This window comes from Clarias gariepinus, chromosome 24, assembly GCF_024256425.1.
Source record: "Clarias gariepinus isolate MV-2021 ecotype Netherlands chromosome 24, CGAR_prim_01v2, whole genome shotgun sequence".
NCBI classification, from domain to species: domain Eukaryota; kingdom Metazoa; phylum Chordata; class Actinopteri; order Siluriformes; family Clariidae; genus Clarias; species Clarias gariepinus.
This window is the reverse complement of record NC_071123.1, coordinates 1,838,461-2,126,818: the sequence shown is the minus strand read 5'-3', so window position 1 is coordinate 2,126,818 and position 288,358 is coordinate 1,838,461. Positions and strand designations below refer to the sequence as shown.

General features: G+C 38.6%; 2 protein-coding genes across 2 annotated transcripts; both read right to left on the bottom strand.

Moving 5' to 3' along the window:
- Positions 1–77,607: 77,607 nt before the first annotated feature.
- Positions 77,608–204,642, bottom strand: brinp1 (bone morphogenetic protein/retinoic acid inducible neural-specific 1). Its single transcript, XM_053484763.1, has 8 exons — positions 204,340–204,642; positions 173,653–173,920; positions 142,124–142,314; positions 132,754–132,923; positions 118,525–118,630; positions 99,094–99,330; positions 92,569–92,791; positions 77,608–81,038 (listed from the first exon to the last, which is right to left on the bottom strand). The coding sequence occupies exons 2-8, from the start codon at positions 173,868–173,870 to the stop codon at positions 79,898–79,900; spliced, it is 2,286 nt and encodes a 761-aa protein (XP_053340738.1). The 5' UTR covers positions 173,871–173,920; positions 204,340–204,642; the 3' UTR covers positions 77,608–79,897.
- Positions 204,643–283,082: 78,440 nt separating this feature from the next.
- LOC128512203 (gamma-crystallin M2-like) lies at positions 283,083–285,034 on the bottom strand. The gene is made up of 3 exons (XM_053485362.1): positions 284,975–285,034; positions 284,577–284,819; positions 283,083–283,421 (listed from the first exon to the last, which is right to left on the bottom strand). Exons 1-3 carry the CDS (start codon positions 284,987–284,989, stop codon positions 283,134–283,136), a joined length of 546 nt encoding a protein of 181 aa, XP_053341337.1. The 5' UTR covers positions 284,990–285,034; the 3' UTR covers positions 283,083–283,133.
- Positions 285,035–288,358: the final 3,324 nt, after the last annotated feature.

The following is a 288,358-nucleotide window of genomic DNA, read 5'->3' as shown; positions in this document are numbered from 1 at the left end:
CTATGGTAGAGTACAAGTGCACAGTGAAAGAATTATTTTACTACGTTTCTAGAACAGTAATGTATATTTTAATTATAACTAGCTACTATCTAAAGTAACCCATTACTCTTTACACATGTCTAGTTGGATTCCCATCGCCAGTCAACTCGTGTGCATGGAGTTTGCATGTTCTCCCCATGCTTGGTGATTCTTCCCATGCTTGGAGAAAAAAAACGTTCCAAGAAAACGTTCAAGAAAACGATCCTAAATGACGCCTCACGACTGTTGATTCTGCATTAATTGCACTTGTCCAGCTGAAACCCCCCTAAAAGGGCCCCGTTTATCACTTACACTTTTTCTATTAAGCCAACACGTTTAATAATTTATCCGTCTTGTGTTTCTTCTTTTGTTTTTATTGGTAGCAGAGGTGTTACACAGGGTTTTACAATTAGATTTGTCTCTGGGCCAAAATGTACCAGAGCGAGGAAAGAAAGAAAACACCTTACAGAAATATTAATGTATTTATAAATGGAGTCACGGATCAGAGGCAGATTACAGTGTTGTTTGTGATTTTAACACCCTTTTTATCAGACCCATTTATAATTAAAGAATGATGAATTCATGACTAATATGTTAACTTATTTGTAGCTTTAATTGATGAAAATCAATCCTGGGAGTTAAGCGCAGAATGAAGGTTTCTGTTCAAACTGCAAACTTTGGTGTCGGGTCTGTGGAGCCTCAAACAGCCTTGTTTCTTAATAATCCCAATTTTGTGTGTTTGTGAACGGTCCGCTTGCTGTAATTGCACTCTGATGCTCTGCAGTCGAATCTGTAACTCCATTTCATGTTTGTCACCTGAGAACAAACCATTCAGAGACACGCTTTATCAGAGAGACAGGAGACAAAGGCACGCCTGGGCTTCTACAAATGAGGCATTTTTGGAACAATTCAGAGCCTCCACGTGGCAGCAGGAGGTTTACAAAATCACCCACATGCTAAGTCTGTAATAAACCGAATAAGTTTAGCAGATACAGGCAGAGGGCATTATGTAGGACTGTGACAGAAGTGGCAGATTTTACTTTTCATGAAAAGCATACATACGCAGGCAAAATTTCCTAAATCAATTTCATTGTCTGTCTGTCAAAACTATTTGACATAGCTCTGATGTCAGGTGATCATTTCTCATCAGGTTTTATGGGATTAGGTTCCCCCCAGGAACCCCAATGTTGAGCGTTATAATATAGTTCCAAAGGCATTGTGATGACTTTGAGAGTTGAACCGACTTGGATAAAAACGACGCTGAGATAACATTGAATGAACGACCCAAATGCAAAACCGTTGCAAATACAACCGCAGAATGGACGGACACAACAGCTTCATACGTAACCCCACCAAATCGTCAATACAACATTCTGACAACCAAAACCGTTCTGACTGGGTTAGTAATTCCCTTGAAACTATGTTTTTTCTCCTTTTTTTCTTTTGCCTCTATTTTGGAGGCAAAACATCATGTTTTCTTATGAGCTGGTGAGAAAGCAACTTTGGGGTAGTTGGGTAGCTCATACATGGTTTTCAATTCTTTTTCAAAGTGAAAATAATTTACCAAAGACTTTTCTCAATAATGATTGAGAGAGAAACCTCTAGAACCAATGCTCTTAAACTGACCACTTGTACCAGTTTTGTGCTTGGGGTCCTCTCTGTGTGAGATGTACTTGCTGCAACCTGGCCCCTTTTTCACGAGGTCAGGGGCTTTTAACATTTAGTGGATTGGTAAAGTGTGAAAGTTTCTAATGGATTCTCTCTCTCTCTCACTCTCCCTTTTTTTAACTCCTCGACCAAGCCCTAATCACTGCAATACTATCTCAGAGGTGTGATTAATATCGAAGACTGGTTCTTGTAATCCGAAAAAGCGTTTGTGATATTAGCGTAGGACAGTGCCAGAGTATACAGTGGGGCAAAAAAGTATTTAGTCAGGCACCAATTGTGCAAGTTCTTCCACTTAAAAAGATGAGAGAAGCCTGTGATTTTCATCATAAGTAAACCTCAACTATGAGAGACAAAATAAGAAAAAAAAATCCAGAAAATCAAATTGTGGGATTTTTAAAGAATTTATTTGCAAATTATGGTGGAAAATAAGTATTTGGTCAATAGCAAAATTTCATCTTAATACTTTGTTGTATACCCTTTGTTGATAATAACAGAGGTCAAAGGTTTTTCTGTAAGTCTTTACAAAGTTTTCACACTTTTAACTCCCTTCAAAGATTTTCTATGGGGTTGAGATCTAGGGACTGGCTAGGCCACTTCAGGACCTTAAAATGCTTCTTACAAAGCCACTCCTTCGTTGCCTGGTGGTGTGTTTAGGATCATTGTCATGCTGAAAGACCCAGCCACGTTTCATCTTAAATGCTTCAATGCTGATGGAAGGAGGTTTTCACTCAAAATCTCACGATACATGGCCCCATTCATTCTTTTCTTTAAACAGATCAGTCGTTCTGGTCCCTTTGCAGAAAACCAGCCCCAAAGCATGATGTTTCCACCACCATGCTTTACAGTAGGAATGGTGTTCTTTGGAGGCAACTCAGCCTTCTTTCTCCTCCAAACACGAAGTTCTATTTTGGTTTCAACTGACCGTATGACATTCTCCCAATCCGGTTTTGGATCATCCGAATGCTCTCTAGCAAACTTCAGATAGGCCTGGACATGTACTGGCTTAAGCAGGGGGACACGTCTGGCACTGCAGGATTTGAGTCCCTGGCAGCGCAGTGTGTTACTGATGGTAGCCTTTGTTACTTTGGTCCCAGCTATCTGCAGGTCATTCACACGTCCCCCCGTGTGGTTCTGGGATTTTTGCTCACAGTTCTTGCGATCATTTTGCGTGGATCCCCAGATTGAGGGAGATTATCAGTGGTCTTGTATGTCTTCTATTTATAATAATTGCTCCCACAGCTGATTTCTTTACACCAAGCTGCCTACCTACTGTATTGCAGATTCAGTCTTCCCAGCCTGTGCAGGTCTACAATTTTATTTCTGGTGTCCTTTGACAACTCTTTGGTCTTGGCCATAGTGGAGTTTGCGTCTTTTATACTCATAACAGATGCCATTAATACGGGTAACGAGTGGAGGACAAAGGAGCCTCTTAAAGAAGAAGTTACAGGTCTGTAAGAGGCAGAAATCATGCTTGTTTGTTCTTGACCAAATACTTATTTTCCACCATAATTTGTAAATAAATTCTTAAAACATCCTACAATGTGATTTTCTTGATTTTTTCCCCCTTATTTTTTCTCTCATATTTGAGGTTTACCTATGATGAAAATTGCAGGACTCTCTCATCTTTTTAAGTGGGAGAACTTGCACAATTGTTGGCTGACTAAATACTTTTTTGCCCCACTATAGAGGTTTATGAACTATCATTAGCACTCCTCTGAACCCTGTGACTTGCTGAACGGAGCCTTTGTGCAGAAAACGAGGTAACATTTATTGAAATTCCTCTGCTAGGAGATCTCCAGGATTTACTGAACCATGTGCAAGCTGCGATTATCAGATGATTATAATAAAGTCATTAACTCATAGAGTTTGCACGAAGCTTTAAGAGGAAGTTATAGGTGTTAATTAAATATATTAATGTCTGATAGAACAGGGAACATGTGTTAAATTGTAATTCTGTTCTCAGTTTCTCTTTATGAGAGCTACGACTAAAGGCAAAGGTTTCAACAAGTCAACTCGCTTTTATGGAAATTTGAGCATCACTATGATGATAATTAAACATATTACTTGTCTCGACCTCAGCACATCTAAAGAGACCTTTCCAACTTTCATATATTAACAGTGTCTGATAAAAGCTCACTATCTAAACCAATGGATCTTTACCCTGGACCTGGACGACTCCCTGCTCTGTTCCACCCATTTCACTATGTTGCCAATTATCTGATTTAACTAACCAGGCTAACTGGGAACTGAGAAAACCCTAGAATGTGCAGGACAGCAGGTCCAGGACCAGCGTGTGGACCCACTTATCTGAGCAATGTTGATTCCCTTTAACTACAAAGCACTTTTGTACGTTGCTCTGGATAAAAGCGTCTGCCAAATGCTTAAATGTAAATGTAAATGTACTGTATGTACCTGCATGAACCATGTTACAGGCCTTATATCTTAAAATCTAACATCAGATATGACAATGTGTAAACCGTCCTGGTCTTTACTAGTCTGAACCAAATATGCAAAATACAGTAAAACCCATGCAATCTCACAGGGAAAACCCACAGTGTGTGTTGTACTCTGGTTTTCCCCCATTAGATCTGGTTTATTGGGCAAATGTCCTAATTGTTCATGCCCCGAGTCCCCTGGGATAGGCCCCAGGTCCCCAAGACCCTGTATAGGATAAGCGAATGGGACAGAATGAGTCTTTCATGTCACTTTTTATAACACAGCACAAAATGGAGGTAAATTTAAAGTATACTGACTTCACCTGGCAAAAACTACCGTAACATGTCCCCAGTGCTAATCCAAATTTTTTAATATTGATTAAAGAAAAACATGTCCTTTCTTTTTAATTGAGTTATTATATTTGATTTATACTTATAAAAACACGTAACCACATTTGAACTTTCACATTAAGTACCGTACTTTGAAGTAGGCATTACTAATTGTTTTTGGCTGAGATTTAAACCAATACATTCCATATACCAACAGCTCAGGACAGAACTCCATCCTACACATGAAACATGTGTTTTTGACATCCAGTTTCACATGGTGGTCTCATAGCCAGTGTGACTGTGAAGTCTTGCCAATACAATCCCATTGCACTTTCTGTTTGGTGTTTAATTTTAACCAGAATGCATTGCTTGTTTTTCGTCTCCTCACTATTTGATGTTTGGATTATCCCTGTCTGCTCTCCTGAATGTGCACGCTGCGAATAAAACATCATGCATCTTCTGGATCTGCTTTGTCTCACACATTTTATTTTATTTTTTTACGTGTTGAATAACTTAGCAATGTCTAGTGTAGCTTGGATAAATGTAACACCTGCAGAATGTAATGTACTACTGGAGAATCCGCAAGCACAGCTTCTAGAGTCTCAATCAGACACGTGAAGCTAGCCTCTCTCGGTTTGTTGTGTTGCTCTCCGGCCCATTTAGCATCTCTCTCCTCGGATTGTATGACTGCACGTGTCACATTTGGGTCAGACGCTGTTGCGCACACACATCGAGTTAAACCCAAGCATAATACACACCTTCGGTGCCTAACCGGCTTGTGATTTGTGTTTTGCAGCGAGCGCGCGGCTGTGTGTGAGTTCAGTGCCGCTCTGAACTCCAGCATGGAGTGTCTCGACTTTTCTCTGTCACCTCTCACCGCTCTGACACCCTTCATGTTCCTTCCCCTCCCAGCTTTTTGATAACGCTGACGTTTGAATCCTGCGGCAAGCACACACACACATACACACACACATATTCTATTCAGCCCTCAGCTCGCTGCATGTGTTTGACGGCGTGTCACGCAGCCGTCACTACACTTTGTTAAAATTAAAAGAGTGATTTTTTTTCACGGTGCCACACACACACACACACACACACACAAACTCAGACACACACAGATGTCAGGAGGTTTGCTTTTCCCTCTTGTTGCTCTCAGGTGCTTCACAGGGATCCTGAGTGTATAAAACGTCAAATTAAACCGCACATTTCTTGCGGATGTACCTGAGTGTGTTTAACCATCTCTCCCTCTCTCTCTCTCTCTCTTCACTCTTCTCATACGCTATTAAAGATGAGCACTGTTTAAAAATGGATGAAGTGAAGTTGCACGCTGTAATTCGGTACATAAGGAATGAAACAGTGAGTTGTGCTAATAGGAAGACCTAATCAACAGCAGGGAGGTGTGATGATGTGGATTCTCCATGTACTGGTGAGTATTTAACTACTCTTTAATTACGGTTACACAGACAATGGCATACGATCCGTGCATCTGTTATCTATACTGATTGTTCTGCATATGGTTGCGGGTAGGGCGGAGTCTATGCCAGGGATAAGCACATATACTGTACCTGTACTGTACTCACACACTTCCACTCCAATTACAACTTCAAAGGAAGAAGATGGCAACCACGGCGAGCACTTACAGTGATAATAGCAAGCCCTTATAAATAATGGTAATGGAGTGTTTTTTCTAGGTTACCTGCATTTCATTTAAATTCGTTCTGTTCTAACATGTTTTTCATGCTTTCGCCAGTGTTACCTCCCAACTTATCTTAAGTTAAGCTAATATTGGCGATTTAGGCCGGTGTAGGACCAGCAATATTTGCCAGCTGCCCTTTGACAAATATGACTTTAAGCCTTTGATCTTCACATGGGGCAGTGTTAGCTCAGAGGGTTAAGGCTCTGGGTTTCTAATCAGAAGGTCAGCAGTTAAAAAGGCTACCATTGTGAGCAAGGTGCTTAACCCTGTCTGCTCCAGAGGCCCTAGTATGGCAGACCCTGCCCTTTGAACTAACAAGCTTGTACTGTATGTGCAATGAAATGAATTTCACTATGCAGTATATGTACAGTAGTATAGTATATGTGACAAGTAAAGGCTTGAACTACTTTCGATATCTGTATTAAATGTTGCAAGTGACAGTAAATCTACTGTAAGTCTGTAAATCTACACGCATACTTGCACACAACAGCAACTTCAGGCTCCACTGCATGTCTTTGGACTGTGGGGGGAAACCAGAGTTTCTAGAGGAAACCACATGGGAGAACATACAAACTCCACAGAGGCATGATTCAAACCCCAGCCCTGGAGGTCCAAGTGCACCAAGGTGATGCTAGTGCTAATCCATACCGCCGGCTATGACACATGATAAACTTAACAGTTTTTTAATTAATATTGTGAAACATCAGCGACTTACCCTGAAGCAACCTACAGATTAAAATGCTTATAATCACTTGGTTCCAGCTTGTTCTCTCCTGACCGTTATTAAGCGCTGTCACTGGAGACTCCCACTGTAATTATGCATTATGCATCTCCCATTGTAATTATACACATTTTTCATTTATATATATTAGGATATTATATAAAATTTACAGGGTTCCTTTAAAAGAGGCCCCAAATGTTATGGAATAGCTCTCGCTAGGACGAAGCAATTTGAATGAAACAATGTACAATGTGCTCCTCACTTTATGGAGCTACGAACACGCCGGGGTTCCCCAAGTGGCAATGATAAGGTAAGTGCCAGATAGCCATCGTGCCATTTAACACCCTTACCCTTTCACTCAGTCATCTCTCATCAGGATGGTGGTCTACAGTAATGAGCAGCGTGTAGTGCAAACCTATTGGGTCAATAATTTGTTTATGTGATGTTGAGTGAATTGAGGAAGAAATATGGTGAGAGGAATTCGAAGAAGAACATCCAACGTGAAATTGCTGCTATTCCTCCCAATACTGTATCTTTGCACATATGTTCAGAAACATGAAGTTCCACGATGGAATGTGTCTGGCAGAGATGACTTTTAGCATTGCATGTATCGATAACACATACATGAAGGTGTGTAATGGATGTAATTGGTTCAGATTGCTTCATCATAGTAAGTGTAATTAAAGAATATTGGGGGCATCTTTTTTGTGAATCACCCTATATATATTAGCAAAAATGTCCCTTTTTCAGGACTGTGTGTTTCAACAATAATGTTGTAAAAATCCAAATAACTTTACAGATCTTCATTGTAAAGGGTTTAAACAATGTTTTCCATGCATGTTCAATTAACCATAATCAATTAATTAACATGCACCTGTGGAATGGTCGTTAAGACCTTAACAGCTTACAGAAAGTAGGCATTTAAGGTCACAGTTCTAAAAACGCAGGACACTAAAGAGACTTGTCTACCGACTGTGAAAAACACCCAAAGAAAGATGCCCAGGGTCCCTGCTCATCTGCGTGAACGTGCATTAGGCATGCTGCAGGGAGGCATGAGGACCGCTGATGTGGCTAGGGCGATAAATCGCCATGTCCACATCGTGAAACGCCTAAGACGGCGCTACAGGAAGACGGGAAGGACGGCCGATCATCCTCTCGGTGGAAGACCACGTGTAACGACACCTGCACAGGATGGGTACATCCGAATATCACACCTGCATGACAGGTACAGGATGGCCACAACAACTGCCCGAGTCACACCAGGAACACACAATCCCTCCATCAGTGCTCAGACTGTCCGCAATAGGCAGTCCATGAGGAGGAGATGCACTGCAGTACTTCAAGCAGCTGGTGGCCACCAGATACTGACTGGTACTTTTGATTTTGAGCCTCCCTTCATTCAGGGACACATTGGGAAACATTTTTAGTTCATGTCTTATGGTGTTGACTCTTTTAGTGTTCATACAAATATTTACACATTAAGTTTACTGAAAGTAAAAACAGTTGAAAGTCAGAGGACGTTTCTTTTTTTGCTGAGTGTATATATATATATATATATATCTATCATTGTATCACTATGACATAATGTTATGGTCTTTGTGAACCTACTGTATATAAGACCTACTTAAATCATTTGTGACACAAATAAGACACACACACACACACATGCGCACACACACGTCGCCTGATGAATCTCACAAGCTTGGATAACTTCTGGTTGCTGTATTACTTACACACACACACACACACACACACACACACACACACAAAATGTACATGAGCCAGCTTAAGATTTATGGCTTTGCTAATTAAAATTTGCAAAGCTGGCAGACATTCAGACTAGCCGCAATTTTCCTCATGGATTCTGATTAACAGCGGCCGAATTCATTATTGCCCCGTAGTGGCATTCCAAGACCCTGAAACATCACCTTCTAATTAAAAAAAGAATAATAATCCAGTCGGCGCAATGTCACAAGTGAGCCGTGTTTCACAGTGTGAACTCACAGCAGCCTCCCTAAAGAGAAATGATTATATAGAATAAAGCGGCTCGCAGCTCATCGTGTCGGACGTGAGAACCGTTTCCTAACACGAGCTCTCCGCGCGTTCAGACAGGACGTTTTGACCTTCAGACGTCGGTCATGTCACAACAAGAGAATAATGAGAAACCCTGAGAAATTGCTGTAAGGATTAACCTGGTTGAAGAAAAAAAATCTAACCTTGAAATGATTAGGTAATGAAATCAAAATAGTGTTTCCCTCTTGGCAAAGTTGAAAAAGTTCTAAATAAACTATGAGTCTACATAGAGCACTAAGACAGGTTAGATGTGTCCTAGTTGTTTAGTTGCAAGCCCATTAAAGGCTGATGCTGATTGGATTGTATTTATAAGTAACGTTTCCAGATAAACTACACACACCTGTAGGGGTTGCATGAAATGTCCAAATCGCAAAGCCAAAGATCACGCTCAAAGATCAAAGTTGGACTAGAACACCTAGAAAATGCAGGCGCTACTTCTTGTGCGTATACGTCAATCTGACACAGAAATAAGCCTCGGCGCTTTTAACACATGGCTCAGGTTCCATCCCAGGCTAAAATACTGTACGTAACATTGGGGAAAGGTGCTAACCATGCGGGCGATGTGTTCTGCCTTCAGGAAACATGATTTGTCCAAAAAGTTACACATACAAAACGTATGAAATGTACACATTAAAGAATGTAAGAAAGTCGTCCACATTTCCCCTGCTCAACATGCTAACACTTTGCCTCTAGCTAACTTGCTTTTTGATCATTTTTGTCTGTGATGTAATACATCAACCAGGAATACAATGCTAACAAGATTAAAGGGGGCATATCGCCGATTATCATAGAGTAGTCAGACATAATTCGGTCAAAAAATTTATTCCCCTGACAGTAGTCCACTTAAATGGCCTTGTCAAGCTAGGACCATAGCGCGACTTCACTGTTCACGTAAACGTACTGATTGTCTGTACTTGTAAAATGGTGTGTTATAGCACCACCATTAGGTCAATTATGTCCCAAAAAGATGTAGACTAATATTAGATTAGATTAGATTAAATTAGATTATATTCGACTTTATTAAATATTAGTGAACATATCAGGAAGTTGTACAATAGCATTCAATCAAATAAGATTAGATTAGATTTAATTTTGTTATTATGCAAAGGGATCATATGTTAATTAACATATCAGGAAGTTGTACACTAACATCCGATCAGATTAGATTAAATTAGATTAGATTAGATTAGATTTTATTGACATTATGCAAAAGGATTAAATATTAGTGAACATATTAGGAAGTTGTACACTAGCCTTCTATCAAATTAAATTAGATTAAATTAGATTAGATTAGATTAGATTTAACTATTATTATGCAAAGGGATCAAAAAGAAAGTTGTACACTAACATCCAATCAGATTAGATTAGATTAGATTAGATTAGATTAGATTAGATTAGATTTAACTATTATTATGCAAAGGGATCAAAAAGAAAGTTGTACACTAACATCCAATCAGATTAGTTTAGATTAGATTAGATTAGATTAGATTTAACTATTATTATGCAAAGGGATCAAAAAGAAAGTTGTACACTAACATCCAATCAGATTAGATTAGATTAGATTAGATTAGATTAGATTAGATTAGATTTAACTATTATTATGCAAAGGGATCAAAAAGAAAGTTGTACACTAACATCCAATCAGATTAGATTAGATTAGATTAGATTAAACTCTATTGTCATTATGCAAAGTAACAAATATTAGTGCACATCTCAGGAAGTTGTACAACAACATTTGAGATTAAGCCACTAAGAATGCAGTTAGCATCTAAACACAAATGCATACTGTAAGTGGCCTATTTACAATAAATACTGTAACATACTGTATTCAGTAATGGTTTGGGTCCATACTGTATAAACAGGGGTGGGAGTGTCTTATGTACAGACGGTGCAGTGAGTATAACTGTACAAACAGTATGCAACAATGTACAACAAAAAAATGCGACTAGTACGATGTACAGTTTGGTCCACATAATTAATGTTAATGGAAACAAAGACAATCAAGATGCCCCCAACCATGCCACTAAAGAAGACTAATTCTTTAAAAATCATTAAAGCTTAAAAAAAATCGGTGCTTAAACTCCTAAAAACAATAAAGTAAAAAAAATCCTGGTGCTTGGGACGCTAAAAATCCCTACAAAAAAACAAAATGGGTTCCAAAGACAGAGCTTGGCCTCGTAAATACTCGTGTTTTGCTGCCAACTTAAATGTCTTGTCTCCGTCGCACAATAGCTCGCAATAACTCAGCCTCGACATAGCGACAATAGCGTATTCTATATATAACAGGAGCACAATAGGGTTGAGAGGAAGAGTGCTGCCCCATCGATTGTCCCGTCTTCGCTTTTATCAGCCTGTGTTTCAAAACTTCGGGCTATTTTTCATCCTATCCTGCTTTCATCTGTTCCCACAAAAAGCTTCGCATTTCCGCCGCACGCCCTCAATCTTTCCACAGCAATAAGCAGGCTTCACCTTTTGGAAAATAAACCTAAAATAATCTCCAGAGCTTCCATCACTTTACCCTTTTTCCTTGACAGAACTGGGACTAATCCGATTCTTTCCACTCCGACTGAGATTTCACGCTCTGACGTTTGACGATTTGGCACCGTAAATCTTTAAACCGCGCAGGTTTCAGTCGAAGAACTTGCTACGTTGCTATTTTTTCGAGCACCAAGAAATGGAACTGTATGAACGGATTGTTTTGTTTTGCTCTCCGGGTTTATGCAACGGTACTTGACTTGAGAAATTTACAATCTCTAGTTTTTCAAAAAGAGATAAATAAATAATAATGATAATAATAATAAAAAAAATGTTTTTACCCTGTCACTAAACAGCATGTGAGACTGTGGAAGTTCTTTATATTTTGTTCATGACATCTAGGAACTTGGGATTTTCCTACTTTCCAAATCATAGTGCTTATTCAACCTCAACCTCAATTTGGTGTTAAAAAAAAAGAATCCTGAAAGTTGACTTATTTAGAACTACCACAAGTCTGTGAATCTTTATTAAGTGTACATTAATATTCTAAAACAGGACTTTTTCTATCACTCTGCTCTTCCATGACTATCACACCTGCTGTATAATCAGACCTTTTAAAATAAAGGAATGGCTGTGAGACTGCATGAGACGAACAGTTTCCATCGTCAGAAATAGACTTCGGGCCTTTTCTATAGAAAGTGTGTTCTTTAATCAGCATGTTGTCTTGGGATGCTGACCGCTAAGGGAGACGATCGGACAATTACAGACATGTCTCACAGGCTCTGTGCTAATGACACAAAAGCAGCACCGTAGGCGAGATCGTAATTAGGAGCCCACATGGCAGATAAAAAGCCATGCAAATCAACATGCCTGATCTGGGTGTGATTGAAATAAGTATAAATTACTGCAGTCTCCTTTGAAGCCTGCTTTGAAGATGGTGTCTTCGGTTTTGCCTTCTATCGAACTGTCCATGTGAACCTTTACCATGACATATTAAATCAGAGGCTGTTCGTATATTTACTCGCCTTTAAAGCCAATCTGTTTGAAAATTCAATATAACCCTTTGCCTAGAGATGTTCATGGTTTTATTTCGTATGAGGATAAAAGGAGTAGAAATATGACTGAGGGACACAGATTCTCGTTTAAAGTCTAGACTCCAGCTTGGACAGATACGCAAATAGGCCATACTCCCGTCACTGCATGAACAGAAGGATGGATTATTGTGTAGGTTGATAAATGTTTCAATGGATGAATTCCTGAATCGAAAAATCTGAATTCTTGGTGGATTGATGGATAAATAAGTGGAAAATCAATAAATTAATGTTTGGAATGATAGATAAATAGATGAATGTTTGGACGGAATGAAAAATAGATAGATGTCCAGATGGATGGGTGTTCAGATGATTAGATTATTAGGTGGATATTGTTTGGAAAGATTTGTTAATGAATGGAAAAATTAATGAAAAAATGATAGATTTTTTTGTAACAATGGATAAATATGTAGTATTTGATGTTTAGACAAATTTATACGAATGTACAGTACAAATAGATTGATGGCTGAATAGATAGATAAATGAATGGATGAATGTGAACAGCAATAAATGAATGGATTAATCGATGCATGAAAATCAATGGAGGATGTGGGCAAAGTGCAAAAATCTGTTGGTATGAGTAGTTAAGAGTTTTAAAGCCTCTCTCTCTCTCTCTCTCTCTCTCTCTCTCTCTCTCTCTTTCAGATTCCTTGCTGTGGACATGTTTGTTTCGCTATCTGCCACTGTTTATGTATCGCAATGCTATGCAGAAATGTAGTGAAGTAGAAAGTACAGATATTTGCTGTAGGATGTAGTGGAGTAAAATGAAAAAGTATCCACTGATAAAACTACTTAAGTAAACAACAGACATGTAAAATGCATACTTAAGCTCAGTAACAAAGAATTAATTACCTTCCACCGCTGGTAGAGGGTGTGTGGTTAAATTAAGTTTTTGAACAACGGATGTGTGACAGGGAGATGGATGCATGAATGGATGAACAGATTAAAGAAAAAATCAGTGGTGCATGTTCAGTCAAATGGAACAATGGATGGATGAATAGATGGATGGAATATAAACAGATGGGTATTTGGATGGATATTGTTTAGATGACTGGATGGATAAAGGTTGAATAGATAAATAATAGACCAATAACTGGATGTATAGATCAAGGGACGAAAGAAACAGTGAATATATCAGTGTGTTGATGGAAGAATGAATATGCACTCACCTAAAGGATTATTAGGAACACCTGTTCAATTTCTCATTAATGCAATTATCTAATCAACCAATCACATAGAAGTTGCTTTAATGCATTTAGGGGTGTGGTCCTGGTCAAGACAATCTCCTGAACTCCAAACTGAACGTCAGAATGGGAAAAAAGGTGATTTAAGCAATTTTGAGCGTGGCATGGTTGTTGGTGCCAGACGGGCCGGTCTGAGTATTTCACAATCTGCTCAGTTACTGGGATTTTCACGCACAACCATTTCTAGGGTTTACAAAGAATGGTGTGAAAAGGGAAAAACATCCAGTATGCGGCAGTCCTGTGGGCGAAAATGCCTTGTTGATGCTAGAGGTCAGAAGAGAATGGGCCGACTGATTCAAGTTGGTTGAAGAGCAACTTTGACTGAAATAACCACTCGTTACAACCGAGGTATGCAGCAAAGCATTTGTGAAGCCAAAACACGCACAACCTTGAGGCAGATGGGCTACAACAGCAGAAGACCCCACCGGGTACCACTCATCTCCACTACAAATAGGAAAAAGAGGCTACAATTTGCACGAGCTCACCAAAATTGGACAGTTGAAGACTGGAAAAATGTTGCCTTGTCTGATGAGTCTCGATTTCTGTTGAGACATTCAAATGGTAGAGTCAGAATTTGGCGTAAACAGAATGAGAACATGGATCCATCATGCCTTGTTACCACTGTGCAGGCTGCTGGTGGTGGTGTAATGGTGTGGGGGATGTTTTCTTGGCACATTTTAGGCCCCTTAGTGCCAATTGGGCATGGTTTAAATGCTACGGGCTACCTGAGCATTGTTTCTGACCATGTCCATCCCTTTATGACCACCATGTACCCATCCTCTGATGGCTACCTCCAGCAGGATAATGCACCATGTCACAAAGCTCGAATAATTTCAAATTGGTTTCTTGAACATGACAATAAGTTCACTGTACTAAAATGGCCCCCACAGTCACCAGATCGCAACCCAATAGAGCATCTTTGGGATGTGGTGGAACGGGAGCTTCGTGCCCTGGATGTGCATCCCACAAATCTTCATCAACTGCAAGATGCTATCCTATCAATATGGGCCCACGTTTCTAAAGAATGCTTTCAGCACCTTGTTGAATCAATGCCACGTAGAATTAAGGCAGTTCTGAAGGCAAAAGGGGGTCAAACACTGTATTAGTGTGGTGTTCCTATTAATCCTTTAGGTGAGTGTATATGTCGACAGATGGAGGAGGATGGATGGATGTTTGAGCAGATACATGTGTTTTTGTAAAAATTCAGCAGAGAAGGGTTGGGTGGGTAGATAAATACCACAATATAAATAAATTCAATAATGAATAGATATACTGGTGTTTGGATGTTACTGACAGGCAGAATGGTTAGGCTCTTTCAGTTGAAATAATGGCAACGCCTCTTTTGACATCATAACCTGTATTTGGTTTTCAATGCACGATAAAAAAATACAAAATAAATAACTAATAAAAAAAATAAAGAAATAAAAAATATATCATAGTAACACATTTGACAAGTAATAATAATTTTGTTATCTTGCCATGTTTGTAATAATTGTAGTTTTAGTGTCGGGGTGTTAATGTATTCACATCTGCCACTGTTGGCAAGTGTTTAACATAAAAACCAAATCCATCAAAGAATATCCAAAACAAATACAGCATGATGTGCAATCACATCTGGCCAGAGTCAAGCAAGGTTCTGTCTTTGCAAGGGCATGTGTTCCAAATATATATATATATATATATATATTTCTGGTCATATTCCATCTGAACTGTTTTGCCCGGCATAATTTGACACACTGCAGCTTCACTCATGCCTTTAGTCAGAAGTACCAGCTTGTTACCACACAATCTGCGGTGCACAGACTCCAGTTCACTGACACAGTGTTGGGCTTTGGGGAGAGGAGTAGCAGAAGTGTTGGCCTTAATGTCAGAGCCAGAGTGATGTCTGAAAACATTCTCTGGCTTCTGGATAAGTCCTCTTGCCTCAATTAGATTGACTCTTGTTCTCAGAGGGAAGGTTGTTTGTTTTAGGCGGGTTAAGACGCCTGGGCCAGTGGAGCAAGGTGGTTTTGAGATTTGAGTCCCTCTGGCTTAAAAATGAGGGCAAATTAAACCACTCAATAGCTCACAATAGATGTGTACAAGTATCAGGATGCTCTGTGAGGCCTTTACAGTATTTATGCGGAACCCTGATGCTGATCAGCTTTTGTTTTACACTCAAACACCAAACATTTATAAAGGGATAGATTTATAACATCTGAAGAATGAAGATATTATTCGAGATTGAGATTAATAAAGATTGGATTGATGGATGGAGTGAAAAGATGTAGATGAATGAAAGATAATAAAAGGATGAAATGAATTTATGAATAGGAGGGTTATGGTTGATAGATCAATAAATGAATGGTGTAGGAAGAATAAATTGTGATGACAGATTACTATACGACACTTGAATGATGTGTCAAAGGATGGATGAATGATTGGGTAAATGAGTGAACAGAGCATTTGCATCAAAAAATTATTGGGTGGATGGATGGATGGATGGATGAATTATTGTATATATAGATGGTTAATTATTTAGATAAGTGGATGGATGCATAGATAGATGGATAGTTAGATAGATGACTTAAATGGATGCTGAGATGAATAAATGGATATGTTAAGATATTTGGGGGATGGATGTATAGATGGATGGATGGATGGATGCATGGATAGATGGATGGATGGTGATTATATGGTTGGATAGATAAATAAATAACATGAATGGAAGATATAAATAGATGAGTGATTTTGTTAGGATGACTGGATGGATGGATGGATGGATGGATGGATTGATGGATGGATTGATGGTACAATGTTTGGATATGTGATTGTGATATGTGAATATGTGATTGTATGGTAAGATAGATGGATGGAATGATAGCCAGATGAATGAATATATAGTGGATGGTTGGAAAAATTACTTAAATGGATGGAGAGATAAATGGTTGGATATGTTAGGATCATTGGTTGGAGTTAAATGTTGTGGATGGATGGATGGATGAATGGATGATTCAGTGATTAAATATGTGGTTTTATGTTGTTATGTAATCATTGGCTCTATTAAAGTATGCATTGCATGCATGAGTTGAATTAAGACCATCTGTCTGTCCATAAGCCTTATCATTCGTCTTTACATCAATCTCTCTATCTGTCTATCCGAAATAGGAGCTGCATGTTTCAGATTTATTATTAGAACCTTTAGCAACAGTGTTTTGGTTTGATTTGTCAGCCAATCGGTGAATTCTGTCCATCCATCCATTCATGCATTATCTGAAGGACATAGTGTTAGCAGCACTTCCTGTTTGGATCTGTAGAGGTGTTAAAAAAAAAAAAATCAGAGTTTTAATGCCAAAGCGACAGATTGGGTGGCTTTGGTCGTTTCCAACTTGAAGTTAACCTCAGCCTCCCTCAGCAGGATATGAACACATGCTTCCTGTCCTATACATGGCAGTCAGAAAGCAGACACAAACACTTGAAACCTACAGATGCACACTTAACGCGATGCGTGGTGAGGGCGACGGTGTAAAATAATTACCGTTGCTGTATCCTGTGGGATGGAATTGAATTTTCTAGGCCATGAGTCATGGCTGAGAACCTGCAGTGTTTTAAATGAGCATAATGGGCTTTTTATTTATTTATTTATTTTTTAAATCATCGGGTTTAACGTTAAATATCACCTAATCAAGAAAAGCTGTGGATTGCTTGTTAGTTAAGGGTCCTTTAGGAATTTATAGGAAATGTGACTCTTAAAGAAGGGGTGAAGACGTGTAACAATTTCTGCATTATAGCGCAGATTTTAATAATACACCATGCAGTCGGGCACTTATAATCAAGTGAGCTTTCAAAGAAAATAGCAGGAGAGGAAAGGCAAATGAAAAGGAACTGTGTTGATGCATCAGACAAAGAACAGGTCAAGGGTGAAAAAAAAAACCTTCTTCTCACACTACTCGTTTGTTCTTTTTCTTTTTTATTATCATCCTTTTTTTCGGCCATTAGATTATTGATCGGGGCGATCCAATACCGTTTTTTTTTTGTTTCTCCTGGACAGTCTCTTTTAAAGGCATATAATCTATTGATTTGGCCAAGATTTATCCATTTGTCTAACACGGCTAAGAATATAATTGTTTTACGTTCCAGTCCATTTCATCATAATAAAGGCATTTTTTTCACTTTATAGAAGTTAGAGACTTTCACAGATTTTTTCTTTTTTTTCTTTTACTTTTTCTTTAATCAGTATTTTAAATAAATACTGTTTAATTCATTTTGAACCCTTCCTGGTCAAAAAGTTTTAATTCATTGTCTATTATATGATGTGTCTGTGGTTTTACACTAGAGCAGCTACGGTGTTGATTAATGCGCTCGTTGTAATACATGCTATAGTTTTCGTACCAACAGCTCCATAACAGGAACCTTGATAAGATACATGTGGTGAAGTTTTATGAAAGCAGATGTCTATTTTTTTTTTTTTTTCCACTGGAATCCCCAGGGGCAAAATTAAAGCTTTAGCTTTAAGGAAGAAAGGATCTGAGTTACTGATCGGAGGGTCGGCAGTTCGAGCCCCAGCTCAGCCAGGTTGCTGCTGTGGGGCCCTTGAGCAAGGCCCTTAACCCTGTCTGCTCCAGGGATGCCATAAAAATGGCTGAACCTGCGCTCTGACCCCACGCCCATCTATCCCCATCTGACACTAACAAAGCTGGGATATGCAAAGAATAAAAGATTTCACTGAGCAGTAATGTATATCTGATGAATAAAGACTGAAGTTATTAAAGCTGTAGCTTTAGGCATAGAATGCATTTGGCTATCTTGCAGTTTCTCTGTAACATGACAAGCTTTTATTTTTTATGGAAAATAGATTAAAAAAATGAAAGAATGACCAAAATAAGTGTTTATAGAGTATTTGCTGTTATGTAAATGAGAACAGAAACTAAATTACTTTAGAGACAATTCATAACATTAAATTTAAATAAAATTCTTTAAACTGATTAAAAAAATCAATTTGCTTTAATCAATAAAAAAACTATTTTAATAATTAGATTTAATTAAAAATAATAAAATGAGTCATTATGGTGGTGTAGTGGTTAGCACTGTGGCCTCGCACCTCCAGAGGTGAGGGTTTGAGTTCCGCTTGGATCTGTGTGTGTGGAGTTTTCATGTTCTCCCCTTGCATGAAGGGTTCCCCAGGGGGGTACTTTTGGGGTCCCCCACCAACAGGAATACTGAGCATTAATAAGAAATAAATAATAACAATAATAATAATAATAATAGTAATAATAATTTAATTCCATTTTTAAAAATTACAAATGAATTGATAAATTGCTGTAGTAGATAAGGAACAGAAAACATCAGAATGTGCTCGTTTAGGAAAATTATCAACATCAGGGTAGTAACATTAACTCAGTTGTTCATTATTTACCTGTGAAAACAGGCCCCCATGTGCTTACTTAACAATTTGGAACAAATGGAAGTCTATTTTCATCATCTTGGCAAACCAGGTTTCTCTCTGCTGTTGATAATTAAAAGCTCATGCTGTGAGATTCATTAAAACACAGATCATCATTATACCTGCTTGTCATTTTACATACACACACACACACACACACACACACACAAATTTGACTTTGTGCGATTCGACGACAAGGGACAGCCTCTTGGCAATGAGTTGAAGCTTAATTTGAGAGTGGATTATGTCCTTTTTGGGTCCGACCCAAAGCATTGTCCTCAAGAAAATCCTTCCTAATCCAATACTTCCCTCTAAAGCCCATCGTCTTTAACAAAAAAACTAAAACAAAAAGATATTGACAACCCCAGGGCCGTTCCTGCAAGGGCAAAACAAATGGGAATTTAATGTAAGATGTGAATGAAAACCATGGACACAGGCTTGAATACACACAGCTCAAATAACAGCCTTTTCTGGATTACTGAGAGGAAATATCGACTGACAGCGGCGACCACAGAGAGACGTGCTGCAAAATGAGACATGTGAATAATTAATAATTCATTTTATATATATATATATATATACATACACACACATACAATACAAATAAGTACATATTTTAAGCGCTCGAGCGTAACCTTAAATGCATGGCTTGTTTAATTAAGCTCCGTTGTTTGAGACGTCAGGGAAGTCATTCGAAGCTGCATTAAGTATTAAAAATAATGACCAGACAAACCAGTAAATAACATCCGTCAGTCCTCAGTGGCCACACTGTCACTTCTGAACTGAATTGCTTTTTTCTAGGTGGAATAAATCGATGCTGGGAAGGAGGGAACACGATTAGAATGACAAATGGGGCTGACTCACAGGCGAGCCGTGCCACGTGACTCACTTTTTTTTCGCAGTGGAATAAATTAGACAGCTAGGCATGATGTCGTGTGAAACCCGCTGCATCATCATAATGCACAGGTGCAGATCCAGGATGGAGAACTATGAGTTTGCATAAGTGTGTGTGTGTGTGTGAGTGTGTATATGTGCGCATGTGGAGGAAAAGTACAGAAAGAGAGATTATCCTGTCACAATTATTCTCACCGTAAACCACTTGTACATACCATAAGCATGCTGTACTGTATGTCGTCACACCACAGCGCTGTTGAGTTCTGGCTTCCGATTCAAGGTATAGGTTTTTCCATATGTTTGTACTACTGTACTGTCCCTTCTGATAACTCATACTTTCTATAGTAACTGATTAAAACAACAGTGAGCTGTACAGGAGTTGATGGAAGGAGTCTCCAGTATCAGAGCTCAAAGGTAAAGCTGTAACTTCATGCTTTTCGACACCTTCAGGACAGAAGAGTTGGCGTTCCCTCATGGTTTTTGGTAACAAGATATGCTGCGCCCTGTTCTGCTTGAGGCCGGTGAGAAAACTAATGTTTATACTGTAGAATAGTAAGTGTCACCAATATAACTTTGTTATGTAAACTGTTGGATATTTCCCCATGGTGCTAAAAGAGGAAAAACATCAGGGGATACCTTTCAACAGGATACGCCACTTCATCACTGTTAAATATAAAAGGCACGATAGTGAATGTTACTCCTCACTGAACTGCGTTCGAATTGACAGACAAAATAATATCAAGCGAAAGTATTTGAAATCTAAAAAAACCCAACCTGCACTCAAAACAGAACATCGGGTCAACATTGTTTTGGCTTTTAGAAAACGGTCGAACCCACTTCTGGGATGTTACTTATCAAATGCCTGTCCCAAAACCCACATTCCAGGCCAGTCACGGAAGCACTTTCACCAAGAAAACAGATCTGATAACATAATATATCATCTTAAACAACAAGCCGTCTCCTTAGTTAACGCTTTTAAGTTGCTCAGAATCGGCCTCTGAACCACCCGTGCTGTTCTGTTCATGGCTAATATGGGCTACAAAGCTAACAAGCTTCTAACACAAGGCTGAATCCCAAATCCCTCTCTAACCCCTGATCAAAGGCACTACAGTGAAACCTCGGAAAGTGAGTAACGCGGTTTGCGAGTGGTCCGCAAGACGAGCAAAGATTTTTAATAAATTTTGACTTGGAAAACAAGTAAGTTTCGGTTTACGAGCACCGAGTACCATGCATTTCTTGTTTTGACGCCAAGCTGTGATCACAACTGAGCCAATGTTTTTTTTCTCTCTCTTGCGCTGCAGAAGTGGCCAATCGTCTTCCCTGCTGGGTTTTAGTGCGCGTCTTTTATTGGTATAATCAACATCTGTGCACACATAGCCTGTCGTTATTGGTGTGCGTGCACGTAATTGGACATTGTGCCGGTGTGTGTGTTTGTGAACCGGCACGGTGTAAAATTACATGCGCGCACACAAATAACAACAGACACACACACACACACATGACATGATTATCTGACATGATTTTTTAAACTTTTTTTCATTATAAGGTTAAAAAAATTTAATTTGGTTTACAAGGGTTTTGGAATACGAGCCAGCTTCCGGAGCGAATTATGCTCGTAATCCAAGGTTCCACTGTACTTGGTGTGCGGAACAAGGTATTGTACACCCTATACCCATAAGCTCTACATATTTTGATGAAGCGTAGAGCGCAGTGTATGTTAATACATTGCTGAGACTGACTTCATGGTAGTCACGTGTCTGCAAAAGGTTAATACTGTGTATTCCGCTTAATGTCTGGTTTCACAGAGCAAATTTCTGACATTAAGTGGTGCAGACTAGTGATGGGTCGTTCATGAACAAGTATTTAACGTGACTCAGAAGAGGAAGTAGTCTCAGTGAGTGATGTGTTCATTTTCTTCTGGGCGCGCATGCGCGAAGCATCCCAAAACCTCCGCAGGCTATGTACAGGAAAGAGAAATGTGTGGTTACCTATCGAGTCTTTTGGTCCGAATATTTTCGTTCTTTTGTCACGTGACTCTCATAGACAGTATGCAGTGCAATGGATTTAAAAGAACATTTCCTGTGTAATGCAGCAAAAAGTCTAAGGAAGTCCCGTGGCAAGAGAACAAACGACTCAGACCAGAAGATACAGTATAAGAGGTGATCTGCTCATACTGTTTATTATAATATGTCTTTAGCTGCATTGTAATACTTTTATTACTGGAACTAATAAAAATATTAGGCTGGCACTCAGTGCTTTCACTGCTGTGACTCGGGTTCGAGTCTCGGTCAGGGCACCCGTTTAGTTGCTGCAACTAGCATTAAAGAATACTCTCACTGTCTCTATTTCTCTAATGCTGTACCGGGTCAAATGAGGCCTGTAGCTTATCCCAGAGGAACTCAGGACAGGTACACCATGGCTGGGGTGCCAATCCATCGTAGACCACATGAGCACCCACTTATTCACTCAGACACTATGGGAACACAAATTAGCCTAACCCGCATGTCCTTAAATTGTTAAAGGAGACCGGAGCATTTAGAGGAAACTGACCATGGGGAGAACACGGGCAACTTCCACACACACACAGACCAATGGCAGGATTCGAACCCCTCGACCCTGGAGACATGAAACCACAGCTAACTACTACGCCATCATGCTGTGATTTGATCAAAGTCATTCTACTGTTAAAAAACAGACTAATACTACTAGTGTCCAAATATCTGTAATACTGCCGCCACAATGTTTTAACAATTAAAATTCCTACTGGGATATTTCTTGTCCTCGATCCTTCAGAATTTTATTTAAATGTTATATCTTGAAATACAAGTTATTTAATTAAATAAATGATATTTGGCAGGTTTATTAATACCACCTATTTGATACTGCATATCTGTGCCTGTGTTTATTTATTTATTTTTTATTTTTTTATTTTTTATTATTTATGACAATTATTATAAGACTGTATGGTGCCCAGTGTTGGGAATAACGCATTACAAAGTAACGCAATAGAGTACTTGAATTACTTTTTTGATGTAACGGAGTAATTTATGCAATCCATGAGCCAGACAGCAATCATTCCCAATCCGTTAAGTGTGTGTGTGTGTGTGTGTGTGTGTGTAAGTCATCCCACAAGCTCCACCCCCGATACCCGCCCCTCTCTGTTATTCCTGCTGTTATACCCCTATCTCACCTATGCGGTTTGACTCGCGGTGAATCATGATGAACCGTACTTACGGCCACCACGCAAAACCGCGTAGGTGAGATAGGGGTATTAGTAGTTAACAGATTATAGGACAAACTTGGCTGAGTGATGATGGTAGAATAATTATAAAGGTCTTGACTAAAACAACATGCATGAGAAATCACAAAGGAGTTTTTATTTTCTGCAATGGAAAAGTACTCGGACTAGTTACTTTTATCAGAAAGTAACGCTGTAATGTAACTGATTACTTTTACAGTAACTAATTACATTACAGTAATTTTGTAATGTAATTAGTTACTTTAAAAAGTAACGTCCCCCAACACTGATGGTGCCATGTTGAGAATGACACATCTCTCTCTCTCTCTCTCTCTCTCTCTCTCTCAGACTTATCTTTTCTTTAATGCCAGGATGGACAAGCAGACTGAACTTCCTGCTCCGGACCATATGGTGGGATATGATGAGATTTTGGCACATATGCATGATGAAAGAGGGCCACCAGCGTTCCATCCTCAGGCCTTTTTCCCAAGCAGACTCCTCCTTTAGTAGATTAGGAACACAGCCACTACCTTCTTTCCTTCCATCTGACCTAGCTTGTGATGATCGGTGGCGACGATGTTCATATCGGAACCCGTCCAGTCATCTGGCTCGGTTCGGCTGCCAGACATTTGGAGTACGACTGAACAGAAATACGATGGTGAGAAAAAGCTATGTCTAGGCTGTTATTTATTTCTCTCTCTTACTCTCTTTCTCTGTGATGTGTTCATTCCTAATCTTCTTACGATTATAGCACGACAGGCTGATAATTGGTGTTTTGAAAGTCTACTGACAGGATTTTCATTTCTTTACGTATAAATAAACTTGCACTTCAGATTGTGCGAACATCACAATTCTCTCTGAATAATGAAAAAAAAAATGGGTTATTTATTTGCATGTGATGCACGAGCATTCAAACAAAAAAAATATATCCTGAATATACAAACACTAAGACTGATACTGAGAATTAGATCTAAGACTTGAGTGCTGCATAGTATGGAATTATCCAGGATTACTTGAGTATCCTTATTTCAACTCACATAGAGCAAAAATCAATCACAAAACGAGGGCATGCAAATTGCATCTAAAATAATCAAAATCAGTGAGAATATCTTTAATAATGCATCACTTTTTAGTCGAGCACCTTGAGCGGAAAACTAGATGAAACATGGGGTAATGAGTTCTGAGTCAAGCAGTGAAGAAACTTTCTTTCCAGTTTAGCACCCCTAGTGGACATAATGTCATAGGTGTATCAAAATGCCCATTAATCAAGTCATTAAAGTATAGTATACAACCAGTTTGGAGAAGTGGCTTCTTTGGTCCCCTTCTTGATATGGGTAAAGGTGAGCGCAACCATCAGTCCTGGGCCTTGCCAACAGTAAAGCATCCTGAGACCATTCATGTGTGGTATTGTTTCTCAGTCAGTGGAGTGCTCTCACTCACAATTTTTCCTAAGAACACAGCCATGAATAAAGAACGGTACTAAAACCCCCTCTGAGAGCAACTTCTCCCAACCAGGACAGTTTGGTGATGAACAGTGTCTTTTCCAGCATGATGGAGCTCCTCACCATAAGGAAAACTTGATGTGTTAAACTAAGTGGCTCAGGGAACAAAACATTGAATTTTGTGTCCATGGCTAGGAAACTCCCTAGACATTAATCCCATTGAGAACTTGTGGTCAATCCTTAAAAGGCGGGTGGACAGACAAAAACACAAATTCTGACGAACTCCAACCATTGATTACAGTATGCAGGAATGGGCCACCATCATCAAGGTGTGGTTTAGATGTTGTTTGACAGCATGCCAGGGTGAATGGCAGGGGTCTTTTGACACTGATGAAATGCTTGTAAATGTACATCAGTATACCAAAGTAACATCTGACAAAAAGATCTAAAAACACTGAAGCAGCAGTAATACAGGTAGGCACATCTCAGGCCACACACACACTTTCACAGTCATTTAAACACTATGAGCAATTTGGGACTGTAACTTAGCCTAATCTGGATGTCTTAGGACTGTGTATATTAAATTTGTTTTATGTTTGTATGCAATAAAATGTGGGCTGTCGGTGGTTCTTACAGTAGATGTATATAGTACATAAGCAAATATAATGATTATGGTGCTTGGACCCCTGATAAACATTGGCTAGTTAGGACAAAAAAATTACCGATGCACCCAGCAAATCCCTGCAAATTAACTTTATGCAAATGACCATAGTTCAACCTGCCTTGGCATTAACTGCGGTCTTCTGTTTTCGTAGGCGTGTGCTGAACTAGCTCCACACATTAGCATTTGATCTGTGATGTATTACTTTTTTTCTCCTGACTTGCGAGTTTGCTGAGTTTTTTTCCAGGTGTGCCTGTTTTTCACACCACCTGGCCTCCGTCGATGTCTCCTCATCTTAAAAAGCCACTCTGTTCCCACCAAGACAAAAAAAAAAGTTGCTTACCGGCCAGAATAAATAAACTAAAAGGCTGCGTTAGTCAGCCGAGTGTGCTCCCGTGCGACAGATGGGCGACCTGCGCGGCTCCATCCTGCAACGTTAGCACTCAGAGAAACTTAGCGAATGAAGTTAACACGGAGAAGGTCAACTATTCTGAACGCTTGTGCAGCACACATCAGCAATTCACTGCTCTGAAGCCGGGCCCGAGTTCGGATCAGCTGACAGATCCCGAAGTGGGCAGGGAGTTTGCCTTTGTTCGTTTAAATAGCAATCGGACAGATTTATCATACATCACAAGAAGATTCTAGCATGTCAACTAAATGTAGTTGGCTTGAAGGGAGATGAGACAGATGGTTCTTTATTAAAGTTTAGTTTAAACATTATAAAACAAGAACATGAAAATGAGGACTAGACTAGAAACTAAAGGTAATGCTTATGCTTATTTATAAAAAGCAAAAAAAGCTAAAGACAGAATACTCCACCAATAGCTACAACATAAATAAAGACTGAAGCAAACAGAAATGACGACTGTGACAGGTGAGGTGCAATAAATACTGGGGTCTCAAGTCTGGGGACAAATGTCAACATAAGAGTCCACAAAGACGAGAAGGGGAAACCATGACAAGAGAACTAACTGCAGAAGGATAATTCACAGACATTTAAGATCTACAGCTTGTTTAATGGTGCTGTCACTAATTAAAAAAGAAAGGAAAAGAAATCTGACCAAAATTAATTAATAAAGAAAACCAAACAAAATCAATCAATTATTTTACATCTTAGTGGTCAGTAAATGCTTTTGTATAACTAATTCAAATTCATTAAAGCAACAGCAGTTAACCCAAAGTGCTTTCCAGTAAAAGTAGAAGTACACAGACTTACACGATTACATAAGATTAAACCACAAAACCTACAATTAAAACATAATTATTAAATAATTTGGGTTATTTAGTTGAATTATTTCCCTAAATCAAATTAAACTAAACTGCTGCACTTTGTTAACAAGAGTCCAGCATTTTACCGATTTTCAGAAAAGAAAAAAAAATACACAAAATAATAAAATAAGGCTTACTTCCAAATGTTTACCTTATTGTAATTGTTTTTTTCTTCCTTAAATCTATTTATATATTTTTATAATTAATATTAGAAATGGAGATAAAAGGTCTTTCAGCTGCTGCTGTTGAATGGGTCACCACAGCGGACCACCCGATCCACACACAGCTTTCCACAAAACCCTTCCGTTTTCATCCAGGCTTGGGACGGGCACTGCATCCAGTGGTCGGGGTTTGGGCACTAGGTGGTAATTAAACCCTGGTCTTCTGCATGGCAGGTGAGAAACTACCCACTGAGTCACCAATGTCCTACGCTTTATGTGCCCTATGATAGCAAATTAATCTACCTTAATATTTCCTTGCCACAAAAACAAAATTAATTTTTTTTTAAATTTTAAATTTTGACATTTTGTAAATCATTATTATTATTATTATTATTATTAGTATTATTATTAGTATTATTATAAGTGGTAGTAAAAGTAGTAGTCTATGAATATGTTTGCATAGAATATTTTTTGCATAGAAATGTAAAAAGAGAAATATTTTTATAAGAATCTAGCATTTTACCTCTGTAAAAAATATATTAATTTGCATGTTTGCATACCAACAATAATATTCTATTTAGAAAAAAATCTTGTTTGATATTTTATTCATTTATTTTTTGCAAAAAAAGGAATAAAAAACAATACCCTGAAGATTTGAGGATTTAAAAAAGTGAGACCTTGTTTTTGCTCTTAATTTATTAAACTGTACGTAAACTTTTTTGCTAATAGATTTTTTTTGGCATAACATTTAGCCTCTGTGTAAAATTAGTTAATTAAAATAAGTATGTTAGATTCTTCAGTAATAGAGCTTTCCCAGTAGCTGCTTTGAGACCGAGCAGCTCCATATTGTCGAACCCTTAAACAAAATCATTAAACAAAATAACCTGGTTTCCTGCTCTATTTAAACAATGTGTTCTGACTCATTGGTGTCTCATTTGCAAGGTTGTGGAAAACAACTCTCTCTTTCCTGCAGTACAGTTGCGGAGAGAGAGAGAGAGAGAGAGAGAGAGAGAGAGGGTAATGTACGGCCGTGTGGATATGATGACTCTGGGATTTCAGAGTGGAGAGAACATGTTTAATCACATCTGTCTTCTGTTCAGGTGACTAGTGGGAGGCGCAGAGGGGAAAAAAAAAACACCCTCAAGGATAAAAATATAATGCATGCTTCCAACTATGATGGCCTGAGATAGGAAATAATCTGTCTGAAGATGTTTCTGCTGGAGTTATATTCGCTCGTGTCCTTGGGTTCGGCAAGAAATCTGAATTCGTTTAGCTGAGAATTGCTTGAGCTGGCTCGGTCCTGAGCTCTCGCGCTCTTTATCTGTCACTATGATTACTAGTCTAAGGCCTGGGCGAGGAAATTGGGATTCTCTTCCTCTCTTCCTGAGCAATGCTAACCGTTGTAGTCGCGAACAAGAACATGTGCGTGTTTGCATGGGAGATCATGGAAATGAGGAAAATCACTGCATATGTATGAAGCTTCAAATGTATTCAAAGGTTTCGAATGAAATAGAGCCAAAAAAAAAAAGCGGGTTTTTAATGCGTGCTTGGAGAAAAATCAAGAAACCAAACTACAGTGATGCTATTTTTTCCCAGATTGAGTACATGTTGTTTTATTCCTCAAGATGGCAAAAAAACAAATTGAGTAACTTACTTAGCAATAATTAATCAGAGGCACCATGCAATGATATTTAGCTTCCCCTTAATTTATCTGGATTACATAGTACGCTTCAGCTGTATGACTCGTCTGCACTTTTACCGCATTAGCTTTTTCGTTTTAGATTGCTCTAATTGCAGATTATTGTCTAGAACAACATACTTTTGATCTTTAGCAAACATGTTGACGTCAACCAGAAAAGCAGATGTTTAGGCCACTATGTATAAAATAATGTGCAGGTAATTTTAACTAACTATAACTTATTAACTGTTCTCATTTTTAATCCCAAATAGTGTAAAATGGAAAGCTACAGTAGTGTGCTGTTTAGGGTGTAGACTCCCTAGTTCTACACACCAAGTAGTTGACTTGATCAGGGGTTAGATTCCTTGTGGGATTTTGGGATTCCTTATGTTTAATGGTAGTTAGCCATGAAACACAATATGGATGGTTCAGAGTCAATTCAGAACAACTTAATAGTAATTACTAAGGAGACAAGGTGTTGTTTAAGACCATTTTCACATTTGGGATCCGTGATCATTTTTGACAACACTTGATTCCAAAATATGGATTATTTTGATCAGTGAGAACACAATCATTCCAGACTCTGTGCAAAGATCAAATTGGATATGGAAGCCAGTCATACTTGAATACGGAGGTGGATAACTGTTTAGACGTGACATCATCAGCACACAGTCTCATCCTCTGACCCACATAGCCAAAACTGATACAGTAGGAAATGGTACAAATTAATTGTGCTTAATGTGAAAAACGCCCTAAGATGACAACTTTTTCAGATGTGTTTTCTAATTGAAAGTGCTTCCATGACTTTTGAAAGTGGGTTATGTCAAAGCACTTAGTATGTAACTGTTACTTCCACCAACAGACCATCCTCTGTGTGTTTTGTTGACCTACCCAACAATTCCTGCTGGTGCTTGTCTTTGTCTGATCATTTCAAGGTTTTCAGAGAACATTTCGGGTTACTTTTCTGTAACCCTGTTCCCTGAAAAAGCGGGTTGTTGAAGCATGTGTGTCAAACACGGCAAAAACTTTGGCATATATAACCTCGGTCAGGTGACGTCATTTGATTAGGTGCACCTGGAGGCATGAACCGGAAACATCCTCAGGTCAATTTTGTCTAAAAGGTCGTCCAGTCATGCATTCCGTGTGGCATTAGTGCGCAGCATCTCGTTCGCACTTTTTCAGGGAACAGGGTTACAGCAAAGTAACCCGAGACGTTCCCTTTCAAAGCTACACTCTCGGTGCTGCATAAAAACGCTATGGAAACAAGAATACCAACTCCGCCGCACTGCAAGTGTCTGGACCTCCAGGGTTGTGTAGTGTGTGCACAGTCCCCCAAGGAGTCTAGACATAATTCTGAGAACACCTCTTGTCAGAGCAATTGATGAGGCAAGCTTCCTGTTCGAATGGGCCCTAATCACTAGAGGCGAAGTGTGCCATGTGCCTCATAGGCTGGGGCACTAGCATCTCTTACCTGACTCGTCTAGTGGAGGCTGGCCTTTCCGCCGCAGCACCATGACATATGAAAACCTGCTCTGATTAACGCCACTGGCTAGTGTGGTGGTGTGCTGTAAATTTGAAAAGCATGAACTGGACACAGTAAATGAAGTCTTACTGCTCCGGAGCTGTAACGGCGGAGGACATAGGCTTCAAGAACAACTGAGGAGATAGTTGGGTGAGAATGCGGAATAGCTTTAGCTAGCCAATTGGCAAAGCCTAAGCATGCTTGAAAGGCTGATGAGGCCTGCGAATAAGCCAGCAACTAAGGGGTGCTTTCCACAAACCCCATCAGTCTGGACGTAGACCGAAAAGCGGCTATGTGCGTGGACTGGGTCTACATGTTTTACTATGTCCTGGAATGTAAATGATCCTAAGGGACAAGAATTTGTCCTGTCCCCAAAGCAAAACCTAGTGCGCTTGATTTCCTAGCGGTGCAAGCCTAGTCTGCCCAAGCGATTATTTACAAGACTACTGTAGTGTTATCCATCCGCACTAGGACATGTTAGCCTCTTGACTGCTGGAAAGAGTATTTCAAGGCCAGAAATAGAGTCATCATTTCGAGTCAATTGATGTGCCACGCAAGAAGATGACCTCCCCAGATCCCTTGGGCTGGACAGCCCAAAACGGGAAAACGTCTGTCATTAGCAGACCTAGAGTGGGACCCAGAGTCAAGGACGAGGGGCTGAACCACATAGAGAGGGTACGAAGCTCTCGGCGCATAATCCTTATTGCCTCTGGGGATTGGCTCTTGGATGAAATCCCCCAGCACTTAGGCACTACTGAAAGCAGTGAAAGTTACTTCCTGGCCTAGCTTGAACTTCTTTAGAGTGTTTAAAATGGATTCGATGCACGCAGGAGACAGCTGTGCCCACATTGCGGTCAGATTCCACACGACACTTAATGTCCTACTTTGTGTAGGTAAGAGAGAACGCTTTCCATGGCATTAAAAATCTATCCTAAAGAAAACAAGGTGGGCTAGGATGACATGTCGATGAGGAGGCGCTTGCTCCATAGAGAGGGTACGAAGCTTTCAGCGCATCACCCTTATTGCCTCAGGGGATTGGCCCTTGGACGAAATCTCCTGGCTTTAAGCCAAAACTGGAGCGATCTCATGTACAGAAGGGTATCGTCGTGGAAACCGGAAGCTGCCATGAGACCCAACACTCTCTGGAAGTAGTAAAGTTACTTTCTGGTCTAGCTTGATCTCCTTTAGGGTATTAAGAGTGGATTCGATACGCGCAGGAGACAGCTGTGTCCGCATTGCAGTCAAATCCCATGTGACACCCATGATATGTAAGATTAGATGGGGTTAGATGTTCAGCATCCTAAAACGTGGCAGGAAGGAAGCGATCACCTAACATTTCGCTGGAGACCGCTGCTTACCAAACACCAGTGGTGGCAGAGATTGAACCATGGCCTCCTGCCAGTGCTCAGATCTCTCATTAGGTCAGCCTGGTATGCCTGCAAAGTCATTGTGTGCAGGACAGCACCGGCCTGACCCGCTGCCTGAAAAAGCTTTTCCCACCAACGAAGATGTTAGTTTACACGCTTGGTGGGGAGTGTGGATTTTTCACGGGAGGATGAGCTCCTAGGAGAGAGATAGCCCACAAGCATCTCTTTAATCTGGGGCATCATAATAAAGGACCGGGCTTTTATCAATGACATTGGAACAAATTAATGTCAATAGCACAAAAACACGGGATAAATACGGCTTATTCCATGAAAGAGTTGACTTATAGAGGTCGCCAAAAAGGGGAGGGGCCATCATTGAGGCCCCTCCTCCAGCCACCCGACAGAAACCTTTCTGTACTCGTCTAACTTTGAGCGTTTGGTGGATTTATTTTTATTTATTTTTTTACGGCGAATCGAGGTATACTCGTTTGACCGCGTGTGTTACCACCTTTAATAACAACTGATACGCTCGATCATCATTAGAAGAGCCCTCTGAAGTGATTATCTCCGCACAGGTAAGAAAAGAAGTTTCTTCTGCCCACTTACAGGAAGCACCAAAACGCGCTTGAGAAGTGGACGGTAAAAGCTCATGATCCGGCGAGAGAGCGAGAGAAAAGGATAATTCCGTCTCGTGCGCTTCCGCCAGATATGCACGGGATAAATGCGTCGTGGCCCGCTGTTTTATTTTAAAAACGGCGAGCCAAGTGTGAGGGACTTTAATAGGAAGGAAATCCGAGGATAGCGTGCTCTTCCACCAAACACTGAAAACAGAAAGCATGGAGATCGCTTTCAGCGCGATATTTTTCTACATGGAGGGACGAACTTGTGTCTAACTCTGCCATCTTTCTGGTGAGTAAGAAGACACTTTCTATTTTTGCTTTCTTTTTAAAAAAAGTGCTTGCACCCAACAAAGCAGCCCTTGAAGAAAAAAGAGCTGAGGATGTTTCCAGTTCATGCCTATTCATAACCTCCAGGTGCAACTTATCAAATGACGTCACCTGACCGAGGTTATATATGGCAAAATTTTTGGCGTGTTTGACACATGCTTTAACAACCGGTCACGCGAAGAGCGTTTCTATTGCGTTTTCACGCAGCATCGAGTGTAGCTTTGAAATGGAAAACATTTTGTACTCTGCTTTGCCTTTATATCCATCATTAACAATTAGCTCATCTTTTTTGATAGCTTGATAAAAACATTAATGCCTCCTTTATAATATAATTGATAAATATCCAAACTTGGATATAATCACATTTTCTCTGCTCTCACCATTAAAAACCTGTCCACTGATTTTTTTTTTTAAACCACTTTACTTATTGATTTGCCAGCATTTTAGTTCAAATAAGGTGAAATTCAATTCAAGTCTTGAGCTAATCCAAGCAAAGTAAGGGTTATGAGCATCTGACCTCTAGCAGCCATGGGATTTAAACTTACAGCTATCTGGTTGAGTCAATAGGACACAGTCTTAAAAAAAACATTTAAGACACAATCCTATTATCGAATTTGTAATGATAACAGAAGCTCCATAGATGTGATAACCTGTTCATTCAGTACATTCAGGTTGTCAGCTGACTTCATTTTATTGCCACATGACGTTGCTGAGTCTAGACCTGAGCAACTGATCAACCCCAGATCATAACACTGTCTCCAGAAGCTTGTGCAGTGGACACTATGCATGATGGGAGCATTGCTTCATGCGCTCCTCTTCTTACCCTGACACGCTCATCACTCTGGAACAGGGACAATCTGGACTCATCAGGTCACATGACCTTTCTTGATCGCTCCAAAGTCTAATCTTTATACTCCCTAGTAAAATGACGTTTTTTCCTCATTAGTTCAGTGGGTAAGTTATTGGACTATGGATCAGAAGGTTCCACCACCATCAAGTGCCACTGTTGGGCCCTTGAGCAAGGCCCTTAACCCTCAACTGCTCAGATGTATAATGAGATGAACGAGAATCGTTTTTGATAAGGGCATCTTCCAAATGCTGTGAATATAAAATGTAAAAACCATTGAGTTAAATCAAAATCAAATCATGCTCTTAAATTGAATGAAGTCGTTCTGCCATGGTCCATTTGGTTGAATTTTATTTATTTATTTATTTAATATCTAATGTTACCACTAGTTTAGACCTCACTAGTGTCCTAGCCTGGAGTAGTAACCACTAAGGTCTGCTAAAACCTGTGCTAACAAAGAAATTTATAAAGAGCAATAAAACCTTTATGGCTTTTCAACAGCAAAATAACACAACTACTCTTTACTGTACGTGCTTGGAGAAATGCTCTATCAGATACCTGGGGATGTTTTGCTTCAAACTCCTAACAAGAAGGCTATTACTTTACCCAAATGTTCTTACAGTAAATAAATAAAAAAAGATCATCATATAGTGATGTTGTGATGCTAGTGACATCGATATTTTTCTTAATCAATAATGATGATCACTGGAAAGGGCGATTGGATGAAGTATGTTTGCAAAGATGCCTTTGCTCTGATGAGGAGACAGACCCCCCCCCCCCCCTCCCACCCCCACCCCAACTTGGCACCGCAAAAACAGAAATGCAGAGAAAGATGGGAAACAAACCACCCATTCTCCGGCAGGTGGTCCATTCAGGAGCGCTGGAATAAATTCTCTGAATCACTTGGCACTTTCAAGGATCATTTCATCGCTGTGTAGTGGATGCCAAAGCATTTACAGAGAGCCCAAATCAAGGTTATTTCTCGGCAAAATTGAAACAGTTACTCAGCAAGGATTTAGCATGAATATCAATGAGAGCAAATATATACGCATAAGTGAGAATCAAATGACTGATATCACTGAGATCCAATTTGGTCCTCACTGTGATGTTCCAAGTGGACATTTCCCAGGACCCTTGACCTGTATTTGTATGTTTTTGTGCGTTATGTTGATGTGACATGCTTGGCTACTTAAATCAGTCAGTGAGTTAGTGAGTTAAAGGCCACAATAAACATACTGTAACATGATCATGGTACTGGACACATTGTATCAAGGTCAGTGAAACTTCTCGCAATTCTTCAATTATTTTTTTAACAATCACCAATTAAAAAGTATGCTAAATGGTTCGCAAGTAGTTCGCAAGTATATGCCTGTACACAGTTCTACAAAATCCCATCTGCATCCGGTAGCTGTTCATGGGAACCCTTAATGTGCAGTAAGTGTTAATTATGTCAACTATTTTCAATTTTAGTCTTAGTCCTGGGATAAACGACCCTGTTAGTTTTTATCATATTCAATCACTCACTCACTCATCGTCTACAGTATACCACTTTATCCTGTATTCAGGGTCGCGGGGGGCCTGGAGCCTATCCTAGGAGTCTTAGCCAATCCATTGCAGGGCACACATACACTCACTCACACACTCATTAACACACTACGGGCAATTTTGGCCTAACCTGTAGGTCTTTGGACTTTGAAACCGGAGTACCGGGAGAAAACCCACCAGGCATAGGGTAAACATGCAAACTCCATGCACACAAAGATGGGAATCAAGCCTAGCTGGGAATCAAACCCAGACCCTGGAGGTGCAAGGCAACAGTGCTAACCACTATACCACCTCATATTTAATCAATCTTTTCCTATTTTCTTTTTAGTCTACTTTTAGTCAATAAAAATTTAACATTTTAGAAATAAGATTATTATCAATTAATGCTACAGTGAATCTAGTCTAACCAAAACCATTTAAAATGCATCTTTTCATCTGATGATTATTTCAGCTAATTATATTTGTTTTTAACATCACAACGACTGCTGCACGTTCATATTTTTTAAACTACAAGACAATAGGTGCAGTATGGACAATAAAGTGATTTAAAAAACTTTTTAAAAATAAATTTACACACTTGGATGTTGTAGGTATACTGTAGCTCCTATAAGTCACAATCATTTACTAACCTACTGTATTAGCTTAATGTATTTGGCATTAGTTTTACTATAAAATTAAATTAAAAGGAATACATCACAACACTATTATGCTACGTAATTACCAAAAAGAGGCTGTAAATGGTATGAGAGGTATGTTTATGGTATGCCTTGATGCGTCTCTTCTGGTATTTTTTAGATTGTGGTATTTTTTCCCAGTGATTGTGTGCCCCCACTGTTCCCTTTCAAATGCTACACTCGATGCTGTGTGAAAATGCTATGGAACATCTTTTTGTGTTACCGGTTGTGAAGCATGTCTGTATCAAGCACGCCAAATTTTGTCTATATATAACCTTGGTCAGGTGACGTCATCTAATGAAATGCACCTGAAGGTTATAAATAGGAGTAAACCAGAAGCCTCAGATCTGTTTGTCTTCAGGACTGCATTGTGTTTGTGTGTTTGTGTGTGCAAGCGAGTTTAAAAGTGTTAACTCCCCGATATGGCGGAATTTGTTAGGAGATGTGTGCCTCCGTGTGATAGATCTCTTTTGGAGGGCGATCTCCACACTATTTGTTTCGAGTGCTTCGTGCGGCGCATTCCTGGGGTTTATGTGCAGATCTGGCAGACGCGCATGAGACGGAATTTCCCCTTTCTCTCGCCGGATCAGGAAATTTTCCGTCCACTTCTCAAGCAGACGGCCCATGCTATCGGCAGCTATCGGCTAAGGACTGCACAGAGAGGAATTACAGGATCCAGTTTGGACATTGGACATGTTTCCCTGCCAGAGAGTCAGGCTGCTACAGTCAGTTTTTCTTGGCTTCAAGAAAGACGGGGAGCTGTATCCAATTTTCGTGGGCTGAACCGCTATCTCAGAAAGTACAGGTGAAAAAAATTGACTGTCAAAATAATTGTTTCTCAAATCCAACCAGAGAATTGGTTTGTGACAATCAACCTGAAGGACGCATATTTTTATATAGAAATATTGCCACAACACCGGAAGTTCGTGCGTTTCGTTCCCTTTCCTGCTTAGAACACAACATATCTGGGTGTCACATGGGATTCGATCGCAATGGGGAAACAGCTGTTTCCTGCGTGTGTCAAATCCATTTTCAACACCCTGAAATCAAGCTAGGCCAGAAAGTGACTGTTTATCACTGTTAGAGATTTTTAGGTCTCATGGCAGCTGCGTCCACGGCGATCCTTTGGGCATTTTGCACATGAGATGAGATTCAGTTGTGGCTAAAAGCCAGGGGATTTTACTCAAGGGCCAATCCCCAGAGGCAAATAAGGGTTAAACGCCATAGGCTTCGTACCCTTTCTATGTGGTTCAGACCCCGGTTTCTGACTTTGGGTCCCACTCTTGGTGCGTCTTGTCATCGCAAGACGCTAAAGACAGACGCTTCCCTTGTTAAAAAAATATGCTAAGTATACTTGCAGCCATACTAATTGTCAGTAATACCTTAAGTGTTTTAATGATTAGTTCATTTGAAGTGCACACACATAACACACACACACTCTGCAGCGCAAGAGAAAGAAAAGCACACACACACGGATGTTGATTATACCAGTAAGAGACGAGCACTAAGACCCAGCAGGGAAGATGAATACCCGCAGCGCCAGAAAGAGAAAAACCGTTGTGATGACACTACGCTCGGTGTCAAAACAAGAAGCGCATGCGTTATACATGATACTCGGTGCTCGTAAACCACGACAACGCTCGTTTTTTTAAGTCAAAATTTATTTTAAATCTTTGCTCGTCTTTCGGAACACTCGTAAACCGCGTTACTCGTACGGGTTATCTGAGGTTCCACTGTACTAATTTTGTGCTAAATATATTTTAATTATAATTAAGTTGTAGTAAAGCATAACTTTAAGTGAATTTAGTGTACTTTTATGTGCTAAATTGAGACAACGTTAAGTATAACGTTAAGTTCTGGTCAATTACAAATGCTAAAAAAGTACACTTTGTGGTTAATACAAATATACTTCATTATATCATACAGTACACACAACCTTCTACTGTATACTACAGTGTTGGAAATGTGTTACCAGTACACTAAAGGTCTTCAGGATAATTTACAAATGCTAAATGCATTTTACTACACTATAACATGTTTCTGAAACACATTACATCAGTAATTATGAGAGAGATTTTATTCATGAGTTCAACAGATTTAATTTGGTTACAAAAAAGCACTACTATATTTTATTTGTGTTTAACAAAACGTGTTCACAAACACACAAACCAAAATATGAACTGTTGTCTGAACACAGACAGAAATTAGTATTAGAGTATACAGGTACAGTTTTTAGTTTAAACCTGGTGTGTTGATTCTAGCTGTTACACAGAAACTGAAAACAGGCAGAGAGCTACGGAGCATTATACTACTACAAGTAAAGTACATAAGATTTAGCAATAACATATTAGACAATACATTCTATAGCTTAAAGTATGTACTTAATTACAAATTACCTAACAAAAACCATAAAATTGACCTTATGCAGATGAAAATAAAATAATAACGATATTCATGCAATGATGCAGCATCCAACCGTTAATTCAAACTAGAAACGAGTCTAAAAGCGCGCACACGAGAGAGTAGTGCACTACATATAAGTACATTTAAATTTAACTGATAATATACTGAGACTACCGAATATTAAAAATTGGATTCTAATGTATACTTTCTATACATTTGTACAATGATTATTTCTAGCATTTTTTTTTTAATATACCAAAAATACATTAAAAAATAAAGTTTAAATAAATACACTTTGGAAGTTAGACCAACCTACACTTAAACTTTTTTTTCCAATAATATATTTTTGGAAAGTGTACTGTAATACAAATATTTTGAAGTATATTTAAAGTTTAATTCCAAAATTTGATAAAAGCATGGTGTTATTATGCTTTTTATATATTAACTGAAATTGTTTGTTAGTATATTTGCAGTGTACTATCGAGAATTTCAATATATTTGTAATACACTAAAATATATATTTTTTTGACAAGGGTTACCTCACGGGCTGGGGTGCGGTCTTAGATGGCCGTCCAGCCCAAGGGAGCTAGAGACGCAATCTTCTAACGTGGCACATCAATTGCATCGAAATGATGGTTTTATTCCTGGCCCTGAAACACTTTCTCCAGCAATTGAAAGGCTACCATGTCCTAGTGCGGGTAAACAACGCTACAGTAGTCTCGTACATGATCGCCAGGGTGGACTGTGCTCGCGCCGCTTAAACAAGTTAGCGCACCAGATTCTGCTTTGGGCACAGGACAAGTTTCTGTCCCTCAGGGCGTGTCCCTCAGGGCGATTTACATTTGCATATAAAGGTGGGAGCAGACTTGCTGTCCAGACAGGCTGTGACACATAGGGAATGGAAACCCACCCCGAAGTAATCAGTCAAATCTGGAAGAGATTTTATGTAGCAGAGGTGGACCTCTTTGCCTTGCAAGAAACAGCACAATGTCCCCTTTGCTACTCTTTGACTCCTCTAGCCCCCTTTGGGTCTAGATGCGATGGCCCATACGTGGCCCAGATTACGTCTCTAATATTTCTCCTCAACGGCTCACCTAGGGTGATTTCAGTAAGGAGGGATCTTCTGTTTCATCCCCGGCCTGAGCTCTGGAACCTTCACGCCACTAGAAGAACTTATGCCCTCAAATGGAGTGTATTGAATGTTAGTGCATGGCAAAACATGTAGACTCAGTCCACTGCCGAATTGTTTCAGTGCTGGAGTTTCTGCAAGAAAAGTTGTCCTCAGACTTATGCCCTAGTACCCTCAGAACGTACTTAGCTGCTATTTCAGCTTGTCATGTTCTGAATGATGGGGTTACTGTGGGAAAGCACCCTTTAGTTGCCCGTTTATTCGTGGAGCTAAACGGTTGAGGCCACCCACTAGAGCGACGGCTTTTCTTGGGACTTAGCGATTGTGCTCGAAGGTCTGATTGACACCCCTTTTGCACCACTAAAGTCAGCGCCTGTTGGGCTTCTGACCCTTAAGATGGTCTTTCTTATGGTTACTTCTTTTAAGAGAATTGGAGATCTTCAGGCTTTGTCAGTCTCCCCATCCTGCCTAGACTTTGCCCCTGGGCTAGTCAAAGCTATTTTGCATCCTCACCCGAACTATCTTCCGAAAGTTCCATTCTCGACCATGCACCCAGTTGTCCTTGAAGCCTTCTGTCCTCCTTGGCTATTGTGTGCAAACACAACCTTAACCTTGCAGTGCGGCGGCGTTGGTATTCTCGTTCCCATAGCATTTTCACGCAGCATCGAGTGTAGCTTTTGAAAGGGATCGTCTCGGGTTACTTTGCTGTAACCCTGTTTAAAAAGCGGGAACGAGATGCTGCGCTCCAATGCCGCACTGCTTGCGTGACTGGACGTCCTTTCAGACAAAATTGACCTGAGGATGTTTTCAGTTCACTCCTATTAATAACCTGCAGGTGCACTTCATCAGATGACGTGACCTGACCGAGGTTATATGTAGCCAAAATTTGGCGTGTTTGATACACACTGGTTTAACTTCACAACTGGTAACACGAAAAGATGTTCCCATAGCGTTTTCACACAGCATCTCATTTCCACTTTTTCAGGGAACAGGGTTACAGCAAAGTAACCCGAGACGTTTCCATTCCAATATTATGACAAACCTGCTTTTTTCCCCTTCCAGATCAATATGAAAAAAATGGGCCCAAATATCATCTCTTCTGCCCAAGTTCTGTAATAATGCTGTCATGACGAAGAGTTAAAGATGACTGAGCTTGTAAGATCCCATCAAAACTATTCCTGATACGCCTCGCACCGTAACCTGGGAAACACTGCTAAATAAATGAACACCATATCGCAGCGTATTGTGATGAAAATTAAATATTCACGAAAATAAAGACAGATTTTTTTACTTTTTTAAACCACATTTTAGTCATTTTCGTCAACAATATGCATGCTGATTTTGTCACTGTCACTGTTCACTGATATTCATGATGTCTATCAGAGTCACAGGAAAAAATGCTGTCAACCAATATTCTTTGTCATTATTTTCATTGACAAAATTAACACTGATGTGCAGTCCAAAGAGGTGTCAGGGCAAGTAACGGAGGCCATCATTAAGCTGATTAATAAATAAATAAACTACTTTAGGTAAGGCCAAATGAATGATTTGTTGACCTCAGCTAAATCCTAGACCTAGACAACCAAAGTTCTATTGAGATCCAGTGAAGTAAAAGCTTCGGATGAGCCATAGGGAGAATTGCCATATTAGGTATCAGGAGAAAGAAAATCACTTTTAGTCAAGTCAAGATCTCTCTGGGCGGGGTATGAGTATTAGTGTTTAAGTTTGCAATCATAAAGTATGAAGTGAAAATAGATAGGTGATAGGGTCCGTCCACGTGCCATCTAGCACATCTAGTGACAGCAACTTCCCACTCTGGAGATACAGTATATCAGCCATTTCTGTGGCAGTTACTTACGTATTTGGGTTTCCAGATAGACATCCGATTGTATCTGAGCACTTGGGGGTGGAGGACCTTGCTCAAGGGTCCAACAGTGGCAGACCAGCAGTGTTGGAACTCAAACACGGATCACCTGACAGGCAATCCAACACCTTAACCACCGAGGTGTGTCTGGGCACGTATATATAAAGAGGGTTTACTTCAAGATGCAAACCACTGGTGACACTCAAGGACTGAGAGATCAGAATAAATAAATAAATCCTGCCACCTTCTGATAAATGATTAACTTGTACAAGTACTGAAATTATCGGAGGACAAGAACATGGAGAAGGAAAGGAAGATCTCATTTTCAAAGTGTACCATATGATCTGTTAAACATGGTGAAGGCAGTGTTAAGGCCTGGGTTTGTTCGGCTGCCAATAGAAGTGGGTCACTGGTGTTTATTGATGATGCGACTGCTGACAGAAGTAGCAGCATGAATTCTGAAGTGTATAGAGGTCTACTTTCTGCTTAGATACATTTACAACTGAAACTAGGAGTACTGTAGGACTGGCAGTGCTTCACAGTAAAGATGTACTGTATAATAGGGAAAATGCACCACAAAAGCAACCCAAGGCAAAGAAACAAAGTGCTTTTAAAGGCCTAATTCAGTCACCTGACCTCAAACCAACTAAGCTGCTTTCCACTTCAAAATTGAAGGCAGGAATACTCAGAAACAAGCAGTGACTGAAGGTGCAAAGCAGCTCAAGGCTGGAATCTCAGAATTTGGTGATGTTCAGGGTTTCCAGACTTCATGGAATGATTGAATGCTAAGTAATTTGCATTCAGGTAAAAAAATAACTAAATTATATTAATAATCATGTTAGTTTGTTTAATTAATCTTGAGTCTGTGAAAATGGAGAGATTTTGTGAAAATACCTGTTAGTATCTCCAGGTACGCCGGTTTCCTTACACAGTCCAAACACATCAGATTAGGCTAATTGGCGTTTCCCATTTCCCTGTAGTTTGTAATGGATTTTTTTAAGTGTGTGTGCTTATGTGCCCTGTGACGGATTGGTGGTACCCATCTCATGCCCCGGATGTATCCTGTTTATCTCATGCATGAACAGGATACACAATGTAAAACAAAGGAAGTGGGTGAGCAAGCCTAGATTTCTTCACTGTGTCACTTTTCAAATACGTACAGTATGGACCTGACTGTTGATGTACCAAGGACAAGGACATGTAAAAAACAGTGGAAACACACACACACACACACACACCATCATTTATTACATCATCAGTTGTCATGATTTATTACATACAACCATAACTTTCTCTTTTCAATCAAGGGAAAGATAACATTATCCATGTTTTTCAAAGAATCTAAGTAATAACTCATGACCTCCTGCATAAAAAAAGAACGCACCTCTCTAGTTTGGCCAAGGACTTGTAAAAGTAAATCTAGCTACTTTTTACGACTGCATGTCACCCAACGTAGGTGTTTTTTTTTTGTTGTTTTTTTTTTAGCCACACAATCACGCTTTGTCCTCAACAGCACAATGCTGACTCGCAATGCAGAGGGATTAATCACCTTGTGCTCTGTCAAGCTGATGTACTGCTCTTAATTGGTGTTGGGCCTTGTGGGAACGCTCGACCCTGAGTGACGCCCCGCAAGGTCGGCCTGCCCGAGCCGCCATGTTCACCCAATTGGCCCATACATCACAGGCGACATGCTGGAAATGAATGAGAGAGCTAAACTGAGCACACGGCACTGCTGTACCGCTGTAGCGCTCATCGCTAACACCCGCGCAAAATCTCCACAGTGGTCACTGCACAAGCAACAGCTCAGTGATAAACACACACACACACACGATTCTGCCAGTCATGTCATCTGGACATGAGCATGCATCTGGAGTTTCAAGTATTTGAATTTCTACTATTAATGTGTATTTTATTTTTTTTACTGTAATTACTTTGTCTTATATATCTTCAAAATATGTTTTTTATTTATTTACTTACTTTTTTATTTTCTTTATTTGCAAGTTAATCACTTAGAACACTTTAAATTTTTGACATGGATAATATATAGGCAATTAATGAGGAAAAAATACAAAATATAGAAATAATAACAGTAATAATAATAATAATAATAATAATAATTATAATAATAATAATAATAAGTAGTTTATTTTTGCATTTTAGGTTTGTTATTTTTGCATGGTATCTTGCTTTATATTATTATTATTTATTTTTTTATTAAATATATAATAATACACATTTTTTATTAATTAATTAATTTATTTATTTATTTATTTATTTATTTATTTATTATTATTCATTTTAACTTGTGTGATTTACAGAAGCACTTACAGATATGGAGTTTGTTTGTTTGTTTGTTTGTGTTTGTTTTTGGCTGTCTGCTTTTTTTAATGAATGAATTTATTTATTTTTACGATATATTTCCAAACATAAAACATTTATTGATGTAAGATGCCCTGTAGGAGAAATAGAGTAGACATTCTCAACATACACACTGCAGTGTTCTCCATCAGTCGAGTATCTGACATACAATACTAAGCTGAACGTTCCCTGCTCTGGTTTAAAGACAGAAGATGACCGACATTCCTGCTGGGATTACACTGTTAGACACTGGTACAGACCTTGTGTAGGAAGTTTGCCCTTTAAAGCAGAGAGCGAGTGGCTGAATGACAAAGACAAGCTCTAATTCAGTGCTTGAGTGAGAAAGACCATTACGTTTCATTAGCCTAGCAAGTCCACTTAGCATGAGGAAATATGACTACTGAGACTTTTCAGTCATCCCTGAACACGAACCAGTTCGACCTTGTCGTGTTCCTCACAGCTCCTCTCTTACTGGCGCAGAGCTAGATAGCTATGTTAGCATCATCAGTAAATGTGCATTATTTTTTCCATCATAGCTAGGGCTCCTTACACTAAAGACTCTAAATCTCTTACATCAACATTCAGCTGTTCAAGAGTGCAGTCTTTGCAGTTTTAATATCAACAATCCATTTCTTGTCTTCTTTCTGCTCCAGCGGGCCGCCCCTTATTGACATTTTTTTATTTATTTCATTTAAATATATATATTGCAGCTTATATATATATATATATATATATATATATATATATATATATATATATATAAGCTGCAAAATTGATTGAAAAAAGTTTTTAATTAAATGAAATAAATAAAAAATGTCAATAAGGGGCATTTTTTTTATATATATATATATATATATATATATATATATATATATATATATATATATAATGCAGAAATCAAAGGTTAGAAATAGGAATATGTACTCCCACATTTTTTTTTTTTATTTCAGAAAAAAAATAAAAAGGCTTAAATGCGGCTGAAAAAGAGCATTTACTGTATTACACATTTTTTTTAGCTTTTTTTTCCACATTTTGACTAATTTTGTTAATTGTAATTAATAATATAATATAAAAAAATATGAGTCCTGTATGATCTGTGTGTCAGTTAATGCTAAACGCTAAGAGTGTTAAATTAACACTGAGGATTTATTGTGTATGTAGGTTTATTTATGTTTTTTTAATTTTTTATTATTATTTATGTCTTCAGTGTATGGTGAACTTGATTCAATTCCGAGCCTCAGTGAGCTCTCATTCAGTATTTGAATCAGTAAAGTTTTTGGTGATTATATAATAGATATATAAAAAAAAAAAAAAGTTGTATATATTTATATATTCTTTTAAATATTATATGTTTACTTCTCTTTTCTCTTTCAGTATCAGTAAATCTTTTGAATTAGTAAATCATAAATCTCTTTAATCCATTTTGTGTGTTTTTTGACTTTGCATTACAGTCCTACCTCGGCATACAAATTTAATCCATATTGGAGGCGAAAAGGTGAAATTTGTATCGCAAAACAGTTTTTTCCTTAGAAAATAATGTACTGTAAATGTGGATAATCCATTTTAGCCACCCAAAGATATTACCCCTATTACCAATTTCCAACATTATAATCATAATTTTGCATATAAAAGCAATCAAAGCGTTTAGAAAAGACATGTAAATGAAGTAAAATATGAAATAAATAGACATTAAACTTCACCTAGCCTTAATTTATGATTCCTCTTGGCACCGACTGCTTTGAAAACTAAACTCTCTTTTGTTCTTGCTACCGTCCTTGATAACATTCTTGTGATCTCTTCACTAAATCTTGTTTAAATTGCAACAAAAATACCTCATGAGTACATTTGAATCTAAATGAATCATTTTTTTTAATAAACTCCAATGATTTGACTTATGATTTAAAAAAAAGTACAAAAGATTAATTAGTAGTGTTCTTGCCATCTGAATTTAAATTAATCATTTGTGCGAATTAACTCAAATGAATCAAAAAGATTTTAAAAGATTTATTTGCTCATTTAATGGTTCTTTGATTTTAAATGATTCATTCAAATGATTCAATTCATGACTTGCAAATACTGGTGATGATTCCAAACGTTGTTGTTGTTGTTGTTGTTGCTCGGATTAAAACATGCTGAAGTCACTTCATTGAGAAGTGAGTCAGTCTCTGCAGACTTCCCGTACAACATTACAATTTCAATATTTTCCCATTTCAGCTTCTTGAAAGTGAAAGCTGTTTATTTTTTCCAGAAAGGTGACAGTAGCACATGCTGGCTTCTGTGAAAAAAAAAAAGAAAAAATCCTGACAGCTTGTGTTTGCTCGGGATTCGATTCATCCAATCGAGCTGAAATCTGCATGCAGTGTTAGCGCGGTGGGATTAGCACGCGTGTTTACTCAGCTTCAGCTCACACCGACTGAATACTGAGCGTAGATTAAAGATTCTCTACATCAGAGCTGAGAATGAGGAATGTAGCAGAGGATTTAGGGAGATGAATGGCAGGTCAGTGCAATAAAGTGCTGATGGTGCGACTGTGCAGGATGCTACACCCGAAGACCTTAAATACACCACGGAGTCATTGAGTATCACACAAAGTTCATCATATTATAGTAAATACCATTACTGTATTATTTATAAATTAACACAAAACTCAATTAGTCTCATTTGTTATTTTACTATTTAAATAGTAATAATGTAAAAAAGAAATCTAGCTTTTTTTGCAGACAATAAAAATGATTTTAGAAATACTTTTAATTAAAAAAGAAGAGTTCAATATTCAACAAACATTTAAAATTATTTCTCAAATGTTAGTTTTTGTTTGTATTTACATCTGGTGATTAATTTATTTCGATTTATTTTTTATATCTAATATACAAAGTTATTTCCATTATGACTGAGATTTATTTATTTATTTATTTATTTATGTATTTATTTACTATTATTATTTTAATAAAGCCATTTCTGAAGTAAGAAATAGCTGATAATTGATGGTACATGTTTAAGCCACTGACCACTATAGTAAAATTGTAAAACAAACAAAGAGGAAAATAAATAAATAAATAAATAAATAAATAAATAAATAAAAGTTTATTTTTAAATATGTTTATCATTAGTTGTGCATTAGAAATAGCTTAAGTTGTAAACAAAACAACTTAAACAAGTTTAAACTTAAACAACCAATAAACAAACAAACATGTCTGCATGAATTTATTTATTACTCATTTAAATTAATAAATGAACTGGATTGTATTTTGTAAAAATGAAACTAACCTTTTATGTTACACCAAGCCAGACTTGTCAGTTTGGCCTATAAAATGAGGTGACAAATGCAGAGAATCTGCTCAGCCAACAGTGTTCCTGCCTAAATCAGTTACAGCACCACTTTTGGAATTAAATCACCAAAGCGGGACAATCGGGAAAGCTTCAGGAGGCTGTCTCCTGCATCTGCTGGATTTATTAGATTCAGTGGATTTTTAGTGAAGGAAGCGACTGAGTGCAACCTTGCTAAGACCGTTCATTACCATAAAGAAGCTGAAGTTTTCTGGAGCAGATGGAGGGGAGGAGAAGAGCTCAGCATCACTCGGTCCCACCTGGAGGAGAGGAAGACGACTGCAAGCCCGCTGGCATCGGGGCGGCCGTCCTTGTGAATTTGCTTAAACGGCAGGCGGTGTTGGACTTGACCTTGGACACTTGGAAAGGCAGTGTCCTTTTAGGCACGTCTGCCATGACGAGGCAGTGAAAACATGTAGGAGGATTTAAGTTTTGTCCTTTTGAAGTTTTATAGCAAGAAACATTGTAAGGAAAGGTGTGTTAAGTTCATTAACTTCGCTTTGATGATAACGATAATGATAATGATAACACAAGTTGGGTTGAAATTCAGTTTCTCAGGCTTATTGATGCCTTTCATGAGCTTAGCTGTAAACATAATGTATTTCAGGAAAATTATTGTTTTATAATTAATTAAATCAATGGTAAATCTTATGGTTAAATATAAGAATATGCTAATTTACCTAATTAATAATTAACAAATGGGGTATTTTTTAAATTAAATTAAAAGGTCCTTCCAGGAGTGTCACATTATCCAGTGGCTGTACAATAGTTCAAAATAAAACTTCAGCACAGCGTGCATCACAGTGTGCACTTTACACCAAACTATCCACAGGAACTTTGCCCAGTCTCTGGAGTTTCCTTCACTCAGCTGCATCAGCAAATAATATCTTAAGTTATAGATTCTGAAAGCACTCGCGTCCATCCAGTGCAGCAAGCTGAAGTGATTTTAAGTCTTGATTTCAAATTAAAAATTCATAAAACCAATAACCACTCAGAGCTTTATTTCACATGGTTCTGATAAAGCAACAAATTAGACATCATGCCATATCTTTTTTTTTTTTTCATTCCATCTTTAATGTTATAAAGCAGCCACTAAAAGTTTAGTAAAAACAAATGAAAGATTCTGAGAGAAAGAAAAAGTTCACAAGTGTGCAGCAATGTTTCTAATGGGTCATGTGATGCCTTTTTTTTAACATTCTTGGTTTCATCTGACCACTGAAGACATGGTCCCCTAAACAGCTTACAAAACAACTGGTAAGGTATCAGTCAGAATAGGAGTACAAAAGAATTTCCATAATATTAATGTCCTGGAAAGCGGTCAGTCAGTGCCACAACAGATGTGTGAAGAACGAGCACAACAGTGATGTTCCCAAAGTACAACCAGAAAAGCTATGAAGGCCATGTTAAGAGATCAATAGAGACCTATGTTAGAGAACCAATTATACCTTATGCCAGACAAACAAGTCCAATACATGCAGGCCCCATCCCACAAGTCATTGCAACAAAAAGATCTACTGTGAATGTCCTGGTGCCGGACACCACAAGGCACATTATATAGAATTGGTGGCATGGTGGTGTAGTGGTTAGTGCTGTCGCCTTGCACCTCCAGGGTCCGGGTTCGATTTAAGGCCAGGCTCAATTCCAATCTCTGTGTGTGCATGGAGTTTGCAGGTTTTCCCCGTGCTTGGTGGGTTTCCTCCGGGTACTCCGGTTTCCTCCCATAGTCCAAAGATATGCAGTATAGGCTACATGCCGTTCCTAAAATTGCTCGTAGTGTATGTATGTGTGCCCTGCGATGGATTGGCACCCTGTCCAGGGTGTACCCTGCCTCATGCCCTAAGCCTCCTGGGATAGGATCCAGGTCCCCACGACACTGAATACAGGATAAAGCGGTATAGAATATGAGTAAGTGAGTGAGTGAGTGAGTTGTAGAATTCGCAAAGGTTTGAAAAGCCAGATAAAGTCAGAATCCATGAATAAATAATATCATTCAGTGTTATCTAGCCACCTGGGATAGTCCTCCCCTGACCCTGTATACAGGATAAAGCGGTATAGACCATGACGGTGAATTCAGTCTTTCATCCTATAAGTTCAAGTGGTAACTGGATTTTCATGATTTATTATCACACTTTGTGTTTACTTTGTTAAAAAAAAAAACACTGAAAAATCAAAAACAATGCAGTTTAGAGCATGAATAATGTGAATAATGTTCAAGAAATATCCTTCAAATGTGCATTATTTAAAAGAACCATTGTTTGCACATTTGCTATAGACAGTGCTGTTACTCTTCTAAACAATTTAGGTATGAAGGTACGTATGTTTTGTCTACAGAAAGAAAAGGTGTCTACAATTCAGGGACTTATGGCCAGTGTGCCAGTGTTTCCAGATTAAACTCCCAATCATTGACCCATCATTACACCCTTAACACCGGTGTTAGCCTCACGCTATAAAGCGGCTTGTCTTCAGCTGAGACTGTGGCTCGCGAGACTAGCTTCAAATTTCAGGCCTCTTTTAGAATTTCTTTTTTTCCTTCCAGCATGATAACGACCCAAAGCACAAATAATCAGTCGACAAAGAAACGGCTTCAGAAGGAGAAGATGAATGCTCTGGCCCAGACAGAGCCCAGATCTAAATCCTTTTGAAAATCTGTGGAGTGACATGAAAAGGTGTGTGTGTGTGTGTGTGTGTGTGTACTGGAGGACCTCTCACAATCTACTGTAATACATCCAATTTTTTGAACGAAGAGAAGATAAAATAACCAAATTAAGGTGTGATAAGTTAGTAGACTTTTACCCCCCCCAAACAAAAAACAAATAAATAAATAATTCAATTATAAAAGAACAGAGTAGAGTATTACAAACGCAATGTGCTTTTATATTTTTCGTGAAACATTTCTATATTTCTTACATAAAACACAGCAGTTTTAACAGGGCGTTATAGACGTTTACTAGTTTAATTGCATAATGAGGTTTAGAAACAGGGTTTAAAAAAAACGCAAAAACATAAAGGTAGTAAAGAGAAACCATGGACGTGCCAGGTTGATGGAAAAGGGCATGAGCAGGTGAGAACACTGCGCTTACAGGGGCAGTTATCTTCAGCCGCAAGCTCTTTTGTCTTTCTGGCAGAAGGTGATGAAAGGCGAATGGGTGATTTGTTCTTACTTACGGCAAATAACGCCGCTGTTAGGTTCGGGATCAGAAAAGGAATGGGGACGGAGGAAAAGACTGCAGGAGGAGGAGGAGGAGGAGGAGGAAGAGGAGGGGAGTGTGATAGCAACTGGCCGTTACTCCGGGCGAATGGACTTCTGCTTTAATCTTAGAGATGTTTTGGCATTCGCTTCACGGGTTTCATCAATCCTGAATGGAACTGATGAAGCACGTTGAATGAGTAGATAAACATCATCAAGATTAATGTAAGGTCCGAGCATCTCAGTCACCGTGAGTTACTGTTAGACGTTTCACAACGATTCGGAAGGACGAGAAGTGTGCCAAAAACATACTGTACATGCTGCGTTTATACACTAACTTCCTTTTTGCTTTAGATTATTTTCCATACAGATAAAACTGTACTAGGTTAAAACTCCCTCTTTCAATAATACATTTAAGTCTCATACATTAAAGGATCAGAAACCTCTCAGAAGATGTTCTGTCTGTATGTCTGTCCAGCTCAATTTATCACAGCATCAGGCAAAACTGACTGGACAGAATTTAATGACATTTTGGCAGTACTTAGATATCTGCCTGAAGTCCAACCTGCACCTGCAAGGGAAATCAAAATGTTGAGTAGAAGTCAAGTTATGAGCAGTTTGGTGCCAGATTCTAAACCTCGAGTTTTGACAGCGCATGGGTGAAACTGTGGGCACGTCTTAAATCGACAGAACAGAATTTAATCAGACTTTTGCAGGACTTAGATATCTGCTGAAAGTTCAACCTGCAACATAAGCGAAATCCAGATTAGATTAGATTAGATTTAACTTTATTGTCACTGCACATACTGTATAGGTACAAGGCAATGAAATAGTTATCATCTAATCAGAAGTGCGTTTTTCCCATGCAGAATAATTTGCAAAAATAAACAATAGACAGTAAGGAAGGTAAATACAAGCAATGTTATGAGCAGTTGTTTTTTTTTTCCAAATTTTCTCCCTAAATTTAGTCGTGGCCGATTTCTCCCCGTCACCGACTATCACGTGTTTCCTCCGAACCGCGTGACGCCAGCCGACCACATCTTTTTGAACCGCTTGCTCACGTACTGATGGGGCACAGTAACACACTTGGAGGAAAGTGCGAGTGTGAGAGGTAACGGCATCACCCAGGAACCGAACCAGCGATCTCCGGATGATAGGGTGAGCACTTTACCACTGCGCCACTCTGAGGCAGTTGAACAGTTGTGCTGGATTTAATAATTTACTTTAAAATAAGCTACTAATTTGCTACTTGCTCAATGTAAACAAACACCTGCATCAGTAGATATTAATTAGAAAAGATAAACTGATATTTTTAGTGGGATTAGATCGTATTTTCACCGATGAAGTGGTATAAGTGAGTTTTAACTTTATCCGATCTACTTTTTACATTTCTTATCTGTGATTCACTCTCCGAGTACCGAACAGAAAATGTATTTGTATATAAAAGAAGGACAACTTAGTGTAAACAAAGTGTAAGATTATTTTTAGCTTTAACATTTTAAACTATCTCTACAAACTCTTTAAACGGTAAACAACAGGTATTTATGCTAGAGATTTACAAGAGCAAAAAGGCACTAGGCTTTTTATTTTTTTTAGGCACTAGGACATGCTACATTAGATTACTGTACATACCGTTTTACTGAAAGTGTAAGTAAAGCGCCTGGATTTATGAATGGTGTCTGTTTCACAGGAAAAAAAAAAACCTCATTATCCTGGTCAGGATTGTGATACTTGAGATCTAAAGCCTACAAAGTAAGACAGGGAATATAGACAGCATCTAGAACCAGAGGAAATGTATTCAGACATGTGCAGAAATTCCACCCAGACATTAACTTGAGCTACGGATCGAACCAGTAACACCCTTGAGAGCATTCTTTAAACATGGGGGAAATTGAACACCTCTTCCCTGAGTCCTATCAAACACTGCTGCATCTCAAACAAAATGTCCCTTAGCAGCTCTGTGGCCTCGAACCTCCAGGGTCGAAGGTTCAAATCCCACCTTCAGGTCTGTGTACATGGAGTTCGCATGTTGTCCCTTATGGTTTCCTCAGGTACGCACACAGTTCAAAGACATGCGCGTTTTTTTTTTCCTGCAATGGTTCGACAAACTGTCCAGGATGTATACCTTGAATATTTCTGTCCCGCATGCCCCAAATCCCCCGGGATAGGCTCTAAGCCTCCTGTGCTGCTGTACAGAATAAGCATTATACTGTAGAGAATGAGTGAGAGTGACTGAGAGAAAATATGTCCTTGAGCATCTAGCACCTGGAATTTTTGTCTCAAATCAAACATTTTGTATGAGATGAAAATGAATTACACACAAATCGAAAGGAACAACTTCCACAGGTCCAAGAGCCACATTTTAAAACAACAAGTTCTTGCTCCTAATGTACCAGCTATTTAGGGAAAGGAAAAAAGAAATAGAAACATAGTGCACATGTTTTTCATTATTCACTTTTAAAGGTGTTTGAAATCCACTTTAGGAAAGCAGAACGAAACCCTGCAGGGATTAATAACACACTGCTCACACTAAAATGCCTGCAGTATGCGCTTTGAGATATTTATTTTGTTCAGTACTGATTTAGACCTGAAAATAAAAAAATAGGAGCAACTAAACTTTTTAAACTAAAGAGTATATTGATTGGTGGTGCCTTTGCTGTCTATGGTTACACTTTAAATATTAATTAAGGGTAAATGATTGGACCTTAGGGAATACCCTTTAAAGGATTACTGCAAAAGGTCATTAAATGTACACTACCGAATGTATTTAAGTACTAAGCAAGCACAAGCAAGAGTGCAAGAATGATAGTGCTGCTATTGTGAGAGCTGTGATTACATAGGGCATCACAACTGTAATGACATCAGATCAAATAAATTATACAGTGATCGGGCCCAAGCACCTGCGCCATCACTGCCCGGGGGGCAAAAGTGGGCACATGCACTTAAGGGAGAAATAGAAATACCATTATCACATAATATATTTCATAACTACATAATTATGTATATAACCAAAGACGTGATTAACTAGTTTTTGCCATAAGTTCAAGGCCTTGTCATGGCTAAAGTTTTTTAGGTATATCAAAAATGCCAATTTTTTCAACGCAATTTTTTTTCCTTTCCTTGTATCCTCAATGATGTGAGATTATAAAGATGTTGTAATTAGGATGCAATGTCCACCAACAATAACACAACATCAGGAATCTGAATCATGATTGGAGAACTGATTAAAGGTAACAGCTTCCCACACACAGTTCATACATCTTGGATGAACGTGGAAAATCAGTAAATGATACAGTTAATGATTTTGGCATGTTGCACTTGTGCACTGCGGCCCCAGCCCAAACACCAGGCAACTGAGAATGGTGTTCATGAATGGTGTTCAGCATCAGCTCAGTTGTGGACAAGAAAAGAAAAACATTACCATCATCAGTATAAGAATTACATGTATGTGTTTACAAATATCATAAGATAAAATAAAGGCTATACATTATAATATATATATATATATATATATATATATATATATATATATATATATATATAATTGTATATTAACAATTAATAGCAAATTTTGTTTTAAAGTCCTTTTTAAAACATTGTCCCTGTTCGTTTGTTAAATGTTATTGCACCTTTATATAGTCAACGTTGTGCCGATGTTATTGCATTAAAGTAATTCTAACTCTTACATAATAAATCAAATACAAATTAAATTGAATTAAGTGAAATCCTTTTACGACCATTGATGGTTTAAAAATAAGAAAAGTAAGACTGTTTAATAATAATATAAAGTATGAAATAATTTCTGACAAATTAGAAACATAGAAAAATACAGAAAAACTTTTAGCTGTAAAGAAAACTTGCCAACACTCACTCACTCACTCACTCATCTTCTATACCGCTTTATCCTGTATTCAGGGTCACGGGGACCTAAAGCCTATCCCAGGAGACTTAGGGCACAAGGCAGGGTACATCCTGGACAGGGTGCCAATCCATCGCAGGGCACACACACATACACACACTCACACACTCAGACACTACGGGCAATTTGGGAACGCCAATCAACCTAACCTACATGTCTTTGGACTTTGGGAGGAAACCGGAGAACCTGGAGAAACCCACCAAGCACGGGGAGAACATGCTAAATTGCCAACAGTGTTTTAATATTATTTGTGTTTACGGGAATTAATTCCGATGGGAACGACCGCAGGGGGCATTGACGGATGTATGGCTTTCTTTAAAGGTTTGCACTGTTTAAATGTTTTACTGAGGCTAAGAGTCTCATCAACTTACTGTGCTTAAAGTCTTCTGTAAATGTCAATTAGTTTAACACCTTCATTCACCAGAAATGTCATCACCAGTCCCGGTTTGATCTGAACCTCAAACTTCCATTACAGAAGTCATGTTAACACGAGTTCATCATGACTAGGATAGATGACTCACTCAATGTGTGTGTGTGTGTGTGTGTGTGTGGCAATCATGTCAAATATGTTTTGGAAATAAAGTTACATTTTGGTAAAATATATATAATATATATTTATATATTAATTTCTTTTATATATACATATATTTTTTGGGACATCCTGTAGTTGCCAAAGAAGCCACCGCTGGATTGTTGGGAGTTTCCATAGTAATGCATAAAGCCTGACTGATGGCCCATAGTAAGTGTAGTAACAGTTTTCTTAAAATGAGCCATTGGTAGAATTGTAATTTTATGCAGTAAACACAGATAAGCAAAGTGATACACATGCTGCTGTAAAATGTCCCAGTGATAATGTGCTACAAATTAGCACTCCTGAAAAAACGTTCATCCAAACAAATTAGTACAAAACGTGTCCCCTTGATGGCACTCCAGAGACGAGTACAGTTGTGTCCGCCTATTTCTAACAGGGTATATTAGTGTTCCTGGCAAAACATGCTGGGGCTAAACTGTAATGCCTGTTAGACACGTCACTGATATACTGTGTTTATACTGTTCAAATCACTCATTAATTCTTTCGATTCAGTCGTCTAAATTCTAAAGAATTTGAAAGTGCCTTCTAGAAGTGTAAATCTCCATCTCTGCCAGAATTCATGTTAAGAAATGCTTTTAAAAAGGAAGGAGAGCCATTCTTTATGTAAACCTCGTGTATTTTACCATTCTGTATCCTCAGGGAGCTGTGAATCAGCACCGACAATGTCTTCAGGCAAAAAAAAAATGCTTGTATATTTATGAGACGCAGCAAGAATAAGATCAGTAAGAAGTGAACTTGTTTAGTTATTATATGTTTTAAATATTAAAAAAGTGAAGGTAGAGTTTGTGCAGTGTATAAAACTTTCTATGCAGAGAATGGAGTTCAAGGTCAAGAATAAATCCAGGACTGGAGATAGAATACGGCTACTGTACTTGGTTGCTAAAACAAAATGCAAAAAAATACCATTGCACATTCCTGAGCCAAACATCTCCCACCTAAAGCAACAAACTAATCTTCCAGTCAAATTAGAACTAGTGAGGAAGTCGTTGATGTGGATTATCACTGTATTAGCATGACAACTTTTCAAGTTCAGGAACGTACAGTAAAATACAGTATGTAAATGCTAATTGAGCAGGTAATTTGGTTCATAAAGAGAACAGCACACTTTACCTGAACACCTCTGTGTGGCGATAAGTCATTTTCTAATTGAGCGAGCAAGTCATCAGGGAGCATGTCGTAATTTGAGAAGATGTATTGGGTTAGACAGGTTAATTGGGTTCTTCACTCTGGAGAACCCTGCAGAAACTTTTCCACCGCATTGGGAAGAAATCCTTCTCTCTTGTGTTTACAGAAATAGATTGATAATCCCGACTCTGTGCTCCCGAGCCTCACCTGATGATGGAAGAGTTCAGGTTTCCAGCTGCTGACGTCCTGTTTCAGTGCTCAAGAAGGTTCACACAGACAGATGGCAGGTGACGGGATGGTGGTATGGACAGGCACTCACTCATCCTGCCATTTTGGAATTGTGCTTATCCATTGGTTAGCACTGTCGCCTTTGCACCCTCAGGTCTTGGGTTTGATTCCCATGTTGGCTCTGCGTGTATGGAGTTAGCATGATCTCCCCATGCTAAGTGGGTTTCTTCCGGGTTCTCCGGTTTCCTCCCAAAGTCCAAAGACATGCAGATTAGACTAATCGGCATTCCCTAATTGCCCGTAGTGTGTGAATGTGTGTGTGTGAATGTTGACCAGAGGTCATACCATGGTCCTAAAAGATGGGAATAAATACAATGGTCACCATTGACCCCCACAGTCACTAGTTGGACTACAGATTCCTAGATGGATGGATGGATGGATGGATGGTAAAGATGTTCAGTAGATGATGCTGCAAGTTGGTGTAACTTTGTTGAAAGGAGATGTAATGATGAATTGTAATAAAGATAGCAGCTTTTCAGAATCTTTGGTAATCCAAAAAGAAAGGTGAGTAGAAAATAAGAGATGTTTGGTCAAAAAGAACTGTAAGAGCAACTGCAAAAACAAAGGATGTTGGACTAAATACTGTAGTTGGGTACAAGCTGAAATTAAGCAGCCATTCAGCATCTTCGTTCATCGAAGATCATTAGGGAAAGTGTCTCAAAAATCTAAGAGATTTTTTCTGTCAGAATTGAGAGAGTAAAAGAAAAAAACTGGAAGAGGTTTGCTTAAAGACGCTTACAGGAAATAAGAAAGGCAAATGAAAGAGTTGGCAGTAAAGTACTTACAATGTAATTGGTTATGGATACGCCAACATTATACAAGGAGGTATCCAGAGACTGGGGAATGGTTTGGGAAAAAAGTGTGCAAGAAAGACATGAAACAACAAGATGAAGGGGAAAAAACAATTACGGAATTATGGAAAAGACTTATGGTGGCAGTTCTACAGCTTTGAAGATGCTTTTGAAGTGAGACAGGTTCAGAAAGATAAAGTAAAAAACAAGCCCATAAAAGAAATGAGGATGTAGAGTGTAGTGTGACCACAAGAAGATATCTAGAGCTGGAAAGGGCTTCTTCTGTTTGGAGCTTCCGGTACAGTATGTGTTGCTTCTCTGGATGAATTTGCATCATAAAGATTTGCACTTAAAACCAACCTTGCTTCATGTCATGGTCAAATGTCATGGGTTCCCTTTCACATCTGGGGTTTCTTTCTTATATTGCCTTAGGGAGGTTTTTCCTCACCACTATCAGCTCTGGCTTTTCTTTTTGGATTTAAATGAATTTGCTGCAATCAGTTGCACTCAAAACTTCAAAGTTCAAAGCAAATTTGAAGGAGATTTTCCAAATTTCTGACATAAAAAATTTCAGCATAGAGTGTCAGCTTAGGAAAGAGCAAGGTCATACTTCATCACAATGGGCATATCTCATTAGTAAAATTCGGATAAAAATCAAAGTTACACTGACTAATGTAGTATTCTCCTTGTGTAGCCAGGTAGCTCTGGCCACTTTAGGGGCATGCCTCTTTAGGGCCTCCGGAGCTGTGCCGTAGTACCTGGCACCAGGACACAGGTTTGGAGGTTAGGCGGGTATCCTTAGGCTCTATGCCTGCTGGGCACCCATGGCAGACTGGCTGTAGTCCACTATGTGTTCTGGTGCCTTTTTTTCATAGCCAGCATTGACTTTTTTGTGCCGCATTGGCTTTTCTATAAGATATGACAGAATGGGAAAGTCTTCGCTCCCCACAGGCAAGGGTGAGCCTTGGGTGCTCATGATCCTGTCACCAGTTTACTGGTGTATAGTTGGTGATCAGTGTTGGTAAATTCACTTGGCCCTGGGGTTCAAGATATATTGGATATCTAACATAACACGAAAGCTACATATCATATAAAATGAGTATAGTGGATTGCCTTGTTCTCTAAACAGAGTTTTGACAACATCTTCTGTAAAACACATTATTGAACAAATTTACCTGAATTGAAATGAGTGTGTTAAAAAGAGACAAGATGGAAAAATAATAGAGCTTGGGACTGGGATTGTTGCCACTCAGGATGTTTGCTAATCCAAAATGCTAATGAATGATTATACAAGCATGTATTGCTTTGGAATAAAGAAAAAAAATGAGGACTGGATATTCAGAGACATTACTGAGAAGAGACAGACAAAGAATGAGAGAACCACACAGAAGGCATGGGTTGGTAAAGGCTGTAATATGTAGCTGTTTACAATTAGAAATAGCCTCAGTGTTAAAAATGAGCAATGATTCTGTAAGAAGGATTGAAAGAAAAAAAGAAATATGAATTATTGAAATGTAGATGGTTAAAAGGATGAAGAATAAAAAATATATATATGGTAATCGGGATTGCTAGAAACATATATGTTCCTCTGTTTCCTGGGTGTATAGAGGGAGGTTGGTGGAGGTTCATGTAGAGTTAAAGAGAAAGGAAGAGAGGAAGAAAACAAAGAGAAATGGAGGTAAGATGATCCCAACCATTTAGCATCTCTGCTAAACCTAAAGCCCTGATGAACGACTACAACCGTGATTATAACTAAGATTTGATGTGACGACTAAAAGGTATCTAGAGATTAAAAGATGTGTTTTGGTCAAATAAGTAGAGAGAGAAAGAGTGAGAAAGAGAGAGAATGTCAAAAACAGGGAGGCAGGAGATATGGAGAGAGGGATTGGGAGTCTGTCTGGGTCCCTTGACAAAGACAGATGGAGTGGGAGCCACCAGATTTAGTGGAGGAAGCAGTTTATAGAACACTGTCAGAAGGGAATAGGGAGAGCAGGCTGAAATCGAGAACTCGAGTCAAAGCCATCAATCTCTCTGGTGTGCCGAGCGAGATCAGACAACAGAGCGAGTGTCGAGGGTTGGTTCTGATTAAATCTAAAATCAGATTTTAATATGGCACTCAGAAACCCCAATCTCCTGCTCAGTTTCTATGTCTCAGGTTCAGTGCGGGTTGTGTTTATATCCTACCCAGGGTTTTTCCTGAGCTGGACAGGTTGCATATATGCTGGTCATCAGTATGTAAATGCTCTCCATCCTGTCAGTCAACCACTATAAATTGGGATGGATAGTCGCGCTGCATTTTAAGGTAGGCAATGGAAAATCCTGCCCTGGATTTCTCACTGTAAAAAAAAATATCTCCTTTTTTTATTTTCCCTAGCCCTACTCGAATAACTACTACAGGTTCCCTATAACAGCTAGCATATCTTGCGTTCTAATTGGATCCTGGACCGTCGTTATTGCAGAAACCCACATTAGAAAAGAGGAACAATGCAGATCTTAGTCAGGCTGTTGGGTCAATAAAGTCGAGAGAGCAATACAACGCTCTGGACATAAAAACACGCAATTACACCTGCCATACCAATCGCATTCTCCCGGCTCAGGATCTCGAGGGACCTCTTCATCCGGAGGGACTTGTCAAGAGTGGAATGGTTTGGAAATTAAACTGTGCTCAGGCATTGGTGAAGGTGTGTGAATAAAAAGAGATAAGCAGCTAGTAATTACACAAAACCTGCTATTCTAGGTGTGATGGAAATGGCCAAAAACTTTGCACTAATTTGACAGAATAGTGGCCGTAAATCATTATTATGGACTCAGCTCTAGCAGTGTCTGAGAATCTGCTGCAATAATCAAGACACCTTAAAAAAAAAAAGTTGTAACATTTTAAACTCTGACAAAAAGATCTTTTGCATTTATATTTTTCCCAGATTTGAGTGGGGAGAAAAAGAAGTGATGCCCTTAGTATGATTAAACTTAAAATGTAAAGTAAATAAAGTTAAGAGAATAATGTTAATATTTAATTCACTTATTGTTTTTCCCTCTTATGTGACTTATGCGTCTTCTAAATACTATTTTCTTTCTCTATTTCTTCTTTTTTTATTTTTTACAAAACAATGTAAAGGAAAAGGCTAGACTCAGAAGATATAATTTATTATTATTATTATTATTATTATTATTATTATTAAATATATGTTAACTTTGCTGATAACTATGATGTCATGCAGATTTTTACCAATCTCAACCAAATTTTATCCAATATCAGTGTAATGATAATGACTCAGTAATACTAGTAATACTATTATTAGTAATGTCTTTGACTTAGGTGGTCATGCAGCCATTTTTGTACTCATTTATCAATGAAGATTTATTTTCACATCGTTAGACATCGGTTGTTAATTGGTCAAAAGCCAAATAGTTGAGGCTAATTTCATGTACTGTAAATGGCATTTAAGTAACTATTAAATTTCTGGAATATTGTGTTCCCACCTCTGACTAGTGTTCACCCACCTCTCCCAGGCTTTCACTCTCCTCTGACTTAAATTCACCGACCTCTGATTAGCTTTTTCCCTCCTCTGCCTAGCATTTACCCCTTACTGACTAGCGGGAACACAAAGTGAGAAAAAACACAACATATGTCTAAGCCATTTTGTGATAATAATAATAATAATAATAATAATAATAATAATATGTGTGTTGTTTTTGGTGATCTAGTTGGTTGTTTCTGCTATGTGTTGAGTCGTGTTACTTTTTATTGATAAATAAAACAGTTTGACTTATGCCATCAACTTAACAAGTTACTAACGTCATTACCGCTAGTTAAGTAAGGAACAATTGACCACACAGAAATGCAGAGGCTAAAGCGGGGCTAAAAGGATAATATTCCACTTTTTTCTTTCCTCATTGAAATGCATAATGGATTGTTCAGTTCTTTAAATGGTTGCTAATGGTTTTATACTTATAATGATTACTAATGAATTTCATCTTTAATTTATGTTTTTTTGTTTTTTGTTTTTTTACCCCCAAGAAATATTAATAATAGATATTTTAAAGTGGTATGTCTTGGTCCGCCTTACTTTGATCACACAATTTATAGTTTACCCACCTTTTTTATTTCTTTTTAACAACTACAGACTTATTACAGCCATGTTTAAACATTACACACAGTCATGGTAGAAATCTGTGTGTCTTATTTATTTATTTTTTTAAATAATTGTAATTGCAAGGTCACTTGTTGAAGATTCTACTAGGAATTTATTATATTAAAAAAATGTTTCTATGGCAACTTGTGTATATGTCAATAGCATTACTTGCAAACATCTAAAGCAAACCTTATGATTACAGGAGGTATATATACAATAATTATATATTTATAAAGCATAGAACAAATATATGAAATATGTTTATCATATAAAGAATGTTGTCAGCATCAGTTTACAAAAAATCCAGATTTCACACTGCGTTTGAAATAAAAAAGTGTGATGTTCTGTAAATTACAAATGCGATACTAGATATCATAATTACAGTCATTACTATAACTACTGATGCTGTAATTACCAAGACTGTAATTACGACAAGATGTGAAAGCACCATCGCTCATGATAAGGCTAAACTTATCAAAGAGAAAAATTGCAACATCTTGATATCGACCTCCTAACATGACCTCCGCATTCCTGATATTTCCCGTCGCGTCCACGGGCCTGTAGGTGTTTAGGTGTTTATCTCTAGCTGTAAATGACTAAAATCAGCGCAGAGATGTGCATGCCTCAACTGGCACGCTGCATCGCTCCTGCCACTTTGATTTACGATGCTCTCCTGGCAGGGTGAAGTAGAGCTTTTAGACCGAGCTGCTTGCTCAAAAACCTGCAGGTGTTAATGAATACGTTTTGCCAACATGAGGCTCTCTGATGTTCCTCGCGGGACAGATTAGCGCTTCATTTGGGGACAACCGACACGCTTGGAGCTCGTTCACCTTGCTTTGTTCCATGCAGAATGGTTTAGTTGAGTGCTGAGTGATTCTGGATTCTGATTGGTCAGATTTTTTTTTTTCTAAAACAGCAGTCAATCATAGGTTTATAGTATAATAATTAATTTATTGAAATATGTCGTTTCCATAGTAATGAAAAAGATGGATTTGTTTGGTAGTAAACTTTTTGTAAGTGGATTGTTGGAAGGAGTCTTCAGTTTCAGTGCTTTGTAACAGTCAGCATTAAACCTATAACTTCAATCTTTCCAACACGTCCAATTTTTCAACAATTGGTCTTCAACTTTAAGAGAGAGAAAAACATAGACTGTTTACAGGTATGATAACTTGAGAGCAGGAACTAATGTGGACATTATGGTTTAGGGGTTGAGGGTTTAAATCACACCTTCAAGGTTGAGGGTTCGAATCTCACATCATGTCTATGTGAGTGGAATTTGCATGTTCTCCCTGTGCTTGAATGGTTCCCTCAAGGTACTCTGGTTTTATCCCACACTTTCAGTTTAGTTTGATTGGGTGTCTACGTGTGTATGCTTGAGCCATGATTTGGGTTGAGACCCCATCCAAGGTGTCTCCTGGTTTGTTTGTTTTTTAATTCCCTGGAATAAGCTCCAGGCCCCAATGATATAATTGATTTGAATGGATAGATGAAATGAGTCACTGGTTAACCACTGTGGTGGGAAAATAATCAATGACAGGGTGGTGTGATGATAGACTTGCTTTTACCAGCCTGAAATTGGTCATTTTTTCCCATAAAAGCATAACTGAATGATTTTTTTACAGTGCATACTAAAAAAAGAGCTTTTTTACAGAATTATTTCCCAAAATGGTGTTAAAAAGTTTCCTTAATACTGATGCAAGCTTCTTTCTGTTAGATCAAAGTCTCAATACAACTAATACCTTTATTTCATTCGAACCTGTAGTTCTCCAAGAACTCATCATCTTGATGGCACAGATTCGCTTTCAACCTACATCTCGGTCCTTCCGAGCGGAAGCGGGAAAAGGACATGGAGCAGAACAGGATTAGCCACGTTGCGGTTCTCCTCAGAAGTGCTTTCGGTGTAATCCTATTATACTGGGTCACTCTGTTGTGCTCCAATTACGCTCTGCCACAGGACTGGCCTCCAGCAGGCTAACCATGGTGACTAAGGACAGTACAAAGGGTGTCATGGATGAGGAAGGAGAACCGAGCAAAGTCACCTCGCACTTAGCAATGCTTAGCAAACTGTGGCTATGAAGGTTTAAAGCCGTTATCCTAAAGACTAAGCCGTTCTAATGAGTCAGGATTGTTACTCGGGTTGCTTGGGACATTTTACATACTGTGAATATTGTATCAGGAAAGAAGACAGAAAAGCTACAAAGAAGGACAACTAGTCTGGTTATTCAACAAATAGACTAATTAGGTCTTAACATTACCAAGAGGTACAGTATCAATGGCTAAAGCCTGACAAATTGAATGCTGAGCTTCTGGCTAGTGTTAGTTATTTACATGTTAATGTGAAGTTAATGTTTCCTTTTGCATTGATGTCAATGGACCTTTTTTATTAACCATTTTTCATGCAAATTTTTATACATTTGCAAATGGTTGTACCCGACATACATTTGCTGTACATGAAGAAGCATTTGTTATTCAAGATGTTAAACATTTTAATCAATTGCTCAGCTTAGTACTGTGATGCAGTGGAGTCATAGTTACTGCTCTAAAGTCATTTATATTCCTTTAACAATATGCGCCCCAAAGTGTTTCGTTCTCTTATACATTACCCCATACAGTACATTTTTATTAGATTACTCTTTTTTTAATCTATTTATAGTTTATGGGAATGATAATGAGTCCCTATTATCGCTCACATTAAAGCATCCACTTTATATACTGCATAGACACAATGATCAGCCATACTGTAAGTTTAGAACTAATGACAGCAAAAGTGAATATTTCATCTGTCTTGTATCCTTCAAGGAGCGGGATATATTAAAGTAGGAAGTAAGTGAACAATCAAGTTGATGTGTAGGATCTGAGCAAGAAAAATGTGCTCCAAGGAAGGACACCCAGTCAACCAGCAACAGGGTCATGGGCTCCCAAGGCTCATGATTTATATGGAGAGTGAAGGCTAGCTGAAGACCTGATGGGTGTCCACTACTGAAAGCATATATAGTTGGCATGTGAGCATCAGAACTGGACCATAAACATTGTTGCTAACATAAGTTACTGATAACAGTCGCCTCTTTTTGCAGGATATGCATCCCGGCTGATGAACTGGCTTAGAAATTTTCAGACCAAAGTCAATAATTTTGTGTGTGTGTGTGTGTTTGGTGAATAAAGATTGTGGACACAAAGATGAATTCCAGCACTTAATGTTTTGCTGTGTATAACTGTGCTTTTCTCAAACAGAACTAATATTTAATATGAAGATGTATGGCATTTAATAACCAAGATGTATTATTTTATTGCCTCAAATTAAAAGCCTTTTTCTATTTCTGTTGCATTTTTGTCTGACGATGTTTATAAACCTGCCGCAGCATGTCGGCGACTCATAAAGCCGTTCATTTTGTGGGAAACTCTGCATTCCTTGGAAAGACGAAATAAAACTGAAGCCATTGGAAAGAAAGGATTGATAAATTGAAAGGCGGGTGTGACTGCAGGGTTTTAAGCAAAATTACCTTCAACCTGAACTGCGTTTTAAGTTGGTATGAGCTGATTTATTGGAACATGGCGCGGATCAGTAGGATGCGGTTTAGCAAAATGAGATTCTGTTTGTAGAGCTGGAGACATGCTGACTTGAGAAATTGTCTCTGTGTGGATTTTAAAAAGGCTGCGTCTTGTTTATCTTGGTAAAAGTGTGCTGCCTTTGATGGCATGATGAACTTGCTGTTCATCCTCGGCCTTGCCCCTTGAATATTCTTCTCATTTATATCCGAAGACAAAGTGATAAGTGACCATTCATTATGAACAAGACAAGTAACCAGATAGGAATAGGTTGGTGAGAAGATTAAAATAGAATTGTATTCATTTACAAACAGTATTTGTATTAAAGTCATGCTGGCATGAACATTTTACTTTGTTGGTAAATGAGTTCTTAAGAACAGTTTGCAGAAAGCGGAATTCTATGCAAATTTGTTATAATGCAAACTTTAGCTCCTACTGTACATGCAATTACTGACTGTTTGATGTGCAACAATAGACGGAAATCATACAACCATGGTTTCAGTTTATCTTCTCATACACAACCTAGACTCATTAAATGTCTATAGAGATGTTGGAAAGAAAAAATAGACCTTTTTAGTAAGTAGCAGCGTTGTTGTTTCGGCTGAGTGTGTGTAGCTCATACAGTTAGCATTAGCAGAGATGTCAAGTAACGAAGTACAAATACTTTGTTAACTTACTTCAGTAGAAATTTTGGGTATCTATACTTTACTGGAGTAATTATTTTTCAGCCGACTTTTTACTTCTACTTCTTACATTTTAAAAATAGCCTCGCTACTCCTATTTTATTTTAGTTTGTTATTCAAAAAACATCTGGATAAATCGCGCCATCTGGATGGGGCGACTTTGATTGTGGTTGGATGGGAAGTACAGTATAAACATACCATTCCAAAACCCTATTGGTTGGTACGCGATCCATCGCACCTGCACATGATGTCACGTCACACACTCCAGCAAGGACGTTTGAATAAAATAGCATTTTCGCTTAATAAGGTTGTGATAAGTAGATGAAGATGTCCGTGATAGAGCCTCAAGATTCGAGCGAAATGTCACAACCAAGCACCAGTGAGGAAGGGAGCAGCACCAGGAAGGGAACAGGAATGAGATAGATCGAGATATATATATATATATATATATAAACTTTTTTTTTTGATGAATCACTTGGATTAATCCTTCATTCTGACAGCACTTATGTTTATTGTAGACAACCATACAGGGGTAATTGTTACTAAGCTTGCCCTGCGTACACTAATTTTCCTGTATGTTGCCCTCACAGATTCCTGCAGCTAAGCTTGGATGTACATTTACATTCCAATAAAGGTTACTGATGACACGCCTCTGAAGTTTGACTTTTTGCACCATTAAAATACTTATAGGCAACTAGTTATCATATCTTCTTCTCCATGAAACATGTTAATGCTCAGTAGTACACATATATGGTTCTTTAATGTATTTGCATTGTACTAAAATGCATTCTTTTTAAATTGCCATATACAGAATCCCAAATCACTATGGCCTTTAAAAAATACAACAAAAAAACAACACATTTTTCTTTTTTATGAGGTGTTAGTGCAGTATATAGGCCCGTGGCACATCCTAAGCTTTTATCCTTAATGCCTTTTTCCCTCTTACGTTACTTTTACTTTTATACTTTAAGTAGTTTTGAAACCAATACTTTTACTGTATTTATTCCCATTTTTTACAACCATGGTAGACCTCCGATCAAAATTCACACACTACAGAACACCAGGTAACCTAAATTTTTGTCAGAAACCAGAGTACCTGGAAAAAACCCAAGCATGGAGAGAGAACGTGCGCACATACCTAAGGGTGGGATTCAAACCCAGTCCCTGGAGGTGGAAGGAAATTCTGATAACCACTACAGCACCCTTTTAACTATGGTTAATAATAGTATTTTTTCATAATGATGTAATTTGTTAAAAAAAATAAATAAATAAAAATAAATATATATATATATATATATATATATATATATATATATATATATATATATATATATATCCTTGAAGAAAATAAAAAATGTAATTTTTTTTATGTATTTAAAGCATTCATTTCAAAGTTGTCTTTTTCCATGGTAATATTATTATTGTACTATTTTATACTCTTTTTTAGGGTTTAATTTAATTAATTTCTTTTTTTTGAGAAATTGAAATATCTTCCTATGTTTGAGTCTAAAATTAATCAGTGATTTCAGACAGAAATAAATCTGGGCTTCAGTTTACTCGGTCTGAAAAGCTACTATTGATTTTCTTTTTTTGGCCCTCAGGGTTCAGTAGCATTTATAAACAGAAAGCCATGCTTCAACGCTTTCCGCTCTTGACAGACACGGACATGTTGCCCGTACGGGTTAGCGCTGCAGCTAAACAGTCTCAGCTTATCTTTTGTTCAAACGTATTATACACGCAAACACATTTTTTTTAAATCAGTTTCCGTTTCTGTCTTTAAGTTTATGAACATTACTGGAAGTAAAATGCATGATGCCATAATGTCTTGAATTTAAGATAATAAAACAAAGGCACGTGATTTGAAATTCACAGTTGGAATGAACCAGGTGTGGTGGAGTTGAAAATCAAAATCTTATGAATGCTGTCAAAAACGTATAAATGTAAGGCTTAGAGGTCGGATGTTAATATTAAACTTTATTTATCCTTATGGCACATGACCTAAATCAAAGCATCTATTAATTTCTTACTACCTAAATGTCATGATGTTACAAGAAACTTCTGATCTACTGGGATTTTCACACACAATCTACTCCAAGGTTTACAAAGGATGCTTTGATGCCAGAAGTCAGAGGAGAATGGCCAGACTGTTTTATGCTGATAGAAAGGCAACAGTACCTCAAATAAGACCTTGTTACAAAAGAGGTATGCTGAAGAGCATTTCTGAATGCATAACATGTTCAACCTTGATGCAAATGGGCTACAGTATCAGAAGACCACACCATGTTGTGCTCCTGTCAGCTAAGAACAGGGAACTGAGGCATGGGCTCACCAAAATTGGCCAATAGAAGATTGGAAAAACATTGCCTGATCTGAGGAGTCTGGATTACTGCCGTGGATTATACAGAAGGTCCGAATTTGTTGCAGATAACATAAATGGATCCATCCTGACTTGTATCAATGGTTCAAAGGCTAGTGGTGGTGATTTAATACTGTTGTGTGAGGGAGATTTCTTTTGCCCACTTTGGTCCCCCTTAATAATAAATAAAAATAATAATCAATTATGTGTCATTTGTACCTTACAGCACAGTCTAATTATTTTTTTCACATCTCCCAGTTAAGAAGCTGGGGTCAGAGAACATGGTCAGCCAGGATACAGCATCTCTGGAGCAGATAGGGTTAAGGGCAGATAGGGACAGTGGCAACTTGGTGGTGCTGAGGCTTGAACCCGACCTTCCAATCAGTAACCCAGTAACCCGCAGCCTTAACCGTTTGAGCCACCACTGCCCCAAATACCAATTAAAGATGGTATAAATATCACAGCCTACCTAAATATTGCTGTTGACCATGTCCATCGCATTATGTGCAAGGGATAGAACACCATGCCACGATGCTTATATCATCTCAAAGTGGTTTCTTGAACATGACAATGATGTCACTGTACTCACAAAATCTCCTCAGTTACCAGATCTCAATCCAATAAATCAGCCTTGGGATATGGTGGAACAGGTGATTCGCACCCGAGAAATCTGCAGCAACTGTTTGATGATATCATGTCAATATGGAACAAAATCTCTAAGGAATGGCTCCAGCACCTTGAGAACCTATACCATGATGAAATAAGGCAGTTCTGAAGGCAAAAGTGGGTCCAACCCAAGTGGCTGCTGTATATCTGTATATACTCTGTATAGGTGAAAAAAAATCAACCAAATGTACAAATGCACAAAAATGAATAAATAAATAAATAAATATACTACAGCATATAGCCTACAAAGTACAGACACTGGCTATTTCTTCTTGTAAAGGTTCTTTAAGTAATAAAAAAAAATCATTAGAATATACTGTACGTAAGAATGATTGTATAAAAGTGTTACAAAAAAATCCATCAGTATCGTCTGACCAATTAGAATAAAAATCCGCAGCACCTACAGGATGGGAAGCGAATACACTGAGCCATATGTTGTGCGGTAATTTTGACAGAAGCTAACGTAATCAGGCTTGCGATTCACGGGACCCATGTGTTGTTTAGAGTTGAAATAATTTTCGTTCGTTCTGTCTCCGACTCCTGCAGGAAACTCCGTCCTGATGCTTGTTAGTTTTGCAGAAGCTGACACAGATAGATGTCGTGGTGTGCGCAAGGTGAGATTTGGCAAGTGAGGGTTTGTTTACTTGTGGCCTTGCATCCTGAAGCTAACAAACGGAAAGAGGGAATACACTTCTGCTAACAAGTACACATGTATAGAGATATAGCTTTTTTATAACCATTATTTCTTTATTTCCTGTCAGGTCAAAACGGTTTGCTGGATCTATTTGCGTACACTATGAGACTGTAGAGGTTCCTAGTCATATTTTATTGAATCTGATCAAGTTTAAACATCAGTGGATGGGGAATTTAAAACATTTTATGTATATGGCCAAGTGTTTCAGGTTTTTATTGATTTGATTATAAGCTGCCAGCTGTTTATTTACCCAGTCCTTCAGATATTTTAGGCAAATTTTCATCATGCTCTTCCTTTTTGTATTTGTTTCTTAAAAGAAGCTTAACTATTTGTTTCCATCCATCCATTGAGGAACCTCTGTATTCCAACTAGGGACAGTAGAGGCCAACGGTGACCACTGTATTTATTCCCATTTTTACAACCATGTAGGACCTCCGGTCAACATTTACACACTATGGGCAATTTGGGAATTATTTTAAGCAGCATGTCTTTGGTCTGCGGGAGGAAACCAGAGCACCTGGATAAAACCTACCAATCACTGGAGAGAACATGCAAACTCCATGACCATAGACCTAGGGTGGAAATCGAACCTTGACCCTGGAGCTGCAAGGTGATAGTGATAACCACTGTGCCACCAAACTAGTCTTTAGTGCTGTGTATTTCTCTATGTAAATTTTTTTTTATGTGCTGGGCTCTACTAAGCAGTATTTAAGGTTTTCCATCCATCCATCCATCCATGAACTTCTGTAGTCCATCTAGGGATAGTGAAGGCCAATGAGGAACCGTGGTAGGACCTCAGACATAAATGCACTATGAGCAGTGCTAACCGCTTAGCCACTGTGCCAACACAACTAGTGTCATTATGTGTATTTTCTTTTGTTCAAAAAATTATGTAATTTCTTCTTTAAATATGCAATAAAGTACTTTAAGACTAAATTGAACATTAGTATTTTCTCTTTACTGATTAAATTTTATTATTACTAATTTTATTTTAATGTTCTTGATACTCTCATACTAATCAAAAATGTGGAAGGCCAAAGGTGAGGCATACACCTTCACCTGCATGACGACCGCATAGAGAGTTACCCTGAGCATGAATTCCTGTGTCCTCGTATTTGTAAAATAAAATGAATACTTCTTTCTTCATTCACTTCACGCACTCTGTTCTTTGCCTTATTTATCACTGAGCTTCTTTTCAGTATTATTACCAGTAACCAGCAATAAAAGCAAACAAAATATAAACACAAAAGATGTAGAGCTTTTGTAAAGGTTTCCTTTAATCCCTTCCTTTTGAGGAAAGTTTTGCAATGTACTTGAAACTTTCCAAACTGAAGGAAAATTCCACGTCAATGTTCTTGCATTGATGCTAAACACATTCCAGTGTTTTTGACAGATTCCAGAAAAATAACAGCACAAGGACAGATTTGTATAGCTAATCTCTTACAGTTATAACATGTTCTACATATGTTCCAGTGGTTTTATTAAGTTATGCCATCGTCACACTGAGACCATAGATTTCTCATAAAAATATTAAAGAACATAGGGCAACGAGATTAAAATGGAATAATGGAATGGAAATGGAATACAACTTCCTAACCATGTGCCTGTCAGGTTCACCGGGTCTGATAAGATTAAACCGGAGTTATCACTATGTCCAATCAGATCACACCACGCTTATATCCTGCAATTACAATATTCCCATTGTGTTTGGTTGGTTGGCATAAATACAAAGACATGGGCAATGCTTTTCATCATGAAGTGAGGGTGTGAGGAATTGGATGCAGTATTTATAATAAATTCTCTGAACGTGACATACAGTAGATGCGCTCCGTAAATGTGATAGTAACCTGAAGGACATCATATGAACTTATTGTGGTCTTCCAGGACATGGCATAGACCTACCATGATTATAGCACAAGCCTGAAGAGAGTGTTATAAAAATTCAACTGACAGAGCAACAACGCAGTGACGTTCCAATGACAACACTTTTCGGTTTCTCTTGTCTGCCCCAGGCTTATAGTACATTACATCACTCAAGTCCCTAAGAGAAGTAAGTTAAAGTTAAACTTCTTTCCACCTTAAGGGGGACAATACTATGTCTTTCCTGGTTTCTACAGCATTCCTGTTTAACTTGTACAAGTTCTTATTAAGTTTAAATCATTCATTGCAATTTTTCATGTCAGAGATCTTAGCTCGGAGCACAATGGGTTACATCATGTATACGTAATTTATTAACTAATTTGATTCATTTATTAATTTATTTCTTGTCTAAAGTTACCGCAGATGTAACATTAAAAAGCTGTAAGATGTATTAAACTTACATAATACACAGAGACACAGCATGTGTACTATATATTTCGAAAATACACATAGTCACGCGTGATTGAAGGCGATAATGCGTTTGGTTGGTTTGCTTTAGGAAAAGTTTGAGATGAAAATCTGGTCACATTATGCTCAATTTAGGCACAGGTTTGTAAACTGATAAAAATGTTCTGGTGTTGTTTTAAGCAACACTTTATACATTAACAAAAATTTCGTTATAATAACAAAAAATAAATAATAATAATAATAATAAAAATGATTAATATTATTTTATAATTATATATACTGAGCACACTTAACTAGCAGCTAAAGCTTTTGCTAAAATAACCAGAACATTGTTTTTTTTTTTTTTGTGCTGAAGATTGGAACTGATAACCTTCTGCTCAACATTAAGCACTAACCACAACAGTACTGTTAAATTTGAATTAATGCATTAAGTCTGCATGGAAATTCTGCAAGCTGCCCGTCCCTGTTTTTGCACAGTGCTTAAATCTCCCCCCACCTGCCCCACTCTCCCCCCACGCCACAGGAAGACGAATGGATCTCGAAAGGAGCAGGAGCAACAGCGATAGCAATGGGCGCCACATTTTACATTCACATCGTCCGGGGAACAGAGTCTATTATCAGCCGGGCATGAATTCATTCCAGCACGCTGCGATGGAAATTAAAATCATATTTCCCTTTCACTTCTCTCCACACAGCCTGCGCATGATGACTCGTTAAGTCTGGCACTAAGTTGACACCGTTACTGTATTTTTATTTATTCATTTTGGTTTACCCACCCACTTATTTAGGAGTTTGGAATGATGAGCCCTTCTTCGTTAGCAGCAAAGAGGAAGCGAAAGTCAGAGGGTTGAAAATACTAGCGGGAGTGATGGGAGTCTTTCCCTGCATTGGTATATTTTTATGAAAAGGCAACAAATATGCAAAATAAAAGCCTTAAAACAATAAAGAATCATACCTAGCAATGATATTATTATATATGAAACAAACCCTAGATGTTTTATTAAACGTTTGAGGCTATTGCTACATATGTCTTATATATACACACTCACCTGAAGGATTATTAGGAACACCATACTAATACGGTGTTTGACCCCCTTTCGCCTTCAGAACTGCCTTAATTCTACGTGGCATTGATTCAACAAGGTACCGAAAGCATCCTTTAGAAATGTTGGTCCATATTGATAGGATAGCATCTTGCAGTTGATGGAGATTTGTGGAATGCACATCCAGGGCACGAAGCTCCCGTTCCACCACATCCCAAAGACGCTCTATTGGGTTGAGATCTGGTGACTGTGGTGACTGTACTTTAGTACAGTGAACTCATTGTCATGTTAAAGAAACCAATTTGAAATGATTCGAACTTTGTGACATGGTGCATTATCCTCCTGGAAGTAGCCATCAGAAGATGGGTACATGGTGGTCATAAAGGGATGGACATGGTCAGAAACAATGATCAGGTAGCCTGTGGCATTTAAAACAATGCCCAATTGGCACTAAGGGGCCTAAAGTAAGAAAACATCCAGCACAGTGGTAACAAGGCATGATGGATCCATGTTCTCATCCTGTTTACGCCAAATTCTGACTCTACCATTTGAATGAGCTCGTGCAAATTGTAGCCTCTTTTTCCTATTTGTAGTGGAGATGAGTGGTACTCGGTGGGGTCTTCTGCTGTTGTAGCCCATCCGCCTCAAGGTTGTGCATGTTGTGGCCTCACAAATGCTTTGCTGCATACCTCGGTTGTAAAGAGTGGTTATTTCAGTCAAAGTTGCTCTTCTATCAGCTTGAATCAGTCGGCCCATTCTCCTCTGACCTCTAGCATCAACGAGGCATTTTCGTCCACAGGACTGCCGCATACTGGATGTTTTTCCCTTTTCACACCATTTTTTGTAAACCCTAGAAATGGTTGTGAGTGAAAATCCCAGTAACTGAGCAGATTTTGAAATACTCAGACCGGCCCGTCTGGCACCAACAACCATGCCACGCTCAAAATTGCTTAAATCACCTTTCTTTCCCATTCTGACATTCAGTTTGGAGTTCAGGAGATTGTCTTGACCAGGACCACACCCCTAAATGCATTGAAGCAACTGCCATGTGATTGGTTGATTAGATAATTGCATTAATGAGAAATTGAACAGGTGTTCCTAATAATCCTTTAGGTGAGTATAAAAATATTAATATTTAATATGCCTAAATATCTCTCTTTTTCATGTGTGTTTAAAGTACTAGGGACAAATTGCAAATTTCAGCTATGGATTTAATGTAAAAAAATCTTCATTGTGAAAGGCATTTTGTCAAAATTTAAATAAACAAAAAAATAATAATAATAATCACTGATAACCAACATATGCCATCATGTAAAAATGGACACACTAGATAAAATTTTATGTTTTTTATTTTAATGATAAATATTGGTCCTAACATTTTATTTATCCATATTGTTTATTTACAGATTTTTTAACAATTAGCTTTGCATTTTATTTAACGTAAAAAGAAAAAGTTACATTGACGTAAAAGTATTTTGGTGTGCATAGAAGAACATGTCCAGACAGGAACCTGAGATGGTGTAAAGATTTACTTGGTGTCAGAGGTTGCCATCTATCCTTTCCCTTAAGCAGATGAACTCATAGATCACTTAGTACAAACTTAATTAATCTCCATCTAAAACCGGACTAGACCCTGCCTCATGCTGCAAACTCAAAACAGCATTCAGCACCACTACCTGCTGTCATCCTTTAACTACCAGTCACTCACACCCCGGTGATCAAATCCAGTCATGATGGCGAGTATTCAGCACACTTTGTAATTCACCAACATTTACACATACCCACTGAATTAGCAATTAACAGGCTGTTATTTTTCGTATAGCGCTAACAGATTAGTTTTATTTGTATAGCGCTTTTAATACTTTAAAAAAAAACTTTACAAAATAAAAAAATGAAAGTTTGTATGAAATTTTAATGTGTATGAATCAAAATGATTAGATAGCTGAATCCAGACAAATTTTGTTGGACATTTCCCATCTAGGACTGTATTTTTCCCTGGATTGCCTCAAGAACTAGTCTCTTAAAAAAAATGGCAGAAATGCCACCTAGACGCACAGGACCTTTGGTATTTTATCAGAATCAGAATCCTGTTTTATTCGCCAAGTATGTTGAGACACACGAGGAATTTGGTTCCAGCTGTTTTTTGCTCTCAAAGTGGATACAAACATAAAACACAGGGCAGCTTTAATCCACAGAACAACAAGGTCAAGGACATCAGAAAGGTCAGATGACCCACTATCATAAATCAGGTAGATGCCTTCTTGGGGTTGACACGGATTGAACTTTTTCCATGACCATATGATGACAGCTAGACTACGTGCAGCACTCTAAGGTCAGCAGGCGTTCCAAGCCTTGAAGCATGTCTTAACAAGCTCAATAGTCCTGAAGTTGTCCTCACTTCACCATTCTCACTAATGCATCCTGCCAGGAGTGTGATGACTTTGAACTCAGGGTGGTAGCTATGAAGGAAGAACCATTCCTGGCCTCCTAGAGTCAGCATGTTCCTGTTGATTGACCACTGCCATGATGCCGCACAGACATCTCTAGTTCAACATCAGTGTTTGTAAAAGTGCAAAAGCACATGACTACAGCAGTAGGTGTCATGACACGGGGCAGCTAGTGTAGGATTAATCCTCACCCTCACGGAGAAGCTGCAATCACACAGAGACAAGAAGGCTATTTTGATTCTGTCTAAGTGCAGATATGTTTCTGTCTTTGACTTACAGACACCAACGAGGGTAACTTTCTTTCTCCAGCTGCAGGTCATGGCCCAGAACCTGTTGCCCATTGCTTCACTGGTCGCTTCTCCTCGACCAACGCCTTGAACTCACTGTATGCAATATTGTATAATCTCTCACTTTCTTTGCCACTATTCCTTCTTCTACTCATGCAAAGCTTTACAACTTTATTTAAGCATTTTTTACTATTTAATATTTTACTTTATTATTTATTACACTTTGCATTTTTCTTATATGCTATTCCAATATTAAAAGGAGTCCATGTAGTTGTGTTTCACCTTTGGGATACGCAGAACAGTTTACAGTGTATTTAGTTTAACACTATAGCTACTGTACAGTACGTAGACTGGTCTGGAGGCAAAGAGACATAACAGAAATCTTCAGCTTTATTTTTCTTTGCCTGTTTGTGCCATGGTCATTAACTATACACCTGAGAGTTAAATGCTGTAATTGTTAATTCTGTCACTGGAGATTTCGCTCTCAAGTCGACTTAACGCTGCGCTCGTCATCCATGAAACACAAAGCAGCATGATTTATTGCTCCGCTCTAATTACAACCTGGCACATGCAGGAGTATTGGAGGTTTGGGTGTGGACAGACTGTAGCTCACAAACACACACACACACACACACACACACATGCATGCACGCTTCATTAGCAATAGACCGTAACTCATGGCATTAATCACCGTTTCATTTGGATTACAGCCGGTAACAGAGAACGAATGCACAAACTCTGAGACACAAGCAGCTCTATTTTTTCTTTGTTTCTCTCTTTTTTTCTTTTTTAAAAAGATCCTCAGGTGCAGAAATGTACTTAATGTCAAATAAACAGCTGCAAAGTGCTTGCTTTTTCCCACTATGAAGTTTCATCATTTCGTGTGCCTTTTTTTATTTTCATTAAATATTTTTTTTCTCTCTATGCTTTCAGGGTTACTATTATGCAATACTCATTTTTTTCATCTTGTTTAAACATTCAGATGAGGCCCCAGTGTGCGTTGAATGAACGAAAATATTGAGGAAAGAAAATGACTTACTTTTCTCTCCATTTTCCATGTGTGTATTGGCCACGGTTTACACAAACCAGAATTCTCCCCCTAATGTGACCTCATAGAAGAAGAGCCCCTCTCCGGCTTGTTGCTCATCTCTTGACACATTTTGGGGGAGTGGATGTTAACTTGCTAAAAAAGTGTTAAAATATGAGACCTTGGGTGCAGTGGTAAAGTGCTCACTCTATTATCCGGAGATCGCAAGTTCGATTCCCGGGTGATGCTGCACCCTCTCGCAGCCGGAGGTCTAGAGGGAGTTGATTGGCCGAGCTCTCTCAGAGGGGAGGGATAAGAGGTACTCAGTGCTCCCACAGGGGAATCTGTGAGCTCACGCAAGCGGAAGGAGCGGATAGCGCTGTCCTCCCGAGGGTGTTACTCCGCCCCCAGCGGTTAGATAGATGCGGTCGGCTGGCGTCACGTGGTTTGGAGGAAACATATGATAGTCTTTGGCACTCCTGACTGGGAGTAGTAGCCTTAATTTGGGAGCCCTCTATTGACAAGGAGGAATTGGACACGACAAAATTGGGGACAAAATGACAAAAAAATTATACCTTTAATATATGCTTATAGTGCATGCGTTGGGCTTGGGTTGCACAGTGGATTGGCGAATGGATGGACTTTCCTTAAAATGTTTTATGAAGTTTAATAATGAATAAAACTTTGTAATCATTATCATATTTCTATGGTGCAAATTGAATAGACACAGACGCATGGTGCTACTGAAAATTAATTACATTCATAGGGTGGTATCAGTAACTTTGGCTTCATCTCAAGACATAAACCCAACCCACCACAATCATTTGACAGTTTTAGTCAGTTCTTTTTCCTTTACCAACTTGAACCAAAAGTTCTCCCATGTGAATTACACACAAAAACACTTTTCCGGTGTTCTTCAGCAACTACCTTCACACTTTCTCTCACAATGATGATTATACATGATATATGATTGAATGAGCATCCCAGTCACATCAGTGTGTGCCTGCTCGAGGACATTTGGCACCGCAGGCTAGAAAGGTGCACAGGGAATCAAATGCTTCATAACTTTTGCAAATACTAAACTGAATAACACATTGTTCAGATTTATTCATTTCTTTTATTTTATTTTTGGATTAAATGTTTACCACTCAGTCATGGCATGTGTACTACGTCGTACATACACCGGATGTGGACGAGCGGATGCAAGAATGAGCTGAATGCAGTAAAAATAAAAAGCAGTAATAAAAATCTCTTGTAAAAACATTCATTCAGATGGATCAGTTAAAAAAAAATGTTAGCTTATTGTTAGCCTTCTCTGGGAAAGTATTTCATATTTCAGCTAGTACTAGAAAAAACAAACGTAAAATGTTTTACATTATTTTCTCATCAAACCTGAAAATAACCTTTCCTTTAACACTTATTACTATACATTATATTTGGTTAGAAAATATTAATTGTAAATTTTGACCCTCCAAGAGAGCATGAAGCATAGCCAAGGGCTTTTTTTTTTTCACTTACAGTAATAAAAATCACAATAATTTATTATAAATTTCTTATTTTGTATCATTTCTCATTATTTAAATCAAATTTGTCCACGCCATAAATAATGTCTTTAACTTGTATTTAATGTTTATTTTTCAGGAAAGTTCAGATATAAAAAGTATTTATTTATCCAATAAATATCACTAGCCTTGTTATAACTGCTCAGTATGCAATAAAAAAGACTGATCCTTGAATCTGACTAGTTTGTAAGTTAATGCTAATAATAATAATACTGTGAATAATCAAATGCAATAATGACTAAATCAAATCGGACTGAATAGAAATAAATAAAGAAATAAAGGTTTACATTCCACTGTGATTCAGAGTCGGCTTATGAACTGAAAAACAGGTGTGAAAGCACGCGCGAACACCACTACTGTCCAAACGCAGGAGAGAAAATGAATGTAGCATTTAGTCTCACACTGTAGCACATGTGGCGACACTTGTTTTTTTTTTTTTTTTTTTTTTTTTTTTTGTTGAACAAGGCCTTAGCACCCAAACTACAAACAGAACCAATGCTGCGTTAAAACACTTTTATGAAATAAAATCAGAGAAGAGCTTGAACAAACATCCGTCCCTCATGCCTCAGTGATGTCTGGTTCCTCATAATGCAAAACCTGCTTTGAAGTGGTAGAGACAAGCACGGCTCATCTTATTAAATATAGCATTTTTAATGAGAAATAGATTATTATATGAAACATTCATTTGAAGAAAGCTGATTATAGGTTTTTTTTTTTTTTTCTTTTAAATTTTTTCTTCCAACAGAACAGCAGAAATTACATAGACAAGGTAGTGAAAGCTGTTTGCCACTCGGGCCCATGGTGAGGCGTACCGGAAGGCACAGCCCATGTCAGACGGCGTTCTGTAAAAAGGTGTAAGTAAGGATGGTGTATGTGCTTGTATGCATGGGTAAGGGGGAGGTCATTAGGGTGGCGTTCAGCACCGGCTGGTGATTTTTCTTCTTTATCCTGCGCGAGGTAAAAAAAACTAAAAACTTAAATAAATAAATTAACCCAGGGGCTCGCAATCCTTTCGTTATCTTGTGCTCGAGTTGCTGTGGCTGAAAATCTCGCAGTGACCTAAAAAAGCATTTTGATTTCATGGCTATACCAAGGCAATGTAGCTATTTACATATATAATATACATCTTAAGTGTTTTCAGCAAAAGGAGGGAACACGAGCCTCCTTTTAATACATGCAGGATACAGCGAAGATGGACAAAACTTCCTGTCTGCCCTTTTCAGTAGTGAAGGATGAAGAAAAATAGGATCCGGGAAAGAAGAGGTTTAGGCAAAAATAAAAAAAAAAAATAAACATTTTTTTTTAAATGGTTAAAGGGATAGGTAGCAGGCACTTAAGACTGAATAATAATAATAATAATAATAATAATAATAATAATAATAATGACATGGTAGTCTATTTAACAAAACCCAGACTATGAATGTACAAAAAAAAAACATTTAAAAAGAATGAAAATAAAAAAGGAGAAGAAGAAGTAGAAGAAGGAGGAGAAGAAGAAGCGTACATTATACAGTCGATTACGAGGTTAAACTCAACACGAAGTTTCACATATACTCTACATCTGGCTTCAGGAAAAAAATGCAGTAGCAATCCATATTTCGTATTTTGAATGCGGACCACTATGCTTTTTTTTTTTTTTTTTTTGCTTTCTTTTTTCATAGGAAACAAAAATACAAACTCATGTACAGGATTCATTCTCAAAATAAATGTGTACAAGCCTATCTTTTATTTTTAATTCCCCTGGGAAATATGGCTTTATGTCATTTCTTGCAAGTGTAACGGACTTAAAATCTTGATCTTGGTGCTTAAAATAATAAGAGTAATATATATTTTAAAAAAAATTAAAAAAAAGTAACTACAAGCAATTACAGGCTGGACCTTTTCTTTTCTTTTTTTATGAAGCTTGAATTGATTGTTTACCTTTAGACCATACAGACACTTCACTCCTGGACCCCAAAAAGAAAAAGAAAGGAACAAAAATAAATAATTATAATAATATCACGGTTCAGGTTCGGCTTTGGTCACTCATTTTTAAATGACGCGAGTGACTTAGCAAACAGCAATTAGCGTTAGGCGTCAAAAAAACTGGAGCTATAAACAAGTGTTTCAGTGGAGAATGTTTCCTTACTGCCTTGTATCATGCCAAGCACACTCAGAGGGATGATCAAGCCGAGTATGAAGAAAGGCTATACAGATAACAACTTCCCGTCATCCTTAAACTTTATAGACCTAAGACTAGTGAAACGTTCTGTACGTCACGAGTCATCAAATTAAAAGGATCTCTGGGATGCTTTGCTAATACATTGAAAATGTTACCTAGTAAAGAATGGCAGTTTCAGATGGACCTTTGCTCCCTCTGAGTAATATCAAGGCCTCTTCATCATCATCATCATCATCATCATCATCATCGGATGTTGAATTTATTTATTTTTATATATACTGTATATATATAATGTATGTGTACTTTTTTCTTTTAATGCTCCATTTGGAAGTGACAGACATGCTTGGACAATTATGGTACAGTCATATTTTTTCTTTCTTTTGTAGTGAACTAAAAGGCTTAATCTCTGTATTTTTAGTTTCTTATTTAACAATACACTTACAAAGTTGTTAATAGTACATCAAAAAAAAAGGAAATGCCCCAAATGAAAGGGAAATAAAAAGATCCTGTCCTGTCCAAGGTTTGCACTGTATTAAGTTTGCTCCTTTGTTAGCGCTTAATTTTCAGCAAAGTTTGGTAGTCAGATGGTCCGACTGTTTCAAGATTTCTGTATTGTACATGTCTAATGCATGATTGACGCGGATCATCTCGCTGTTGTTGAGCTTGAGTCGGTGCTTGAGCATACAGGAGAACAGGTCTAGCTGGGGTTTCCCGGGTGCTGCTGGAGGGGCCAGGCGGTTAATCCTGTCCCTGATATCCAGAAGCAGGAGCATGATGGATGAGGACGAATAAAACTGTGTCCCCTGCGTGTAGGACTGGTTGACCTGCTGGACAGCACTCCGGAGAAGGTCAGAGTTGAAGCGTAAGCTGTAGCCAAACACTTGGATGTCTGAGATCTTGATGTAGATCTGACGCTTGTTGGGGTCGGAAAGATCCACGGGACCATGGCCGGTATCGTTACGCAGGACAGTGGGCACCTTGGCACGACTGCGTAGGTAGATGTGCACGGTCTCAAAGAAGGTCTTCCAGCGGTTGCCCAGCATCAGGGTCCAGTTGAAACATTGCGAGTTCTGGAGCCGTACCTTCTCCCAGCGCGGGTATCCATGTTCACCGAACGGCATGCTCCATCCTTCCGAGTGACTTCCACTGAATGGGTTGACATAAACAAAGAACATGGGGTCCATGCTGCTGTTACGCATCTGGCAAATCTTCATGGACAACCCCACCATCATGTGCAAGTAGTCCATGCGGTTCTTGTTGCTTTTCAACGTCAGCGACATGCGCTTGCGCCAACGTGGGTCGAAAAAGGTCTCCAGACGCACCTCATTGCTGATAAAGGTGGTGTGGATGTACAAGCGCGAGTCCATCTTCTGCAACAGGTACTTCAGTTCCAGGTCCTGAAAGTCCAGATCGGTCTCGAAACTGATGAACTGCTCGCTGCGCTCCGAGTCAACGTTTTGCGGCTCGCAGCGCCCACGGTACAGCTTGTAGCCCTTGTTGCACGAGCCGCACTGTGATATGTTAGCCAGACTGCACATTGCACAGCTGTTGTTGCCACCGATCACGCACGGGATCGGACGCTGGCACAGAGTTATGCCCGTGTGGCACACGCATGTGCGCTGGCTTTCGAGGAAGGTTCCCCAGAAGCCGTTCTCATTGCAGTAGAGGAAGGACTGCACCCGGTTCAGCCACTGCAAAACTGATCTGTAAGCAGAAAAAAGAACAAAAGACAAGTGGATAAAACGGACCATTAACAATGCGCCAAGGCTTGCGGTTGCGGGGGATTAAGTAACCGTCACGGGCTGCTACAGTTTGCAACAGTCCAATCTGTAAAATGGATAATATACCCTGCCAAAAAAAATGAGTCTTCATTTCTCCATGAATATCGCATTCTTTTTTTTTCCTGTCCTCAAGCATCCTTCTTTGTCATTCAGATGAGAAATGCGAGATTTCACGTCTCTTCGCTTCCCACGGCCGTAGTCTAAAGTGTTGACCTCACTATTCTGAAAATCAGCAAGACCTCCCATCATCTCCAATAAAAGGATCACTCGAGGAGATGGTACTGAAGTCATAATGGAGGACGAAATTTTTATTCTGAAATTTTTTCTTTCCTCCTCAGCTGACTGCAAAATAATTAGATCCGAATGTCATTTGCACTTAAGGGATAATGTACCGCTAATTGGGCTAGGATTTCTCTGACTTCACTCATATCCTCAAGCCTCACAGGACAAAGATCTGAATTCTTCAACCGCTGCATATTTAATACGAGTCTAATGTAATATTAATACCACCGCTTCTATAGGTTAGGGCTTGCAGGCGTCATAAAGAGCTTTGTAGATATGACAAAACTGTGGAATTTATTTTAAAGCTAAGATTTTTAAAGTATTGATTTAGTTCAGGGATTTGTAATGTATAAATATATATATATATATATTTTAGAAACTTGAAAAGTATGAAGTTTCATAGTGTGGGGTTAGAGTTTTAGTGACCTCATAAAGGCCTGCCAAATGTCCATCTCCATCTGAATGGTGATCATAGTCATGACTTTACCAACTTTGCAAATTTTTGGGTGAGGATAAAAAAAGCAGATATTTCCGAGCTGGTTCCGCTCTAGGTCACAGGTCTAGGTGAAATCCTACAAGGAGATAAACAAACAAAACACTCAGTGGAGAATTTTGGGAAATAACATACGGTAAGTTCATCGTGCTTCTGACCTTCTGGTTGAGCTTTTGTTTCAGTTCTTTTCCCCCGCAATATCCGAGCTCACATATTTAACCGAGTGTATTTCTGTCTGTTTTCTTCATCCGTGCCGTGTGCATGCTACTACAGAGACTAACCACCTACACAAATCAACACTGTGTATATAAAAGTGCTCGTCAGCCTCATAGTACCTGAATGTTATTGTGCAAATTCACCAGGATAAGCGTCTTACAAATATTAATAACTGTTGCGTTCAATCTATATCACTCGCTCTGAAACCTGAGCATTACCGAAATGTAATTTTACTTCCAACAAGTTTTAGATTGTGCCGCTGATTAAATCGCTTAAGCTACCAGATCATTCGAGCGCTCATGCCGTTTAATATCGTCGCTCTATATTTATTTGCAATAAGTCGGATTTATGCGGTTTGAAGCACCAGGCCACAATATGTTGCATCCTGCTTTTTCTGCAATATGTGATTTTGGAGCAGCTTGCCGCTTTTATTTCAGCTATTATTATTGTTGTTGTTTTTTATTTATTTCTTTGTTTTTTGTTTTTTTTTGGTAGGGGAAGCCACGGGGAATGGGACTGAAATGACTGGAAACGATTGCTGTTTGTTTTTAAGTCACAGTACATTGGAGTAATGGTAACCAGACAGCTTTTTGGTGTTGACAATGAACACAACAGAGGAAGACAGGGACACAGAAAACAGTAGGATAACAAAGAAGGGATGATGATAATAATAATAAAAATAATAATAATAATATTAATAATAATACATTATATTATATTATTAAAATAATCTTGTTACAGGGTTGTTACAGCTTTTTGGAATTTAAAGATCCTGCTAGTGTTGGAGTCCAGCTCTGCTTCGGTATCCAACTCACACTTCATGTTATTTTCTTGTTGAGCAGTAATCAACAACAAGGTAGTGTTATGAAGCAGAGATTTAAAAGGAAAAAAAAAAGTGTTTTATTCCACTTAGACAACAAGGGGTGTTTAAGTCAAATCAGGACCTTTGATTGTGCAGAATAACAGAACAGAACAGAGTAAAAACTCCCTTTATTTCTCCATATAATCCCCTGCTACACTAATGCACTTATCACAGTGTCTCACTAGTGCTTGGACACCATGTAGGTAGAAAGTTTTCTCAGTATGCCGGAGCCATGCTTCACGTCTGAAACACCGGCATTCCAGGAACTCCTTGAATGCCTCTCATATAGTGTTTTATTCATAATTATAGCAACATTTAAATCAACAAGAAAACCTACAGTACGACTGAGAAAATGCTGACACTGGAGAGACTCCTACTGTAATAACATTAAATAAACCCTACACAGAAATCTTCATCCTACTAATGACTAAAGCTGATTTTTTTTTTTTTTTTGCAATATAACAGCATGTTCACTCTATCAATAAAGGGATCAGGGCATCTGGTGATGAGTCACACCTGACAGTAGCATGAAAATTCAGGATTGTACTTTTCGTACATCATGGAGACGAGCCGTGTGGGTGTAATACACAGCAAGACTGGACAAAAGCTACACTCTTTTCTCTCCATCTGCCCTTTCTCTCTTTGCTCAGTATGGCATTCCACCCACTGTTTATTACATTACACCTAATGACAAATGGCCACAATTCCAGTGAGCCTTCAGCCAGGGCAATAACCGCAGTCTGGACTTCTCATAAGCAGAGATGGGCTCTGCACTTTCCCGTTTTGATTAAATTCCAAAATGGCAGCTGTTTTTTTTTTTTTTTTTTTTTAAAGAGATTTTATTCCTTTTAAAGTGAGATTACTTGCTTTGCTTTGAGTTTAAAGAGAATTTCCATCTGTCTGTACTCCTGTGTTCATGCAAGCAATAGTGTAGCAATGTCTGCTCTTGGCTCTTGTGGTAGTCCACTGTTCATAACACACACTCTCTCTTTTAAATAAATAATTTAAACATTAATTTAAACCCATGGGAAAACGAGATTGCCGTTTTTGAATGTCTGGTGTTTCAAAACCGGTGTTAATTCAGTATTTCATCAGTAAGATTACCAAATGAAAGTAAGTAAATTTCATCAAACGATGTGATAAAAAGCAAATCTGCACCCAAGAGTTTGTTAATTTTCTCCATTTCCTGATAAAATACCATTGAAATGTGTTACATAATACGGTTTAAGCGTAGAGGGAATGAACGCAAGGCTTTTGTCTTTAGATGGATCTTTTTAGTACTGAAGATATTTGTATTTCTTTTCACAATATGTCTGAAAAAGACAGAAACCAAACCAGCTGAGAAGCTCTCTCACTCTTTACTCTGTGTACAGGGTCCCGGGGGGCGTGGAACCTATCACAGGTGGCTTAGGGCACGAGGCAGGGTGCGGGGCATGGATGGCGTGCCAATCCACTATGGGTAATCTGGGAGTGCCAATCAGCATAACCTGCAAACTGGAGAACCCGGTGGAAACACACCAAGCACCATGGAGAACATGCACACACACACACAGATGTGAGGCGGGAATCGAACCCAAACCCTGGAGGTGCAAGGCGACAGTGCTAACAACTAAGTGATCATGTTGCCCCGCCTGAGAAACATGTGCCTTCATGCAGTATGATGTACATAATGAAGACAGTAGTCAATGCTTATTGCAAATAATGTATTAGTGTTCGGGTTTTTAAGCTGAAGAAACACAACCCATATTAATATTAAACATAAGGATTGTTCAGTTTAAGGCAGGACGTTTGATTGTGCAGAATAAGAGAGCGCAGTCCTGAGAGTAAAAACTCCCTTTATTTCTCTATATAATCTCCTGCTACACTAATGCACTTATCCCAGTGTTTCTCTAGGGCTTGGACACCATCAAGGTGGAAAGTTTTCTCAGCACGCCGGAGTCATGATCAGACTGCCTGCTTCATGCCTGAAACGCCGGCCTCCCAGGAACTCTTTTAATGCCCAAGCACAGTACTGTATGTGGTAACGTCTTGGAGCAGGGATGTGGAAATCACTCCCAGCCGAGTTCATGTAATGTGCAAATAGTGATTGTGCGTACAGTTCCCAGAGACAAATGCAACTCTTCTGCAACTTGGCAAGAAGTTATCTGTAAATATCAGGCACTTCACGATCATATCTTTTAAAGGTTTGCAGCGTTCTTTCATCACAAACCCAATACAATATTTCAGGAATGAGCTTGTAACACACAGGATGTATGAGGATATCTACAGTATAAACCGTTATACTGAAAGGAAAAAGGCTTTAAAAAGACCTGCTACTTATCTGGAGTAAAACTAGAGAAGAAGCTCAGCTTCTTTCCTGCATGAATACAGGAAAAAAAAAAAGTGCTGAAAGGGTAAACTTTATGCATCAGCTGTTTGACTCCAGCAGGGCAGGACTGCTCGCACTCGCTTTTCCTGACAACAGGAAATTGCACGGCTCGCAAGAAAAGCGGACTGATCGAATAAAAGCGGGTTTATTGCTGAGCTGGATTTCCTTCTTAAACTTTGCACGTCATTCCAGCACGTCTGTGCACACTCAGGACCTCGCTCTCATAAACAGACAAGAGCAAAAGCACAAGATAAGGAAATGTCAGGGCACTAAAAAAAATGTATATTATATATAAATATATATTCATAAGATGACGTAAACATGTATCCTTCAGCACTTTGACATGACTATAAATAGTTTTCGCATCCTCAGTCTTGTTACAGCGCATCATCAGAATAGTTGTGTGGCTCTCTTTTATAACGCTGTTTAGATTTTTTAGGCTTCTACCATGATGTACGTCTCGGGTCCGATGGGATTGTAGATGCTGTTTGCTTCCAATAATGAGCCACTTGTTTCTGTTCAGTGTCAGCAAGAAACTCTTTCTTTAACAGGAAGCCAAAGAGCATGATGATCGAGACGCCCGGGACTCTCGAAGTGACAGATAAACGAGACCAACTTCAGCTCTGAGCAATGGCAGCGCAGCACATACACAGAACACTCCAAGCCCACAACCAGTAAACTCTGGAATATGTCCAATACGTGAGGATCTTCTTGCCATGAAGGCTGTTTTTGTTTGTTTTTTTTTATAGATATTTTTTTCTGTTAACTGAATACTTAACATGTCAACTTAACAAAGTTCATAACAAAGTTTCATAACAACTTACAGTTCCGCTAGAGCTTGACACATCGGGCATCCTATACTTAAATCTGCTAAACGAGGGCATTGGTGGCTCAGTGGGTGGTTTGTCGCCTACCATGCAGAAGGCCCGGGTTCGTTTTCCAGCCAATGGATGCAGTGCTGGTTTAAATGCCTGGGCAAAATGGGAGTAAAGGGCATCCGCTATAAACCCGCGTCAAGTTGTTGTGCAGATCAAACGGTCTGCCGTAGTGACCCGTCGACGGGAGCATCCAAAAGACTAACATCATGCTTAAATTCACTAAACATAAGGATATAAAAAACATGTTGAACTATAAAAGCACCACATTTGTGTAAATGCTCCTATGAACAAATTGAGACCTACTCTTAGAACTAATTATTTAAGCAAATTATTCTCATGGATTGCAACACAAGTATTAAATTAAGCAGAGGCCTCCTTCACTCAACATCAACCTGAGCATGAACTTAAACTCAAATCTCAAAACATAAACATAAACGTAAAACTTGGACATAAAAATAGTACTAGAAAGCTTGTTCCATTGTAATGGCTCAAAAAATGACTCGCATCAGGATTAGAAAATATAAAAATTTTGTATACAGAGGAGCTCTTGAGCAGAAAGATACCTTGATATTCAACCATCCAGGGACTAAGGGTTTAAATTCAATCCAATTAAATGTATGACTGCAATTTGGTTAAACCCTAAAAACTTGCAAATATACAACATTTTTTAAACAAACTTGAGCATGGTGGCCCAGTGGTGTAGTGGTTAGCACTTTAGCCTTGCACCTCGAGGGTCCGGGGTCGATTCCCGGCTCTGCTTGCATGTTTTCCCCATGCTTGGTGGGTTTCCTCCAGGTACTCCAGTGATTGGCTTCCCAAATTGCCTGTAGTGTGTAATTGTATGTATGTGTGCCCTGCGATGGATTGGACCCTGCCTCATGCCCTAAGCCTAATGGCATAGGCTCCAGGTCCCCCCGCGACCCTGAATACAGGATGAAGTGGAATAGACGATGAGTGAATGAGAATAAAAGAGTTCCTGAAATGTAAAAGTGGTGTAGTGGACATTATAAGGTTGTGCATTGTCCTGGAAAAATGCCTTTGCTGATCAAACCAGGCTGTTTCTCTTTTTTGTTTTTTTTATTCTGTTCCTGGGAGCCCAGCGCTTCAAACAATTACAGTGTCAGTGACAATGTAAACGCTTATGTTCTGATTAGAAAATCGATGCACTTTTTTGTGATCGTCCTCTGAACAGTACAAATTTTTATTTAAAATGTAGTAGGTAAAAGAACAGGTTTTTCATGTTAGTAGAAGTAAAAAGTATCACATAAAAAAGTACAGAGACTGTACACACAAATAAAAAAAAATACATAAGTACAATAAAAATAAGTATTTGTACAGTACATCATTACTTGCCACCTAAGTCCATTAGTGTGGCAGGGAATTATATAGAGAAATAAAGGGCTTTTTTTTTTTTAATAACTGTTTCAGTTAAGTCCCACTTTGTCTTGAACACTGCTTGTAGAATGACAATGCTGCGTCAAAAGCTGATTGATGAAATAAAGAAGTTAAATTTAGCCTTCATGGAAGGAGTCTCCAACGTACTAGTGAAAGGCAAAGCCTTTAAAACTTTACTGTAAATTTCCGGATGAATTTTGTGCTTTGCAGTTTCTCATAAGCATGACAAGCTGTTTTATTCTGTTTTCTTTTGTCACAATAACTTCAACATAAAAACAAAGGAGAAGCTTGAGAACATCGAGCTGTTCATCGCTGCTCGAAGGTAAGTCAGAACAGACACTGGCTTGTTTTAAATCATTCATTCAACAATAAACAGATTAAAGTGACAAAACACAAGAGCAGTAATTAAATCAATGTTTCATGCTTAAGGCTTTAGAAAGTGGAATATGCCAGTAGGAACAGCCGATGGTGGTGATCCAAAGCAACTTCCCAATTAGCAAGCAACCTGCCTGTGATGTTGTTGAGCTGTAATTTGTACTACCTGGGTGTGCAAACTAAATGTGCTTGCCAAATCCTGACCCCTGCTATAGATTTGTGAAGCAGCACGAAAAACAGACTTCCATTCAAATGCTTTTGTTTGTTATTAAAATCAAATGCTAATGCAACGCTCTAGTTCGGCAGTAAATTAGCTTCCCACTTCGAACTGCAATAATAGGTCTTGCTCATACATAGCAATGCAGCGGACAAACCTCATTCCACTTGGAATAAACAATTAGGGCAGGAATGCAAAGTGACCATTTGATTTTCTTGCTATACAGCACTGATACGCGTGAAGGTCTTAGTTTAGCTTGCAATGCAGCAACACATTCCACCCTCCCTAAATCATCTTTCTCTCATTCTCTCTGTCTGTCCTTCCCCTCTGTGCTGTCAAACGTCCTTGATGTTCACCCTGCAGAGTCCTGACTACACTCTGCTCGCCTTTGATAACGCTACAGCACAAAACCTTGTCAAAGCCGCCATTGAAGCGTGGACGTGCTACCTCCACGTTAGTGACAACTGACGTCCTTGCCGTCCACAACAAACACCCCCGCACTCCACTACCACCACCACCGTACACTCACGGGAGGTCAGTATACTTTTTTGTCTCCCCCCCCACAATGAATTTCAAACCATTTATGTGACTATCAGTTGTGCATTTGATTTTCTTCAAGTTTGTTTTTTCTCTTTCCTGAGCATACAGTACATGCTCAGATCTAATCTGCTTGTCAAGTCTGCCAGCATGTTACGAAAAAGTCTGCTGTGTCTTAGATCAGATTTCGCAAGTTCTATCTTCAAGAGGACAGTTGTTTCTCCAGCTGTGTTCACAATTACCTTTTAAGGGTTAAGGATTGATATGCAAATTAGCTTAGTTTCAGAGAGACTTCCAGGCTTCTCTGGACCATTGTTGGTGGTGTGAAAGGTAAAGGAGCGCAAAATTTCAAGCTTCTATCTACTTAAACATTGTTGACCAAGATATACAATACCCTGCATGGCAACAAGGTTCCCTGATGGTAGTGGCCTCCTTTCGCAGGATAATGCGCACTGACACTCTGCAAACATTGTTCAGGAACATGTTTGAGGAACATGAGAAAGAGTTCAAGGTGTTGACTCTGGCTCCAAATTTTCCAGATCTAAAATTGTTTTCGTGTCTGTAGAATGTGTTGGAAATGCAATCCTGATCTGTGGGGGTCCTACCTCGCAACTTACAGAACTTTGTAAGCTAATTTGTTGCCAATATTTAGTGCCAGACTTCTTCAGAGGTCTAGTGAAGTCCAGGCCTTAATGGCTCAGAGCTAATCAGGGTATTTTCCCATTATTGCCTTTAATCTTCTTTATCAGGTTCAGTGTATTCTTATTTCTAATCACTTTTCTACCAAAAAGCTCCAGAATCTTCAAATTAAAGCTTTACTATGGAGGAGAGCAATATAATTTCAAAGAGATGAGAATTTCCCAAATCTCTTTGGAATAAACCCCCCAAATATTAGCTTGTGAACCAACCAAGAGAAATAGGTACAAATTTAGCAAAACAAGGCCAATGATTTTGGATTGCATTTGATTATATAAACGGTTATAAATGCTAACCCTGTTCCTGACACCAGCTTTAAACTTTTTACCTTTTTTGTGGATTGTAACAAGATAAAGCTACCGACTTGAATTTCGTGTATCTTGTTGACTATAGCCTCAAGTCTCTGACGCAAGATTTGAGTTTTTGTGCACTTTTCTACCTACAGGCTTCAGAATCTTTGCAAAGTAAACCTTGTTGTTTTTTTTTTGTTTTGTTTTTTTGGAGAAAATCAATATCACTTCAAGGAGCACCGAATTCCTCACTGAAGTTTTAAAGCAACCAAATAAAATGTTTACAAACTTTAAGCGAGGTAGATGTGCTTGCATTTTATACATACTGTACCTTGTAGCATTTTATACAGTACATACAGTACATAACTTGTTCCTAACTTTAAACCTTTCATGTCATGTTTTATGCAACGTTGTCGTGCAAATATTTACAGATACAGTAAGCATGTACCGTAAGAGGGTTTAAAGAGAGTTTGTGCTTTCTTGAGATTGTAGGAAATCATTAGGAGATCATCGGGAAGTCGCAATTGTTGATCAGTCTTATTAAGCCGAAAAAACTTGGTTTAAGTTTAAAAAACGTAATCATTGAATAAAGAGCATTGTGTCTTTTCTTCAGGTATTTGACGGTGGATGTTAGTGTTTTCTATGTGGTTTGTGGCTCTTTGTAATAAAACAGATGTAGAATTTCTTATTTATTGTTGATATTGAGAGTGAGTGGAAATCTGCTAAAATGATTAAATCCAACTAAACCCCTAAATACTGTAGTATGCTTTACTAGATACTAAACCAATGTATAAACATACAAATAATATAAAAAAAATTAACTACTAATAGAATGTGCTACTAGACATAAAATCCAAAGGTAAATCCAAACATGTGGACTGAACTACTAAACAGGGGGTTTAAACGGTTAAGGCTTTGGGATACCGGAAGGTCAGGGGTTTAAAGCCTATCAACCACAAAGCTGTCACTGTTGATCCCTCGAACAAGGCCTCTAACCCTCTCAGCTCCAGGGGGCGCTGTATCCTGGCTGACCCAACGATCTGACTCCACCTTCCTAACTGTGATATCGTATATGAAAAAAATCTTTCCATGGGTCTGTAGGGTACATGTGACGAACAATTGATTATAAATATTAAATAAACTGCCTGGTCCAAAAGTCTTATGCAATGTCACAACATTTATTATTGTTCAGAATTGCATTAATTTCTCTCCAAGATCTTTTATTGATAATGTGAGAGTCGCTGTGTAAAGTCTTCTCCAGCACATCCCAAAGATTCTTAATGGGGTTAAAGATATACAGGAAGTAGGAACTTGTTTCTTTATCTTTGTTTCTTCTGCTTCACTTTAAACTATGATGGCCGTGAAATGCAAAACACTGTAAGAACGCCATATTTGAAACCACAATAATGTTTGCACATTCATACACACATGAATCTACCGCTACTACAGTACTTCCTGTATATCTTGAGTGACAGATGTCTCGCTCAATTAGCGGTAAGCATTTCATTCACCAACTATACCTACCTTTTCCGGTTTGTATCGGACTGGCCGAGAAGTGCAATACAAATTAACATAACGGAAAACAAAATTACAAAACCAACAACACCAATCACTGCAGTAAATATCAAATAAGGTGATCTTGACTATTTACTTAGTTGAATCCAGTTATTTTTTTTCCGTTTGTTTGTTTGTTTTGTCTGGACAGTGTAGTTGCATCGAGCTTGAGCTAAATGTTCTCAGCTTTATCCTCCTGTATGGGTGTTAGATATCATGTTAGATTTTATATTGTTTTTCAAAAATCAGCTAAATAACTATAGATGTAAGTTTGATGTGTGTGTGTGTGTGTGTGTGTGTGTGTGTGTGTGCTCAGAGTCCATGCTGTTTTGCTGAGATAGGATTTGCTAATGACCAACGAGAACAAGAACATTTTATGATATTAAGGTGAAAATGTCCCTCGGTGTACTTGTCTGATCACAATGACCCATTTGCACCATTAAATCTGATATTGCACCTTCAGTTATCATTTACTATGGTCTATGGTTTTATTACACACACACACACACACACACACACACACATACACACAGAGTACTAAACTACCTTTTCTTTTTAACTTGGCCATCAGCAGTTTGTACAACTCCTATTATCTGTATATTTTATATTCCAGTACAGAGGTTTCATTAGACGTTACGGGCGACAGGATATAACGCCGAGTGCACGTTGTGGATTGAATTGCCAAAAACTGTCCAAAATGGTTGTGCTAAATATTACTAAAATGGTAGTTTTTCTTCTTAGAAAACAGACGGGATGCGTTTAATAACGTCCGTAGTAACAATGTTTAATTTATACCTGATTCATACTGTAGATAAATCTCATGTAACATCTACAGTATACAATTTGTTCTGTCATCGTGTTACATAATTGTACACTAAAGGCAGAAATTGTAAAATTCATGGCTTCTTTCTTGGGCGTTATAAATCACAGAGGCTGAGTGCTGGAGTTTTAAAGCCCCTGAAAAGCTCTTTTTAATGTTTATAACCTGCCTCATCCCTGACATCGTAATCCTGAACTATCTGGCTTTGGGTCACTTCAATTTCCATTTTGTTAATGATGTAATGATGCAGACTGTCTGCAAAAGTTTGCAGTTTCACCATGATTTATTTATGTACCAATGACCCCCAAAACCAAGGTAATGTAACACTTCAAGTCTTTGTTTTAAAGGTCAACTTATTATTCTGCAAGTTATAATTCCGGTTCTTTGTATGGTTTAGTTTGCATTGTGTGTTTAGTATGTACATGTGTGTGTGTGTGTGTGTGTGTGTGTGTGTGTGTGTGTGTGCTCACCTCTCTCTAGGCATCTGATGGTTGGGGTTGTGGTGACAGCGGATGCTGAGGTTGAACAGTTTACGCGCCGTGCGCTGAATCTTCAGCCTAAGGACCTCAAGGGAGCTCTGGAGCAGCCGGTAACGAGCCTGCAGGTCCCAGTCACTCCCCCAAAGCAAGTGCACACTGCTCACCGGCAGGAAGTGTGTGGAGGGCAGACGCTTCAGGAATGACTTGAACTCATCTGAGAGAGACAGACAGAGAGAGAGAGAGAGGGAGAGAAAGGAAATGTGTGTGTGTGTTTATTAAAGCTATTACACCTACATTAGTTTAACACTGAATAATGAGATTTAGCACTTGTAGTTCCAAATGCTACATAAGGTGCAATTCTTTGATACTACAAACACCATACAAAACTGGCAGGTTTCATAAACACACACACAGACACAGATAAAAAAATAAAATAATGTTAAAAAAAAAAAAAATTCCCATCACTGCAGCGCAGCAAATCATTGCCTAAGAGCCAAATCTAAACATTTATAATCACAGATGCAGAAACTTTGTATAAAAACATTATAAAGGAAAAGGTTTTGTGCAGGAGGTCTTGTGAAGATTCTCAGCCATCCAGGGAGGTTATCGAAAAGGTGAGTCATGCCAACTGGTCTTGTTCTTCAAAGAGCTGTTCTTCAGGGGAGGATCCTTTGAACTTGGAGGACTCAAATATGAGGAACTTACCAACGTCCCTGTTGTTACTCGAATGAGTGGTGATACATCTCAACCTAACAAGAAAGAAGTCCGGATGACATGGCTTGACCTCCAGATGTTATGGGGCAGGAATTTATTCCAAAATCAGGCTATTGAAAATCAACTGAGGCTACATTTAAAAAAAAAAAAAAAAAAAAAATAATAATAATAATAATAATAATAATAATAATAATAAAAGAATTATATATATATATAATAATAAGAATAATAAAAGGATGTATTGTAGCTAAAACCTAATTATCATTAATTGATATTTTTAAAATCAAGTAATGCCCTATAAACAGCCAGGTCCATAATAAGTATTTGAACAATCAAGAAAAGTCCTTGTACTTTTACACAATCAATGGTAATTAGACAATTTTGTTTTTTTTTTTACTTTAGAAATGGCCAAATCAACTAAATCACTGGTAAGGTGAACTCAGTGATAACGGGACACAACTCAAGTGGATGACCACAGAATTCTTCTGTTTCTTTAATACTTGGGTTAATCCTGGTCTGATACAAGATATGATGTCTGAACAAATGAAACGAATATTAACTCGTAATAAAATGATTGAAAAAGAAGAATATGTACATAGAAGCAAAGGAAGGGCTCATGATCCAGGGCAAACCACATCGTCTGTTAAACAACCTCATTTCCCCTCTCGTCTGTTACGACGGTAATAATCTGTGATTAAATACGATTAATAACAATTTTAAAATATTCAGATTTACTTGTAAAATAAACGTGCAATGTTAGAATAAACAAATGCATGACAATCTGGTTAGAGAAATTGTGCAGTTTTATAATATCTCTAACTTTAACATTTACCATATGTTAAATTAAAATCTCTCGAATGGGACCGGCACTGCATTCAATGGATGGGAAGTAGGGAGTGTGGCAACCCATCCTCAGATCCTCGAATCAACAACCGAGAGCCTTAACCGTCTGAGCCACCACTGCCACATCTTATGTTAAATGCATTCTTGTAAAAAATTGTTCCTCTCTAGTAGCATATTTCATAATGCAACTCGCCATTCAGCACACCTGGTGATGGTTCTGCGATTGTGGGAAGCCATTAGGGTCAAAGGGTCATTAGGGTCATATGATTAAATTGCATTTCCAAAACAAAGCATTAACATTTCTAGATTAATCATGTGTTAATACATTTATATAGACAGCCTTAATTTTAATGTGTGGCTTAACAAACTCAGCTACGGGGACTGGACGGAAAAACTATTGGAGAACTATTCCTCAAGACCACATTAAAAATACAAAAAGAAGTCAGGAGCTTTGGAACCAAAATATGAAGAAATGAAGAGGGATTTTTACACAGTACGGTATAAGATAAAAGCAGTGACTGATCCTGGACTCTATCAGTTGGTCCATGCTGTGGTTCTTATGAAATGTTTTAAAGCTCTAAGAGGTAACTCTAAAACATTCATTTTATTATTTTAGACTCATTATGTCTATGTTAAAATTATTTCTAAAGCCTTTAAAGCCAATCATATTTATAGCAAACTGGAATGAAGTGGAGCTAGCCTTGGTTATGGTCGCAGTCTTTTAATAATGTTTCATGTCCTCATCCTTCATGCAGTGAGTCAGTCGAAGCCAGAAACAGTTTTAAAATGTTTTTTTTTTTTTTTTTTTAAGTGAACGAGACAGAAACAGGAACTGTCTTATCTCAGGCAGTGAGAACTCGGCACAGCGCAGGAGACCGAGACGCTCTCCCTCGTCCATAAATATTTTTTTGCAGCACGGCTTTATCGACAGCGTTGTTTTAATGGCGTGCGTATGAGCTCGGAGAGATCTGTTAATGCACACGCTTGCTGCTTTAAATGTGCTTCATGTGCGTCGAGTATGACCCTGCGTTACACTGGTGTAGATTATAAGGCCTGACATCTAATTCAGCGTGTGCCTGGATGCCTTGTGGAAATAGCATCATAAATTGGAAAGGACATAAAACACTCCGTGCCTCGTGTAGGTTGGGACCTTTGTGCGCCTCGCACACTGTCATTGCCTGCGGCGTTTAGCTTTAGTTTGCACTTTGCAGTCGAGGTTGCGCTTGTATTTAGTTCTGACATTAACCTCTGGTTCTGTTCGGAACGTATCAGGGAATATACCATCAACCCAGGATGCCAAAACAAGTAATGCAACAGATTATTGGGTGAAACCACTAAATCACAACTAACTTGTATAATTTGACCATTGTGTATTTACCCAATATGTAAAGAAAAAACACACACACACACTATATGCTGTTATAAAGAAATAATAATTAAAATTGGGTTTATGTTCCATTGAACACTTTTTAAATGTAACTGTTACAAAGTGTTTATAAAAGAGATTCCTTAACATGGCTTCCAGTGTGTACCATACAACGTGTAAGCTGTTACTATAGAAACCATAACAGCTACAGTAAGTGCATTGATATATATATATATATATATATATATATATATATATATATATATATATATATAGCAGCCCCTTATTTGCTCCTTGCTGTATTATAAATCCTATTGCACAAAATGATCTTAGAGCCAACTATTGGAGAAACTTATGTGGATAATTATTTTTAATAATTAAGTCACTAAAAAGGAATCAAGAGTTAAATACCCGCGCATCTCTTATATTTTGATATTATTCAAGAAAGCATTGTTCTGGCATTGCTTAGATTTGCTTTAAAGTTCCTGGAAGCAGAAAAGTTTTTAAAGTTCACATCCATCCAATCAACCGATTAACCGTTTCAAACAATTATTGTGTCCCGAATGGAGCAATAATGCGTCTCCCAGGACCACTTTGTGCCGTTTGCTGACTTTCGTTTTATTTTTCCTCCCCCGTCTGCTTTCCCTTCTGTGTTTATCACACACCCAGGACTGGTTCGTTTATTGCCAGGCCCGTCTCCAGAAATATTGCGTCGACCTTGAGGCCTTCAAACTCAATTTGAGTGTCCTCTGTTCACTATAAGTATATCTGAGTGTCAGGTTTTATTTGGGGCTTTTATTACTTGTTAATAATACATAAGCTGAGAGGCTGGTGAGGTAGATATTAAGCCATGTCCTCAGAGAGGAGCCGAACCTATTTTGGATATTTTGTCCCCCCATTTCGTATAGGGAGTACGGGGGATTGCCGGGTTTGCGTGCCAGTTTTGTGGTTTGCATAAACAAAAAGACATTAGAGTTCGTCCTTGCTGGAATATCGTCTCTGCTGCTTATGAGAGGAGGGAAACTGAGTGCCTCCAAATCTAATGCCCAGACAATATGGCGAAACTTAATACCTCCAAATATGCCTGGGGTGATACTTTGTTTGTCCGATGGAGACTGTCATCTATTCCAGTGGTGTCCGGTTTTCTTCCTGTTTTCTGAGACTGATCATTTAATGTTTATTAATATGCATGCTTTTGGTCCTCTTGAAATGACAGCATCTTTAGCAGCACAGCACCTCATATTAAATGCGATTTAGTTGATGACTTGTCATAGTTATCTAAATGTAAGAATCATTTATACTACAAAGGAAATATAGTCTAGGTTTAGCTTAGCATCGTTACAACATCCGTACAGGAGCCACCGGAAATGCTTCACTTCCCCAAGTCCTTGTCCCTTAAGTGAACTTCTGCCAGGTGAATAATTTTATCAACTTAATGAAAATTTAAAATTCAACAAATGCAAACTCTATAAAGATAAAAAGTTCACTAAGAATAAAATGTAACGTATAAGTATATTTCGAATCTTTTCAAAGCAGATAGCAGAGGATTCTGCACAGCTTTTTATGAAAATGACAAAGAAACGTCTCATGTGTCTGGTAGACTTGGTGTACAGGGTTTTGAATGAATGGACTTTAAAGATGTTGTGTCGAGAGTGTAAGGAAACTGAAATGATTTTACTTGTCTGTTACCAGGTTCTGAAAGGGTGGAAGTCATGGAAGGTGATAAGGGGAGTCCCAAAGGCTTTTTGTCTGGTTTAGTTTGCCGCTGGAATCTAGACTAATTAAATGACGGCAGACTGAAGACACAGGTGCAACACCGTCCTGACAATTCCATCCATCCATCCATTCCTCCATCCATCCCTCCATCCATGCATCCCTCTAGGGACTTTGGAGGCCAATGATGACCATTGCATTTATTCCTAGTTTTTCAAACATGGTACGACCTCCGTTGTAAAAAAAAAAAAAAAAAAAAAAAGGCAAGCTTGAAGGTCTACACAGATAAAACTATTAGATATTGTGAAAGGGCAGAGCTGATGGGTGTCTCCTAAAGTCCACTGTCATCTTCACAGTCTTGAACCTCTTAAGTTCCTGGTTGTTCTGTCTGCACCAGAGCACCAGTCGTTCAACAACCCCCCTCGTCATCATTTTGATTGAGTCCAATGACTGTAGTGGTGTCTGGTCAGGGGTAGCTCAGTGGTTAAGGCATTGGACTACGGGTCCTAGAAGATCCCAGGTTCAAACCCCACAACCACCAAGTTGCCACTGTTGGGCCCTTGAGAGAGGCCCTTAACCCTCAACTGCTCAGATGTATAATGAGATAAAATGTAAGTGGCTCTGGATAAGAGCGTCTGCCAAATGCCTAAATGTAAATGTAAACGTATGCATATTTCAGGAGATTTATAACTTACGTAGATGCAAAGAGAGAGGTGTCAGAAAAGGATATGTCCCTGGGGTGATTAGTGTCCCTATACCAGGAGTGATTTCCACCAGCCTCACCTGTTGTTTTCTGTCTGTCAAGAGGCTGGTGATCCACTGACAGGCTTTGGAGAAAACCATTTCTAAAATCATGGTGTTAAATACTAAGCTGAAGTCCTGGATCCTTGCATAATCATTGAGCAGTCAAGGTGTTGCATGATGTCCTGCAGTCCCACTGCAGGGGTTCAGCAGGTGTCCTATGACGCTTTTCATGTGCAACTCCTCTTCTTTGTTCAAGTTTGGAATGAACACTGCTTCGAGACAAACCACTGAAGGGAAAAGGACGTGGGATAGACACAGTTGTTTCTAGTTGTAGTCGTAGATGACAGGGGTCGGAGATGCGAGGTCACTGTGCTAACCACTACGCCGCCGTGCTGCCTGATACAGAATCCAGGTTCACATAATTACCTTGTGAATTTATTTATGGAATACTCAAATTGTGATATTTTGCGCTACTGCAGTCTAAACAGCTACTATTTGTTTATGCTGTCATCTGTTTATTGTAATTGATGTTAAGTACTTGTTTTACAAAAATGATGAGTCTCATAGCAGTATTCAGTATTTCGTAATTACTATAAACATTTAAAATTTCTCTGGAAATGTGAAAAAAAAAAGGTGTATAGTAGGTTGTGTATAAAATGCAAGAGACATCGTCTGCTTTTAAAATGGCCCCTGAAGCAAATGTTTTTTTTTTTTTTTTTTTGCTCTGCTGAAAAAAACCTGTATTCTCTCTGAGCTTTTTGATCACGCTGAGCTTTGTGGATCCAAGCAGAAAGGCTAAAATTGACTGTTGTGAGGAGCCTCTCTTCCCCAACGGAAGGCAACACAGCCTCTGAATAATTCATGGCCGCTTTATTGGAGATGGGCTGAACGGCGTTAACATGCGGTGCTGCTCCAAAGTCACAGATTGTGCAAAAGATTTACAACAGAGTTCTGATTAAACCACAGCTGATAAGATTAATTTAGAACATCCCAATATACAATACAGAGAATTAAAGTCCAGGGAATCAAATCAGTCGACTCAGTTTCAAAGAGACATTTGAAATAAGGAACAATTTGCACATCTTAAAAAAAAAAAAAAAAAAAAAAGGTAGAGCTGCAAGACTTCCCCAAGTTACCTGAGTTCTCAAAGTCCTTGTATGAAGCAGCCCAGGATTCAGCCATTCCCCGGAGTGTGTTCTCCATGATCTGCAAGTCGGTGGTGGGACAGTTGCATTGTGGGAATTCGTCAGCACACTGGCAGATGCACTGGTTGCTTCGGCACATGTACTCTCCCTCGCCGTTACACATGATGTAGCTTAGAGCAGACTGTACGAACTTCTCCCGCAGGTACTCAGGGAGAATCACCTGGAGACCTGCAGAGAAGATGGAGAAAACCGACACAATGGTGGTCACTGTTAAAATCCACCAATATGGGATGGATCAAAATAATTGGATAAATAATTGGATAAAAACACACATATGAAGTCAGTTCCATAAATTTGGGATTTTCTTTTTTTTTTGCCATTTGGCCTATTGATGCTTCTCATTTTTTGTCAGTCCCAGTCTTAAAGACTCTGACTTTGGTTAGTCTTTATTTCGCAGGCTCTGGCTCTTGGATAGTGTTAGTCTTTACGACTCTAGACTCTACGGCAGTCTTTGAGTCAGTTGATTAGTCTTTTCAGAGAAAGCAATATCTCCAAAAGAGCATGATTAGGCTGTGAGCTGTTGGCCAAGACCTCCCTTGCTTTCCTTCTTCATCCTACCCAAGTAGCAGTGTGTGAGGATTGGGATCCTGCATCCAATGATTTTCTCTGCATGATGCACAATTTGGTGTAATTACTGCTGGCAAGACGTTGATGCGAATGCAAACGAAAATAAGCTAGAACCTGCGATGACGGCTTCTGTTACAGCTGTGTATATTAGACTGTTAACAGAAGCGTTTCACAGACATGTCAAATGTCCATCTGCTAGAGATGATAAGTAAGAAAAGCAGGGCTTAGTTTCTCTAATGACGTCAACACACCGTGTTCTAGTGTGCGCTCGTGTTTACACACTGATGAAGTTTGACCGAAGGTTGGTTTGACTTTCAAACGTCCTTGATGGATGAGAGGCGCTCTCCATAACGTGGTGAAAAAGAGCTGTGATTGATGCGGTCTGTCTTGATCTGTTTCGGCTTATTTACCAGGACACACATAATATCCTTTCATGTATGTGTGTGTGTGTGTGTGTGTGTGTGTGTGTGCTGACACTGAAAGAGAGAATGATGAGCAAATATTGTTGAAGTAATACAGAGAAAGTTTGTGAGAGGGAGAAATACAGAGATAAGGAGAAACGGTTAAAGAAGAGAAGAGAGAAGGTCCAAAGTACTCAAAGCCCACAGGAGCGAGTGCGTTAAAGACAGAAGAGCGGCACGGAGAAAGCAAGAGGGTTTAAGCGCTCTGTAAAAGCTTGATTATTTATGATTTGTTTAATAAGAGCCACGAAGCTAAAATTAGCTTTCATAGTGTTTTCAGTGTGTATGTATAAACATCAGACGTATAAAAGCACACACTTCCTGAGACACATACAACAAAGGAAATAAAAAAAAATAATAATAAAAATAAAAAAATGTATGAGTTATTATTAACAAAAAACAAACAAACTGATAATCAAAAGTGAAATTTTTCCATTCTGTATGCAATATTCACTCTTTTTTTTGTCATAACTTCCTAAATTATATAAAGGTACATACTTATTGTTATTATAATTTTTAAGAACTTATTTTAACATCTATAAGGGTGCAAACTTTTCCACTTAACTCTGCATACACACAATAAACCAATAAAGATTTAGCAGACGGTTGGTCCATAGGCACGTTATTGTTTGTCTTGGAATTTTCCGTAAAGGTTTGCAGTATTGTTAACTCAGCAGGTTTCGGGGTAAAACTGCGGCTTTCTCATAAAGATAACGCAGGACTGTAATCTGCATATTTGTTCATTTTACAGACAGAAGACCGAGGCTAATGTTATGTTCGATGATTGGGTTTGTTCCTTTTTTATTTTATCATTACACACACACACACACACACACACACACTTTTCCACCGCATTTTAGTGATGATGTGAAAAAAGCCGGAGGTGCCATGAGTGTGTTAGAGCTGATTCAAATTTGAGAACAAAGAGCAGGATGGCACCAGTCTCTTTCTCTCTCTCTCTCTCTCTCTCGCTCTCTCTGTACATCTCTCCATCCCTCTGTCTCCTTCCATCTCCAAGCCAGTATTCATTTAGCATGATGTCTTTCTGGGCCTGAGACTTTAATGTGATTTGTGGATGAATCCAGATGGCGAGATTACGGATGAGTGCGGCAGCAGCGATGCCAACGGCGCCAGGTTCACAAAAGCAGCTCCCACTTCTCTTCTCTTCTCTTCTCTTCTCTTCTCTTCTCTTCTCTTTTCTTCTCTCCCTTCGCTCTCTCCGTTACACTGCCACAGCTCTGCCACTAGGCCGACTAATCACACCAGGATCGGACTTCACCTCACACACACACACACACACACACACACACACACACACTCTCTCACACTCATCCTCGCTGTGGCTGTCTCCTGGACACTCTCCCAAATGGTTTCATCCTTCCTTGGTCGTAATGAGAAGATGAGATCCGTCTTGTTCCTTGTGATGTGAATCCTTTAGCTTAGACATGTAGTGTAATATCGTTTTTGGTCTTTTCAACTTAACCCATGCAGTATTTTAACAAGGATTTATTAGTTCATTTATTTATTTATTTATTGTAATGTTGTTGTATTGAACATGAGGGCCATATTATCATGAGAGATGCAGATCAGATATAAAAATAAACAAACAAACAAACAAACAAAAAACCTGTAAATGCATTTTTTCTTAACCTTGCAATATTATTATTATTATTATTATTATTATTATTATTATTATTATTATTATCAGTTGAAAAAGGGGTTAAAAACAGATTTCAGTCAAATGTATGTAACCAAAAAAACGAAGAATAAAATAGAGATGAAGAAGAATAAGAATACTTAAAAGATGCTAATGAGATAAGGCATTCCTAATTAAGGTAAAAGTATGTGCACCTCTGATGTTCACAACCATAGGAAGTTCTACCACAAATTTAGATGCATACAACTGTATAGTTAGGTAAAGTGATCACCTTATTAATAATAATAATAATAATAATAATAATAATAATAATAATAATAAATAGATGGGTGAAATTAATAAATGCACATTTTGTTTTAAAATATAATAGGTGTATAGTAAAAGAAATTGTATACCTGTACATAAAAAATAAAATAAATACATAAGAATAAGAAGAAGAATTAAAGGAGGGAGAATTAAAACCTACCATGCATGCTTAGAATTTATATATGATACTTTAAAATGTTTAATGTTAATTATTAGTCATGTATTAATGATTGATATACCTTCAAGCGCTCTGTATAACAAATGCTTTGGATGAAATGAAAAGAAATTGTGTAAAACCCTACAGCTGAGTTTAACGTTTGTGTTTTGTTGTGTTCTTTTCTCTTTAGACGCTTATACATTAAAAATTCTATGTTAGAAATGAAAGTTTTATGAACAGCAGAATCTAGAAGCATGAACTCTTCAGGCACCCTTGGAGGACTCTTGAATTTCTTCAATTATTCATTTATTATCTAGTTTTTAGCCTTTTGGACCTACTACATACAGCGTACATTGCATTTAATATTAAAATTTATAAGAGCCATTAACAATCTAAAGAACCCTTAAAGGAGTCTTGAACTCTTTTTTTTTTTCTTAAATCCGACAGAGAAAAAAAAAATACAGCCGATGGTGCTTCTGATTTAATTTCAGTCTTATTTTCTCCTTGTCTTGCTATCTTTCACACTATTTTCACCCTTTCATTGTTAACTTCACTTTTCATCTCTCACCTTTTCTCCTTCTCTTCTAGTCTTTAACCTTTATTATCTATTTTTCTCCTTCCTTTAGTTTCTCTCTCTCTCTCACTCTCTCTCTCTCCCTGTCTCTCACTGGCCATCACCCAGATTACATGTGACATTATCTCACACTCTGCTACTGCCTCCAAGTACAGAAAGCTAAACAGCTGCCAGGATCTCATAAACACAACAAACGTCACTCTCCTCGCGTAATGGCTCGTTTTCCAACGAGGGAGAACGTGAACGAGTGACGAGAAGCGGAAAGTCGGAGGCGTCCATATGAGTGATGCAACTCTTTGTTCGGCATAAGTTTTGCAATAACCGCAAGACGGATCACACTCTCAGACATCCACACCGAGGGATTTCTTCAGACGTGAAGCATAATGTAGCTCCTGCACGGTTCCTCGGAGAACAAATACCGGCAAATCTGTGCAGGTACTGAACTAAACAACTGCAGAACCTCAAAGCATGGAGAGTGAACCTGCTGCTGCTCAGGAGTTTTAGATACTCTGTCCCGTGCCATTGAAACCAGTTCAGTGTGCTGCCCCCGGTGGTCTGGTCTATAAAGTACAAGCCCTGTTCATCTAATTGCACATCATACATCATTCAGTGGCAGTGAGGTTCGGTTGCTGTTGGCGTTTGAGCTATCAGAGCACACACTTCAGCTTTTACACCTTACATCACTTTTCTAGGGCTGTACAGCATGAAGGTACTATTTTACTGAAATACAGCACAAACATCACAGTGATTCTCTATCTAGATCTCTCTTTATCTATTTATGCCCCTCTCTTATCTATCTATCTTTTTATCTATCTATCTATCGTTCGCAATCTAGGCAATGTTGCGAACCGTAGACGCGGCAGTCGGCCAAGGAACTTGCAGCAATGCAGCAGGAGAAAGGCATCATGCTTACTACCCTTTGACACCGGGAACTGTCCAGCAGTGCCATCAGCAAAGAACTGGCAGCAAAGAACTAGTGAGACCCAGGTACACACATGTACTGTCTGAAAATGTCTGCTCAGAAATTGTCCTCACCTAAGAATTTTGCCCAAAAGACAACAGACAACAGACCATCTGACGTGGAAACAAGGCTAAGCAACTCAACTCTGCATAAAAATATATGAACTTCAGCGCAGAAACGTAGTACCAAGTTACTCTAAAATAATAAAATATTTCCAAATGTGAAATATTTGGTTGGAGCAGGAGGCACGTTGTTTGCTAAAGAGATGAAGAGTGATACAATAGCAAGTGTCTACAGGCAGCTGTGAAGCGTGGTTAGGGTTAGGCCAAGTCTCGGTCTGTATTTCTGGAAATAAAGTCGGTCAGGATTAATGGTGTCCTCAATGCTGAGAAATACAGGCAGATACTTATCTGTTAAGCAACTCCATCATGGAGGTGTCTGATTGACCTTAAATGTATTGTGCAGCAGGACAACAAAGGCAAAACACACAGCCAATATCACTAAGAACTATCTTTAGAGTAGAGAAGAACAAGCAATTCTGGAAGCAATGGTTTTAGCCCTGATGTTAAAATCATCAGGTCTGTCTGGGATTACATCACGAGACAGAAGGATTTGAGGCAGCGTACATCTACAGAAGGTCTGTGGTTAGCTCTACAAGATGTTTGGAACAATTTACCTACTGAGTTCCCTGAAAAACAGTGTGCAGGTGTACCTACAGTAGAAGAATTGATGTCAATTCTGGTTTTACCAGAAGGGTGGCCACATCAAATACTTATTTGATTTGCATTTCTTGTCTGTTCATTTACTTTTCATGTTGTTAATTGACAGTCATAATTATTTATTTTTTTTCCTGAAAGCGTTCTTACTTTACAGTATTTATAAAGAATACTTTTTTAAAGTGTCAGCCAAGTTCCACGGCTCGACAGCGATAAGTGAAGCAATTAAACAACCTCCGAACAGGGTGCTGTTATTAGAGCTCTGTAATGCGCACTCAGCTTGACGTTTTTAACAGTGGTGGTCTCTTCAGCGTCGTAAAAAAAGGACATATATTGAAAAATATCGATCAATTCATAAAATCATTTAGAGGGTAATGTTATTGCCGTATTGCCGTATTATACCATCAATCATAATAAAGCAAGTGTATTCCACTTCACACACACCAAAAGGGGGCAAAATGATACAGTCAGGGGGAAATTTGTATATTACCCTCATCAATCATACAGTCACAGTCGTACCATCTAGCAGTTCGCAGGTAAACATCTTACATCTCATTGACGACGTCTTGCACATAAGGCAAGCATGATGTCAAGAGGTTATTCTTGTCATATGAAAGCAGGAGAAGGACAAAAACAGGCTTGGAGATCACATGACCAAGGTCCAGCGTTCAGCCTCTCTGATGACGTTTCAGCACTGTGGACAGCAGCGACACCGCAGACAGCTCATCAGAGCCTCAACCTGTAATTTAGTGCACCATGTAATTTCTTCCCTACCATTTTTAGACAGCGGAATCATGATTACCGGAACTGTCAATGTGTCCCATGTGTGGTCTTCGTCTTCTCGCCAACTAATTGTCCTTGCTATTGACTGTTGAATAATTTACTTCATTGCAAGCATACAATGGCATGTTATAGACTATAAGTAGGATGCAATAGAGTGGGTAGTGGTTCAGTGTGTTAGGGCTCTGAGCTGCTGATCAGAAGGTTGATGGTTTAAGCCGAGGCTTTACCGGTTGCTGTTTTTGGGCCCCTAAGCAAGGCCCTTAAATCTGTCTGCTCCATGGGCACCGTATAATAGCTGACCCTGCACTCTGACCCAGCCTACTAACAAAGCTGGGATATATATATATATATATATATATATATATATATATTTATATATATATATATATATATATATATACTTTGTTGAAGCTGTGTTAAGCTTATTAAAGAATCAGCAAAATATTGGACCTTTAAATCATATGACTAAACTAGGATGTTAAGTATGTTACCATAGAAACCTTCGCTGAAACGGTGTCTTATATGCATGGAAGTTCTAACCATTAAAGCATACTTGATGGCTGGTCCTTAAAACTAATACTGCAGTTCAATGAAGGTGGGGCTGGTGCGGCTAAATTCATGTGGGGGATCACATTCCAAGCATGGGTTGGCCTGGATCCTGTCACTGATTGGCCAGCCATTTGAAAGTTACATCTACATGTATGTATGTGAATATACGTGTCTGTATGTATACCCTTCTGATCTGATAAGATCCAGATTTCAGATTCCAGAATTCTACACTGGAGCGCATACCAACACTATGACCCAGGTTTATGGTAGCATTGATTTATCAAGGAGTTTCACCTTTAAACCTAGTGGAAAGTTCTATCATAAATAAATGTGTTCAAGCAGAAATGTCGAGCTGTCACAAACAGCGTCTGAAAGCGAACACCAACACCCCCTCCCTATAAAAAAAAATCGATAGGATAGGAAAAAAAAAAAAAAAAACGAGCAGAGTCCGAGCTCATGGGGAAAGAGGGTCGGCAATCTGCGCCTGCAGCTGATTTATCGGCCCGCTGGTCCAAGCAGAAACACACTCCAGATTGACCAACTCCAATTGAGAGCTGACCCCCGGGTCACGCAGGAGAGATTTCATCAGCTAGCGGGGCGCCTGGCATCCCAGAGAATTGAACTGAATCACGCTGGCATCAATCTTCTAAATGATACGGCATTACGGAGACGGCTGTGCCCAGTCGCCGGGTTTTCTCAAACAGAGCGATTTCTCAGCGCGCCACCGTCTGATCTCAGGCTCGGCTTTGACATCGCGTGACATTAAACAGAGCCGGATTAAGCTGTAGACATTTCTGATTTTTGATTACAGTCATTCTGTCTGCTCCAAAAAGAAAAAAGAAAATTTTCATCTTTGGGGCTTTGCCCATGTGATGAGAAGGTTTAAGGTTAAAGCTTTCAGGATAAATGCAGAATGTAGTCTGTTTGAACAGAACCCTGGTGACTTCTTTGTCTCTAAAGATGCGGTTCTTTAGCCAGGTTAGAAGAGGGAGAGAGAGAGAGAGAATCACACCCGGGTGTGTGAGAGAGAGCGCCTGAGCGAGGTGGTTTTGGTCCGCACCCAAGTGAACTTTAGGGAGAAAACTGTTGGAGTCTAAACCAGGAAGGGAATAAATCATGGCACGTGTTCGGGTTTAGAGTTTCAGAGTTTTAGAGCCACAGCACCAACGGAATTCAATATGTTCTGAAGCGAAGAACAAAACAAAGAGATGAAATCAAATAAATGCCAGGCGCGACACAGAAAACATTTCAGATGAGATATTTATAAAAGTATTGAATCAGTCATTTCAAAATAACCTTGTGTTTTCTGAGCTCGGGTGATTTTTAGGATCTCTACTGTACTGTATGTGCTGAACAAGAGTTTTTAACCACACACACACACACACGCACACACACACACACACACACACACACACACACCATCTATGCAATGTGAAAATTAATCAAACCAAACAGGAATTGATTTAAAACTCTCAAATTATTCTTTTTTTTATTGTCTAAATATTTAAAGGAGGTCTGAGTGTAACTGTCTAAGGCTACAGTCTCATTACACTCCACATCACTCAATTCCGAATTTCTTTTTGTTAGATTTGCATGTCATGACGTTCATGATTACTTTTTTCAGACTTTTATCTGACTATAATGTGGACGCGACTGTCCTCCGATCGCACATCGATATATCCTTGTTCGCGCCATCTGGATTAAACCATGTCATATCTGTGCAGGAACTCATTCGTTTCAAACTATTTTAGCATAAATAAATAAATAAATAAATATGCTTGGGATTATTGATGTTAAAATATCTGTTACATTTGGGTGAAAAAAAAAAAAATCTGATTTAAGTCGCTGCTAATGTGAACAGAACAGTCTTAGATCCCAAAACCAGATCTAATCAGTTCCATGAGGTAAGCTGTTCCTGGCTATAACCGGATAAAGTCAATAAAAAATGCAATCTATGATTGCATCATCTGGCCAAGATTTGATTTAAAGTTTCATTACACTTTTTTTTTTTTTCACTTTTAATATTTCACGAAATAAATTCGAAGCAGTGTCGGCTCAAAACGATTGTTTTCCCTAACTTCATTTCCAGCCCTGAATTTATCGCTGACAGCCCCCGATGCACACACGTCTTAATTGATTTGTTTTGTTCCTGTTTGTTTGTTTACTGTTTTTTTTTTGTGTGAGTGTATGTGTGTTTTTTTTCCTGTTATTTGAAGGCGACAGAGAGGGAAAGAGGGAGACTGCGATGATGGGTGTGTAATCCATCAAACTGCAGATGAATTGCCTGTGGGGCTGTTTAATTTATTTTCTCTCTACCACTTTGAAAACTGTTGGCTCAGGCTATTCGAACATATTCATAAATCTTAGCAGATAGGCCCATGACTCATGGAGGAAGAAGAGAAAAGCAGAATATGGGTGGAGGAGAGAGATAGAGGGCAACCGAACACTGAAAAATGTATCTGCTTTTGTTTTTTCCTCTCGCTAATTTTTGAGCGATGATAGAAACGCTGTCCTCCATCCAACTGTTCCTCATTTCATGTAATTTAATGTAGAACATGAATCAAAATGAATCAATTTAGGGTTTTGCACCGTTATAAGTAGTTTTACATCCCATGAAGTCATTTATTTCTTGATTATGATAAAGAAAACACGTTTGTTACAGTATGTGTCAAAAAAAGGAACATTTAGTCATACAGTATTTAGTCATATGTGGGGGTTTAATTAACATCAGTGCTTAATGAGGGAGGGAAATGAAATGGAGAAGTTATAAAACAGGCAGCATTCTAGGGAGTGATGGATAAAAATTCAAATAAAAGGAATCAAATCAATACATTATTGATTAGTCAAATATTTGTTGTTGTTTTTTTATTGATATAAAATAAAAATAAAAATAAAATGTGAAACAGAAAACCACTTCATGGTTCATTTTTTGTATTTATTTTTTTTAAACCAAAATAAAAATATACCGTAAATGGATAAATAAATAAAAACTTAAAAAATAATAACAAATAAATAAAAAACACAGACTGGCTTATTTTCAGATTGTTGATTTTTTTTTGACCCGGAAGTTGCTTTAATTTGTATTTTATTTCCCATGAACCCTGAAGAGCATGAACAAGGACTGTATAATAAATTGTAAATCAACAGATAGATAAAATGCCGTTTTCAGCAGGACGCGTGAAGAAAGAATTAAAACCCTTCAAGGCACAGTGAAAAAAATTGAAATGAAATGGAAATTGAGTGCTTGTTATTAGTTTTTGATTTGGGGACAAAATTAGAAATTGAAAAAGAAAAACGAGGTGTGATACGTTTTTTTTATTTTTCGTTTTGAAAAAGAATATATTAAAAAAACATATCGAAAAACTAATGAATAAATGATTTACAACAAATCATTGTTGTTTTTTAACCATTAATTAGACACAGTAGTCAGCCCTGTAGACGTCAGGATCGTCATTTTTCCTGCAGAGACCCTCAGATCATTAGCGAAGTGCCTGAGAGATTCACCTGTGCAGGTGATGACAGACTGCATGTCGCCGTTTTTTAACGACTTCCACCAACACCACCAACAAAGGCTGGCTTTAATTAACACTTCATCACCCTGACGATATTATGACGAATTTAATTTAAAGCTGCACTTACACTAAACTTGACCTGATTTGCACCTACACACGCGGAACTCGCACTCTTTTACCCGAACGCCCCTGTGTCGAGTCGTCGAGGGTTAATGTGAATACATTTACACTGTGTGAAATGGATGAAATTCAATTCAGAGATTTGTTGCACATAATCTTAGCTACTTATCTAAAGCTACTTATCTGGATGGGACTTCATGGCCTCGTGGTTGCTAATCTGAAACAAATTATCCAATCAAATCCGAAAAAAAAGTTTATTGTTATATCATTTATATGTATAAAGGAAAGAAACCAACATCTTTTTATTACTGAAACTGCATTTCTTTTAATCATAAAGCTTTTATATCATTATACTGTAGCTCTCATTCCTTGCCTAATTCTGATCCCTCATAAAGAAATGTTGTTCACTTTGAGAATGATTGTGAGCTGGGCTCTGAGCTCAGACTTATTTAAGGCTTTGCTCGTGTATTTTCGATCTTTAGTTCCACCTCTTTGGAATGGACAGTGACATATACTCCCCTCATCCTAGCTTAGATTGCAAAAGTCACACACAAACAGAGCTTCGAGCAGAAATACCTCCTATGCCGTATTTACACAATGAAGACTTGTTTACTGCTGCATGCAATTCCTTTTTCTGCATTGCATGGACCAGACATGACGCAGCTTTAATAGGTATCTTCCCTTCATGTCATTTTTATTTTTTATTTTTTATTCGTCTCAGCATTTCAGTCTAAATCCAACCGGAAGAAAAGCAATATCGCTCTGTGCCCCTTTGTTGTGTTATCACTCACCGTTATCAGTGCTTCCCAGGCCTAAAGATAACAAAGCTTTACAAAAAAAAAAAAAAAAAAAAAGAGCGGCTGTTTAAAAGGTGGGAGGGAAAAAGGGGACTCTAGTATTCTCCTGTCACCAGAAATACCTAGATGAAAGCTTCTGCACGCACAAGCTTTCTGATTTACGTCACTGGAAGCAATACAACCTTTCCGTCCTGAGAAGAGCTTTTGGTGTGTCGGCTCGTGGCGATTAACGGGGTGTAACTTGTTTTGACCTTTGAAATTGCTCAAAAAGGAAAAAAAAGAAAAACCTCATGTGCCCTTTAATCAGCAAAATTAACTGGAAAGAGTACAAATGTAGCTTCACAGCATCAAATTAAAGAAAGTTAAATGCCGAGTTTTTAATCCCAGTTATTTCTTTCCTTGCCATTTTGCGAAAGACCAATTTACCCAAAACACCCGAGGTCCAATTTCAAATCACCTGCTTGAGAGCAGGAAGCAAACTACACTCCTAATTTGTATGCAAACCCCATGCACATTTTCCTCGCTGGTTCAATCAGGTTATACAGCACGTCGAAACGCATCTCATCTCCCTAGCAACATCTAGCGGAATTTACCACGGCCATGTTAATTTCCTGCAGATCTGCGAAGCACGTCCCTGTCAGCGCGTTGAAAAATTCCTCAGTGCTCGCTCTCTCATTAAGGTTGCGTAGACGATCTCGATTGGGCCGCTGACGAAGACCATTAACCTTGGCCCGCTCTGCTTCGTGATTAGATCGGATTCTTATTGTAGGTCACTTTGGATGGAAAGCGTCTGCTGAATCAATACGACTAAATGCACAATCGAGGACGGGATGATTATTACAGATCGTGTACCTGGAGCGATCGCTTTATATTCGACGGTATCTTGCTTTCGTGAAGAAAGATCTGATCAAGTAAAAAATGGAGCAGTGGACTTAAGAAAAATAAATAAAAGTAGGAAAAAAAAGACTAGGTACTGTAAAAGGGAGAATCCTGAACATTCAGGATTCAGCACTGGCTTAATCCCGAACGCTGCCTCGACACATCAGGGTTAATAATAATCTCTCAGCCTGGTCTCTAGTCCCCCTTTCACTTTGACCTTGCCATGGCTGGAGTGTTTCAGACTGCCATCTCTCTGAGCCATGCTGCTTTCTCCGCTGTCTTGAATGGCAGCCATGCTGGGATGCCTGTCACACAGCTCAGTCTTAGTCAGCGGAGGTCAGAGATGGAGGTTAGAAAGCGGGGTACAATATGGGCCGGGCTGAGGAAAGTTGGCGAAGCAGACTCAGCTGTAATTTCGTGCACAAAGCCGGCTTTGTTTATGACTCACAACAAAAGAAGGTCACCGCGTTTCATCTAAACATAAAAGACATGCACAGAGCGCCTGAGTTAATTATTAAATTAAAATTATTGTGCTGTTATAAGGAGGAAAAAAAGGGTTTTATTTTTTTAACTTTATCATTGATGTTATCTTGAAATCGCATGTTCCGAGAAAGCTTACAGCACAACCTTTTGTGCATTGTAAAGGATTCGCAGAAAACAAAGAAGACATTATTTATTTATTTATTTATTTATTTTGCCCAAAAGTGCCAGAGTAACATCTATCATAACCCCGCGGAGCTTCATCGTCAGGTCTGGCGCTAGTTACGACGCGTTAATGTCCTCGCTACTCACCACTCTAGCGTGTGGACCTGAAGGTCAGCCTGTTCTGGCTCAACTCCAGAGCAAAGTCATCTGGTTTCTGCAATCCCTACCGCGAAGCTGATAGACACAATCTGGCCAGTGCAACACCAACGCCACGATGAACACACCGACCTACAAAGGCATCATGACGCAATAAAGCGGCACGTATTAAATGCCGTAGCGTGCCGCTGTATATAACGGTCCGGATTTTATTGCGTCTGGAAATGGAAATGTCTGTCATTATCCCGCTTTGTCGGTTGTCTCCAGGCAAAGTCATTCAGCCTGGCGAAAGAGACCAACCCAAAAAAAAAAAAAAAAAAAGCAGACCTACATGTAATATCTTCGTTTCATTTAGCTACCTATAAAAGAATCTAATCAAACCAGATCATGCATCCGGCACTCATGCACTAGCCAAATTAGTCTGAGATTATAAGCACAGCCTTGGTATAATCTCTGATAATTACACCTGATGTTTCTTTTTCTTTTTTTTCTGTCTGTCTTTTCAAGCAAATCTGTTTATAACATATTGGTTTGACATAAAAAAAAAATCCCAATATGGCAAAAAAGTACAGTATGTGCACATCTGTAAACAACCACATATACAGGAGGTGTAATAATCATGGGTGCACATATTTATGTATGGATATTATATACATATTTTTTATTAGTAAAGAATATGCTGATATGCTGTTGTCCAATACATATCTATCTATCTATCTATCTATCTATCTATCTATCTATCTATCTGCATCTCAGCAACCAACAGTTAGTGTAATTAACAGTGATACATATACAGTAGTTAAATGTCCCAGTGCTGTTACAGTCTATTATAATCACTCATGGAATGCTTCTCATCTAATCAGATTGCTCAGATTGCTGTATAACGCTGCACTAACATCTCTTTTTACAGTAGAAACCCTCACCATATCAGCACCTACCCATGTGTTTGTCAGTACACAGCGTATACTCCCGTTGCTTATTAGTGCAATAGAGCGTCAGCGGCAGAGCGAATAGCCCATAGTCTACCTTCCTCTATTCTCTATCCGCGAACAGAGACATACTCGCATCGTCAGTCAGTTTTAAAAGGACACTAGTTTCGCTAAATGTACTAAATGTAGGAAAAAAAAGCCAAGTGAGATACAGTGGTTCTTTTCTTTTTTATCTTAAAGCGAGTCAGGAGAATAAATAGCTTGAGGTAGTGGCTCCACAACAACATGGCGAGTCTTATTACTGTCAGGGAAAACTAAACTAAAGGTACTAAATTCTAAATTGTACCATTGCTCGGGAATGTGCTGTAAATGTAGCTACACCTTTACAGCGGGTATAAAAACACACGCTAGGTCACGTGGGACAGGTTCAAAAGGTTCAAAAGCCGAAACAAGACATTCAAACAATAATTAGAATAGGGTTTAATAGATATGAATATGATAATTTACACCCTGAACGAAGATGTTTTTGAAGATTCATTAAAGGTCCGATATTTGACTATTTCATTAATGAGGTAGTTAACACAGGTTCAGTTCAGCTCAGCATTTATTCGTCACACATACGTTACTGCACCGTGAAATTCTTCATTCCTTTTATATCCCAGCTTCTTGTTATTAGGCAGGGGTCAGAGCGCTGGGTCAGATGGGTTTAAGGGCCTTGCTCAAGGGCCCAACAGCCGCAACCTGGTGGAGCTGGGACTCGAACCGCCGATCTTCAGTAACTCAGAGCCTTAACACACTTAGCCACTACTGCCCCAGAGCTCCACCAAAGTGTGTGTGTAAGTGTGTGTGAGTTAATGCTCTAGCTGAAATACACTCAGATAATGCATTTTTAATTCGTTTAGTACTACCGCTGAGCCACACTCCTCCAGAGAACAGCAGAGCTGAGCAACAAGCCGGGGGAGGGGCACTTCCTATATGATGTCACAATGGGTGGGGGGATCTGATCGGCTTCTTTGATACACCAATTGAAAGAGGACAAAAAGCAGGGAATGCTATATCATGTGTTTGTATGTGTTTGCACACTGGAGACCCAAAGTCATTTGAAAACTTGTCTACAGAAGAAATGTTGCATAATTGGTTACCTTTAAAGATCTCAGTAATTAGGTTGAAAAAAAAAATAGGTTTGAATGCTGATAATGTCCCAACTGCATCTTCTTCTCCTCCCCTGAAACTCCGCTCTCAGCCCCGTGTGCAGCAAACCAGAGCCGAAAGAACTCCAAGGCAATTTTATTAATGGCTACGACAATCTTTCTCGCAGCGACCTTTTATAATTTGTTATTAAACACAGACAAAATAGTCTAGCGCCTAATGGAAGGTGACGGAAGCCTCGCTTTCCCTTAAATTGCCGCGATCGCTCCTCTGCCTCTCCATTAAATCTCATCATGTCAATCAGACCTCCCCGCTTGGCTTAAAACACTTAATAATGTCGCATCCTGCTAAAATTAGACACGCCGCACTCCGCACGTGTTGCTGACTCCCAGAGAAAAAAATGTCAAGTCTGTTTACTGAAATGTCAGCGTTTTTTTTTTTTTCTTTCTTGCATTTTCAGTTTATCCTGTATCACATAAGGATTGTGGTTTTTTTTTGTTTGTTTGTTTTGTTTTTGTTCTGTCAGGAGTCGGAATGATGGTAGCTAACCTGCGCCGTGGCTCTGTCGTTGGATTTCGCTCCTGAGGCACAGCGGTGAAAAAAACATGACCCACATTATAGCAGGGGAACGATGAAGGGTCAGATGTGCTGAGTAGCAACGATGATAACAACATGACATCTGGGTCTCTTGGAGGAGTGTGCCGATTCATGTTCAGGAGGAATTTAGTTCAATATTTGTATTTGGTTACATTCCTGGTTACAAGAGACCCGGTTTTCATGTTAGCATCATTGCTAATGAGTCTATCTGAGCTTGCATCTCTGTAATTCTTGATAGCATGATAATAAACGACCCTGCATCATCCATCTAACCGTTCTGAGAAAATATCAGCCATTTCCTCATTATTTCTTTATTAGCTTGTTTCCTGTACATCATGTTTTTATGTTTTTTTTTCCATTAGCACCCATTTTAATCATTAAACTTACATATGTATAAACAATTTGCATTACGTTTATGACGTGCCAGGTGGCTAGTCCATATAACCGCAGAGATGTGCTGTCATCGCTTGTTTATCATCAATGCTTTAAAGGAAGCTTAATGACCGATAGCATCAAAGGCTATTCTCTCCAGCTGTTACATGGCTGGAGGAAGAAAAAAAACTCTCAGAGAGGAAGAAATAAAGGACATGAAGGAAAGATGAAAGATGGGACACGCTGCACTGTTAACAGCATTGTTCATGATGCTAAAAATGAAATACGTATACATCACAGACACTCAGAGTCACAGCGAGGGGTAGAGCAAAGTCTGAACAGTTTGAGAAGAATTCGGTATTCTGTATAGAACATATGCAACTCATGAGGTTTCCTGTCTATCTAAAACTTTCTAGTATTAAAAAAATCTAAACTTTTACCAAATCCTTTATATCCTTGTTTCTAACAACATCAAGCAAAAGAAAATAATTTCTAAATAAAAAAATTCTAACAATTTACCAAAATTACTTTATTAAATAATAATAATAATAATTATAATAGTAATACTACTACTACTACTACTACTAATAATAATAATAATAATAATAATAATAATTATTATTATTATTCCATAAGGTTTTTCTCCCTTTTGTTTTCTTTCCTCGTTCTTTAGGTACTGTACAGTAAGTACTTCAACTGCATTAAAAGAAGTCATGGAGGAAAATCTCTGAAGCTACAGTTAAACATTGTTACTCATTTGACTGATGTATTGTGAAAAAGCTTTTACATATTGTGAAAGAAGGAAGTAAAAATAAAGGCACAATAAAATAAAAGAAAATTGAAAGAAAGAAAGAAAGAAAGAAAGAAAGAAAGAAAGGAAGAAGGAAGGATGGATGGAAGAGAAGGGACAGAAAAAAACTAAAAAGGAGGTAAGAAAGAAAGGGATTTAGAAAAAGGAAATAAATAATAAAAGAATAAAAGGGAAAAAATTTAATAAAGAAAAAAAAAGGAGAAAAGCCAAAAAAATTGATTGGAAAAAGAAATTTGAAGGAAGAATAAAATATAACAAGAAAGCTAAAAGAAAGAAAAAATAAATAAGATAGAAAGAAAGAAGGAACAATGAAAAAAGAAAGAAAGGAAGAAAAACAAAAGAAGGTCAGAGGAAAAAAAGGAAAAAGAAAGAGGGTAAGAAAGAAAAGGAGGTAAAAAAGGAAATAAATAATAAAAGATTGAAAGGGAAGAAGACGAAAAAAGAGAAAGAAGAATAAAAAAAAAATTATAGATGGAAGAAAGAAAAAAGGAAGAGAAAATAAAAGAAAGAAAGAAAGAAAAAAGACAGAAAGAAAAAAGAAAGTAAGAAAGAAAGAAAGAAAGACAGACAGATGTAATAAAACAAGAAGGACTCGAAGAAAAAAATACTGTAGAAAGCAAGAACGAGCGAGAGGGCTGGTGTTGCAGTGACAGGCCTGTAGTCTGGTTTAAAGCTACATTATTAAACATGTCTTCACAGTTTGGAAAACAGGAGCTTTGCGTTTTTATATATTTTTTTTAACACAATTTCTAATTTTGTTTAAAATCCTGAAATTTCATCACGCGGATGTTTGGATGTCTGATTCCTCTTTCTTTTATGTTATTTTACGTCCTCGTGCTCAGGGAATATAAATAATCACGACACGCTTTTGTTTTTTACACCCGTCCATGTAAAACGGTAAAAGTAAGCACAGCTGCTCTTTCCAACAAACGGCGCACTTCTCCAGGTGAAGCTGAATGCTAAACCCCTCGCCATCGTTTCCCGTAGCTAGCCGAAGAACCCAATCTGCAGATGGCTGTGCTTTATCACAACCGCTTCACTGCGAATCTTTTTACGGAGGCGCCTCGACGCCGATTTGGCAGCAGATGCGCTCAAATATAATCTTAAACACCTGAGCGGTGAGCGGGAGAAAGTCGAAAGCGTGTTTGACAGACAACGTCGTTATCCAAATCCGAACAGACGTACAGTAGCAATCTCTTCAGGATGAATTTGTGTGTCTGGGGCGTCGCTGAATGGCGAGGAAAAACATTCCTCTTTCTGTAAAAACTCGAGCTTCGAGACCTGCGCAGATGAAGCTGAAAGCAATATGAGCCGGGACTAAAATTGCAGTTGTGACTGTCTTTCATCTCATTTCTTTTCTCTCTGACAGACAGCGGATGTACAAGTGGATGATAAATTGAGCAAGAACACAATTACAGCATCCGAGGCTGATGAGGCGCTTTTCCCTCTCATGCTGTGTCCTTGTGCTAGCCTACTGAAGCATTTTATTTTATTTGATTTTGGAAAAATGAATAATGTTTGAGCAGCTAAATAGTGAAAATAATGCATCAGTTATTAATTATTTAATAAATCTTAAAAAGTAAGATAATGTTTAATAAACTCACGGCATGTGAAAAATAGAGGGAAAACTGGGAGCTCCATTTCTATTCTGATGGGCGTGGCCTGTTCCATCATGACTTTACTTATTATTAAGACAAAATTTTTTTAAGTAAATTGAACTAGTTTAAGCATTTGTGTTTTAAAACATGCAAAATTATCTAAAAACATAAAAAATTTAGGATTAAACGATTAGTAAAGTTTGTCTTGAAATAAGATTAATATTGGATGTTAGGTTTGTTTTAATCTTATTCTAAGAAATCTATATAAATAAAGGAAAGGTTTTTGTCTGTACATTTGACAGAACTTGCTTTTTTTTTACATGATATCTTTACGTTTCATGCACCGGAGGACCCGAAACCAGTTTTAGAAAGAATTGCGTCTGTATATCTGTCTGTCCTGCCAGATTGTGTCACAGCATCACGCAAAACTGGCTGGATAGAATGAAATGAAACTTTGACAGTATTTGCTCAAAGTTAAACCTGCGCCATGAAATAAATCAAAATGTTGAGTAAAAGTGAAGTTATGAACAGTTCTGTGCCGGATTATAAATCTATAAGTGCCAAACTGTGGCCGCGTCTTAAATCGACCGCTGGACAGAATTTAATGGGACTTTTGTATTGTTTCGATATCTGCCTGAATTTTTACCTGCATGATAAGTGAAGTCAAAATGCAATGTTCAGAGGAGTTATGTGCCGGATTTAATAATCTGCATTTTTAAAAAAAAGCTTCTAATAAGCTTCTTGCTCAATGTAAACACACCTAATATCACTGATCACTTTTTTTTACCTTCGACCTTTTAACTATTTCTACACTCTAATGCTGGTTTCTCTCACTTGCACAAAGCAACTATAAAAAAAGAATAAATAATTCTTATTAAATAAATAAATAAAAAACTAACATCTCAGAGTTATAGTTGTTCTGTGGACGAGTAAATCAGACGCTCAGAACCCTGGGATGAACAGATGCGAAATCTGCTTGCGATAGACTCCTGAGCGTTTTTCATTTTTTATATTAAGTTTTAAATCCATGACGTGAACAGAAGAGAGGATGCTGTTTTGGCTTTACCTTGCAGGTGTAGTTTGCTCTCGGGGCTCTGCAGCAGCACCGAGCTGACCGAGTCCAGGTTGTCGTAGGTGCTGCAGCCGAGGGGGCCCGTCCTCGTCTCCGTTACCTACAAACAAGCAAAATGGGTCTCTTATAAATGTAGAAAAAAAAAAAAAAGAAGACATATAAACAGTAATGAGTCACATACTGTTACCATGTGAGCGATACTGATGCTTGTGAATACGAACATGTGACTTTCCAACACTTTCTACACGGTTCTGGAGAGCATTTAAAGCTTTATACTGAGCATTTATGACATTTTAAGGATCTTTTAAGATTTTTTTTTTATCATTATTTCTGCTAAGAAAAGACGAGGAAGGAAAAGAAGGTGAAGTGCTAATGTTTTTTTTTTTTTTTTCAAACAGCTTGACTCGCCCACTACTTCCAGGAGAAAGTTGGAAGCGTTCCTCTGATGAAACTTTTACTCAGCAGCCTAATTAGACAATCCGAACCTCCCTTTAGCATTTGAGCATAAGGTACGGATCTTGACACTGTGTCTTTTTTACCGCCTCCTTAATTAACGGCTGACCGTCGGTCGGTCCAGACTGATTCCTCTCGTCTCGGAGGAGGACTGTTAAAGTCTCTGGGAAAGACCGAGCCAAAGAAGCTTGACATTTATCAAAGTTTAATGCTCTTTCTTCCTGTATCTCCCCTGAGCTTTTTCGCCTGTCAAAGCACCGCAAAAGCACCTCCGCTTAAAATTAAGAGCACTCGGGAAGCCATTAGACAAAAATCCTTTATTAAAGCAAAACTTCTTATTATACACAACGCACAAAAAAGGACTTCATCTGTTTATACTTTATCTTCATTATCTTTAAATACTGCTACAGGTTACAGAATCGAGCTTGAGATGAGGAAGGTCACTGAAGCATAACGATAAAAACGATATTATTATGCTAACACCAAGGATACTGTGCACGGGTTTGTGTGTGTGTGTGTGTGTGTGTGTGTGTGTGTAGTGCAGTGGTGGCCTAAATACTGATTGTTGCATAGCAATTTCATTGCATGAAATAAATTATTCTGATTATCTTGATTGTCATTCTTTAAAAAAAAAAAAAAAGAGTGACTTTTGGTCACCAATGTAAATGTTCATGAAATATTTTAAATCATTACTGTACTCAAATACTTGCAAAGGATAAAAAAAAAAAACAAGAATTGTTAATTAAAATAAAGGAAGAAAGGAAAAGGAACCTAAGATAAAGATCTAGAATAATGTGCAAATACTGTATATTTAATATTTTATTAATATAATAACCATAAAACAAAGTGTGTGTTTAAGGTTTAACATATTAATTATCATAAATCAGAATTACTATAGAAAAAAAAAGTTACTATTTGATTTTATTTAACAATAATATAATAATATGAGCTGATTTGCTTAATTTCAGAAATGAATCTGCTGATACTAAAGCACTGCACGTGTTCATGCTTGTAATATCTTACAACATAATCTTATACATATACAGTATCAGTCTTTTTGTAAAGGGTTGTGGGAGTTGTTGTATAAACCCAATATATTAAAAAGAAAAAATATGCGCTACAGTATAAGCCTGAGGGACTCTCAAATCAACACTCTGGGTCTCTAAGTCAATGCCTTTTTAAAGACGACCTATTATGCAAAATTCTTTTTTAGACATTCAGATGGATCTCCAGTGGGTGTATAGAGAAAAAACAATAGGAAAAAAAAAAATCCCCTGCTTTTTGTCCATTTTTTTCGTTTATTATGGTGGCCGGGGTTCAAACAAACAACTTGTTGCTCAGGAGTGGCTTATTAACACAGACACTGAAAGTGTGTGTTTAGAAAAGAAAATGCTGGTATTTCAGCTGTTGCATTAACACAAACACACACTGAGTGAACGATCTGAGACCTGTGATAACGTAAGCAAAGCTAAGCTAAGGAATACCAGGTGCAGTGGAATCAACAAGCATGTAAAAAAAATGGCTGAACGTTTTAAGGAGAAGTTGTGCGAGCATCCTCTCACCTGCACAGCGTATCCGTACCGCTAACCAGTGACAAATATGCATGTCCTTAAATCTTAAATCTTTTTTTTTTACTTTTTGTTTGATTAAATTAACTGGTGTGCCCCCTACTGGAATCCTGCAATAACACACATACTAAATAGGCTAGTATGTGAACAAATACACTCCTTCCACCCTTAGTATTGATAAAGTTTTGGAGGTTTTGTGGTTGGGGCTCAGACACAACCAAAAACCAAATCGGCTTTACCAATCATAAAAAACAGCAACGTTCATTTAAAATGTTTAATAATCATTAATTAGATTATTATTTTATTATTACTTTGTGTAGCCGATAAGGTTGTTATTTATCTTAACTCCTAATTAAACTTTTTTTCTTCTTCTTCTTAAATCTTGTGTTCAAAATAGGTCATTTAAAAAAAAAAAGATATTTAGGATGTGAAAATGGGCTTTTTTTTCTAGGCTCAATTACAGCTTTTATCAGAGAATAAGCTCGGAAGGCATTATGAATCACAATACTGAAAGCTTTTCTGTTGTGGGGGAAAAAAAAAACCTTTCATTGCATCTGCAAGACATGTTATATGATGGAAAATTAGCTTAATCTTCTAAGTCTAACGCCTCTAGAGAATGCCGGACCTACAGGAACCGTGTGCTAAATTTTCAGCGGATTATAGGAGCAAAAAAGAAAGAAAGAAAAGAAATAAATGGATATTTAGGTGATTCGAATTTTAGGCAAGAAATACGTCCCAAAAATGAATAGAGATAAATGAGAATGTCACAGGGTTCATTTTGATTTTCCCATGAAAGAAAAAAAAAAAGAATAAATAATGTTTCTGGTATTTGTTTATAAACGCACTCGTCGGAGCTTTCGGCCTGTCGAAATAAGTCCGAGCAAAGCATTTCCTGTAACTGTTAGCACGCAATCAACATGTCTTCTTTTTGCAATTAACATGTCCATTACAGTATGCTGTACATAAAAAAGAAAAAAACATTCCTCCCTTCCTTTCCTGTCTGTCTACTCGCTGAAAGCTTGATAATTGCAGCGAGTGCCGTGTTCTGTATTCTTCCTAATGACACGCTCGTGATGTCTTCTTCTCCTGCTAAGGACCGCCACTTTCACGGCCAGCGGGTTCCAATCAAATAGACGACTGAGCGAAAGATTTGGGCTTTTTTCTTGGTGGCTGGGGAGAATAAATTGAAGTTGGAGAAACGCAAGACGGACTCCTGTCATCCTGGGACTCCCTCCATTCCTTATTACACCCCGTCACCTGGTGGCCTCTTAATGAAATTCTATTTTAGGCGCTTTGGAAAGTAAAGGCACGTGAACCCTGCTGTCCCGCATGCGCGATTCCGTCTCAGGGTTTTTTTTCTTTTTTTCTTTTTTTTTTTAAGAAAGAAAAAAAATCCTGTGATCTGTGGTGCAGACTTCATTTCAATTCATTCCTATTCTTTTTTTTTTTCAGCTACTTTGAAGTTTTTCTTTTTGTCATTTTACTTTCAGAAGCTTTTAACACCACCCCGTCTTTATCGCGCTCTGTTTATGATCGGCGCGTTCCCAATGCGCCGACGCTGCACTCGTACCATACAGCATTCGCTTTCAGGCTAGCATAAATTAGCACGCTCTCAGCTTCGGTCTTCGATGCCACCAGGTTCCTTTGTGTAATTATAAAAATGCCAGTGCTGTTTGTGGGCCAAAAGGTGCATCTTATTACTCCTGTCATCTGAACTAAATCTGGTAAAAAAAAAAAAAAAATGAAAACCCACGAACTTGTGAGAAATGTAGAAATCTGTCACACTATTGAGAGCTCAAATGCAGGTGCAAAAACAATCCAGTTTTTCTCATCACAGTCTTGCATATTGTGGAGCTGCAGGCATCACACACACTGTGAAACTTCAGTGATGCATCTCCGGCAATACACACATTCACGTTCTTATATTCACCTTTTCAACATTACCTTGTATCACATCATCTTGTTTGTGTCACAGTTTGTTAGCTCAATGCTTACTTTCGTTGTGGCTTCAATTGTATTTTCTTTTTGTGTGTTGGTTCTGGGATGGCACGGTGGTGTAGTGGTTAGCCTTGTCGCCTTGCACCTCCGGGGTCCGGGTACTCCAGTTTCCTTCCACAGTCCAAGTACTTGCAGGTTAGTCTAATTGGTGTTCCCAAAATTGCCTGTAGTGTGTGTGTGTGTGTGTGCAGTACGATGGATTTGCACCCTGTCCAGGGTCTCTACCGCGCCTCCCGGATAGGCTCCCCATGACCCTGAATTCCGGGTAAAGAGGTATAGACGGTGAGTGTTGGTCCTGTTATCCAACTCACCTTTGCATCGTAGCTATATTAGTTTTGCAGCTTTGTGTAACATTTCTTATTTTATGTTCTTTGTTAATAGACAGTACTGTGCAGAAGACTCCTTTCAAACATGCAGGAGTACGATGAAAAATCTCGTAGAGAGCAATTTTGCAAGAAAATTGGCACACTCTTGGACATTTCCTGGAGCTCCTGGGCTCTCTTCAAACTCTCCAATCCTCTCTTCAATCTCGCCAATTGGACATGGCAATTCTTTCCATAGATTATTCATGAGAAATAAATCGATGCATATCTTTCATAGTGCTCTCATGACATTAGTAGTTTCACTCCTGGGCACTCCAGGACTCGCCCCAAAGTTGCAGGGCTCTCCTGGTTCTTGCCGATCTCGTGGACACAGAAAAATTCTAAGTAAAAAAAGACATTTTTTGCTCCGTTCCTTTAAATACCCTCTGCGGCTCTAGGGTCGTCCTCTTCCGCTTTGTTTATGAAGCTATTGCCAAGCTGTCCTCCTCTCATTGAGCACTCCTCGCCTCTCGTCATTTCCATATGAGCGCTCTTCCATGAGAAACCATGAGATCGGTGGATATTCCTCCCTCTCACCACGCACTCACGCATACTTACTGAGAACTCGTTGTCCTCGTCAAAGCTCTCCTCCAGTCCGTATGGTCACCGCTTCTAGGGCTGGGAATGACTATTTTCTCTCTGTAATCACTCTGTACGAGATTCCCTGTCAGACTCCTGTACATATGAAAGGGGCCTCTTCTTGAGCCAACACTTTTTTCTTTATATTTTGCTTCCAAAGAGCCAGACTTTCGTGTATTTTATATGTAGCCTTTTTTTTTTTTGGCTCTTGGCAAGTTTTTCTCTTTCATTTTCAGTCCAGTCTCTGTACCTACAGTTTCAGAGTATTTTTTATTATTTTTTACATAGTGTCCTAAGAATTATTCAAGTATGAAAAACATTTAAGCAGTGAAAAATGGGTGCAGATGATCAGGCTGGTGATTAGTATACTGGTGATGCTAAATCCTGAACAGATGAGAGGGAAAACGAGGCTGCTGCTGAGGTTGTTACATAAAGAAAATAATTTCAAATTGCATCTTTACATACTTTGCAGCGTAAAACATTTTCCCCAGTTTTTTTTAATTTAATCCACATCATTTAATTTTACTTAATTTAATATGAATCGATGTGTGCGCTCAAGACTTTTGCACAGTTCTGTAGGTTTATCATTAGAATCCTTCATGCATGGCCACACATTTTCTTCTACTTGTTAGCTTGGATTTAATCCCCTCATTTACATCAATCCAGCTAAGAAATTATTTTAAAAGGATAGGAGGAGAACATGCAAAACCCCACAGAGGCATAACCCCATGCTCAGGTGCTATGAACCAAAGACGCTACTAGGCGCCAATGCTACTGCTGCTTCACTGTGCTACTTTAAATGACAGAACCTGGCAGCTCCTCTGAGAGTTCATCTACTAGAGTGCTACTTCAGGTTTTTTTTTTTCTATCTTTAAGTGTATGCCACTTTCTTTATTTATTTAACAGCCCTGCCCTACAGAAATGACCGTACACACAGGGGAATTGTGTACACCGATGACTTCCTTCCGTACATTTCTTTTCGTAGTGACATCATATGACAAGGTCCAAGTTTCTTCAGACACTCATACTGGTCTGTTTAATTAGTGGGACTACACCCTTGATGGGACACCAATCCTCCTTGTCTTACAATATATCCCAGTCTCCACATTAATACAGATGACTTAGTTTGAAAGAAAAAAATTATTTTCTAGATTATGTATAAATGTAGTTCAGATTTGAGACAGACCAGGAGACATATATTTCACTCTATGATAAAACATATCAGGTTTTGTGTCCGAATTCAAACTTACACAAGTTTGAAAGAAACCAGGAAGTTCAACTTTTCCTTTGATCTCCATAGGTTGTCCATCGATAACAGTGATGTCCTAAGCAGTTGGTCATTTTTTCTACTTATGTTCCACTGAAACAGCTGTGTGTATCATTAAAGGGGCTGAATTTTCTTTCTTAAAACCAAGAATTGTTGCAGCAAATCCACCTAATCCAAGTGTTCCTCCTGAGCAATCCTTCAGCCTGAAGCTAAATCAATAGGGCTGCCTGAAAACTGTTTTGGTCTGAAGACAATTTTGTCCCAAGCATCTCCAAAGTGAGGGAAAAAAACAGACAACCCCCCCAGAGTGTTCTTTATGGCATAGTTCATTTTTGAATGATGCTTCCCAGAGATTGATAGATCTTCTGTGGACTGGAGGGAAAAATATATATTTTAGCTCTAAATTCTCTGAAACATTCTGGCTGCTCAACTTGACCTTAGGGACTTTGTTTATTCTCTCTCTCTCTCTCTCTCTCTATTTCTAGTCACATTTCATTGAAACAGTGGTCTGGACCATTACTGGATGTCTCGGAATCAAGGATTGTTGGAGCAAATCCTCCTGATCCAAGAGTTCCTCCTCAGTGATCCTTCACCCTGGATATAAATCAATAATGTCCACTTTAAAACTGTTTGTTTTGTTGTAAAGGTGAAGACTTGAGCTTTAGGATTTCTGCACAAAAGGAAAATATTAAATAAAGCTCTCACATGACTCACCATTTGAAACATCTCTCTTTCTGTTCTGTTCTGATTATTTGCATTGTGTACTATTAACAGACCTCGCCAATCAAAAAACATGGCAGAAAATCCTTCTTAAAGATGTATTCATCTTTAGTCACATGGTGTACTGTATATCGCTAGGTCACATTTAATGGAAGCACTTCTGCATAGCAATAATGGATGGTTCTGAACCAGGAGCCGTAGAAGCATATCCTCCTGATCCCAGCGTTCCCGTCCAACAATTCTTCAATAATAAATAAACTTGCTTTTGAACAGATTTCCAAAGCACCCCTAAAGATTAAACAATTCCCAGAACTTAAATCACTGTGGCCACTTCATGGCGCAATTAACCTTCCGGCGTTTTTGTATGAAGGTTGTTAGGCTCCAGAAAATTATGAGGAAAATCCTTGGAGCTTTAAGAACTCCAAACCAAGAAGAACAATAAAGATATATGCTGTTATTGGATTGAGAATGTTCGAGGACCACATGTGGCCCTCAAAAATTCTCTTATTAAAAACAGATCCCCAAGCAACCCTAAATGCCAGTCCAAAGATTAAGCAGAACTTAAACCATATGTTGACTTCCTGGTACAGTTTAATTTGGTTCCAATGGTTCTATATAGAATTTGTTGGGCCTTAGAGACTTTTGACGGAAACCCTGACCTTTGGGATATCCAAACCAAGAAGACAAATCAAGTGAGGTATTCCGACCACTCAAGATGACCCTTGGAACCTTTTCATCTTTCCAACACAAAGAATCAAATTTTTGTAATCTGAATTTTTCCTTTAGCAATATATTAATAATATGTATATTTGCTTTAAAAGAGATCCCCAAGTGTTCCTAAAACAAGCTTAAAAGACCAAACAATGCCCAGACAATACTCGAATAGTGACGGGCACTTCACCTCCACTGGTTTTATTTGAAGTTATGCTTCAGAGGCTTACAAAGAAAAAAACTGTGTGAGATATTTCCACCACTCATACACTTTCAGAACCTCCCTGACTTTCCACCAGTTTTATTTGATAAAACCAGTTATGTGTAGCATTATTGGATGACTTTATATCACAAGCTGTAGAGACAAATCCTTCAATAATATGTAACTTCACTTTGAAACAGATCCCCATCTTTTATTTTATGGGTCCACCTTTGGGGTTGTCAAAAGGTTCTTTGGCTTCTGGGGCTTACAAGGAAAACCCAAAGCTATGAGATCTCCAAAACCAAGAAGACCAACCGAGTGTGGTATTCCCACTACTCAACAAGACCCTTTGGCCTTCTGCAAAGACTGAAATCTTACTGGGACTAAAATCTCTGAAATGTTACTGTATTTGATGCAACCAAAACAAGAGATGAGGATGGAATCCTCCTAATCTGGGAGTCCTCGATAAACTATCCTCAATAATGAGTAAATATGATTTAAAACCATCCCAAAGAGCAAACATGTCCAGGACTTAAATCTCAATGGTTGCATCATGGCATGCTTTGTTTTCAAAGAGTTGAAAGTTGAAGGTTGCCGAGCTTCAGAGACTTAAAGGAAAAAAACCTGAGCTTTACAATCTCCAAATTGAGAAGACTGACAAAGTAAAGTACGGTATTACCATGACTCAACATGACCTGTGGGAGCTCTCAGTCTTTGCAGTTTAAATAAATATTTCCAAGTGCATTTCATGAAAACAGTGGTCTGCATGCCTCTAACACAAATTAAGTGAGGTATTTCCACTACTCAACATGACCTTCTGGACCTCTAAGTCTTTGATCTGTGTGTAAACATTCGTTTCATCTTACTGAAACTGAAATCTCTGAAATGTCATTGGATACGTCCAAAACAAGAGAGGTTGGCTCAAATCCTCCTGCGATGACTTTCTCCTTTAGGAATCTTTTAATAAAAAGGATATTTGCTTCTAAACAGATACTGTACACAAGCATCGCCAAAGCCAGCTAAAAAATCAAACAATGTTCAGAACTCAACGTGCAATGTGGTCCTCATTTTCTTCCTATGGTCCTAATTGAAGGTTGTTGTGCTTCAGAAAAGAAAAAAAAAAAAAGAAAAGCCTGACATTTAGTATCTGCAAATCAAAAAGAACAACTAAGTGAGCTATTCCTATCACTTAATATGACATTTGGTGCATCTGTGCATATTCTCTATATAAATATTTATAGTTGCATTTCATAGAAACAGTGTTTCTATTTTTGGATGCCTCCAAACAAAAAAAAGAAAATCCTTCTTATCCAAATGTTATCCTTCAGCAATCCATCAAAAAATAAGTAAACTCCCTTTGAAACAGATCCCCCAAGCATCCCAAAGACAGTTTAAAAAAGTAAACAATGCCCAGAACTCAAACAGCAATGGCCACTTCATGGCACAGTTTACATTCCAATGGATTTTATCTTGAGGTTGTTGGGCTCCAGGGGCTTACGAGCAAAATCCCTGCACTATATGACCCTATAACCAAGAAGATCAGTGAAGTGCGGGACTGCCACCACACAACATGAGCTTCGAGACCCCATTTGTCTCTCCAGTTGCATTTCATGCTGGAAAATACTAGCCTGTACATCTCCAAAACAAGAGAAGCAAATTCCCCTAATGTAAGCGTTACCCTTCAGCAATCCTTCAATAATAAATAAATGCTGCTTCAAAAAGCTAGCCCACATAGCAAACACTCCAAAATCCAAGCAGTGATAGAAACCTCAAGGTGCAGTTCATCCTCAGGTGATTCTATACCATGTTTCATAGATCCTGTGAGATTCAGAGTGAATTCAGCATAGATCAAATGAAAAACAATAAAGCATATAATTCTGTAAACAGTACATTACGTTCGAAAAGTTGTATATTTATCAATCAGACCAAACATTACAATTAAAAATTACAATTTGTGTCCGGTGGTTTCCCTTTGTACCAATTGGATGGTGCTGGCCCTTTGGGGCATGACTCTGCAAGGCCTCTGGGGGTGTGATGTGGGGGTGAAGTTTGGAGGCCGGGTCTGAATCTTTGTGCAGTGGGTTGTGGTGTACTGGGTGTTCTGGTGCCTTTCTATCATGGCCAGCATTGACTTGTTCCGGTGATTTCTTCTACTGTACATTGGCTTGTCCGAGGGATCAGCCCGGATGGGGTGGTCTCTGGTCCCTATGGACATGGGTAAGACATGGATGCCCATGATCCAGTTCATGGATATATAGTGCTATGGCTGATCTGTGTATGTTCTGTATATCGAACCCTATCGGTCTAAGTTAAGAGATGGATGAGTAATTTCTGCTTTAGAACTGCCCAGTCTGGAGAAAATCCTGACCTAAGCATCCTGTGAGCAAATTCAAATAGGAGAAAGGGCTCTCTCCCAATGAACGACAGTGATACTGTTCATCTTTATAGTGGATGGCTCTCAGAGGAAAAGAGCATTGCTTCAGGATAGACCGATGACAACAATTCATCAAATGTGGCAAAGTTTTACCTCTTGTGTACATTTTCATTTTGATTGACACAGCAAAAGACTGCTTGGAGGAAAGGAAGAAGGGAGGAAAAGAAACACAGCTGTAGATGAGAAAAGCCTCTAGGGCCAAGGCACACTCACTGTCTTGCTCTTGGTTTGTCTGTGACATGATCTATAATGCGAGCTGAAGTGTCTGGGGCACGTCAACACACGGCAAAGGAGCACGACGGGAAGAACAGTCGTCTGTGATTAGGGACTTGCTGGGATCTTAAAGCCTTAAAGAGAGATGTGGAGACGTCAAGACACTTCAAAGAGAACTTAGCCATGTGCAAGAGAAGGTCAAAGCATGATTTGAACTCCTCAATCATGGGAACTAATAGAGAACAAAAAGGTCCATCAGTGATCAAGTGTCGGTCATCATGATGTAATATTGACCCTGAGACGAACTGGACCTGAGCGGTTATGGCCAGGGAAGGAGTCTCCAGTGTCAGCTCTCGTGTAACAGTCATGAGCGAAGCTGTTACAATTATAAAAAAAAAATAAAAAAGAATGGAAACTAACAGAATCAATTTGTTTAGAAAATGCTTCACAACATTTATTATAACAATAAATTGCAAAAATATGTTATTTTTTTATTTACTATTTATCTATAGTATCTATTTATTTACTTATTTTATCGTTATAATTGCAGAATTGCTGGCATTTCTTTTAAAACCAACTTATTATATCTTTTGGAGGAAATGGTTTGTGTGTGTGTGTGTGTGTGTGTAGAGAGAGAGAGAGAGAGAGAGAGAGAGAGAGGAAAAGGAACGGGAGTGCAGGTCTGGCAATATTAAATCAATACTGGAAAGGCAGTCTAGTGTGTGTGTGTGTGTGTGTGTGTGTGTGTGTGTGTGTGTGTGTGTCTTAGTCCCAGTATACGCTCAGCTACTTCCTGCATAGATTGTTGACTGTCTGCTACGTGACTGTCAAACCCATCTCTCTCTCTCTCTCTCTCTCTCTTTCCATTTCTTTTTTTTTCTTTCAATGTCTTGCCTCTCGATGTGCTTTCTCACTTCTTTTACCCCTTATATTTTTTTACCCCATTTCCCCAACTTTTTCCTTCAATCTCTCACTTTTTTATTTTACTTCCTGCTCCTCTCTCTCTCTCTCCCTCTCTTTTATTTTATTCAATACCCTCATATTTACTCCACTCATTACCTTCTTTACTTCCTTCACCATCTCTCTCTCTCTCTCTCTCTCTCTCCGATCTCTCCCGATCAGTGTGTGTACAGAATAATGATCACACACACTGACCTTCAACTGGTTTGCTAACACTCCTGCTGTCCTTTTGCTCATACTTTTAATCGTATTAACGCTGCTTTTCTTGCGTCAGTTTTATGACACTCATCACTTCACATACTGCAACATACAAACCACTTCTAGACTGATCACCAATTACTGTCACAAACCTGTAGATGACTGCAAGATAAATACTTCCCGTAGTTTCCTTAGCAACAGGACGTCTATAGGAAGCATTATTACTAACCAAGTACTGTAATGTACACGAACGCAGATGTTCAGATCACAAGAAATATCAATACCAGTTACAACATACAGTAACAACGTGAAAAACGGAGTGAAAGTGGACAGTGACAGTTTTGCAGTAATTAAACCTGCAGACGAGGTTATAGTTTAAACCTGATTTATATTCCTTGATGATCAATTTAAAAGGTCCAGCAGATTTCACAGCAGTAATGAGCAATAATCTGTTTATTATTCACCTCGCTCCTTGTTCATGGTCAAAAACCTCTGTAATATAAAACGTTCAAACATCACACTAATGGTTAATAGTTATTAGAGAAATTAGGCCAAGAACAAAGGTTTATGGAGGTGAAAAAAATAATTTGAGTCTTGTTCTATTTTTAGTTAACAAAAAAAAAAAAAAAAAGAAATGGGTCATTTTGACCTGAGCAGCACATGAGGGTTGGGCGTTGCTTTCGTTTGCTGTGTGTGTGTGTGTGTGTGTGTGTGCTGCCTCTGCTTCTTGTTCTCCCGAATCAGCAGCTATTGTCGATTTCACTTTGTTCAGTCCTGCTTCACTTCCTGCTCCAGCTTCCATCACAATTAAATACTAAAAATTGCACAGACAGGCAGATAAAGTCTCGACAGCGAGAAGAGGGAACTGTCTCTCATATTTCCAGAAAGAGGAAGACGTAAAAACACTGTAATATGTATTTTATGATTTTAGATATAACACAAGTATTTTGTAAAAAAAAATGGTTTAGTTTACTTACATTTTTTTATTTGATTTTTATAATATTATTATTTATTTTTCATTTTCCAACCTCAAACTGGCAAAAAAAAAAAAAAAAAAAGTCTTTATACAAGAACCAGCATTAACCTTTTCCACAATTTGATCTGCAGCAACTCTACATGGGTTACATGGGCTGGGCTTCACTTTCAACGTGCATCAGTGTCTCTTGGTCATTATGACCCTGTCGTCAGGTCCTTGGATCATTTTTGGAAAGTCCTGATCACTGCAGACCTGGAACATTCCCCGAGAGCTGTAGCTTTAAGCTGAAGAATTGCTCTGACCTAGAATTATATAGCCGTCACAATTTCATGCATATTTGCATTTTTCTTTATTGACACAAAACTTTCCATATTTTCTATATTTTTTTCTTTTGCACAGAATATTTTTATTTGTACAGAAATATTTTTACTTTATTTTATCTAGCTTAATTTTATTTTCTATTGTATTTCTTTTTTATTCATATTTATTTCTTATAAATAAGCTTTTACTTTTAAGGTGGCTGGTGGTTGTCTACTGTATGTGACAAATAAAAATTTTATTTTATTTGAACAATTTAGCCCTTGTTACAGAAGATATAGATACAATATCTCGTTTGGATCTGACAGCACATTCGTAAATGTAGGTACAAAAGCTAGCATACAGGACATCTCAGTCACATTTCTATGTGTTTATGCTCCTAACTGCTAAGGCTAGATAGCTAACACAATTTCCTCAATTGTTGTGACAGTTATTATATATATATATATATATATATATATATATATATATATATATATATATATGAAAAGCAGCAATTCCTTATGTATTTTTCAATATTTTGTAATATATATAATACAATATTATTCAGTATATTGGGAATATATAATTTGATCAGAACACTAAATTATTCAATATATTGAAGAAATATATAAATAAATATTTTTTTTTTGCGTAAGGGTAGTCACCAAAGTATTGTAGTTCACACCATAGTAAAAACATGTTACTCAGTGAAGTAGTGCCACAGAACCTACCCTGGTAATCTAAAGTCCTATGGTTCCTACAATGGTAATACCCAAAGTGCCATGGTAATACTATGGCATAGCATGGTTTGTAATATAGATACCTCTACACAAATATAATACTATAGCAAAACATCTTATAGGACCACACTTGGTAAATCTTGTAGTCTAATGCAGCATTGTGAGGACACTGTGCCGCCATATTGGTGCCCCCCTCCCCCTTTTGTTCAGTGAAAAAAAGCATATTCCTAACAAATAAATTTAAATATGACGAAAAAAAAATTCTTTTATCAATACCAAAGTCAATTTTCCATGGCAGGCTGGGACATGAAGATGTCATAAAACTGATTTTAGAAATATACTGTATAACACTTTTTGTAAAAAAAATAATAAAAATAGCTACTGTTTAAGTTAAGGAATGGAACTGAATAGTATTTCCCTGAGAAATTCTGAAAAGCACATCAAGAAAAAATGCGTATCTTAAATTACAATACATCACTGCCACTAACAAACCTGATTAATAAAACTTCATGATTTTAGTAAAATTTTAATTTAATATTTACCTTGATGGCATTAGTGGAGATCTGGATTTCGTGGAGTTTGCGCATAGTGCCGTCTCGGTCGATGAAGTAAGACGAGGCGAGCTGGTGTAGCGCTTCCACCCCCTGCGTGGCATTCACCATCTTACGGTCCAGCTTGTTCTTCGCCATAAACATGGTGAGAGCCTCCTCACCTGGAAGGTTAAAAAAAAAAAGATATCATGCTAAAACCAATTTTGAAATTACATAAACCAAAGAGTTTTTTTTAGCCCATTTTGTCCTACAACTCAAAGGACTCAAAGGATGTCACAAAGGACATCTGTATGATCTGCAGTATTGGAAAATGGGAAGAGCAGCTGCCTACCAAAACCAACATTCAAAACCAATCATGGATGCACTTTCAGCAAGACAACATATAACGTTATGTCATCTTAAACATCATTAGTAATTGCTTAAGTTCTGAATTGCTTCTGAAACATCTTCATTGTTTTATTTATGCCTAAGGAAATGCTATCTACAGTACAGTAGCTTTTAACACAAGGCTAAATCCCAAATCCCTTTTTAACCCCTGATCAAGTGTGGAACAAGCGACTGCACAGGCACCAGCTCCACCATGTGTTAGAGGAACAAAACAACTGGTTAAATAAACAAACCAATCATAATCAATTCATAATAAATGGTGGTTGTGGAACTGTTGAATTAAAGCACTATCACACTTGAAGTCACTGAATATCACCAAAAATGTTTCTTTATATCAAGAGTTTATAGGGTTAAAGGACACCTGCTAAATTACTTCACGTCTTAGCATGTTACAGCCTGATTTCCACCACATCACTGTCATGCTGCGGTTTGTCATCTGCCAGGCCAAAGATGCTCACCATGTAAAATCCTGTCACAGACTCAATTTCTGACTCTTTTCCCCTTTGGATTGAAATGGAAAAAAAGGGGCAAATGTCAGAACAGGGTAAATAAATGACATCAGGTTTGATTTTGCTCCTTTGGCTGACCTTTCCCTAAGCAACTGTGACAACATGTCAAAAGTAAACCAAGGCTTGGCAAATTCAGGTGCATAACAAACACTGCCGTGTTAATCAAGTAAATATCTCACTTCATCTCTCTTTCTCTTTTCCATTTCTGCATCCATCCAAAGGTCACAGCAGCAATCTAAAAAGCCCTCGAAATCATGTCGGACGCACTCAGCACCCCTGGACCCTGATTGGCCATTTAGCCTTAGGTACTCTACACTGATTGGTCACTTAACTCTTGTGCCACAATCATATTCTTTCCAAGATGCCTTGGCTTTTTACACACACCCATATACACACACACATGCACTTGACCCTCTAGCAGAGTAGGCACACTTAACAACTTCCTATTAACCTCCAAGAGTAATATTCGTCTGTTGTAAGTACCTCAGGGTTGCGATGCTAGGTTCCTTTTTAATCATAGGAGGCTTCTTATGGTTGCCATGTTCATCAGAAAAAGTCTTTCAGGTCAAACAAGAGGCTCGAATTAATGACTTGCTTGCTCATTAAGCTTGAAAGTTTTTCTTTTTTTCCCCTCCTACTTCAAGTAGGAATTGAGATTTGATCTTGTGTGCAACTGTAGGATACTCAGATTGATTTGGTTTTAGTTTAAGAAGTTTGCTTTCAAGAGAACTGCTGGTCATGAAGAAATTATATGTGGCAAATATCTTTTAAGTCTGTTTCTCATTTCTGTGATAAAAAGAAAACAAAAATAATGAGTACTGGGAGTACCTCAGGGTGGACTAATAGGCCCACTAGGTATTTACATAATATTGACTTTGGTTTGATTAGTTATGGCTATCTTTAAGGTCCAACCACTGGTTGAATAACCAAAATCTGTCATGGGTTGTATGAAATATTGCTTGCTTAGTTAGTTAGTTAGTTAGTTAGTTAGTTAGTTTTGAATGCCAAATCATGCATCCAAAATCGCTCTTTTGGGGCAAGACTAGCTCAGTGGTTAAGGAGTTTAACTACATATCGGAATCTGAGTTGTTAAGGCAATAGCTGCAAATGTAATGATGAGAAGCCTGAAATAATTAGGTGAAAAATGTCTCAAGTAATGGATAGTATCAACACAGTACTGTCTGTCTTGTAATGGCTGTAATGTTGTTAGCACTTGTGTTTCTCTTTACATTTTGTAACCAGGTATCTAAAATGAATGAGGATTGCATTACAGTCAGCCAGTGAAGTCATTCTGATCTTGATCTTTGGGCATTTTAACCAAATCGGTGCTACAGTAGGAACGAAATCGAACTCTGCCTCCGTTATGGTCTGCAGTCTGATAGTACACGTCGTCTCAATCTCAGCCTTACACCTGTTTAGGATTTATCAAAGTCCTGTGGGCTGGAAAGCAGATACAGCTTATATTGATTTCCTATTCTGTTATATGGCCAAATGGTGTGTGTGTGTGTGTGTGTGTGTGTGTGTGTGTGTGTGTGTGTGTGTGTGTGAGAATAAAAGAAGTGTTGTGGAAGGAATTTTGAAAAGGTCTATGATGGCGGATTAATATCACCGACATTGCGTTCGGTGTTAAACCTGAAGGCAGGGAAAGCAGCCAGAGACGCAGACCACCAATTACAGCTCATTAAAAAACCATTAGCTGGTCATTAGAGGTCAGCGTAGAGTATTAGCGTCAAGTGCAGTCTAGTCGTACGCTAGCCGGTCGCGGGATCCGCTTTTATGCGTTTGACACGTGTCATAACATGTACACACTGAGCAACATGGCAGACGGCATGCTGGAGCTACACTGAACCACACGGCGTCGGTAAACATGCCGAGTCTGGAGGTCAAGAAGAGTTTGTTATGTGCATAGTTTTTTCGACTTGTGTACTTACCTGCGTACTATTTGCTGTATAACTGGTTTTTCTGTGCTGTGCTTTAGATTTTCTACACTAAAATCCATGGTTTTGAAAGGTATAATAATCTATAGTCTAATAATAAAATATTTTCGATAAATTGGGCTATATTTCATGTGTTTGTACTTGATAAATGCATTGATACTCCTGCAGTTGTCAGATCTGTGTGCTGGAGACACTTACCACACACTGTATAGACGGCTTTTGTTTTTTTTAAAAAGTAAGTATCATGGTTTCCACAATATGGGTCTTTTAAAGCATAGTACTTACATGAGCATTAACGTCCATCTCTTTAATAACAGCCTTAGTGTATGCATGGGTGTTGAGTGCAGATGAACAGGAGTGAAATACAGAGGCTTTCAGACAGAAAATAAGCACTAAAAGAGAGCATCCTCCCTGCTTTTTGTCATTCTCCCCCACTTTGTCTGCCTATACTTTTAGTATAATAGCTGCAGGGCGTCACTGTTTGTGCGCCTCGCCACTTTATCAGCCAGCACTGCATACTTTAATGTGCTAGTGCTAGACGGAAATAGTGACTTCTGGGTGACGATCGTTTTGTGCTTAAAGCACAAAGAGGAAGAAGAAAAAAAGAAGAGGAAGAATAAGCAGGGGTGTAAAGAACAAACAAGGCTGGGGTTTAAGTGTATGTAAAGAAGTGATGTTATGGAGTAGGTATACATTATCTGGAACGACAAATATGGTTACGGATCTGAATAGAAAGTGCACTTAATGCTTTTTTTTTTTTTTTTTTTAAGAAACGTTGCTAGAAAGTTTTACTGGGTAAATGGTTAAAACTAGATGTGCGCATAGGAAACGGGATCCAGAACAAAAAGTCACCAGAAACGAAGAGTTTTACTTTGATGTTCAAATATAGAAAAAAGGAGAACGAAACTGTGTTGCCTGTTCATGGGCATGCTGACTTAAATCTTAATTTAAGCGTCTTACTGTATTTGTGTATATTTTGGGAAAAGAAGCAATTAAAATTATTAGAAAATACTGCAAGAAAATCCAAACTAAATAATAATAAGTGAATAGCAATGATAGAGAAAGCAATCAACGGGTGTGATTTGGGGTTTCAATCGGAGTACATGTGCTGGACATGGGGCACTCAAGGTTAAATCCCCATATTACGGCCTGTTAGGTATCATCAAATGAAGAAAACAGTCATAAGATCTTTACCAGCCCTGTGCTCACTGACCAAACAGGTTAGGCTACAGTAGGTCTGATCTTTCTTACCCAAGTCTGTCTTAAATCTAAATTGTTGTACATATAAGGACATTACAATAGGACTTTTATATCGGATTTTATAGGATTTTTCCGCTCTACACACCAAACGTCATCCAAAACTTGAGTACACCGTAAGTGCTGAGACTCATATAAAGCTTCTGCAGTAACACCGAGCTAAATCGAGTTGGTATCTTCCAAAGTCATGATGTATTTAATACAAATTTAACTCCTTTCTTTTCCCAGAATTAGCCGTATGGGTATTGGTACTGTGGCAGGTCATATGGCTAACCAGAACTAACCATATGGCTAGTTTCAGGAAAAGCAGAAAGCAGCTGAATTACTTCAAGGACTGTGAGGGTTGTAGAATTTGGCTCTGATTACTTACAGTAGATTGTATTTGTGTTCCAGGTGACAGACATCAAAGTTATAACAACTGAGTTCTATAGGGCAGTGGTGGCTCAGTGTGTTAAGGCTCTGAGTTACGGTTTGGAAGATCAGCGGTTCGAGCCCCAGCTATGGGCCTATGCCGCTATGGGCCCTTGAGCAAGGCCCTTAACCCTGTCTGCTCCAGGGGTGAAATGGCTGACCCTGCGCTCTGACCCCTGCCTACCAACAAGAAGCTGGGATATGCGTAGAATTAAGCGTATGACTGTGTATGTGACAAAAAAATTTAGATTTGAATTTGTAATGTGCTTATATGTACCACAATTTTCATTTAAGATAAACTTGAAAAAATCTTGTACTTTTTTTTTTCTTAAACTTTAATGTGCGCTTAAAAAAGAAAAAAGTGCGATGCAGGGAAATGGTAAATGGAGAAAAAATAGAGAAAAAAACATCAAAAAGGAGCAGATAAAAAAAAACTGAAGAAAAAAAAAGAATTAGACAGTCAAGTCTTCAAAAGTAAAGAACAAAATGAACTGTTGTTTGGCCATCGAATCTTCAGGTGGCCAGCAATGTTTTAAATGAGAACACCGACATGTTAAGATGAACATGAAATTACAGGCTAGGCTGCATGTTCAGCCACAATTTGCTTGTAGTTTCGAAACAAGTCCACTGATAAAAAAAAACGTGTTACTATGGTGTTGTTTTGGCAAGAACTACAGTGCAAAAATGACTGGGCTATGTCCTATTACAAGACTGCAAGCCTGGGTATTTAAAACTAATAGGAAAATGATTAAATAAAAACGATGCAGGATTTAATGTACTGAACGCTGGTGCATTTTACAAGACTGTGTTTCTACTGAAATATATCTGGAATAGACTTTGACGAATAATCTGTTATAAATAAAGAATCAGCTACCAGCAAGAACTAGGGTTAGTGGCCTAGGGTTATTGAAAACAAATTTATGAATGAAAAAATGAAAATTAATGTAATACTGTTCAAATCTCAAAAGAATTATCAAAATGGGCCAATAAACTCACATTCCATTTTCACATCCATTCATGAACTTTGAATTTGGTATGCTGTAGGTTTAATATTGAGTGCCACGGTAGTCTGCCCATATCATATCACATATTAGAGCATATCATATCATATCATACGTGTTTAGTACATCCTTCACGAATACCCTTTTGGGACGACATTTTATGTTAATGCTTAGGCCAGACCGAGTGGATCCACACTAGAGAAGAACAGAGAAGACACAGAGCAGGTGAGTGTAAGGAAAGAGAAGGGGTAGAGGAGAGGAGAAGGGGTAGGAGAAAGAAGAGGAGACAGGATAAAAAAAACACTCAGTACCAATTCAAAGTTTGTACACACCTTCTAACTCTATGATCTTTCCTGGTTTTTATTTCTTTCTACCCTATAAAACAATGCTGAATGTAGATGTATCTGCTACAGTACTTCTGCTCTGGAAAGCTTCATAACGGCTCTAATCTGAGGTTCTGGTTGTTAATTGGTGGTTTCTGAGGCTGGTGACTCCAAATGAACTTCTCCTCTGCAGCAGAGGTACATTTTCATTTTGCTTTCCTGGGAAGGTCTTGGTCATGAGAGCCAGTTCCATCATGGTGCTTGATGGGTTTTTACAAATGTGCTTAACAATTCTGTTCTTGCAAGAACAGCTGACCTTCGGGTCTTAAAATAACCACTGACTGTTATGTTGTTGTTGTTGTTGTTGTTTCGTAATCACCTCAATTACTAAATGTTATTGTTATTTCATAGTTTGAAATAAAATCAGTATTGGTCTAGAATGTAGAAAATAAATCCTAACTTCCAAACTTTTGAATGGTACTGTACATGAAGGTACAACACAGATAAGACTGGAGAAAAGAGAGAATGTAAAACTGATGAGAAACAATATGATATGGAAGCGAGTTTGGATTCGTGCCAAACAGAAAAGCCTAAGTTTTTTTTTTCATACAATCTTGAGCATAATGCAAGTAATCCAGTGTTTAAAAAAAAGTCTTCTAGTGTAAAGCTGACACAAATAGATAGTGACTAACCTACTGCCAACAGCAACGGATGAGTATTTTGTCTGTATGATTGCAGAGGTTTGATTGCTGACAAACTGAAATTGGTCTTAAGCAAATGCACTGGGCATGCCACGGATGGTTCATCAAATATGCAAGGGCACTACAAAGGCCTTTCACATGGTGTTATGCCCGTGTGCTTAATCTTGCCCTTGCTGACATGACACAGTCAGTCATTGAACGTGGATCACAATTTGCTTTACTGAATGACATTGCTGTATTCCTTTGTGGATCATACAAATTAATGAGTGTGTGAGTTAGAGACATGATGATGGTCCAAAGATGCTTCTTTGAGGACAATGTTTGGATTATTATGGTGTCCAGTTTCTATGTTAATGTTGTTCTTATTTCCACAGCGATACAAGTCAACCATAAACACCACGACTTGGATAAGTGCACATGGATAATTTCAGGCTTTGATGGAGTATGAGACGGTGCTAACAGCACAGATTTTCCTCAGGATATTTGAGCAGACATCTCCACTGTCCAAGTATCTGCAAACAGGAGGTACGGACATTCGGTCTGCCCACAGAATGGATAGAATTACACACGAATGTCTGAGAAGCATGTCAGGAGGCTTTGTCTTCATCAAGGCAGCAGCAGACCGATTTGTCTAGGGGGCAAGAAAGATATTGCAGGAGGAGGATTCGGAAGTTGAACGTTCGGAAGTTAGAAGTAAATGCTACATTTCCTTCAAAAAAGGCTGATCAGTCCAGGAGAGATGTTGACAATGTCAGAAGTCCAGAAAGGAATTTTGAGATGACTGTACACTATCCAAAGAAGGATACAGCCTTTGAGATAATAAAAAGGATGGCACACTTTATTCTGACCTGGATCCTAGAAACTTCTTCTAAGTGAGGTTCTCCACACTTCTGCAGTCAGCATTTCAAGAGCTCAGGAAGTGTCTGTTGAAGTTTACCTCAAATGCAACTATGGAGAATTTTGCAATGTGAGTTTTTCTCTGCAGTGGGAAAGATTGAAACTGTCACCTTTGCAGGAGTATGAGACCAAAACCGTGGAGGATGAGAATGAACAGGAGGAGGATGAGATACTCTTGCAAGGATTGGTCACAATGTTGCTACCGGATTCTTGGGCAACACAATGTGCTGACAGATGCCTACAACCTTCTTGGTTGAGCGTATACATTTTTACTTACCTTGTCTATCACTCATATATGCCCAAGTTCAGTAAAAACAAAATCAGAATGAAACTTTCCTAGGATCATTTAGAGGGTTGCTTGTTGATGGCAATATAGAGGGACATCCTTCTCACTCAAGATGTTGATGTGATTATTGTCAAAATTTGGCAAAAAAGCTATCTTAGAAAAGTACAGTTTATAAGCACCAGTCCAGTGTATTAATTAATAGCTGAATTTTATTCATGATACACCCCTGATATGGTCTGATGCTCAATAAAGTGTCAGAGAGCAACAAATGGAAGATACCAGATACCTTCAGATCAGTTTTTATTATTATCTTAAATGTATGTATTTTATTTATTTATCACCCTCAGTGGTTTATTACTTATTTAGCATTTTCATTTGCAAAAATAGAACATCCAGATTATTTATCCAATTAAACTTACAATGTAAAGTTACTAAAGAGTCCAATCCAAGCGACTACTATAACGATCCAAACCTCTTAAAGAATTTTTAAATGCTACATAGAACGCTACACTTGCAAACAGCATCTTTAACCTGTCCAAAGAATCCTTAAGTAAACACTTTATCCAATGGTGTACAGATGAACTCCTGATGGTTCAGCATTTACTCACTTTTTAGATGCTTAGCTGCTGAGATCAGCTACCACTGAGCTACTGGGGTAAAAATAGCAAGATGACCTATAAGGATTCCTGTATCTGATCAATCCTTGATGATAACCTGTAAAGAGTTCCCCAAGAGTTCTTTGAAGTGTTGATGGTATTAAAGCATCTAAAGTGTACTTGATGTTGCTCCCTCTTGGGGAAATCTTAAAGGTTCTGTGTCAAGCAAGGAGAAATCCTTTACACAACCAGACAACTATTAACCCCTCGAGAGGACACTTCTGACATTAGAGTCTCTCCTCAAGTCCTATGTTCCATCCTGATCTTTAAACAGAACTTGGCAACCAGACCACCAAGTGATGTATGGTCTAAAATGTTCTAGTGAATTGCACTAGATGAATTGCTGTGCTTATTCCCCTTACAGTCATCTTGAGAAGCAGTGTGTCTTCTCAGAGAAACTTGTAGCGCTTTTTGTGTCTGTGTGGTTCTATTAGTATGGCATCAATATCATACACTAAGTCAGACTTGAGTTCTTGGCCATGCACCAAATGCTGGTGCCTTGGTGCAAGCACTATTTCAGTCCTTGACTTTCATTGTAGCTTCTTCTCATTCATTATTCATCATGAGGAAATGCCTTATCCTGGTCAGCGTTGCTGTGTATCTCAGGAATACTGGGACCAAGGCTGGAATACACCCTGGATAGGACTCGAGTCAATCACGAAGCATCATACACACACCTAAGGGTGACAATAGAGGAATGAAGCTAAGGTTCTGGAGTTTTATCTGCTCTTCCTATGATCTTCAAGTAAAACTTGTATGGTAGACATGATCCAAGCCACAGCATTTGGTGGAGGTTTTTGGGAAATCTTATGTGTAAAATTTAGCTTTGCTTAAAATTCCATTCAGGCATTAAAATTAGCTAATTCTTAATGTAAAGAGACCTTTACTCACTGCATGCATTCACAGGATCCCAAATGCTAAATGCATATTTATAATAAGTACATCAGTCTTTGTGTGGCTTAAGGTTCTCCGGATTTGCAGGTCCATGCAACTTACCTCCAAGCGTGGCCGAGATGAGGATGTGAGTACCATATTTCTTAATGATGGTGTCAATGAAGTGCTGCGTGGATGGACGTCGTCCCAGAAGCCTCATGCTCCTCTGGAACTCGGGCATGAGGGGCACGGGATTGTGTATAAAATCCCGCCGCTCGATGGCTGTGTTCCTCACCTTCCAACGCGCAAACTCCCTGCAAGGAAAAAGCAAGAAAGATGTTACCATAGGAACAAAATGCCTGACAGTAAAAACCAATACAATTATAACATCTTACTGTAATGATTTATAACTGTATGTACAACATGAGTTCAAGGACTCAATAGGGACGTACTGTTTTGTTTTGTTTTTCCTGAGAAAGGACTAGTGCAAATTAACTGTAGGACTAAAAGAACAGTCACTCCTGATCTGTATGATCAGGCTCAGTCGCAATACAGTACTTATGTAGTGTACAGTACTTATTAAACGTTATCCATGTTTTTTTTATCACTTTACATTCTTATTTAACAGCAAGATAAACCTGTTACTGTTATTTTCTTCAAACACATTTAAAGCCAGTTTGTTTTTGTTTATTTTTATTTATTAATTTTTTTGCACATTTGTATTAATAATCAAACAAAGATGAGGACCAAGGGGGCAGAAAGATAACAATAATCAGCCAATCATATTTAGCCTTGAGTACAAAAAAAAAAAAAAAACAGCATATTAGAATCCTAATAAAGACCCACAATGCATTCTTGTCAAATCAACAGCCGCCTGCTGGCTATCATTGTTTTGCGATTGCTATCTTAATTAAGTAAATACAGATGAACATCACACTTGACTTGATTCCCGCCACTGGGCAGAATGTTGGCTTGCTAATCTCCTGCATTGGCCAGATTACTTTTTTTTTTTTTTTCATTTGCGCTTCTTTGCACTATAGGCAAAGAAACACACTTCCTGTAATGAAGCGCAAAATTGAAAAACCCCTGACAAAGACACGAAAATGCAACCGAGGTGCATTCCGGTGCAAATCACCCTATCGGAGTCTAACTAAGCATAAATAAAAAACATTATCAACGGGTCGGAGAGAGAGTAAGAGACCCAAAGTGGTTCATTAAGCTTTGAATCAGCGCCGCTAGGTCATCGCCATGGAGATCTCTGGCATCAGAGTCTGCCGCCACTCGAGTCTTCAGCCTCGAGAGACGTGTTAATCATCAGAATGGAAGAACCAGGGTAACTAGGGACACGGACGTAGGATCTCCAGGGTTTGTAACTGACTTCAGCTTCGCCTCAGAGGACGTACCTCAGCATTAAACCCTCACCTGCTTACTTCCTTCGACAGCCCTAAATTAAATTGCCTTGGTGTCTTGGGGTGGTAACCAATAAACTCAAATTTCTGCTCTATGATTTCATATGATCAGATAATTAGGAGACTTAGAAGCCATTTTGTCTTAGCCAGGGAGTGAGTAAACTAGGACAGGTCTCTCTCGTACTCATTTCCATTTGTTGGGCTTATTATATTTCGAGGCAGAATCCACCATGCAGGGAAGGGTACGGCACTTTGAGTCATCAATAAACACCCATAAATCATCAATACAAGTCTTGTTCTTTGTGGTACACGAAAATAGGACTGCACTTTATTCTGCACAGTTCCTTAGCGGAAAAATTGATGGGTTGAAGTGGAAACAGGAATTTTCAGAGGAAGAGGGAGACAACATGTTAGATAGATAGATAGATAGATAGATAGATAGATAGATAGATAGATAGATAGATAGATAGATAGATAGATAAATAGATAGTATAAAACTGCATCATGTGACCATCTCATTCGGAACAATCTGACCTGATGCGGCCCAGTGGGAATTAGCGGCTGAAAGCCTTTAATAATATACGTAGGTACATATTAGCCATGTCGATGCGATTGTCTTGCTGGAATAAATACACTTATAATCTTTCTATGCATTTTTGCCTGACATGGGGTAACATGAGGTGTCGTTGCATGTTTCAGGGAGGGAAATTTCACTTCCATTCCTGATCAGTAATCTCAGTAAGAGCAGCTCATGCTCCCATCTGTCTTTACTCTTATCCACTGGGTGTCTGGCTAAGGAAGAAGCACTGATTGGCTCACCATTTTATACCTAGTGAAGCCTAAAAAAAGACAACACACATATGAATAATTATGAGTTTAAGAAAAAGAGAACAGTGAGAAAAAAAGTAGGCTTGTATGTAACATAAAAATAGAGAGTTGAATAAATAATAATATAACTAATGAATAATTCATTAAAGTAGATCAGACAAAGAAACAAGGAGGAGCAACAAGGTGGTTTTCAGGTTCATAAACCCATGCTGGAATAAAGAACTAGCTCTATCTGCTTTAAAAAATTTTTTTTTTGTTGCACTTTTTGGGAGCATCAACACATGTTGATGACAACTTTCTGAATTTAACCACCGATTTACCACTTTGCGCATGCCAATACAGTTATATTCTGATTAAAAGTTTGCGCGTGTAAACACACATCATATCACATAAGCGCACATTTCATCGGTTAAGTCAAAATCTGAAAGATTTCAATCAGATTGAAGAAACATTGCTCATGTAAACACAGTCATCGATGAAACCTAGAGATATGACGTGTTGTTCGATACTAATCATCTCACCGTTGAGCAACAGATAGATATTATACTTTAGTTTCACATCAAATAACACACCCTGAGGTTTAAGAGTATGTTGCAACCCTTTGAAGTACAACCTCCCTGTGACAAGCATTCATGAATAAATGTGAATAAGATAATCCCTCCTTATCCTGGCACTCACACTGCCGGGAATCGCTCGGCGTGGCTCAGCAGAATGTGTGAATGCCACAGTGTTTCTGGAGGTGTCGAACAATCAGCAGGAATTTCCAAGGGGTTTGAGGTTGGCGTCGTAATGAAAACATCACCAGGCTGCTGGTAGCACCAGGCATTGGCTTACAATTAAGTCTACCTGCATGGGGTCGGCCCACGCCGCGCTGCCAGTGCCAGAGTAATTTCTGACCATGACACGTCCTTAGTCAGACATCTCGCAGAATCGCGAGCAACAGGCGTCTACCTCCGGGCTGTGTCGGATTTCCCCGCTATTAGCCAGGGCGCTGCAAAAACACAGGGTGATGCTAATTCAATTGTGCAGCTGAGGTTGTCTGCGGCCCACGTGACAGGTGAAGCTCACGGGCTCTCGCCTTGTGAAATGGATCTAAGCACTTTCTAATTACTGCTCTTCAAGGGAGTGGGAGCAAATATATGCAAATTGCACTGTGTCTGCCTTGGCATCAACAAATCTCAAGGTAAAGGAGGGCAGATAATGAGGCGTATTAAGCCTCTGCATAAAGTTGCACCAGAGAGAAAGATGGAGGGGAAATAAGCGTGTGTGTGGGTAGTTATGAAGAATATCTAAGAGGAATGTGCACTGGTATTTCTTATTAGATTCCTTAACGAATGACAGTTGCAATGCATTATGGTTCATTGAAATCAAAATGGTATGGAAGGACTACGGAGTTTAGCCAGTGGTTATGATAAAAAAACATTCAGGTTTATAGGAATAGCAGGGCAAATTAGCATTTATTAATGGTTCAGTGGTGAATTACTATATATCTACCACCTGGATTTTAAAGCATTGTACTTTTAGCTAACTCTTTAGCAGCCTAGGATTGTAAGCCAGGTCTCGAAAGCCCCTAACTCTGCATGCTTTGGATGCTTTCTGGGTTATTTGGCTTCCGGAAATGCTAACTCCACAATGTTTTATTTGTTGCTAACAACCAGTGTTTCTCAAAATGGCAAAAACGTTGCATATAGCTCAAACATGCCCCTTAGCCCCAGTCATTAGCCATATGTGCAAGAATATGCGGTTTGGTCCATATGTTCAGATTAGCAAACTGAAAAATGCTGCTTTTTTTTGTGATTCAGCGGTTTAGTTGCCTGATTGAAAAATGAATCGGCTGCGCAAGCGAACTAACACATTCGCATGCTGTAGGACTATTCAGGTCACTCATCCACAAGATCTACTCTATGTTACGGGGTAAAAAAAGAAATCGTTAACCATCACTAAAGACATGACGACCTTCCCGGAGGATGTGTTGTTACTTTTTGCGCATATGTTTCGCCTCATCTTTACCCATATGTCTTCTCGTAATAACATTCAGTGCTGCAAGATCTGAAAAACCCTGTGTTTGTTTGCTCATGTGTAAACACGTCTCAAATCTGTTCGGCTTCCTCGTTTTCTTTTTTGCTTTGTTTTTCTTTTAGCTCTTCTCTCTCTCTTCCTTTGATGAGTGGAGACCAAGCACGGGCTTCTTGTCACAAGTTAATTCCCCAGTGACCTCATTTGAGAGAGCAGCCGACTCCGAAGCAACGTTTCTGAGAAGCCATGTGTTTATTTTTCATCGCCGAGCAAAGACAGACAGACGCATAATCAAGCACAACTTGGTCTTCCAGCACAGTTCGTTTGAGAAACGGACGGATCCCTGTGGCGAGTGATTTTCGGTTAATTGGTGCACCAGCGGGTTCGGTAGCGTCCGCTTTTACTTTTACCCAATGACAGTGACAGAAACTAACAAGGATCAGATACACCCATGCTGATAACCATATGCTGATAAGACCTGTGTGGTTAAGTGTACACTACCAAGCACCGCTTCGGTAAATTAATTATCTTTCCCTTATTTAATATTTTACACTGATACTATATCAAGCCTCTTTGAAAAGCTAAGAGCACTTATTTATCCAAAGAACCCCAGAGGAACCCTTTCTTGTAGGACCGTATCAAAGTGTGATGGAGTGTTTGGAGAGATGAAATTAAAAACAGCTGGCAGCACACTCACCATACACTCTTCCTCAGGGGTTATGTGGATTGTTAATGTTTATAACTTTTGTTGAATGCTAGTCTGTTGGAAACCCTCTGCTGCAGGGTTCTGCATAGTACCGTAAAAGCTTTTGCCAGGGGGATACCCAGGTTCTAGATGCAACCATTTTTTTACAAGAGCGTACTGTATGTTAAAGTACAGTTGAATGGCTTGATGATTTAGGTACTTGGGGGTGTGGTTCTGTGGTTCTTTGGCCAAGCAAAACAACTTTTAAAGAACTGTCTAGAAAGAAGACAATCTCAACAACACTTAAATCTCAAAGAGACATTACCTTTGAAAGTACTCTTAAACATTTTATAGAAAAACCATTGGAGAAAAGGTTTCTCTTCCAGACAGAGACAAGGACAGTTTCTTCATAGAGCCAGAAACCATTAACTATCCAACCAAACATTAAACAAAGCAACCACTTTTAAAGAAAGTATCAAGCAACCTTCAAAAGTATAGAGCCATTAAATGCACTTGAGTGACCCATCAAGAGGCATAGAAATCCAGGTCATTAAAATTTCTTAAGCGTTATTCAATCTTGCCTCTGGGGTACCATTGGGAATCTACAGAAAACCCACATTTGAGAGAAGGTCAGGTAGATGCTTTTAGGAGGCTTGAAACCACTGACTTGTCTGAAGAACCACTGAGGAACCTTTTTTTTTATTTTTTGATAAGTGTATGTTCAATAAAATACCCATATTCAGTTCTGCATCTACAAGAAAATAAGGTAATAGGGCTCTTTGCTTGTTCATTAAAGATCTATGTGGTGAACCTCTAGACAGAGGATCAAGTTAAATGCCTTTGGGGATCTAAAACAGAAAAAGAAAAAGAGGAATGTTATGTTTAATAGCCATATCCAGTCATTGTCAAATAAGTAAAACCTTTAGGGTCTGTTCTGTTGAGTTTGTCTTTCAGACGTAGTAATGTGGAATGCTTTTAGGAAGCTACTTGGCTTTATATATTAGAAGAAAACGAAACTTTTTATTCGTAAGGGTTTACAAAATGCATAGAAGATTTGTTCTGGAAAACCACATCCAATCTTTCTTCCAAGGCCCGAATTTTATTTCAGTCCAGCTTCTTACACTACAGGTTCTCCCAGGCACACTTACAAAATGTATAAAACACCAGACCTCTCACATTTTTGCTTCTTCTCAAGCAATATGAATTTGCACTGGAGAAACATTCAACAGCATTGATCTTAATCTGCACCTGTGTTGAAGCGTGCTGTAATGCTGATAACTCATCCACCGTGACTCGGAGCTGAAGCCCCACTTGCCCTGTTATGTTTTTCTCTGATGCGACGTGCTGCATTGCTTTCAGGAGAACGCCAATCCATCAGCGGTGAGTCGCCTACGCCGTGTCAGGCCCCTGAAAGCAATTTCACCAGGAGATTCATTTTTTCCATTAAAAGTGGGTGACATTAAGAGCGAGCACGGCGGGATAATCCACCCCGCAGAATGGCCACGCTGCACGGCCAACCCTGACGGCACCATGTTTCACACAGCGAGAGAAAATGAAAACGCCTGTCCACACCTTCCTGGAACAACAATTGTTCAGACGGCGACTTCTCCTTCACCTCGTTCTCTTAGGGCTCATAAGAACGCACCCGTACACACAAACACAAAAACACAGCATCCTCCAAACTGTTTAGATAATATGCTACACCACTGATCCACATCCCGGTAGAGAGGTTCACGTTTTTTCTACATTTGTAGCCGACCACGCATCATCTGCCATTAGCGAAAACAAAAGAACGAAGGCGCGAAGCCTCATTTGCGATGGTTAACCATTCGGGTCCGTACCAATTTTGTTCTCAGGTTTCTAAATAGGAATGATAGAGACCAGACAAGAAAGGGATTTAAACTGATTACCTGAAAATAATAGCGATCTTCAGGGGAAGAAATGTGTTAATTATTAGCGGTCTGCTTAGTAGTGCGTGAAACAGATTACAGGTATACAGTCAGGTTCATAAAATATGCAACAAAGATAAGTTTACTTGGCATTTATTCTTTGTACACCGGATTTCAAATGACAACCACCTTTAATTCAAGCGCTTTGACAAAGATATTTCATTAACCATTTCAGAATTATAGCCTATTTCATACTCACACACCACCCATGTTTAGAGGCTCATAAATAATAAAACAAATAGCTAACAAGTTGAGTAGCATATAGATAGGGTATACTGTACTTATTTCTGTTCCAAAATTTATGGCAGGTGTATCAGTATTAAAGTGACGGAGCAAAAAAAGGGATCATCTTATACCTAATCCTACAGCTTTAGAGTTTTATTTCGCTATTATATAAGAGCACAGAGAAATCCTGGATTCTGATTGGGTGTAAGTTTGATTTCCCATCTGATTGAGGGACCAAGTGATAGAATACACTCAAAATTAACAGGTTTAGTAAATAAAAAGGTAAGTTATGGAGAACCTGATGTTTATGAAACAGGTCTCTATTGTCTTCATGTTAGTCACATTAGCTGTGTGGGTTTTTTTTAGCATTTTTACCCTAAACAAAAAAGGGAAAATAGCGGCTGGCAACTTGAAACAAGTGGTTATAGCTGCTATAATGTATTGAAGAACGGGAGCCATTACTCTATGACTAATTGATTTACGTATGTTCCCCAAAATGAAATGTAATTTTAAATGGATAAAAAGTATAACAGCATTTTTCTTTAATAATAAATTAATACCTAATAATTAACAAATTAATGTTTTATGGATAAAACACTTTTGAAGGTGTTTAAAAGAAAAATAATCAACCTTATGATAGTCCGTCTTGAAGCTTTATCAAAAATTAGGATAAAAAAAAGGGAAAAAATGGTATATGAGTCCACTACTCATTCCGGCTCATCAGATAAAATTAAGCCCGAACGCTTCACACACCTCCTGACTATCTACTCAAACACAATCCGGACTTTCCGTCTGTGCCGGCTGTCGAGTCCGTCTCACGAAGACGCCGTGTTTATTTTAATATGACTGGAATGTGTTTAGCTTCACTCCATAAACTTCACGACTGCCTCTCCCACTCTCGCTCACCTTCAGCTGTCTGCTGGGCGTCCGGAGAAGCGCTTGGGATTTGATAATGACAGTAATTCCTGTAATAAGAACGTTTGTAGTTTCCTTTAATAAGAACTCATTCAGCCATCATTTCGGGTTGTCATCATTACTGCGGCGCAATTAGCAAGGAAAAGTTGAAACTCAGGCCCTGAGGTGCCACTCCCCCTCAAGCACACATCCATTCTTCTCTTCTCTTCTCTTCTCATTATTCATTTGAATAAACTGTCCTTCCCAATTCTCATATCTCTCTCTAACAGTGATACAGTAGATACAGATAATAGATATAAGTTAAAATACTGTTCTTAAATATATAAAAAAAAAATTCTTTTTTATTTAGTAGATCATAGATAGATAGATAGATAGATAGATAGATAGATAGATAGATAGATAGATATTTTCTTATTTGCCTATTTTGAATTATTCATTTAGTAAATTAAGTGGCTCTGTGCAGTTAATTGGTTAGTTAGTTGTTTACCTAAAATTCTATCCATCGGTTCATTTGTCTAAAATGACAATGAATTATTTGTTAATTATGTGAATTATTTGATTTTATTACACCTATTTAATAGTTTGTTGTAGGAGTAATTAATTAAATTTGTTAGTTAATTAGGCAGCACGGTAGCTTAATAGTTAGTGGTTGGTGGATAAAGCAGAATAGACGCTGAGTGAGTGAGTGTTTAATTAGTTATCCAAAAACTATCTAATATATATATTATCCAATATAATATAATATAATATAATATAATATAATATAATATAATATAATATAATATAATATAATATAATATATCATGAATATTACACTGGTAAAAGAAGAAACATATAATAATAATAATAAGAAGAAAAAGAAATAATAATAATAATGTAAAGTGGTTAAACATATTAACAAGTATCAATATGATGTTCATTAATCCTTAATTTTATTAACATCTATTTCTTATCACTCTTTTTCAAACTGCTCATATCAGCTTGTTAATGCATTAAAGGACATTTTTTTTGTCCTCACATCAGTGCAGAATATGAATCAATGCAAGTTTTTCCTGCTGTGCTTTGTGTGTCTTGATCCACCATCTGTGGATAAATGACCCGAAGCCCCGAGACGCTTTATGCGTGAGATGGGTATACCACACCAAGTGATCGCTTGGGGTCGTGTGGGGATAAAGACAAGAGCGATGAAATGGTGTGCAGTCATCTGAATTTAACTTCCATCATCCAGAGGTAAGTTCACATTCATGTTTAAAACACTGAGAAATTATATATGATAATATTATAACAATATTATGTAATAATAATAATAATTATTATTATTATCATAGTAATAATGTTTTTAATAATAATAATAATAATTGTAATAATAATAATAATAATAATAATAATAATGATGTGTATATATTTTGGCTGACTCTGTATATACAATTTATAAATATATCATGTATATAATATATATTTTATAATTTATTAATAGTATCAATGTGTTAATGGATTAATCCTTAAATGTATTAATATCCATGTTTTTTTATTTTTAACAAGCTTGTTACATTAAAAACATAAAACCTAAATGAAAATAATAATTTTTATTTTTATATATTTTATATGTTTACAATTTAAATTTTTTCCTAAATGTATTCATTTAATTAATTCTGTCTGTCTGTCTGTCTGTCTGTCTTGCTTTCCTTTCCCTTTCCGTAGCAGCGTGGGGATGATGCGACTTGTCTCTGTGTACTGCTGCGTGTTGAAGCTGTAATGGTGTGATTATGTGAATCCGTACACTGGAACATCATCCTAAGGGATTTTACACAAAAAGAGATGAGCGCGGTCTTTGATGCTGGTCGCTATGGAGACCACCAGCTGTGGAGACGCTGCATAGTCAGTCTCAGCGTGTAGGAAGATTGTCACAAGAGCTGGATCTGTGTTGACCATATCGCCTCACACCCCCGAACACACATCGCTCAAATGCTTGGATGAAATTCTCTGGGTGTGTAATGACTGTGTGTGAGAGTGTGTGTGGGTTTGGGCGTGGGTGTTTGTGTGTGCGTTGGTGGATTGAATTCGCTGCCTAAATATGAGCTGATGAACAGGGTTTCTGCAGGAACACATGATTTGAATAGGACTTAATATCTGCTTCCTTACATTCTGGTCTGTAAATTCTGGGAAAGAAAACTTCAGGAGGTTTTAGGCCAAAGAAATGGTCTAGTTTTATTTTTAACATTGTGACTTTCTCAATTGACAATCATTAGGTCAATCATTAGGTCAGGTCTGGTATTATTTTCCACCTTAACGTTAATTACACGGCTTTATACTTTTTTATTTCTATTTCTTAAACTTTTCATTCAAAAAAGATACAAAAATCCTTTCATGTTCCTGTGTAGTTGTAGGTGTGAGTGAGTCGTTCGAAGTCAGAAGTCGGCCAAAAGACACCGCCACCACCACCACCTTTCTCTCTCTCTCTCTCTCTCTCGTTTATTTTCTTACTGGTTAATTGTTTCTTTGTCCTCCCCCACCGCTCCGGCTCACTGCAGCCCTCCAATATGTGAGCGGAGGCGAGGCGAGGCGGCCATGCTGCCTCCATCTGTCCAAAGTGATGTGAAGCTGCTCTCTCCCGCTGCTGCCTCAGTGAGGACACGACGGTCACTCGCTCTCAGCTCTACATATACAATATATACGGCAAGGACGACTCGTCACCATCTGCTTGAGCAGAGGCGCTAATGATTTAACAGTGTGGGGGTTAAAAAAGCAAACTTTGACCTCCAGTACACTCCACTCTATTACAATCCACTCCACTACATTCCATTACAATATGTTAGAATCAATACTCCACTGCACTTTACTATAAATCACTACAATTTGGTACATTCCACTACACACCACTGTACTCCTATACACCCTACTCCACTCCATTCAAATCCACTACACTATACCACAATCCGCTCCACTCTATTATGATCTATTGGAATTTTACTCCACTTGACATGATGTGGTTTTTTTTTCCACTACAATCCACTACACTCTGTAACAATCCAATACACTCCATTAAAATCCATTACACTCCACGACAGTTCACTGCACTTCAATCCAATATACAGTACGTACTTCATTATAATCATCTACAATGTGCAACACTCTACTACACACTCCTACAATCCATTACACTCCACTAAATTCCAATACACTCCATTACACTCCACTAAAACCAACTGCATTCCACTACACTCCACCACAATTAACCACACCCCAATCCACTACACCCCACTGCACTTCATTTAAAATTACTGGACACTACCATACTCAGCTACACTTCACAACACTTCATTCCATTTTAATCATCATCTACTACACTCCACTAAAGTAATGTCCGATCCACAATAATGCGCTCTTTTACACTCCTGTACAGTTGTCTACACTTAACGGCACTCTACCACACCCTTCTACTTCATCTCTAACGCACTCCACTACACTGTACTCCACTCTAATACACTTTAACAAGGGTGCACTGATTTCAGCTGTACATCAGCATCAGCAGATATTCACCTCGTTAACTGACATCGGCTTATCGGCAAATAAGTCGGCGTTCACCGACAGCCCCGGCTGATATTTTTTTGTTGCATTGCATCAATTTTTTGCAATGTGACATGTTGTGTTGGTTAATTGTGCTCTGACTGGGACAACAGTAGCCTACTCAGCTGCAGGTTTGGGAAAGATTCAATAGCTAGGATTATAATACCAACCAAAACAGCCCGCTTTGTCATGATGCTTTTATGCAGTGAGGAAGAGCCAGGAGCAACAGCCCCAGGATAGCCGAATAGCATAGAAAGCCAAAACTTACCTTGCGTAAGGATTTCCACACTGTACCTTTATTCTGACAGAATAAAACATCGTCCGCTACCATCGACACTATGCTCACTGTGTTATACATGACTGGAATATGGAATACAATAATTAACATGAACTTCCAGTCTCACACAGTATGAATGCAGATCAATCCCTGCTATCCGTCTCACCCAGATGAGGATGGGTTCCCTGTTGAGTCCGGTTCCTCTCAAGGTTTCTTCCTATTACCATCTTAGGGAGTTTTCCCTTTGCCACTGTCGCCGTCATCCTCGGTTTGCTCATCAGGGATGTTATCATTGCGATTCATACTAGTGATGCGCGGGTCGTCTGGTAACCCCAGGGTCGGGTTGGGGCGGGTAAAGAAATTGTCACTTTATTTGCGGGGCAGGTTAGGGCGGGTCATTTTAAACAAAATTAAATAAAAAATAGATACAGTGGTGCGGGGCGGGCTGGGGCGGGCTAAATAATTTCATAAAAGCGGGACCCCGGGTTGGAAAAATACCCGACCTGCGCATCACTAATTCATACACATTCACATCTCATACAAACTTAAATAGTTCTTTTGTTTGTGTAAAGTTGCAACAATGTCAATTGTTAAAACCGCTATAAAATAAAATTGAATTGAATTAAATATTACACTATAATACCTCCAATGAACTCTATACTGCATCTACTTATACTGCATTACACTTCACCCTACTGTACTCCATTACGTACATTCTAACACACTGTATTGCAATTTATGACACTTTACCAAACAGCATTCTACTCCACCGCATCCTGCTCCGTATGCTACTCTACTGTACTCTCTCACTCTCTCTACCTCTTTCTTTTTTCCTTGACAGCTCTGTTTTTTGTTTTTTTTTTGCCATCTTTTCTTTAAATGAAGCACGACATAATGCAAACCAATCCTCAAAATAGAGGATATTTTGTGCATGTTTCCTTTGAGTCACAAGGGGGTTGTTAAAATTGTTTGGGTTATAAAAGTGCAAATTTTGTGTGATTTTGCAAAACACTATAAGTCCACCTCCCACAGTTTTGACACAATGCATAAATCAGCCCGCAGTTGTGTTTGCAATTATTTTAGTGTGCAATTTAGTATCAATAATATGTTGGTTGAGCTTTAATAAAAAAATATGGCAAACTCATGCTTTGGTTATGATTGTGTAGCGAATAAACAGAAAGTCGCGGCAGTAAATTAGTTCAAGGAAAAGAAAGTGTTGCACACAAAACCTTTATAACTACAAAGATTGTTAAAGATCATCAGAAACATTATAAACAGTACAAAAACTTCAGTTTACTGCATCGTCAGCTTCCTATTCTACCAGTTTAATTTTCTTCACAGTACATGAGGACAGCTCGCTAAAATAGTATAGATGTGCACCATATAATGTCTATTTGAGGAGAACAGAAGGTCACACTAAAAACTAACTTCATTGCAGTCGGGATGCTTGCTCAACACCAAATTGTTATTCACACACTACGGGCAATTTGGGAATGTCAATTATTCTAATTTGCATGTCTATGGACTGTATGAGGAAACCAGAGAACCCAAAGGAAACCCAAGCATGGGGAGAACACGCAAACTCCCTGCACACAGACCCGGGACAGAAACCCCAACCCTGGAGGTTCGAGGCCACGAAGACACAGAGCCCCCATACACTTCACATAGCTTTTTTAGGTATATAAAAGGGTGGATTTAGATATGGGAGTCATAGTCAGCCATGTCTGTACAGTGGCCAGACTCTGAAATAGTCAGAGTCAAAGGTTTGTTTGTCTCTTCGGGGTTTGTGTGCATGGAGTTTGCATGTTCTCCCCATGTTTGGTGGGTTTCCTTCAGGTACTCCGCTTACCTCCCACAGTCCAAAGACTTGCAGATAGGTTGACTGGCGCTCCCAAATTGCCCATAGTGTGTAAATGACAATTGGGCGTGGTTCGGAAAACACCAACTCCTTAAGTAACTGTCATAAAAATGATAGCTTTATATCCGGGGTGGAGAGTAAGTCTCCAAATCTGAGTATACTCCAAAGTATCTGTCCAAAATGATATAATAATAAAAATTATTATTGTTATTGTTATTATTATTATTATTATTATTATTATTATTATTGTGAATTATAAAGTTAGGTTTTAATGTAGTAGTGAGTATGTGTGTGTGTTCCCTGCGATTGGTTGGCACCCCATGGTGTACCCAACCTTGTGCCCAAAGTCTCCTATAGTCTCCAGGCCCCCCTGCAACCCTGTATTGTATAAGTGGAATATACAGTAAAATTAAAATAAATAAGGGCAGCTACGCAGGGTGACGTTTTGCCACGAGAACATGCAAAAAAAAGAAAAGTTCAAAAGGATGATGACGCAACGATGCATGATTGGTTTTCTGTTGAACGTTTGCACGTTTTTCATGTTCCATGTGGGTTAATTAACCTTATAGACCCCTGAATCTTATCTGTGACTAAGGCAGGGGACTATTACAGTAAGGTCACTCACTCAGGAGCACGAGCTGGAGATGAAGGTGGTTGAGTGAACATCACCTCAGGTCTCCCTACTAGAAGCCTGACTGCAGGGCGAGCAAAGTATACAGGGGTGCAACCTGTAAAATCATTCACACTACAACTACAAGACGCTTCTGGATAAATCACAGATCACTTGATAAAATTGTCGATATATACTGTACTGTATAGTTACACAGGCATATTTAATTCTTTTTTGTATCAAATTATTAAGAATCATATATACAGTAACCAGTCTACAGCTTTTGCTTTAAAAAAATCAGAAGGCTACGTGGCACGGTTTGCTTAAAACAATGACATTTAAAGTTACTCTAATAAGGTCATACAGTGCTTTTCAAATTAAACACATGTGTCAGAATAATAATTTGCCAAATTGACTAACACCTAAATTAAACAAACAAGTAAAACAAATCTTCACATTTTCTACCCGATGCTAAATCGTCCTTGTGTCACAAATCTAACTAGCAGCGTTACACTGGAGCGCTTTCTAAAGCTCACGCTTCCTGTAATTGACCTAAAAAGATAAGCTGTCGCTCTAATGAAGTGTGTACGACAGTGTGTGTGTGTATGTATGTGTCTGTGTGTGTTGTGTGCAAAGCTGGTGGCTGTGTCAGAACCTAAACCCGAAATCTAATCGGCCAATCGGGTGCTAATACCAGGCTTATCGCTGAGCTCTGCGGCGACGTGACGCTCTGAGCCGATCTCGCTTTGTGACGGATTGCACGTGTGAGGACGGGAAACAGGTTTGTTCACACACACAAACACACACTCTGATGTCAGCTAATTTGCTGATGCTAAATAAAATGTCAGGGAGATGAGTGCGTGTGGTGAACACAAGCTCGGTGTGCTGATCAAGCTTTATGAGATTAAACGTGTTTGTGGATGTAGAAGATTCACGCAGCAATTTGACAGAGATTTTAATTTCTTGTTGAAACCTTGGAAAGGTTTTTCCGATTATATTATAGCAGCTACAAACATTCCATCACCGTTATCTCTCCATTTTCTCGCTCTGCACGGTAATTAGGCAAAAAAAACAAACAATGCTAACATGCTAATATGTGCCATAGCTTGAACACAGCTTTCACACAGTTGAAGGTTGAATTGTACTTGAAAAATGATGTAACAAGAGTGCGTGCTAATGCTGTGATATCTTGTAAGTCAAGTGGTTAAGCGCCCTTTCCTACCTTGCTACGGTAAACAAACACAGATGTATACAGGTTTTGCATCGTCCACACACATAACAAACAGTACATGCTACCTTAAGTACACCTTCATAGATCCAAACCTGGAGTCTTATAATCTGTAATAATAATAATAATAATAAGGAACAGTATTCAGAACAAGCTAGCCAGTGGAAGATAGCAAGTACTGTTAGCATAAGGCTAACTTTAGCGATAATGCTAATGCTAATGCTAATAATTTCTTTCTCAAAACAGTGATTAACGGTTAGGTCGGTGTTAAAAATGTACCCAGGTGCAAAAGCAAGGCGAACTTTACACTGCCACGTTGGTTCGACATGACTCCACAAACGGAGAAGAAACTTCCTGCTGAAGTTCTCTGATTTATTAACCAGGGTAGTCTTTCAACTGCAGTGTTGTTTTTTATCCCTTACAATGGATTATGTTGAGATCATTCATCCAAATATGGACCACGGAATCCAATAGTGGTTACCATTGTACTGTATGTATTCCCATTTTATGATCATTGTAGGATCTCCGGTTAACATTCACACACTGCAGGAAATTTAGAAATGCATCATTTTGCCAAATCATCATTTTAGTGGTTGGACTGTGGGAGGAAACCAGACGACCCGGAGGAAACCCAGGGACCAGGGGTAGCTCAGTGGTTAAGGCATTGAACGACGGTTCGGAAGATTCAAACCCCACAAACACCAAGTTGCCACTGTTCGGCCCTTGAGCAATGTCCTTAATCCTCAACTGCTCACCTGTATAATGAGATAAAAATGGATAAGAGCGTCTGCCAAATGCCTAAATGTAAATGTAAATCCGCCATGGACTGCCATCTGATAAGTAACGTCCGGTTTGCTATGTGGAAGTGGGCAGGAATATTGAGGACCAGAATCCAAAGAAAATTGGGGAAATGAGTATGAAATGTGTTTAAATCGAATTGTTAAATCAGATTCTCTGTGATGAGCGAGCCGAGGGCGACGGTGCTGAGGGAAAACCTCCCTGAGATGGTAATAGGAAGAAACCTTGAGAGGAACCAGACTCAACAGGGAACCCATCCTCGTCTGGGTGATAACGGATAGCAGGGATTGATCTGCACTCATACTGTGTGTTAGGAGGCTGGAAGGTCAGTATAACAGGTACATCCCCATAAGAACTCACAGTGTCCTAGTGTGCGGTATTATATTTACTTTCTATGACTATGAATATTGAATAAAATCTGATTGTAAATCTCCATAGTTCTGTTTTTGTGTTGCAGACTAGTGTATACAGTACGTGTGTATCCTATGTGTTTTCTCTGCCTCAGCTGTTCCTCGAGCACTGATGGCACTTTGTTAGTTTCTCACCCTTACTATTAAAAAAAAAAAACTTTATTTTCACCACTTTTTTAACATTCCTTTTATAGAAGTTGTTATCACCTGGGACTGCCGCATCCATCACTGCTGTTGTTTTTGCTCCTTATCTATTATCACTATCTCCTTGCTCGTTGTTACTTGTTTATCCGACAATGTCGTGAAAATCCCACCGGACTATCCGTGTGCATTTTCCCATTGCTCTTTGAAATCGAGAAGCGGTATTCTCCTCACGTCCAGTATTCCCGTACTCCTGATCCCTGACATCAGGGAACAACGACAGAATTCAATTTTGCATTTGGATGTAAGATCACCCACAAACATGATGATGATGATGATGATGATGATGACAAGTAAACCAACAAACTTTTAGCGAATCGAGTTACTGTGTAAAAGTAGGTCATGCCATTTTTCTTAAGAAGAAAAAAAGAGAACTATTTTCTTCAGCCTGTATAAATGCGAAGTTCTTCGTGCCCTCATGGTCAAGTGATTTCCATTTAAACACAATGTTTAACTAAATATTCATGACCTAGTAATTAACACGAGCCACCTCTGGGTAAAATGTGCCCGGGGAAAGTATAACAGAAAGCGCTACACGGAATCAAATCAGCTTCATAAAATCAAATTAAACGTTATCCGCCTCATAATCAGCGAGTGTTACTGCACTAATTCTGCATCCCAAAGTTTTAATTAAAGCGCTAAGTAATTCCGCGGTCTCCTTGCGGAGATAAAGTGGTGAGGTGTTTCCTGTCAATCACCTTCATGTAAATATTACGTGTAAAGTTGACACTTATTTGTTGAACGGAGATTAAATACATAGCGGGTTTTGTTTACAGAATAAAGTAGTAAAAAAAAAAAATAAGATGACCCGATGATCTATATAGTCTATAAATGCATCACGCCTCATTAACTCATAGCTATATTAAAATCAGCTGTGCTACTTAAGGAATGTAACACTCCGAGTGGTGCTGTGGCGGCACCACCAGGGTCCAGGTTCAATTCCCTCATGCTTGGTGGGTTTCCTCCGGGTTCTCCGGTTTCCTCCCACTGTACAAAGCTCCCAAATTGGCCATAGTGTGTGTGTGTGTGTACTGTACTGTACAGTATGTGTGTTGGCACCCCATCCAGGGTGTACCCCACCTCCCGGGATAGGCTTCAGGCCACCCCTCGACCCTGTATATAGGATAAAGAGATGAGTGAGTGAGTGCGTGCGTTTTGCTGTTATAGGAAAATAATCAGCGACGTCATGGCGTTATGAAGAGTTACTGGTACAATTCAGAAGCGTATTTTTGTACAAAATTTAAGTGTTTTATTTAGCTTTGATTTTAGCATGTAATGGACACCGTGGCATCAGTGAAGAAAAGCTTCATTTTATTGCCTCATAACGTTACTGAGTCTAGACCTGAGCGACTGATCAACCCCAGATCATAACACTGTCTCCAGAGGCTTGTACAGTGGACTCTATGCATGATGGGAGCATCGCTTCATGTCCTTCCCTTCTCACCCTGACACGCCCATCACTCTGGAATAGGATCAGTCTGGACTCATCAGGTCACATGGCGTTTTGTTCATCGCTCAAAATGAAACATGGCTCTGATTTCTGCTGTTGATTTTTCACCATGCAACTTCATGAAAAGTTTAACAGTTTTACCATTCATGATGTTTTTACTACATTTCTTCTGTACACTTTCTTCCATAATTTCTTCAGTCTTTTTATTGTTTTTTTCGGGAATTCGATGCAGGCCAATAATGTGACGCTTCTTTAACAGACTACAACTGCTCTCACTGGCAGCACTTAGCTATTAAGAAGCTGGGGTGTTTTTCAAAACTCTTACACATCTAGGCTGCTAAAAAAAAACCTACAATTGCTTTTAATCTGGGCAGCGTACTTTGTAATGCAACCCAGGTGTAGTGTAATGTTCTGCATTCCTTTCTTATAATTACTCATTCATCTTATTTAAAAATCGTTTTGGTTTTCGGGAATCGTAAGCACATCTAAGTGCACTCCATCCTCAGAAACTCGCTTCCACTTCCCAAGACGCTTTTCTGCTGGAGCGATGCGGGAGAGCTTGGATACGGATGCAGACGTGCCCTACTGCCTTATTTACCGAGTGCTTAACCTCGCCGGCTCGGTTTCTTCACTAATTAGTTGCTCTTCCTGCTGGCAATTACCAAAATTCTTGTCATGCTGGAAGTTTAGAGCAGGTGAGGTGCGGAATAATACTTTAATGTGTTAGAAGAAAATAAATAAATGAAAAAGTATATCCAAAAAGCCCTTAAAGGAAAAGAACGGAAAACAATCATGAATATTTATATTGATGTTGTTTTAACTTTTAGACATTAGTGTGAGGGTCACGTCGAGGGTAAGAGGAAGACTGGAATCTTATTAACTTACTCATGGGTGCAATACAATGTGTGTGAGTGTGTGTGTGTACGTGCTTGACACTGATTGGAGTGCTGTTGTGCACCAAGACGGACTGAAAGCCCCCTTAATTATTTCTCACCTTGATGCTGACCTTTTGTTCAGCTCGTCTTCCTGCGGAATCTGTCTCAGCCAGCACAGTTTGTGTGTGTGTGTGTGTGTGTGTGTGTGTGTGTGCACCCAAATTGTCCATTCTTCTCATCTCTTCTGCTATCTGGACGGCATCTAAATGACCCACCTCAATCTAATTACTGCAGGACAAGCCGAGCGATTCGGGGCGACGCTCGCTCGGGATTTGTCTCGGCTTAAAAAACAACGAGTCGTGATATTTTCTTAAGAGCACCAGATCTATGATTGCGTCCGCTTCGGATTCACGAAAGATCCGTCACCCGAGACAGGATCGATATCCGATCTCTTTCATTTCATCTTGGAAACCTCCAGGACGTTACGTTATGGCATCTATAGGAACAGCTCAGTCTAGTTTGCAGGACGTGTAAGTGATGAGCCAGACAAATGCACAGAACAAAAGGTGTGTGCTTGGTTTTAACATTTGTTGTTTAACTTAACATCTGTGGAAGGAGTCTCCAGTGTCAGCGCATTGTAACCCCGCATCACAGGGCTCCGTCACATGCATAATACATCAGGCAATTTGTAAACACCAATCAGCTTACTGTGCACGTCTTTGGACAGGCAGGACAACTATGGGGGAACAACTATGGGGGAGTATGTGACCGTGCGAACCACTGATAATAGTAATTATTTTAACAAATCACTTCACATAAAACGAGGCGTTCAAGTGAAACTTGATCTGTCACATGATAAAATTTCTGGTAAAGGTATTAAAGTGATCAACATTTATAAAAGACGTTTTAAAGGTGACCTTGGGTGACCAGGGTGACCGGAAAGGCGCCTACAGTATATAAGCAAAATGCATAACTATTATTATTACTGTATTGTAAGACTGTACATCCATGAATGATGATCCCAGACGAGGTGGCTCGGAGCCCTCTGCAGTCGTGAACGTTCAGTGAGTGGAACGCCTGAGCCTTACAAATCGACGGATAATTTGCAACACCACGATATTCCTCCGTAACTCCAATAATGTGCGACGACTTTCAAAGTTTGTCATAAAACCGAATCCAAACTTCACCAAAGCACGACCTGTCATATCTTTGAAGCGTAAATTGATTAGTCGCCACCTAATTAGGCTGATGAGGCAAACATAAAATTAGCATAAGCAGTTTGACAAATCGTGGTTAAATTGCGCTTGGCAGTACGAGAGCAGTGTGTATGGGATGATTACAGCTTCCTCTGCGGTGGCAGGGCACGTCCTCGAGAAAAAAAGAAATTTAAAAAATAAATATAATAAACAGGTTGCACATAACAAGGGGCTGAGCAGAAAGAAAAGCAGGAAGTGCACAGACGTGCTATTATACACTCTAATATGCCTATGAGTCAAGAGCTGTTTTGGCAGGCAGGAATTACCATCAACATCCAGCGTTTATTCACCTCATATTCATTTCAGCACGAGCAGATGGTCTTTTTACTCGGAAACACGAAGCTGTGAAGGCTGGGCGTTATTACCGAGGGGTCATTGCAACAGAAACAGTCACCCTTCTTAAGGGTTTTGTGATATTTTAATTATTTTGGAGAAGAATGAGGGATATTTTTATGTGCATCCTGGTACTGTGTAATAAAAATCCTTTTTTTAGATTTGGACAATTTAATGGTTACATTTGAATGTTAATTTGTTTGACTTTGGGGGCTTGGGGGGATTTTTTAAACCTGGCAACCGCACAAGCTTCAGTAGGATTTTATTTACAGCTTTACACAAGAAAGATAAAACCACATTTCTTTTCTTTTTCTATTAAGGAAATCCCAGTTTCTGAAGATGACAATCTTAAAAATAAAAAAAGAAATAAAAAAGAAATCCCTGATACACCAGCAGTATCTGTTTCCCTACTGGGTTTGTAGCTGTGTTTCTATTCATTTGTATTCAGCTCATATCTGCATTTATGTTTGTTTGGGATGCTTTTATCTGTTCAATCTGTTTAAGGTATTCATATTCGGTTACATCCCTAGGCCGCAAGATACCGTAGACGTGGGCATGAATTGCGTAACTGGAGCCTACAACATTTCCTAAATGTATATGACAATATAATAACTCGAGATTGTCCCTGGAGGAAACAACACGTTTTTGTTGTTGTTGTTTTTGTTTGTTTATTTTACAACACAGAAACTAAACAGTTAAAAAAAGCATTTAAACCTAGTTCTCTTGTCAATGTACTGAACTCTATAGTTATTAATCTAGCTTAATGAAACTGTGGAGAATTGAACCTAAAACCTTCTGGTCACTATTGAAGAACCCTAACTGCTCAACTTGGAATGCTGCTGTGTCCAAGCAGATATTTTGAGATGAAAGACTTCGTGGAATGAGCTGCGTCGTCAGGTGAAGTTTTCAGACATTTACATTTACATTTAGGCATTTGGCAGACGCTCTTATCCAGAGCGACTTACATTTTTATCTCATTACACATCTGAGCAGTTGAGGGTTAAGGGCCGCGCTCAAGGGCCCAACAGTGGCAACTTGGTGGTTGTGGGGTTTGAACCTGGGATCTTCCGAACCGTAGTCCAATGCCTTAACCACTACCCAGCTACCCCTAACATGATCTGGCAATGCGAAATGTAAAGACGAGGAGTTTATGGAATACTGTATATGGTTTAAAAAAAAAAAAAGGGTTAAAGACGTGACCCAGGGATTCGTTAATGTTTTATCTCGGAGAAGCCGATTTGCTCCGAGGTCTTGGTCTCGTGATTAACCCGGTGGCGGAGTGACGCGTCTCCTTTGCCGTGCCAGAGACCCCTTTTAGTCTTTAATAAAAGCTAAATATCATGATTGTCTCCTCGTAGTGATGACTTTATTATTCTCTATTCACCTCCTTGTTACACTCCGGTGAAAGGAGACTCGTTCCGTAATGGATCCAGAGATCGACGTCAGCGTCGCGATAGCACGATCCACCTTTATTCCGTTCTCTCCACGACACCATCAATAAGCAGATCGCCACATTCATAAATATTTTCATTCTAAATAAGAAATCGTCCATCTCGGCCCCTTTGATTACTGCACACTGCGCTCGTGGCTCTCTAAAGTGTACTAATAGGCAGATTAGCATTTATATTGGATTTCCCGTCCACACGAGAGCCTCAGAAAAGGACCGAGAACAATGATCACGGAGAACAGGATGATCCAACCTCATCATTCAGTGTGTGTGTGTGTGAGTGTGCGCATGTTTGCGCTTGTGTGGGTGCTTGTGTGTTTGCTTGTGTGTGTGTAAAAACAGCTAGCCACCCACATGGCTGGCCTTTATTCTCTCCCTGGCTCTTTATGTGGTCTTGAATTCTGATGTGGCGAATCAGCAGGAACCGAATGAACCCACTGTGTGTGTGTGTGTGTGTGTGTGTGTGTTTATTCTTCTCACGTTGCACACTACAACACAGCCATGCAGAATCCTGTGTTAAGGCTTTGTAAAGGCACGTGTCACAAGCTGCCTTTCAGTTGAAAAATAATGCTGGAAACAGATTGAGGTCCGACTGTGCATGAGTGCGCGGGATCTGTTCTGCAAAACAACACGTCACGCGGTAACAGTGACAGTAACCTGCGGTGACAGCGCACTGTAACAGTACTATAACCTCAAGCTAATGTAGAGAAACACTGAAATGTAACAATTCTGTACAGTAACTTAACCAAAGCAAACACGTTCCTATACGACAGCACTGTAACGCTGTAATTACCAGCGCAACACTGTACCTGTGTAGTACAGCAACACTAACACTGCTACTTTAACATTTTAACAAAGTAACAACACTGTAACTATATCCTATAGAAACTGTTCATAATAGCAACACTGCTATAATTATACCATAGCAACACTAACAACTCTGCAACCTGCTACTATACCACAGCAACACTCTAACAACACCATAGCAACACTAAACCTACTGCGAAAATGCTGTTCCCATACCATAGCAACACTGTTACAACACTGTAGCAACACAAACACTGTAAAAATAATGTAACTACTATAGCAACACTGTAACAATGTACACGTAGGTACACCAAAGCTACGCTAACACTGCTACCGTATACAGTACCTACTGCTGTACCATATCAACACTGTAAAACACTGTACTGTAGCAACACAAACACTATAAAAATGCTGTAACAATATCATAGCAACGTTGTAACAATGATGTTACTATACCATAGCAACAATGTAAAGATTGATGTAACTACACCATAGCAACAATGTATTGATTGATGTATCTATACCAATGTAACCCTGTAACTACACCATAGCAACAATGTAACTACACCATAGCAACAACATATAAGATAGCAACAATTTAATTATACAATAGCAACAATGTAAAAATTTGCTGTAACTGGACCAAGGTAAGACTGTTACTACACATAGCAACAATGTAACTATACCCTAGGGCACAATGTGTGGTTAAGGCTCTGAGTTACGGATCGGAAGATCGGCAGTTCGATCGAGAAGCTGGGGTATGCGAAGAATAAAGAATTTCACTGTGCAGTAATGTATGTGTGACGAATGAAGGCTGAACTTGGAAAACCATGTAACTATCCCATAACAACAAAGTATACTATAATAACTATACCAATGTAGCACTGTAACTATATCATAGCAACACTGTAACCACTCCATAACAACAATGTAACGATAACAGCAATGTAACTACACCATGGCAACACTAACTACAATTACAACCCTTTAACAACATACAGCAACAACATAGCAACCTGAGCAACACTCTAAAATGCTGTAACTATACCTTAGCAACACTTTCAATATGTCTGTCTGTCTTCCCTGATTTTAGTGCCCGTCTGCCCTTATCTTTCCCTCTCTATTTTAATGTCTAGATGTCTGTCTGTCTGTCTTCCGTTATGTCCCTCTCTCTATTTCACCGTCTGTCCGTCTTTCTTTATTTTATGTTCTGTCTACCTGCCCACATTTACTCCATCTGCCTCTTTTTGCTCCATTATTAAATATAGACGTTTCTATATTTTATGATTTGCCATAAATATCTGTGGAGTGTTTCTCACACACACACGCAATGTGACTATATTGACCCACCACCCACACACACACACTAAATAAAAGTCCTGTCCCGGCACAAGTAACTCTGAAGAGCAGCATGCATTATTAACATTTTTGCGTTATTTTATAGGCCGGCTCTTTCCCCGTCTCGGTCCTCGGCACATTTTAGTGTTTTTTTCCTCTCTAACACGGATCATAAAGAGTCTGATATGGAGCTGAATCAGCGAAGATTAATGGCAAACACAAAACTAAGTGTCCCCAGGACTGGAGCTCTGAACCACCGCCACGGTCATAAAGGCGTAAATATAAAAGTCCCTCGAGTCCTGAACGATGGATTTAGGAGGACAGGGGAAAAAAATCATAAAAAAACTAAAGTAACAAGATGCACAATGCTGCTCATGACCACCCAAGCTTACAAGAAATAAAGTTGATTTTGACAATAAAATAAACAGCACGTGACTGGAGGAGTAAAAATATACAGCTTGCTTGAGCAACAAAGGCTTTTCCCAGATCTCCTATTATTATATGGAGCCCTACTAGGACCGGTGTTTAAAGTTCTAAGTAAAACTCAGATTTATTTAGGATTCCAGTATTATTTTTTGCTCCTGTGGTTTGGGCTTTGGGTGGGAATTAAACCTGGGCCTTCAGCATGGCAGGAAAGGAACCTACCACTGAGCCATCAATGACTTTAAAGAGCTCAACTTATAATAGTACAAAAAAAAAAAAAAAATTTAAAATCTATGAAGGTTATCCTCTGATTTTAGATGTAAACTAAACTGAATTGCTATTAACACAAATCTAAGGTAAAGTCAAACAGGTGGTGTTGGAAAAATAAAATAAATAAATAAATGAGAAAACCGAGAAGCATATTTTTTGACAATAAACTTTAGTACCCTTAGCATTGCCTTTTATTTGAAGAAGTAATGGTGCAATTTGTATAACCCTTCCTCTATCATTTTCAGGACGGGCCTGCCTCCTGCTTTCTGATTGGCTAGAAAAATGCACTTCCACAAAGGGGTGTTGACACAGTCAGTCATTCAAAATAAAATTAAATAAATAAATTAAAAAACGCATTTAAAGCTACAGACAGTAAACGCTGAGTGCGTGAAGCAGTGAAGCGTAAGTAATTTCTGCAACGCCAGAATGGACGATGGGGTACAATGAAGCACCGTTACTTTCACCAACCTGAGGTTGAAGATAATTTTCCTTTAAATGTGACTAAAATTAAAAATCAGTTATACTGACAGGTTTATCTACAGCTTTATAACTGTATTGCTATAAAATCTGAATGCATAGTGCTGAAAAAGCCAGAGGTTAATTATCCTCATAAACAGACCTTTAGGAGTAATGGAATGTTCCGGAAAGTGATGGTGACCTTTTCGGGCTCAGCCTCAGAGGCGTGATCTCGGGCTCGGCTGGAGGCAGAAGGTCTCGTTTATCGGAGCAGAGAGAGATGTGTTTGTCTGCGAGCAGGCCGTTATGGTCAGCGTTTAATCTCGCAGGGTAAACAGGTGCGGAGAGAGAACCTGCACGTCCTGCTCAATCTTATTTTACATACAACACGTGTACATCGCCGCAGCAACCGAAACCCGAGGACCGTGCCAGCCATGAGGCACTATCTGTTAAAGAAGCTTCTGTGTGTTCATTACACAATCACCGGCATCATCACCAGGTGCTAATATCATTAGCGTTATGAAAGCAAAACTGTGCTATAACGACTGCACTGACACTCGCATCAGTCTACTCTCTTTACTTTCAGCTCACCTTCTGTTTTATTTATTTATGTATTTATTTATTATGTACTTTTGCTGTTTTTGTAAAGAAAATGTTTAAGGTTCTGTGTCGAAACCAAGCAGAACATATCTATTTAACCTAAGCTTAAATCTAAAAATAAATTAGACCCTTATCATTTTATCTACAGATGTTACTCATGCGGTATTCTGGTTTTACCGCCGCGCCTCACGGTGGCGACATTTGGGTTTGTGCGTTTGCTGGCTTCTACCGCTGAGTGGCGCTATATAACTATAGACTGACGCCTCGGGGATCAGTTCATTCTCTCAAGGATTAATGAGCCTCGATCCATTAGAGCTGCACATAGTAGCGGATACAATCAGGTGAAACGTTGTAGTTAAACGAATTCATAATCACTGTATTAAAATGACAGTACAAATGTGGAATTTAAATTAAATAAAATTTTATTAGGATCGAATTTAAGCAAAGTAAACGTTAACACAGTGAGCCTTTAGATTTTATCATGTGTAATTAGAAAAGCTACGCATGTATGTTTTTTGTCATCTTATATTTTGTGTTCTTTAAATTTGTAGTAGATTTATTAACTGAAATAAACGAAAATAAATGACCATAAAAATTCTAACATTGTCAGGACGCGCTACTGCGTCAGCAGATGTCGATGTGTTTTTGCGTTATTATAAGAATTAAATGCAGTAGGCTGTTATGATCATCAGAATGTTCTTTAATAAATAATAGAAAAAAATTAACAAATTACATTGCCCACATACTTGATTTATCTATCCATCAATCCTGCCAACCATCCATCATCTATCTATTCATCTGCCCATTTGTCAATCTATCTATGAACCCATTCATGTATTTATCTTTGTACAAAACCTTCATCAATTCATTCACGACTTTGCCTATCCATTCATCTGGCCCATTTGTCTGTCTGTCTTTCTGTTTGTCTGTGTCTCTATGTCCATTTATCCCTCTTACTATGGACACGTCCATTCAACCATCCAACACTTGGCTTATCAATTCATCCACCCATTTGTCTATCTATCTATTTATCTATATATCTATATTTTAATATTTAAGTGCAACAGCCCTTGAAAAAAACACTAAAAAAGATACAAAAAAAATTTTCCTACATTTGACGTAGATCAGTGTATTTTTATTAAAAACATTATAATCTTGCAAAACTTTCCTTCTTTTAAACCACTCCTTTCTAACAGCTTTTCTAAGAGATTCCTGAATATCTTGAACACATATATAATTTATACATGACATAACATGAACAATAATTTGTCATTCTCCTCACAGAGAATCCGTTCTTTTTAATCTGTTTCCTTTTTTTTTCTCCCAGTTTTTATTTGCTTTTATTTCCTCCCGTGTGAATCGCTGTGAATCGCGAGTGCCGCACGTCTCTCTCTGATCCTGGATCAGTTTGTAAAACTGACAGACGCAATTTTGGTTCCTGAGAGGTTTGAGGACGTAATGCGTTCTCACACACGCTCCTGTGTTCTCGTGGCAGAACAGAAAACACCAAACTTTTGTTCCGATTACGGCCGTTTGATGGATGAGCCTCTCGCGAGTGCCTGACAGCCGCGCAGATGTCAGGCAGATGTGATTGCAGCTTTTCAGATTAAATTTTTAATGAGGAGTGCGGCTCTGTATCGAGGCGCCGTTTAATTGTCTCGTCACGAGCGAGCCGTGAGCGTGCGCTGCCGGCCCGGGTCTGAATCGTTTCCAAGGTTTGTCCAAGCATGCTGCTTTTACAAATAACAATACAGAAGAGTGACTGTGGCAGGGTCACGCGCATGCTGGAGGACATCTGGGGGAAATGAACATTGATTTCCTCCAGCATTACTGGTGTCTGTATCCATCACAGAACTGGACGTAGATATTCATAATATATGCAAATGTCCTGCAGCCTACTTTCAAAGTGTAGTAGACATCAGTCCGATATTGTCATTGTGTAAATTATAAGGTGCAGGTTACATAAATAAGTAAATAAGTAAATATATAAGTAAATATATATATATAAACAGTGCTTTAAGCTTTAATATAAGTACAGTGGGTCTGGCAACTATCTTTCTATCTATCCATCCATCCATCCAGCCATCTATCTATTGCTTCATCTTTCAATCCATCCAGCAAAGAATTTATTTATCCACCCATCCATCTATACATTCAACATCTCTGCCTGTCTGTCCGTCCATCCATCCATCCATCCATCCTCCTTCCTGTCTACCCGGCTATGTATTGGTCCATTGGTCAATCTGTTTATCTATATACCATCAGTCTATCATCCATCTACTGTATGTATCCACCTATACATCATGGCTCTATCTATCTATCTATCTATCCATCTATCTATCTATCTATCTATATTGTTTTGTCTGTCCATCTATCCATCTTACAATGCATTTATTCATCCACCCGTCTATCCCTGTCCCTGTCCATCTATTTGTCTGTCCCAGTGTCCATCCATCCATCATTGGTCAATATATCCACCTATTCATGTTATCTATCTATCTATCTATCTATCTATCTATCTATCTATCTATCTATCCATCCATCCATCCATCCATCCATCCAGTGTTTGATTTATTTGTAGATAATAACCCAGAGGTTTAACTCACACGTCCTTGATGGCGTGATACTAAAGAAAAATAACAGAACCACTTTTCCAGCAGGATAACAATCCTCACTGACATGCCAGTTTAGATGAGGACATATTTCCCACAATGTACACCAAAAAAAAAATAATAATAATTTAATACAGCATAATCTTTACACACACACACACCTACACACACTCAGTCTGTAAAAGATGACTGACATGACAATTCAGATTTGAGCAAAGCTAAAATCCTCAAGGTATTCCGCTAATAATATAAAACTAATCCAATTTTAAACAGGGCTTAATCTGCATCCTTTAACCGCGCGCTCTATCTCTCACACACATCCAGATAGAGCCGCATTTATCAAGAGACAGAGCTCAAATTTTGGCCCCGGAGACCCAAACGCCGCCTGACAACGAGAGCGAAAGAAAAAAAGAAAGAAAAGACCCAGTTGATATGTGATGAGAAAAAAGAAAAGAAAAAACAGCAGTAGCTCTAACACATGCAGAGAAAGTAGAAGATCTGCGGAATCCAAGCAGAGAATGACAAATACAGGACAGGAGCAGGAGGGCGAGGGGAAAAAAAAGGAAGAAGAAGGAAAAAGAGGAGAAAGACGGATAAATAGACAGGAGGAGGAAGCGACGGCGAATCAAACGAATCGTTCTCGGCTCACGGAACTTCAAAGCGTGCTCGGGGTGGAGGTGTGGAAAGTAAACGCTCTTTCTTTTCGTCACTCGCTCTCTCACTCTCTCACTCTTTTACCCTCTCTCTCTCTCTCTTTCTCTCTATTTGCAGGAGCGTGCCAGTCAAATACGCGCAGCTTTGCTAAGCAAAGAGATGAGGGAATAGACGACTAATACTTTGAATTCTGTTCTGACAAATCACGTCTTACATCCACACACATGCACACACACATGCACACACTTAGAGAGAGAGAGAGAGAGAGAGAGAAAGAGGGAGAGACTCCGTCAGCGGTTTCTGGCGCGGCGAGCGAGACACATTAACGTTGACGGATGAAAAGCCGGAGTGTCAGAAATGGGAAGTCGTAACACGCCATTTCTTTGACAATAACTGTGAATGGGACGTGCATAGCATACAACATATATATATATATAAACACATGTGAGAACGCTTTTAGCCCATTTCTCTTCATTTTCCACGGACCGGAGTGTAGTTAATGGAAAGCGGCGACAGAAATAGCAGCTCTGGGGGGAAAATAAATGGCTTCGTAAATTAAAAGGCCAACAGTTCAGCATTCAGCATCCTACAAGAACGAGTCCAGGTCTGTCTGTTCCCTCACAAGCCCTCTGTTTAATACACAGTAACGTCACTTTGTGTAGGTAAGTGTGGTGTTCAGTGACGTAACTATTATTTAAATAAAAATAAAGAATTTTAAATAAAATTAATAAAATGTGGGCAATGTGGGGTTTTTTTTTCCTGTAATTGAAGCCCCAGGGTTTTTTTTTTTAATGCTGATCAGATCATTTAATCCCAATCAGACCCAATCAAACAACATCCCATAATAATCCCCAGACACGGAATTCAACATCCCAATTATTATTAATCGGTGGCTTAAAACCTATACACACTATGTTTTTTTTTTGGGGGGGGGGGGGTTGTTTTGTTTTTTGCTCAGTCATGACTCCATGTTGTTGTATCGCTTATCGGTTTATTCGAAGCACTCTCGTTTTGTAAAGAGAGAAAGCGGAAGAGTTCAGGAAAAGAGGAAGAAAAAAGGAGAAGGAGGAAGAGAGTTATGAAGAAACTGGATACAGTACTGACAAGGAAGTGAAGGAAATAAATTATAAGGGGGGGAAGGAAGAAAGAAAGAAGGAAAACAAGAAAGGATGAAAAAGAAAGAAATGAAGGAAGGAAGGATGGGATGGAGGGAGTGTAGGAGGAAATCCAGAGCAGAAAAGATAAGATAAAAAACTGGGGAATAAAAAAGGAGGATAAGAAAAAGGGAAAAAGGAAGGAAGTGTGAGGTTCATGGAGGATGATAAGAAAAGGGTGTGAAAAAGGTTAAAATATGGAAAAGGGAGAAAAGAAGAAGAAAGAGGAGAGGGAGAGAATACAAGGACTAGAAATGCTGATATGATGAGGAAGATAAAAAAACAAAGACGTTAGAAGAAGGAGAGAAGAAAGGGGATGGATGAAGAAAGAAGAAAGAGAACATTTGATAGAAGGAAGGATGATTTATGACATATAGGGGTTAAGTGGAAGAGGGAAAGAAAGTTGGATGGATAAGAGAATCAAAAAGGAGACAGCAAGACGCAGAGAGAGGAGGGATGTAAAGAGAGAGAGTGACAGAAAAAAGAGAGGACGAGAAGGTAAAGGAGGAAGAGTGATACAGAGTGAAAGAGAGAGGGAAGGAGAGAGTGGGGGAGGGGGAGGGGGTAAGGACAGGAAAAGCAGAGGCGATACCTGATGATAAGAAACAAAGAAGAGAAGAGAGAAAGATAAATAAAGATTGAATGAATAAAAGACTGACAAAGAAAGAAAGAGACAAAGAGAGAGATGCAGAGAGAAGATTTCAATGAAGGAGCGAAAGAGAGATGGATAGAGGGAGGGAGGGGAATGGATAAAGAAAAGAGGGAAGGAATAAAAGATGGAGAGAGAAAGACAGAGAAGGTTAAGTACGCAGACAGAGTGAGAGAGATGGAAAAAGAGAAGAGCAGAAGCAGGAGATTTACATCCACATGCTTTTTCGTCACTGAGGATGAACCGTTCCGCGTCCGCGCGCGAGTGAGTGAGAGCAGACGCAGCTCCCGAGCGGACGTCTGTGTTTGACCGCCAGCGGAAACCCCGGGCCGCGCGCGGGAACGACACTCACCTATAAATCTTATATCGGGTCGTAAATCCTTGGCGGAATCTTTCCACGAAGGCGAGGTAGGCCTTGCTGTGGTGGAAAGGGCCGCGGTCGGAGATGAGCCAGTCGAAGTGCTTGGGCACATGGTGCTCGGCGGCCGAGGGCTCCTGGCGCAAACACTCAACTCTCAGCTGGTCCCATAGAAACAGGAAGCAGGTGACCTCAATGACCCTCCAGTTCATGCTTTTCCTTCAGCCGCTCTCTGTTCATTCTCGCTCCATTCTATGGAGACCTGCGGGGCAGAAGCACAGAGACGGGGAGAGAGTGAGTGAGGGGCACGGGAGATATGAAGAATAAGAAAAGGAAAAAAAGAATAAAGGAGAAGAAAAGAAATACACATTCACAGGGAGAGAGAGAGAGAGTGATGAAAAAGAGATAAAAAGAGGGATGGAGAGAATAAGAGACAAAAAGAGGTGGAAAAGGAAATAGGTAAAAATAGAATAAAGAGAGAGTCAGAGTTCAAAAAGATGCAAAAAATTAAATTAGGAAACAGAAAGGAGAACGACAGAGCAAGGGAGAGAAAAAGAGAAGGACGGAGAAGAGAAATATAAGAGAGGGAAATATAAAAGACAAGAAAGGCCCAATGATAGAAGATGGAGAGAAGGAGAGTGAATAAGAGAAGGGATAACAGGAGCGAGATGGACATACTGTAGGAAGAGGGGACAGAGAGAGATTGACAGGAAGAGAGATAGAAAGAGAAGGGCAGGATGTGGAAAGATTTCAAGGAGGAAGAGAATAAAAGAGAAGAGAGTGACCGAAAGACAAGAGAATGGAAAGAAAAAAATAGCAAGAGAGAGAGAGAGAGAAGGATGAAGAGAGAGAGAGAGACAATATGAGGTGGAAAAAAGAGAAATAAGAGGGATGGAGAGAATAAGAGACAAACATGCGGCGAAGGAAAATAAAAAGAGAGAAATAGAGTGCAGATGGAAGGAGAGAGATTACCAGAAAAAAAGACGAGTACAGTACAGATGAAAAGAAGAAGCAGAGTGGAAGGTGAGGCTTTGAGAGGTACACTGATACAGAAAGACCGAGAAACAGAGAGACAGGGACAGCGAGCGATTGAATGAGGAAGAGATGGATCTAAAATGCAAGAAAGGCAAAATGATGGAAGGCCTAAGAGATGGAGAGAAAGAGAGTGAAAGAGAGAATGGATAACGGAGAGGGGAGAGAGAGGGATTGACAGGAGAAGAGATAGAAAGAGATGGGCAGGATCCGAAAAGATTTCAAAGGGAATGAGAGAAATAGAAAGAGACAGGAAGAGAGAAAGAGAGAGAGAGAGAGAGAGAGAGATTAGTGGTTTAAAAATGAAATGAAAAGTGTGTGTATAATGAACGCAGTGTTACTGCAGTGGACTTAACCTCTGAGCACACACACACACACACACACACACGCGCCTCCTCGTCCCGTCATCTCCGTCGTTTAGCTCTCTTTTTCTGTTTGGCCTTTTCACATATTAAAAAAAAATGTTCAATTAAACAAACACACCCTTTAAGACACGCGTCCAGCTGCCCGCTCTCCTCCTGTTTTCTTCAGCGCTCCGTCCTAACGATCCCTGTGCCCTTTTCACGGCTGAGAGCAGATCACACACGGCTTCCACGTTCCTCCTGCTAATTAGCGGCGTGATAAGTTCAGCGGAGGTTAAGAGGAGCGTCGATGACGTGTTTGTGACACAGATTATGAGGACCGCAAGCTCAAGGAGGCTAATTAACCCAGAGATCGTATCGGCGCAGAGATCCGTCTCGTCACGTACAGATAATATGTGAATCCAGACGTGTGAATGTTATGAATTCATTTATGAAAGGACGATATACTTTTAATCCATTAACAGTTGGATACTGTATAGTGTAATCGCAGAACATCTGAGGCACGGGTTCCTGTTTTCACGAAACAGCCAGAACATCCAGATCAGTTCAAAGCAGATCAGAAAAACTGAACATCAGTAGTAAAGGATTCAAAGAGAACGCTGTTTATCGCGGCTGTACGAGCCTCAAAACTGTTCTAACATCAGGAGGGAACTCCATCTGGAGTCGTCAGCTCGGAATGTCCAACTTCGACAATGGGACAAAAGAAACCACAACCGAGGACAAACTGCATCCTGAAGATGTCCGAAAACTTTTTTTTAGATTTTCTTCTGATTGGTATAACAGGCTGAAACTGGAGACTCCTTACATAGATCACATGTTAATCAATTAATCAATCAATTAAAAAATTATGAAATGAAATTGAAGTAAAATGGAACTAATAAAGGCAGCGTGGTCGGATTTCAGACCATAGATCTGAAAGATCTCATATAAATCTCATAGATTTATTTGTTTGTTTGTTTGTTTATTTATCCAGTTATCTATTTATTTATTTATTTTATTTAATTTAGTGTTTGTAATTGTTTGTGTGTGTGTGTGTGATATTATTTGGTTTACAAAGTCTAATCATCAATTAAGTATCTATCTTGTTTATATTAAACATTTTGTTTCTGTAACATATCTGTAAATTATTGTAAAAATAATTGGTGTGTGTTTGTGTGTTTAAGTGTAATTCATTAGATGTTTGTTTTTAACAGTCATGTTTGTATAGTTGGTTAAAATGAAATAACCAATATAATTTATTTTGTCACATCACCTAGGTTGTGCTAAAAAAGGATATAAGACACTTTATTCTGCATAATATTAAAGAATTAATATAATTAGTGAAACAAAGTGATTAAAAACCTAAATCTGGTTAGCCGACAACATTATTGCACACATTTTATTTATTTATTTAGTATGTATACTTAAAGTTGCTTAAAACTTTAATGGTCTTAATTATTATTTTTAAAGAGCAGTTGGGGCAGAAATGGTCAATTTTAGCATTTTAAGTACAGGTTCAACATAATATTTGTGTGATATTATAACATGCTTTTCCTTAATAATAAGTAAAAATATATTTTTAAAGAAAACATCCACAAAAAATACTGTATAATTGTTATGAATTACCAAATATACTTATTGCCAGGTTATAGAATGACTCATATACTGTACTTTTTGATCTGTAGCTTGACCCCGTCCATACAAACAGTATTTATAAAAAAAAGTAATAATAATAATAATAATAATAATAATAATATATATATATATATATATATATATATATACCATATATGCTGTATATATACCATATATGCTGTACAGTTATCAACCCTATTTGTTTATGATCTTAACTGTATTTAAAATTTAAAAATCCTGTTCTGGGTTTTCTCCACTTTAAATAATGCAGTCTTCAACACCGGAGATGGACAGGGTAAAACCTCTCATTAATAATTAACTGATAGAATAGACTTGACAGATTCTGCTGTAAAAAAAAAAAAAAAAAAAAATGGCCGCCATCATTAAAACCTTCATCTTTGGATAGAACTATCTTCGATTCGACACTGACATGGCACGACACAGCATTAACACAAAAAAGTCCTGTCGTTCTCCTTCCCGCTCTTTCTTTATTAAACCGAGCTGGGCGCACTCGTCCTGGCACGTGTCACGGCTGCTCTTTGTTATCTCACAACCAGCTGAATCGTGTCTTCGGCTCGGCGATAAGCGTAATTACAGCTGAAAATGCCTCTTCCTTACACTTAACTTTACCCTCCGGCTACAGACGCTGGAACTTTGTTCTGATGATATTTCAGTCAGAAATCTCCTTTGTGTTCGATATCAGACGATTCAGGACGAAGCATTTGAGCAGGAAAGGGGTGAATTGAAGATTCAAAGTTTCAAACACAACTAATAAAAAAATCTACAGACAGATTTCAAGAGCACTGTCAGGATTATTGTGATTTATTTTAATTTTTTTATGCATTTAAATGTATATACAGTACATAAAAAACGGATATTGTGGGAATTTTTTTTTTTTTGTCATTTAATGTAAAAAATAATTAAACTTAAAGGTAAATATTTCAAGCCTTTTTTTAATTTTTATTTTGATGATTGAGACTAAAAGACCATGACAATCAAAAATTCAGTCCATCTCATATTAGATACTGTAATGTTAGAATAGATCCTAAGATCAACCGAAAAAGGCTTTACTGTACTTTCGAGAAACTTCTGACAAGTATGTTCTGGCACTGTGGGAAAGTGATAAAACCTGCTGCCAAAGGAAATCCTCATGAACTTAAAGCCTGTTACCAGATGGAAGCATGAAGATGCTCTAAAATAGTACTGATTGAGGGTTGTGTTGACTTTGGACTTGTTAAAACACAATAAATCAACAGCACCGTATTTCATGGCATCCCAAATGAAAAGCAACATTTACTTTTATCTGAAAAGAGGACTTTGGACGACTGAGCAACCGTCCAGGTTTTTTTTTCTCCCTGGCCAATGTAAGATATTTACAGTACAGTATAATGTTCAGGATTTGCTTAATACTAGGAATGCAAGGGTTGTAGCTCATTTCTTGTGCATAGTTGCTCTTGATGCACTGACTCCAGCCTCACTCTGACTCAAACTCGAAATGTTATATTCTTATGCTTTGAGATATTGGCTTTTTAATTTTAATGAAACAAAAAAAAAAAGCTTGAAATATTTCACCTTACATTTAATGAATTAAAAGAGTTTCACTTTTTGAATTAGAGTATAAGGGGAGAAAAACTTTCTATAATATTCATTTTTTTAGATGCACTGCACTGTATATACCATTCTCCTTTTCTGTGTGTGCAACATTTTTTAGAGTCACTCTGACTGCTGTAACGAGTGTTTCTGGATGATGAATAAGAATCTGAGCCAGGCTTTGAAAATAAGCAAACATCATGAATAATGCATATTCATGCAGCATGTCCTAAATTATGCATTTAGTGGTATAATGGAAAATAAATAAATAAATAAATAAACCCATAAGTAATGATGTCTCTGGGGAAAAAAAAACCCTGGCTCAAAAAAAAAAAAAAAAAGAAAAAAAATCAAATTTTAAATTTTTGGCCTCTTGCAATATTGTGCTTCTTTAGAAGAAGTGTAAAATCGTACTCGGCCTGCTCGGAGCAGCGTGCTGGTGTAATTTAGGCGGGCGCAGACAGTGATATAACGAGTGCGTTCTGCTTCTGAGGTTTAATGAATAAAGATCTCCGGGCCAGACAGCAGTCCTGCTGCAATGACAAATACGCGGTAAAGGAATCTAATAAAGGAGCCTTTACGGATAATTAGTTTAGACTTACTTGAAGTTGGCTGTCAGAACGCAACCATGCATCATTTAATTGAAGCATGTGGAGCAGAGAAACCTGGACGGACACCGTTAGAGAAGGAACCTCACCGTGGAACGTCACAGGCCATAATTATAATGAAGCTACTGTATGAGAACGAAGATAAAGTCAGGAACATTTCCAACCATCTGTTGGAGCGGCACTTCATAACTTTTAAAAAGGATGAACACCTTAAACTTCTCTAAGATATAATTACTTAAAGTTAAGTGTCTACAATATGTATGAATAACACACTTTAAGAATCACTTAAGGACACAAGATTGTCACGCTTTTAAATGCAACCTACTGTCTATTTATAAAGTACAAGACTCATTGCAAGTGAGTGAAGAAAGAAGAAAAACAGGAAGAGCTATCTGCCCTCTTCTGCATACACTTAGACGTTGATTGGCTAGTATCGATGTGATTGACAGGGCAGGGACAGTTTGCCCCTCCCACCCAGTGAGCACGAGAAATTATAACTCCTCTTTGATTCTGTCATTGTCAGAATTCCCAAACCTAAAATCTGAAACGTAAAAACTCCTAATGTAAAAACACCCACAGTAACTATACAATATTTGAAAGCATTCTTTTTTACACTTTTAATACTTTCTTCTAAAAAGAAGTCTTTTCCCATAGCCTGAAGCAAAACCACATGAATAGAAATAAAATGATGAAGGAAATGAAAACCTTTAATGCAGAAAAGTACATATTATGATTTAAGAAACAGCTGGGACGACATCATCATGCTGGCAACTGAACGCCCCGAAGCTCCGCCCACACATGGGTACCATTGATAATGGAGGACTGCAAGACGCCAAACTGGATCCCTGACTAGTCTGAATTTCTAAAGGATGTATTGTAAATAGGCATATTTTGGAAAACATGATTTTTTTAATGTGCTATAATTAAAAAGTTTCTAGTGAAAAGGTTTTCTTTCAGTGTTGTACAATTTACAGTTTATTGGAAAGCTTTTACGCACCAAAGCTCCACCCACACACAGTGTTGCTTATTATTAAGGGCAAACTACTTGATCCAAGTTAATTAAATAAAAGAGGTATTCAGGTCCAACCAGGACTTTTGATTGTGCAGAATAACACCACAGTTCTAAGAGTTAAAAACTCCCCTTAATTCTCTATATAATCCCCTGCTACACTAATGCACTTATCCCAGTGTTTCACTTGTGATTGGACACCATAAAGGTAGAAAGTCTTGTCAGTATGCCAGAGCCATAATTGGACTGCCTCCTTCACTTCTGAAACACTGGCCTCCCAGGAACTCCAAACATGTGGAAATGGCCTGGAGCAAGGTCAGGACTGTAGCGAAGATGTGGCAATAACTCCCAGCAGACTTTCTGTAACATTTCCAAAGATAGATGGATCTCTGTCTTTTGCAAGCTGGTGATACGTTATCTGTCGATTTTCAAGGTTCCACTCGAATTTTCACTGGAATGACTGTAGTGGGCTCCGAGCCACCTGTGACGAGACCGTCATTCGTCAAGTGTAAAAATATGGATTAGTAACAAAAAAAAAAAACATTCTTCTATTGTGAAATGAAATGTCATCAGTGATTAGTGAGGTTCTTTAGCAATTTCTTAATTGTAACATATTCATAATTAGATTGTTTAATTGTTAAAATGCTAAGCGTTATTTGAGAAATTTAGTTCATAGTGCGAGTATATACGATTATTAAAGATTAGCGGTGTGAACATGTTTTTTGCATCATGTGATGACATAAACAGAAAATTAAAGGCAAAGTTTGAGTGTAAAATCTTTATGAAGATCATCTCTCTCCATACGTAAACGGATTATTCGGTATAAACGTACCGCCTGTCCAAGATTTTAACCCCACATGAATCTGTGAACTCTCAACCCCCATCGCTAATGAGATGGCTCTCATGCGTGGGTTCTCAATCTGCACCATACACACACACACACATACGCACACACACAAAGCCAACATCGGAGTCATAATCTCTGAACAAGTCTGAATCACATCCCTGAAGGAATTTAAAGCTATAGCTCCACACTGGAGGTCTCGATCGGAGTTAAGCATGCGATCGCTCACCCGAAGGGCATCAGAACGGATCTCCGACGAACCGCCGTCAGAGCGAAACACAGACACACTGTTTTCTTTGCATATTATCATGGAGCGGGCTGATTTTGGCAGCTTGGATTTTTCCACGGTAATTCTTTCATGCAAGCAAGTGCCAACATCACAGTGTGTGTGTGAGTGTGTGTGAGAGAAAGTGGGCCATGCTGCTCAACAAACACCAAGTGTACTCTTATATAGGACAACACATATGCACCAAAATGAAAATACATAAAAGCGTCTCGGTAAAGTAAAAGTGCATGAGTCATGTGGATGTTTTGGGTGGGGGGGGGACTAATCTTTAATTTTATTATTTCTTTTAGTTTTAGCAATTTTTTTTTCAATCAGCCAATTAGAATGTGACAAGAAAAGAGATTTGTGCAACTGATTCCTGAATCCAGTGTAAAAGGAAAATTTCAGCACCTGAACAGCACCTCTGTAGGAAATGATTTGGCGATTCATGTCTAAAAGGTCGCGACAAAAAGCAAAAAGCAGGTGCGCGGTATAAAAATAGGTAAAAAGAAAATGATAGGTACCAGATCTCGCATTCATTTTGTAAGAGAGCAGGATTGGGGGATTAGGAAGCCTTCTGCTATATATCTCTCTATGTGTGAGGCTTGTGTTTTATGGTCGCTTGTGTTTTGCTTCTTTTCAAGGGACAAATGTTTTTCTTTTTTTTTCTTTAGTGTGAGAATTATAGCAATGCTGACGTTCGGAGTGAGATATATACTATAGTACAATTCCCGAGATATGAAGTATCTGCACAGAGGAGGTTATTCTGATGCAACGTTATAAACCAAAACCTTACAAACACACCCATGTGTCTAGATGTACAGTACAGTAGATATAGAAATATATATATAGTTTATGATTTGTCTGAGATTGAAAGATGGAGAGATTTCAGGAGAGATTTGCTCCGTCTCATGGAAAAGCACACGCTCTGGTCCTTCAGGAGACGGAGTGAAATTCGATTCGGCTAGAAGGAGAGGCGAAGCGTCAGGAGCCACAGCGGGAAGCGAATGAGTGTGTAGAGTGAAATCTCTGTTGCTTTTAAGAGAGAAAAAGAAAGAGAAAGATATATAGAGAGAGGAATCTATTCTCAGCCTCCGACACCTTCTCAATGTGATTTCTCTTACATCATTTTCTTTTTTTCTAGACATGGTGCGTATAGTGCGCAGTAACTATTATTAACACATTCTGGTTGGTCAGATTCATGGTGCTGATTGGTTTTAATAAACAGTTAATTCATTCTGTATTTGTTTTAATAAATGAATTGAAGTCAAGTCAAGTAAGCTTTTTTGTCATTTCAACCATATAGAGTTCAGTACACAGTGAAACGAGACAACTGTTCTTCAGGACCAAGGTGCAACTTTCAACATAAACTAGCCAAGACACAAAACTAACCAACACCTTTTGATTCTATTGTTCATGGCTGGTGATTGAACTTGGACTTCACCAATAAACACACCAAAATGTTCCTCTGGGCTTGTACCCAATCAAAATGGCATTTTCTAAGCACCAGGGCGAGTGTAGGACAAAAAGAAATTGTAAAAAAAAGGGAGAAAAAACTGTTCCAGAGTCGTCATTTTTGTGCAGTGCGTGCACCTAATTAACCGCAATCGTTAAATAATTATGATCGGTCTGTGCAGGAATGTTGGCTGATTTCCATTCGCACTAACCGAGTGAGTTTTACTGGAATCAGCGGTTTAGGATAATGCAGAATCAGCAGCGTGGTGTCGTAGTCCTCTCACGTACGAGTCTCTAATGAACGGACGTGATATCGGCGGTAATATTTAAACTCGTGCTAAATGCTAAGGTGAGAAAATGTAAGAGCTCTCTCTTCATTCCAATTTAAAAACTAACACCTGGGGGTTTTATTTGGTGTGTGTGTGTGTGTGGGGGGGGGGGGGGGGGGGGGGGGGGGGTTAGTGTCAGATGTCTTCAAATTGTTCATATTTTATAACATACTTATTTATAGTTTTTTTTTCTTTTTTTTACTTTTTACTATTGTTTATGTAATTAATTATATATTATTTATAATTTCATTTATATGTATTATCTGGAGAATACTAGACTTGATATTTTATTTTATATTTTCACTTATCCCACTACATACAATATAAATTAATTCATAAATTCCTTTAAAGTCAGTTCACTTTTTTAAATTATTATTATTTATTCATTCATTCATTCATTATTATTTTTTTTTTTATTATTTATATTGGTTTTCATTTGTGGAGGTAAAATGTAGCAGTTCCTATATAATCCTACAGGTGGTGCACTCTAAACTATTCACACAATGGCAGCCAGCATCCTGTATGGTAGGAGTGATTTGTTTGTAACAAAACGTGGTGTCGCAATAATATCATATACTATATATATATATATATATATATATATATATATATATATATATATATATATATTTACCAAAAGATGTCGAAGTCCAGTTAAAAAAAAGAAATTTTTCTTTTTCTTTTCCATATTTTAATAACTAGTCACAAGACATTTGACATTTTATTTAAATAAACATTGGTCCAGACTATCAGAGAGCCATTACATATTTTAATTAATATACTTCATGCATCACTAAACTGCAGTGCTGAATCAGGGTTCTGCGTAAAAAAACCAAACTTTATATCGCCTTCAGAATTACTTTAACTTTTAATAGAAAAAAAAGCAACACTGTACTGATGATTGTAAGCATCACTGTGTGCTTTGTTCTGCTAATATGGTTTTACTTCACTAATACACAACTTCACTATGGTCACTCAACGGTGACTGATTTTATCATCTCGAACCGAGCTTTAAATCAGCGATCTGAACAAGGCTCCTCATACGGCACAAAAACAAACAATGTCGACTTACATGCCTGACCCGGAGACAGATGCTATCAATGCTCGTTACCCTCCAGAGTCCCGAGAATGCATCCTGTTTAATTAATCCCAACGGATCCACCGTAAGGATCTCCTACGACCCCACAAACCCCACACTCACTAAATCATCCTGAAATCCATTTCAGTCATCTGACTTCACAAAGACCACAGGCCTGTCCTCTAATTGCATCCCATGATCCTCCGTTCGCTCTGTAGTGACGTAATTGAACGCCTGTGTCCTGCGTGGTCCTCTGGGAACCTACGTTAGAGCTCAGAAAACCGACAGGATGCATCAAATTAGTGCTTTTAAGAAGCTTATCTCAGGACTGCCGTCTCTAGGGAGCCGCTGCAAATGCCAACATGCTTTCGAGTCCCGGCCGTCAAGTCACGGAGTGTCGCGTGCAGGATTTCTGTCTTGTTTCAGTGTAGGTAAAGGTCATGACAGGAAGTGTCTGCACCATCATGTTGGGTATCAAGGGGATTCAAGTAGCTTTAAGGTTGTGGAGAAAATAAGCAAGCTGAAAAAAATGGATTCCTGTACAGTACATCTGACTTACACTTCCTTTTTTTCCCTATGCAACAATGCATGGTTTTAGGAAAGGAGGTGAAGTTTAAGCATACTAACAATATAGCCTACAGACAGTTCCTCACTTACTATGAGCTTGCATTCTAATTAAACACATCCAATGTTGTAAAGATGACAATGATTTCAATACTGTACACCTAACCTGTTTAAATCTTAACCTAGCCTTCTTTAAATGTGATCAGAACTTACATTAGTCTAGACTTGGACGAAATCATCTAACACAAAGCTTATTTATCAAGTGTCCCCAGTGTTGAGCAATGTTTCCCAAAATGGCACCCCTGGTGGATCATGACGGTACTGCTGATGGGCCCTGTCCGAGGTACTGTAATTGTTAGCCAAAAATGTATAAATGTATACATACTTCAGTAGAAGAAAAACTTTTAAAAATATTTAAAGCAATATGTCATAACAATATTAAACAATACTTGTTATATAAGCTAATATTATGATAATAATAATACGATAATACAGCTGAAAAATGTATACACACTTCAACAGTTATCTTTGTCCTTTTTTAGACCTTGAATTGATTTATGGCAGCAATGTGTAGTACCATGTTTCCCCTAAAGATGTTGAAGTTTGTATGCATTTTGATAAAACAAAACAGATGCATAGGATTCAGACCGACCAAAAGACACAATCACATCCAATCAGCAGCAATAATCAACTTTTATAATGAAGATACTATTTTTGTTTGGTACATACATAAGTTAAATGGATATGAATTGCAGTACAATTGCTTAAGTAATAAATGTATGAATAAATATTTATTAATCATCATGATTGGTATATATTCATATATAAGTATAAGTATATAAAATACTGGCTAAAAGGATCTGATGATGACATACTGTTTTTTCTTTTTACTTTACTTTGAGCAGATTACAAAATGGCATTTTTTTTATCTCTTATTTGACCTTTATATTTCAAACCCAGTGCATTCCTCTGTAGCGTAGACTATTGCCGCTTCAGTTCTAATGCTTTTGACAAATCAAGTGCATGTCCAAGCCCTAATCTCTTCCCCTGACAAGAGACGGAAATGAAAAGCGTGTCTCAGCGGTGCGAGCTTTGAGATTGCGTTCGTCTGTGTGAACAGAGAGAAAGAGAGAGAGAGCGATAGGAAATAGGACAGCGACTGCATCGAAAGAAAAGCTTAGATATTTTTAAGTGCCTTATATTGTGAAAATAAACTTTTAACAGTTTTTGTTTTTGCTGGTATTAATAATATAAAGATTTGCTGCAATCCTGAAGTTTTTGAAGTGAAAACCTTTACAACGTCTACGTGGTACAATTGAAATTGCCTGTAATAATAGTTAAAATGAACAAGAACAAACAGGATACCACATCATTGTTCTAAGGAAGACGTTTCCATGTCATTTGGATCGATACACTTACTGTATTTAGGGAAACCTACACACTTTCTCGTTCATGCAAATATCCAATCAGCCAATCATGCGGCAGCAACATAAGGTGTGTAATCTTTAGGAGACAGGTCAAGAGATTTAGTTAAATCTCACATCAATTACCAGATTGTGTGAAGAAAAACTAAATGGATTCGGCTGTGACATGTTTGTTGGTTGTTGGTGCCAGACGAGCATTAACACGGACCTCTGTGATTTCTCCAGAAACATCATGTGAAAGACAGAACAAAAACACCTCTCTAATGAGAGACGGCAGAAGAAGCCAAGCAGACGGGTCCCAGCAGGAATTTTTCATTTATCACAACGTTGCGGTGATGTTAACTCCGTGATATCAGAACAACATTGACTACATGATGTTGTGATGACGAAAGTCTCCAACAGAATGTAACAAAAATAACTTAAACAGAATGTTGATACTAAACCATGGTAGCCACTGTACCACTTGGGGGCAGGATGATGATGACGATAGCGTTGTAAATGCATGTCAGTAACATTACAGCACTAAGAGATGCATTACATGAGATACACACACTGTGTGTGGGAAGCTGTTCTTTCCATACCAAACTCTAAACCTTGTTAGAAGCTTCGGGTTCGGTGTTGGGCGAATGGATGTTAATCGGCATAAATTCTTCAAATAAGGATTATAATTTTGTTGTTTTGTGATTGTTTTTCCAACATGACATTTGGGTCATTCATACAATGTTACCTTAACCTCATTTTATTGGCATTATTCTAACTTCCAAAAACAGCGTTAGTGGACGTCATTGCAATGTTGTTACAACTACATTACAATTCCCTTCCGAAGTTAGCATTCCTGCTGGGCTAAACTTGCTCACCTAATCATTCTTTACAACTGTGATGGGCAGAAAAGCATCTCTCAAAGGACAACAAGGTCAACCTTGAGGTTGATGAGCTCAAGTAAAACAGCAGAAGAACACATCAGGGTTCCAGTCTCTTGCTTCCTGAATGGTTCACATCCACAACAGACTGTATTTCCATCCCTTTTACCGTACAACCTAAATGATTTTACCAATAATGTATCTAATAGGCAAATAGCTTCACAATAATTTACCCCGTCTTGCAATATTTATGAGTTTTAAAAGCTGTATTTTTCAGATTTGTCTATTTCAGCAGGCAGAGTCAAGAGTGAACTCAGCTAAAAGTTATATTAGAAATAAAGTGCAACAGTGGATCAAGTTAGCCCGTAAGAAAGTTACTAGCAAGATGGAAATGTAGCCTGCCAGGCATGTTTAGCGTACTGATCTGTTTTTTTTTTTGTTCTTCTTTGCTTGCCAAAATCCTGACACTTGACACTAAAAATCACCCCCGAGCCCAGCGCCCGAGAGCTTCCCGGCTCGCTCTGTACCGGAGTTTTGTGTTGCGTAGCTTTATTTAGGGCCGAGCTGCTCCCTTCTGCTCCCTGACCTTCTGAAGTCATGGCTCAGCAGTCTCCTACGCTGCGAGGATAATTAAATCCGCGTACCGACCTCGACCCGATCAGCCGAGCCCGCAATCAATGACTGATTCGCAAAACAAACCAATCGGCTAATGGGGTGACGTATTGTTTCAATTTATCTGTGCAGTGAACTTATCGTCGTCCACACAGAGATCGATGGAGAAGTAAAAGACCTCTGCTGCGCTTTGGACATTTTTTGTCCCGCGCCAGCGTGAAGACGATGAGGTTTGTCACAAAGCCAAAGAATAATTAACGTGCGACCCAAATGACCGAACAGAACCCGCAGCTTGAATGGTCAAGGTGTTACTGTGGATAATTCGTATAAATTAGGCACAGCAGGTTGGCAGAGAATTGAATTAAACAAAAGGTAATTCATCCCTAATCAATTTCACTCTGTTTTTTCTTTTTTAATTTTGTTATTTGTAAGCGGCTGTGACTCACCTTCTTACTCGACAAACTGCACATCCTGATACAGGACCGGTTCCTAAAAAGCATCAAAACACTCTGTAATCCCTTTGATCTTTTTTTTTTTCAGCACTACGTGAAGGAAGACATACTGGCCTTGTGAAATCATGAAGTCTTTTAGCAAATAAAACATGCCATATGGGATCTTCTTCTCACTAAACCTATGTCAGGCATTCCTAATTAATTAATTGTAATTATTATTATTTTTTTAATATATGCAGGGCGTTCAAGTCAAACCAGGACGTTGAAATTTCTGGTGAATAAAGGCTTAAAAGCCATTTTTACAAAAAACTTCTCCTAGCCACAGTAAAACATTTGAAGGGTGCAAACGTTTTAAAAACGGTTGTTTGTCCTGGCCGAGTCGCTTCAGTGAATCACAATTACACACAATCATTCACCAACACCACTTGCACATTACCGGAACCTGGCTGGGAGTTATTGCCACATCCTCCGTACAGTCCTGACCTCGGTTCAACACATGTTTGGGCCATTAAAGGAGTTCCTGGGAGGCCAGCGTTTCAGGTGTGGAGCAGGCAGTCCGATCATGGCTCTGGCATAATGAGAAATCTTTCTACCTTGATGATGAAACACTGGATTAAGTGCATTAGTGTAGCAGAGGATTATATAGAGAAATAAAAAAAAAGTTTTTATTTTCATAACTGTGTTCTGTTATTCTGTAAAATCAAAAGTCCCAGTTTGACTTGAACGCTCCTCGCACATTTTTAAATTACTTTCTTTTCTTCTTTTACTCATTATTATTATTATTATTATTATTATTATTATTATTATTGTAGTATTAGGTCAATTATTTAATTTCTTAATTAATATAACATTTTTGTTTTATTATTTTTTAATTTACTCATGAAACTTAATAATAGCATTTTGTAAAATGCAATTTTCATGTCTCATACTATAAACAGTAGGGCTTCTTTTGTCTGTGTGTGTGTGTGTGTGTGTGTGTGTTTGTAATTGTGTACTGTTTAAGTAAAATTGTGATTAAAGTGCTCCTAATCTTTATTAACTCGAGGTACTATAGAGTTATTTAGGGGCAATATCGATTTCGAATAATGAATTGCAGTCGAACTTTTTTTTTTTTTTTTGCTTCTTGTGTGATTCGGATTTATTTTCCTGATGCAGTTATTATTATTATTATTGAATAAAATCTCATTCAAATGTTCCGTTTGTATTGCGCAGTGGAGGAGCTCTTGGGTAAAGCGTCCTGGGTTTGATGGATGGTCGATCACATGGCTGTCATAATCACTTCTCTCTCTCTCTCTCTCTCGCTCGCTCTCTCTTTCTCCCTAGTTATCTAGTTAAGCCAGTAAAATAATTAAGCCAAGCAAATGACTGACATTGCCGACTTCAACCATTATGATTTCCATTGCCGTTTCACAGCCGCTCATCATCTTAAAACTGGTCTTTCTCTCTCTCTTTCTCTCTCTCTCTCTCTCTCTCTCCTGTCGTACCAGTGCTGCAAAACCGATATGCTAATGGATTCGTTATTTTACAAGGCGGTTTGTCAGCACAAACAGAGAAAAGGTTCCACTTGAGATTCCTCCCACTCTCCCCGAGGAACCGACTCGCCCGTTTCTTTAGTGACCTCCATCGCTGTTACCCAGCCGCCTTCTACCCGTAGTCTTTCACACTGCATGCCCACTTATTCATATGTGTAACATGGAAAAAAGTCTTTTTTAAGTCTTTAGGTTGCTTTCAGTACTAGCTTTTTAAAAGATATTACACCTAAAAGCTTTTTGAAAGAGAGGACTGGAATGGTATGGAGCAAAACAGATAAGGAGGCGGGGGGGGCGGGGGGGTTAAAAAGGGTCAAGGTAAATACAGTAAAGTTTATATGCAGCAGTACCTCGGTATACAAATTTAATCTGCTTCAGGGGGGCGAGCTCTTAAGGTGAAATTTCGTAATGCAAAATGCTTTTTTTCCCCAAAGGAAATAATGTCAATGCAGATAATCCGTTCCAGCCACCCAAAAATATTACCAATATTACCAATTTTCAACACTATAATCATATTTTTGCATATAAAAACAATCATGTAAGACATGTAAATGAAGTAACTTATAAAATAAAAAGACATTAAACCTCATTTAACCTTAATGTTACCCTTACTGTAACTTAAATTAAACACTTAAACAGTACCATGCTTGATAACATTCTTGGGGCCCATGGTGCTACTGTACTGTATGTCTCCACAAATCTATCACAAAATGCAAAATTGTAAACTTGCTTCGCTGAACTTTCCACTGATGGGGCCAGGAGCCTATCCCAGGGACCTGAGGGTACTAGAGTGTCAATTCATCACAGGACTAAAACACTCATATTACAGTGGCATTTTGACACACCTAGATGTTTGTACCTCAAGGAAACCCACCAAGCACAGGGAGAACATGCAAACTCCACGCACACAGACCCAGAGGTGGGAGTCGAACCCTGTCCCTGGAGGTGCGATACCACGATAACCACTACGCCACAATCTGTTCACTGTATGTTGAGCATCTAATGTGAGTGAGCTGAGAAACAGTTAGCGCTTAATAATCATGCTCATAACAGCACAATAATCAACACCTTCTGACCAGAATCAGAATCATTAATCAACACCTTCCTGCTCGTAAAGCTAGCAGTTAGCTTAGACCTGGTTTACTTTGCTATGTGTTTTTTCATTGATTAGGAGAGACAGAGGAAAAATGTTCTCCCATAGTTTTTTAGTACAGTAAATCCTAATGACACAATAGAAGTAATGGGTTTAAACTATCTAGTAGGCCTTAGTTTAGCGATCTTTGCCCTAGAAGGAGTATTATCTAAAAAAACCTTCTAAATAAGACTTCGCTTGGATTCATCCTGGACACGAGCTGTTTTAAATTCGAGACCTGGTTTGCAGGACCGTGCAATGCATCATATTGCTGGCCTTAAAAACATGTTTGCTCAGCATTTTTCCATATTATTCTGCACTCGCTTTTTCTCAGTCTCAGTTAGATTTGATGTCATACACACACACACATATGCACAGAAACAGGCTACTGTAGCGATGGTGGCGGAGGATGCAAAACAGATGCACGCGTCTCAGGAGACAGGACCTGCGACACCCTGAGGAGTGGAATTTCCATCCCACGGCTGCTGCCGCTGCTGCTTCATTATCAGCCCAGGTTTCTCCCCTCTGCTTGAAGAGCAGCGCTGACCTCGTTTTCTGTTTATCCGACACTTCCTGTCTCTGAGGTTGTGAGCAAACAGGAATTTCTGAATCTCGAAAGAAGGGCTTGGACGAGATGATCCATACTGACGTGTGATTTTGCATGATAGAGCAGGAGATGATGGGAAACGGCGGGGTTCCATAAGTCTGAGACATCCGCAGGGACAGGAAGCAGATGGCGGTAGAAGCTCTCGCGCCGCTCTCGGTTGCTCGTCGACGAAGCGTTGCGTAAGACTCAACACACTTGTACACCGCACATTTACACACCTTGCTACTGCCTCCTGTAAGGACGGTTTCACATGATCCGGATGTCTTACGCTATCGGATGTGCCAATAAAAACGTCTGGGTGTGCAGTATGTAGGGCAAAAACTGAGTCTAGCGCTCTACTTTGAAATTTTAGCCCTGACATGCAAGACCTCCAGCTTTTAACGAGGTATAAAAAGAAAAAAGTTATTTTCACACTCATACATTCACACACACATTTATTTGGAATATACAAAGTTGTGCTGCTTTCAGTATGTGTCTTTTTGAAGGAAAGATTTAAGTGCTTGTCATGTTGCCTAAAAATGAGGCTCGTGCAACACTGTTACCATGACAACACTCTAATTCCCTAGCTAATTTACAAGCCTGAGATATAGATTAGATGTATTATTCTGAGTAATGCAAGTGAAAGGAGTCGGAAAACAGTCACGGGGCTGTTGTTTGTCTTGGCTGTACAGTAGTTCTGGGGGACGAGAATTTGATCATTTGCGTAGTCTAAAGCTTAAATTAGACCTCACATCATATATTGAATAAAGGTGTTATACTGTAGAATAATCTAGTAACAGATCTAATTGTCCTTAATTACTATGGTACATACCATAATGTACAGTACCACTGTGTTACCATGGCACTTTATGGTAGGCACTGTATGATATATGGCACTTCACTGGGTACCAAGGCAGAACTGTGGTAAGTACTAAAATACTTTGGTGAATCATGTGGTATCTATTGGGTACCACATTGACTACCAAAGTTTAGCAGGTATCTAATATGGCACGTTATTGTCTAACATGGTACATACTGTACAGTACCGTATTAGATATGTTAGTACCGTACATACCCTTGGTATGGTGTAGTACAGGCAGCACCATATTACATACATACAGTACAATGGTACTATAGTATAGAAATGTTACTATTAAAGTACATAAACATGCATTATACTTGTTTGACCATATAACGAGTACGTGTTTTATAGTACAGTATATGGTAGACCCAGGTACCATTGTACGACATATGTTCAATAGTAGAACCATCTAAAATAGTGTAGTACATGTACCTGTACAGTAGTACTACTAAATAGTTATGGTACTGTCAAAAATACTGTGGTACTACAGGTACTATCTAGACTACCATGGTACCTACAACTAAACTTTCAGATATAGATTACATTTATCACCACTAAATTATCTTTTGTCGCTCTGGTTTAAGTTTAAATGCCAAAACAAAGAGGTTTTATAATGCTAGTAAATTATATGCAGACAAAGATGGATGCTACAATAAGTGTGTCCCCTGTCCTAGCACTTGTTTCAAATCAGATTAAAAGTTACACATAGTGGACTTTGGGTTCTATTCATTGAATTATGGTCAATGTGTGATTTAGGATCAACTTCACATCTGTTACCTCCTGTAGTACTGTAACTACCCTTAACTGTTAGCGACTCCAGTTTTGTAGCTCAAACGCTACATAGCAACATCTTCGCTACCAGCACGACTGAACTTGTATTTGATGTATTTCTTTGTGAATAAGCCATGTGAATCTGCCATGAAGAATTTATTTTGTCTTATTTTAAAATGCTGCGCTGTGCTTAGCCCTGTCTGATGCTGTATCAACCCAAGCGGCAGGTTGCACCAATTTCTGTCCTCATATTCAGCTGTATTCTGTTTGAACTTCCTCTGGATGCTTCAGAGAGCTGGACGCGTTTCAGTGAGGTGATTCCACCGGTGTCCATGACTCCCCTGGCAAAGATAATCATCTCCACCTCCATCAGGGGCGAAAATAATTACCAAGACAGTTTGGCTTTGCTTTTGGCTAAATCTAAGCGACGCTGCCAAAATCACACGGAGGGGAACTCACCACTTTCTCAAGGTCAGTGTGAAATAAAAATGTTGAGAGATGATCATGATTCATCTCTCCTTCTGAGACAATAAGGTGTGAATCTTAATACATGATCGACAAGCTGTCCTATCACTTTAACTGATTAGCCGTTAACACTTCAGCACAGTTTATGCTAATCTGCTAGTCTGCCGATTGCTGGAGAGAGAGAGCGCAAAGAGATGCAAATATATTCTTTAGATCCAAACGAGGGTTCATTAAAACACGCATACTAAGAAAAGAGGCTTGCTTTCGGCTAATTCGTTATCTAAGCCTTAGAGGAAATATTTGTACGCTTCACACAGGTGCGGAGATGAAAACACAAGACCCCCCGATGCGCACCTTCGGATCAGGGAGATTGTAAAGGCGTGGAATCTGAGAGTTCAAACGCTGGTCTGTTGTTTGTTGGAGATTGACTGCTACAAAGGCGAACCAGCAGGATCTCCTTGTGTAGCACAGCGCTAATATGAAGACATGAACAGGAACCCCTCTGATTTTAATTTCCCTCCCTGAAACACTTCCTGTCTGCTATAAACACGTACTAATCATCCTAGCTCTTATCCCCCCAAACAAGGATACCATTTTAGTGTGAATAGTTAGCATGCCAGGTGGGAAGGCGTGACTTATCTATCTATCTATCTATCTATCTATCTATCTATCTATCTATCTATCTATCTATCTATCTATCTATCAAATTATTAATTTGTCTGTCTATCAGATAACCTATCTTTCCATCCATGAACCTATAAATCCCTTGTTCGTTCATTTGTTCGTCTGTCTGTGTTTATTTTACTTCCTAAACATGAGACAACGCTTTATCGTCCATCATACGGACGGCATACTCCATACTCTGCCTTGAAAATGACCAAAAATTTCTACAATAACTGGATAACATGTGCAGTGAGTTACATGTTACTTTCATCTTAATTTACCCACAATGCTGTACAACTTCCCTCCAAAAGAGGTGCACTGCGATCCAGTCTTTAAATCAGCTCTAACAAAAGAGACGCTAACGCTTCAGTCCTTCAGGCTGTCGAACTCCCTCACCTCCTCAACGTCCAAAGCTTTAAAGGTCTCATGTTTTACTATGATTTTAACAAGTTAGCCCAGGACTAATGCATTATATCGCAATGTTGTTCTACTTCACTTCTCTTCCGATCGCGCCATTTCAGTGTCTACGTAAATGAGTTGCTGCTGAGCCACGCCCCACCAGCAGAGCTGAGCAGAAATGGGTGAAGCTACAGTAAGCAACAACCCAAAGGAGGGGCTCCTGTTACAGTATATGAGGTCACATTAGGGGGCTGTTAGCCAATACTAAAGATCATTAACTAGACCCAGGACCACTGTGTTGTTTAGTTGCACTGCATTATCGGACTCATTCACTGTATTTGTTGAAAGTGGCAAAGGAAAAGAACTCTCACTTTTGTTTTTAGGAAGCATTTGCATTTTATTTCCTAGCAATATCCTCCTGTGACAGCTCAAGAAAATAACAAAAATACAGCACCACGCTGCAAATTAGCATGAACCGCCATGTCAAATATATTAGTATGAACATATTTAACTCAGACTTTTCTTTTCAGTCTGTTTCATTCTAATTTTGGAGTAAGACCATGAAAGCTGCTGCTGTCCTAAATCAATCAGTTCTGTGAAACATTACACAGTACGCTCAGCCTCACATGACGTAACGGCTCTGAAATGCCATACGACGAAATAAAATCATTATCGTAGCCGCTCATGTGCTATAAAAGAACCAACCAATCATCTAACAAGAGACAAAAATGACATTTATCCATCCCCTCGCTGTGAAGGAGAACGCATCGCTAAATAATTCATGAGGCAGATTTGCAAGCCGAGCCGCAACGAGATCAGCGTAGAGTCATAAACCTTGTGCAAAAGCAAACGATCCCGCAACACGACCTGTCTTTATTTTTTTTATTTTCCCCTCATCATCCCAGCAATCAGAGAGTTATTTTAACGAGAGGTCCGTCTCTGCCCTCTGAGCCGCCTGGGACGTAATCCAGAGGAATAGAGCAAATTAATTTTGTTATAGAGGGAAATCAAATGCTGTAACGTGATAATCCCCAACACAACGAGTGTGTTTTGTGGAGCGGGATGAGGGGCGGACGGCGGCGGGGAGGCTGTGAAGCCGATATGTTTACGGTTACGTGGGTTTATACACAGCGACGAGTTAATTGTAAATTATAGCGACACGCTGTTGGGGAGGAAGTGGGTGGAGCCAGGTGCCATAGAAACACTATAACATTATGCAAATGAGAAGTGACTGATGTTCCAGATGGAAATAATGATAGTAATACTCCGGGCTCTTTGTTAGAGTTAAGTGTTGTGATTTAACGCTTTAAACATTCCGTAAACATGCAGAGATTCCCCTAAACTTCCTCGTTAAAAACAAGCAAATATTTTGAAAAAGTTTATGGATAAATTGTCACATAAACAAATATTTAGGAAAAACTTTTTGGTTTCGCTTCATCTGAACATTTGTATATGTGACAATTTATCCATAAACCTTTTCAAAATATTTGCTTGTTGAATATTTTCTTTTTAAAAACAACAATATCAAATAATTAAGATCATGTTAACATCAGATAATGCAAATGTTAACTACCACATATTTAATAACTTATTAGAGCATTTGTAATATAGATAACACAAAGAAACATGTTGAATCTCAACAAGCCGAGTGTTATTGTAATACTCCAGGAGGAATTATTGGTTGTCAAAATGTTGCGGTGACATTCATTTGCCAGCGTTACAAATATTAGGACAACGTTGGTATTAGGGTGTTTATGAAAGTTAGTATTAGCTGTTACTAAAGGGACCATGAAGGGGTCAGACGTTCAGTGATTTGTTTTATATAGAGCTTTAAAAAAATTGAAATGCAGTTTTATAGAAATAAAAATATAAACTTCATAGCTTTACAATTTACTGAATTCTGCCAAAACGTTTCCAAACATTCCTAAATATGAATTCATGTCATAATAAAATTTCTTTTCATGTCTTACCTCGATCTTATAATAGTTATCACTAGGACGCCTACCAAAAAACAAAACAAAAAAGAAACGTTGTGTTTGAGAGATCTCGTCTTGTCGCCGAGGCCCTGGCTCATTAACAGTGCAGCTCGACATCGCTGATGGGATATTTGATGATCTACTTGCAGCAGGAGGTGTGTGTGTGTGTGTGTGTGCATGGCTTAGCTGAAACAGCACTTCTTCCTTGTCAAACACGGTGCCTGTACACGTTTCCTCCACGTTGCATCATTGACATGTCGAGCACGTGCTCGGCTTCGAAATATAGCACCCTGCGGGAAAGTTCCAGCCCACGCCCAGGCCATCCATATGCAGCTCTTTATCAGAATCTGAATCAGAAAGGGCACTGTGTGGAAATGTAGGACGGCGAGCTTCGGCCAATCGGCATATCGTTTCTGGGCTGTGAAGCTTCCAGGATGAAACAACAAGGAAAAAAGAAGAAGAAGAAAAGGATGTAGCGTGTTTCATGTTTCAACCATAGAGATCTTAACTCCCTGGTCAATTTTCATCAGCGATTGAGTTGATTTGTTTTTCCTCTGTGAATGTGTGTTTCAGCAAAAATAGAGTCGACACAGGGAAACAACAGATTACCTTTGAAAAATGCATAAGAGCTTTCTAGAAGGTAACGATTTATCTGAACACGGCTCCATTAAATCAGCTCGGATAGCTGAGCCAGGGAGTCGAGCCCTCCATCAGCACGAGCGAGCAAGCTCGAGTCGGGGCTGACGACGAACCGGCCCTATTTCAGTTAGAGACTGAGTGCAGAGCGTGTGTGATGTTGTTGTGTTATTTCTCCGCTTAATAAATGCACTGCCTTCGAGCTGCAGACTTATGGGACGTGTCGGAGCGAAGATGAATAGCAAAATGCTTATCAGAATTTTAACATAATGCTCTACAATAGAGGAGCCCGTGTTGGTCCTGCATGTTGCACAGCCAGCTTTGTGCGGTTATTTATCCTGAGCTAACACAAGGGATGACAAAATTCCTAAACTACCAGAAAGTGTGTGTGTGTGTGTGTCCCTGTGAATGTGATGCCCTTGTGTAAAACCTGGCACCACGGGTGGTTCACATAACCTAGCAACAGAGGCTTACAAAAAGTAGCTCAGTGCACAAGTATCTAATATTGACCAACCAATAGCAACAGCTTCGATAACATTAATAATAAAAAAAAAGGGTGTCCAAGGGTCTAACAATGGCAATGCATCATGTTCCCAAGCTAAACCCGGCTTCTTGTATTTCACAGGACACTAGACGTAACAGTTCCGCTGCTAAAAGAAGCCACATCTAAACCACAGCCTATAAAATGACACTTGGCTTGTGGACACCAGCTTACATCCTGCTTGTAATGGGAACCAAAAAAGACTCTGTGCCTCATCATCGCTGGCTCGGGTAACGTTTTAGAAAAACGCTAGGTGAGCGTGTCTATCGCTCATTTCGTAATATCCCATAAATAATCAATCACGGCTAATGCTGATATAATAGTGCCTCAGTGTGTCAGACCTCCTGAGGGCCTGAGCTTAATGCTGCGTAAAAATATATTATTAATAATAATAATAATAATAATACAGTAATAAAACAGCTCTCAAACACAAAACCCCCTCCTGGTTCGGTGATGACAGCTCAGCGGTATTCCCTGGCTTGAAACCCGAAGACTTGCTCGTACTGAGATCCTCAGGAGCGCTCTGCACTCTCAGAGGCTCTCTGCATTTTCTTTTCTTCCTCCCTTTCTTATTTCTTCCCTCCCCTTTGCTACCGCCCTCCATTTTTCGTTTCCTCTATCCCTCAAGCCATCCAGAAAGGAGCAAAAGGAGGGCCCTGTGCAATTTCTTTTCTCTATTAGGTACTTCCCAACCTCCTGCTCCTATAGTCAGGGGAAGTGACAAGATTAAAGAATAGCTGGACTCTTTTTCAAAGGCAGGGGCCGAGACACAGGAAATAGCATTGGGTAATTATGGGTAAATCGAGCACACTGCTACGGCAAACCCTCGGCTAGGCTCGACGTCACTCACCCTCTTTCTCCTTCTCTCAGTGGGTTGGCTTTTAAATCTATCTCTCTCTCTCTCTCTCTCTCTCTCTCTTTTTCTCCTCTACTCCGACCTGTGTTGCGGTTTGAAATGCAGGACTCACTATGGGACTTTTCTGAAGCCTCTGTCCTCTCCGCTTTGAAGCCTCTCGATACGCTGTGGTAAAAAGTCACTGAAGCTGAGCACAATAGACCAAGATCAAAGGCTTATTCATTCAGAGCGGAAATATTAACCAGCCCTTGACTTTGAGGTCAACCGAATGGGTATATACAACATATATACAAAGTAATACAAAGTGACTCTTCAAGTGCAAAGTACTGAGGGTTTTTTTTCTTCATATGCCTGTCCAGAATGGATCAGGTACCACCCATGCTTAGGAAAGGATCATAATCTTTGGCATCGTCTCTCATATTTGAGTTAGTTTCGGTCCTTGATTTACCCAAGGTTACCCTAACATCATTCGAAGCAGAAGGGTAAATCTGATCCAGGATCGACTCGTCACTGGGGGACGCAGGAGGAGAGGTGAGGATGGGGTGAGATCTTGAGTACTGGTGGTTGTTTCCGTGGAGAGGCTTCTCGAGGCTGCTGCATTATGCTGAGTCACGCTCGTTCCCTCCACTACATTAAGCATTCTCAATCCGGCCCACCACCTCCAACCCTGCTGTCGGAAAAATAACACTGCCGAGAGCTCTCCCGACGAGGACTTCTAATAAGGCGACGCGTCTCGACCCTGATCATAACGAGCCGCTTAATATTCATGCGCCAGCTTGCCTGGATTAAGCCAATTATCAAAGCTGAATTTGTTTGTCTCTGATCTAAATACAAGTAAAGGATGAAGAAAAACATTTCCAGGAGCTCAAAAAAGAAGCTGTCAGTTTTATGAGTCTGGCTGATCAATATAGCGATGGCTGCGCGGCTTTAAACGTCGAGCAGGAGGAACAAGGTACATAAGCCCTCATTTCTGCCTGCATTTGTGACACACTTGTGTTAGGCCTTCTGGCTCAAGCATCCTCAGTAGTGCTTATCTACAGAGAGCGATGAGATCACCTTTATCAAGGGACCGGTAGTTTGCCTTTTAAATCTTTCATCAATTTTTGGGAATAGATTGAAGGAAAAATTTGCAGCAAAATAAAGAAAAATTTATTTAAAAAAAAAATGGCACCCCAGATTGGTGCAGCAGTAAAGTGCTCGCCGTATCTTTCGGAGATGACAAGTTCGAATCCTGGGTGATGCTGTAGCCTGGAGAAAGCCGATTGGTCGAGTAGAGGAATGGAAGGCAGTTAGCGATTTACAGCCAATCACGGTCACCTGTGAGCACACACAAGCGAAAGACGGATAATGCTGTTCTCTGTCAATGGTGCATGAAATCGCAATTGGAAAAGGTGTGGTAGGCCGGTATCAAGTGGCTTGGAGGAATCACCGGATAGTCTTCAGTCCTCCCTGACTGATTGTAGTCCCCTTAATGTGGGAGTGACAGGTGGGAATTGGATACAACTGAATTTAGGAAAAAATCAGGAAAAATCCAACACTCCCTCCAAAAGAAAAAAAAAAACAGTCCATCGAGGAACGATTTAGTTTTTTTTTTATGTAATGGGAAGGAAACTCAGTCTGGGGCAAGGACACGTGTGGAATTTGTGAACGCAGGCTTTCATTTGTCAGCCGGCTGGCAGGTGCTGGAAGGTTTTCTTATGAAGGAGTGGGTGCGAGGTTGGAAAGTGACTGAGCCAGCTGGCAGGAACCCCCCTCCCTCCTTCCCACACCTACAGGTTGCCTTTGTTTATTAATAATCTAGCACCCTCGTCGGGAAAACGTACGGCGACGGACCAGGTGGTGGGCCATTGTACAATCCATCATCATAGGGACCGGTTTCCCCAATTTGTCAACCATGTTTTTCTTTCTTTCTTTTTTTTTTGGAGGTAAAAAAAAGAAATCAGGGGTCTATGATCCTCTGAAAGCCTTTCATTTAGACAACTAAATGAATTATTGAGGTTAATCACTGCAAATGACCACAGCAGTTAATAATTTATGGGTATCAGACAGAACAGTGTCTGAGTGTTCAGTACCACACGTCTCCATCTCTGTCTTCTTAGACCTGCGCTCGCCAGTGCCAAGTGCGTTGTAATCAAAACTCTTTTTTTCAAGGGGTCTTTTTTTTTGCCACTTCACAGACGAAGTTGCTCGTACAATTTGGCTTTAAACGGAGCGTGCTTGGTGAGGCCAAGCTGACTCTGTAGCGTTATCTTCCAAAAGCTTGAAGTTCAACATGGAACTGAGATGAAGGCTGAGAAAAAAAATGAAATAAGGACTGATCATCTGCAGGGAGTCAGATTAGCAAATCCTGGTTGAGAGATGGGAAAATGTTCAAAAAGGTCCAAGTTAGGTATATAACGTTAGGTGGCATTTTGCTTTGACATACCAATGAAAAAAAAAAAAAAAACATACTTACCGAGAAATAAAAAAAAATAAAAAATCAGTTAATGTTATGGACAGGATGTTTCATGGAGCTTTAAGCAGGATTTTTTTTTTTTTTTTAAGTAATGAAGTTAGAAGCATAATTGGACAAGGTCATCTAATTGATTTACCTGATTTATGCAGAATAAAAAATATCTAAAAAAAAAAAAAGGAAAGAAAAAAAGGAAAGAAAACAGACAAATCCTCTAATCAAAAATCATTATCATAGCTATAAATATTTTATTGCCTTATAAAAGTTTTACTTGTCTAATATTTAATCTATCATCATTCTCTGAGGTGTTTTTTTAAAACAAAGTATCGGTTAATTTGCATTGTTGTGTTCACTCCTAGACTAGAAAAGCCTCCAGTCGAACTCAACAGAAGTCATTTTAAAAATAGGATGGAGGATCATCTAGGAACAAAATGAGCAAAGATCAAAAATAATAAACAGGGCATGCTTCGAGACTTAATAACAGCTTTGCTTTTCATTATTATTTTTTAATTGCTTCTGTTTCCCGAGGCCACTCGGAGCACAGCGCGAGTGTGATCTGGTCCATGATGCCTAACTTCAGTAATTGTGTACTTTGTTAATTGTTTTTGTCCAGATATTATATATATATTATATATCACCTCTCTTGTTCATTCTTTCATTCGTCTTATGATTCCAAGTGGAAGTTATTAAGCAAAAACTATTTAGTCTCAGCAATTTAAGGAAGCACTGTTGATTCTCAGTTATGAAAAAAATAAATAAATAAAAATGTAAAAGACATACTCCATGTGTCTAGGTACGTATTGGGTCAATTCATAAAATGCAGTACCTCATCACCACATCCCATTAAGTGCCTAAGTGCCTTAACCACAACATAAATCCCTCGGCAATGATCCGCTCTTAAGCCCTGCGCGAGCTTTTAGCGTCTTTTCACTAATAATTTCCTGCTCCTCAGCTACCACAGTCATTTCGGTGCGTTCCCCCGGCCTGGTCTTCGACCTTCGATGAGTCATGTTTAGCTCATGAATTGATCGGATTGAGTCAGTTGCCTTAATTAATTTTGCAAGTGTTCAGGATGATTCATGTACCATTTGATCCTGAGACATCAATCCCGGAATCTCCGTTCAGCAGGAAGACTTTCTTTCCCCCTCATTTTTTTTTTCCTGCTGACTCGTGCAAATCTCAGATTGCAGCGTTCAGAATCGGAGAGCGAGGATGGGACACTAAGTAAAAATAGCATTCGGCTCACTTCTGTGTTACCTCCTGGGCTTCCTGGAGTATTGAATAAATCCCAAGTCTTGAGTTTTTTGACATGCTAAGCAGAGTTATGAGATTGCAGACCGGGGATGTGTAAGATTATCTGGTTGAGGTCTTGGGGTGACCAAAGAAGAGCACGAAATAGATGTGGGTCTAGGCTAAGGAAGAGGGATTTTTTGGATGAAGATATAGTAGGTTAAGGTATGAAAGGAGCTCGAAAGGTAATAATGGGTGAAACAAGGAATGTTTACATTCATGGAACAGGATTCTCATCCAATTTCTTTTGGATTTCATCGAGCATGCAATTCTTTTCATGACAAACAGAAACTTAGATGTGAAGCTCATGTACTCATAATATTCAGTATAAAGCATGATGTTCTTGTATTCCATACAAGACTGACCTATGAATCTTCTCCCTCTCTTGTTTTTCCCACATTCCTTCCTCATTTATCATTACATCACATAAGCACCATGCCAAGCCCCCTAACGATGCTCACCAATCACCTTCTATTTAGGAGCTTGTTGGAGCAGATCAGCTGGAACAACGACGATCACAACAGCCACACTCATTAATCTGCCATGCACGCTTCTTTTTTCCAAAAGAGAAAAAAGTCCACCATAAACCCCAGCACAAACAGGCGCTCCACACAGAACGCACGAAGGAGCCGTTTCCACGGAACGCCAAGTCCTCCAGCTGCAGCCACAATCCCTTTCACAACCCCGCTGCCTCCTGCCAATGCAAGACAGTGCTTATTATTTGCTCTGCCAAAGCAGACTGCTTGTTGATATTCAGGACGTGGCCCGACACCGAGACGCGAAACCTCCGAGAAGATGGTGTTCTCCGGGCCGTTACCTCCAAATGGACCCACTTCTTCATGCAGGTTTGTGGCAACAGCAGGTAGCAGTCGATCCATCACTCAGATGCAGCATGGCTAGCCAGAGAACATTAAGCCGTCCCACACACACACACACACACACCCACACATGCACACTTTGTCTTCCTCCCACTTTTTATTTTTTCCAGGGGTCTTTTGTACGGATTCACGACGCAGAGAGGCAGGTGTTCGCCTAAAGCCACCGCTGGCATTTTCGCCCAGCACTCAGCACGACTGTAAAAACTGAAAAATAGTTTTGGGAAACAAATTACATCGAATTGTCCTAGATAATTAACCTTTCCCACCTGTGCAGTACTCAGGACTTTCAGTGGTGCTGACTATCAATAGCAATGAACAGAAAAAAAACATTTCAGAGATTTACCCATAATTTCTATTTATATGACCCTGTACATAAACAATATGAATACCTCCTGGGTCTCTTTCTGGCGCACGTGCTTACCAGAACAGCACTCGGCCATGTGTAGTTTTTGGGATGCATCCATCATAATCACTCAATTACTGAGCCTTCAAAGTCAAACGTGACATCGGAGGCAAAAAGTGCGACAGCGCCCCCCACTGGCCAGCATCGGGGACGTGCTTCCATGCATGCTCTGTAATGTCCAAGAGCTGAGCTGTGCGTTATGTATTTGGATTTCTTTTTTTGCTCTTTGTGCTGTTGTGGATTCCTTTAATCCTAACGTACATACGTGTGTGACATGCACGGATGCACATCTGTAAGTATCGCATGTGGTCAGTGATCAGGTGCAGCCTGGAAATGCCGCCTTTTTCATTGTTGCACGTGCAAATCGCTCTAGTGTTACAAACGTCGATGCAAACGAGTTTGCATTGCTTTTGGAGGAACGCGTGTGAGAGGAAGGAGCAAGAGCGTGCATGCTCGAAATGCTGAGTGAACTAGAATATTAATGCACATTGCACTAATGCATCATGTATTTTTTTTCTCTGTGCGTGCATGCCAAATATCTTGTGCAACTTCCCATCCTCTATTTCATGCACAGGATATTGTAGTTGCTCATATTTAATATATATAAAAAAAATGGTACTAAATGCAAGTTTTATAATCTGGATCAGTTTGCTTGTTTTTGTGCACAAATGCACTTTTTTTGCACAAGATGCTGTTATTGTGTTTTATTTGTTGTTTTATGCTGTATGTAAACGAAAACCATCTCTCTCTCTCTCTCTCTCTCTCTCTCTCTCTCTCTCGCTCCCTCTGCAGTTTTAATCGCTTGTTTAGAGCACGCACACGGACACGCAGGCACATATTCTAACTGCTGGATTAAAAACAAATCCATGCACCACTATCAGTATTTCATGCATGCAAATCGGGGAACGCTTAGGAGATGAAAAATATAGTGTTTTTGCAAATCTGAAGCGAGGAACGATGAATGAATAAACTGCTGATGGTCAGTGAGTGTAAGGGCACATTGCAGATGGTGCATCATCTCTTCAGCCTAACTAACACAGAACTGCAATGCAACCCGGTGCAAAGGACACGCACGCAAGCACGCTCTCAGGCACGCACGCACTTACAATCATATCAAGGTATGTGTGCAGGTGCGTGCACTTACCTAAATCTGCTTCTCTCCTGTGGTGAGGGACGGCGCTCCAGGACGACGATTTAATGCGTCCGTGCGAAAGTTGTGCTCAGAGATCCCTGTGCTCGGCTCATGCTGGTGGAGGGCAGAGGAGAGAGCGACTCTTCTCATGCTCAAGAAGGAGAAACGCACAACGAGGTGATGGGAGATGCGAGAGATACGGAGGAAATTTGGACGTATGGACAAAGGGTGAAAAATATCCGAGGAAAAGAAGAAGAAGAGGAAGAAGAATAGACGGTCGGTGCATTCAGTGAGAGCAAGCAGGAAGGAACTGAAGAGAAGCGGACTGGAGAGGAGAGGAGAAGAGAGGAGAGGAGGGAGATAGAGGACAGTGAGGGGAGGGACTGGGCTACATCAGGCTGAGAGAGAGGGAGGGAGAGAGAGAGAGATGGAGAGAGAGAGAGAGAGAGGGAGGAGGGAGAGAACGAGAGTGGATGGAAGGTGAGAAAGTGACGCCGGTTGACTAAGTGATGGAGTGAGAGAGATTTAGAGAAGGAAAGAGAGAGAAAGAGAGAGAGAGACAATTATATAAACATGACATATGCTGTTTGTATTGCACCGCTCTCAGGTTTTGCTGGCAAGATTAAATTCAGCACAAATTGAGTTGTCGTAGTTCACACAGCTCAGACGCTCGGTGAAATATGAGAAAGCAACACGGTCAGTGGGAAACCCAAGCTCGCCAGAGAGAAGTCATGCTTTCCATTCAACTCTCATCAGACTGACAACCGGTCATTAAAGAGTAAAGCCGAGCTCGCTTAGACGTCCCTGAGAAAATGCACTGCTGATGATCCTGATGCTCTTCCTGTCAAGCTTCTTTACCCTGGAGCCGTTTCAGGGGGAGCCTTTAGGCTATGCAGGTTTTATTCACAGGACCAAAAGGGGAAATAAACAAGGACGAAAACGCATACTCCTCAATACAACGCCATTTAAATGCCAATGTTCAAACTATAACGCAAACTTCTCATTCTCATATCCACCTCCTGCTGCACTACACACATCATCAGAGTCCCAATCTGGCTGATGATAGTAAAAAAATACAAATAATAACACATTATTAAGCAGTAATCGTGTACCAAGTAGGTTAATTCGTATTCTCATGGAGCATACAATTTTTTTCGAAAACGCAGGTATGCCAGGACTAGCAGCACACTGCCATCACAAAATAAGAAGTTAAAAACACTGACATAAAATAAAGATACATTTACATTTCAGCATTTGGCAGACGCCCTTATCCAGAGCGACTTACATTTTATATCTCATTATGTTTCTGAGCATATGAGAATTAAAGGGCTTGTTTAAGGGCCCAATAGGGGCATCTTGGTGGTGGTGGGGTTTGAACCGGAGACCTTCCAGATTGTAGTCCAATGCTTTAACCACCAGAGTTACCCCTGAGCCCATACGAACCCCCGCCTTATAAATTTTCTCCTTAAGAACTGAAATTTGGTAAGAAATTTGCCTTAGCATACAGAAAGCATTTTTGGCATACAATACAAGTAAACAAACCAAGCTAAACCAAACGCCGGCTAAGTTGCGCGTACTGTACATCCTAAAGCTGTTAAAAACACTGTTTGCATCAGTGGAAAGCCGATCGAATCATACGATTTACATATCTTTTGTGCTTTTTTTTCTTCATTTTGTGCAAGATTTAGTGAAGACATAGCACCATGGGTCCCAAGAATGTTAGCAAGGATGGTAGCAAAAAGAAAATGAAGCCGCTTCCAGTTTGGTTTTTAAAGCAGCCAATGCCAATCAGAAAGGTTAAGTGAGATTTACAGTCTATTTATTTCATATTTTACTTCATTTAAATGTCTTTCCTAAATGTTTTGATAGTTCTTTATATGCAAAAATATGATTAGAGTGTTGAAAATTGGTAATATTGGTTAAACTTTGGGTGGGTGGAATCCATTCCAGCATTTACATTATTTCCTATGGAAAAAGGAAAGGAACTGATTAAATTTATATGCTGAGATACCAGTCATAGCTTTGAATATATTGTATAAAAACTTATAGTCAAGACATTAAATAAAGACATTTTGACGTTTTATCAACACCATGCTTTGCATCAAGAGGATAAGATGATGCAAAAGTAGGGGTAGTCAGTTAACACTTAGCTAACTAGCTTCATTACATGCATCACATTAGCCACCCCATATAAGCTTATTCAGTTGGATTAGTAAATTCCAAGCTTTAAAACAACAATAGACTGGATACCACACTGGAGGTTTTACTTGCCTGGTGGTCTACCGAATACATCTATTATTTCTTCATTTACACACTATTGAACATTCTGCTTTTGTTTCCATAACAGCTGAATAAATTGGTAAATCAATCTTCTCTAAGAGAGCAAGTGCTCCAGAAGAGAGTGGCGAGACTGTTAGCATCCGACCCTGAAGTTTTCTTCCTCATCCCACATGAGTACCAGTGCGAGCAATGAAATCCTGCAGCCTACGCCCTTACTATCGCCTGGATTTGGCCTCTTGTAAGTTGGCAGAAAAGTCTACTGCCATAAAGTTTTCAAACAAACAACAAAGTGTGATGTAGCGAGATTGAAACTGTAAAAAAAGAAAAGGTATAAAAGCTAACTTCCCGCCTTTTTTAACCTTGTATGAGACTATGATTAGAACGGTCCGCTTAATAATCCTGCTGAAACTAGCCACTGACTTTAATTCGGCGCCCTACCTCAATCTACGTCCCAGACTATATCCTCACCCTGTATTTCATGCATCTCAAGTATTCACAAAAGGGATATCATTAATGGTTATGGAAGTGACTTGGGAATATACAGCTTTGATAGAGCAGCCATGAATAGTCTGGTTTAAATTCATTTGAATCGGTGATAAACACTGCCTGTACCGGGTCATTCAGAGCCTTTTTGATGACTATACAATATATCCTGTACAGTCCAGTAAAGTCTCCGTGCGACACTTTGTAGCTATGTTTTGGCACAACCGCTAAATTTACCTTAGCAGCAGGTGTAGCTAGCATGAGCCCATGTTTGCTTTTTGATATCGACTTACCTTTAGAGCTTGTTATTTCTTTTGATGAAACATCCTTAATCACATGACTTAAACTCTAAGATCAGCTTGTTGCCATGTCCATTAGAATCAGTCAAATACCAACTACACTTGCCCAACACTTCATTAGGTACATCTACTAGTACTAGGTTGGACCAACTTTTGCCTTAATTCTTCTTGGTGTTGATTCACAAGGTGTTGCAAAGATTCCATAAAGACTTTGTGTCCATGCTGACATGAGAGCATCTCGCAGTTGCTGCAGATTTGTCAGCTGCACATCCATGATGTGAATCTTTTTTTCCACCACTTTCTAAAGGTGGTCTACTGTATTTCCCCCACACCATTACACCACCACTATCAACCTCAATCCATGATTAAAGTCAGGATGGATCTAGGATTTTATGTTATATGCACCAAATTCTGACCCTACCATCCAGATGCAGCAGAAATTGACACAAGGCAGAGTTTTTTTTTCTGTTTTTTATTGTCTAGTTTTGTTGAGCCCATGCAAATTGTAACTCCATTTTGTGCATTCAGAAATGCTCTTCAGCATATCTCAGTTGTAACAAGATACAAGATTTAAATTACTGCTGCCTTTTTGTCAGCTCAGACTAGTCTGGCCTCCATTCTCCTCTGACCTCTGGCATCAACAAGGCATTTTCACACAAAGAACTGCTGCTTGCTGGGTGTTTTTCAGACCATCCACTGTATAAACCTTTAAGATGGCTGTGTGTGAAAATCTCAGTAGATTCTCAGTTTCGGAAATACTCAAACCAGCCCGGCACCAGCAGCCGTGCCGCGTTCAAAGTCATTTAAATCACCCATTCCGATGTTCAGTTTGAACTTCAAAAGATCATCTTGACTACAGTATATAGTATGTACATGCCTAAACTCTTTAAGTTGCTGTCATGTGATTGGCTGATTAGATATTTACATTAATGTGATTTCAAATACATGGCATTGCAACCTGATGGAGATGAACCCTAAACTTGTTCGGAATTCAGCTATAAGTAAAAGTATCCACAGTAATTTGAAATGTTCTTTCCACATGGTTTATGTTTGTACTCAACAGTTTCAGTTTAACACATTATTATTTTCTGCACACTGAGCTCTACAGCATAAAAATAATCTAATATCTGCAGGGAAATTGGATTTAGCAATAATTTATCCAATACTGCACTGATTCATTTAAGTAAACTGATAATGGGAAACCTCTGGGTCAACAAATAATCAAATTTATTTCTAAATATGTGATAAATGTGTCTTTTGCAACCCGACAGCAAATTCTCTGTAAATGTAAAATTCAGTTTCAATTAACATAAAGTACTTAGGGTTTATTGGAATATGTATTTATCTGCGAGTTTGGGGGGGAAATATTGCTGTGAGTGTAACAATAGCATGCCCATGGTGTTTACTGATTATTTTTATTGACATTAGAATATAAGACCAGCTATCTGGTAAAAAGCAACCTAATCCTTTAAATTCTTTTGTCATATTAGGATTGTCGTATAATATAATGAATGCACATTCTCGCTGTACAGTACTCTCCTGGGCTGCATTTTAACTCTGGTTGTATACTCTGGCGTGTGTTTCTGATCAATAACTTACTTAAGCTTTCTTTGATATCCTTCTAAAATACAAAGATTTTTGACCCAGTTTTCTCTTTTTTTCTTTATTACTCATGATTACCAAACTGTTCTTTCTTACTAAAAAATGCATATCATGATAGCACTGACTATGCTTTTATATTTGTATCACCCGAACATTAGGTCACTGTTTTTTGGGGGGTTAACTCCAATACGAATGCATTATATAATTATACATGGCGTTTTATATATATATATATATATATATATATATATATATATATATATATATATATATATTGTGGTGACCAGTTCATGTGACAAAATGATTCCTTGTGTTATTAGATCCACTCTTTTAGAATCTGAGTCCTCAAATATGGTTATGCCATCAGGGAAGAAAAAGTACTTTCAGTACATTCAGTTGGTCAGCTGATTGTATTTCATTGCCACATTACAATGCTAAGCCTAGACCTGAGTAACTGATCAACCCCAGATCATAACACTGCCTCCAGAGGCTTGTACAGTGGACACTATGCAGGATGGGTGAATCGCTTCATGCCTTTCCTTTCTTACCCTGACACGCCCATCACTCTGGAATAGGCTCAATCTGGACTCATCAGGCCACATGTTTTTTTTCCATCGTTTCAAAATCCAAACTTCATGCTCTCTAGGAAACTGAACCCTCTTTCTGATGAGGCTCTTTAACAAACTAATGGATACAGATGTTTATTCTCAGTCCTATGACGTCTCATCATATTATGTGTGTATAAAAATGCCCTTACTGTCACTATTAAACATAGCTTTTATTTCTACTGACCATTTTTAAAATTCTACTTCAAGCTTTTAAGTGATCTCCATTCATGATTTGGTTCTAACCACATTTCTTTTGTGATCTTGAGGGTTCAACGTTATCTTTCCAGGTTTTAATAATGTGTTGAACAGTTACTAACTGAATTACAGTCATTTCAGAAATCTCCTTGGTTGTTTTCTTTTGGTTGAAAATTTGAATGAAAGCATGAATCATGACGGCTTCTATAGCAGATCCTCCATTGTGATTTACCCAGTCACAGGCCTCAATGTAAATGATTTCACAAAGTCTTTTTAGTTTTAATTTTTTATTTCCTTTTCATTTTTCTGGCCTTACTACCTTTCATAGCAGAATGTCCAGAAAAGTATGCATGCACGCTCCTGTCATCAAATTCAAAACATCCGTCATAAAGTATTACCATGAAGCTTGCGACAAAAACAAAATCACTGCAGCTGTCTTATTTATATTCATACATGAAATATTAATGGTTAAGCCTTGAATGATAGCCTGTCATCATTTAGTTACACAAGTTGTTTATCCAGAACTTTGTAAGCCTGCAATTTTATGTAACTAGACCTTGAATGTTCATGTTCTAGCTCATGAACAGCCCTAAGCACTACTTATTCATCGTACATTTACTTTCTGATCGATGAAACTGGTCACAAGCCCAGAATCCTCTTTGCTGCTCTTACCAAACTCTTTCTTCTGCTGATCAATGCAAGGCTTTTTCCTCAGCTTCTATAAAGTAACAATCAGCAGAAATATACCAGTATTTTCCTGCTGTCTCACTTTCACTAGATTGCAGCGAACCCCTTTTTAATATCCCCTGACAAGTTCCTGACAGCTTTTTCTCTTTTCGAGCCAATCATTATTACGGAACTAATCTCTAAATCTGATGCGGCTTCCTGTCTGCTTCATTCCGCGCTCACGTTGCTCCATGACGAGTGTTTCTGTGTCACCATCGCTTACATCTGTCTTTGCATTAGCAAGTCATCTGTTTCATCTTTTTCTGCTCTTGTAAATGGTAAGGTTACACAGATTCGTGAGATCTCTCATGCACTCCTTTTAAATTGTGAGAAAGGGTCACTCATACATACATATACAGTATTTTTTATTTTTATTTGAAATGTCCTAAATGATCTCCTATTCTCGGGTATGAATAGGATTTTCATAGGAAAGTGTTCACGTGTTAGCATATTCTAATTTAGAATGGCACACACCAAACTGCAAGCTGATCCACACTTCTTTGCAGACACACAGGCTGGAGTTAAATCTTCTCCCAGATGCTGCAATACAAAAAGTGCATCTTGGTAACAGACATGACCCTCCATGCTGTATGCTCTCAGTTTCAGTATCAACCTGCAAAAAATAAATAAAAAGGAACAAAATTTCTATACAACTTTGTATTTAATATTCAGCAAGAAACTTTTTGAACAAAAAGGTATCTTGATAATGAGTAAAAAAAATTTATAATAATAACCTACTAAAGTGCCCCAGACCGTTTTCTTCTTCTTGTGTATGTCATAAATCATGACTTGCTCACTTTCTGCTTCTCAGATATTGGTAACACAGACTTGTCTCCCGCCTGGTTCAGATCCTATCTCTCTCTAACAGACATCATTTTGTTGCCAGTGGCAAACACAAATCTGTCACTTCTATTGTTACTCAAGGCGTTCCCCAGGGAACGGTTCTTGGCCCGCTCTACTTCATTATTTAAATGCTATCCCTGGGTCAGATCCTACGTCATTACAATCTCGGTTTTCACCGAGAACATGAAACTCGGTCAGAGTAAACCACATGCCTGCTTTTAACTGTGTGTTTTGTGATAGAAAACTGTACAAGTCAAGCTTTCTGGCATGTAACTTTATAATTTATGAACAGTATCATTTATATTTAAATTGTGAGTTTTTTCCCCTCAGATTTTGCCATTAATATGGATGGTGTGATGTCAGATTTCCTACTGCAATACAGATTAGAAATACAAAACTGACTTTAATGAATTTTCCTAAAGAAATGGGAAAAATGATGTGGGCCATTAGACAAGTGATAAAGCTTGTTTCTTCTAAATTACATGCCATGTTTATTTAACTTTTTTCAAGTTATTTAAAGGGCATAATGTATTTCTGAAAGAGAAGAAATTACTTATATCACAAATAAATACTGCAAGGGGTGTTCAAGTCAAAATGGGACTTGTGATAAATCTTTTTATAAATAAGACCAACACCACCAGGAACTCGGTTATTGTCACATCTTTCATGTTTGGGCCATTAAAGGAGTTCCTGGGCAGAGAGTGTTTCAAATTTAATGCATTTCTTAATTGTGATGAGAAAACGCTTTACCTTGATGGTACCAAGCACTAGTAAAAAGTTGGGATAAGTAAATTATATAAAGAAATAAACTGAGCTTTTACCTACAACTGTGTTCTGTTATTCTGCACAACCAAAAAGTCCTTCTTTAACTTTAACACCCCTTATACTTTTGAGTGAGCTAAGTAAGCATACTGCAGATTATTTGCAAATAATAGTGAGGGCATAAATGGGGATTGGGTAAAATTTCACAAATGAACATTTCAACAAGAGTTGAACATTTCAACTTAAATTCAGTGTGTGCATATTCACTCATAAACTTAAAAAAAACATGCTTTGTGAGGTTGTGTACTGTATTTACAATATAGTTTAATATGCTGATATTGTAAGCATCCCCTTCTAGGAACGTTTCTGTGATCCTTCAACTCATCACAATCAGGATACTGAAGAAATAGACTCCATGCGGTCTGTGGCACAACTTTAATGATGCCATATGTGAGACAACAGTGCTGAATTTTGGGGTTGTTGCAGGATTTACAAACGAAGCCCTGTCAGTAATCTGGGTAAAATACTCAGCAAATATTCAAACAGTAAATTAGCAGCTAAAGATAATAATTATTTTAGTCTGAAAATATTTTACATTTAACTGCACATTGTGGGAGACTATATTGTGCAATCTGTTTTATTTCTTTTGGTTTTGTTTAAGCATTATTATTATTATTATTATTATTATTATTATTATTATTTTTTTTATTTTTTTTTTTTTTTTTTATTATTATTATTATTATTACATATTCATGTTGTACAAAATGTAAATGTGTGGATATCCCAAACAAAAAAGAGGCTACAAGTAAAATTTCACACACCCTGGCAGCAAATTTAATCACGGTCACAGCTGGGTTAAAGTGCGCATTCAGAGCCTTGGGTTGCACATCACTATCTGATCGGATCTCGGTTTGCCAGTCTAGAGCTCTGTACTAATTATTTATTTATTTATTTGATGGTACTGATGCTGGAATTGTGAGGAAACCTTCCAGAGGCCGCTACAGGCACCATTCTCTAGCCAAGGAAGGTCACGTAATGTACTGACTGTACTAAGCTTAAAAACAACTAAAAACTTAACCATTAAGCAACATTCTTAAAATAGAAAATCACTCCTACAGTATCAGCACCAAAATAGAGGAGAGCTCCAGACCTTACTGGTTAGGAGTAGTAAGGAAATGAAGTTGACACAGAGCTCATAGAGTGACACGCAGCTCATAAAAGACACGTTTGGGCAAAAATGTAATCCTTTTTTTTTTTTCGCATGCACTATGTAACCGGTCCATTAACTAGTCATATGCTGTCTCCCCAGGTGACTGATACTGTACAGGTTTTTAATAACAGTAAAGATGCAGCTTTGAAACAGTGACACAGCCGACAGTATCGGAAATAATAAATGACACTCTGCTGTTACAGCACAATAGTTCACACGCAAATTCATACATTTCACCATCGTGGGAATGGCGAAATCAACAAACTGCACTTATGCCGTTGTGGGCATCATCCATGGCACACAGTAAAATGATCCTAATCATATATACATTTCATGTGTTTATATTAAATCATTTAATTGTTATGAGCAACACTTTCTTAACACAACATACCCTGTGTTTCACACTCCTCAGGGGTACATGCTGCAGACTGACAGGTTGCATTGATGTATTTTGTTTTAATCATTTATTTACATTTCACTCCCTCCTCTGCAAGCAGAATGCTTTCATCACCTCTTAAGTCTCACATGATGTCTTACTGGGATAACGTCAGCCGAGTAACACATCCATAAGTTTTGTCTGTGTGCATAAAGCACATAACTGCTTGATTTCATCATTTCTTTTCTTCTATGAAACCTGTAAAAAATACAACACCCACTATAACATAAGCCTAATTTGCAGCTCTCAGTGTTGTAAAAAGTGACATCACATGCTTTCCCTGGCGCAGTCCTACTCTTCACCAAAGGTAAAAATGTAAATCTGCGGTTCAAGCCTTGGCTCCAACAGGTTGCCATTGTCGGCTCTAGGGGCGCTGTACCACGGCTGACCCCAGTTACACTGGGATATGCAAAGAAAGAAATTCAATGTGCAGTACTGTATATGTGACAAATAAAAGCTTAAATTTTTTAAAGTTTTATATCCCACTCTGTATAAAAATCTATCTGTGATTCTGAGACACGGGCCAAGGTGACTTTTTCTTTTCAATTTCCTATTCAACCAGTAAAAATTAAATTATACAACCCCAGGTCTGCTAGTCTGTAACTAAAGTTTTTTTTAAATCAATTTGTACCGAAAATATATTTTATAAGTCACAAACAATAGTGTCGATGTCCATGAATAGAGCTAATGTTATACATTCTTTACCATTCGCAGTCTCTAAGTTACCTAAGAATATTATCTTTAATAATTTTTTAAGTGGAAATGTGTTTAAGTGGATAAATGTTGCCCTGTATAAACATTTGAGGAACCTATATGGGACCTTTAATTATGTAATAAATAATGTTAAATAATACATTAAAAGATACATTGATGATAACACCGCTCCTCACTGGTACAACTCTCAACACTCGTATTTCTTTACACATAAATTGCCGTGTTACGCACACTCTGTATCCGAATTATATTTATACAATATTTAAATTAAAATTATAAGGATTACATCCCGAGACAAAAAGTCAGCACTTCAACTTCATAGAACTGTATACTTATATACACTTTATCAATGCAGCAGAGTTGCTCTCGAAGTTCAGCGAGTTTGCTCAGTAAAATACAACTACTCGAACAAACAGAACCGAAGGCCACATGCTGAAAACATGAATTCTCTGCCATATTCATGACTCTCAGAAAAGCCTTTCTACTAATACTGACACATGTCCTTGTTTATTTCCAGCAGCCATGCTCTTAAACCTCCTGCAACTTTATTCCGTATCTCCGGTTATTCAGGCAGATAAACCTCGTTAATTCAAGCATACTTCTCAAACAGTTCTTACTTCATTTTCACCTCTGATCTGGCCTACAGTGTAAATAACAACACACAGGCATTGCAGCAAGGTTCCTGCACTTAAAATGTTTTAATCTAATTTTTAAAAAAGGCGATAAGCTGCGATAAAGTCGAGGACCTGCTGTTTGAACTGACAACGCACTGTCCAGATACCGAGCGAGCGACGAGAAGGCTTGAATTGAAGTGTTGCAAGTGTTGACAGTGTGCTAATAACAGTTCACCTATAGAGGCTGGAATGAATCTTAACATTTTCATTTCAACGACATTTCGAATAACCATCACTGTTTTTTTTCTTTTTTTTTTTTTTGCGGTACAGTTTAAAGATCTAAAAGGATCTGAACCCGAACTGATATTTCTCTAATATGAAAATAAATGTCACTAATGTGAGAACAAAAAAAAATAATTCAGTGTACTAAGTGAAAACAAAGTGTTTGTCATTAAGGCACATTAAAATTCACACTATATCAAGAGCATTGTGAGCACCAACAATTATAAATCTTCTTCTTCATTTGGACTTTATTTGAAAAGGCTTCATCTGCTACAGCCCTAGAAGCATGTGGCTTGACTTGCCTGGTGGATGAAGGACTATTGTCCAGAACGTGGAAGATGAACTGCACTGAGTGTGTTAAAAGGAAATTTTGCACCTATGTAATTTTCCATGCATAGCATTTTCTGTGATTTAAAACACATTAGGGGAAAAAATAAGCGTATAATTAGAGCCAGTTACATTCTCCAACCACTATAATTACCACTAACGGTATTGCCACCATTCAAAAGATAGTATTTCAGCACCATGGACAGCAGCTCATAAATAAAAAATATAATACTTTCCTTATTCTCATTGAGTTTCAGTCAGGATTATGGTGGAGGCTAAATAAATTTTAGGAACACCCATCCATCCATCTATCCATCCATCCATTAGTTAATTTCTATACCATTTACTACCCTGTTTAGGGGTATGCCAGGGAACGCAAGCCAGGGTACACCTTTTGGAAGGGGTGTCAAGCCATCACAGAGCATAAGCATACACACTCACACCTCATAATACACAAATGGGCAATTTGGAAGTCAATCAACTTTGACTGCATTCCTTTTTACTGGTGGAGGAACCCAGCGCATCCGGATGACACCAATAAGGCACATTGCCAGCAGGTGAGATTTGAACCCCCAACCCTAGAGGTGTGAGCTGTTACACTGAGAACATGTGAATGAACCAGAGATCCCAAAGCAGTGAGGCAGCAAGGCTACCTATTACACCAACCATACCCAGCTAATGTAAACAGTTTACACAGAATCAGCAATCAGATTTATTTGGACCATTGAGCATCTTTACACAGCTCTTTTTTTTTTTTTTTGCATTTGCATTTTTACACTAGCTTTTTGCCTGCTACAGTACATCATGTGCATCCATTTCAAATCACTGACATTTTTCTTTCCACTGCAGGTTTGACAATTGAATAACAGACATGACACTAAGAATAGCTTTCTCTCCTTTTCATTAACAAAAGCTGATTCTCCTGCAAAGGTTAAATGGCGTCTTCTCCATCATACAGGGTGATTATCTTGAATGCAGGTGTAATGGTTCTGGAGTTAAGCACGGGAGGGTGCCATCAGCACGCTGTTGTGTATCGCAGTGTGCGTCATCCAGGTGACAAAACGCCTAATGACCGAGTTTTATGGCAGCTATTAAAACTGGAAAAATTGCCAGAGATGGGTAATGATGGCTCATAAATTTGCAACAACAATATAATCAACGGGTCATTTGATGCAGGATTAAGTTGCTGCTCCACTCGGAGACTGTGAAACTAAATTTGCTGAGGCCTGCACAATGGATTTTTTGTTTTGTTTTACTTGAGTTACAGAAGGGTTTTAAAAAAGAAAATATAATAATAATTATAATAATGAAGCGTATGGTATAGCATAGGGATTTCATGTGAAAATTAGATGATAAGTATTAGGGGTCTATCCATTGTTATGCCACTCACTCGCTTATGTCTAATGTAACCAGAATAAAGTGTAGTGTTTCATAAAGCTTTTCATGTGAAGCTGCTTTGAGACAATGACCATTGGTAAAAGTGCTATATAAATAAAATTGAATTCAATTGTACTGGTGTTGCTGGTTGTGGTGTTAATATAGTTGTTCTAGTTGTTAGTAATGGTGTTGTTATTGTTGCTGTTGTTTATAGTGATGGTATGGTTTGTGTCAATGCTGTGTCAGTGGTGGTGATGTGTTTTTTTTTTCTAGGAAAAATGATGGCAGTGGTTCTGATGAAGGCTTTAATGTAATTGTTTTTGTTGTTGGTGGTGTTGTTAATGATGGCCGTGGTGATAGTGCTGGTAGTTGTCCTGATGGTGATGTTGGTGTTAATGGTGGTAGTGGTAGTAATGTGCTTGTTGTTGGTGGTGGTGTTGATGATGTTGCTCTTGTTGCTAATGGTGGTAGTGGTGGCCATGTTGTTTGTTGTTGGTGGTCATTATATGGTGATGTTGTTAGTGGTATTGGTGGTATCATTGCTGTTGGTTGCGGTGATGGTGCTATTTGTGTTAATAGTGTTAGCGGTGGTAATGTGGTTGTTTTTTAGTGATGCTGATGGCAGTGGATAGGATTAAAGTGATGTTGGTGATGTTAATGTAATTGCTAAGTTAATGTTACTCTTGTTGTTAATGCTGGTAGTGGTCATTATGTATTTGTTCTTGGTGGGGGTGGTGATAGTGGTGGTGGTCTTAATGTTCTTGTGTTAACTGTGTTATAGTGTTATAAAGGTGTTAATTGTTCTTGTTGTTAATGGTGGTATTGCTGGTGGTAGTGTTTACATTTACATTTAGGCATTTGGCAGACGCTCTTATCCAGAGCGACTTACATTTATATCTTATTATACATCTGAGCAGTTGAGGGTTAAGGGCCTTGCTCAAGGGCCCATCAGTGGCAACTTGGCGGTTGTGGGGTTTGAACCTAGGATCTTCCGAACCGTAGTCCAATGCCTTAACTACTAAGCTACCCCTGCCCCTTAGTGTTGTTTTTTGATGAGTGTTTGCCTGCTAAAAGCATTTAATAAGAAATATCTATGATTGGTAAGATTATCTATTTATGAAATGTGAACCAATCAATGTCCCTTCTTCAGCCAGAGATTATCAAAAGTTTGCACCACCCTGATTCTAAACAGGCCAGAGTGGGTTAGACATTTGCACTGGGTAGTTAGATGATGCATTTTCATTTGGAGTGGGCTATTATTCACAGTATTAGTGGAATATTTAGGACCATGTACACACACCTACTGTCTGACAGTTTTGAACTTGAGAACATGTCTGCCTTTACTGCAGGTTGAAAAATATTTATATACAAGAATGCAGTATGGGTCATTCAGCCCTCAACCTTTCACTTCTCTCAGCAGAGCTGTTTTTCCTCTGACTGTGTATCGATAGCCATGTCAACAAACGACTGCAGCCTTATCGACTGGAGAGGTCAGCTTTATAGGTAAAGCTATAAAGAAAAGAAAAAAAATGACCAGACATCAGCAGCTTTTAACTGGAAGGGTCAAAATTAATGACTTTAGCAGACTCAAAGGTATCACTTGGAAGTGACACAACATGATGATGTTGTGAGTGATGCTCAGCATAGGGTATAGATGTCTTAGAGAAAATGTGTGATGAAAGTGTGGTGCTTTGTGTTTTAATATTGTGATTTTTAGTTTGTTTGTTTTACTTTAATGCAAAGAGTTTATTAAATGAGGAAGGATGATTTCACTTTATTCATGTACACTTTTAAAACATTAATAATTATAAAGACGAAACCAAAAAAAGGTCCAGGCTAACCTGAAACAAAACAGATACCCAGCATTCATAACAGTAGCATGATGACATATATTATAATATTAAAACCAAAGCAAGAACTCAGAACACAGTGCTAAACCAAATTACAATTAAGAAAAAAATTAAATTACAACTGGATGCATACTATAAACCTAAACAAAGAGCTGGGATTCTTGAAACAAAAGACATTTTGGTTATTGACATTTTCCCTTGGTGGATCCAAGGGAAACTTTGACTGAACTTTCCTTTAAAGTGCTGCTCCACTCCATCACTCCATGCCAGCTCCCATGTTGAGCTTGTGACGTGATGCAGTGTAGTTGACACTGTAGTGTGGCAAAAGCACAAGATTGGGATCGGGCATGGAGCCGGTAATGAAGGGGCTGTGACAGTATTTGGCATGTCAGTTGGGACAGAACTTGACATACAGTAGTGCTATGGAAAAGGCTTGGCTTGGGCATAGGGATGGAGGGTTGGCACGGGTGTGAGGATTGGACCAAGCGTGAGCAATGGGCTAGAATTTAGCAATGGCTAAAACTCTGGACTGAAAAGGTCACCTCTTGGGCTTTTGGCAAGAGCTTGGCTGTATCTGGGCTGGAGCTTAAGACAGGAGAGGCCTCTACGTGGAAATTTGGTGAAGCATGTGCTCAAAGCTGAGGGGCAAGGTTAAACATCATGCCCATAGAGCCAACTGATTGCACCAGTGCAAGTTTCCTAAGGCTCGCTGGTGGAATGAGCACAAAGTGCTTGAAGACTGGTGTTGGAACTCACACTGCAGAACCAGGCTGCAGCACCAACATGATTTAGGGGTGTTGCAGAACATGACTGGGATAGGGGTGGTTATAGTTCAGGCATAGCAGGGTATTGTTTTTGTTAAGCAGAGTTTAGCTGGGATGAGCAGGGCTTGGCTCAGGCAGGACATGGTTTTGCTGATCTCAACCTGGACACCCTGGTGATCTACAGTATGCTCCAGGTTTTATGCTGCACCATGGTATGAAAGCTCAGTGCTGTTGGCCTTTCTCTAAAGCACAGTGAGAGACACCACAGTCACTCTCAGCCTTACCTTGAAAAGCCTGTTGTACTGGGCTATTGTATTTTTTTTTTTTTATCAGAGGTAAAAGCAAGGTGCTACTGTAGGCCCCCTACCTGGCAGCTTCACCTTCCACACCCTGATGCATTGCCGCTTCAGCTAACTTACTGGCTATAGTCCTCCATGAACATCTCTAATCTCACACCCGAATATGAAGAGGTGCTATATTCATTTCAAAGTTTGGTTTTCTGTCAAAAAAGACAAGACAGGATGTAACTGCAGCCTCAAATCTAAATCAAGACCATTGTGTGAACTGTATACTTTGGTAGTTAGGACTAGCAGAGGAACATGCAGTATTTGCTTTGAGGATGCTGGTGGAGAAGTACAGAGAAGGTAATAAAGAGTTGCATTGTGTCTTTATAAATTTAGAGAAGGTGTACGACAGGGTGCCGAGAGAGGAGCTGTGGTGTTGTGCATGGGTCTGCATCAACGATTGGCCCTAAGCCCCTTTTTGTTTGCTCTGGTGATGAACAGGATGACAGATGAGGTTAGACAAGAGCCTCCATGGACTATGATGATTGCAGATGACATTGTTCTCTATTTGTAGCGAGAGCCGGGAACAGGTTAAAGAAAATTTGGAGAAGTGGAGGTATGCTCTGGAAAGCAAAGGAATAAAGGTTAGCCGCAGTAAGACGGAATACATGTGTGTGAATGGGAGGAACCCAAGAGGATCGGTGAGGATACACTGAGCAGAGGTAAAGAAGGTGCAGGACTTTAAGTACATAGGGTCAATGTTCCAGAGCAACTAAGAGTGTGGAAAGGATGTGAAGAGGCGGGTACAGGCAGTTTGGAATGGGTGGAGAAAAGTCCCAGGTGTGTTGTGCGATAAAAGAGTATCAGCAAGGAATGAAATGAAAGGTGTGGTGTACAGGACAGTGGTGAGACCAGCGATGCTCTACGGCTTAGAGACAGTGTCGCTGAAGAAAAGACAGAGTTGGAGGTAGCAGAGCTGAAGATGTTGAGGTTCTCCTTGGGAGTAACAAGGATGGATAGGATCAAGAATGATTTCATCAGAGCGACAACCCATGTTAGATGTTTTGGAGATAAAGTTAGAGAGGCCAGATTGAGGTGGTTTGGGCATGTTCAGAGGAGAGATGGTGAATATATCGGTAGAAGGATGCTGAGGTTGGAACTGCCAGGCAGGAGGTCTAGAGGAAGACCAAAGAGGAGATTTATAGATGCAGTGAGAGAGGACATGAAGTTAGTTGGTGTGAGAGAAGAGGATGTAGAGGATAGGGTTAGATGGAGGCAGATGATTCGCTGTGGCGACCCCTGAAAGGAAACAGCCGAAAGACAGAGAAGAAGAAGACGACTAGCAGACAAACATGAATACTAATGAAAAAGAAACAAGACACAGCTGAACCAAACACAATCAGGAAAGGAATAAAATACAAAAAAGGAGGTGAGGACACCCTTGAACCAAAAATGCTGGGAAGAGAAGTCGGTGTCAAAATAAGAGTTTAGATGCTGCGCCTAGGGGATTCTCTGACATGAAACAAGGATGTAATTGAAAGGTACTATACAAGCAAAGGCTGCTTGGAAATGTGAGGTTATGTATTATTTTGCGAACTCATAATCTATAATAATCATAAATTTTCAAAGATCACAGCTGACTGGAGAAACAAAAATGCTGGACACTCCTCAGTGCCTTCGCCTTTAAGGCCGTGCATGTGTGATGCCAAATTACGACTGATGGCATTTTGCTTGACATTTAATTCCAACCCTGGCTCGTCTCTCTGCTAACAGTAATTTATTTTTTATTTTTTTATCTTTATTTCTTTCAGTCGCTGGCCTAATCACTGCTTGCACTAATGAAGCATATTTTCTCAGATGATGTCCCAATCAGCTCGCAGCTGGAGGCCAAAGTGGGCGTACATGCTTTGTCACCCTTGGCTCTCACCACCAGCCACGTGTTGCTGAAGATGCTCCTTTTGATTATCCATACATATGTTGTCTAACTGGAAGACACTGTTTTTCTTTTCTTTTTTTTTTTCTCTTTTTTTAAAGTGTCCCAGCGCTTCTGGGTGATGAATTTGCAGAGGAACTGCAGCTAAAAACTGGTTGATTAGCGAGAGACAGCATCAGTCGTGTAAAGCGTGAGCAGCCGTTGCTTAATCAGAGCTGTCTGTAAAAGTGTCAGAGATTCTCACTTTTTAAAGTGCCAGCTACTTATTTGGCGATTCATTTAAAGCACATTATTCATTAAAGCCTACAAAGAATGCATTAATTACTGTGAAACTAATAGCTTAAAGTTCTGAGCTTGTGGAAGGTGAGAGCACAAATGGCAATGTTGCAAGGAATAAGTAAGGAATATAGCACTCCACGTCATGCTGTTATAGAAAATTAATAAACTACAGGGTGGTGTGGTGAACCAGAGTTACAGTTACTGCTCAGAAATCATTTTTTTCCTTCAATAAGACATTTCCAGGTAATTTATTTCTCTTTTACTAAGGCTATTTACAAGGAATTACATTTATTTATTTATTTATTATTATATTATATTATTATTTTAAATGCATTTATAGTTATCTCCATTTATTTCAGAACAGGTTGGTTTGTGTTCTGACTTTTATTTATTGTAAGTCCGTTTCAGAGAATATATTTAAAGGCAAATTTAAAAATAGTAGAGAAAAAGGAAAATATGAAAAACACTGGTAATAAGAGCTTTTTTTTTTTTTTTTTGATTGACTGACCGAAAAAAGAAAATGCGAGAACATCCTTTTATTTTTCAGGTCAAAGAAATAAAGAAAAGATCAAAATCTTAAAAAAAAAAACTAAATGTGCATGTCTTTGGACTGTGGGAGGAAACCAAACATGGGCAAAATACGCAAACTTCAAAATTCTTGAGTTGCACGGCCACAGTAACAAACATTACATCTCTATTCCATTTATCTTAAGTCAATTTAATTCAAATCAAGTCGGGCTATAAAGGTTATTCCTATTTAATCTTTCACTGCAGTCAAATGTTTTACTGTTTATTGGGATACTGTAATAATATAATGTCTAATAATTATACTCAAGTTATACTGTATACCATATACAGTACTGGTCTATTAATGAACCCGAAAGCTTTTATGTTAGTCATCTCATGAGGACGCCTCACCAAAATTTTACTAATAATAATATACTGTAAATGAAGGTGGCATATCTTCCACTGGGTCAATTGTTAACACCTACAGTACTGTTTAAAAGTTTGGGGTCACTTAAATATTTCTTTTTTTTTTTTTTGTTTGGTGTTTTATTTCCTACATTCTACAACAATACTGGGGATTTCAATAGTATGAAATAAAATCTACAGTATTGGAATTAGGTAATTATGTAACAACAACAACATTCAGTTGTTATTTTAAGACATGGAGGTCAGCCTTTCTGGAACAGTTCTAGCAAGATAAAGTGCATTTTGCAAAACCCATCAAGCTGCATGATGAAACTGGCTCTCATGAAGACCTTCCCAGGAAAGCAAGAAAAAAAACTTGCAACTGCTGCAGAGAAGTTCATTGAGAGTCACCAGCCTCAGAAATCACCAATTAACAACCAGCACCTCAGCAGAAGTACTGTACAGTAGCAGATGCATCTCAATAACAACTGTTCAAAGGAGATTATTGTGTATTTTGGACAACGTCCGCATTATTTTATAATGTAGAAAGAATTAAAACTCAGAAACAACCATGGAGTTAGAAAGTGATCCAAAACGTTTAAGCAGTAGTGCATGCTAATGTCGATTATTTCATCGATCCATCCATCTAGGAACCTCTGTAGTCCAACTAGGGACCATGGAGACCAATGTGGTTACCACTGTATTTGTTTTTCATTTGTACATTTACATTTACATTTGGGCATTTAGCAGACGCTCTTATCCAAAACGACTTACATTTTTATCTCATTACTCATTACACAGTTGAGGGTTAAGGGCCTTGCTCAGGGGCCCAACAGTGGCAGCTTGGTGGTTGTGGGGTTTGAACCTGGGATCTTCCGAACCGTAGTCCAATGCCTTAACCACTGATCTACCCCACGCCCCATTTGTACAACTGTGGTAGGACCTCCGGTTAACATTCACACACACCTTCAAACACTATAAGAAATTTGGGAACGCCAATTAGCTTAACCTGCATGTCTTTGGACTGTGGGAGGAAACCCACCAAGCAGGGGGATAACACTCCCAAACTCAGGGGGATAACACTCCCAAACTCCAGACACGCACAGACCCCGAGGCAGGAATCGAACCTGTGACTTGGGGGTGCAATTTGATTGCGCTAACCACTAAGCCACAGTGCTGCCTTAATCATTCCAGGTTTATGTGAATATCCATATTTACTAAGAAACAAAGGACTGGTTTTGAGTGATAACATGTTGCGGTGTTCTTTGACGTTAAAATTTGATGCTGTAGTCAAAAGTCTGTAACATTCAGCAGGTCTGGATTCATCAGCTTTGTTAATTGAGTTTCACACAGGCTATATAGAAGCACGTTAAAGCTTTAGTGATTCCATCAGATGAAAGAAAAGCACCTCAGTGTTCAGTACTGCAGTGATAAAAACCCGTTAAAATGGCCAATAAGTTGAGATACGAGATCTCTGTAGCCAGTAAACCAGGAGCTGAGTGTGTTTCCTGCAGTTCACTGTGGTCTATAAACTCCTCTCCTCTCTTTCCTTTCTCCCCCTTTTTGCCCTCTCTCCTCTCTCTTAATTAGTTTTATTTCATAGCAGGGCTTTTATCATAACAAGGCAATCAAACTCGTTATGGCCCATCTCCGCTTCCTTGTATCGCCACCTCACAGCAGTTATATACGCGTATGTTTTCTTATTTACAGCATGTGTTCTTCACCTGCACCACACAACTCCCGTAAAACTCTAATCACTCAGCACTCAAAAGGAAACTTAAGCATATAAACTGTGCTGAAAATGTCTGAAAGCATTAGGGTTGAGCCTCTAAGCACGCGGTGGGCATCATCACATGAATAATATCGTAAAATTAAAAATCGCTAGAAACTGTTAGGCGACTGGATCCATGCAAGGTCATCCGACAGAGGAAAATACTTCTACTCTATTTTTTTTTTAGCGCAAAATGTAGATTTTAGTAGATTAGTGTTTTTATTCTTAATATGATTAATTTAAAGTTCTGACACATGATCCACCAGGAGTGATTCTACGACGGTTTGCTTCTGACACATGATTTGTTTAATTTAAATTGTGATTCCAAAACATGATTATTTTTATTGCCATGAGATTTTTATTCTTAATTTGTTTAATAAAAAATTATTCTGTTTATTATCTGTTTATTATCAGGCATTATATTACACATGATCCATTTAATTAAATATATATGTGATTCTGAATCATGATTTTAAAAATGTATTTATTATTTATGAGCTTGACACATGACTAATTTATTGTGAAGCATGATTTTGATACATTAATTATTTACTTAAAAATGTGATACTGAATCATGATTTATTTATTGTCAAGCATGATTTTGAACATGATCTATTTACATGTGATTCTGATTAATTATTTGTTTATTGTGAGATCTGTTTTTCACACGATTCATTTAAATTAAAAAGTGATTCTAACAGCACAGTATGATTTGTTTTTTGTAGGCCTGATACTGACACATGGGTTTAATTTCAAAGTAATTCTGACACTTGACCAATTTATTTGATTTAAGGAAATGATTTTGTAATGTCACATGCTGATTCTGACACGTGCTGATTCTGATTCCTTACATATGTGATTCTGTCAAATGACTCATTTTAGTTTAAAATGTGATTCTGACACCTTGTCCATTTTCCATACATGACTGACCCTTTTTTTTTTTATTTAATTTTAATTTTATTTAAATTTAATTTTTTATTTTCTTTTCCTCCGGCATGATTTAGACTCATTATTTATTTACATAATCATCTGTTTCTGAGGTTTTGGTACATGATTAATTTTCTGTGATCCCTGACTCTGATACATGATTTATTTTAAAAGCAATTCTTGATCCCTTTATTGCCATGGTGAACGTGAGACTTGATTCATTTACACTAATAAAAAATTATTTTGACATTTCATTTATTAATTTATTTCATCATTTATTTATTTAAAAACTGACACATGGTCTAGTTTTGTCAGGGATGATTTGGACACATAATTCTAATTCATCTCATTCATTTGTCAGGCAAAATATTTCTTTAATTTAACATACATATGATTTGGTCATGAGTAATATTTTTATTTTGTCTGTCTGTCTGTTTAAACATCCGGTTCTGACACATGATTAATTTGACACCAGGTTCTGATCCATTTATTTTCAGGTGTGATTCTTTGACATGGTTCATTTATTCACATTTTGTGAAATCTGCACATGATTAATTTAGTCTAAAATGTGTTTTTGACTATTGATCAAATCACTGTGATTCATTATTTTTAAAGCATAACTTTTTAAATGTGATACTTTCACATGTTGTTTTTAAAACAATTTGTTTGATTCATTTTTTTTTACCACAATTTAATTTCCTTACATGTTTTTATGCTTTCTTTTTTTATGAGTGATTTGTTTTTCTGATATCTTACACTAATTTTTACAATATATGTTACATAATCACACAAATAATGAACTTATGATTACATACGAATCACACACAAAGTGTAGGTGTTTTATTTCACAGCAGCAAAATGCACTGAAGCAAGATACAAGCACCCAAAATGTCATGTCTGGTTATTATTTTGGTGAAAAAGTGAATTTCTATCTATCACTCTGGGTCCTGCGGATCATGTTCGCTATCGTTCCTCTTTCATCTTCTCCTAATGATGTGATATTAAATGATAGATGTCTTCTCTGTTAGCAATATCCTCCATATTTATGGCCTACGTGACTCATCTAAAGCTCAATCACTCAAGACGTCTGTAATGTAAAGAGCTCAAAGACTACTCAGAAATGGGAAATTAATTCGCAGAACTGTAGCAGTGAGATATGCAGAACATGAATAATTCCCCTGTAGTGTATTTTAGGCTCATTACGACATGAGGGCGACTGTAATTGGAAACAGAGAAAAAGGGGGAAAAACAAGGTTTTTTCTTAATGCCGTCTCTGAAACAGATACCAGACGTGATTCGCTCTAGTCCGCTGTCTCTCTGTCTCTTCACACCCTCCCTCGATCCGTAGTTCAACTACAAAAAGCTCTTTGTGTCAACAGAAGATTGCTAGTCATGTTTGAAAAAGCAGGAGTAATGGCGAAGGTGGGATTTCACGCTTTGTGACAGGCTCGACACGACCCGACTGCTGAGAAGCTTTTAACAGAGAGAGAGCGAGAAATTTCGTTCCTCTGTACGTAAATCACACGTGTGTAGAAGAAATACAAACTATAAATCTAACTTTTAATGCATTGTGTGAAGTCAACTTCTCTTCTGCTTTGCCGCATATTATTATTATTATTATTATTATTATTATTATTATTATTATTATTATTATTATTGATATGTACATGATTAGGAAACCACACAAGCTATTGTTTTTATATGAATTGATTAAAAATTTACTTTTCTTAAACATTAATGTTGCTACATTTTTATACATTTTTTCTTTTTTTTCCAATTAATTTCCTTGTACTTTACTTAATTTAGCTTTGTTTATTATGTTTTTTTTATAAAGTAAATAAGGACCCATGATGCCCTGCTTCCAAAATACATTGTCCGCTTAGCTTTAACTTCCCTTCTTAAGTAATTAAGGACCCATGATCCTTAAACATTCTTAACCTGCTTCTAAAATACAAGACTTTTAAAAATGTTTTTCTTTTACATTATTTTGTTAAAGTAATTAGGTACCCATGATCCTGACATATTATATTATATTATATTATATTATATTATATTATATTATATTATATTATATTATATTATATATATTAGCTCCTTTTAAAATTGTATTTTATTTATTCCTTAACTAAATAAGGGCCAGGGATACTTAAACATTTTTTATGCGATTCTAAAAAAAAAGTATTTTTATTATTTTTATTTTATAGTTTTTTTTTGGTTTGTTCTTGCTTTCTTCTGTTTCAGACTCCATGATTCTGAAACATGATAGTCCTTCTTTTAAAATGCTTAGTAAATGTTTATCTATTTTTAAAATAATGAACCTTTTTTGTACTGCTTTCCTTTCTTTTGGTTTTGCTTTTTTTTTTTTTTTACATTAAATAAATGAATGTAAACATGATCCTAAAACATTATGTTGTTGCTTCTGAAATACATGGTCAATTTTTAAAATAATTTATTTCCTTCTGCTTTCTTTTTGCTTTCTTTTCCTGATTCCGCAAAATTTTATATTTGGTATTTAATGGTCAATTTCTCTTTCTATTTTTTTTTTCATTTTATTATTAATATTTTTCTTTATGTAATTAAGGACCAATGATTCTGACACACTGTAGATATCTGTTTTTAAATCTTCCTCCACCCTTTGCTTTTTTTTTGCTTAATTTTAACTTCATATTTCTTAATATTTTTTGATGTTATCCTTAAACATTGTAGATCTGATTCACACAAGCATTTCTTTCTAGTGCAGAAATAACCAACACAACTGTCTTGAAACAAAAAGAGCACACATTTTTATATTTGTCAAAATATTTTTTTAATGAGAAAGCTGATGAATTCTGACTTTTAGTCTTCAGTGTATGTGAGCAGAAACAGGATTTGCTTGGAGGTGCGAGACTAGCATTAGAGGTGAGAGTGTGAAAGGCACTTACACTTGTAGAACGTACACCAGAACTTTGTCCAGGGATCAAATACAATGAAAGTGGGAGTGACTTTTTTTAAAAGGATATTTTGGTGAATTATAAGGAAGGACGGCAATTACAGTCTCCCCAGACCCCACTCACTGTTAATGAGCCTCATAACCAAGCAACACCACACGCTCTCAAACAGCACTGAGCCTCTTTCTGTGATGTTCAGTAATATTAGAAATGCTTGTAGACCATTTTGGACCCTTGAACAACATTTCACGCTCCATTTTTTGCTTTTCTCAGGTCGTCAATCAAATCCAGAGACTGGATGCGTGTTTGAGGCTTATTGTCATAGATATCTCCAATACCTCTTATTGTGGTTATAGTGATTTTAAGCTAAGGATATAATTTTTTATATACATTTTATGTGTTATATTAGGTATTGCCATGATGGTGAACATGCAGAATATATATATATTCACACTGCCTGAGGAGGACTCAAACCATATACCCTAAAGTGTATGGGAGGCCACAGGGAGACTAATAATGATAAATATATACTGTGTATATATATATATATATATATATATATATATATATATACTGTGTATATATATATATATATATATATATATATATAATGTAATTATATATATTCAAAAGTTTGGGGTCACTTGCAAATTTCTTTGTTTTTGTTTAGTGATTTATTTTCTACATTCTACAACAATACTGGGGATTTCAAAACTATAACACAACACATAAGGAATTAGGTTATTACGTAACAACAACAAAAACAACAGTTAGTTGTTATTTTAAGTGTAAGGAGCCTGACACGAACAGGCAAGTGCAGAAGAGAAGGTTTGTTTATAAAAGGGTTTACAAACACGACAAACAAATCCGACAAGGGGAATCCAACTCGTAAATCCAGGTAACAGGCAAGGGTCAGGCGATGTACGACGGGCATGAACTGGGACAGGCTAAACTTGTGAACGTAGGGACAGAAACAAAGATCAAAATCCGAAATACCGGTTAAAATACAGAAGGCTTGGTAACGACACTGGAACAAGTTCACAGAGAGCGTATATATTTTGCGAAGACCGGAAGTACACAAGTCCTTATATCTGTTTCCTGTGATTAAACTCAGGTGTGTTAATACTCAGGTGAGTTAGAGTGTTGCTGTTGGGAGTTATAGTTCTTTTTTGTAGTCCTGACATTAAGACACAGAGGTCAGCCTTTCTGTAATAGTTCTTGCAAGAACAGTATTGTCAAGTGCATTTGCAAAATCCGTCCAGCACCATAATGAAACTGGCTCTCATGAAGGCCATCCCAGGAGGGCGAGACAAAAACCTACCTCTGCCGCAGACGAGAAGTTCATTTAGAGTTATCAGCCTGAAAAATGACTAATTAACAGCACCTCAGATTAGAGGCATTATGAAGTCTTTATAGAGTATAAGTAGCAGAAACATCTCAATGCAGCCAATGTAGAAAGAAATAAAAATCAGGAACGATAATGGAGTTAGAAAGTGACCCCAAACTTTTGAATGGTAGTGTATATCAAGTCAAGTCGCTTTTATTGTCACATTACGTTACTGGTACACTGGTACCGTACATGTGAGTGAAATTCTTACGTGCAAGCTAAACAAGCAATAGTGGTGTACAATTATAAGAATAAATATACACATGGATAATACAGTAGTAAAAATATTGTGCAAGTATTATTGGAAAAAACAAGTATACATACATACACATACAGAATATACTCACATATACACATATATATATATATATATATATATATATATATATATATATATATATATATATATATATATGAGACCAGGTGGAAAGGTAGCAAGGCTAGAAGCTTAGGATCAAGGTTCAAATTGTTTTACCATGGTGTGGATAGGAAAAGAAATGGAGTAGGAGTTATTCTAAAAGATGAGTTTGTAAGGAATGTTCTAGAGGTGAAGAGAGTATCAGATAGGGTAATGAGTCTGAAGCTGGAAATTGAAGTTATAATGTTCAATGTTGTTAGTGGTTATGCCCCACAGGTAGAATGTGAGTTAAAAGAGAAGGAGAAATTAGTTAGATGAGGTGATGCAGAGCATCCCCAGAGGTGAAAGAGTGGTGATTGGTGCAGACTTTAATGGACATGTTGGGGAAGGGAACAGAGGTGATGAAAGTGTGATGGGCAGGTTTGGTCTTCAGGACAGGAATGTAAAGGGACAGATGGTGGTGGACTTTGCAAAGAGGATGGAAGTGGCAGTAGTAAATACTTTCTTCCAGAAGAGGCAGGAACATAGGGTGACATATAAGAGTGGAGGCAGAAGCACTCAGGTCGACTACATCTTGTGTCGACGTTGTAACCTGAAAGAGATCAGTGACTGCAAAGTGTTGGTAGCGGAGAGTGTAGCCAGACAACACAGAATGGTGGTGTGTAAAATAACTCTGGTGGTGAGGAAGGCGAAGAGGACAAAGACAGAGCAGAGGACAAAGTGGTGGAAGCTGAGAAAGGAAGAATGTTGTGAAGTCTTTAGTGAGGAGTTGAGACAGGCTATGGGTGGTCAGGAGGTGCTTTCAGGTGACTGGACAACTACAGCCAATGTGATCAGGGAGACAGGTAGGAGGGTACTTGGTGTATCATCAGGTAAGGGGAAAGTGGAGGTGGTGGAATGAGGAAGTCCAGGAGTGTATACAGGGAAAGAGGCTAGCTAAGAAGAAGTGGGACACTGAGAGGACTGAAGAGAGTAGACAGGAGTACAGGGAGATGCAGAGTAAGGTGAAGGTAGAGGTGGCAAAGGCCAAACTAAGAGCATATGAGGACTTGTATGCTAGGCTAGACAGTAAGGGTGGAGAGGTGGATCTGTACAGGTTGGCAAGGCAGAGAGATAGAGATGGGAAGGATGTGCAGCAGGTTGGAGTGATTAAAGATAGAGATGGAAATGTACTGACAGATGCCAGGAGGGTGATGGGAAGATGGAAGGAGTACTTTAAGGAGTTGATGAATGAGGAAAACGAAAGAGAACAAAGAGTAGAAGAGGTGACTGTTGTGGAACAGGAAGTAGCAAATATTAGTAGAAGTGAGGTGAGAAGGGCATTGAAGAGGATGAAGAGTGGAAAGGCTGTTGGTCCTGATGACATACCTGTGAAGGTATGGAAGTGCTTAGGAGAGGTGGCAGTAGAGTTTCTGACAAGTTTGTTTAACAAGATCTTGGAGGGTGAGAGGATTCCAGAGGAATGGAGGAGAAGTGTATTGGTGCCAATTTTTAAGAACAAGGGAGATGTGCAAAGCTGTGGCAATTATAGAGGTATAAAGCTAATGAGCCAGACAATGAAGCTGTGGGAAAGAGTAGTGGAAGCTAGGTTAAGGGCAGAGGTGAGCATTTGTGAGCAGCAATATGGTTTTATGCCTAGAAAGAGTACATCAGATGCAGTATTTGCTTTGAGGATGCTGGCAGAGAAGTACAGAGAAGGTAACAGGGAGTTGCATCGTCTTTTTAGATTTAGAGAAAGCGTATGACAGGGTGCCAAGAGAGGAGCTGTGGTATTGTATGAGGAAGTCTGGAGTGGCAGAGAAGTATGTTAGAGTGGTGCAGGACATGTATGAGAGCTGTAAGACAGTGGTAAGATGTGCTGTAGGTGTGACAGAAGAGTTCAAGGTGGAGGTGGGTCTGCATCAAGGATCGGCTCTAAGCCCCTTTTTGTTTGCTCTGGTGATGGACAGAATGACAGATGAGGTAAGACAGGAGTCTCCATGGACTGTGATGTTTGCAGATAACATTGTGCTCTGTAGCGAGAGCAGGGAACAGGTGGAGGAAAATTTGGAGAGGTGGAGGTATGCTCTGGAAAGCAGAGGAATGAAGGTTAGCCGCAGCAAGACGGAATACATGTGTGTAAATGAGAGGGACCCAGGAGGATCGGTGAGGCTACAGGGAGCAAAAGTAAAGAAGGTGCAGGATTTCAAGTACTTAAGGTCAACGGTCCAGAGCAACGGAGAGTGTTCAAAAGAGGGGGAAGAGGCGGGTACAGGCAGGTTGGAATGGGTGGAGAAAAGTGTCAGGTGTGTTGTGCGATAAAAGAGTATCAGCGAGAATGAAAGGAAAGGTGTACAGGACTGTGGTGAGACCAGCAATGCTCTACGGCTTAGAGACAGTGGCGCTGAAGAAAAGACAGGAGGCAGAGTTGGAGGAAGCAGAGCTGAAGATGTTGAGGTTCTCTTTGGGAGTGACAAGGATGGATAGGATCAAGAATGAGTTTATCAGAAGGACAACCCACGTTAGATGTTTTGGAGATAAAGTCAGAGAGGCCAGATTGAGGTGGTTTGGACATGTTCAGAGGAGAGATTGTGAATATATCGGTAGAAGGATGCTGAGGTTGGAACTGCCAGGCAGGAGGTCTAGAGGAAGACCAAAGAGGAGATTTATGGGTGCAGTGAGAGAGGACATGAAGTTAGTTGGTGTGAGAGAAGAGGATGCAGAGGATAGGGTTAGATGGAGGCAAATGATTCGCAGTGGCGACCCCTAAAAGGCAACAGCCGAAAGACAAAGAAGAAGAAGAGTGACAGTGGAGAGCTATTGGTCAGTGTTCAGCTGTCTGATGGCCTGATGATAGAAGCTGTCCCTCAGCCTGCTGGTTCGGGACCGGATGCTTCTATACCTCCTGCCTGACGGGAACAGTTTAAATAGGTGGTTACTGGGGTGACTGGAGTCTTTGATGATCCTCCTCGCTTTCCTCCGGCACCGCTTCCTGTAGATGTCCAGGAGGGAGGGAAGCTCACCTCCAATTATCCTTTCGGAACACCGCACCACTTTCTGCAGAGCTTTGCGGTTTTAGGCAGTGCTGTTGCTGTACCAGGTCGTGATGGATTTAGTAAGGTAGCTCTCGATGGCACACGAGTAGAAGGTCCTGAGTATGCGAGGGCTCATGCCAAATCTCTTCAGTCTCCTGAGTAAGAAGAGTCGCTGCTGCGCCTTCTTCACTGTTTTGTCAGTATGAACTGACCATGTGAGATCCTCTGCTATGTGAACACCGAGGAAACGAAAGCTGCTCACTCTCTCCACAGCAGCAGCGTTGATGATGATAGGGGAATGTGCACCTCTACACCCCCGAAAGTCCACTATCAACTCTTTGGTCTTTCCGACATTGAGGGAAAGATGATTCTCCTGGCACCAATGTGTCAGGGCACTGACCTCCTCTCTGTATGCCGTCTCATCACCGTTGGTGATAAGACCCACCATTGTTGTGTCGTCCGCAAACTTTACAAAGATGTTGGAGCTGCTAGTGGCCGTGCAGTTGTATGTGTAGAGTGAGTACAGTAGAGGGCTCAGTACACACCCCTGTGGAGCACCAGTGTTCATTGTGACGGAGGATGAGGTGATACTGCATCTGGCGTCTGTCAGACAGGAAGTTGAAAATCCAGCTGCAGAGAGAGCTGCTCAATCCTAGATCTTGTAGTTTCCCAGCTTCGAGGGAATGTATATATATATATATATACTTATTTTAACACTTTTAGCTTCGTTATTTTTTATTCAATTGTTTTCTTTAAACATAATTTCTTAAAACATTTTTTGTCTATTTTGTTAAAAAGAGCATTATGTTATTGAAACAAACACCCATGGCCTCTATGTTATAACCTCCTGGCAAATGCAACCAGGCTTAGGGTTGAAATATGCTGGTATTTTACGGAGTTCATGATGCCATGTTCACTAGCAATAAAACCAGCCCAAAATCATCTTCAGTCCTCCTCCAGTGGTTTGATGGTCAAGGAAAGAACAGAGGTCTTTTCTGGAGATTGACAGCTGATAGAGGTGTTTTTGTTTTTCTTCTTCTTCTTCTTCTTCTTCTTCTTATTATTATTATTATTATTAAATACAGAAGTGGTAAATACAAATATGTTCCAAAAGTCTCAGTACACTTTCTGAATTTCTGTTTTGTAAAATGTAGCCTTGTTTATGAAATCACCATTTCTTTGTTAACACAGACAGACTAATCCCTTCCACTTATGATGAACTGGTCAATGCATTTCAAATGTGTTTCTTTAAATGATCTTTGTGCTGCATCTGTTTCTGGTACACCATGGCCTTCACCTGCCCTACAGATAAAAATCTAGTTGGCTTAGATCTGGGGATCTCCGAGGCCGTTGTACAGGGCAACAAAAACTCCCTTCTGTAGTTTTCAAGGCTGCTACTAAATTACACATTTAGAAGAAATTAAATGTAATTAAAATAAAGAATGGAATAATTGTACTGTATATGAGGTCAGTCACATATTCTTACTTGAAAGAAAAAACTTTGGAGTTCAAAAAATTTTACCACACTATTTTTATACTACTACTGATTGGTCAAAAGCTGGACGTTATTTTTGTAGAACATCACAATTTGGACAGTCATTCCATCTCTAACATGAACATTACTGATTTATGTTAATGCTTTCTTTCCCAATAGGTTACTGTGTCCATAGTACCAGCTCATGCAATTTGACATATATCGCAGATGCTCCACATAATCCAAAATAAAAAGTAAATAGATTTTTTTAAAAACCTTTCAAAAACTTTGTAATTATTGATCTGGTAATTTTATATATGCAGAGTGAAAAGGTCGAATTTCTTGTATTTCTCTTCTTCTTCGTGTTTATTGACAACCTGCTGTATAGTGCAGTGGAAAGTAGATACTTAAATGTACTCGGGAATGAAACATGATTATTGCTGTGAAAGCAAGGGAATGGGATAGAATGTGGGTCGGAGGCAATTTTTTATGGGCAAAGAATAAAAATCATACCTAGTAGAGCTGTGCAGTTTAATTGATTATTCAAATAAATCATTGATTAGTCTTTGATTCAGAATCGATTCAATTTTTTTTTTTATAAAAATAAAAAAAGGATTTAGATAACCTTAAAAATGGCAAATGGTCCAAAATGTAAAAACTCCAAAAAAAAAATGTCAAAACAGCTTTTTCAAAAAATATAAACAAGTTTGCAAAAACCCAGGCTTTGCAAAAATATGTTTTTTCTTCTTTTTTTTTATTTTATGTTAATGCGCTGCTGCCACTACACCTACATAATTTTATTATTTTTAATGACTCAAAATCTTTAAGAAATATAGCTGTTTGAGACATTACAGACAGGAACTAATATTGCTATTAAAATGCAATGCCCCCAAAAAGCACCTATAATTTACAGCTCTAGTGTATCTGGCAGTGTCTAACTTCCTAAATATAACATTAAACCATTACAAAGCCTGATGTGTCAATCACTGTATATACATAATAATCATAATAGAATAAACATAATAATCACTTGCAAATCACTGTGTTATTAACAGAACAACACACTCCAGACCCTGCTGTTAAAGAAAATACTTCACTCCATGGTGGTAAAGCCTTTCTACTTCATATCCTGCCACATCACATCGCATCAAATCACATCACATCTCAGCAGTTTAGATTCTATGCCTTACTTATATTACAACAAAATCCCTCTTTGTGGACATTTCCCTGTTTCTATCTCACAAAAGGTCATTTCGTACACTAAGCAGCCTTGTTCTTTAAGCATGACTGATAGCAGCTAGACAACTCAATTCCATGAACAAAAGCCAGCGCAGTGGTGGGTTATTTGGTGACGGGAGGCTGCCAGGTTCGCACCAACACCCCACCCCAATCGTTCACTCACTCAGGCAAATCCTCTTCTCCTTTAATGTAATTAGCATGAATCTTCTGCGCTGGCCTGGAAACGTGATGAGGAAAAAGTAATTACTCAGAAAGTGTGTCCGCTCTGCCCGGCACTACCTGCTGCCCTCGCGTTTCTGCCAGCCGAGAGATAACATATGCTTCCACGGGGTTCTGCCACTTTTGTTCTAGACTGTATTAAGATGTGGATTTACACCTAGTGAGCACTGACCGGAAACTTCCATTAGTGAACCACCATGATCTCACCGCTAAATATCACGGGTGTCATTTGTATTATAGCTCCGGGCTGTTGAATTTTCTTTTCCGATTGGTGTCGATTAATTTTGTCTCTGACAGCAGTTTATAATAATGCTCTGTCTCTAATATGTTATCGTTTCTATAGTAACAGCTGATACATAATGACTTAAAAAAAAACATGGATGCTTTACATATACTGATTGAAATCATTGATATGATGAAGCATTTTGTAAGGACATAATTACAAATTTGTTTAACATTTTTGGAAGGAGTCTCTAGTCTTAGCACTTTGTAACATTATCCCTATGGAAAGTTACAGCGGGTCTGGAGTTTATTCCTGGGAACTCTCACACATCCAATCTACAGGAAATTGGAAATTACCAATTAATGTGGAATTATGATTAAACCCATAATGTACACACAAACTTAACCATCACTGCAAACCAGAGGCAAGGTGGAACCCCCAACCCTGGACATTTAAAGTAAGAGTGCTAAGCACGATGCTACTGTCAAATGTAAAAAAAAATGTAAATTAACTTTTATCCGTCCTATAATAGCAAATTGAATGCATTTCTGTTTTTTTTTTGTCCTTAACTTCAAGAGAAAGACAAAATAGGGCTGTTGAGTGAATAAACATTTATAGCTGCTATATAACATAAGCGGCAACAATGACTGCAATCAATAATCACGCCAAGGTCTTTTACTGCTGAACACTGCTGTTTGATCAAGAAGCTCTCTTCTAGCCACATGTGGTCCTACTGTAGTACCAGTACTTCTTCCTGGTCAGAATTAAGCAGGAGGGAGTTAATAAGCATTCAGTGTCTAATGTCACTCAACTTTAAGCTGGCGTCTCTCATCTGGCTTTCCTGAGACCTATAACTGTGTCATCAGCATACGAGTGGAAACTCATGAAGGTCCCACAGCGTTAAATCTAACCATAAAAAGTAAATAGTATGATATGATTTTTTAAATTAATTAATCGTAGAAAATGTGCTGTTGTTTAAGAGGAATAAAATACTTGCTCCACTAGTACAGTTTCTTTTGGGAGCTAACATTGACTTTCCACTAAACACTGTCTTCAAGGTTAACATCTTGTTTACAAGCACTTCCAAATCTTGATATCTTAAAAATAATAATAATAATAATAATAATCCTAGTAAGACACCTGTGCAGCAGCATGACTGGGTATTTATTTGAAGTAATTTAAAAAAGAAATCAAGCTGTGATATAAATTGCCATGTCAACTTATCAGAGGTGCATGAATAGTGATTTACTAAACATCCATCCCTTAAATGACAACTAGTAATTCAGCTCAGACTAGAAATACTCCCTCCAAACACCCAAACAACAATCCCACTACCTACCCCCACCTCCCCTACACATACACACATCTACATATATGTCCATGCTTGGCCGATTTCCCCTTGCACACACACATACACACACACTCAGACATACACACCCAGCTGTGGAGTGACGGAGCATTTGAGGTGTAATTGCTCTGATAAATCCTGATTAAACCTTGCAGCTGTGCAACGCGTGCCGGTGTGATCACGCTGTCAGATCAATTTACCACCGTCTAGTAACGGCGGCTACTTTTAGGCCCCCGTGACGAGGAACTCATCGCATTTGACAGACCTGTTAGAGAACCAGACAGAGAAGAGGAGGAGAAAGGAGGGGGTGAAAAACCTGCAGCATGGATCTGAACTGTCTGTTTCGGAGTTGGAGTGGTGGTTAGAACATCTCGGTGTGATGAGATTTTCCTACAAAATAATTGACCTGGTTGCAGATTTCGCTTCATTATCACTATCATCATCATCATCAACATCATCATCAACATCATCATCAACATTACTATGCAGGAGCTCAGCAAGGATCACAATCTGTTTTGTTTTGCATACTGAAGGGGCTTTATGTAATCAATCTTTTTTATGCCGATAAAGAAATGAACAATTGGTTGTGATCAAACCCTCGTCTTGTTCAATAATTCAGGGAATTTTGCCAAGTGTAAAAGTTGTAATAAACAAGGAAAGAAAAAAAATGGACAAATATTAAGTGACTTCTGGTAAATTTCAATGTTAATGTATTCATTTAAAAATTATTTTCATGAAAGCCTCGGGAAAAGAAATACAGCATGACAGAATCAGAATTGAATTTATGTCCCGTAACAACTCCCATTCTCAACACATCGAAATCAACAGTTTAAGTGCTAGATGTACAAATTGGCCATTGCCCATCATAACACAACAAATCATCTGCATATACTCAACTGCCTGAAGCACTTAATACCCGTAATGCTCTTAAGACCAGTCATAAATCTGTGAGCACAACTTAGAGAGGTCCTTACACCTGTTTAAAAGGAAGGAGCAGTTTATTAAATCAAAATGACTTCACATAAAGAGCTCAGTTGTCCTCAGAGATGAGAGATTGTATCCAGGCTTGAAATATGAGCACTGTTATGGCGGCTGTTTATTACATATGTTTATCCCCTTGTCCAGGTCTTAAAGTATTTTGATGGAAATGTAACCTACACCAGGTTACCCTAGTGATACACTACCCCCCCCCCCCCCCCTCCACCAACCAACTCCACCTTCACTATGGGCCAGGTTCCAAGGACATTCTCAGCAAATTTGGTTAAATGCAGTAAGGACTTTGGCAGGAACATAGTAGGAACTGGTAAGGATTGAGTATTGGTTACCTTGATGTTGAGCTGCTGTGGGTGAGGACAAGCAAGACTCCAAAAAGTTAAAAGTAACTTAATAATAACGATGTACAGTAGTAATAACAGCATTACCAGTTAATGATGTCATTGATTCTTTAATGGAGTTTCACAACAAACTTCCTGGACTTGTGCTATGACCATGGTAGGTCCATGCCACATTGTAGAGGATCACAGTAAGTTCATAGTACGTTCTTCTACAGCTTAAGACGTCTATTGCACAGGTTATATGTAGCAGGTTATCAGCTTGTCTATGTCACATTCAGAAAATTTTATATACACTAAATACTGATTCCAGTTCCTCACAACAACACTTTGTGATGAAAAGCACTGCTCGTGTCACAGTGGTTATAGCAATTCACCAGACCCAATGACAAGTAGTAAGTGTGTGATAAGTGCCTGGTAAGAGCGTGTTGTGATCTGATCGGACAAAGTAATAATTCATTGGACCTGGTGAGTGTTTGATCATGTGTGAAATAGAAAATTAGTGACAACATGATAGATGCAGTTAGGAAGTAGTATGAACTTGATAAAAGCATGTTTTTCCATTTTGACCCCATTTCAACTGCATTATTTAATATTTTTAAGAAGTAGTGGGAACCTTATGGTCTTTGTCAGAAAGTGATGGGGACATAAAATAGTAAATGCGCTGAGTTGAGGCAGAGCTACTGCAGACAGAAATGAATGGTTTGGCCATGTCAATAATTTTATTTATTTATTTATATCTTAATTTCAATTGTAGTAATAAATATCATTGTACTATGAACTCATGAAGACCCTGTGAATGATGAAATACAGGTCCACCCCTGTGGCACAATTATGGCATCATACACTACATCCCTGTTGCAATATACACAGACACACTGGACATAAATAGACCCTGAGAGAATTATGAGAAAACATATACACCGAAAATGTTTCATGAGCTATAAGAGCATGATAATATTCTTCTCAAGAGATCTTCAAACAGTAAGAAGGCATCTTTCAGAAGGCCCAGGTTGAACAGGTCATGAGTCCACTGATGTTTTTATCATTTCCTTAAATGAAACCGTAATTTTGGGGGATTTCCTATAAATCTTCCCAGGCATTTTGTCTCAGGTTCCGTCCTCCCTCACACTTTACGAATCACACTTACAAAACTGGAACTGCAGTGAACTGTGTAGCATTTATATCATAAAAAACAGTCAAGGCTCTGGATGACTTCATTTTTTTAATATTCATTCCTAACCATATCATGTGGAATACTGTTTTTTTTTTTTTTTTAGAATAGTAATATTTGTTGGACTGAGGTTATAGTATTTGCTAAAAAATAATCTCAATTGTATTTTTTTAATAAAATAATAAACTAATGTAATCAAACAGAATGTTAGAAATGAGGGTTGAGGCAGGACGTAATTGCAGACATTATCTTAATTAAACTTACCAAAAGTGGACTAGGACGATACAAGGGTAGTATTGACACCAAGCAAAGCATAAACAGATGCAAGGCAAGACGTGTTCAGACTGCCAGATCAATTGTTTTAGCACGTCCAAAAACAGATTTCTTTCATGTAGTCTGAACAGATTAACTGAATTAACAGATTTTTGCAAATTTGATTTAAAACACATCCAGAGTTTTTTTGAAATCAGATTCAGATCAGACTACTAAAGACATGTCTTAGTTCTTGAACCAGATGCCAGACTGGCCATTAAGTCATTCGCAACATGACATAGAAGTTCAAGTCCACACGAGCATGTGGTATGGAGCATGGATTCATGGTCAAAAATTAGCACAGAGATGATAGAAGAAACTGAATGGGAAAAAAATCATCAAAAGTTTGGAGAAAGTGAAGTTATGCTTATGGGGGTCACTCTCATCACTATTAATGCTAAATATATAAAAGTATGGAAACAGAGAACAACAGTCTTTAAACAGTGGAATAAGTGAAATGTCTGGTATCATTTTTAGAGGGATGCATCGATACAGGCAAAGCTACAGTAGAAACGAGCGATATATGAAAAAATATTGTGCTGCATGTGAGTCTCCAGCATCGTTACCATATCAACCAATGCAGATGGGTCATCAATGTATCTAAAGTGAGTCAAATCTAATCTGATCACTTTTACACAGCAGTCCACAGTCAGTCCTAAAGATCAGATTTGTGGAACAAATCGAGTTTGCCTGCAATCTGAACACAGACTTATTAGAGACTGGATAATCAGAGAGTTAAGAGGAACAGGTGTCAATAAATTTAGGAACATGTCACAATAATGGAAAGTGAATTCTGGGAATTGAAGTCTAGAGCAAACATCAGCGCACATAACAAAAACATACATACATACACACTCACACAGGGAAGAACATGACAGCAAACAGCTCTGTCAAAATCTTTCTCTGGAGAGAATTATCGTCGAACTGATGGCAAATAGATTTTTGTTTTTATTACTCATGCAAATGTATGCACATTTGAGTCAATGAAACCGCATCTGCATAAATAAATGTGATTCTATTAAAAAAGAGAGAGAGAGAGAGAGAGAGAAAGAAAGAGAGACAATAGCTGATTGTGATTGTCAGACAGCAGAGATGGTTGCAAATGCGATCATAGTTTATTATAAAATGGGGGAAGAAGCTTTGGATCGGATGATCGACAAACTGAATATCAGACACAAAAACATTTAGAATGAAAAACAGAACCAGCATAAGATCAAAACTAAATTCAAGATCAAAACCAAGACATACTGTCAAGGCTCTGGATTACTGATCGGAAGGTCGAGGGTTCAAGGCCCAGTACCACTAAGCTGCTTCTATTGGGCCCTTGAGAAAGGCCCTTAACCCCTCTCTGCTCTAGAGTGATGTATAATGGCTGACCTTGCACTTTGACCTAACACATTGGAATATGCTCAAGAGCATACAACACTCTGCACTAATATATATATGCAAAACATCAGTTCTTCTTCTTTATCTTCTTCTTCTAACCAGAAAGTGTTTACTTGGAATTATCCTGAGCAAACTCAGAGAACTCGCAGTATGTGCACTGTACGTGTGAGTCTGGGTTATTTATACTGTAAGTGTGTGTGAGATTCATACCAGGTGTGTATGAACAGTAATCAGATGAGTGTGAACACGATGGTGGCTGTGACTGATGGGTAATGGAGTCTCCAATGGAGAAATTTGGGTGGAAATCATAGAAAAACTGTAAGCAGTGATAATTTTGTTTGTACAACGCAAATACATTTTGAAATTAATTCCACAGACTTCCATAGATGGCTAAATCAAATCCGACCTTCAGCACAGCATTACCAAATCTACCATTAAACCATCTCAGGAGCTGTTTGATACGGCTTTCCGTTCACTCTACAGCATCCAAAAGCTTCCAAACTTAGAAGGAGGGAAGAATTTTAAAAAGTCCTAAAGAAAGAGTTAATGTTCTACGGTGCAAGAGATGGAAGCATGCAGTATCAGGATGAAGATTGCAATGTAAGTCCTGTGGTGTGTCTAAAAGTGGGTCACATTAAAGAAGAGCGGTGCATGCGGTGGGAATGATACGAGCGAGTCAGAAAGGGGTCATGGTTCACAATGAGATAGAAAATGAAAGTAGCACTGCAGAAAAAGCATTAGCATTGGCCTTTCAGGGTCATGTGACTGTTAAACAATCTTAAAAAAAAATGTGTCTCTGGATATTAAACCATTCATTACATCTTCAAGTTTTTTGAATACTTATTGAACAAACAACCTTAAGCTACAGTAGATTCCATAAACACTATAAAGAAAGTTAAATTGCAGACCAAACAGAAAGAACTATTCAGACAGGATTAGTATTACTTGGGGACTTCTAGTCATTTGTAATAATTGTGGAGGTTGCCTGTGATCTTAATCCCATGCCAATTTAAATCTCCCTTGTCTATAATTTGTAAAGTAAAAACTCTCCCTCAAATGGCCTATGATGATATTAGTCTCATGCCAAGCAAATCTGTGCTTTGGCCAGGATTTGATGGGGTCGTATACATTTTTTTCAAGTTTTTTTTGTTTCCTGTGTACCTTCCATCCATCGCCAGCAAAGAATGGAGGTTGCGTTGGAATGCGTTGGATGTTAAGTAAAGATGAGTGGATGTTACGCAAAAGAAAATAAGTCAGTAAATTCTAATACAAATTGCAGGCTTTACTTATACCATGCAAATGCATGAGAAAAAAAACGGATGTGTGTGTACAGTATGTATTTAATTTCTAAATCACACAAGGTCCCCAGGTAATACTAATCCCGTGCGGATATGGCTAAGGCACCTGGCAGATGAGTGAACTCAGCAAACAGGCATACTATGAGACAAAGAATGTGGTTATTGCAAATAAATCAGGATGAGTTGTGCATCGATTCTTCCTTGTTTATATAATATGTCTTGGTACAGTATGCAAACGTCATGATAGAGTGAACATGCAAACAGTAACATTAGATAACATTAGGCAGCATTGCTATTTCCAGACAGTTTCTGTTGAACAAAAATGCTAAAGGACAAGTCAATAAAAAAGTAATATCTCAGCAGGAACCCTGTAATAGTGTGACTTATAAAGTGGTAATTCAGTTGCGATGTTGTCCACCCAAAACACAATGTCAGGAAAAATACCAGCAGGCACGGAGTAAGAGCAAAACACATAAACAAAGAAAACCATAGCAGGATCAGAAGGTTGACCTGGGAATCATTGAACCATAAACTAAACCAAAAACACAGTAACATTAATAACTAATCAGAACCGAACATACCAAAACAGAAAACAGGTCGTTTTAGGGCAGACAAAAAACATACCAGATGTTAGACCAAGAATGGCTGGACTTAAAAAACTTATATTATTAACTTAATAATAATAATAATAATAATAATAATAATAATTAGGACCCTAATATCTGTGGGAACTGTCCACACAATTAAACTTTGCTGGGAGTTCCCCGTACAGTCCTGCCCTCATTTCCACATGTTTCTTACATGCCATTAAAGAAGTGCCTGGGAGGCCGTTACAGATGTGAATCAAACAGAAGGTCAATCATGGCTCCAGTGTACTAAGAGAACTTTCTACCTTGATGGTGTCCAAGCTAGAGAAACACTGGGATTAGTGCATTGGTGTAGCAGGGGATTATATGGAGAAATAAAGGCAGTTTTTACTCTCAGAACTGTTGAGTGTTCTGTTATTCTGCACAATTAAAAGTTTTACTCTGACCTGAACGTCTCTCGTGATAACAACAGTGTCCCAATGTCTACCTTTTATCCAACAAAAAATTCCTGCTAAGTTGTAAAAGAGACAATCAGCCCAAAAGAACTAGTCATGAAAGAGCCAATCAGAGCCTCTGCATGGAGTGTACAGCCTCCGAAGGGCTTGATCGAGCATTAATCCAGTAATAGAGCTTAATCCATTAACACATCAGTGAGTAGAGTCTGAGCGATTAGCATATTCATGATGTGTTGGTGATTATAACCCCCTCCAAACCCCAAGCACTTCTCTCCATATGGGACAAATCATATTTAAATCTATTTTCATGCAGCGGGAAGCAGGAGAGCAGCGCACAGCTGAGAACACTGGCTCGAACCCGGCCTCGTTTGATGAGAACATTTGCTTTAGTGACTTGCCTGTCAAAACAAATAGTCCTCCCCACTTTCGCTCTTTATCCGAAAAGATGTCTTCTTTAGCGCAGTGAATTTTTCCTCCTCAAAGCCAATTTGGTGTCTGGGGTTAAGCAAACACCTGTTTCCTTCAGATTCCCCCCCGAGGCTTCTGCAGACAATTTACACCACTAACAAGCGCAAAATTACACCTGAGAGCTACGGGCATGTTTCCCTTTTACTTCTGGACAACCAAGTGTCCGAGTCAGCCAGATTGTCTAATTTACGTCAGGCCACATAGCTGGAAAGGGACATGGCTGTCAGACTGGGCAAAGCTGAGAGGACTGGAGAAACATTAGCTGCTCAGGGAGGTAGTTTGGTCTCTGTATGATACAAATGCATATTGTAAATGGGTGAATGTTTTTTTTTTTTTTTAAAGATAGTGTACCCTGCCGTGCATGACCGCTTGGTTGAATTTGCAATTTAAATAAAAACAGCATTTCAAGTACAAGCTTTCAGGAAAAACCTATAAATCTTTAGGCGTTGAATTAAATCCGCAGTATACCAAATTCTATGCGTGCAACAGCCATAACTCAGCCTCATTCAGGGAAAAAAATCACTTGTAAAACTCGTGTCCCCTCGTAAATCAAACACTCAAGAGCGATATGAATGGATTTGGTTTAATTCCAAATAAATGAAAAGCTGCAAACACTAACCCACCACTTCAACCTTCAATCTCAATCTTTGTAATGTTTTATACAATTCAGTTTATACATTTGCTCCACATTTAAATATAAACTATCTGGCCAAAAAAGGAGTCCCCACCTCAGAAGGACCAAATTATTTGGATGCCTCTGGAAGCAATTAAGGAGATTTTTAAAAACTTGGTTAGGATCTCTTCAACACATTAAAACCTTTAGGGTCTGTGTAGAACCTTCAACTTTGTGGAAGAAATGTGGTCAGAAAAAAAACGAGAGAAAAAATATTGCATTGTGTGTCATGTTGTTGCTCTTGTTCGCTCATTTGTACATGCACTTTATGGTGTCTTTTACTCTCTTTAGCACAGCAGCACGGTGGCTTAGTGGTTAGCACTGTTGCCTTGCACCTCCAGGGTCTGGGTTCGATAGCATACTGAACTGTATATGGTTAAAGTGACAATAAAAGCCGACTTGACTTGACTTGACTTGTCTTGTCTTGTCTTGTCTTGTCTTGTCATGGTACATTTGGGCATTTTGGCAGATGCTCTTATCCAGAGCGACTTACATTTTTATCTCATTATACATCTGAGCAGTTGAGGGTTAAGGGCCACGCTCAAGGGCCCAACAGTGGCAACTAGGTGGTTGTGGGGTTTGAACTGGGGATCTTCCAAACCGTAGTCCAATGCCTTAACCACTGAGCTACCCCTGGCCCCCAGGGTAAGAAGGGAAGCACATGAAGCAATGCACCCATTATGCATAGTGTCCACTGTACAAGCCTCTGGATACAGTGTTATCTGGGGTTGATCAGTTGCTCATGTCTAGGCTCAGTAACATTATGTGGAAATAAAATGAAGTCAGCTGACCACCTCAGTTAGCCACCACACTGTATCTTAGAGTGTATGACTTTTATTTTTGGCCATACAGTGTATGATGCTTTGTCTTAGATGAAAACACCAATAAATACCAACTTTCCTGTTTAAAAAAAAAAATATTTCAAACATTCACCGAGTCACAAGTGGGAGAAGTGATGTTCTGGATGATGCACAAGTTTTCTAAGTTGCAATGTATGATATGACATTTCAACCTTTTTGCTGCAGAGAATCATCAATTTGCCTGTTATAGAGATGATATTTTTAGAGTTGTTTCTATGCATTTGTGTGATAAGACTAAGGTCAATATGTTTAGGCAGGCTATAGGGTCACGCTAAAGAAAATATTGCATGTTTAAATGAACTGCATAAGGAAGAAAGGTAAAGGAGATTAAGTACATAGATTATTTTCTGCATAATAATGAGGGAACATTAGCTGGCTTTAATTATGTTATGACACAATATAAAGGTAAACCACATCACTAAACCTGTTTAATGTTTTTAAACAGTCTATTGAATTTAATTGTTTGGAAAAATGATTATTTGGGGTCATAATTGACAGAAATGATCAAATGAATCAAATGCTTGTTTTGTTGCACACTGTAAAAGGCTGTTTTTAAACATTACTTACTGTAATTATTGCAACCAATTAACATAGTTTAACAGATTGTTCTTGTTTTAGTAAATAACAACTGATTTTTATATTATAAATACAAAAAAAAAATACATTCCACAAATTAAAAAAATTAGGCAAAACTGTAAATGTAAACGATGTTCACCTCAAAATGTTTTTCACAGCTTCTTCTTATTTTTTTATATTTTTATTTGTCATATTATACTATTTTACAATATTTTATTTATGTAATGAATAATGTTTCATCTTACAGATATTACCTGTTATGTGACAAGACTTGTATTATTATTGTTTTTTAAATATGACATTTATATAAATATATATATATATAATGAATCACAATATTTAAAAAAATTTATACTTAATTACGATTTGCGCCTTAGGTATTATAAAAACATCACATTGGTTGATCTTTGTGATTCCCATCCCTAACAAAAATGTTAAAATTATGTTTTTAAAAATAAATAAATATTTAAAAAAAAATATTAGCATCTGAGTATTCCTTATATAGTGGTCGGGCGACCTGTGGCATGTGCAGTCGCTGACTGTAAAATGAGGCTTAATTTAAAAAACAGAATTTGCTGCTGTGACAGTGGCTTGGCCCACAAGCTCAAACAGAGCCTTGCTCCAACGCAGTGCTAAAAGCAGAACACCACTAGAGCATGGTTGATGTTAAGATCAGCAATGAGCACACACTTATACATATCTTAAGAATGAAGTGCAAATGCCAAGAGATGAGTATCTACCCTCCAGTAGAAGCTGGTGTTTAGTACATTTATAGAAAATTACAAAAATTGTCATGCGCACTCGCTTTGTGACCGGCACTATGATTTAGGAAGCATAAAAGAAGACGAGATGGTGCTTCACATCGCTCAGTCATTGAGTTTTGCCCATGCTGTTTCCGGCGCTTCGCTGGTTCGTACGTGAGTACTCACCTTTCTGGGTCAAATTCCTGATCGAGTGTGTGTTGCTAGAACGCGGGTTTAATTGTGTAAACTCTTGTTCGCGCTACTTCTGCGTTTGGGTTTACCGTCCACACTACAAGGGCTAACTGCTATTCTTCTGGTCTGGCTCCGGTTGCCTGTGTGTCTTGAACCGCGAGGTAGGAGAACTCTCTTCCGGCTAGTCTGCCGCCTATCGCAGTGGCTGCTGCATCGCAACCCTGCCCCACTTCTAATGTTTTCCTAGCACTATCAGATAAATGGAACGGCACGGATGGGAAGTGTAGTGTTTTTCTTACAGCACTGGATCTTGTTTTGAGTTTAACTCCACCAAATACTCCACAGATTGGTTGCGCATTGCCCTTCTTATTCTCGTTGTTGTCCAGGCGGTTCTCTGTTCAGACTCAGACACAGCTCATTCCTATAACGAACTCACCCGCCAGCTAAAGCTCACCTTCAAACATCCTGCTGGTGAGGTGGAGACCGGCACCAAGCTGTATTACCTGCAGCAGGGAGGGTTGTTTGTGAGACGCTACACGGCCGACTTCCGGACCCTTGCTGTCCAGACCACCTGGGGAGACTCCACTCTCCAGACGACCTACTACGAGGGACTGGCCTCTCGCATCAAGGACAAACTTGCCCGACGAGAACGCCCAGCCTAACTAGGGGGATTTGATCCAGCTTGCCCTGCGAATAGACCAACGCCTGCTCTCTCGTCCAAGGCCAGCTCCACGGTCCCTGCCACCAGCCATGCCGTCACTGTCCCACACTACGCCCCGATCCTCAACTTTCTTCTCCCACACCCCGGTTCCCAAAACTCGACCCTTCTTCACCACCACAGCCACCAGACCTGTCGGACCGACCTCCCACCATGGTTGACACCGGAGCCAGGGAACCCATGCAAATAGGACATGCCTTCTTAACTGCTGTAGAACAGGAATGTCCCTGGAGAGAGGGGCTCTGCACATCACAGAGCCATTTGCCCTCTCTGCCCGGAAAACGCTCAGGCCCGGTGAAAGATTAGAGTGACTCAGCTGGCCCCCTCCACCTCTTCGCCACCACGACCAACGCCTCCCATCTCACGGTTCAAGTACACCTCTAGTTTGGCCACAATCGGGTCAGAAGTACCGCATTCATTGATTTCGGTGCCGCAGGTAACTTCATTAACTCTTTGTATGCCAAAAAACTGGGAGTGAAAGTTGAGGCGTTATTCCAGCCCGTTCAGATTACATCTGTCGACAGTTGGCCCCTTTCCTCCAGTCCCATCATCACCCAAACCCAACTCGTCAACCTCCTCATCGAACAACACCAAGAACAGATCCAGTTTCACCTTACCTCCATCTCATTTCCTCCCATCATCCTCTGACACCCTTGTCTACTTCAACATGACCCCCTCATCTCCTGGACACAGAACCAGATTCTACAGTGGGGTCCGACCTGCACCGCACTCGGCCTATCGGCTTCAGCTGGGATGTGTTCTAGGAAGTCAGAGGCCCCCGATGTCGACACCAACGCCATTCCCGCCGCTTATCAGGACCTGGCTGAAGTGTTCTGTAAGAAGCGCGCCACAATCCTTCCTCCTCATAGACTATAGACCTTCTGGCTATAGACCTTCAGCCGGGCACTGTCCCTCCCCATGGCCACCGCTACTTAGTACCCACCACTGAGGTGCAGGCGATGAAGGTGTATGTATCCAACGCTCTCCACCAAGGCACCATCCACCCCTCCTCCTCACCTGCCGCTGCGGGGTTGTTCTTCGTTAAGAGAAAAGGCGGTGAACTTCGCCCTTGTGTCGACTATCGGGGGCTCAAAAAACTTTACCACAAAGAACCGACACACGTTGCCTCTTACCAACTCAGCCCCAGACGCCCTTTTTGGTGCCACCATTTTTACAATGTTGGACCTACGGAGCGCCTACAACTTGGTGCGCATCAGAGAGGGTGATGATTGGAAGATGGCCTTCATCACCCCCACTGGACACTACGAAAGTTTAGTTATTAATTTACCTGGATAACATCCTGATCTATTCACGCACAGTCAACTAGCACGTCCAACACGTCAGGGCGGTCCTCAAGAGATTACTCGCCCATCAGCTTTATTGTAAGTTGGGGAAATGCGCTATTTATGAGCGCTCCACCACGTACCAGGGTGTGGCAAGAAGAAGCTGGAAGTTGTGCATCATTGGTCCCTACCCAAGACCCAAGACCCTTAAGCAACTTGGGTTTGTGAACTTCTATCGTCGCTTTATCTGGGACTACGGTACAGTTGCAGCACCCTTAACTGCCCTGACTCGACCCTTATTTTATCTTATTTATCCACTCTTATCCCTACTGCCATCTCCGCCTTTTATGAACTATGCCATTAATTCACCACCGTCTCAATTCTCCTCCATCCGGATGCAAGTAATCCCTTCGTTGTGGAGGTGGACGCCTCAAATGTGGGTCACTGGGACCATTCTCTCCCAGCGAGGTCCAGACCAGAAACTACACCCCTGTAGTTTCTTTTCCACAAAATTTGACCCCACTCAGCAGCGATACGGGGTAGGGGACTGCGAGCTGCTGGCCATAAAGTGGGCCTTGGAGGAATAGCGTCACTGGCTCCAGGGCGCCAGGAAGCCATTCATCGTCCGGACCGATCAGCAAAATCTGATCACAATTCGTGATTTAAAACAGAACAGCTCAGTGGGCTCTATTCTTCGAACATTACAACTTCCATATTTTGTACCACCCAGAGTCCAAAAACACCAAGGCCGACGCCCTCTCCCGACAAAACGAGAAAGACCCCTGGTGGACCCCGGGTCTGTCCTCCCACCATACAAGATCATTGCACCACTCCATTGGGATTTGGAAAGGAGACAGCCGAGCTAATACTAGAACACGTAGTCCGCCTGCATCATCCCGGACAGGGGGCCCCAGTTTACAGCTTGGTTCTGGAAGGCCTTCTGCCGTCTAATTAATTCCCCCTGTAGTCTGTCATCCGGGTACTACCTCCAGACAAGGGTCGGACGGAACAGACCAACAACTTGGTTGCACTTCTGGGCCTGCTACATCATTTGGGCTGAACTGTTCCACAACCTCCATGTCTCATCCGCCACCAACTTAAACCCTTTTGAGGTATGCTACAGTTTCCAACCTTCAATGTTCGACCACCAAGAACCGGAGGTTGATGTACCGTCGGCCCAACAGTTGGTCTGCAGGTGTCGACAGCTGTGGGACCAAGCAAACACAGCCATCCAGCACGCCAACACCCGCTACGTTACTTAACATGTATGTGACAAAGTATGGCTGTTGACAAAAAATCTCTATCTCCACACGAAATCATGAAAACTCTCACCCAGGTCCCTTACTGCATCACTTTCCGGATTAACCCTGTCACCTACCGGCTCCAGCTGCCTGCGGTGCTCCGGATCCACCCTGTATTCCACACCTCACAACTCAAACCCTCCACTACTTCCCCTATGGGTAACTGCTAGTCTTCTGGTCCACCTTCGTTTGCCCGTAACAATAGTTCTACTTTCTGACTCTGTTAATTAATTAAAGATACAAATTATATTCATTGCACATACAATAACTCTTATTTTAGGTTTTTGAATGTTTTTATTTTTTACACTCTGTACTCTGTACTGTTTTTAACATGCTTTTTTTATCCATGCTACCAAATGTTCACATTTTTTTTGTACAGTGCAAAGCTCATTTGCATAATGTAACACTTCTGCAGTGTTGTAATGTTTTAGTCATTTAAAAATTATTAAAAGTCTGCTTTAGACTGTGAAAGTCGAGTGAAGTGCATTACAGGATTTCCGTGATTTGCATCAAAGAATAGAATTTATCAAAGCACTTAAAAAACACCAGGAGTTTTACATGTTCATTATTTATTTTGTTTGTAGACAAAAATAGCAACAAAACTTTTTTTACTATAACTGTTAATCACTTTACTTAGTTTTTTGTGGCACAATAGGATTGAATGTGTAATCATTTGCTCATTTATAGGTCTATAGCGCTTATAAGGTTGTGGGAGGCCTTGAGCATTTATTTACACTCAAGCACTCAAACAATTTTGAAAATGCTAGTTAGCCTAATCTGCATGTCTTTGGACTCTGAGAGGAACGCTACCAAGTACAGGGAGCACATGTAAACTCCATGCACACAGCCCTGGGGCATGAATTGGACCCTCAACCCTGGAAGTGTGAAGTCACAGTTCTTATCACTATGCCTTAGTGCTGCTTGTGTAAGCACCCATTTTAAAATGTCATTATTAATTATTGATAAAATAACTCACCTAACACCTCAATACATTACCTTTGCTGTGACATACTGTAGACGACATCTTACACATTTGACCCAGGTCAGGTACTTTATAAACGCTCCCTTACTGATCCCATAACTACAAACTTGCTGATTGTGTTTTTGAGAGATTAGCTTTAACTGGCTTTAATGTAAAATATATATATATATATATATATATATATATATATATGAAATTGGTTCACCCAGAGAAATGAAAAATACTGATTTGTATGTATGTATTTATTTATTTTTTATTTTTTAAAAAATAGAAAAGAGCATCTCTTAAGTGCAGTGAATGTCCCAGTTTAAAGCCAGCTTTACAGAGGATACTTTCACTTTGCACCAGGTGATAAATCCACTTTTTAAGTCCACGCTGAGAAACTCAACCAGATAAAATGCACTACTGTTAATGTGGATTAAATATTGTACACTGTAAAAAAAAAAAAAGAAGCCATCTCAAAGTAAAATAGTTTGGTCACAAGTTGCACAGGTTTTATAAGTTCACTTAATTTTTTGAGAAAGTTGCTAGCCAAACAAAATATTTCACATTGCTTTTCAGTTGACACAACCCATTTTTGTACCCATTTCAAAATCTTAAGTTGGGTTATAGAATCACATGATTGCATTTTAGTGAAGGTAAATTGCTGCCTCAACATATGTTTTTTACTTTATTCAGTCTGGATCTTTAAAGTTTTTAGGAACACAATATTACTTGTTGTCTCAAAAAAAATACCACTGTATTTAACAGAAGTTGAGCCAACAATACAATATTAATTCATTCAACATTTATCTAGGTGGATTTCTTTAAGAGTATTTAAACATGAACAATGATATCTGTGTTCGATTTTAACTTTATGAACTATCAATAAATAGTTTTGGTTCTCTTCAACTTTTTTCTTTACGATACTGTATACGGTTCTTCCTGGTGTGATTCCTGAAGTCCCTGATTGGGTTTGGACCAGATGGCTCTACAACTTGCTAGGAATGCAGTAGAAACTGGTAAAGACAAACTGTAGTGTTGCCTTCCTTGATGTGGAGCTGCGATACATTTTTTGGACACGTTTAAAAAAGGCATGGTAAGGACAAAGTCAAAGCAAAAATCAGGAAGAACTTAATAAGGACATAGTGACAATGTAATTGGCCAGTTCATGGGATAACTGTAACCTCTTAGGGACAGCCCCAATGTCTTACAAGCATGGTGCAAACAGGAAAGATGGGACGGTGATCATACCGAGTTGTCATTAGGATGTTTCTTTGTTTTTAATCCGTTAATAGAGTTCTTACATATGATCGGACATACTGTACAGTAGCAATACCTCAGTTAAATATCATCAGACCTGGGGAGCGTGTGACCATGTGCGCGATAGGAAATTAGTGACATAATATACATTTTGGATGCATTGATAAGCTGACAAGAACATGGCTAGGAACTAGGATGAAGTTGATAACAGCACATTTTTCCATTCTGACCCTGTTCCCACTGAGTTGGACCATATTTTTAGGGCTAGTGGGAACTTCCTGGTTTTCGTCTGAGTGTGAAATGGCTCTTAATGACATTCACCCATATGTTGAAAGGTCAGGGCTGACAGGCTGACAGGGTTTGTAAAGGATGTCACTGGAGGCTTAGGGAGGTGGCTCAAGCTTTGACCTTTGTACAGTAATTTTTTAAACATGGTAAGGACGCTGTAGGCAATTCAGCCTTGAGACAGATGTATTTATCAGTTTTATTTGAATTTGTTCTTTTTTTGGTGATGATGGTCCACCATTTTCTCAATCAATGAGCCTCTTTTAATGTACATCATCGCATCAATTTATTTACTTGATCACTCACACTGAATAATTAAATCCATAAAATTATGCAAGTACAAGCAAAGAGCTTTCCCATCGAACATTACAATGAGAGAAAACTTAAAAAATGATTGCTTTGTGGTTAATGCTTTTAGACCCACATTTTGCAATTTGAGTATTTTACCAGCTGCCGATTCCCATACACAACAGTCTGTACCCAGTGGGCACAGACCGGACTGAAGGACATCTTCACCACTATCAAAACTAAGAACCTATTGAAGATGTTATCAGGACCCATTTAAAACCTAAAAATGTAAACATCCTAGGCATCTTCAAGACTCACATATTTTGTTCTAATTCTAAAGTTGTCTTCACAGAGGAGTTAGAAATATCTTTACTTAACAAATGTCCTTATAAGGACAATAACCTACAATCCTTTTCTCTAGAACTAGAACTGTCTACAGGTGATTTGAGGGCTGGAATCATTGGGTAAAGTATACACCCGCCAATATATATATATATATATATATATATATATATATATATATATATATATATATATTCTGTGTTATATAAACATATACAGTGGGTATGGAAAGTCTTCAGAACCCTTAAATTATTCAGTCTTTGTTATATTGCACCCATTTGCTAAAATCATTTAAGTTAATTTTTTCCTTAATAATGTACACAAAGCACCCCATATTGACAGAAAAACACAGAATTGGTGACATTTTTGCAGATTTATTAAAAAAGAAAAACTGAAATATCACATGGGCATAAGTATTCAGACCCTTTTGATCTAATACAGCCATGAGTCTTTTTGGGAAAGATGCAACACGTTTTTCACACCTGAATTTGGAGATCCTCTGCAAATCCTCCTTGCAGATCCTCTCCAGTTCTGTCAGGTTGGATGGTAAACCTTGATGGACAAGCATTTTTAGATCTCTCCAGAGATGCTCAATTGGGTTTAAGTCCGGGCTCTGGCTGGGCCATGCAAGAACAGTCACAGAGTTGTTGTGAAGCCACTCATTTGTTATTTTAACTGTGTGCTTAGGGTCAGTTTCTTGTTGGAAGGTAAACCTTCGGCCCAGTCTGAGGTCCTGAGCACTCTGGAAAAGATTTTCATCCAGGATATCCCTGTACTTGGCCACATTCATCTTTTCCCTCGATTGCAACCAGTCGTCCTGTCCCCAACACCCCAACAGCATGATGCTGCCATCACCATGCTTTACTGTTGGGACTGTATTTGACAGGTAATGAGCAGTGCATGCTTTTCTCCACATACGCAGCTTGGAATTAAGGCCAAAAAATTTCTATCTTTGTCTCATCAGGCCATTGAATCTTATTTCTTACCATCTTGGAGTCTTTTAGGTGTTTTTTAATGTGTCTTGCACTTAGGAGAGGCTTCCGTTGGGACACTATGCCATGAAGCCCCGACTGATGCAGGGCTGCAGTGATGGTTGACTTTCTACAACTTTCTCCCAGCTCTTGACTGCATCTCTGGAGCTCATCCCCAGTGATCTATGGGTTCTTCTTTATCTCTCTCACCAAGGCTCTTCTTCCGCGATAGCTCAGTTTGGCCGGATGGCCAGCTTTAGGAAGGGTTCTGGTCTACTGTGCTCTTAGGAACCTTAAGTGTAGCGGAAATATTTTTGTAACCTTGGCCAGATCTGTGCTTTGACAGAATTCTGTCTCTGAGCTCTTCAGGCATTTCCTTTAACCTTATGATTCTCATTTGCTCTGACATGCATTGTGAGCTGTAAGGTCTTATATAGACAGGTGTGTGGCTTTCCTAATTCAAAACACTTATAATAAAACATAGCTGGACTCAAATGAAGGTGTAGAACCATCTCAAGAATGATCAGAAGAAATGGACAGCACCGGAGTTAAATATACAGTATGTGTAACACAACCACCCGCGCAAAGGGCAAGTCGGAAGATGACTAGGCAGATTTATAGACAGGCAGAGCAGCGGACGCCCGTAGTTGCTGGGCAACCCCGCTATGTTGCCAATCAGAGGAGACATGCTACACCTGTCGGGTAGGTTATTTAAACCCCCAGAAACCAGCACAAAATGTGCAAACATTAGATAGCACCAGGTATTAGAGTGTTGCTTTGGTATAGGAAAAAAGAGAAAAGTTTAAAGAAAAGTGAAAAAAGAGAGAAGTGAAAAAGTGAAAAAGATAAAATAAAAAAGAGAAAAATGAAAAAGTAAAAAAAAATAGAAGTGAAAAAGTAAAAAAAAGATAAAAGTAAAAAAGAGAAAAGTGAAAAAGAGAGAAGCAAAAGAAAACAAAAAAAACGTGGAAATAAAAGAAAGGGGATAACCTTCAAAAGTGAGACAGCACGTGCAAATATAAGCGCAATCCCTTCATAGTAACACACACTTCTACCTTGCGCTGTGTGGTGCTCAAGCAAGCCAATCACCCTTGGCCAAAATAAACACCCAAAGTCCCAACGCTCCCCTCTAAGTCCAGTGTTGGGGCTCCCACACTTAACAACATACTTGGTGGCGCCATACATAAGCGTCCCCTCGTAACAGAATGTTCGCACCAGCTCAGGAGCCCGTGGACTTAGAGCGGGTGCATGAGATAGTGACTGGCCAGGCTGGGATGATCGGCAAACATGAACAAGCTCTGACTAAACTATTTTCTAAAATAAGGGCATCTCGCAGCGCTTGGATCAAATCTATGGCCACCTTGAGGCACAGGTCATTTCCGATTCATGGGTGAACCATAAATTACTTCCGTGGTCGACTCCCGCCAACGTCTCAGTAGCACAAGCACCCACCCCAGTGGCCGAGACCAGACTACCCACTCCTCAGCCGTATGCAGGAGAGCCTGAGAGATGCAGTGCCTTCCTACCCCAGTGCTCCTTAATATATGAGATGCAACCATCTCAATTTCCAACTGAGAGAGCAAAGATTGCATTCATGGTATCACTATTGACAGGCATGGCACTGGAGTGGGCCACCGCAGTATGGGAAAACCTCCTATCGGCACACACTACGACTAATGACTTCATACAGGCACTCAAGGCCAACTTTTATCATCCACATACTGCTAGTAGTGTAGTCGCCCCTCTTCTTTGCATTCGCCGATCGGTGGCAGATTATACCATCGAGTTCCGCACACGAGTGGCCAGTTCGGACTGGAACGCAGAAGCACTTGACATCCAAGGGCTGTCGGAAAGGCTAAAAGATGAGCTGGCAGTGCCCAAACTTCCCGAGGACCTAGAAGATTTGTACAGTATGGCCATCAAAATAGATAAATAGATAATTAGGCGAGCAGCCTAATAGATGTAGGCCTTGTGGGTTGATTGGGTGTGCCATTCCACCCACTCTCTGCCCCCATTTCAGTGACGGCCCTGGATGGTCAGTTATTCGAATCCGGGCCAATCTTACATGAGACCGACCCACTAATACTGCATGTCGGACAGCATGCAGAGCGTATTACCTTCCTTGTTACCCGAGTACCTGAACTCCAAGTGGTACTGGGGTTTCCTTGGCTACAAGAACACAACCCCCGTATCGATTGGCTAACCTGTTCTGTCTTAGTTTGGGGCACCCACTGCGCACAAAGCTGCTAAAAGGGGATTCACAATATATGTGCAGAGGCATCCCATTAGGTCGACATCTTGGTAGTGCTCAAAGACTATTGGGACCTGTTGGACGTTTTTTCCAAGCAGGGGGCACAAAAGCTTCCCCCCACCCACCACTGTGTGATCAACCTGCTTCCAGGTTCGACCCCGCCAAGGGAAAAACTTTCTTCCTTGTTTTCTCCTGAGCAGTTGGCCATGGAGAAATACATACAGGAGACGCTGTCCCTGGGCTTCATTCGCCCATCTACATTCCCTGCGGGGGTGGGTTTTTTTTCGTAAAGAAGAAGGATGGGGCCTTCGTCCCTGCATAGATTATCGGGGGTTAAATGCAATCACCCTGAAGGACCGCTATCCCCTACCTCTGATGAATTCAGCATTCGAGTGTCTGCAAAAGACAAAATTTATAAAAGCGAAGCTTACCACAGCTCCAGTCTTACAGATGCCAAATCCAGAGGCGCAGTTCATAGTAGAGGTAGATGCATCTGACGTAGGGGTGCGCATAGTTCTCTCCCAGCATTCTGGAGAGAACTAAAAACTACATCCCTGCGACTGCTTTTCACACCGCCTGACCCCAGCAGAGAGAAATTACGGCATTGGAGATCGGGAGCTCCTTGCCATAAAGCTAGCCCTAAAAGAATGAAGACACTGGCTGGAGGGGCCTAAACTGCAAATATTGATATGGAGGGACCACAAAAATCTAGAGTATATCCAGTCGGCCAAATGCCTAAACCTCCGACAAGCCACTTGGTCCCCAGCAACAAGTCAGGCAGGCACAGCATCAAGAACCAGATCCGGGAGGAGGACCCCCCGGAAAATTATACGTGCCTGCCACCCTCCGTCCCCAAGCCCTAGTATGGGGCCATACGTCCCCATTCACGGCACACCCAGGGGCTGCTAGAACGCCTGTCTCTGGTGACCTGGCATGGAGCGAGATGTTCGAGCTTATGTGGCAGCCTGCCCAACCTGCGCACAAAACAAGGAACCCCACACACGGCCCACCGGACTACAGCGGCCTACAGGGGCTTCCACACTTACATTAACATACTTGGTGGCACCATACATAAGCGTCTCCTCGTAACAGTATGAGTGTCATAGCAAAGGGTCTAAATACTTAGGCCCATGCGATATTTTAGTTTTTCTTTTTTAATAAATCTACAAAAATGTCAACAATTCTGTGTTTTTCTGTCAATATGGGGTGCTGATTAATAACACATTAAAACATATAAAACCAAAACATGTGGAAATGGCTTGCTAGAGAAAGAGGCAAAAGGAAAATGGCGAAATAGCGAGACGGGCTTTAAAAGGGCAGAATGGAAATAACCACTCTGTACAGCTATCGTGAGCAGAGAAAAAAAAACATTCAAACAGTCACAGTCTCACCTGGAAAATCGAAACTTGATTAAAGAGGTTAAAATTGGACAATAAGTGTATTTTAATTCTTGTTCCAGTGTAACAACAAAAAGCACAAACATTTTTAGGTGTTTTTAAAAATCTATAAAAACAACTTTTTCCTGATTTCTGGGTATAATCACCATCAATGATGCCAAGAGACTTAAGCTGTATTTAATACTTAACCATCTAGAATATACGAGCTTGTAAAAAGTATAAGAAAATATTTTATAAATCTATTTAATAGTGGCACTTTTTGACTGTCATTTTAGTAGAATTGTGAAATTTTACCATCCCATACTTTTCTACTCTGTAATGTTTTACATTTTAGTGTTTTTTTTTTTTTTCCTGTCTGTCAGGCTCTTTTTTTTTTACTCCAATAAGTAAGTGGTAATGAAGGTTAATTAAATGCATCAATACCTTCTAAAAGCCTGTGTGGTCTATCAAAATTACATTTTTACAATAAAAAATACAATTTCATGTTTTGTTATTTATTTATTTATTTATTTTAACATAGGGTACAATATACTGTGTATATTTTTGCATTAAAATTCATTTGTATATAGGCATGCACGTGGGACTGAATGCAATTTCCCCGAATGATCTTCTGACCCCTGCTTATAGAACGCTTGTATAGATGTGTAGCATGAATGCAGTGTCAGACATGAGTGTGTGCAGTAATACACACACACACACACACACACACACACACACACATAGAGGAATGTTCATGCTTGAATGCGTTTAAATGAACTCGGCAGTCGGAGGTTGTTACCAGCGTGCCCATGTTTCCTCTGCTGTGGCAGAAATACGGCCCAGTGTGGACGTCAGGATTTAATCTACATCAGTACACAAACGGGGATTAGGTTTCACCTCCTATGGGATGGAAACACAGGGATGAGATCCAACCCTTTCATACATACACAATTTTCAACAGTTAATTTAAGGCTGCTTTTGGAAAATTTAAGCTTTAAAACACCTCTAAATCACATATTAGAGCAATTTAACATATATATTATTATTATTATTATTATTCCTGCTCTGTAAGCTCTTTATCAGTTTCAGGGCAGAATGTCTCTAATTTATCTCTAATGTAAAAATTGAATGGTATCTATTATGCAAATTAATATTTTATTTAAGTTTAGACATTGTTTCCGGAATTTTAATGTGCCCTTTTGTAACTACTGTTATTGTGATTTGTTCAAAATGTTGCTGTTTTTGAAAAATGATATTCAATTTATCTTTATTTTGGTCAACATTTATTATGAAATATTTGATTATTTTTATTTTTGTGAAAAACATCCGAATTTTTAACCCTTTGTATGGTACTTATTTAAACATTTGAACATTCAAAATGTTAAAATTTAAAGATTTTTTTTCAACTTTTTAAACTTTTTTTTGTTTTGTTTCAAATGTTTCCATTATGGTCATTTTTATGTTGCAAATCGAGTCAAGAAATGACAAAATTCTTTTTTAAAACACGTTTAACACAACTTAGTTGACCAAAGTGCTGTACAATCATAAAATAGCTGCAGACAATAAAAACAGACAATAATAAGAAAATAAAATGAAATTCAATTCAATATACAGCAATAAAATAGTCCACCCTCATTGTATAAAATAAGCAAATAAAACAATAATAAAAAAGTATCCACTAATAAACTAAGGTCAGTGAAATTGCCATATATGGTTACTCACCCGTTACTCAGGAGCTTTTCTAAAATTTGTATATACCCTGTTCAGCCAAAAAATTAACATAATAATATTCCATTGGGCCGCCTTTTGCTTAATACACCATGGCATCTTTTTGATAATCTTATGCATTATTACAGCATTTATTTTCATCCAGAGTCACATTAATGTCTTTCCTAGATATATTAAAAACAGAAAGTTAAAGGCACATTTTTTAAAACATAAAAATATGCAAAAACACAAACATACTCTAACATTTTCTACAAATATGTGTTTTGTCTTGTGTTACTGATACTGACACTGACCCAGTTACCAAATGTGATTTTTTGCCAAATCAAGGATTAAAATATGTTTATTTAATTTTATTGTATTGCATTTTTAACAGTTTTTTTATCTTATTCAAATCATACATCTTCTGCACCTAAACTTCCTTTTTTTCTATTACAAGTCATATTTAGATATTTAGAAAAAAAAAGTCAAAACTTATTTTACATGCAATGTGAAGTAATACAGTACATTTAAAAATAAACCCAAGGAATATGTTTTTTTTTTTTTTTCATTAAAGGGTTAAATAACATCCCACTGTCGGTTTTGTATCCCAATGAGCCGATGATGGATGTGCCTGCTACTGTATGTGCGCAGTGTTCTTTATGCAAAGGAAAGAAAGATAAAGGTGGTTGATAAACAAATGCATGTGGTATCCCGTCTCCTTGCCGAGAGCAGGTGTACCGCTTTCACAAGCCGTTTGGGCCGATGACTTTTCTCGTTTAACCTTGTGGTGTCGGTTGGCAAACGTGTTATGCATAAAATCACAAACAAGGTGCCTGCTTGCAAAACACGACACTGCACGGGTGAAGTGCTGCTCAAGGTTTTTAAGCTGTTGAGGAACCAGATAAGATATTTTTTATCACATACTGTAGTATAGAAAATATTCAACATAGCAAAATAAACCAGGAACATGACTGGAGTTTCTTTGTTTTTAATTATAGTGGTTAGATGTTTTGTTTCTGTTATAGTGGTTAGATGTTTGTTGTTTTTTTTTTGTATAATCGTGCAAATATGCTTAAAAGTGACTATAAGAGATAGTCATATGTTCTGCTGTTTTGTTGTTGAGTGAACAGAAACATTTATTTGTGAATAATCCTTTATTTAAGTGCAACTTCTGCCATTTATTTGCAAATTATTCAATAAAAGTTCCTTCTAGTGCAGCACAATATGTTTTAGCAATAGTATTCAATGAAGAGCACTAAACATCATGTTCTCCTGTGAACAGAATAATTGTAAGTCTGAGCCAAGAAACGCAGGAAGCTGAGCAAGACGGAGTGGCGAACAGAAGAAACGCTGCCAATTTGAAGAAGTAAAAAAAGATGGGTGAAAAACACTGGAGGAATTTTTATCCACAAAATGCACACTAAATAATTTAGCTTTTCATTTGGCATTTCCCCTGGCAGCACTGGAGATTATGTATGATGGAATAATTGGAAAATTCTGCCTCAATAAGTCAAGGGGTTTGGCGAAATCTATCCGGGAACAGAAACTTATTTATTTTATTATTTTTTTTTTACATTGAGTAGTTTTGTAAATTTAATAATCATTTAAAAAATGTAAAAAGTTCTTGTACGAGTTCTTATGACATTTTGTAAATCTTTATTTACTCACTTAATCCGCCATTAAATATTTATTACCCTGCCTGGCAGTTTTCTGAAACAAAAAGTTGTAATTTGTATCATTAGATTTATAAAGAATAAATCACTCTGGTGTTGTGCAATTACAGAAATATAATCAAGAACTGGATGGTTTGGTGAATTACATACCATAGCTATGACCTGCAGTAGTTATTATTATTATTATTATTATTATTATTATTATTATTATTAATTAAATACATTTATCTGTAGTTTTGACAAAAAACATTTGCAATTTGTGATGTCACAATAATGACATTGAAGTCTCCTTTCATGCTCTGGGCTAAAATATCATTTGGTAATTTGATGTTATTTTAAGAAGGTAGCTTGTTAAAACTGCTAATATGGCAACATTGTCTCTGCAGAGAAAAATCTGGTTAGCTAATTTCATGCAATTTTGCAAAGATCTATCAGCGTTTGTTGGCTAAAAACCCATTCATATGTCTATTTCAATAAAATATGAAGTAAAAATAACTGCTCTTTGATATGGCCTGGAATCTTCATATGGTTCCTCTTTAGGCAGTGTGGCTTAAAAAATAAATGTAAATTATAAAGTAACATTTTATTTCAGATAAAATGGACTGATTTCGAGCCTGCTGTGGAAACCAGGCATCTTTCCAGCACCAGCTGTGACCTTCTGCTTTCATTAAGCTGCAGGATCCTGACTAAAGATGATAATCATGATTAATCTGATAAATATGGAGGTGTTCAGTAGTTAGTAAAAATTCATGTGTAATCGACTTGTTTTCGTGAAACATCTGCGGTGTCTAAGGCGGAAAATTCTATGTCTAGCAAAGTAAAGCGTTTTTTTTTTTTTTTTTCCCCTAGCAGATCCCACATAGCGATCATGTCAGCTTTTCATAATGAGATAATTGCCATAGCTAAAAGCACAACATTTGGGTAATGTATGATTTTGCATGCAGCTGTAACACTAGTCAGACCAAATTTATAAGTTATTTAGTATTTATCAGGCTGCTTGTAGGCACATCTGAATACACAAGCAATGATAATGCTATAATGGTGCTTAATACATGCTAATTATGCTAAATAAAGCAGTGTATCAGCATGGAGTTGAAAGGTTTAAGGCTGGCACTTTAAATCACTACACTAGATATTTATTCAGATTTATTCAGTCTGTATTTAATTATATTTTCTTCACGATCGGTGCTAGTTAACACGGTCAGGGCAACAACGATTACACATTTGCCCTTATAAAACAAGAACACTTATGCTAAATATTTAATAAATATTCCTTTTTAGTTATAAAGTGATTTATTTAGCTGCAGTTACTTTTATTAATTAGCAGCCCGAAGCCTAGCATGAAATATAACCGCATTCAGCATTGACCCCGTTTAATTTATTTATTACTATTATAACAAACAGTGTGGTGTAATTACAAATTGACCGAAGTAGACAGTTCAGTATTGATCTGTTTGTTTTCAAGAACAAAACGTGAAAAATTGAGACTGTGGGACGAACTTATTAGTTAGCTCTTTAACACAACAGCTTCTAAATTTAAAAGTCTAACTTTTCCCTGGTTTTATATTCACTGTATGATTTAATTTTTTGCTCTAAATCATTATAATTATCTCTTACATTACAGAGTTTATTACATTTGCGAAACAAAAATTAAATATATTCAGTTTTTTAGAACTATATTTAGAATTTTTCACTGTGCATTTAATTTCTTTTCATATATTTTTTTAGAATTTTTATTACATTGTTATTTCTTTATTTATTGCTTCCTATTTTACTGTGTATTGTTATTGTTTTCTTTATAAAAGGAAGGCTTTTATACATAAACTAGCATCACTACCTACTGTATTGTTGATGGTTACAGAGTTTGTAGAAATAGTTAAATGGATGAAGCTTAACATAATCTGATGAGCTTTAATGTAATCAGTGATATTATTATTTCAGGTTAAAGCCAACAGACAGAACTTTTTTAAAGAAATTTAATTTTGTAAGGTTGAGTATCTTATGCTAAGTTGTACTTCTTTCGTCGTCAGCCAAATTTATATCCTCTAGATTATTAAATTCTGGACATAACATCACTTTTACTCAACATTTTGCTTTGAGATCATAACTCCGGGCTCTCACTTCGGGTATTTTACATGGCCTCACCCTGGACTGCTGCAGATATGGTGCTTTGTAGATGAATTATGGTAGTTTCTGTGTCTTCCACATGCTTTGTGTATTTATGGTAAACTTTCACGTTTGATTGGCTCTATTGAGTGATGCGTATAGCCACGCCCACACAGAGGGTAAAAGCGTTATATTTATCCATAAATGCAATGGCTACTGTGAGGTAATCTGGCACAAACCTTCCCATAACATCCCTTTTACTCAAAATCAGGCATCCCCTTTTATTTATAGTGCAGGTTTAACTTCAAGCTAATTTTGTCCAGCTAGTTTTGTGTGATGCTGTGACTACAGACAGAATTTTTTTTAAACCTGTTTTCTGGTCCTCCAATGTATAAAACGTAAAACTTTATTGAAAAAGCTAGTTCTGACCAATGTACAGACAAAGCCTTTCTTTTATTTATATAGATAAATTGGTTTATTTATTTATTTAGTATTATTATTTTAAATAATGTATTGCACTATTGTAATTTTCTTTTTCTTATACTGCATTTCATCTGCTTTTTTCTTATTATTGTTTTTAAAAAATCTATTTCTTTTCATTTACAAATTCTTATTTTAAGAATTTCACTTTAGCTTTTATTTTCAGTATTTTATGCTGAAATAAAAAAGTTATATAGACATATTATTAGTAGTATTCATTGTAGTAGTAGAAGTAGTAGTATGTAGAATGAAAAATTATGTCTTTTTCTTATTTTTTTTTTAATTTATTATTTAGTTTCCCAAATGTACAGTATAGTTTTATAAGTGGCTATAGTGTACACAGATTCTTGCCTATCGTCACGGAGGGACTTGAAGACAAACCGTGACTTTGTCAAAAGTAAAAAATAGTCAAATGTACTGTATGCAGCTGCCTATTCCTGTTCCTCGAGCTTCAGCGTAGGTGTATAAACCTGTCCATAAAACCGATACTGTAGGTGATTGTTTTATTTTTCCTTTCCCTTCATGTTTTTGCAGTTTGTTCTTGGCCCAGTGGTTCAGGACATGAGTGGACCAAAGGTGGCCTAAACAAAGCAGGATGAATTCAGTGCTTTTGAAGAGTTATGCATCTGCATTGTTCTGCAGTCACATATGCATACACTCACGTCATGCTGATACTGTGGGCGGGTATATTTTTCACTGATTGTTATGCTGTGAACGTGTAGGATGTACTGAGCCTCAGTTAGACTCGTATCCTCTTACATATGTAACATAATGTAAAGTGAATGTAAATATGTAACATCCATTCTCTTTATACAACCTGGATTTGCATAGTGTCTACCAGTGGGATTTTGGAAAGGACATGATCAGCATGACTTGCAGCGTGACTTCTCTCTCTCTCTTACTCTTTCTCGCTTTCTTCCTCTCACACATGATTTATCTCCTCTAGTGTGCTAACACAACTAGATTTGAAAATACTGTAGGTCTACACAAACATGCTGAATAATAGAACAAGTTCAAGCTCAGATATTTTTCACACAAATGTGAGAAATAAGGAACACCAATATTTGTAGCTGTGTCTACATAGAGCTCTGCAGTTCATATCTGTATTTAGATTCAATTCAAAGTGGGCACGTTCCAAACCAGAAGGTTTGTTTTTTAACAGAAATACTGGGAAGCACCCAAATGTAGAAAATGGCACCAGCATTACCGTGGTTATGACAGTTCCTCAGCTTTAGCTACATCACTTCAATTGATAATGGTCTAAACTTGAGAGAAGTGTATTATATTATACTCCTGCCAGCATTACGTAAAAAAATAAAATAAAATTAAACTTCCAGTACTTAGCCCTAGTCCATGTTGGATATATGTCAGAAAAGAAAAGAAAAAATATGGATGTGAAAGAGAGATTATGTTTTGTGATCCCTATAAAAGGAAAAGGAAATGGCTGGCTGGCTAAATGGATGGATGGACAGATGGATGGATGCAAAAGTGACATTGGATCTCTTTTCATTTCCTATAGAAGAGAGAAAAAGTGGATGAATGGGTGGATGGATGTAAAATGAGATTGGGTCATCTTGGTGGATCCTTTAGAGAGGAGAGGAAATTGATGGATGGATGGATGGATGGATGGATGGATGGATGGAAAAGTGACATTAGGTTATCTTTGTGTTTCCTACAGAACAGCGAGAATAGATTAATAGATGGAAGGATGGACCTTGGGGTCTGTGTGCAAGTTTTCATGTTCTTCCTGTCCTTGGTGGGTTTCCTCCAAAAACCAAAGTGTGTGAACGTTCATGTGAATGTTGACCAGAGGTCCTAACATGGTGATAAATTAAATAAATACAGAGGTAAAATTGGCCCGCATGGTACAGAGGTTTCTAGAAGGATGGATAGATCCCTATAGAAGGTAGATAAATGGGTGGAAAAATAGATAGATAGATGGATGGATGGATGGATGAATGGATAGAACAATTTCGATAGCTAGTAGCTAGTACAATTGTATCAATGCAGTGAATTGGTAGTAAACACTAATAACAAAGGTAGATGGTAGAACCCACTAGTTTGATGGAATCAAACTGTTGTGGAAATTATACATGGTAGACTGTTTAAGGGCTCTCTCAGAGAAACAAGTTGAACACTTAAGTGTTCTAGAATTAAGAGTGTCAGTATTAAGATGACAGTGGATGGATGGAAAGTGAGACACATTAGATGGATATAAAATCAATAGATAAAAGGATTGTGAGGTAGTTGAACACAAGAGACAAATAGATGAACAGGAATTTATCGACAACGGTTATTGATGGTAAAGAGGAATAGATAGAGATGTAGTAAGCTAATGGAGGAAGATGGAAAGATAGAGAAAGGGATGGATAATAATAAGCCTGTTTTGAAAGTGAATGCATAAAGCATAGAAACCTTATGAAGGTTAAGGGAAGTGTGATATCCTCTTAGAAAATGATTGTAAACTAAGAGAAAATTATGAATGAATGTAAAGTGGGTTGGTGGGAGCGGATTGATGGAGAGAGAAATTATAAGAAAGTTGAGGAAGACAATTGAAAGGTCAGTTTGGTACAGGAGGTTAGATGAAATGATAGCAAACTGTTAAAAAGGATGGATAAACAGATAGTGGGCTGGGAGAAGATAAAAAATAAAATGGTCTTCAGTTAACACCTACCCTATTGAGGAAAATACTGATGGATTGAGGGATAGTAATTTGGCTAAAGAAGGATGGAGAATGTTTGGACAATAGATAACAGATAGATGATACAGTAGAAGCCTAAGGTAGATTAAAAAAGATTGTCAAACTGGTATGAAGAATGGTATAGGATGAATGGAGGATCAGTGCAATTGTAGAGGAGGACAGGCAGAAGGTAGAGGGAAAGAAATGGGAAGGTAGAGAGATATTGAGCTGACCAATAGAGGATGATAAATGACAATGGTAATGAGCTAGTTCTGAAGAAAAAATCAATGGCAGAGAGTTGGTGGAGGTTGGTTGACAGGTACACCTAGTAGAGAAGGATCGATGAAAAAGTAGAGAGCTGTTGATGGATAAAGGGCTACTGAGAATGGAAGGACAGATAGTAACCTTGAAGAGGGGAGTGCAAAGATGGAAGAATAATGACCAGGTTGGATGTTGAGATCGTGAACATGTAGAGGGTGGGGTAAAAATAAAGATCAAAAACTGTGAGGAGGACATAGAGGTGGAGGAACCCTTTGTGGTAAGGAAAATCTCTGTTGTAGGGTTATAAAGAAGTGATTCCTTGGAGGGAAAAAAAATATATCACGCAAAAATAGTAAGTGGGTGGATGAGAATGAGTGGGATGATAAAAGGTTGATGAATTGAAGGATTGTAGATTGTAGTATGGGAGGAGCAAATGGATAGACATTGGGCTGGATAGATCGATTGTACAGAAGGATTAATGAAACTATTGTAAGCTGATAGAGGAAGAGCGATGGACAGCTGACCATTGAACTGGTGTTAGGGTGTATAAAAAGACAGACTGTTTGGAAAACAGTAAGCAGGCTACTGGCTGTTGGGATAGATAACGAAGAATGACAAATAAAATGGTACTGAGGATAGATGAATAGAGATTGGGTAAAGGAATAGGTATACGCTAGGTTTATATAAACAGAGGGATAGTAAGATTGTAGAGGATGAGAGACAGCTATTTGAAGGTGATGGATAATGAAATACTATAAGATTGGAAGAGTGGAAATATACTTGTGTATGGATAAAGTGGATGGTGGACCATTAAAGAAAAAATGGATGAAGATAGGTTCCATCGATAAGGAAAGAGAAAGAATGCACTGAGAGAGAAGGATGGAGAATGGATAGAGTGAAAATCAATAGATGAACAGTGAGATCATAAGGGAGGGTGAATGGAAGGGTAGTGTGCTTGATGGATAGAGAATAGTTTTTGGATGGTAGTGTTAGATGGTAAATAAGGATGAATGGAGAGAAAATATGACTTTAGAGGAGGATGAAGAGATGAAGGCGGTTATGACCTCAGTGACTGAGGATGGATAGAGTGATGGTGAGTAAATAGGATTGGTGAGGTATATGAATATCAAACAACCATTTGAAGAGTTTTGAAACTAAGCTTATTCCATTTCTTTTTTAAATAGACAGATCACACTGGGCTCCTTTTGAGATGAAGGTCATCTCACCTCCAGTTTTCTGCTTTCCAAACCCCATGGTGATCTTTTCACCTCTTGCCTGCCCAGTGATTCATTTCCCTCATTTGGCCAGGCTGTCTGAGTTTTCCGTACACCACAAAGTCATCAAAAAATTCTAAGATGACAGGCTCTGCACACCCCGTATTCTAACATTATACAGTCAAAAGTAAAAAGAGGCATCTGTAAACGACTTCATCTGTTATCCTACTGCTAAAAAAAATATAGCGCCCTTGTGTGAAGCCATTCGCATGAGTTTTCAAGTCTTCTGTATTCATGCATTGGTGAGAAAACAAGCCATTCATCATGCTTTTGTTTGCTGGCTCATATAAATAATGCAGTGGAGCTCAGCTAAGTGCATCTGTTTGCTGTCACACGTCTCACGCATCCTAGCGTACCCAGCTGGCCAGATTTGGTTCGTTTGTGCACTCACATTAATCAGATTTCCGTAGGCATAGACATGGATTGGATTTGGACTTTGTGTCCATTTTATACTGACGCCAGATGCAAAATGAGGAAACGGTCCCTTCTACCCCATCGCAGTCTGGGTTAACTACAAATTTCACTCATAGGCTTGCTTAGTTGGACTATTTTGTTGACAGAATTTAGTGGAATACTCTGGATATCTTGTAACATGCATCAAAAAGTTTAAGAATGAGCAATATATTGAGAGGTACAAAGACAGTAGGACAGCCAAGTTAAATAAAATATTTCTAATAAAAAAATAAAAAAAACAGATGGATTTCACTGGCGAACAAAATAAACTCTTTTTTTTTTTTACATATTTAAGGAAAAACATTACAAGTAAAATATGTTACAAACTAATAAAGAATATTTGTAAATGGTTTCTCTGAGTCAGTTTAATTTTTGCATTATTTTTCAAAACTCTATAAATCCACCCCCTAGTTTTGTCAAATTTGTTAAATCAGCCTGTAGCTATGCAAACATGAAATATAATTTTAATAATATGTTGGTTAAGTTAAAATTGTAAATAATAGTGCAATTTCATTCTTTGTGTGATGTATTGCGCCAAGGCTGGATGCTTGTGTAGGCTTCCCTTTAATATTGTAAAGTTTTCTCAAAATGAAGAACAAGAACAATCAAAATAGAAACCAGTGAGCTATGACTATGGTTATGGCTACAGGCTAATAATTGCTAATAATGCTAATGGCACAACTAACACAAATAACAGAGACAATAATTAACTACACACTAGGAACCTAAAAAACCTAAACCAGAATAAGAACATTGGAGCCAAAAACAGCATTAAGACAAAGACCATATTGAGACACAGGCTATAAAAAGACTAATCACAAAGAAACAAGGAACAGGTGAGACAGATGAGACTAATGTCCAGAACAAAGGTCAACATAAAAATCCCACAAAACACAAATTTGAGTCTTGACACATTGATTGTTTTTCGTATTTTTGAAAAAAGTATTGAGTTTTGTTGGAGAAAAACTGCTTTTAAATGCACAGATTTTTAAAGTTCATGAGAAACAAAAGCAACACAAAAATTTTACCATGCATCATGCAAACTGGCATCATCAGCACACACAGTAGTTGATGATAGCATCTAACTGTAGTAATCTAAGTCCAGCAAATACAACTAGTTTAAAACTGACTATTTTTGTTTTATGGATCATGTGACAGAAATAATGTAATTAGATTTTAGAAGCTGTTAAAAGAAGGATATATTGCAATTTGGGGAGAAAACAAGTTTGAATAACATTCGCTTTTTATGCCTAAGGAAAATAACTTGCCAGATTTAGTGAAAGTCTGAAGTTGGTATCTATCACATTGTGCAGTGAAACCTACTAGGTGCGTTTAAGACTTAACCTTCCTCCGTCCCTCAAGTTTAAATTCCATCGACTTTCTTCTTCCAACTCCAACTTTCCAGTTCCCTTAAAGTCTAATTACCTTTAACTTTGCCATTTCCCAGACTTCCCTTTTTCTCTGCCTTCTCATTCTTTCATTTCTCTCATTTCATTGCTTTTCTTTTAGTTTACTTATTTATATTGTACTCTGTTACCGTTTTTCCAATGGCAGTGTTTATAACCAAAGATTACTGGAATTTGAATATTTATAGGGTCCATATTATGAAAATTCACGTTAGTGGATTTTAAAAATTCAAATTGGACTCCAGTCTGTGTGAACACCCAAGAGCCATGAGAAAACCTAATTTCTTGTTCCATTTTTTTTGTTTTGTCCTTAGTCCTTTGCCTTTTCTGTCCAGGGCTTAAATGAGCAAATCAAAATCCTTCTCTATCGCATATAAGAAGATATCCTTCCTGAGTTCAGTGTTCAGCTCCTTACTCTCCACCCAGTTGTGTCTCTGCCTTACTCTGAGCGCAATTCGTAAGAGCTACAGTAAATAAGGTTAGGCTAGTGGATAACTGCTAACACCTAATCTAGGCTTCTATAGCTCTTAAAATGGTTAGGTCAGCTGTAGTTGGTTAGGAGCAAACTACTACTAGATAACCTAGTCTGCTTCACTTCTAAGCTCTTTAACTTCTTTGCTTTTAACTTCTATTTTACTAAATATTGAGGATGTGATATATTTTCCCCCTTATGTTTGTCATAAACGCAGGTGGGAAAACCCTGAAAACTGGAGGTTAGTGCTAGATAAGGTCCCAAACATAGACATCTCCATTCCCTGTACTCTTATTGGGTGGGCAAATGAACTTCCACAAAGTGTTCAGGTGTTTGGGGGCAGTTCATTTCAGGGTGCCGACACTGAAACAGCCTATTTAGTAAAGGAGTGAAACAAGGCGTGAGCTATATTACAGCTGGAACATTTACATCAATTACATGAAACTTTAATTTTTAAAGATTGACTATACTAACTATACTTTGTTTGTTTAAAGGGCAAGTAAATTGACTCAGCTTTTAGAAACATGTAAAAAACTGTGCTGTTTATCATTTCCACATTATATCACATTATTTCACCCTATTTTCATCACATTTCCCCAAAGTTAGAAATACTGTATATAAAATGCACATTTTTGGTCCTAGGGCGCCAGGAAACCCTATATCCCTGCAGTCATCCATATTTAATACATATCTACAATAATATATGACAGTAGTAATATTTATATGTAGACTTTTCTACATTAATCTCGACTGAATTCTGTGGAGCTGCCGTCCATCGTTAATTTTTTACATGCCTTACTTTAAAGAAATGAATTTTGTAGCTTAATAATGCACAGCACTCATCAGCATTGGCCATGAAACCTGATCCTGGACATCATGTAAAGGTATCTGAATATGAGCGTGGGTACAGTATATGTCGAGTGGTATACAAACAAGCCTGGTTTGTCACGCACTTGAGAATAAATAAAAACTTTGCTAAGGGTTTTAAAAAGCTAAACCTCTTTCTTACAATCGGTTTACACTTTAAGAAAAAATACCGCTACTAAATCTTGGTCTGCAATCTTTTTTGCTCTGATTGCAACATAAAGAGGTAGAGAAGAAAAAAAAATCCATATATACTTCTGTGCCGTCCAACATCGTGTGACAGAGCAATTACGAAACACTTTCAAAGGGGAAAAATGCAATTACTGAATACCAAAGCCTGATAATTCATTTCATACTCTTGCCTCTCAAGGTTTAATTTTCCCTCTTGTACATCCCCACCGCTCGCATGAATTGAACATCAGCCTGCAGCAAATGGACAACCATTCAGTGTGTTTTGCAAATCATTCTTTCCAAGGTGAATACAAGGCGATCTTTATACATAAAAACCCCACAACAAGGTCAACATGACTATCTGCATATACTGAACCAAGGATTAAAAACATTTTTGCCCATTTTTTATACAGTTTTGCATCTGATCCTTTCCTTCACTTTGATTGCAAAAATTACAGTAAGACCCGCGATCCTGCTGGAAGATGTATCCTGCTGCTGCGTTATTAGTGTCACTAGTTCTGCATCTTTCCTTTCCACCTATTGGTGTTAATTGCTTGCTCAGTGGTAATTACATCTCGTATCCTGTCTTAAAGAGACACCATTGTGTTATTTTGCCTTAATTAAAAGGCTTTGCTTCTACTCGGCCAATTCCTAATCAATTAGCTGACCAATAAAATATGTTGACTAATGTGCTGACAGCTTGGCTTTACTCACACGCTTTTTGCCTCTCCAACATTAAGCTTTGTGTGTCTCACTTTCTCCTGCTATGACCCTGTCTAGACCAAGGAGTAGCATAAAGACCGGGTGGTGATCTCAAATTTTTGTTTAAAAGATAAAATAGAAATGGATATCGATTGATTCAATTTGATTAAAGTGATTAAATAAGAATGGTATTGATTTCCTATAAAACACAATTTATAATGCATTTGTTTGAAAGAGAGAGTGTGTGTGTGTATACTCCACGAAACAATTGAATTTATTTATGTACAAGAAATTTGAGAAATACAAAAAGGATTATTCCGTGGAAACAAGCCAGTAACACAAAATGTGAGTGTTTGTGCACAAAGCAGAGGTAAAGGTCTGCATGTGGTTAGGAACATCAGCATAAAGACATCAAGAAGCTTCAGTCTCACTGATAGTACGCCAGGGCTGTGAAGACATAGCACATAGCAGTGAGCTGGACCTGAAAGAGAAGGTAAACCTATTGTATCTGTAAAGCAACATACATCACATAAATCCAACAATATTTTTAATGGTAAAATATATCAAAGCCTGACCTCACTTGTGGTCTCTCACTTGTTATGCTCTTGTGGCTGAATGGACACAATTCCCAAAACCAAAAGTCAAAAGTTTAGGGGAAAGCAGATTAAAGAAATTAACACTGCCTTGTCTAAAACAAATTAAAACATCAGAGTTTCCAAAAGGTCAATTTTTTTTCCAATTAGCGAGCAAAGAAAACAACTAAGCATGTATACAATCACTGGAATTGGGTTAATAACTCTTCAAAACATCATTAACTCATTAACCATCACTACTGTGTAAGAAATCTTGAATAATTAATAAGCGTTATTGGAGATCACTTGGTGATTCTGCCTCACTAAAAGAATAGAGAGTAGCAGTCAGAGCTATTTTTAATAGTGAAAGTGAGATAATTTCCATACACAAACTATGTAATGAGACCTCAGACAGCGGTGTGTCCATAAGAAAACCACTTGTTAGTGAGACTCATCAGAAAATAGAGATAAAGCATAAAGAAAAATGTCATGTGGTCTGATGATCCCAGATTGAGCCTGGATCTGGAATGGGAAATTTAATAAGCACGTACGGGTGTGATGGTCTGGTGTCAAACTACAGTACTTTATGATGTGTTGTTTGGGCTGTGGTTTCCATTCCAACAACTTCCAGTCAGTGTTTGCTTTTGTGTTTTGACATTTAGCCACATGTATGAGGTGGTATCAAATAGTTTCGAGACTAGTTTGGAACACGCTAACAGATGGCAGTCACAGGGAGAACGGACCTTCATGAGTCAGTGTGCCAAAAGACATCATCCTGTGTTCATCGGGAGCTGTGCAACTGGTGCAAATCTGACCAACGTCCATTACCACTATTGCATCATGGACACCAAGTTAGAACAAAGAACGAACGTGAAATTCTGGGTGAAACTGGGCAAATCTGCCATAGAGATTTTGACATGATTTAGAAAGTTTACAGCCATGCTACAAGAAGCCGTTCGAGGTGTTTTGAGCGGCACGGGCACTCAAGAGAGGAAGAACATCACTGGAAGATGACAAGAGATCTGGAAGACCTTTAGCGAGCTCAACCCCTGAAAATGTTGAAACCCATCGTCATTGTCAGTGTGTCATAAAGAGTCCAGACGATCCTCACGTGTGGTTCGAACATGTGCTGTGTTGCTTCCAAGTACGTCCCCATGCTGCTGACCATCAATGTGGAACATCAAGTCTGGCAAGAACTCTGTCAGCATGCCCTGGATGACCAGTCCTTTATGTCGAGGATCATTACCGGTGATGAAACTGAAACTTTCATCACAACGCTGAGATAAAGCAACAGTCCTTACAGTAAAAGAGCCCATCATCTCCATGAATGACAAATGCCAGGCAGGTCCGCAGCTCAAAAAAGTGCATGATCATCATTTTTCTTGACAATCACAGCATTGAAAATTTGTCCCCAGGGGCCAGACCCTTTATAGCCAATTCTACTGCCAGGTTTTAAGGCGTCTGGGGGAGGATGTAAAATCTGTAAAAATCCCCTCCAGATAATTAACAAATAAACTTGTTCACCTTCAGCACGATAAAGATTTCTGTAATTTCTATTTTTTTAACTGTGATGGTAACTTCCAGTTCTCCATGATGCGTGTTTACAGCAGAACATGCAACTCTGCAGGTGTTTAAGAATGTGGATGAATTCTTTTTATTTCATCACTGCCATAGCAACAATTAGCGGTGCTAAGTGCAATGACATTAATGCGATGTCTGTTGCCGTTGAAGTGTCTCTTCACTGGAAATGAGAATTCCTTTATTCATATGTGTGAAGATGCACATTGAGTGCACAGCTTTTATGCGTTGTGAGCTGTAACGTAAGTGTTCTTTAATGGTAAGTGCTTCATTTCTGCGCAAAGGAATCTTGGACTCGCTTCATAGACAGAAGCGCATTGTTGTGAGGCTGTAAGAAGAATCTTTAAGGCAGTTGTATTCAATTAAAACTCTAATTATATAAAATTCCTTGCTTACAAAAGTTTGGGCTAGCATGTCGAAATAGTGACTGTAGCTTTTGACGAGCATCAAGGACTCTGCTTTGAATTTAAATCAAAGTCCCTGAAAGTTTGGAAAAATGTTCTTCTGGAACATTGTGTGCCCTGTTCTTCAATGGTTTTCCAAAGACAACAAACCCAAGAACATTAAAGAACATTGGAAGAAGATTTCCAACTAGACGAGCATTGTGGTCCATGACTCTTGAGTCATTCTTGATGGTAATGCAATAATCTGACTGATCAGTTCCACTACAAATTCCACATTATGAAATATTTACCATAAATAGCCAACTATAAAAAAGTTATTATGTAAAAAGATTCTGTTAAGGACCTGCTCTCTCACATCTTTTTTACTAGTCGCCTCTAAACTTCCTCTCATTTTTTAGTTCATTTCCTTTTTTCTTTCCTCTCGCTCGTTTCCCAGCTTCCCAATTATGAGCAGTTTGTTTGATCTTGTAAACATCTCTTCACATGATTTACCGTGTCCCCCCGAACACATCCTGCACTTTCACGTCTACTCGTTGCGATTGTTGCTGTGTTGTTTTCTGCTCATATTTTTCATTTATAATGGTTATTTTGCGATTCTTTCCGCACCCCTCTCGCCGCCTGTTTCCTGCTGAAACATCACATTTGTGGACGAGATGAGCTGCTTCCTCACAGACCTGAATGCAAATTTAATATCGCCTTTTCCCTTCTGTTCGACGTGTGCAACCTTAGTCAGTATTTATTGCCCTGAGGAATGAGGATTTGTTTGTTTGACAAATTTTCTGAGCAAGTCGATTTCACCGCAGTCTTTTCCAGACATGCAAATGGGACAAGGCAATTTAGGACAAACAAATTCATTCTACTGCATCTTTTTTTTTCCTTTATGATAAACACTTCATTTTCCTGTTTTAAGCTTTTTGGGGCTCATTTAAATATCTCAGGGAAACATTTGTGACTTTTTAAAAATGTGGTTAATCAAAAAACAGCAAACAAGCGAATCCTTAAAAAATGTGAAAAGTCTCATAGTGCCAACATTGCTGTATTTTATCACGTTTAAACCACAGTCTCCTCGGTCCCATTAAATCCCATTAAATTATGCTGCATACTGTATGGTTTTGATTTGTGACTGTTGCGATAATGCTCATCTGGCCTATTTAAAGTTTTAGCACCCATTCAGATTTGGATAATAGTGTAATGCATAATGAATGTTTTTTAAATGTACAGGGTGGAGGGTGTCCATACATTGAGGAACTTATAGAGACTAGATTTGTGATGCTGTTTGCAGTTGTGGTCAGATGTTTACATACATGAATGTTATTGTGCCGTGTACCAACATAAAAAGGTTAGGTTTGACAGCACTCATTGGATTGACCAATGTACAATGGGAAAGTCCAGGAAGCTCAGTACAGATCTGAGAAATAGGATTAGAGATTTACACAAAACAAGAATGTCACTCAGAGCTGTTTCCAAAATGCTACAGATCACCAGGATTAGATACAAAAATTGTATATACTGTACATGCATTATTGCCTTGTATACAGTATACTGTACATGCATTATTGCCTTTACTCACCTTACTCCTATGCCTTAAGCCTTAAGGAAGAAGACCCAAACTGTCTCCCTTCTGCTAAGTGGAAAGTTGTTTTCATGGTCATGAACAACCCAGGGACCACCTAGGAACAGACCTGCCAGGCTACCAGGCCCCTGTTCCCAAATCCACACCTTTAAGCACAACTACAGTAAAGTGTTCAGCCGACCACATGGACAAAGAAATAGCCTTATAGAGGAAAGTTGTGACCAGAAGTATGATTAGAAGTACTGTATAAAAGTGAGTTGTTCAACATCAAGAACACTGCACTAAATGGTAACCATGGTGGTGGTAGCATCATGCTTTGGGGGAATAATGAAGAAGGAAGCTTCTAAGGAATTCTTCAATAACTAGATGGTTGAAATTTTGATAGGAAATCACAAAACCACATCATATCTGTGGAATAGATAAAGTAGGCTGACTTTACATTTTTAGATCTTGAACCATATTGAAGTCTGGTCTGTGCCAGGAAACCAACACATTTACAGTGTCGGTATAGTTATTTTTGAGTTGTTGGAAGGGTTTATGCATTTGCATTATTTCACATGGGAAAATGCATTTCGCAATGTAAAATTTTGCATTCATGTTCATGATGAGTGCATGAAATCATATGAAGGCAACTGTGTAGGACCTGTATAGTGTGTCACATATGTGGTTTGGGGTACATGTACAGTGGATTAATGATGTTTATGTGGCCTGCAGTGAGTATTGTGGATTGGGACATTGGCAAAGACCTGATAATGAGACATTTGCAAGTTTTTTTTTTTTTAATATGCTGAAGAAGGAGCTTGTCTTGAGACAAGGTAGTTAAATGATGGTGGAACATTTTTAATGGATTTAATTTTATCCCCAGTATATAGTAAATATATTTTTGTTTGGGAAATGTCCTCAATGGACTAATGATGATGAGGATGATCACGAGACACATTTGATGTTGTTTATGGCTTTTACTGTATATAGCGTAAGATGATGTTGATGGTGGTTTTGGACTCCTGGTTAAGACATCTCGGATAATGTTTCAAAACAATGTAATGAAAACAAACGAATGATAATTTGTTTAGTCCTTAATTCTTATTTACATATAGCCTACTCCACCCAAGGCGATACACTTCTCCAAACAAGTGATGAGCTGGTGGATACTGTCTTTGAACAAGCCATCTTTTCAGCCAAGTCGCCCACAAGTTTCACTGTTTCATAAGCTGAATAGGACGTCGCATTGTCATGAAGAAGATTTTTTTCAAAACCGGGTGGTTTTGAACCTTTAGCAGCATCATGCAAAATTATACTGTGTTTTTTTTTTTTTTACAAGAAGAACTGTTCATGAGCATACTCATTTCTGAAAACATAATTTCATATAATAATATGCATTTTGTAAGCGCCCCTCCTATACAAAGTTGTGTTTGTGATTTGGGTTACTGTATCTTTGAGGTTATAATGTTGTGTTTATTTGTCCTATATAAATAAGGATAGTGAGTGATTTAGGATGTGACCATAAGGACACATTATGATAATGAGACGTTTGCAAGGGTTTTTATCTCCTCTTTGCAGTGAATATATTGCTTGATTCGGGATATGTCGAAGGTAAAATTATTATAATGTTGATGAGACAGTTCTGCGCTTGTTACTGTAGTGAATAAGGTAAGTGGTTTTTGTAGACTGATCCTGAGGGGATGCTTTTTATTGTGGCCTATCCTATAGTATGTACAGTACAGTAGGATGTGGTTTAGGACATATCCGTAACGGACAGCTCAGACACTTATGAGGGATGGGATTTTATAACCTCTATAAAAAAAGGAATGAAGAGCTTGGTTAGGAACTCGTCCACAATAAAGTGATGGTTTGCGATGGGGTTCACGTGACTAACGTATTGTAGCTAACCAGGTGTGGTTTGAGACATGTCCACAATTGACTGTTGATGAGACGTACACGATGGTGATTTTGAGGACTGCTGTAAAAGTAAATATAATTTATTAGTTAAAGACACAATCTTAGTCATTTTCATATAGTCAGTAGAATATTTCATCGACAGTAGAGTGCGTGGTTTGGGACACATCCCCAGTGGTCTGATTATAGTAACCACATTTAGAATGATGTTTTAGTGGTGTATATTGTGTATATTGCCCATAGCAAACCGATTCCTCTATGCTTGTTTATGTCACTCTGCCATCACATAATGATTGTGCTAATGATGTAGTGTATACAGTCTTTCCCTTGAATCCCGAATCTTGCTCTCTCTACATTCCTTTTTTTAGCATTGTAACATAAAGAACATAAAAATAGCAACGTCTCAAACACTAAACGAGGCACTGTAAATCTCACAAGGCTTCAATTACCATCTATTTCCGATCCTGTAGACGTGCGTGAAGCGATCAGCACTTGGGTAAGTGTTAGAAGACAGATTACAGCGAAAATCTGAACTGGCTGGAGGTCCATGAGGAATGAGAGCAATTTTCTCCACCTCGCTCCATAACAGTCCAATGGACTTTGGCTTCTTTTCCATTTTACACGGTCAGGTGCTCTTTGCTCGGCCCTGAGGTCATTTCTCCTGTAGTTTCCATCAAAGGGATGTGTCAGTAATCCATCATCATTCTCTCGCTGTGGCAGACGAGTCCCTTTAGTAAGGTGTCTGCTCGAGTTTTAAGGTTCACACACGACTCAGGAGACTCAATCCGAAAAAACATGCCAGCTTTAGAAATGAAGCCGGCACACTACATGATATAAATAGCAGTGATGACAGTGACAATCACGTGATATTCGCTTGCACATGCAAAGAGGCGAAATATTTAGCACATAACTTAACATGAGAATATGAGATAAGATAAAACGTGACAAAAAAAAAGGCAACAACAATTACCAAAAGGTTTTTTTTTTATTATTGTTTAATTTGGAGAACCAATCAAAAAACAATCTACTAGAATAATATAAAACTTCACAAAGTTAAATTGCATCTTTAAACATCTCTAGCTTCTAGCGACTTCTCTTTTATATTTAATGAATATATTTTTATGATTATTATGCCCTTATTTCTGAGTAAGGTAATTCAAGTATATGTATTATGTTTATTTGTTTATTAATTCAATATCATTCGCTTCCAATTTTGTGTAAATTAATGAACATTGTTTTCTTATCAAATTTGTGGGTTTTTTCTACAGTTCTTGTTTGTTTGTTTTTATTTATTTATTTAGCTCATTTATTATTTTACTACATGGCATTAATAAAAAAAATCTAAATAATGTTTTTTTTTTTAATTGACAATTTGTGAAGTGTATGTTAAAGGTACATCCGTTCTTCCTTTTTTTCTTTATCTGACTAGCTGTCATATTTTAGGTAAAAAATTATATTTATGAAAAATATATTGTTAGGCATTTCTGATGATAATGGCACTGAGTCTACTAGTGGAACGTTTTTTTGCGTAATGAACTGTTGGCAAAATTGGAACTTTGTTTGACAAACATGCAATGCTAGTTTGATGTATGCAATGAAACATGACATATTTTTATCAGATCAATGAACCAGAACCATTTTTGGACGAAATACACAACTACTGCATAAGTATTATTATATGCTCACAGTGGCCATTAAGTAGTATTAAAACAGTCCCTTCCTCTTTTTACTTCCAGACTGTAAACTTACATTGCTGTCTGAAATTGTCTAGGCTTCTGATTTTAAACACCTGCTACATGATTAAGCGTTTCACAGAGGGAAGGCAAATCATCTAGTTACATGTACAGTAATAGTCAGCAGGTGGCAAAATTCCTGCTTCTAGTACTACACACAACACACATTACATAATGCTTTCAGACAGTGTAGTGAAGTAAAAAGTGCAGATATTTGTTGTAGGACATAGTGAAGTAAAAGTAAAAAAATATATACTAAAAAAATTACTCATGTAAAGTATGAATAATATGCACTTGAGTCAAGTAATGAAGTAAATGTACTTTAGTTACCTTTCACCTCTGTCGAGAATGAACTTTTTAAACTTTTGATTCTTCTAACGAGTTGTCTAATTCTTGATAATTTTTCAATTTATTTTAGATCATTAGCTTTCAGTTATTGTTTTGTTTGTTTTTTGTTTTTTGGGGGGGTCCAATTTTCTCCCCAATATTAGTCGTAGCCAATTCCTTCCCATCGCTAGGAGGGCTCCCACATTAAGGCAACTACTATCAATCAGTAGCTTTTAGTTATTGTTGTAGGATTATGTAAGGTTAGCTAGCTTTTAGGGTTTGTTCATAAGCTTGTGGGATCCTAGCTAGCTAACACACACTTGCTATCAGCTTTCTTTCTTTTAACAAGTTTTACTTAGCACTTACATAGAAGCTAGTTTACTTGCATAGCTGGGTAGCTAACTGCCTGTCCCTTTATGTAATATTATATAACTAAATTTACCCACAGAAGTAATGTTTAGCAAGCTGTAATTGCAAATAACCAACAGGGAGTGGAGTGATAAAGCTGTGTTGATTGTTTTCTCATATCTCATATGTCCCGAAGTATTTTATTCCTCTTATGCTAAAGCAATTTGCCAAAACTTACAATATTACAATAAATTTCTTAAAATAATACAGATCATACCATCATGAATGATTTGCAGTTATAAATCTGTGATGTGCAGCTACTCTACTGTCAGAGCTGTTACGCTCTCCTAATGCAGGTTCGAGACTTTTCGAGTGAGTGGATAACACCGAACTAGTCCGAGCCAAAGGTGATCAATAAGCCTGCTGGTGTTTTATGGGAAATTGGAGAGCAGTGGTTCAGAGCTGAGATTCATTACGCAGAGTCACTGCAGAACTGCTTAGTGATTAGTTTAGAGCTCTGCTGTGGAAGGAAAAATCAGTGACATCCTGTAATGGCTATTAGAGGTCAGGGTTAAATGTTTGTCTATCCAACGATTTAGCTACAACCATGGCTGAACATGCGGTTCTCCAAAAAAAAATCTTGGAAAAGTGCTGTTTTGAATTAGAATTCATCTTACATACAGTAGAAAATGAAAAAAAAAAAAAAAAACTACAGAGACTGGAAATATTGTGTTTTCCTTATTTCTTTTATTTCTATTTCTGTTTTATAAGGTTTATTTTATTTGGTTGTCCGCCCTTGATGAAGTAACAATAAAACATATTTATTACAGAACAAAAGAAATGAAAGAAATAAAGAAAAAAATGATTTCTTAGACTTTAAATAATAATAATAATAATAATAATAATAATACATTTCCAATTGACTTGCTATACTTTTTTCATTAAAAAACCAAAGAAGACATATAATTTAATTATTATGTGAAATAGAAATAGGTTTTGTTTTTCTGATATTTTTACTATTTCTTGTTTTTTTATTGTTATTATTATTAATTTTTCTTTTAAATGAACCTCTGTTGTTATTATTATTATTATTATTATTATTATTATTATTATTATTGTCTTAAATTTAAATATAATAAATATTTGAAATGGTCCTTGTTTAAAACATGAATTTGCAAAATAAAGGACTTTCAGACCCATATATTGTAAATCACATACCGTATATACACGGCCTCAAGTTCAAATTAGATTTTTGTTTAGATGTCATTATCTTATCACTTCAGCTGATAAGAAAGACAGAAATCTGTCCAAACGTGTGTTTTCTTTGCTTTATTTAAAACTCACTAGCTTAACCATGACATCGCTTCAGATATACCAGGAGTCCAGGATGCGCCTCATGCTCTGGAACCTCATGCCACTCATTCCCATCATGTGCCTGTAGCTCCGGTACTGTCCGGGACCGAAGTACCACATCCTGCCTTTGTAGTGAGGGAACTCGTACATGAGCCAGTGGCCATCCATCACGTGGCACGACATGCAGCCGTGAGACCAGTTATAACGATCCATGAAGGAGTCGCAGTCATCAGACATCTCCATCATCTGACCCATGAAGTTCTCCCTCGGGTAGAGCCTCATTTTGTGGGGACCACTGTGCTGTTCAGGCACAATAACACACACACACACACACACACACACACACATATTAGCTGTATATTAGAAATGGTTTTTATAAATAATTTTATATGTACTGTATATGTTTTAAAACTATACAACAATTATTAACTTTTTATTATAAATAATTTTTTTCTATTAGATTTCAGTTATTTTTGTGGGATTATTTGGGGTAAGGTAAACTAGCTTTAGCTAGAGCATTAGAAGATTTGACTGATGGTCTACTAGTTCATAGCCTTAGTGAACCGGTGTAAAAAATAGACTTAATAATGAAAACTTCAAAGCAGTTATGCTTTTTTATTATGCATAAGTCATTTTCTATGAAATAAAAAATAAAAAGGAACATAAAAGATGCACTTATTTGAATATATAAAAATAAATTAAGTAAGGAAATTACCAAACCAATTGTAATTTACAAGCTGGATTTCTCTTGATTGTTTAATGTAATTTAAATACTTACATAAGGATAATTTAAATGGAGCCAATAAATAAAATTTTATTTAATTGGCCAAATATTGTTTTTGTTATATTATATTTTGCTAGCTGTAGTAAGGACAAAAAATGTGTTAAAATGTTAAAATTTTACAAAAATAAAGTAATATTAAGACGTTAAACAGGTCAGATTTTGTAATTGGAAGGATTATTCAGACTTCATTTTAAGATTGAAAACGAAAAACCTCAAGATTACTGTAATTATCTAGATTTGTAGCCCAGCACCATTGAATTCTGGATTCTGATTGGTCAGACGGTATGTGAGTAATGTTTTTCTTAAATAATGTTAATCATTTCTATAATACGGTTTCTTTCTCAGAGACGCGTGTGTACATGGATTAACTGATAAACGAATTAAATATGTTGATGTGGTGCTGTTTTCTATAGTCTCTAGTGTCATCACTTTGTGACGGTCATGATCAAAGCTGTAAGTTTTCACCGGTTCACAAAACATATTTATAGCTGTTTATCAGTAAAATGAACAGCTTTGTTGAAAAGTCTTTCTTTTTTTGTCTTATTAATATCACGAAAGTGAGAAACTGTTTCTAGCTGCTATAATGTAAAAAAGAACAAAAAATCTGTGCTGAAAAAGCGATAAAATGTGATATTTGAGATTTCTCTTAACATAAGGAAGGTTAATGATACCATGGGGATCCAGCGGCAGGAGCGTATCCAGCCGTTCATTCCCCATGTGCCGATGTAGTCGTTGTACTCGCCCTTCTTGAGGAAATACTGGTTGCCCATGAAGTTGGGCCGATCGTACACCATCCAGAAGCCGCTCTCCACCCGGCAGGAGTAACAGCGGTTCAGGTAGGAGGACATGTTGGGGCAGTCGCCGCTGCACTCCCAGGAACGCCCAGTGAAGTTCCTGCCCTCATAGAAGATGATCTGTTTGGGGCAAAAATTATTATTCAAGTGGTAATTTCCCATGCAAAAAATAACACTCCAGATATTCTTCATGTTTGTTGGTCAATTATTAAAGGAGAGTTGAGCAGATATTCATCCTGTTCAAATTAGTACATGACCCACGTCAGGCTTCTTACCTTTCCCGTGCTCATTTTGGTTTCTTTCCGTTAGTCGGATCCGTACCCGCCCGGTGACTGATGTACAGTTCTGCCTCGTTTAACCCTCTCGCATTTATACCTCACCCTCGCCAAAAAGACCAGCGCCTCCTTTTGTTTAAACTCCTGAGCCAGCAACATGGAGCTGTAGGGCTTTCTGTACCATACAAACACTTTAGAATGGACCTCATGCTTAGCGCAACACAATACGGCACTGCGTTTGCTTTGAAATCTTTGTAACGTTAAAGCAAACGAACTGAAATGTTCTCATTTGGTCATCCTAACAGGTCGAATTAAACTGTGGCTACGCTGAGCCGTTATAAGACATTCATAAGCATTGAGGACAACTTTGTGAGTACTAGCTTTGTGAGATTGAAGGTTTTAAATGATATGTTATTTCATCTTAGACAAGACATTGGGCATTTGTGCCACATTCATACTGTAAGTGATGCATAAACACTAAATGAGACAGATTGGGCGTGGTTTAATTTTTTGGTTTTTCTACGGAAATTATTAGAGCACGATCACAAATATTGGTACGGTAGAAGGTTTGTGTCAGGCTACATTGAAGGTTGTAATTAAGACATGACTGCTGCATTAAAAAAATATTTCATATTAACAATATTTTATTTACAGGGTACGTACATTCTGTGTTTGTAACATATCCATATGCACCATTTAATTTTTAATCACGTCCCTACATGCATAACACAACAACAACAACAAATTAACAAGACTTAAAGTTGTAATTGATTTAGTTAATTCTTTTTTTTTACACTAAGATCCATGTACTGTATATACAGTAAAAACCTCAGTGTAAAATAGAAAGATACCAGGGTGATTCTCACTTATTCTCTATAGCGCTTATCCTGTATATTATACACAGGAGGCTTGGATCCTATCCCAGAGGACTCGAGCATGAGGAAGGGCACACACACACTAACACACTACGGGCAATTAGCCTACCCTGCATGTCTGTGGACTGTGGGAGGAAACCGGAGTACTCAGTGGAAACCCACCCAGCACAGGAAGAACATGCAAACTCCATGCAGGCAGACCCCAGGCGGGAATCGAACCCTCAACACTGGAGGTGCAAAACTCTACCTTTTTTTTGTTCGTCTTATTTATATATATTATTCTTTGTAAATTTGATATCAAGGACTTCAAACTCACCTGAGGCAGATTAGCATAAGTTTCCAATATGATCAGAATTAAAATATCAGTAAAAGACATTTTACGTGTTTACGGGACTGTTGTAAAGAGATTACTTTAAGTAATTTAAGTTATTCACAAGAGAGAGAGAAAATAAAATGGGAATCAAGCCAAACTCTTGTGTGTGTGTGTGTGTGTGTGTGTAAGTAAGACAGGAAAAAAAGAGAGAATGTCCTAATTTCCAGTTACATGAAAGATTACTTACGAGGCTTCTTTTCTGCCGGTCCATGCAGTTTTCACACATTTTACAGAAGAAAAAAAAAAGAAAGAAATAAGTGAAAACAGTTCCCCTAAGTGCATACATTTAGAACAAGAGATGTTTTTGCGTGTTCATGCATTTGTGTACAGGAGAGTGTGTGCAAACTTTGCTTTATTGAGTTTGTGGAATTCAATCACACTGAAATCTCCAAGTATTAGCGCTGAAATGAAAACAGAAAACTCGCCTAAGCCTAATGCACCTCAGTGACACAGGCGTTTGAGTTCCTCTGAGTTTGTCTTCTTGTTTTTTCCATCAGCTGTGTGTGTGTGTGTGTGTGTGTGTGTGTGTCTGGTCTGTTAGCTGTCGTGTGTTAGAGAAGTCTTTTTTCTTATCTGGTGTGGAGGGGGAAAAGAAAGCTCTCAGTGTGGCGGTCTCTGCACTCGGCAGGATCTTTTAATTAACCTCTTTAACACCGAATCAATTTCAGGTGTTTGTCTTTGAGAAGTATTTTTTTTTCTTGGTCCCTACATGGAGTTTGTATTTAAAACGCAGGTCAGGGATGGAATGTGACATTAACAACATGATGTATTGGTTCTGAGAGGGGGACAAATGTGTTTTTTAGCTGAAAATTAAATTTCAGTTAATTAGATTTTTCTGTAAAATGATTTGAGACTCAAAGCAGTTCATAAAGTTAATTTTCTCACAGCTGAAAATATTTTTTTTTCAGATATCCAATTCCTATTACAAATTGTATGCTGATCATCCATACAGTACCATTAACACTTTAAATCCAACTAGGGTTTAGGTGCTCCTCGCTCCATTAGGGCAGCTCTGGCCCCCCTTGGGGCGTGGCTCTGCAGGGACTCTGGGGGTGTCCCATGGTGTCTGGGACCAGGACGTTGTCAGCGGATCCTTTGGGTGTTCTGGGTTGTGGGATGGGCCTCCATGGATCAGACTTGTTTGTTCAGTGCATCTCATGGATGCTTGATCAGATTGAAATCTGCAGAGCTTGGAGGGTCCAGTGAGTCCAGTGGCCTCATGCAGGAGCCCTGTGTGCAGAAAGCTGTGGTGCACTGGGTGTTTTGGTGCCTTTATATAGTGGACTTTTTAGTTAAATTTGGGCTGCATTGGCTTTACTGTGGGATTGGCCATTATTGTTTATGCCGCTTTCTCATGTATGCAGACTCACAGGGGGACTGGAGCCTATCCCAGGAGACTTAGGGCACGAGGTGTGGTACACCCTGGACAGGGTGCCAGTTTATCGAAGGTTACACACACACACTCACATGCTTGTTCACATACTAAAGGTGATTTGGGAATGACCATTAGCCTAATCTGCATGTCTTTGGACTGTGGGAGGAAACCAGAGTACCCGGTGGAAACCCACCAAGTACGGAGAGAACATGCAAACTCCATGCACACAAGTGGGAATTAAACCTGGATCCTGGAGGTGTCACACCAACGTAGATTACACCCACTCAATTTTCAACAGTATTGTAAAAAAAAAAAGCTCTTACAGTACAGGTATTCATTTTCAGTGTATTAATATTAAAGAGTGAATCACATGAGATGTGATTTCTGATCACACATTTGTTATGGCCCTGGAAAGTTAATTAAGTATAATTTCATGTTGTCACCAAAACTGTAGGACTGAGAAATGAATACGACCTCAATTCACTGCTCACCTGTAGCCAAGGTCAAGCTGAAGGTTAAATCTGTGTTTTAACTCCAGGATGTGCAGAGCCTCTTTAACAGCCTGAGAATGTGTTGCAGCCATCATAGTTTGAAGGGTATTGATGTCTACAGATGGATATTGATGTCTACATAAGTCCTGAAGACACAGTTCCACTAGGTGTCTTTAAGGTACTGGAAGCACTGGTCAGGAACTGGTCTGGTTAGTGCTCTGTGTAGCTGTTGCCTGGTCTACCATCGGGGCATTTAAGGGGTTGGGGTGA

Excerpts from the sequence above, each read along its gene's own strand:
- LOC128512203 (XM_053485362.1), bottom strand. Across the intron at positions 283,422-284,576 it reads CCTGCCGCTGGATCCCCATG|CACAGTGGTCCCCACAAAAT; the intron begins GTATCATTAACC and ends GTGCCTGAACAG.
- brinp1 (XM_053484763.1), bottom strand. The coding sequence starts at position 173,870 with ATGAACTGGAGGGTCATTGAGGTCACCTGCTTCCTGTTTCTATGGGAC. Across the intron at positions 142,315-173,652 it reads ACCCGATATAAGATTTATAG|GGAGTTTGCGCGTTGGAAGG; the intron begins GTGAGTGTCGTT and ends TTTTCCTTGCAG. Across the intron at positions 81,039-92,568 it reads CATCAGATGCCTAGAGAGAG|ATCAGTTTTGCAGTGGCTGA; the intron begins GTGAGCACACAC and ends TTCTGCTTACAG.